Source organism: Artemia franciscana, chromosome 9 (genome assembly GCF_032884065.1).
Source record: "Artemia franciscana chromosome 9, ASM3288406v1, whole genome shotgun sequence".
Taxonomy (NCBI): Eukaryota; Metazoa; Arthropoda; class Branchiopoda; order Anostraca; family Artemiidae; genus Artemia; species Artemia franciscana.
In genome coordinates, this window is record NC_088871.1 from 6,474,482 (window position 1) to 6,691,035 (window position 216,554).

Consider the following 216,554-nt stretch of genomic DNA (forward strand, 5'->3'; position numbering starts at 1 on the left):
GTTCCATAATTGTCTGACTTCTCATAAATAGCTAACGCTTTTTTTCACCATATGAAAATTTTCCAAGCGCTTCCAATGTAATAGAATCTAATAGACTAATGAACTTCATTTCTAGCTCTTCTCCTTCAGTTTACCTTGTAAATTTATGGTCGCTTCTGATACCCGCTTGATTTCAAAGGTCACCCAAATACTGAAGGATCAGTTTACCGTCCCACTTATACCTTACGAGATTTGTCTTTCTTCATCATTACCTTGACTGGTTCCTTTTGTTTTTGAGGGATCTAGCTTGAAAAGGTTTTCTCAAGAGTGTTGCTAATGGCTCATTCACAATGAGATTTTGAGGACATACTTCTTGAAAAGGTTTTCTCAAGAGTGTTGCTAATGGCTCATTCACAATGAGATTTTGGGGACATACTTCTTGAAAAGATTTTCTCAAGAGTGTTGCTAATGGCTCATTCACAATGAGATTTTGAGGACATACTTCTTGAAAAGGTTTTCTCAAGAGTGTTGCTAATGGCTCATTCACAATGAGATTTTGAGGACATACTTCTTGAAAAGGTTTTCTCAAGAGTGTTGCTAATGGCTCATTCACAATGAGATTTTGAGGACATACTTCTTGAAAAGGTTTTCTCAAGAGTGTTGCTAATGGCTCATTCACAATGAGATTTTGAGGACATACTTCTTGAAAAGGTTTTCTCAAGAGTGTTGCGAATGGCTCATTCACAATGAGATTTTGAGGACATACTTCTTGAAAAGGTTTTCTCAAGAGTGTTGCTAATGGCTCATTCACAATGAGATTTTGAGGACATACTTCTTGAAAAGGTTTTCTCAAGAGTGTTGCTAATGGCTCATTCACAATGAGATTTTGAGGACATACTTCTTGAAAAGGTTTTCTCAAGAGTGTTGCTAATGGCTCATTCACAATGAGATTTTGAGGACATACTTCTTGAAAAGGTTTTCTCAAGAGTGTTGCTAATGGCTCATTCACAATGAGATTTTGAGGACATACTTCTTGAAAAGGTTTTCTCAGAGTATTATCTATGGCCCATTCACAATGAGATTTTGCAAGATGCACAAGTAGTGTAAATGGCTTAGTAAATAAGGCACTGGCTACAATGGTTTTTCTTCTCTCCTCTGTAAAGCAGGGTTTTTAGCAACTTGTTCATGGATTCATGTTTTCATGCAATCATAGTTAATCATGGCAGTAGTGGTGGCAACATTGTAAAGAAAAGCCCATAATAGCCGAAATTTTGAAATTCAATTTTTGAAGAAACTGTTTGTTGACAAGACCGTATCAAGGGGGGAGGCATAAGGTGGTTTGAGCCCCCCCCCCTCCCCAATTTTCGTCTGACTCTTAAAAAAATAACAAAAATGCAGACAAGGAAGATTTTTTTTCTTTTTACCCTAGGGGTGACCGTTTGTAATTAGTGGTCGAAGAATATCGGAAGAGAGCTGATTTGAAACGAAATTACTTATTCCAGTTTTTAAGTAAGGAAATAGATCGCGCCACGGAGAAATACCGTTTTTACCATTTTTTGCCGCAAAACTTCAGTTTCAGCAGAAATAGGGCCAAAAATCCAGAATGCAAATTTGGGCGATATTCTAGGAATAACCTAGTATAACCTAGAGATAGCCAATCCATTTGTTGGATCTGGAACTATTGACGGGAAATTTGCAGTTGCCTGTCTTAGAAAGCGAGTAAAATAGCGATTTTAGCATTGGTACCACGGATGCGCTTCAAATGTTAAGGAACACTAGTTATGTAAGTTATCTGACTAAAGAAATTTAATGAAACTTATGCCATCCTTGATAATGAGCACATGACAGTGGCACGAATTTTTGTCGTCGTCAAAAATCCTTGAATCCGTCATCAGTTGTCTACAAGGGGCCCTTCAAGTGTTAAGGGACACCAGTTATGTAAGTTATCTGATTAAAGAAATTTAATGAAACCTATGCCATCCTTGATAATGAGCACATGACAGTGGCACGAATTTTTGTCGTTGTCAAAAATCCTTGAATCCGTCATCAGTTGTCTACAAGGGCCCTTCAAGTGTTAAGGGACACCAGTTATGTAAGTTATCTGATTAAAGAAATTTAATGAAACCTATGCCATCCTTGATAATGAGCACATGACAGTGGCACGAATTTTTGTCGTCGTCGAAAATCCTTGAATCCGTCATCAGTGATCTATAAGGGGTCCTTCAAGTGTTAAGGGACACCAGTTATGTAAGTTATCTGATTAAAGAAATTTAATGAAACTTATGCCATCCTTGATAATGAGCACATGACAGTGGCACGAATTTTTGTCGTCGTCAAAAATCCTTGAATCCGTCATCAGTGATCTACAAGGGGTCCTTCAAGTGTTAAGGGACACTAGTTATGTAAGTTATCTGAATAAAGAAATTTAATGAAACCTATGCCATTTTTGATGATGAGCGCGTCCAAAAGTTTACTTAATTTCAGTGGTTTAGATCTGTTGTGTATTTCTGTAAGCCAATGACGTTATCACTTATTCTGGAGAGACAAATAACCCCGTCTTTAAATTGGTTTCTAAAATGTATGCGAAGTTTCAAGCCAGTAAAAGAGCAAAAAAATTTTTAGTCGTTTCTTTTTAAGTATTACCTCTGTTTCTCTATGCTTTATCTGTGCTGAGTCAACAGAAAAGCCTGGCAATTTTTCCGTTTGGAAAATAAATAAAAATAAAGTCTTTGTAGAAAATAGGAAAACTTCTCAAAATCAGAATTAAAATGAAAGAAATAAAAAAATGATGCTATACTTTGTTTAATTGATATATAGCAATTGAAAGACTGAACAGACATGGGCTTGTGCTCCTAGGTAATTCTGAAGACCACACTTTCTTTCAATAACGACAATAAACACATCGAATTGGTATAAATCCTTTAAACAGACAGTGAAAAAAATATATTGGATATTATGATCACATATACAGTTGTCGTCATCAGCAGAAGTAATATCTGTATATGTGATTGAAATATCCAGTATATATTTTTTTCTCTGTGCTAAAAGGATTTATCCCTATTCGAACTGTTATTCATCGTTTTGTTACTGCGGTTTCAGTAATGTACACGTGCTAAAAATAAGCTTGATGTTCCACAGAAAAGGTATTCTTGGCAAATTACTTCAAGTTGTGCAAAATATGAGTAATCAACGAACGAATTTTCAAGTAGTAAGTTAAGTGAGATTGCATAAGCTCAAATCTTTGTAGTAAGTCAAGTTCAAGTTCGTGTATTAGCAATATGTGTACATCAACAAAAGACACGAAAAAAGACACACACCTCAGTGGGCTCATTAGTTCACTGAAAACAGGGAAAGAGGGAAGAAAAATAAAAATGAATCAAACAATAAGAAAGAAAAAGAAAAACCTGGTACTATTTATCACCATTTGTCAACTCAAATTAGCAAATAGCGAACTCCACAGACCCGGCAATAAAGCCCAAATGAGAGAAAGAAAGGTGACATTACCCTCTCATAACCATTTCAAAAATAGAAATATTATAATACCACGCTTTTATATCTGACTCAAAAATTAAATAGAATTACTTTCAAAAAATTAATCTTCACACACATAAAAAAGAAGAAGAAATATTCATGTTAAATATACAACCAAGCTATGTGAAAGAAAGATACTGATAAGAAATATAACTACCAATCACCATAAACTATATAGATTTAACTTAACCTCTAAAACTTGAACCACTAGGCGTTTGAAGGTGCCAGAAGAATAACAGCCCCGTACCTTAGCTGGAAATGTATCCCATACTCTTCAAGATGCCACCAAAGGGTTAAAATCTGACCGAACTCAAGTCCTGGTAGGGATCTTTAAGCCTCTTTCACATTGATGTGTCGGTGTGTTTGTGCTGAGATCGAGTTGCACTTGTGTTGTGTAGAAGTCTTTCAGATTTGTGCACTGCATATTTTGTACTTACCGTATTTCTTTCGCTGTTTCTTCTCTTATTTTTGTTAAATAGAATATTCTTTCAACAATATGATTTTCATTTAAATTAATTTTAGCTTACAAGGGTAAATTTTCAGTTTAACCAGGAATTCAATAGTTCTGGTAGTCGAACAAACAGATGACCTAATTTTGGCTGATTGGTGAACAAAATGGAAGCACGCATTTGATTTTTCGAGAGATCAGTAAAAAAAATTGAGCGCTCATCAATTAAGCAAAAAACATGCAGCTAAGAAGAAACTGGAAATTAAAGAATTCATTAATTTTGGATTTGATCTTATCAGTCATACTTTTGCCGAATGCCTTAACAATAATATCACACACTAGTTCACGTGCATTATTAGCTTTGCTTTTATTTTGGTAATTAGGGAGTTTTTAAGGTAGAGTCTTGATCACGCTTGCACTAAGTTTGCCAATCTTTCCTACAAACCTCAGCTATCAAACAAACACACTTAGAAACAATAGAAAAATTTTCTCAAGACAGTAGAATTCAATTCAGTGAATATTTCGGCCCTATGTCCAAGGGCCGTCCTCTGCACAACACCAACACAAATATATGTATAAAAAAACTTACATTACATGCGAACTTTAAAACTAAAAATGTTTTAAAAAGATATTCACTGAATTGTATTCCTCTGTCTTGAGAAAATTTTCCCTATTGTTTCTAAGTGTGTGTGTCTGTCATGGAAAGACAGTGCGGTCTTCATCGCTATTAACCTCCTCTATAAGTAATTCAAGTAACATAACTTTGATGTCAACAAGCCAACATAATGCAAAAACAGAGCTTGCCTTGATTCTTGTATAGTGTTATATTTTGCTGCTTAGGTTCTGTGTTGAGCCATCGCAAGGGTGAGCCAGTTGCGTAGTTAGGGCTGCCGCAAAGTCCCTAAAATCGAGTGAAGGTCCCTATTGGTCCCTCAAATTGATAAAGGTCTCTGAAGTCCCTTTCCTTGCTTTGGTTTAAAGCTCCGTATCCTGAAGGCTGACAATGCCCTTGAATATACGGTTTTCAGTACTTTTGTTTCAATTGAGATGTTCTTGGTACATGTTTTTGGTTTTCTAAGAAAGACAGAACTTGTTGTTACATCGGCTACAGCGTTGCTGTCTGAACAGAGCAGCCAGACTTGTAACGAAAATGAGTGACCCCTTTTATGTCTGGAGTCAATAGACTAGGAGGCGGCAGGGTTTGGGTGGCTTTTTTAATTACTTAGAAAACTCTTTTCTGGTTGTCACTTTGTTACGTACAGAGAAAAAAAAATAAGAGAATGGCTACAAATACAAAATACGAAGGAGACGGTGTTAAAAGTAGGTTTTTTTCGATTTTTAGCTTACATACGTTTCTCGAATTATTAGACTACTTCCTAGCATTTTAATTCATTTCTGGTAATAGCCTATATATTTTTTTACTAACTTCTTTTCTTTTTCTAAGGTTTAGGGCTTGAAATTTCAGTTTGAATAAGAATAGGAAAGTGCATATTCAAGGGGACTTGGTTGGAAGAAAAAGATGCGACGGGACACCAAATGAAAGAGTGCGGTAGAGCCGTTCCAGGAGATCTGTTCTCTTTCTACTGTTCTATCTGCAATACATCGCTATTCTGCCATAAGGGCTCCTACGCTTTACTGCAGCACACCAGAACTGCTGAACATAAGAAGAATGTTATCATAAAGCTAAAGCCGAATCAGCTTCGTCTCTTGGCGGCATCTTCCATTGAGAGCGGCGAACCGGCAAAACTGTCCATGCGCCTAGGTGCTTATATAGTGCGGTGTGAAAGACAGTTGCAGAAATTACGTTGGCCCTGAAGATGATTGAGTGGCCATTATGGAAAATCTGCAGACGGAATAACAGATGTATTTGAAAAAAATTCGGAGATACATTGCGAACTAAGTTTGCTTATTTTTTAACCGAAGCTTTTGGACCCCATTTCTGGAAGATGACCCTTGATGAAGTTGCAACAGTTATTATGTTGTCGAGTTTGACGAAACTACAAATTCAGGCAGTAATAAAGATCTTCAAAGTAGGTTTTGATTCTGGTCCAGAAAGATGAAACTAGTGGTAGATACACATCTAAAAACTGTGTTTATTGAACATGCCGCAGCTGTAGACTTCAAGTCAGAAACAGTCAGAAAGATCGATGAGAATGGTTTATCTATCTCTAAACTACTAGCGTTAAGTGGTGACGGTCTGAACGTGAACATAAAACTTTTCCGACAGATTGACAGTGAAAAACGTGAATTGACAGGGAGCCAAAGTTTGCTTAATATTGGTAGCTGGAAGTTCCATTTGGTACAAAATGCTTTTGGAAGGCTTTGCAAGAAATAGGCGACAACTGTTCCGATGTGATCATCAAAGTTTACTACTTTTTTAGTGACTGGCTGGCTAGACAAGAAGACTACAGGAAGATTCAAAAGAAAACTGGCGTTCTTAAGTCTTTCTTTTTGAAACACGTACCCACCAGATGGTAAACAATAGGACCTGCCGCTTCAAGACTAAGGGAACAGATTCCAGCTCTGTTTGAGTACTTCTTTTTCTATATTCCCAAGAAAAACCCGGGTCTTATGAAATCAAGTACTTACAAAGGGATCATCTGGCTGGTCAAACAACCGACTGTGAAAGCCAAGTATCAGCTCGTTGCTGATGGTGTTAACCTCTTCGCACGTTTCACCGAAAACGTTTAAACCTGAAGAGTAGCATGAACTCTATGTGGAGCTGAATCTCTCGGTCTTGAATTGTCTGGACGAGTTTTAAAACTCGAAAAAAACGAAGAACTTAGGGATAAGCTAACTCTTCTGCCCTTCAAAGATGAAAAGAACTTTGTGCCACAGCTGCAGACAATTGTGAATGACGAGATTCTCGACTCTCTCGAGTCAGTTGATGAGCTTCCAAAGCGCTTGTTCATGCAGGGTGTTCAGAAGCATTATTCTGCTGTCGCAAGATATGTCCTTAAGCAAATGCTTGGCGGAGAATTTTCGCAGCTGTTGAAAGAATTAAATTTTCTGAATCACGATGAAGTTTCAAAGCGAGTTTCTGCTGTGTTAAATCATTTAATTCTTTTAAATGGCCACTCTTCCCCAAAATCACTTTTGCTATTTCCCCCGACCAAAAAAAAATTCTGCTTGCGTGCCTGCTTGGAGCTATATTAGGGGATCCCTGTCCCCTTCCCATAGCATGTGCAGAGATAGTTTTTTTTTCTTTATAAATAGCTAAAGAAATAGCTTTTTTTCTGTTTTTTGCAATGGGTTTGGGCGAGAGGGATAGGGAACCCAGAGGCGGTTCAAGCCAACTTTCGTCCCTGATTAGTTTGCAATTTCACTCGTAAGCCATTGGGCAAAAAGGAACCCTATGCATGAAAAATTCCAAACTAATCGAGCATGTGGAAGCCTTGATATAGAGGAGTACAGATGTAGTAAATGGACACCAGATGTAGAACAATGTTGCCAGGTAGTTACCCATCGTGACGCAAAAGGACGTGTTAGTCGACGAGTTTTAGCTAGTCCAGTTATCCGGACTTCCACTGGAGCCAGGAAGGATTGACGACAAGTGGAATAACGTGATCCAAGGAGAATAATATCCAAGCTTTCCTGAAGTCATAAAAAATTCTTAGACCATTTCACATGTGTCTGCTAGCATTGAGCGGGGTGTCTTTCTCTCAGAGTGAATTCTCAGTGAAGAAAGAGCTTCAGTGAATGAGAGAACTTTGAATAGAAAACTGTTTGTGATAGATGGGTTGGATGGATTTGGAGGGTGTGTGCAAAGTGTTCCTAGCACCAGAAACTTGTTAAAACTGACCCAATCTACTAGAAAGAGCTAGGATTTGTACCTACAGCAGGAAAAAGCCTTGAAAGAAGAACCTGAGAGAGAGGCTGGATTTGAGGCAAAAGAACGGCTGAGATAGCAGCAGCTCACTGAAACCTCTTTGAAAAGACAGACAGTGTAGACTCAAAAAATCTCTCAAAGAAAAAAAAGAAGCGTTTGGTTCCAAGGAACAGGCCACAGACGAGCTGCTGAAGGAAGCTTATAACCGTCTAAGAAAAGACATTGAATATGAAGGACATGTTCGAGATACAGCCAGCGCAGGCAATGATAGATGCTCGATGCGTGCTGAACAAAAAAAGGTAGCCATTACTCTTTAAAACCCCGAGTAGCAGTTAGAGTCAAAGAAACAGTTACTGGTCACATCTCTGTTCTAGCGGAAGGCAGTACAAAAAAAAATGGAAACAAATAGGTTTCGTGTTCTAGTTACCATAACCTAAAATTATATTTTTGTATCTGATTTTTGTATTCGAAAGTAAAGCGCTCAGAAAAAAAAAAGAAAAAGAGACTCCTCCGATGACATGATGATTCTCAGGTGGTCTGTTTCTTAATTATTACTTAGCCTCTGATCATGGAGGGTTGTCTGCAATTTATCATTCCAATGTTTTTTTAGTCAAGTGTCATTTGCCGTTGCGTTACTGCTTTTTCTTTCAAACCGTTTCTGAAAACTCGGTTTTGGGGTCCATTTTGCGTCCAGAATGGCCCCTTTTCAACTAAAAAGAGGTCTCTAAGTCCCTATTTCTTCCACTTGTACATGTGGCAGCCCTGCGTACCTGAGTATAGAATTCAACGCGTCAATGTGAAAGGGGACCTATGTTGTCAGAACAACGCAAGTAATACGAAAAGCTTTAAAAACTAGCAGACAGGAAGACAATGGGAAGTTTTTGTGGGGCCGTGCAGGAGTAAAAGAAGTAGCTCCACAAATCTTAAATTTAAAGTATTTCAACTTACTAAGAAAATTGTCTTGAACTTCGTCAGCGTAGAAGGTACGCCTTAAAGGGTTTTAACGCTTGAATAGCAAATTGGAAGCCGAAGAAAAGGTCCTAAGTTCATTCATAAAATTTTATTTGACGTCGAAAAAGACAGACTGCATAATGACTGGTAAATAGAGAGAGCGAAAGAGATTAAAGTACTACTAGAAAATATGCTTTACAACCGATGATTTTGATCATAGATTTCAATTGATGATTCCGAAGTTTTTATGCCCAAAGGACGGTTCTGACAAGAGTCAAATCCGATCGATAGAGAGATGTTTATGTGGTAGTACATTAGACTCTCTTCTGTTTTGGGCACAAGCGTAAAATTGTCAACTTTCCAACACTCAGTCCATATCTCGTAGCGTTACTTGTTCTACCACGTGCACAGTTCCCCCACTCAGCGCCTCTTTGTGTTACACATGGCGAACTTCGCGCCAAGTAGTAGACGCGTCGGGGTGTGCCTGATTTTTTAATATCAGCAGCCCGTCGGAATAGAGTTAAAAACTTCGTTTTTTGGTCAGCAAAAATTTATTTAAAGGTTAAATAATTTAAAGGAATATGATAAGTAATCAGGAGTAGATCAGGAGGCATAGACACCAAATTTTTTCGATCGTTATTTGCCTTGTCGATTGTGACTGATGGAACGCAGAAACCTCAAACGAAGCTCTAAAAAACTCAAATTCCAACTATTTCTTTTGTGATTATGATGCTTCACCGACTCATTGACAGATAATTTTATTATATTTTTGCTGCAACTAAGGGAATGGAAAAGTCTCTTAGTTATTTTTCCAGATGATTGATTGTCCTTCTGACAGCAGCAAAGAATGAAAGAATGGTAAGATCAAGAAGGTAAAATTGTTCTAAATGTACAAGGAAGAAAGTATGCTTTGATCAACTACAGATGATAGACCGTAAAAACGATTTTTTGAATGATGATCATTTGTCTTTTGTAAAAATTGGAAGAAGATGAAATTATGACAGCCTCTATTTGGTTTTGGTTGTGTAAGCTTGCATGAAGTCTCTACAGATACTACCATGTTCGAATGTTTATTTCTATGTTTTTGTCAAGAATCTGGCACTGACTTGTAAAATTGGAAAGGTTGACCACTTTTTTTCCGTTCCCATTTAAAAGATGCTCAAAATAGTTCTTTATGAGACTAGTGTTGAATCTTGAAATCAGAGTATAAATATTATTGGCAGTACTATTGATAGGGGAAGTGGCATTTTGGATAAGTTTATTATTTTGTGCTTATAGTTAATTAAATATTCCCTGTGTGTTTGATATCTTGGATCTACTTCAAATAAGGAATTCAGCCACGATACTGGTTTTGTCAAATTAATAAATCGTGTTGTTGTAACTTCGGTATGATTTAGTGCTTCCACATTTCTGAAAGTTGAAGCTAAGTTCTTGAAGAATTGAGCATCTTTAAAAATAAAGTATTGTAATGAATAAGAAAGGCATCGTAGAAACAATATGCAACGATGGATCAAGAATTGATTTTGAAATTGGTTCAGGAACCACACGGCGCCCCGTGTTTAACGGCGTTTCCTAAATTTAAGCATGACTTGCCCAAGTTAAACTTTTTGATAAGTTTATTGTTCGGGGCAAACTAATTCTTTCTTCCTTTTTTTTTAACTTATTAAGTTTTTTAAAAAATTACAAGTGCAATTTTTTTGTTTTTCCCAGTAATAGTAGTTACTTTTTTAAGGCCCATCTAGGTCTAGGGAAACTTGCACTTTTGTCACTGATATAATAATAAGCGTCAGATATGTTTTTTAAATATGTTTACATGGACATAGTGAGCCACCTGTACAAATGCGAACCTATTAGGGCTATTTGTGAATTAGTTGGAAGGTTTATGAAATAACTTTCTGAAAACCCTACCTGGTCAAATCAACCAGAAAACTTAGTCTTGCAATACAAATTCTTGACCCTCAGTGTCAAAGTCCTGTAATGTATTCTAGCAACTGCGATTTAAGGGTCCCACTTCCAGGGTGACGCAAGTGGCAACATCTGTCGCAAGAGTGTATCCAGGATTTTTGTTCCGGAGGGGTGTTACAACAACTACAAAACTTTGAAAAACGTGCCAAAAATTTGTTATTGGACATTTTGTTATGTTTTTACGAGTCGAACATTTTTTTCTTTTGGGGGGGGGGGGTCCAAACCTGGTAGCTCCCTCCCCCCCCCCCATATATATATATGGCCTTGGTCTATCAGATTGGACTCGAACCCTGCAAGGGCCCAACAAAGGTCATATCTGCCATTTAGTTAAGATATACTAAGTCTATCTTATGGATGTGAAAGATAATTTTAATCTCTAATCCCTCACTGAGGTCCAATTGAGCACGGACAGGTTGTAACCTTTGTGTTGGATCATCTTTATTGAATGAATTCTGCCAGCCTGCCTATAAATAAGCTGATGGAAAAAGACGTTAATATGTCTCTTCTTTTCCACAGACCTGGTTAAGATCATAAATAGGCATTACTGTAAGTTTAGCTCTTACCTCTCATTGTGTTTGCTTGGGATCTAGCGTCCCGTCATATTGATGTATTACGACAAGAATTTAGAACCCCCCACTACCTTTCTTCTTCCTCTCCTACAATAGTAGAACTGATCTTGGACTTTTACTTATGACTAACGTTGATTGTGATCCGATGACCGCTTATTAGAGATATTTTGACCACAAGAAGATACTTACCCTTCTTCCCCCCCCCCGTAGAGGTTGAGTTGGGTTGTGACTTAAAAAAGTAGAAATAAGATAAGATAAGATTTATTCATCACGAAACACACATACAATATTACATTTTACTATTATCTTATCTTATAATAGTAAATAGCACACCAAATGTCCGATCAACCCTTTTGGTTGTTGTTCTGGTCAAATGAATTTAGGAATCCCCTTGTTCCTCTTACGAAGAGTTGGGATGAAACCCCGGTATGAAAAAAAAATTGATTAGGACAATCTGTCTTACTTTCCGTCAACTTTTGTTCAGATCCGACAAATACCGGTAAATGTCGTAATCAGAGGCAACGCTATAGTAAAGAGCCATAAGGCTTCAATTTATTAATATACTACCCCCTCCCCCTCACACTCTTTTTCCCTAAATGCATCCGATCATAATTTTTATGGCACTTGGTAAATACCAAGTGGCATATAACGATCGCAAATTCTGTCGGTCTGTTGGTCCCGGTTTTGCTAGTTTAGGCACTTCCAGATAAGCTAGGGCGATGAAATTTGGCAGGCATGTCAGGGACCAGTCCAGATTAAATAAGAAATGGTCATTTCCCCGATTCTATCATCTGGGGGGAGTGGGGGGACAGTTAATTTGGAAAAATTAGAAACAATGAGGCATTTTTAACTTACGAACGGGTGATCGGATCTTAATGAAATTTGATATTTAGAAGGATATCGTGTCTCAGAGCTCTCGTTTTAAATCCCGACCGGATCCGGTGACATTAGGGGGAGTTGGAGGGGGGAACCTAAAATCTTGGAAAACGCTTAGAGTGGAGGGATCGGGATGAAACTTGGTGGAAAAAATAAGCACAAGTCCTAGATTTGTAATTGACATAACCGGAACGGATTCGCTCTCTTTAGAGGAGTTTGGGGGAGCGTTAATTCTGAACAATTAGAAAAAATTAGGTATTTTAACATACGAAGGAGTGATCAGATCTTAATGAAGTTTCATATTTAGAAGGACCTCGTAACTCAGATCTCTTATTTTAAATCCTGACCGGATCCAGTGTCATTAGGGGGATTTGGGGGGGGAGACTGAAATCTTGGAAAACGCTTAGAGTGGAGAGATCAGGATGAAACTTGGTGGGAAGAATAAGCAGAAGTCCTAGATACGTGATTGACATAACCGGACTGAATCCGCTCTCTTTGGGGGTGTTAATTCGAAAAAACTAGAAAAATTGAGGTATTTTTAACTTGGGAACGGCTGATCGGATCTTAATGAAATTTGAGATTTAGAAGGATATCGTGTCTCAGAGCTCTTATTTTAAATCCTGACCGGATCCGGTGACATTAAGGGGAGTTGGAGGGGGAACCTAAAATCTTGTAAAACGCTCAGAGTGGAGGGATCGGGATTAACCTTGGTGGGAAAAATAGGCACAATTCCTAGATACGCGATTGACATAACTGGAACGGATTCGTTCTCATTGGGGGAGTTGGGGGAGGGTTAATTGTTAAAAATTAGGAAAAATGAGGTAACTGTAACTTACGAAGGAGTGATCAGATATTAATGAAATTTATTGTTTAGAAGGACCTCGTAACTCAGATCTCTCATTTTAAATCCTGACCGGATCTGGTGTCATTGAGGGGAGTGGGGGAACTGGAAATCTTGGAAAACGCATAGAGTGGAGAGATCAGGATGAAACTTGGTGGGAAGAATATGCACAAGTCCTAGATACGTGATTGACATAATCAGACTGAATCCGCTCTCTTTGTGGAGTTGGAGGGGGTTTTAATTCGGAAAAATTAGAAAAAATGAGGTATTGTTAACTTAAGAATGGGTGACCGTTCGTGTGGTATTTTTAAATTTGATATTTAGAAGGAACCCATGTCTCAGAGCTCTCATTTTAAATCCCGACTAGTTCTGGTGACATTGGGGGGAGTTGGAGGGGAAAACCAGAAATCTTGGAAAACGCTTAGAGTGAAGAGATCGGGATGAAACTTGGTGGGTAGAATAAGCAAGTGTCATAGATACGTGTTTGACGTAATTGGACTGTATCCACTCTCTCTGGGGGAGTTAGGGGGGGTCCTGTGCCTTCGCGAGTTCGGTGCTTCAGGACGTGCTTGGACGATGAAAATTGGTTGGCGTTTCAGGACCTTCACAAATTGACTTGATAAAGTCGTTTTCCCTGATTCGAACATCTGGGGGGGCTGAAGGTAGAGGAAAAATTAGAAAAAATCAAGTAATTTTAACTTTCGAGTGGGTGATCGGATCTTTATGAATTTTGATATTTAGAAGGACCTCGTGTCTCAGAGCTCTTATTTTAAATCCCGACCGGCATTAAGGCTCTGATTTTCCTTTTAAATTAACCTATTGATTCTTAGAATTTTGCTAGAGCTCATGCCATATGAGCTCTTGGCTCTTTCGACCTCGTCACGAGTGCCATATGAGTTCTTAGCTCTTGTTAGATAGCTATTTTGGAACTACGCAACGTGGGTTGACAACCTGCCTCCTCCAGCTCCGGGAGGAGGAGCTGTAAGTTATGTTAGTTGTCCATTATTAATATACAAGGTTTTTACGGAAGGGGTTGTATAAACTTTGGAGGGGGCTCATTCAATTTGAAATTGAAAGTTCTAGTGCCATTTTGTAGAGTCAAAAGTTGGACGGTAACAAGCCTATCCCGCTCCCTTCACGCCCTTTTTTTTCCAATTGCATACGATCCAAATTTTAAGAATGCCATATTGTTCAAAATAATTCAAAAGTCAAATAGCTAAAACTCAGGGGTCGGTAAAACCCCCACTGTCCCTGGAATAAGGGTTGTTAGAACAGGAAAGGGGAAATGTTTGATTCTGGGTGTATCCGAAAAGGTTAAGGTTATTAAAGTGAATTTTGTGTGGTATGTTATACGAAATCAAAAGGCACTATATGCATCCAGTTTATCAAAAATGACACTATGCAATATTTTAAGAACAGCTGAGTGTATTCGGTTGAAACTTTTATGACATCTTGGGGGGATGTTTAAAAGTGGTTGGAGGGTAGCCAGCCCCATCTCATGTCCTTTTTAGTGGCTGTTCCTCCAAAACATTCGATCATAACTCGAAAATAGATATCTTGGTCAAAATAGTCTAAAGTTCAAATAACCTTGCCTATGGGGATGACAGTACCCTCCACAGCTTTTAAGTACCCCCGAACACAATAAAAGTAAACATAATACGTGCACGCTTGTTGTCAAAAGGGCGTATCAGCAATATCCAAGGAACGGCTGTGGGTATTAAGTTTAACATTTCAGGGGATGTTAAAGAGCTATCGGAGGGCAACCAGCTCCTCACGCCCTTTTAGATGCCTCCATGCATGCAATACTCCCCACTGCCCCCATGGGACCGATTATGCATTGTGCAGTTTACCCTTTCTTAAGTACAGGATTTTTCAGAGGCAATGCTATGGCGTTGGTATATTAAAGAGCCGTAAGGCTACAATATGTATAATTTTTTTTCACAGCCACTTCATGTGGAAGGGGTGATCGTATAAACTTTGTAGGGTGCTCATTCGATCGCAAATTGAAAGTTCTAGTGCCTTTTTTATAAGAGTCAAAAGTGATCGAAGGGTAACTAATCCCTCTCCCCCCCCCCTTCATGCCCTTTTCCCCAAACAAGTCTGATAAAAAATTTGAGATTGCCATTTTGTTCAAAATAGTCCAAAGTCGAAAAAGCTATGCGTCTGGGGTTGACACACATCCCCCCCCCCAGGGAAAGGGTTGTAAGTTACCCATTTTGTCCATTGTTAAAATATGTGGTTTCTATGGAGAGGATGGTCGTATAAACTTTAGAGAAGGCTCATTCGATTGGAAAATCGAAAGTTTTTTGTTACTTTTTAAGAATCTAAAGCAATGGCGTGGCAACCAGTCCCCCCCCCCCACTCGCTATTTTACACAAAATGCATACGACCAAAATTTCGAGACTGTCGTCAGTTTGTCAAAAATTATAGAAAGGTCAAATAATCATGCCTACGGGCAACATTCTCATTGTCGACATGTAAGGTTTCTATGGAAAAGCGAGGTCGTATAAACTTCGGGAAGGATTCATTCTATTTGAAATCGAAAGTTCCACTGCCCGTCAAAATAGAGAGCATGTTTGATCCTGGATCTTCAAAAAAGCTGAGAGTGTTAAGGTGAAACTTTAAGGAAGTGTTCAGAGGGATGCCAAAAATAATCAAAACACTTTTTTCCTGAAAGGGAATATCAGGAACATCTGATGAAAGACTGATGACATTAGGTTGAAACTTTCTTTGAGGGATTTTGAAGATAGACTGGAAGGTAAACAGCCCCCGCCCTTTTTACCCTTTTTGTGTGTCCCCTCCATTCAACAACGGTCGAATTTTTTTTTTATTTTTGTTTTGTTCAAACGAGTCTAAAGGTCCGATAACTATGCCTCCAGGGATGTCATCCCCCCACAGCCCCAGGGCCTGTAAACTATGCAATTTATCCATTGTTTGTATGTAGGATCTATCCTTAGGAAAAGGGGATAGTTTTGATTCCTGGTCCACCCGAAAAGGCCAAGGGTACTAAGGTGAAACTTTAGAGAATGTTGGGTGGTATCTTAAACTAAATCAAAAGGCACTATTTGCATCCAGCTTATCAAAAAGTTGGATCTGCAGTATCGTAAGAACGAATGAGGGTATTAAGCTGAAGCTTTCAGTACATGTTGAGGGGGACGTTTTAAATTGGCTGCCAGCCCCTTTTTATCTGCCCTCTCCAGACACACTCGATCAAATTTTTTAAAGGGTCATCTTGTTCAAAACAGTCTCAAGGTCAAATAGATATGTCTATGGGGACGACATAACTTTCCCAAGCTTTGGAGAGGAATGTCGAAAACAATCAAAACATATTGTGTCCTTGCTAGTTGTTAAATGGGCATATCAGCAATATCGAAGCGACGGCTGAGGGTACTAAGTTGAAACTTACAGGGTATATTGAAGGGGATGTTGAAATTGCTACTGCTGCAACTGCACATGGATGGGGTTGTGGCTTACTGCAAATAGAAGTTTGACTACTGCCCTTTTACCCCTTCACTAACCGTAAAAATATAAAGATTGTTGCGTCCTCATTACAAGAATTAAGGGACCCAGTCTCCCCTGTACCAAGGCTAGATAGCGCAAAACCACTAAAAGCCCCTGCTAGGACACTTGAGCTTACTTTTGACCAAGTTTTGATGAGATCTGACATCCTTTTGGGTAGACATCTTAATGACCATAATCTATGAACCCCCACTTCCCCCCTCCATCCCCCATAGTAATTGATCAACTTCAGTTCCCTAAAAGACATAACTAAAACATTAGTTCTCACCCCCCCCCCCCTCCTTTTTATATCCCAGAAGCTTTTCGTGTAGATATCCTTATGACAAGAATTGTGGGCAGGAGGCGAGTATGATGTGAATCAATACTGGAATTTTTTCATTTTAATTTCGAACCTGACCTTTATCTGCATACGAAATTTCATCAAAATTGAAAGCACCATGGAAAAAAATTCCAATAGTCAGAATTTTGGGTTCGCGGTTTGATTTTTCTGGATTTATTTCCAGAGATGCGTGTAATTTTAACTCAGGTCTCTGAGTTAGGGAATACCAATTCCGTATCCTACGTGAATCCCATATTATGTCATTCCTTCGAAGTCTGCTTTCAAAGTTTAGACAGTCTCGCTTTGCTTACCATTGGCTCGATTTAGTATACTAGAAAAAAATATAATTTTTCTCTACAATTACCAGAAATTTGTGAACTTCTGTAGAACTTTTCTTCTCCGTTTACCAGGAAAAAAAAGTTTTGAATTTCAATGATTACTGTTACTGATCCGTAAACAGCTGATCACTTTGTATTAAAAAAAAGAATATAGCTCTTCAATATACAAAAAGTCCCCCAAAAAAATACTAGAAGGAAATGTCAAATATCTGCTATTTTGTTTAGGAGTAGACACAACATTTTCTTAGAAATGCTAGTCATAGGCTAAAGGCTATCACAATTAGAAAGAGAAATGCTCAAAGCTTTTAATGGCATAAAAGTTGTTAATGGGAGGAGCGTAATTTGATATGCACCAGACAAGATTAAAAAACTACTCGTCCTTGGTTTCAGTTGTAGACTAATTCCAATGCCGGTCAGGCCTTACTAATGAATAGGGCATCAATAAGCGATGCACAGTATTTTGACGCGTTTTAAAGGAACTAATTTTGGAAGAGCTTATTGTTATTTGCTGTTGATGTTAGCAGTTTGTGCCGGTGCTATGGATTGCTCTGGAAACTGTGCAGGGTGTAAAAAAGATCAATTTCAAACTCTTGATATCGAAGTGTTATCCGAAGTAAGAATTGAGCTGGTCAAGCAACGAATATTGGAGAAATTGCAGCTTCGAGAGAGGCCAATTGTGAAAGAGAAACATTTTATCCCTCATGGATTATTTTTGGATGACAAAATGCACCCTACAGAAATTGACAATGATATTCTGTTAGCACGGACTTCAAAATATGTAGCATTTTCTTCACGAGTCTACAGCTGTGATTTTGGTGTCTGTTTTTCATTTGATATTCCTGTGATATCGGGCCATATTGTTAGTGCTGAAATCAGATTTTTAGCTGTTAACAATGGTATCTATAGTCTTGTTGAAGTTATTGGGAGTAAAAAGCGTTTTTTGGGTGAGGAGGAGTCCCTACCGGATGGTTGGGTTACATTTTATTTAACAGACTCTGCTCGTAAATGGACATCAACAAATTTAAAAACTAGACATTTTTTTATTAAATGCGAAACTTGTGAACAAATTCCTCCTCTCATGCAGCATCCCGTATTAGTTATTAATCAAGATCCCGAATCAGAAAAGCGTCGCGAAAAGCGACGGATTCGCAACAATGATTGCACAGAGACTACAAGCACCTGTTGTCGTGAACAGTTGACAATTTCTATGCGTGACATTGGCTGGGATGACTGGATTATTCATCCTAAAGAAATTAATACGCACTTTTGCAAAGGTCGATGTCAAACTGAACTGGCATATTCTACAACTCGAAGAAATTCAGTATTATCTGTTGCTGTCACAACCAACCCTGAGTTGTTAAGACAGTTTCAGCCTTGTTGTGTACCAACTCGTTTTTCAAATTTGACAATTATTTACCAAGACTCTAAGCAAGTACTAAGAGAAAGTATTTTGCCGGATTTTATTACTGAGTCCTGTGGTTGTGTATGGTAAATCATTATGATCTAGTTACTCAACTATATTTTATGAATTGTTTTTTTTCACTTTTTTAACATAAAACACTTTCAAGTTCATTCCTTGGTTCAGAGTCTAGATTGTTTAGTATTTGTTTTTAATTCGTAGGTACTAGAAAAAAGTCCGGTTTCTAAGAAACAAAAGCCTAAAAAGTCAGTTTGTAAGAAACAAAATCTTTGAACTGTGATGTAGGATCACTGTTCTTGGAGAGACTCAGGGATTCCTCCCCCCCCCCCACCCTCGCAATCTTATTGGAGTTTCCCATTTTTTCGTTTTTTTTTCTTGTTTTTTTTTTCATTACCCGCTACTTTTCTGAAATTTTTTGACAGTAGCTGAAGATTATTATCCCTGGACTCAACTCCAAGTTATATCCCTGCTTTCAAGTTTTACTTTCAATGATAGCAGTCATTAAAAGAAATTAGGTAGAATATTAAGTTTTAATGTAAAAAAAAATTAAGACGAATGATGATAATGTTTTATACAACGAATCTCTCAAGCAAATAAAGTCGATCCCCGAATCTTTCAAAGAGGAAAAAACCTCATTGTATGGCAGGTTTCCCCTGTTCACGAATCTGTTTGAAGATGAAATATGTGCCTCTGAAGTTCACCCATTGAAGGCAATGGGCGTTTGAGGCTTTAGCCTTGATTAAGAACACTTTTGTCAAATCGGTTTTCTAGTATATTATTTAGTTAGAAAAATGCCCACGGGTCTTTGGTTTTATAAAATCCATTAAGTAATGGGGCAGGGGGGCAACTGCTCCTCTCAGACTTCAGTTTGCCACCCAGACCCGAGTTTTCCCCCCAGCTTGAATTTGGTGTCTTCGAAAATCTTGTCAAAATTAAGATAAGCCTGCATAATTCAAACAGCAACAGAAACGGATCAGTTTTCTTTAGTATATATTCACCTTTATAGTACTATAAAGTATCTTTATAGTATTTGTATAGCACTAAATAGTACTTTCATTGTACCAAATGGCTCATTTTTCAGTTTTTACTGTCATTTTCACTTGATTTAGGAAATAGGCTCCAGATTTGCCCCCCCCCCCAGGAGTTTTGATGAAATTACGCCGTTGGCCTTAAACCAACACACGCGCAAATCTTCCTCCATCATTCCTATGCAAACAAACGGTACTATAATAATCAGCTATTGAAATCAACTTCAAATATTTATTAAATAAGTTTTTCAAAGGAAAGAAAAGAGTGACATTAAAGCCTAAAACGATCAGAAACAAACCCAAATAATCATTTAACCTTAAAAGAACAGGAATTATAATAAATGAATATATGAAACCCAAAACTAAATGCAATTAAAATGAATAATGAAGTCAAACTTAAAAGGAGTAGCACGACAAGTAAACGGGGGCTTCTTCCCTCTCAGACAGTCGTTTGCATAGGGTCACTAAACATAAAACGATGGCAAAATTGATAGTTGAAGTACCAAGGACATCAAATAATATTCCCACCCGGTAGCAATATTAGGTCTATTCATACTCAAAAACTACGATTCTTAAGATTTATTTTCCTTTAATTAGTTCAAGATTATGAAGTTTTAAGGGTAGTATCACATTATTATCAGTGTTTCCTCGTTGAATCGTAAAAATAAGTAATCAAAGCTAATTTAATAGATTTGGCAATGCTGTTTGTCCGTCAAAAATTTAACTTTAACGCTCTTGATTCCTAAAGACAATTGTACTTTCAAAATAAGACTACACCTTCACAAGCTATTTTCACGACAAGTAAATAACAAAATTGATAGTTGAAATACCAATGACATCAAATAATATCCCTACCTGGAAGCAATATTAGGTCTATTCATGCTCAAAAATTACGATTCTTAAAATTTTTTTTTCCTTTAGTTAGTTCAAGATTATGAAGTTTTGAGGGTAGTGCTACATTATTGTCAGTGTTTTCTCGTTGAATCGTAAAAATAAGTAATCAAAGCTAATTTAATAGATTTGGCAATGCTGTTTGTCCGTCAAAAATTTAACTTTAACACTCTTGATTCCTAAAGACAATTGTACTTTCAAAATAAGACTACACCTTCACAAGCTATTTTCACGACAAGTAAATAGCAAAATTGATAGTTGAAATACCAAGGACATCAAATAATATCTCTACCTGGAAGCAATATTAGGTTTATTCATACTCAAAAACTACGATTCTTAAGATTTATTTTCCTTTAATTAGTTCAAGATTATGAAGTTTTAAGGGTAGTATCACATTATTATCAGTGTTTCCTCGTTGAATCGTAAAAATAAGTAATCAAAGCTAATTTAATAGATTTGGCAATGCTGTTTGTCCGTCAAAAATTTAACTTTAATACTCTTGATTCTTAAAGACAATTGCACTTTCAAAATAAGACTACACCTTCACAAACTATTTTCACGACAAGTAAAGCGGGGGCTTCTGCCTCTCAGACAATCGTTTGCGTAGGGTCGCCGAATATAAACCAATGGCAAAATTGATAGCTGAAATACCAAGGACATCAAATTATATCCCCACCCGGAAGCAATATTAGGACTATTTATACTCAAAAATTACGATTCTTAAGATATTTTTTTTTCCTTGAGTTAGTTCAAGATTATGAAGTTTTAAGGGTTGTGCTACATTATTGTCAGTGTTTTCTCATTGAATCGTGTAAATAAATAATCAAAGCTAATATACTAGATTTGGCAATGCTTTTTGTCCGTAAAGATTTTAACTTTAATACTGTTTATTTAAAATACACCTAGTTGTGTAAGTTTCGAATTAATCAACTAAAACAATCAGAATACATTTTAATGTATACTTTAACATTGACGCACTAGTTTTGAAGTGTTTATCGTTTCCTTGACGCACTGAATAAAAATAATAAATTAATTTAAAAAAAATTCATTAAGGCGTGGTTTAAGCTACATTCTTCAACTTTGTGTTTAATACAGTAAATAAATGTTTGATGAACACGTTATTCCAGTGAAAGATTTATTCTTTTTTCCTTTTTAAGGAGAGGGGTGTGAGAATGTTCTATTGTGAAGTCACGCAATAGATCTGTTTTTAAGGTTTATAAATCTCTGAAAGATGCGATTTAGCGACAATTCTGCAGCTGTAGCCTGCACCGAAGAGACAGGTTTCTGTTTTCTAATGTCTCACTTATTTTCAAGACAACTCTATAGATGGAACAACTGAATTTTAGGTGTTGACAGCAAAATCGTCGCCTCTCGTTGAAACGTTTAAACCGTAGAACTACAGAAAGTATCATTCCAGAAAGGAAACAAAAGCTTTTACGAAAAGGAACTATTAAAGGTCACAGCATGTATTGCGATGGCCGCCTAGATGCATTGGATGGGACGATTTCCAGGCAGAGGTTCTCCAAATAGTTTCCCTATGCTTGTTGGGATAATGTAGCCCGAAGAAGTTCTTTTTTAAAACTGCGCTTGGAGGATTATATTTAATCAGACTAAAATTGTTTTTTGTTTAAACAGCCGTTTAAAATACTTTTAACCCCTCTAAACTTGAATAATATTTTACCTAGACGTAGTGTATACTTGTTTGGATAACCAGTATTTTCAAACTGGAATAGGTACCCAAGTAGTCTCGCGATGGGCAAAAAGTTTTCAGGAAAGGTGAACCAGTCCAATGCATTATAAGCCCTCTATCCTCTAAATACTATTTAATTAACTCGTGTTTTGAATTTAATCTCATTTATTATCATCGGTCAAAAGTTATGGGTTAATTGATCTCTTTCCTAGAAGTTTGCAAAACATGCGCACTAAGCAGAAATTTTTCAGTCTGTCTCTGTCCAGAGACCGTCTTTGAATCGACTTGTAAGAACCACGCTTGCTGTTGATTATCTGCCAATGTTGTTGCATATGGGGTTCATTATTTCCTGTTGCCAGCTTAAGATTAATTATGACTTTGTTGTATCAATTGTCTGGTCCACACCTTCCTACATCCAGTTTTGGTAGCTCTTGTTGTAGGCGCGGTCTAGTTGTGACGAATTTGGCTTCAAATACCAAAATAAATTCGCTTCAATTAGTTATTTTTACTATGTTCATAAATGATCACGTGGTTCTTTTTTTTTCAACCGCATAACATTATGCATACTATTCGAATTAAGAAGGCACTACCTTTAATCAAATCCTCTGAATAGCTAAATTAGCCCTTGAAGCAAAAAGGAGACGGAAACGAACTCCAAGGCTGCTTTTGAAGAAGAAGAAGAAAATGTGAGAGAAGGTACAAAACGGACGAAATTTTAAAGTTTTAAGGGCTTAGAAGCACATCAAAACCAGTGCTGGGTTATACCAGCAGGATGTTATGCCCCGGGTTCTTTATAATCTACCTATGTAATTTGATCGGTACCTCCCCGCTAAACACTAATATTCAGCTCTGAAACCAATCGTGTGACGTTATGGAACGAGTACCTAGAACTAGTATTTTCCATAATACACCATACAGTCAGAGTCAGTCACAGCTTAGATACCAATACAGTTATGAAAACTCCTATCTTGCCCAAGAGAATCCAAGGTTGTCACTTCCTCAATGCCTCGCTCTTTATGCTAAAGTTTTTTATTGGTTTAAAATGTAGAACTGTGACAAAGAGTTAAACTTTAGCATAAAGAGCGAGGCGTTGAGGAGGGGACAACCCCTTTCATATACGGAATAATTCCTGTTCCTTTTAAGTTTTAATGTCGCTCCTTACTTGCAATTAAAAAAACTTGTTTTTTTATCTAATTTCTGAACGTTTTTACATTAATACATGCTTTGATTTTGACTTACCGCACATGAATAATCAAAACGAAAGTTTTGATTATTCATTGCATTTAATCAAAACTTTCATTTAATTTGCATTTAATTTTTTTTCTTTTTTGGCTAAATGGCTTTCTTGTATTTTTGTTCGGACGATTTTGATATTAAAAAATTCGTTGCCGTTAAAAAAAAACTAGTTTTTTATTTAATGTCTGAACGTTTTAAATTAATGCATGTTTTGATTTTGGCTCACCACACATGAATAATTAAAACGAAATTTCCATTATTTTTTTCGGAGGGGGGGGGCTAAATGGCTTTCTCAAAGTTTTGATCGGAGGATTTTGATAAAAGAAAGGGAGTGGTGGAGAAGGCCTAGTTGCCCTCCAATTTTCGGCTACTTAAAAATGCAACTGGAACTTTTTATTTTTGTACGAACGTTTTTATTAGTAATAAATATACGTAACTTACGAATTAACTTATGTAACGAACTTATATATTTGTATATTTTTTATTACGTATATGAGGAGGTTCGTTCCATCGTCAATACCTCTCTCTTAACACCAAAGCTTGAATTTTGTCCTGATTCTTTGAGAATTATCCCTGAATCGCAAAGGCCGTAGAATAAATAGCTGGAATTATTAAAAATACTTTACCGTAAAGAGCAAGGTATTGTGGAGGAGACGAAATCCCTTATATGCGGAATATTTTGTGTTTGTTTTAAGTTTTAATGTTGCTCCTTACTTTCAGGTGAAAAAAACTTTTTATTTATTATCACATTGTTTTTTTTTATTTAATAATGCTGGAAAATCCTGCGCCCCCTTCATGGAAATTCTCTTCCCTCATGATAAATTAATCCATGGAAAGATCCTCCCACAGAAAAGATGAGCGTGTTAGGGGCATAGTTGGCCTCCAATTTTTCGGTCACTTAAAAAAGGCACTAAAACTTCTAATTTTCGTTGTAGTGACCCCTCTCGCGACGCTTTAGGACCACTGAGTTGATACGATCACCCCTGGAAAAAGAAATAAACACGCATCCATGATCAACACGTACCTGGCAAAAAATACGAAATTCCACAATTTTGTAGATAGGAGTTTGATACCTCTACAGTAGGGTTTTCTGATACGCTGAATCTGATGGTGTGATTCTCATTAAGATTCTATGACAAAGGGATTGTTTCTCCTCTTTTTCAAAAATAAGGCAAACATTCGTAATGTTTGATGGGTAAACTTGATGACAGTTAAAATATTCGAGATCAGCATCAAAAATCGATTCTTTTGATGTATTTATTTGTATCAAAATTCGTTTTTAGAGTTTCGGTTACTATTGAGCAGGGTCGGTCCCTAGTTACAGTCAGTTTACCACGAAACAGTCCGTGGTAACGAACTGTATTAAGGAGCGACCTGGCTAAATAGTAACCGAATATATAAAAAACGAAATTTTGATGCCAACAGTTACATCAAAAGAATTGCATTTTAATGCTGACTTTAAATGTATATGTTTATCAAGTTTAGTCTTATCCGTCAAAAGTTACGAGCCTGAGAAAATTTGCCTTATTTTAGAAAATAGGGGAAAACACCCCCTAAAAGTCATAGAATCTTACAGAAAATCACACCATCAGATTCAGCGTATCAGAGGCAAATCCATGTGAAGTGCATCTGGGAAAAACAATTAAATAAATAATAAAACATTGGAAACATTTGACCTTTACTATAGAAACGCTATAGCGTTACCTCAGATTCTCAAATGTTGTTTTCGTAACCTCAAATTATTATTACGATAAACCTGAATAATAGTTATCATTTTCGAATCAGTGTCAATTGAAACACTTTCAAACAAACCAGTTTTTTTCAAAACATGTTTTTTTTAATTATTCGAGTACGTTCTTTTTTTGACATTAAAGCATACAATTAGTAAGCTAAAGCCCGAGTCACACTTGGCGTTTTTTTTTTGTTTTTTTTTTGTTTTTTGCCGTTGCTACTCATGCACAGTGGGCGGTAAACATTCAATCGTCGCAACATCAGTCGATTATAGCAGATCTTATTTTAGTTTATGTTATAAACTATAATAGCTTACAATAGTTATTGTTTGATAATTGTTTAGGTCTTATAAATTAGAATAACACTCATTTTTTTATATTAATAATGAATAGACTTTGATTTGACTAGTGTCAAAGGCGGGGACCAGTGCTGTCACTTACTTCAAGTACTTTTACTTGAAGTACTACTTAAGTAAAATTTTCCGTTACTTGTACTTAAGTGAGATTACGAAATACTTATTACTTAAGATACTTTTAATGTACTTGTTTTTCAAATACTTTACCTTTGACACGAAAATTTTGTGTGTGTGTGCTTTGGCAATGTACAAGAAAACATCACCCTTTAGATTTAGAGTAAACTCAGATATAGTTCCATGCCCTGTTTTTGGATATGAAATAAGGTGTTTGTTTTTGACGAAAAAAATTATAGTATGATTAACACTTGGTTTAATTTTTGTTTTAAAGTTATATAACAAACAAAATTGAAATAATTTCACAGTTCACTGGTCGATAGTGAGCTAAAATCCCTGGTTTTGTGCTAAATGTTGCATACTGTAGTCTATTTGGGCTTATATTTCTGACATTAGTGTTTAAGGTTTGTCATCTCGTCAACTGAACCAGATTTCTACCATTTCATCATCTTCAGGACCATATTATTGGTAAAACTACTGAAGCTATGAATCTTTGCCCATCTAAATGTTGTCTGCAATAAACTAGTCAAGGAATTCTAGCTGGATCCAATGCAGTGATATTTTGTCAAATTTGTTCCAGCAAATTCAGGTATTCAGACGAATCTGACTTCAGATTTGTCACTCCATTCATAAGTTATAAGCCCTACTAAATTAAAGGAAAACTCAACTTTCTTAAGACTTGAAACCCTCTCCCCCTCGCCCTATTTGAGATAGGGTTTGCGATACCAGAACTTGATATGAGCCCTGATCATAGGCATCTTTGGTCTAGTTTTCATTCGGATCCGTTACTCCATTTGCAAGTTATACTAAATTAAACAGAAAACTTAAATTTTTCAGGAATTAATACCCACTCCCCCTTGTTAATTTTGAGCTAGGATCTTTATCTCAAAACTTGATATGTGTCATGGTCTTAGGCCTCTTTGGTTCAATTTTCATTCAGATCCATCACTCCAGTCGCAAGTTACTCTGAATTAAACGAAAAACTGTTTATAACACCTAAAGCCCTCTCCCCCCTGTTTTATTTGAGCTTGGGTCTTCATCTTTCAACTTGATGTGTCTCATGATCCTTGGCACCAAATCTGGCCATCAAAATTTTCATCCAAATCCAACCAGCGATTCTCCCCTTTTACGTGATTACACAGACGGACGGACTTAGGTAGCCATGTTGGCTCACTGGATCCAAAAAAAGAAAACAATAGCATATCATCATCCAGGCATCATCACCTATTTGGATGGTGGAAAATATCCATCAAGATAGGTTTTTGAGATCTGTCTGTCTGTCTGTCCGTCTGTGCAATCGAGTATAGCGGGAGAACCGCCAATCAGATTTGTATTAAAATTGAACTATTTGGATTAAAATTGAGCTTAATTAGGGCGATGGGGCTTTAGGTGTTAAAAAAAAATTCGAGTTTTTCATTTAATTCACTGTAACTTGCAAATGGAGAGATGAATTTCGATGGAAATTGAATAAGATGCCTAAGAGTATATATGCCTTGAGTTCTGGGATGGAGACCCAAGCTTAATTAGGGCGAGGGGAGGGGGCTTTAAGTGCTAAAAAATTGAGTTTTTTGTTTGACTCAGTTTAACTTGCGAATGAAGTAATGGATCTCAATGAAAGTCAAGCCAAAGATGCCAAAACCATAAGACACATAATGTTTGGAAAGGAAGACCCTAGCTTAATTAGGGGGAGGGGGCTTTAAGTGCTAAAAAAAAGTTGAGTTTTTAATTTAATTCAGTATAACTTGCGAGAGATCGATGGATCTCAGTGAAGATTTAACCAAAGGTGCCTAAGACCGTGGCAGGCATCAAGTTTTGAGATGAAAACCCTAGCTCAAATAGAACGAGGGGGAGTGGGTTTTAAGAGCTGAAAAAGTCAAGCTTTTGGTTTAATTTAGTATAACGTGCGAATGGAGCAACGGATCCAAATGAAAGCTAGACCAAAGATGACTAGAATCAGGGCTCATATCGAGCTCTGATATCACAAGTCCTATATAATTTTTGGCGAGGGGTAGGTGGTTTCAAGTTTTAAGAAAGTCGAGTTTTCCTTCAGTTTAGTAGGGTCTATAACTACTTCCACCCATGGCTTGCCCAAAGCCTAAAAATAACCCTTTTCCAAAATAAGTCATACTGAAGCCAACCTTCAACCAAATATTCCATCCCCAGAGAAAAATTACTTTGTATGGCACACGCGAGTGGGAGGACGGTTAATTTGGAAAAATTAGATCGGGTCTTAATTAAATTTGATGTTTAGAAGGATATCATGTCTCAGAGCTCTTATTTTAAACCCCGACCGGACCAGGTGACATTGGAGGGGGAAACCTAAAACCTTGGAAAATGCTTAGTGTGGAGGGATCGGGATGAAACTTAGTGGGAAAAATAAGCCCAAGTCCTAGATACGTGATTGACATAAACAGAACGAATTCACTCTGTTTTGAGGAGTTGGGGGAAGGGTTAATTCTGAAAAATTAGAAAAAATGAGGTATTTTTAACTGACGAAGGACTAATGGAGGAGTAATGTAAGGGGGAGAGTTGGAGGGGGACACCAGAAATCTTGGAAAACGCTTAGAGTGGAGAGATCGGGATGAAACTTGGTGGGTAGAATAAGCAAATGTCGTAGATACGTGATTGACGAAACCGGACTGAATCTATTATCTTTGGGGTAGTTAGGCGAATCCAGTTCTTTAGCGAGTCCGGTACTTCTGGACGTGCTAGGACAATGGAAATTGATAGGCGTATCAGGGACCTGCACAAATTGACTTGATTAGGTTGATTTCCCCGATTTAACCATCTGGGGGTAAGGGAGAAGGGAGGAGGAAAAATTAGAAAAATGAGGTATTTTTAACTTGCGAGTGGGTGATCGGATCTTAATGAATTTTGATATTTGAAAGGACCCTGTGTCTCAGAGCTCTTATTTTAAATGCTGACCGTCATTAAGCCCCCGATTTTTCTTTTAAATTAATGTATTGATTCTTATAATTTTGCTAGAGCTCATGCCATATGAGCTCTTGGCTCTTCCGACTTCGTCACAAGTGCCATATGAGCTCTTAGCTCTTGTTTTATTCCTTTTTTCTCAGAAGATTTTCGACTTAGTCTCATGGTCTTTGCCACTTCATGGTGTGAAAACTGCTGCTAGAAATGGATAGGTTGCAACTTCTGCCGTATTGTATTCTAGTATATTTAGATGTGTGCTTGCATCGTCCCTGCGTCCCCTTAAAAGTTCTGTTTCTTACGGTAATATTGGTTTGTCTTCTATTGCATATGCAGATGACGTTCTTCTCGTTGCCCGGACTCGCTGTGGATTGCTTTCCAATTTTACTATATTAGCCAATGAACTATCTAAGATTGAACTGTCAGTTAATGCGTCTAAATGCGAGTTTATTTGTTCTAATAGCCCTTATGTGGTCGCTCCATTCGTTGCTGGGACTGCAATTCTGCCATGTTCTTCTTTAGTTAGTTGTCTGTGTTTCGGTCCAACACTTTCTACTACCTTTTCATCCCTAGTGAATCAAGCCGTGAAAAACCTACGCGTCGCTTACGGAAAAATATCCCCAACCAAAAGCCGTTACAACCGCAACGGTTTGTGCATAATTTATAATGCTTATTGCGCCCCTGTGCTTTTGTTTTTATAAGGCATGTCTCGTCTGTTTCGTAAGAAAAATCGCCATACTCTACTTGCGGCTTATTTCAGATATTGCAAGTTCCTCCTCCGGCTTCCTAGATGGTACGAAAACAGAAAAATAATTAATCGATTTTGTATAATAGATATGCCTTCTTGGATTCGGTCTTCCAGTGATGATTTATGTAAAAAGACTATCTACTTTATTCACGTTTACGACCCTCTTGCTGCTCCTTTTTATTGAGCTTTGATTTCTCTTATTAAAAAAGTCTGCAACTGACTCACTTGGCTCCTTACTTTTACATTTGAGTTTTTTTTTGTTGCTAAGGTTTTTACTTATTCAATCAGAGAATTAACTACTTTATTACCTTTTATCTGTTTTAAAGCCAATCCAAAGTTTATTTTTTCCACCATTCCGACATGTTTCAGAATAACCCTGTATTTTTTCAAGCATGCCAGATTTGACTGAACACTAATCGCCAGAAGTTCAACTCTACGTGCACTGTATTAAACCTGTCATATGATCTGTCTGATCCAATCAGAAGTTTTTGACTGCACTTAATTGTTTTGATAGTCTTTTTCTTTCAAGCCAATGTATTGAAAACTGGTTCAGATTATTTTTTGGACTTCGTTGGGTGTCTACCAGCCAAATAAGGGAAAAGAATATTTTTATTATTTTTATTATAATTCCCATATGTTTCAGAATAGCCGTGTATTTTTTCAAACGTGCCAGATTTGACTGAACACTAATCACCAGAAGTTCAACTCTACGTGCACTGTGTCAATCCAGTCATGTGATCTGTCTGATCCAATCAGGAGTTTTTTTACTGCACTTAATTGTTTTAAAAGTCTTTTGCTTTCAAGCCGTTGTGTTGAAAATTGGTTAAGATTATTTTTTGGACTTCGTTGGGTGGGTACCAGCCAAACAAGAGAAACGGTTAAAAACGATAAAACGGAAATTCTGGTTCGTGATTAAGATTTCCAAAAGAAGAATGACAGGGGACATTTTATAGGCAAGGGAAGGGGAGTAAGAAGCCTCCAGAATGGCTTTAAAAAAGATAGCATAGACTTGATATCAGAAATGTATATATATATATATATATATATATATATATATATATATATATATATATATATATATATATATATATATATATAAATAAGTTTTTTGTCTGTTGACTGACGTCATGTTTGTGCGTTGACTGACGTCATGTTTGTAAACTGACGTCATTATAAGGATTGAGCTGTATGTCGCCATGAAGTTGTTTGTCGACCGCCGTCATGTTTGTCGACTGACGAAATTACAGACCGGGACACTCAAAGAGAAATTACAGATTTTTACAAACATATATATATATATATATATATATATATATATATATATATATATATATATATATATATATATATATATATATATATAAATAAGTTGTCTGTGTGTGTGTGGGTCTGTCTGTCGGGTGACGTCATGTTTGTGTGTCGAATGACGTCATGTTTGCAACTGACGAAATTACAGACCGGGACATAGGGACACAAATGACGACCGGGACACCGGCACATAGGGAATATAAATGACGACACTCGAAGAGAAAGCGACCGGGACAAAAGGAATGTTCGATTAGCAATTACCATCAACAAAGCACCGGGACACAAATGACGACCGGGACACAGGGAGTATAAATGACGACCAGTACATAAGTAAAAAAAAAAAATAAAAAAAAAGTAAAAACTACAAAAAAACTAAAAAGAAAAAAAACTAAAAACTAATAAAAAACTAAAAAAGCTAAAAAACTAAAAAAGAAAAAAAAATAAAAAAGGAAAAAAATGAAAAATAAAGGAGAAAAACAAAACTAAAAAAACGAATGTATGTACAGACCGGGACACCGGGATACAAATGACGACCGGGACACAGGGAATATAAATGACGACCGGGACACAGGGAATATAAATGACGACCGGGACACAGGGACACAACTGCAACGGGGACGCCGGGGGGCACAGGGGGATATAAATGACGACCGGGACACAAGGAATATAAATGACGCACGGGACACTCAAAGAGAAATCACAGACTGGGACACCGGGACACAAATGAAGACCGGGACGGCGGTGACACAGGGAATGGTCGATTAGCAATCACCATCAACAAAGCTCAAGGGCAATCATTAGAATCATGAGGTATAGTATATATATATATATATATATATATATATATATATATATATATATATATATATATATATATATATATCTAAATATATATATATATATATATATATATATATATATATATATATATATATATATATATATATTATATATATATATATATATATATGTTTACACAGGTTCACAGGGACACAACTATCAATACTCACAGGTGGGACACAGGGACACAACTACAATGGCGCGTAACTAATATGGCGTGAAAAAAAGCTAAAAAAAGAAAAAAGCTAAAAAGAAAAAAAACTTAAAAAAAGGAAAAAAAGGTAAAAAGGTAAAAAATTAAAAAGAAAAAAACACCGGGACACAAATGACGACCGGGACACAGGGAATATAAATGACGAACGGGACACAGGGACACAACTACAACGGGGCGCCGGGGGACACAGGGGAATATATAAATAACGACGGGGACACAGGGAATGTTCGATTAGCAATCACCATCAACAAAGCTCAAGGGCTATCATTAGAATAATGAGGTATAGATCTGAACATGGATTGTTTTTCCCATGGACAATTATATATTGCATGTTCAAGAGTCAGTAAACCCGACAATCTATTTATATGCACAGACAATGGGACAGCTAAGAATGTTGTATATTCGCAAGTTTTACGTAGTTAAAAACATATATATATATATATCTATCTATATTCACAGGTGGGACACAGGGACACAACTACAATGGCACGTAACTAATATGGCGCGTAACGACTATATACACATAGAATAAATATATACACATAGAATAAATACTTGAAGTAGTACTTGAAGTAATACTTAAGTACAATTTTGGAAAGTACTTGATATTTGATACTTAAGTAAGAATTTGGAAAGTACTTATTACTTGATATTTAAGTAAAAAAACAATGAGTACTTAATACTTGATACTTAAGTAAAACTTTGGAGTACTTGTTGCAGCACTGGCGGGGACTAATTTTGGCCCAACCCCCGACACTTCAGACTTCTTTGAATTTTTGGGCATTTCCTAATCAAATTATCTATGATTTTTCTCTTTTTATAATTACCCTCTCCCACCCCAGGAAAAGAAAATCATTTATGAATTTCTTTTCATTCCGATTTAGTAGTCTTTTTTGTGATATTTCTCTCAGCAGATACATTCTCTCATCAGCAGTCGTCAGCGGTAAAAAAAAAAAAAAAAAAAAAAAAAAACGCCGAGTGTGTACGCTTCCACTTAGTTATAAATGCCGACATCTCGACATAGGCGTTAAAGTAAACAATAGTTTATTTTCCCAGTTCGCTTATTGTAGCGACTTTGGACGACTACATTATTGCCATCGACATTTGTTTCGCCGAGGTTTTTTTTTTCTTCTTTTTTACCGCCCAATTTGTACATCGTAATGCTATCCTATACACCTCTAAGAAACGCTAATAATAAAAAAAAAAAAAAAAAAAAAAAAAAAAAAAAAAAAAAAAAAAAAAACGCCAAATGGGCCTAGGTTCTAAGGGAGATATGGGACAGAGTCTAAGTAATTTCACTCTAAATTACAAGGACAGTGAAAATGAATCTGGGTGCTTTAACTGGTTAAATGGAAACTTACACAACCAAACATATCTTAAAAAATTCGGAAAAATCAGGAATTCTCAACTTTTTACGAAAAGGACCTGCATATGCAATTATGCAGTTTTTGGTAGTAGCGGAAGATAAATTTACAACACAAGAAAAATGCGTGGATTAAAAACCAGCGAAAATACACTAAAAAATGCGGCGCTTAACAGCTTAAGAAGGTGTAACTTTCCTTCGAAGATAGAGCTGGCTTTGGATAGCGACAGATTGTTAATGTTTGAGTTTTTAATCTTGAGTTGGTTTTGAGTTGTTAATGTTTGGGTTTTAAGCATTGTCAAATTTAGTTAATTATTTTTGATTATTTATTCTCACGGTTCAGTATGACAACACTGAAAAAGGTAAAATAAAAAATGTAAAAATAAAAAATGTAAAAAATGTAAAATAAAAAAGGTAAAATAAAAAGGTGAAAAAAAATAAACTTTATAATTTTGAAAATACCAAAGAAAACTCTTAGCTAATTGTGGTTTTCAGGCATGAATCAGATATTTCAGGGTACGGGGAGCAAAATTGTTTTTGTTTTGCTATCTTTGTGACTTGAAGTTTTGATCAGTTTCAGTTTAAATATATGTATTTGAGACTGTTAAAACTGTAGGGAGTATACATTAATTTAAATAATTGAACTGAAGCTGCAAGAAGAGGTGGTTTCTTGTAGAAAATATTTTGCCTTATGGCTAAGTATATATATTAAAAGAAAATCGGATATCTAAGGTCAATGGCTGTTGCTTCATTCTTTTTGAAAAAAAAAACTATTAATGTTGCATATTTTGATTTAAATGCCTCAAGGTCATTTGGTGGAAAAACTCGACTCGAATTTTTACTCGAATTTAGTGATAAAGGTGGTTTAACATCGATTCAGGAAGCTGAATGCAAGTGAGATGAGTCCAAAGTTGTCAAATAATAAAATTATTTAGGTTTTGCTATAAATTGAAACTCTGAGGTGAATGATCTTGAGCGTCTCAGAGAAATCGATTAAAACTCGCATTTTATCTTTCTTGTTTTTTTAAGATTTTAACGTAAAACACTTGATGATACTTCCCTTTATGTAGGATAAACGTATGAATAAAGATTATTATGATTATATGTAAAAAAAAAATTAAATGTGTCCTAAATAATAATAACGATATATTTTTATAAGTCAATTTGACTCAGTTTTGCATTAAAATATATTTACAATTAGGCTATATTAAAACATATACTTTTGATAAATAAATTCGTTATACACGATTGATAAATTAATATCAAAATTAACAGTGTCTTTTCATTTTTTAATTCCCCTCTTGTATGTTTTGAAAACTTCACTGTTTTTTGTTTTTTTTACTAAATTAATCAAATTGAGTGTACCGTCAATGTATGTATAAGAAGATGCGTTGGCATTATTAGCCCATAGGAGCTACGGAGTAATTTATATGTTTTTATAAATTAATTTTAAAAATAACTTTCCAAGAAAGAAGTTTTCCAAAGATAAGTTAAGACCATATTAAACTTAAGATCGTCAGAAATAAATTACTATTAAATAATTAATGAAACCCAAAACGAACGGATTAAATAAACAATCATAGCAAGCAAACATCCAATAGGTACTAATATAAATGAATAAATAAATCTTAAAACCAGTGAAACCTTATTTGAATATGCAAACCAAGCTAAAAACGATCAAAAACACTACAAACAAGAGCTTGACTGTTGCCCCCTTTCTTAGATGTAAAAGTCTAAACCCTAGTGCGTCATTGGTGCTTTAACGTGTGAGGTGTCAACTTGCTCCTAAAATATTCAATCCAATCACTTTCATTTGGAGAGCTTTGATGAGTGTTAGCTTCACACTTTATAAGCTTCCACAGTACATTGGGGTCGCTTTGTAGGGTCTGACTGTTATCATCGATCACTTTTGCCCATTTTGCAAAAAAAAAAAAAAAACTTCGAGAACTGCCTTTGTGTTAAGCGCTGAATACCATTGACGACGGCATGTCTAGCCCAACCACACTTCACCCCTAATCTAAGCTAGAACTAAGACGCTTTACAAGCTTCCAGCTTGGCAGGGTTTTGAGACCAACAGAAAACATAAGGACCATAACGCGCTTTTCGTATCGGCACAGCTACCATTTCAGCACAACGCTGGGCGTTTGTTATCTCCGATGTATAAATGTTAAGCAAAAGTTGTTTTTCATCTTTGGGACACTTTGAACAAGACTGCAAAAGTCGAAATGGTGTTTTGATTTTAGACAGTGTCATCAAACACGGCTTTGTACAGGAATTCGTCAGTCGTATTCCTCTTAGTCTTAGTAATATACTTCTTCAGTTTTACCTGTGCTCTGGGGATAGGTAAATTAAGATCAAAAGAGTAGAGCTAAAGAGAACGAGGGCTACTGTGACAGCGAACAGTTTGAGTCGCCTGCTAGAATGCATAACAATGACGGTGTCTTGATTAGTGACAAGGAAGTAGTACTAAATTACTAAATTTAGTACAGTACTATCTAAATATTGTAGTTTTAATTTAGTACTGTACTTCTAAATAAGAAGTACAGTACTAAATTACTCAGCGAACAGTTCATGTAGCCTGCTAGAATACATCTAAGCTTAGCATTTAAGCAGTGGCCGATAGCTAGCTGGGATGCCACAAGCCTGATTACATTCCTCTTCAGGGCTTTATGTCGAAAGTCAGTGGGTATATACATGGAGAATAAAACAGTTCGCTTAATTTGGCCTGCTGCAAAGTCCTTTTTTACAGAGGGGAAATGGACGGTTACCTACAAACGTTGAATGCCGCCTGATAATCGCCCTCTACCCCATAACTTTGGGTAAAATCCAATTACTGAGTCTTATTAATAATGGCATATCTGTTTGTTTCTATATTTGATGCTTATGAATTTAGGCATCAATTATTATTCTTTGGTAAATATTTCATTAATACTTTAGTAAGTACTTCTAGCAACCACTAAACTATATCTCTCGCAAAAATAAAAGTTGTTGATAGATAAATAATGTTGTTACGAATTATTCAGAAATTCTAATAATGACTATTTTAACTCTCTCTGCATGCAAAATGTAACAAGAGGTGTATGAAAACTGAAAAAGAAAAACTTAAAAAAAAATTCTAATTGGGGACACGCATTATAAAAAAAAAGGGCAAACAATTAAATGAAAAAAAAACGAATGCTACGATTCAGAACATCTCACATAAAAAGACCATTCATTGGAAAATCTACCGAAATGGATTGAACTCTTAAGTCTAGTTACTAAGGTATCCATTTTCTCACAAATGGTATTTTTACACATTTTGGTATGTTAAGAAACTGAGAGGAAGTAGTCTGCCTGGGCTTGTCCTAGTCAAAGGCAATGAGAATGACGGTGTCTTAATTAGTGAAAAGGAAGGGGTTAAAGACAGACGGGCGTGACATTCTGAGAATGTGTTAAACCATGGTGGAATTGTAGGAAATTATATAGAAACAAATGAAAATGTTTGTGGCAATTTGGAAGCAAAGGAAGATTTATTTTGTGCTGAGAATGCTGAAAGGGTAAAAAAAAAAAATAAGGCCTCTTGTGCTGATAGTTTGTTAAATGAGTGTGAAATACGATGACTGTGAAGTTAGAGATGAATTACCGTTGATTATTGCCTTTTTTAAAAAAAAAAGAGGAAAGTACATAGTGATTTTAGGAAAAATTTAACCAAACCCATTTCTAGGCAAGGTAATAAAACTAAGTGTATTAATTATAGAGGCATTAGCCTGATTTCTGTTGGAAGTAAATTACTTTTCACGATGATGCTTATCAGACTAAGAGATGATGTATGTAATTTTTTTTTTAAATATCAGTTTCATTTTCGAAAGAGAAGAAGATGAGTCGACCAAGTTTTCATTCTTGGAATAATAATTGGGTAGTATCTGAATCATCAAACTCCTGTAGTCCTCAGTTTAATAGATATTAAACGGACATTGGTAGAATAGCTTTAATGAAGGTCCTATCCGTGCATGACATACCAGATAAGTACAATAAAGTGATTAGTGATAGATACGAAAACAACTTTGCTGCGGTTAAGGTAGGAAATGAGGTTAATAGATGGTTTGGTGTTAAATCGGGAGTTAAGCAGAGTTGTGTTCTATCCCTGTTCATATGGATGTTTTTTTTAGATTTTTTTTTCTAAGGAGCACAGCAAAGCCTATGGGAGAGCTTAGAATGAAGTTATAAGGGTAATATTTTTATCAGAGATAGTGGGTGGAATAAAGATTAAAAATGGAATAGCCAGGGCCCAGGGAGTTTTTTCACAGGTGAAAAGAAGTTTTGAAGAAATGAAAGATCAAGTCTGAACCCAAGATTAGAACATTGAAAGTAATGGTAATGACAGTGGCCTAGCGTGTCTCTAAAACGTTGCTGCTTCGGAAGGCAGAAGAAGATTTGTTGAAGGTTTTCCAGAGGAATTGTCCATGGTTAGTTCCAGGAACACGTTCGACTGACCGTATGCTAAACAACAAGCTGAATGGAAAATGTGCTTCTATCCCACTATTTAGGCTATAATAAAAGGCAGATTGAAAGTGGTAGAGCATGTTTTATGGACGAAGGATGAAAGATTGCCAAAGATTTTGCTTTTTGGCTATCCACCTGGAGTCAAACAAATAACAGGCCGTTTACGAATGGGGTGGAAAATGAATAATTTATAGGAGATTTGAATTTCGTGGGAAGAGGAAAAGAGTGAAGCTTTGAACAGTTTGGGTAAATAAAGAGCGTGCTCTGCCTTGTTGGCCTACGGTATTATGATGTTGTAGTGAGTTGTTATTAGTAGTTTGTAAGTATTTTGGATCCAAATCGGAAAACAAACATCTATAAAAATCTAGAACAAATTTCTTCCGTTCAAAACGGCTAAGAGGTTAGGAATAGGGACCAGAAAGAAAATATAAAGAGCGTAATAAAGGCGATCAAGCTTTTCTTTATCAAAATAACGTCTTTCTCTGGAGGGAAGTTTCCCTAGCACTTTCCTAAAGCCTCCTTTATTGATTGATCGCAGGTATTAGTGGCGAAAATAACAATCAAGGTCTAAGCAATTGGGATTTTGATTCAGGACAGCATAGAATCTAATGGGGGGATCGACATAATGGTAGATTAGCCCAATTCCAATGCTCTCCGAAACCAATTCGACTGGAAGATAGAAGTTCAAGTGGGACCACAGATGTATATGATCACTAATGTATCATATGCCTTGCATGGGAGACGGATGAGAGGAATAATCACTAGCATGCCATGGGAGACGTCAACGACGATATCCTAAAGCTCAGAAAAATTTGTAAGCAGTAATATGAAGATCACATGTAGAACCTGAATTACGTACATATAAAAGTAACTTGGATTTTGAAAGAACAAATGTCGTTGGGTAGTTAGGACTAAAGAAATTGCTTTAAGAGGGCACCATCATTTTTGAGATATGTCCTAAAGTCATTACTCGCCACTAATGATTTATAGACAATTTAGATTCTCGGAAAGACCTGTAAGCTAATGATTTAGAAATGATAGCTTGAAGCTATTCGATACATTTCCCATTAATGTATTCCTACGTTTTACAATGATGTGTTTTATAATAATTTAATACTATAATTTAATGATGGCAATAATTTAACAGTATAATATTTTAATAATAATAATAAGATAGTAACAATCTAATGATATGTATTTTCTGAGTTAGACATTTTGTTGTTGAAAATTGCTTCCTCTAGTAAGGATAAGTAAAGTCCCTAGCCCTAAGGTGGATCTAAAGGACAACCCGGTAAATAGAAAACTTGTGACCTTTTAGTCCCCTCCCCGTAAAAAAAATATATGCTACTCTCTCTCTTTTCGCACATAGAGCAAGATGTTAAAATATGAAAATATAAATTACTAATTTTGTCTAATATTTACAGGTAGACCTTCTTATGCCGGGTGTTGGTGAAATTGTAGGTGGCTCTATGCGTATTTGGAACTACGACGAGCTTATTGAAGGATACGAGAGAGAGAAAATTGACCCTGCTCCTTATAATTGGTATACAGATCAAAGAAGATTTGGAAGTTGTCCTCATGGAGGCTATGGTCTTGGCTTGGAGAGGTTTCTATGCTGGATGCTGAATAGAAACCACATCCGCGATGTATGTCTATATCCAAGATTCTTAGGAAGATGCAAACCATAAGGTTCTTTTCTTTTTGTTTTTGGACTGCCTTTGTACACCATGGGTACATTTGATTGGCAAAGTTGCTGCTATGAATAAAATTTATCATATTGTATCGAAGCTTTGTAGGTAATACTTGTTAGGGCAAAACTCTCAGTTCTCGGCAGAGCTCAATTTGGTCAAATATTTTTATTAAAAATTATCTTTTCTAAACATTGTCAGCAGGTTTACAATCTGGGATATGATTGTTGTAGACAATTCGGATTGGCCGATAGTCGAGACTAGGCTAGTTGTGTTGCGGAGCAACACTACTGCTTTCGTAGTTTTTTTTTGTTTTTGTTTTGTTTGTTTTTTTCACCGTGATCAGCGACCTGTAGCTCCGAAGTGGTAAGAGTTAAAAATTTGAGATTTTTCAGAGGAAAGGGAAACGTGAAACAGAGTAAAAAAGTTCCAGAGAAGTTCCTAAAATTTCTAACAGTTTTCCATAAAAAAAAATAAAACTGTTTTTTTCTTAGAAACTGTGCGTTGGATGTTTGGCGTCAAGTTAAGACGACCCTAGCTTCGGAAATAAACTTGTTAGAAATACAGTTATGCTGAACTCATGTAGAACTTTCATTTGTCTCTTCGAGAACCGGAGCACAAAATTCCGTAGCTCTTACAGATTTCCCGGAAATAATTCCGGAAAAGTCCGTCTCGTTCCGATTTTTTTTGGAATTTTCTCAAATTTTCGATTTTGGTGTTTCTTATATTTTTATCGAGTAGTGCTATGAAAAGTATGCAAGAAGAAGTGAAGTGTTCTATATACCAAGTTGCTTCGTTCTCTAAGAAATAATTTCCGAAGTTTCGACGTTCTAGAGGTAACTTCTGTTCTGGACCAGCTAGAATTTTTTTTTCCAACGCGGTTCGACAGGTCTCGATCTCCTAACAACTGGAGCTTACAATAGTTTCTCCGAAATAAAATTCCTTCTTTGGGTTTTTCTATTTGGAAGTTTTGTCATGCCCTCGGGGCAATTTAAATTTTTTGGTGAATTTGGTTTGTTTTATATTTTCCTAGTTTAGACCATCAAAAGTTAAGTAGAAAACTATAAGACGTTATTTCCTTATCTCTTCCAGATTTCCCGGAAATAATTCCCGAAATGTGCGTCTCGAAACATAATACTTCGAATTGGCGTCAAGTTAAGACGGCCCTAGTTTCGGAAGTAAACGTTTTAGAGATAAAATAATTATGAACTCATATAGAACTTTTATTGATGTTTTCGAGAACTGAAGCATGAAATTCCGTAGCTCTTACAGATTTCCCGGAAATAATTCCGGAAAAGTCAATCTCGTTCCGATTTTTTGAAATTTTCTTAAATTTTCGATTTTGATGTCTATTTTATTTTTATCGAGTAGTGCTATGAAAGTTATGCAAGAAGAAGTGAAGTGTTCTTTATACCAAATTGCTTCGTTCTCTTAGAAATAATTTCCGAAGTTTCGACGTTCTAGAGGTAACTTCGGTTCTGGGCCAGCTAGAATTTTTTTTTTTTCTCGTTTATTTCTGGACCAGCTAAACATTTTACCAAACTCAGTTTAGTAGGAGCTCGAAATAAAACCATATCAAAGATGCTTCAAGATAACATTCGAAGCCGCATTAGAAAAATGTCCTCTGAAGGACATAATGGAGACTGTTGCTCCGCAACTGTGCCCTAAGGAACAGGTCACAGTTGCTGCAACACTTCCCGTTGGACAGGCAACGGAGGTGTAGTTGCTATTGGCTTCTACAATTTTAGAAAACTTCAAAAGTTACCCTTATAAACCGGAATATTCAAATACAATTTATTATTCTTCACAACACAGGTCTTAAGTTTAATATTGCATGTCCAGGTTTGGGTGATATTTTCTAAGATTATGCTAAATCTAAAAATGTGGATTTACGATTAAGTTTCTCTACTAACTATCAGCACATTTGAAATAGTTAGGAGCGTATAACAACGTTGAACTTCCATTTTGATATCATTCCATAGCCATTTATTTTAGAATAGAAATATATTGAAAACGTGAGAAAATGGGTAAATTTTCCTATTTTTGGGAAGTTTAAATTGTTCTCTAAGAACAAATATAAATGATGTTAGAATTCTGACTTTGATTGGATAGATCTGAAACTGATGAGATTTCTAATAATAGATATAAATAATATTATAATTCTGGCCCAGTGAATGGATAGATCCGAACCTGGATAGATCTCTAATAATAAATATAAGTAATATTATAATTCTGGCTCATTGAATGGATTGATCCGAAACTTCTAAATCTGGTAATATAGGCTCCCAGCCCCTATAATTTGCAGCTTTAGTTTTGTTGCAAAATCGCATGTCCCACCAGGACATAAACCTTACTGGTCAAAAACCCTAGACACGAAGATAAATATAAAATGAACCGTCTAGCATAAAACTATAAATATATAAGACCGTCTAGCATAAAACTTTCACCGATATCGCAAATGAAAGGGAAAATTATTTGCAAATTAACCTCTATTACTTTCCCACTATCAACCTAATAAATTCCCATTTGCAACAATGTCTACATTAGGATTGCGTAGTGTTTCCGTTATTAAAATTTTTATCTTAAATATTATTCATCCAAGGTAATTGAATGTGAGCCGAAGATGAATATGTCTTATTCACACAACCTATCTACGGGCATAAAACGAAAATGTTTTTTTTTCGACGAACATCTAAATTAGCAAAGTGTATTGACCACAGAAAAATAAACTATTCGACATTTTGACACTTGAGGGTGTAAAGATAAGCATCTAGTAGTGTCTAAGGTTAATTTAAAGCTGAAATTTTGGAAGGGTGACTATTTCCCGGAAAGTTATGATGTTGGTAGACTTCAGGATGAAAATTTTAGAGAAACCTTCCAGGAAGAGTTGAATACTAAACTTGAGAGTTTAAAATTGACAATGTGGAAGATGGGTGGAATAATTTTAGAAAAACAACTTGTGAAGTTGCTGATGGTGTCTCAGGGAAGACAGTTAAGACTGCAATTAGGAATATTAGTGAAAAAGCTTTTATGTCTAATAGAGAGTAGAAGGGGTTTGTACAAAAATTATCTGAGTGATAGATAATATAAACACAAAAGGAATGTAAAGAAAGTGGTGAAAGCATTAAAATATGAACTAAGGAGATGTGAAGTGGAGGCCATGCATAAAATTTTTGAGGATGATGATGCTAGACGGCATAATGATAAAATATTATACAGGCATGTCAGTAAAGCGAGAGGGAGTAGTCAATCCGGGCTAGTCCCAGTTAAAGATAGGAATTGTGCTACAATTAGTGATAAGAAAGAGTTAAAGAGAGATGGGTAGAACATTTTTGAGAATGTGCTAAATCGAAACACAGTTGCAGAAAAAGATATAGATGAAAATGAAAAATAATGTAATACCTTGGATGTGAAGGGAGATTTGTTTTATGGGGAAGAATTAGCGACAGTACTAAAAGATTTAAAAAAATAATAAGGCTCCAGGCGCTGATAGTGTGATAAATGAGTCTATTCAATATGGTGGCATGACGTTAGAAATAAGCTACTGAAGACTATGAATATGATTTTTGAAAACGGGGAAGTACCTAATGATTTTAGGAAAACCTAAATTAAACCACTGTATAAGAATGGTGACAAGATTGAGTGTCGTAATTATCGAGGCATTAGTGTGGTCTCTGCAGGTAGCAAATTACTTAGTAACATGATACTTCTTATGCTGAGAGATGCTGGAGACAAAGTTTTAAGAGAAGAACAGTGCGGTTTCAGAAAAGGTAGAGGATGTGTCGACCAAGTTTTCACTCTTACGTTAAAAATTGAGAAGTCTCTTCGTCGTCAAACACCTATGGTCCGCAGTTTTATCGATTATGAGCAAGCGTTCGATTCTGTTGATAGAAGAGCTTTAGCAAAGGTCTTATCCTTATATGGTATACCAGTCAAATACATTACAATGATTTGTGCTATGTACGAGAATAATACTACTGCAGTTGAGGTAGGAAATGAGGTTAACAACTGGTTTTATATTAAATCAGGAGTTAAGCAGGATTGTCTTCTATCCCCCTTTATACGGACCATTTAGATGGACTTCGTCTTAAGGAGCACAGGAAAGGCAATTGGAGACTACGGCCTCAAATGGAGAGGAAAAACTCCTCTGGACTTAGATTATTCTGATGATTTAAGCATATTAGATGAAAGTGTGAGCAAAATGAATGAATTTTTTAGAGGTGTTGCGAGTTCAGGGCACTAGAATTAGTCTGAAAATTAATCTAAAGAAGACTTGGTCACTAAGGCTAGGAATAAGTGAAGATGAAAAGGGCTCGTTGGGTAACGAAAAGATTGATCAGGTGAGCAGCTTCGCTTACCTTGGTAGAATTATTAGTAAAGACGGTGGGAGCAGCGAAGATGTTAACAGTAGAATAGCTAAGGCTCAGGTTGTTTTTTCATTGTAAAAGAAGCTTGGAAGAATAAGAAGATGAGTATGCAAACCAAGATTAGAATATTGGAAGCTACAGTGATGACAGTGGTCAAATATGGCTCTGAAGCTTGGGCGCTCCAAAAAGCGGACAAAAATTTACTAGATGCTTTCCAGAGAAATTGCCTACGGACTGTTCTGGGTACCCGGCTGACTGACCGTATTTCAAACAATAGGCTGTACGAAAAATGTGGCCCAATCCTGCTTTCTAGGGTTGAGATGGCTAGGCCATGTACTGTGGATGAAGGATGACAGATTGCCGAAGATTATCCTTTTTGGCCAACCGTCTGGGGCTACTCGGAAAGCAGGTCGTCCTCGTCTGGGGTGGGAGGATGTCATAAATAAAGATTTAAAGGAAATGGGAAATAAAGGAACTTCCTGGGAGGGTGTAAAGAAGGAGGCCTTGAATAGATTAGGTTGGAGGAGCTGTGTTTTGCGTGCGCAGCTGTGTTTGCCTCAGGCGGCTTGGTGCTGCAGTGAGTTATTAGTAGTAGTAGTAGTTGTAGAGTGTGAAATTAACTTTAAAAGTTAATGCTAATGGAAAGGTGTCGCTTCGATTAGGAAAAATTTGAGGACAAAGTGGTGATGTTGGGGGCCAAAAAGATTTACCAATAGATAGTTTTGCTTAACTAGGTAGCAGTATTAGTAGGTAGGCGGATGCGCCGAAGATTCTTGTTCCTAAGCTAGAAATATTTTTTCAGATTTGAAAGTTTTTTTTTTGCGCCAAAAAAAGTTTCGTCAAATTATTAACAATAACAGAGACGGTGTAAACAGGCCTATACAGACGTGTTTTCTTCCAGAAAAGGCAGCAAATTCTAGGAAGTTTATTTTAAAAATTTCAAAAATTATTTTAAATCTCTTATTTTTTCTATCATTCTAAAAAAGGTACATCAGCGAAGCTGGCTTTTTCATAGAAAAGATAAGAGCATTCTTGGCAAATTATTTTCAGTTTCTCAAACTGAGATACTCAACGAAGGCAATAATTGATACTCAACGAAAGCCAAGCAGTATATTAAGTGAGTTAGCAACTCCACGAATGCTATATCGAAAACGTTCAAACATTTTGCGCCAAAAAAAAGTTTCGCCAAATTATTAACAATAACAGAGACGGTGTAAATAGGCCTATACAGACGTTTTTTCTTCCAGAAAAGGTCGAAAATTCTAGGAAACTTATTTTAAAAATTTCTAAAAGTATTTTAAATCTCTTATTTTTTCTATCATTCTAAAAAGGTACATCGGCGAATGATAAGCTGGCTTTTTGATAGAAAAGATAGAGCATTCTTGACAAATAATTTTTCAAAAATTGATACTCAACGAAGGCAATAATTCATACCCAACGATGGCCAAGCAGTATATTAAGTGAGCTAGTAACTCCACAAATGCTATATCGAAAACGTTCAAACATTTTGAAAAATATCTACAAACATAAATACCAATTTACTGATTAAAGGCATACATTTTATTTTGTAAAACGTTACGTCTTAGAACATACATAGATATTACTTTGAGTAGCTAAATGTCAAACAAAAATCTACAAGAAAACAGAAGAATAAAAGAAAACTTCCAAATTTCTTCGTTCAAGGAATAACTGTAGACAAATTTTGCTTGTTAAATTTTAACACTGTATTTATAAGTCCTTTTCAAAGGTTTTAATGTTAAGAGTAACATAGCCATCAACACAGAAACATCCCCCCCTCACGGCCCATCTTAAGTCTAATCATGCATGAAAACCACGATTTTCTAAGACTTTTCTTTTGGTTGTTTCAAAATCACGAAGTTTTTACGGCAGTACCATGTTTCTGTCAGTGTTGTCACGTTGAACTGCAAAAATAAATAAACAAAACTAGCTAGTTAAATTTGACAACCTTCAAGTCTGTACAATGTCAAACATTAACAACAACAGCAAATCAAATAAACACGGCACGAAGGCACCTGAGGCCAACACAGCTACATACGCTCTTCCTCCATCCCAACCTATTCAAAGCCTCCCTCTTTACACCCTCCCGAGAAGTTCCCATTTCCTTTAAATCTTTCTTTATGACATCTTCCCACCCCAGACGATGACGACCTACTTTCGGTTTAGCACTAGACGGTTGGCAGAAAAGGACAATCATCGGCAATCTTCCCTTCTTCATCCGCAGAACGTGCCCTAACCATCTCAATCTTTCTTTCATTATAGCCCAAGAAAGCGTGATTGAACCACAATTTTCGTACAACCTACTGTTTGAAAATCGATCAGTCAGCCTAGTACCCACAACAATCCGTTGGCAATTTCTCTAGAAAATATCTAGTAAATCTTCATCGCTTTTCGGAGTGCCCATGCTTCACAGCCATATTTGACAACTGTCTTCAAATGAAAGCTATTTGGTACCACGTGGTTTTAGCTGTATTTTTCACCAACGAATTTTAATTTGGCACTTACCACTAGGGACAACAGCATTCCTTCATACGGGCATGTTTTTAATTAAAATTTAATTCCTAATTTTTTAAATATGTATGGTTGTGTGAGTTTCTTCTTGAGTAGTGCAAACAGTTATGTTTGGTATTCACTGTCCTTGGTACTTCAAATTTTTCACTCAATAATATTTTTCCGCGAATGATGTGGAAGAAAGGGTGAGATAATATAGGTGACGTTTTACGCAAGTTTGGTTGCCAAAAATTGTGTCTTCTGGCGAACCAGCTAGAACTGAACGAGTTTAAGGACATCCTCGACAAAAGAAGTAGGAACTTATTGGGACAGACTAAAAAGTAAACGCTCTGAACAGAGGGGAGCGGGATCGTCTTTGTTAGCCTCAAGCGACTTGGTACTGCGTTGAGTTGTTCGTTGTAATAACTGTTTAAATCCATTTCTATTAATTCCACCTATTACAATCATCGGCTTCATATCATTCTAAAGATCGGTGTTTCTTTTCAAAATATATTTTTTGAATATTTTGCTTGACGATCATTTTTGCACTAAAGTAATTTGTATTTTTCTTATAGCGATCTGTTAATTTCAAGTTCACTATTAACGATACCTATTAATTTGAAAAGTTTCCAACTGCAAAATTAAGAAAGATGGCGTTTAGATTAATCATCAAAATGAGTCTGCGTCACTTCGCATCCGCTCCTCCAAGTTGCTCGAGTTTTTAGCAGCAAGGTAGAACTAGAAAAATATACCTGTTTGCAAAACTATAAGCCATCGGAAAATAGAGAAAAATTAATTTACCAAAAATGAATGTCTCAACCAGGAACTTGTTTTAAAGTCAGTAGTTTATGTGCAAAAAAAAAAATCTCAATTTAGCAGGGTATAACCAGAAAAAAACTTCAATCTTTGTTCATGAAATAGCAAAAAAAGATATAATGTAGCTTCAAAATAGACATAATGTAAACGTTTAATATTGTATCATAGAACAATAGTAACCAAACAATAGCACCGGGAAAGAAGAACGAACTTTATTTACAATCGTATCTATATTAAGATTAATAGTTGCTAAATGAAGTCTTAACACTTTAAAAGTCTGTCACTCGGCCTTTTCTCTCCCAATCTCCATACCTAGTTGGCTCTGGACCTTTTGGACCTCCAACCTCACCAGTATTTGGATTTGTGTTGTCTGGCCATGGTTTCAGTGGCTCCTTTTCTTGGAATGGGTGTTGACCTTCTTCAAGTTCATCCAATTTTCCTGAAAGTGTTGGGTTTTAATTATCTTTCAAAATAGGAAGGAGGTAGGAGGTAAAGTGTAAACTCTGTTGGCCTTAAAGACCAAACTAATTCATTGCAGTTTTGGGCCCTTTTGGGTCCCTTGTTTTGGGACTATTTGTGAGCTGAAATAAAACTTAATCTTGTGCATTATTATAGGCGTACTCCATGTCCGTTTTGAAAGTGAAGGGAGTCAAAACACAGGCTAAAATATGTTAAGCCAAACTTTTTTAGTCTTCAGGGGAGAAAATTATTTTGGAAGGATAACATGAAACTGGAGTATTTAAAATTTGACAAAGTACAAGATGGTTGGAATAATTTTGGGAAATTAGTTCGCAAAGTAGCTGAAGACGTAATGGGGAGGAAAGTTAGAAACGGCTTTACGACTATTGGCGAAAATGTTTAAAGCTTGATAGAAAAAGAGGAGGGGCTTGTACAAGATGGTATAAAATTTCCGAATATCTGGAAGCTACAGCTAGAGGGTATAGTAGTAAAAAATTATATTGACTAGCTAAGAAATTGAGAGGAAGTAGTCAGTCAGGATGTGTCCCAATTAAACAAAGAAACGAGGCCTAGATTAATGATAAGGAAAGTGCTAAAGAGAGATGAGGTGAACCATTTGAGAATATCTTAAACCGTAGTAAAACTGACATAAGTGATACAGAACAGAATAAAATTAATTTTTGACAATTTAAAAATGACAATTTAGATTTCTATAATGAAGAATGTCCCTCACTAAAACTCTGCTCCTATCTTGACAGCCTTTTTTCCAAACGGCATTTTACTCGTTTTGTCAATAGAGACCCCTTTGGTATCTAAAAACTTCAATAACTGGTTACTATGGATGTTCAACTTAGAGACGTAATCTAATTAGTTAGAAAAATGGCATTGCAAAAAGACATCAAAAATCAATTTTTATATATGTTGCATAACATATGTCTAGGGAAGTAAACAATAGTGAAGTAAACCTAATGAAGTAAAGGAAGTAAACAATATTCATAAAACATATTTTATTCACGGTTATATAGTAGAGTTGTGGGTTCTTTGGCTGGTAATATGTGAATCCTCTTGATATCTGTTGAAAGACAAGCCTATTCAGAGACCAGCATAGACTGGGCAAAGTGGACAAGAATCCAGGGCATTCTGCATTTCCGGTTGACTATAATTTTATGACAGAAGTCTACTAATATTTCAACGTTGTTTTTTTGGGGATTTTGTACATTACCGAACCTTGATTGACCTTAACAAAAATTTACTTGGACGAAATGGGGCATGTTTCTTGGTATGAATCACCTTCAACAATTACGTTCATCCTTGGTAGAATTTTGTCCACTTTTAAGACCTGTGCGTTTGTACTATTTATCCCTTATTTGGACGATCTGGTGTATGTCTGCTGGTATGAATCACCTTCAACAACGGGGTTCATCCTTGGTAGAATTTTTATCCAGTGTTATCACCTGCAGTGCATTTGTATTATCTTATCCTTTTTCAAAAAATAGTCATTTAACAAAACATCAAAAAGAAACAGTAACTTTATAGTTTTTTCAATTAATAAAATTTCAATTTGAAAAGTAGTGCTTTTTGACATGAAAACCGCTTTGAAAAAGCTTGCTTTTAATTCAATGCAACTTTTCTTTGTTTTAGTCCCTCTATTTATTAAAGATGTCACAGAATTAAAAACTATTTCAGTGAATGCCAGAGACATTGGTAAGTAAAAAACGATTATGCAAAATCGCATCACCTTTAATTTTTAATTTTATTTTAAGGGCTATGTTTAATTTTCAAATTAAATGCGTTACTGGGCCATTAATGGCTCATGTTAATTTTCGCACATACGTTAATTACGACTGGTTGATCGAAAAAAATAAGTGGGTTGAACTCATGTAAATATTTGGAGGAAGGGTGGTCATCAAATATCCACTGCTTTGCAGCAGAAAGTTGAAAAATCTACAACTAAATGCTTTTTTTTGTCCAATGTCACATAGGCCACAATTTAAAATTTCGGGCCATTATCCCAACTCCTCAGCGACTTAAACACCTGTTAAGAAGGCAAACTCTTCAGGGCTTTGATATTGCCAAATTCTGGAAGATACTCTATTATACTTCCCAGTTGTTTGTTTAAGAAAATCAGCAGTACATATACAGACAGCACCTTTAGCAGCACAAAGCATATCAAGAACGGTATTTGATTTTTTGTCAAGTTTTCAGTAAAATGGCTAAATTTGTGTATAAATATGTAATACATTTATGTAATATATAGCATATAATGGTTGAAAAAATCCTTTGCTTCAATCCAGCAATGTCTTGTATCTTATCTTGATACATGACATCTTTTACATAAAACCATAGAAATTCCAAGGAAATGACATCTTGCAAATGCAGTGACCATGGAATTGACTCAAGAATTGGTCTGGAAGCGTTTGAGTAAGGAACTGACAAACATACAGTCCCCAATGTGTTAGAGCACCATCTTATTGAAAAATGATAGTTAGTTGTAGTTCCATCAGCTCTGATGCCACATGTTCAATGTTGTCACTTGGCCAAAGTTCTCATAGAGGACCAAAGCATTGATGTCACTACAAACTTTAATAAAGAAAAATTAATAAAACAAAACAAAATTGGTTAAAACATCTTGCTAACTACCTTTGTAATATTTTTTCAAGTATAAAAAGAATTTACGGACACTGTAATATTGCTCTGATAGTATTTTTGGCAGATAAAGTATTGATTCGCATTAAAATGGAGTGGCAACCCTGGTTCTAATAATTTTTAAATGGCTGGGTCACTTGCTACATTATGTTTGGACAGACTACTGTCCATAAGCATTCAAGTTTTTGTCTTTAGATAGATAAAATATCTTTGGTCAAGCAGAAAAAATTCATAGCAATTCTGTATTTGTAGATGTTACAGACCAAAAAAAAAGAAGATCAAAACCAAACCAATTTCAAATGAATGCAATAAATAACTATCATAGCAACACAAGGTCACTGAGGGGTTAATTGGAATTACTGAACATTTATATAATACTACTATAAAATTTTTAGCTATAAAAGTAGGTGCAAGCTCACAGGGGCATTGATTCATGAAAATAAAGGGGGAAAGGATAGACAATTTTGTTGTTTTCTGAAAATACAAAAAAAATGGTATTTCTCAATGAAAACACAAAAAACAGTTTTTTCGTAGTCTAGCCCTCCACACCCTCCTCATTGATGCCTCTGCAAGTTCATAAAGTCTGTATATTTTCAACATTTCTTCAAAATCCTGGGAGGGGCAAAGTTGGAGCCAATTTTCTCAAATCAGGTAAAAATAAAACTAAAAACTGAAAAATGAGCCATTTGGTACCATGAAAGTACTATATAAGACTACAAAAGTACCATAAGGATAGTTTATAGTACCATAAAGGTAAATATATACTAAAGAAAACTGATCCATTCCTCTTGATGCTTGAATTACGTAGGTTTATCTTAATTTTGACAAGATTTTTGAAGAAACTAAATTTTCGGCTAGGAGGGAGGGAGAAAACTGAGGTCTGGGAGGGGCAGTTGCACTTCCTGCCCCATAGCAAATTACAACCCTTTTTTACAGGCACTGAATATGAGCATACAAGTAACATATTTCATCAATACAGCTAATCAAACAGCTTTAGAATATTTTTCCTTTCAATTTATCATCCTTCCATTCTAATAAGAATGATTAGACCTATAAAGACCTATCAACAGTAGTGTAGAAAAGTGGCATAATTGAATCTTACCTATGGGTGTTTTCTTTCTCTTTGGTGTAACTCCACATCCTTGTTCACTCTTTTCTGTAGTCTCTGCTTCTGTATTGTGCTTCCTTAATGGTACAAGCTGAAGAAGCCTGGCATGACCTATAAGAAGTAGGTGAAATAATTAAGTATGTAAAACAAATGCAAGAAGTGACTCAAACGTCTCTAGTTTTCATTTTTATTATATTCTTTGATTCCGACACCTCTATGTAACGTCTTTTTATCAGCGTCTCTGCATATTTTGATGCACTTCAGGTTGCCTTCAACCAGGCATCTGCACAACCCTTGAGGTTGTCCTTTATCAGCTTTGAAGGGATACTGAGATTCACTCAATGAGGCATTTAAGGTTCTCTACTTAACCATTGAAAGAGCTAGAATTTATTTAAGACCAGATCTAGTTAGTAGGGTTGAGGAACCAAAAGCATCAATACTTTTCTCGTCAATGTAACCACTGACAAGCCTTTTTAATGCTATTTTTCTTGTTTATTTTTCTCTTGGAGTTAATCAGGTTCTTTTAGGAAACACATGCAGATCCAAAAACCACTTATTACATATATACTGTATATACATAAAAAAAGAAGAATAAAGCTAGTGCTGGTAGTTAATACATAAATACATGAAAATTCCTTTCCTTCTCCTAATCTATTGTTAGTTTCATTACAGATACTTTTGTAAATGTTGACTTTACCTTACAATGAACTTGAGTAGCTAAAATAACTAAGTAGTTTGGTTTTGGGGCATATTAAAACAAAATGAATTGGATTTATTGTTGTGCATTATAGGAAAATGGCTTTTACTAAATTTTACTAATCAGAAGGGATTACAAACTATTTGCAATAACAGTATATTACTAATTATTTCCTCAATTTGTTAATACTTTTGCAAGTGAAGTGAACCAGGCAGTACTCTCTTCACTCATGCATAAACACAGGGGAACAATTAAAAGCCAAGCTCGAGTCTGTATTTGTTCATTTCTTTTTCACTTGACAAAGTATTTACTTTGTCAAATGAAAAAGATAAGTGCACTTAATAATTTTTATTTGACCTCTGATTTTAGCAGTGTTTCTGTCACCAAACAAAAACCACTAGCTGAATTATTCTAGAAAACTTCTATAACAAATTAAATTATTCATAAAGTTTTAGTTTCAAATTAAAATATTTTGACAAATAATGATAAAACTTGACAAGTTTTTTTTCCCCATCATAGTAAAAGCTATTCTCTAGCTTTAAAATCAATATTATACTTTTACATAAGTCCAAAATTTTGAAATGTGGTTTATACTTTTTTCCTAGACTTCTGACCAATTAATACATTTGCTAGATAATAATTCAATAGTCTCAAGGTAGCATAGAATCACAAATAGACATTTTACAGGAACCATGCCTGAATGCAGGTTTAAAAAAATAATTTGCCTTGCTTTTGGCTTACTTTGCATGTATGTTTCAAAGTTAAAGGCTTCAAAATAAAGTTGAATCAAAGACTTACCTTGGCTGGTTTTGCAAGCATATTTCTAGTACATTTCAAAATTATAGGCTTAAACAAGCTCTGATGAAAGGTTTGTCTTACTACTGGCTTGTTCTCCAAACTTATTTCAAGTATAACTTCAATCTTGCATGCTTGAAACAAGGATTTGTCATGTTATTGAATCACCTTGCAAGCCTGTCTCACAAGTTTATTTCAAAGTTATAGGCTTGAAACAAGAATTCATCATAGATTTTCCTGTTTTGTAAACTTTTTTCATGTATATCTTCAATCTTAAAAGTTTGAAACAAAGATTTGACTTACTGTTTGCTTGTTTGGAAAGCCTGTTTAAACTTGTAAGCTTGAAACAAGCTTCAGTCTGACGTATTTCTAGGTTTCTTTAGTCTTTGTTATTAGCTTGTTTTGCAGGTCTGTTTCAGGTAATTGAAAACTGCAGCTTACTTGAGCCTCAAATTGAGCTTGCAATAAGGGAAATCAGACAACAAGCAGGCTTGAAGCAAGCTTGATCTGATCAGTAGCTTAATCTGAGTTTACTTTTACAAGCTTATTTGCCTTTCACAGCTCAATTCATGCTAGATGCAATCAAAGATCCTAGTTGGGTCAGTATCCATACTATTTTTTTGCTCTTCTTGCTCTTTTTTTTTATCTTAGATCTATTGGCTATTTTTATGGTGCTTATTTTACTGCTTTCCTAGTTGGTTCCTAGTAGTTAGTTTGCTAGTTCCTAGCAAAGTCCCTAGTTGGGTCAGTATCCATACTTTTTTCCCCTCTTCTCTTCCTGCTCCTTTTTATCTTAGATCTATTGGCTATTTTTATGGTGCTTATTTCACAGCCTTCCTAGTTGGTTCAGTATCCATACTATTTTTTCCCTCTTCTTGCTCTTTTTTTTATCTTAGATCTATTGGCTATTTTTATGGTGCTTATTTTACTGATTTCCTAGTTAGTTCTTAGTTTGCTAGGTCCTAGTTGGGTCAGTATCCATGCTATTTTTTCCCTCTTCTTGGTCATTTATATCTTACATCTTATGGCTATTTTTATGCTGCTTATTTGACTACTTTCCTAGTTTGTTCCTAGTTGTTAGTTTGCTAGTTCCTAGCAAAGTTCCTAGTTGGGTCAGTATCCATACTATTTTTCCCCTGGGAAGGTATTTTGAAGCAACTACTTCTACTCCTTCTCCCTCTAGAGGGCCCTGACTTTTGATGACCTTTAAAAATATGGTGTTATAAAATTGAAACCTTACAAAATAGATTGTCTGCTTAATTGGAGCATAACAAAATTGTTCTCAGGTTCATAACTTTGCTCAATTCTATTTTATATGGTTTTAAAAATATACAAATACATTTCCTATAGGCCTATTTTGAAAAAAAAAACACTGATATGGCTCAAATTCTACTCAAATAACAGTAATTGCATTGTCAGAACTAAAGGTAGAGAAAAAGCAACTAGTAACTGAAAATTAAGGTAAAATGTTGTTTTGTCAAGATTTCCATAGGTAATAGACATGTCATTTAGGCAAATTTCAGGGCCTTTAGAGAGAGAAGGAGTGGAGGTGAGTACTTTAAAATACCTTCCCAGGGCATATTTTAGACTGTAGACCCATCCCTGAAAGTTTCATTTTCCTAACCTAAACCCTTTCTGAGATAGCAAGAAGTTAATTAATTAGAATTTTACTATTCCAAGATAGCAAGAAGTTAATTAATTAGAATTTTACCATTAATGCAATTAACAAAAATTTTCAACAATAATCCCTGAAATTTTCATTTTCCTAACCTAAGCCCTTTCCAAGATAGCAAGAAGTCAATTAACTAGAATTTTACTGAAAGAAACTCCTGGTATTGGAGACTATGCAGTGTAGCTTTATTTTATCTTAACTTTTACTTGTCTCAGCTTGATTCCTAATAGACAAGACATTTTTACTTTGAGTCTTGGTGCAGATATTCCTCCTTATTTTGACATTAGGCTGCAAGACTGCATTGGCCTACCTAGGCTACACAGGATGGCTTTATCTGATTACTGGAGCTACTGAATGCACTCACATTTCTGAGCAGCTTAATCCTAGAAGAATTTGAGTCTTGTTGCAGAGATCCTCCTTATTTCGACATTAGGCTGCAATGGCCTACCTAGGCTACTTGGGATGGCTTTATCTGATTACTGGAGCTATTGAATGCGCTCACACTTCAGAGCAGCTTAATCCTAGAAGAACCAAAGAAATAAAAATGAGTCAATTTACCAGCATAATTTCGGATTATAGAAGTGAATTTCAAACAGACTAACATCATTAGATAATGTCTTTGAAAAATGTCCTTGTATTTCAAATCCTGCGCGGTAATTATGAGTGCGAAATAAGACCGAAACACAACAATTAGAATTTGCGAAGAATAGGCCAAATTGCTGCCGTCCGACCACATTTACTTAGAATTTAAAAGAAACAACATGTTGTTTCGTTTCACGCTCTGTTAGATAGGGAAACTTCAATAGGAGGATATAAAACTACTCATTCTAAGAACAAAAGGATAATTCGTCGAATAGCGATGAGCAATGAGGCAGCCAGTGTAAAAAGTACGAATATGTTGGCAAAATACCTTTGCGTTGCCACCCTTAGTGCAGACAAGAAGTATAAAACAGAAAAGCCTGGTTCAACGTAGAATGAAAGCTTTAAATAAAAGACAAAATTATAGAAAAAGCCAACAAAGGTTCAAATTGTGTGACTAATTTAATACAATACAAGCTATTATCAAATATATGTACTGTGGGAAAAATTCTTTTCAAACAAATTTCCAATGGCCAAGAACCATCTCCCGGATTTTAGATTGTGCTATGAAGCTCTAACTTTATACTTTCCCTATTAGTATTACCTACATTTTTTTCGAGGGAAAAAAGTCTAGCTACGACCGTTCTTGTTTGAAAACAAATTTATGATTAGCTGGATAAAATAAAAAAAAACTATTAAAGATGATATAAGCAACATATTACGCAAACATGTGGCTTTCACTTTTCAAGATAAGCCATTGAATGACCTTTTCAACCTTTAAGCTAACAAGCTATTTTAGAGTTCTAGCACGGCATCCCTACTACAGGCTATTTGAAAAGAAGTAATATTGATTGGTCGGTCAGACACCTTTATTTGTATCAGTTTCTCAAGTATGACGTTCTTAGCTATTGAGAATTGTTTGTAGGAAGTGGCATCAAAAGGTTGCTTTAAATTGTTTTAATATTATTCAGTACATGTATATCATGGTTACTTTATTAGGGACGATCTAGTAAAGAACGATCCAGGGCTCCTAATAAAGAAAACTTTAAAAAGGGCGAAAAAATTTCTGCTGAGAAAATATTGCCATTAGCAGATAATTCAGGAACGGTAATTATTGTTTTGATTATTCTTTTTTCGTTTATTTGGGTTTTTTTAAATTTACTTTCATTTGAAGAATGTTAGTGCACAAAACGGAACAATAAAATCATTCAAGTAATATTATAAATTTATCATAAAGCTATTGCATACAGAATATTCAAGGTATTACAAAAATCTACTTCAAACCACAAATTTTCTTTGTTTCAAAAATGAACTCGAAAAAATAATATCCCAAACATGTTTACCAAATATACCAAAATTGTTAAATACTTCTTGACATAGTATAATCCCGAATCACAAGCCCTTATGCTCTTATGTAAGACTACAACATTAGGAACCTCTCAAAGAGCATCTTTAAGTCGTGATGCAAGGACAAATACAACACTCCAGTTTAGATACATGATAGATACAATCAATATTATACGTTATCTCCTGTTCAAAACTATGTATTCTGCTATAATCCTTTAAAAAAGAAAGAAATTGGGCAGTGAGACCGCTTTTCTTAGTGCTCTGGACATGCAATATGCAAATGTGTACATCCAATAAAAGAAGAGCCAGTGGTTTATCTGGACCTTTAAAGCCTTAAAAAATTCGAAGCGGGTGTATTTATAACTTTTTGCCATCTTTGAATACTTTCCGCTGATTATAACTGCTTGTTTACTGTCTGGATGAGCATTAGTATATCGTAGGCAGCACAATAGCACAAAGAGCGATGTGGGCACAATGAATCGTTTATTAGTTTATTTTTCGACTAGAGCACTTCAAATAGAAGGAGTTGTCGTAGAAACTTCGAAAAGGTCTCATTTGATTGGAAACTGAAAGTTTCAGTGCTCTTTTTAAAAATCAAAGGTGATTGGAGGGCAATAGGAACCCCTTCCCACGCCCATCATTTTTCCCAATCACATCCAATCAAAACTTTTGACATAGCCATTTTATTCAGCATAGTTTACGAATCCATTATTCATGTTTTTGGTATAACAACCCGATCATAGCCCACAGGGTAAGGGTCACAAGTTACTCTAGTTACATACTATTAAAACATAGTTGCCCATTATTAACATACAAGGTTTTTATGGAGAGAATGGTCTTATAAATTTCTGAGTGGGCTCATTCAACTGGAAATCACAAGTTTTAGTGCCCCCTTTAAGAGTCAAAAGGGATCAAAGTGTAACTAGCCCCCTTCCTCCACTTCCTCTTTTCCCTAAGTGCATTCGATACAAATTTTGAGATAGTCATTTTGTTCAAAATGGTCGAAAGATCATATAACAAGCCTTCGGGGCTGAAACAACCCCCCAAAGCCAAGAGGTAATGGTTTAGGTTATGCCACGGAGGCATATAAAGTTTTTTGGAAGGGGTAGTTGTATACACTTTTGAGAAGGGCTCATTCAATTTGAAATTGAAAGCTTTAGTTCCCTTTTAAGAGTCTTGGTGATGGAGAGCAAATACCCCCCTCCCAAACGCCCTCTTTCCCCAAACGAATGTAATCGACATTGTGAAACAGTCATTTTGTTCAAAATAGTCCAAAGGACACAGAACAATGCCTCCAGGGTTGACATATCCTCCGAGAGCCCAAGGGCAAGCGCCTTAAGTTACATCCCGTGAGCTTATGCGGCTCTTACAGAATAAGCGGTTGTATAAACTTCGGATGGAGCTAATTTGGTTGGAAATTGGAAGTTCAAGTGCTCTTTTTAAGAGTCAAGACTGATTGAAGGGCAACCAGACCTCCAATCTTTCATTTCCCAAAACACGTCTAATCCAAATTTTGAGAAAGCTATATTGTTCAGCATTATTGAAAAATCATGTATTTATGCCTTTGGGGATGTCAACCCTCCCACAGCCCTCAGGGCAAGGGCTGTAAGTTAGACAATTTCTTCATTGCTTACACATAGTATATGTCATTGAGAAAGTTAGCTTTGTGTGAACTTTACTTTCCAAAAAGACGGAGGCCTTCAGATAAGCTTTTCAGAGACTGTTCAGTAGAGTGTGAATCTACACAAAAACATTTTATATTTTCATCTGGGCTGTTAAAAGGGTATAGCTCAAGAATGATCGAGTATAATAATTTAGAACTTTCAGCAAATTACAAGGGAGATGGTAAATTGACGAAAAAGGCAATATTTCCACTCTACTACTACTACTACAACTACCTTACTACTACCACTATTACTACTACTACTACCACTACTACCACTGCTGCTACGACTACCTTGTTACTACTGCTAACAATACTACCCCTAAAACTGCTTCTTCCATAGCGAGTACTACGAATATTAAGGATATTGAAAGGAATATCTGAGTAAACGTTGAGATAAAAGTTGATATAGATGAAAACATATCATGCGCATTCAGATTGCAAAGGCAGGCGTATATGCAATATTTTGGAACGGCTTACCGTATCAAGATGAAACTTCTGGTACGTCTTGAATGGGTTGTTCAAACGACCAAATGGCAACATGCACATGCTACTACTTCTGTTAAGAATGCCCTTACTACTGTTTTTGTTAATACTAATACAACACTATTGCTGCTATTACTGCTTCTTTTAGCTACCAAACAAATACCACTGGATTAACGATTTAGTTTTCAAAATGGCAAACCCGAATGTAGGTATACCTACGAATGCTGCTTATTACGAAAAACTTGTTAGATTACTGATGAATATTAATATCATTCTCTTTAAATTTCTGCCAAATAACCTCTCCCCGGACTATTATCTCATAAGCTTCTTCTATTTTTACTATGTTTATCGATAACTCCTTCACGGTGTTAAATTGGAATTGAATATGAATTTTGCAAATGTGTGGATTTGCAAAAGAATGTCAATCTGAGAAATTTTAGATTTACAAACGAACGTAAGTTTAGATTTGTTTAGATTTGACTATCAGAGAAGAGGCTGAACATTATTGTCTGGTCAAATTTTGTTGTAGTAGTAATTGAAGCCAACAGCTCACACTCTTTGTATAACTGGTTAAGAAATTCATCCATCTACAGAGGCATTGCACATGGTATGGCTGATATTCAGATGAAATTTCCCACACCGGCGGGGTCTATTGCCCCCATTTTTTCCCAAACACCCATTAACTTGGACTCTCCCCACAATAAATAATTATTTCTCAAAGTGGACAAAAGAAGTTACCCCGATCCAATTTATCCCACAAAAATTTGCTGAACTTAATCAAAATACATGTAAACACTATTTTACATTTTTTAAAATTATTTAATAACAATTATTAACAAAAAAGTTAACATAAGCAAATTCTCTCCAAACAGCTCAGCATGATATGGAGGAGGTATAACCAAGCAAATAAAAAAACAACTTATAATAAACCTCAAAAGGGGTGTAAAAACAAAACATAACTACAACATCATATACCCTGCTACCCAATGCATCCTTCTTTGACTTGGGCTATGTTTGATTTTCGAATTAAATGCGTTACTGGGCCTTTAATGGCTCATGTTACTTTTCGCACATACGTTAATTACGACTGGTTGATCGAAAAAAATAAGTGGGTTGAACTCATGTAAATATTTGGAGGAAGGGTGGTCATCAAATATCCACTGCTTTGCGGCAGAAAGTTGTAAAAATCTACAGCTAAATGCTTTTTTTGTCCAATGTCACATAGGCCACAATTTAAAACTTTGGGCCACTATCGCAACTCCTCAGCGATTTAAACACCTGTTAAGAAGGCAAACTCTTCAGGGTTTTGATATTGTCAAATTCTGGAAGATGCTCTATTATACTTCCCAGTTGTTTGTTTAAGAAAATCAGCAGTACATATAGAGACAGCAAAAAAAGGATTACCCCTGGTTCCCACTGCAGCGATTTCGCGCAAAATCCTGCGACATGTGACAAATGACGCAAATCGTGTGACAAACGACCCAAAACCATCCATTTTGCTGCAATGTGGGATACGTTGAATAATTTCAACTCATACGACAAATCGCATTCGTTGTGCACAGATAAAGTGCAATAGTCTTTTTCTGAATTTGGCTGAACACTCTCATTGCTTCTGTGAACCAGTGGGGTCAACAAGTTTTTCTGGATCACCACTTATTTGATAGGTGATAATTCCAGGGATTAATGGCCCATCCTTCTGCTAACACTCTTATTTGGCTTAACACTCTTATTCCTTCAGTTTGAGAACCTGATTTAAATTCTTCTAGAGTTTGTTACAGCCTGTGTTTCTTTGCGAACCTCCATCCGATTCTGTCGTACGTCTGTTCTGCCAAAAAATAAATCGTGTCGGGATTGAAGCAGCAGTGGGAACCAGGGGTTAGAGAGCCAAACTTGTAAAATATTTGTTTTTTCATCCAGATGACTACTACAGCTGTCTTCAAAACAACTTTTTTATTTGATAGTAATGAAGAGTGCCGATAAAGTCTTTGATGATTGACACAGTTTATTGCACAGAGATTTACTTAAATATTTTAACGCCATTTATTCTATTGATATTTATAAAATTTACTTATAACTACACTTAATAGACTTCATCAAAGTTTTTAGACCTTGCTGAGCAGAATTGCAATCTAAAATTTTGATCAGACGATATTTTTTGGGGAGAGGAGTGTCTGAGGGGTACTAGCTGCCCTCCAATCTTTCTAGTCGCTTAAAAAGAGTACTAGAACTTTTAATTTCCTTTCAAATGAGTCCTCTCCGAATGTTATAGGACCATTGGTTCGATATGATCCCCCCTGAAAAAGAAAATAAATAAACACACATCCATGGCAAAAATTACTTAATTTCACATTTTTGTGGATAGGAGCTTAAAACCTCTTCAATAAGGTTCTCTGATACGCTGAATCTCATGTTATGATTTTCATTAAGGTTCTTGTACTTTTAGGGGGTATCTTTACCATTTTTGAAAATCAGGTAAATTTCCGAAGCTCGTAACCTTTGATGGGTAACACTAGGCTCTATGAATCTTATACTTTTCGAATCAGCATATTAATCCAATTCTTTATATATATATATATATATATATATATATATATATATATATATATATATATATATATATATATATATATTTATATATATATATACATATATATATATATATATATATATATATATATATATATATATATATATATATATATATATATATATTACATAGCTACACTTCGTCACCTATAGCCCTATAGTTCGTTACCACGAAATGTTTCAAAAGAAGCCAAAATAATGTTGCGTGATAAGTCAAACTTAAACGAACCCAAATTAAAAAGAATATTCACTTCAAACATGAATGAAATAGAAAGCGAAACGACCAGACGTTAAATTAATAATCGAGTGAAACAACAAAGACACTAAATAAGAGTCAGGCTACTGCCGGTTGAAATCCTTTAAGGCCAGAACTTTATTAAAAAATTAAATAAAAAAACAAGTTTTTCAGCTAAAAGTAAGGAGCGACACTAAAACTTAAAACGAACAGAAATTACTTCGTATATGAAAGGGGCTGCTTCCTCATCAACGCCCTGCTCTTTACAGTAAAGTTTGACTGTTTCTCTCAACTCTACTTTTTAAAACAGTAAAAAACTTTAGCGTAAAGAGCGGGCATTGATGAGGAAGCAGCCCCTTTCATTTACGAAATAATTTCTGATCGTTTTAAGTTTTAATGTCGCTCCTTACTTTCAGCTAAAAAGAACTTGTTTTTTTATTTAATTTCTGAACGTTTTTGAATCAATGCATGTTTTAATTTTTGCTCTTCGTAGAGGAATAATTAACACGAAATTTGCAAGTTTATTTTTTCTTTTTTTTTGGCTAAATGGCTTTCTCATGGTTTTGATCGAATGATTTTGAGAAAAAAGGGAACGGTGGAGGAAGCTTAGTTGCCCTGCGATTTTTTGGTTACTTAAAAAGGCAACTAGAACTTTTAATTTTTTACGAATCTTTTTGTTAGTAAAAGATAAAGGTAGCATATAAATTACCACGTAACGAACTTTTGTGATCTCATGCTTTTATTACATATATGAGGGGTTCACCCCCTCGTCACTATCTCGCTCTTTACACTAAAGATTAAATTTTGTCCCAATTCATTAAGAATGACCTCTGAATCACAAAAGCCGTAGAATAAATAGTTGAAATCACTAAAAATGCTTTAGCGTAAAGAGTGAAGTATTAGGAGGAGGAGAGCCCCTCATAACCGTAATAATTTCTGTTCGTTTTGAATTTTAATGCTGCTCCTTATTTCTAGTTTCGAAAACTTTTCATATTTATTTTTTTCATTGTTTTTTTTTAATACTGCTAGAAAATCCTGCGCTCCCTTCATAGAAATTTTCTTCCCCCATAAAAAACTCCTCGATGGAAAGTTCCCCCAGCATATCCCCTTTTTTCAACCCCTCCCCCAAGCATTGGTCAAAATTTGTAGCTTGTGGACCCTCCCATGGGGACTGTGGGGGAGTAAGTCGTCCCCAAAGACATAGTTATAAGGTTTTTCAACTACCCTGAATAAAATGGCTATCTCAGAATTGTGATCCGCTGACTTTAGGAAAATAATTAGCGTGGGAGGGGGCCTAGGTGCCCTCCAATTTTTTTTGGTTACTTAAGAAGGGCACTATAACTTTTCATTTCCGTTAGAATGAGCCCTCTTGCAAGATTCTAGGACCACTGGGTCGATACTATCACCCCTGGGGTAAAAACAACAACAACAAAAGCAAAAAAAAACAAAAAAACAAAACAAAACAAAAACAACAAAAATGAACACGCATCCGTGATCTACCTTCTGGCAAAAATAAAAAATTCCATATTTTCGTAGATAGGAGCTTGAAACTTCTACAATAGGATTCTCTCATACGTTGAATCTGATGGTGTGATTTTCGTTAAGATTCTATGATTTTTAGGGGGTGTTTCCCCCTATTTTCTAAAATAAGGCAAATTTTCTCAGGCTCGTAACTTTTGATGGGTAAGGCTAAACTTGATAAACTTATATATTTAAAATCAGCATTAAAATGCCATTTTTTTGATGTAGCTATTGGTATCAAAACTACATCTTTTAGAGTTTTGGGTGCTATTGAGCGGCTCGCTCCTTACTACAGTTCTTTACCATGAACTGTTTGAAAAATTTTACTTCCTATTTAATCGCTATACCACTGAATGATTGAAAACTTCAGAGAGTTCCACGAACTATGTTTTAAACAATCAATTAACCAATTGAATCATCGATCGATCAAACAATCAAAAATCAAAGCAAAATGAAAGGTCATTCCTATCCATACTTTCTTTCTTTATATGCATTCCTATCAAGTGGATTGAAAGTCGACTGGTTTGATTATCTATCGATTTATATATTCAAGATATTGCTTCAGCCAACTAAATAAATTACTTTAAAAATTATTAACACCTGTCATAAAATTTTTGAATTAGGTATTAATTTTCAATATGTTGGAATTGAATAGAATCAAAACAAAATAAATATTTTCCTCTTTCCTGAAAACTTGATTAGTATCGTGATTTTTTTTCGTTTCTTGCTTGTGTTTAGACAAATAAAAATTGCAAGTGTTTGAAATACATATTGGTTTCAGTGCAAGGCTAATGATATTCCGGCCTACTACCGACTGAAGGAGGAAAGTGGAAACCCGCACATATTAGTGGTAGCTCTTATTCGGTAACCTGAATTAGTATTGTGGTTTTATTTTGTTGGTTGATGTTGATTTATTACAATATTAATATTCCATTGTATATCTGTCTACGCCGTAAGAATTATTGCAGAGCATCGATCGATCATTTATATAAATATATAACAATAAACAACAAAGAGAGATAAAACTCTACAAAAAGAAAACATCAAACGAGACGACGGCCAGTAGAGAGGAAAGACTAATACAACGCGGATATTTCGCCTGTATCCAAACAAGGCGTCCTCAGCACAAGATAAAAAATTAAAAGAAAACTAAACTAAAAACAAATAAAACCCACCACCAATAATAATAAATACAATTGTTGCTACTTATCCACGTAGGGAATACGAATAGCTTCTTTTCCCTACGTGGATAAGTAGCGACAATTGTATTTATTATTATTGGTGGTGGTTTTTATTTGTTTTTAGTTTAGTTTTATTTTTATTTTTTATCTGGCCGTCGTCTCATTTGATGTTTTCTTTGTGTAGAGTTTTATCTCTCTTTGTTGTTTATTGTCATGTCTGGCCAGTTTGGCTTAAGAACTTTCATAAATATACAAATTTATAATATATATTTAAATGCAACGATCAACTATCGATCGGACGACCATCGATACGTCCAACGTAGACAAAGTGTTATTTTGACAAAGTGTCATCTTAGCGTTAGTTGGCACAGAAATCGAATGATCAAATTAGTTTTTTTTTTTTATGGCTTAATTAAAGAACTGGAATGCGCCCAACAAAAGATTTACTGCAATACTTTTAAGAAAACAAGTATTTTGATCAAAAGGAGTGTATCAAAGGATATTCAAGCAAGATTGGCAAAATTGAAATTAGCAAGAAGTTGGCCAATAAATTAAGGACGTCCGTTAAAGTGAGAGGAAGATGAGTACTGTATTGCACGAAGCCAATTATTCAGGCCAAGAGAGTAGTTGATGACCTCCACATAATCCCTATTACTTCTAATATAAGAAGCTGAATTTTAGTTTTGATCAGAGTCTCAGTTTTCTTGTGATTTAAGAAACAAATAAGCAACGAAGGAAAGATGAAATCAGTAAGTGGACCGTTACTAAATTTAAAAATAGTTAACAAAGAGCAATAAACAGCACATTACAGGCTGCCTTATCAAACAGCTTGTTGTAACAAACTGTTTGATGGAGTGACTCGGCTCAATAGTAACCGAAACTTTAAAAACTAGAATTTTGATATATAAGATATATTTGATATATTATTTGATATATTTAATATATTTGTTATTTGAAATATATTTGATATAGTTTTAATATATTTATTATTTGAAATTTATTTGATATATCTTTAATATATAAATTCCATCAAGTTTAGTTTTACCGGTCAAAAGTTACCAGCCTGAGAAAATGTGTCTTATTTTAGAAAATAGGGGGAAATATCCCTAAAAGTCATTTTTTTTATTGTTTTAAAAAGTTAGTTGTGACAAAGAGTCAAACTTTAGCGTAAAGAGCGGGGCGTTGAGGAGGGGACAAAGCCTCTCATATACGGAATAATTTTTGTTCGTTTTAAGTTTCAATGTCGCTCCTTACTTGCAGTTAAAAAAAAACTTGTTCTTTCTATTATTTAATCAGCTAAAGAACGTTGGAATCTGGTCAGCATGATTAGTAATCCTACCCGTAGGGCTTGAGTTGAGTAATTGTTGGAAATATAACCTAATCTGGGCCAGATACGGCCCAGCTAATTTTAAGGGTACTATCCCTTACCATATTTTAAAGATAGCCCTTAAGGTATGTTGTAAGGATTAACAACACTTATAATAATAGAATATCATAAGCTAATCGATGACATATAAAATACGTTTCTCTAAGTACAACCAAACAACAGGGGTCTCAAGCCAATCTTCTTGTGCTGAAAAGTTATCTTATAATTTTCATCCATAAACCTGAACCTGACGTAAGAGGCTAAAAATCTTGACAGAAGCATGCGTGTTATTAGCTCTCTAGCTTAAAACCACAAGGATATATATATATATATATATATATATATATATATATATATATAATATTTTTATGGAAAGTACAAGCCTACCGCTCACTTTTTCTCTTACTTACCGATTTTCTTTTTTATTATTGATACTATTATATTTTTTTTGGTCATAAGAATATCTGAGAATGAACATTTTTTGTTTATAAATGTTTCATCAACCGTTTATATGATTATCTACCTGTGTCATTTTCCCAACTGGCAAATATTAGGCTTTTTTCAGTTTTATCAGTTTAGGCATTATCAGTTTTTCTTGTTAATATTAAAAAACTGACGTGAACAGATAAATTTCCAATGCAAAAAAAGTCATGGATTATTTTTTACATGAAAATAGATTTGAAACTACACAATAGATTCTTCCATTGTCAGTAAAGAATCTATTCGAGCCTAGATCTGTGTAGGCTTCATGATTACATCAGTATCAAACCTAGAATAAACTGCTTCTTAGATTTTATGTGTTGATTATTAAAACTGATGTTGAATCATCTATAAACGCATTTGATAAATAGATATTTACACAGAAATACCACAGATACAGAGAAATTCGAAAAACTGAGATTCTTTAGTTGCATAGACCAACAGAGACACCGATTGGGGTGGTTAATTCTTGGGACACCCTTCCCTTATTGTCTTGTTCCTCTAAATGTTCTAGTTCCGTTAAAAAATGAAAAACAACTTTGCACCTCTACTTGATCAAAACAAATCAAAAACAATTTTGCACCTCTACTTGATAAGCAGCTCCTATTCTTTTTCTTTCTTTTTATTGTTTTTAATTACATTTTCTTATTATTGGTGCCATCTTTTGTATTTTCTTTTTTTATCAGTAAAATTGTCACCAAATGATCTTGTTTTTTATGGTCAGGACTATAATGTGGAATATTTTCTATATAAGTTAGGTTTATCTTGTTTACTGCAAATGTAAAAAAAACACGGGGTATTAGGACAAGTTAGAACTTATTTGACTTTTTATCCTCGACAATACAGATCCCATCTGAGCGAAAATTTTGCAGTAACCTTCTCGTTTGTGTCACTATATATATATATATATATATATATATATATATATATATATATATATATATATATATATATATATATATATATATATATATATAAAACAGAAAAAGACCATTCGCCTTAGGTCTGAGTTAAGATTAAAAAACAAAAACAAAAGAAAAACAAGTTTTTCAACTGAAAGTAGGGAGCAGCATAAAAACTTAAAACTAACAGAAATTATTCTGTAGATAACGGGTTACCCCAATCCTCAATAAATTGCTCTTTGAGCTAAAGTTTAAATAAACAGTCCTTACATTTCAGGAGTCAGTCTTAAACAATTAGGACAAAGAATTAAACTTTGGCGTAAAGATCAAGGTATTGAGGAGAAGGCAACCTCTTCATATGCGAAATTATTTCTTTTCGTTTTGATTTTTAATGTAGCTCCTTCCTTTCACTTGAAAAAACATCTTTTGTTTTTTTTTTTAATTTCTGATCGTTTTTCAAATAATGCCAGTAAATCTGGCTTACCTTAGGCCTATATTTCAAACTCCCTCTCCTCATAGAAAAATTTTTAGTGGAAAATTCCTCCCACGACGAAACACAACTCCCCTCAAGATCCCCTCCGGATGACTCCATTCTAGCTGAAAATTCCCCTTCCTCTGTAAAATGTCTTGCAAGCGATTCAGCCTCAAAAATTATTCTTAAAAGTTCTTCCATTTGAAAACGCTGAAAACTCTAGCAAAATGCTAGCAAAGAGGTATCAAAGAGGAAGTAAGACAAATAAAAAAATCGTATAGAAAAAGAAGAGAACTAAGAAGAAAAGAAGAATACTCAAATAGGAAACTAAAACTTTTAATTTCCGGGGGAAGGGGTCAAATAGAGACAAAAGGTTATTTTTTTCAGTTCTGTTAGTCTATAAAATTTAGGGTATGTGCCGTGGCACTTTTTAAATTTTCGGCGAAAAATAATTGTAAAAAAAATACCTCAACAGAGTTCCACTAAAAAAATTAAGTAATAGTTCAACTTGTTTTTATTAAATTTGCATGGAGTGAATTTCATTTTTGGAACCGAGAAACTTCAACTCAGCTGCTTAGTTTACTTTATCACCCTGGACTCTTCAATCCGAAAGGGACAGTGCTTTTAAATTAGTAATAGCAACCCTTTTTGCATATTCGCAAAACTATTGTTTTTCCAGGCACTAATCTTGTGTCTCTGCGTGCTTGCTGCCAACGCTGATAAACTCCCTGGCGGTAAGGACGATGATGTATCAATCGTCAGTTACGTCAACGAAGTTAACGGTGATGGCACCTACGATATTGGCTATGAGCTCAGCAATGGTGTTAAAGCTTCTGAGACTGGAAGACAGATTAGCCTCCCTGACGATGAGCCTGGCACTGCCGTATCTGGATCATATAGTTTTGTTGGTGATGATGGTAAAACTTACACAGTGAGCTATGTAGCAGACGAAAACGGATTTCAACCAAAGGCAGATCACCTACCAGTTGCCCCAGAACCCCCAGCATATGTTGCTCAGCTCCTCGCTAAATTGAGTCAGAAATCAAGATAAATTCATTCATTTTTTACCTTCTCTTTTGTATATTGTTTCTTTGTATAGATCGAGACTTGTTTTTATTACATCTCTGAAGTTTTATTTTTTATACCACAGCCTAGGTTCTTCTTTTGATAGGGAGTGGGTCAAATAGAACAAATTAGGAAATCACCATGGGTAAACAACAATAAAAAAAAAAAATACAAAACTGGTTCGTTCAGAGGTTGCATTAGCTAAGCTTATTAGAAATAAAAGAAACTCAAAAATGTTGAATGCTGGTTTTTTATTTTAATACACCAAAAGTGTAGCGGATATATTTATCCGGAGTTAATTGGTGTTTTTTTTGTGTACTTGAAGATGTAGATTTTTGAGATGATTTTAGACTGGCTTTTGTGAAATTGTCTTGTTCATGACAACGAACAGTAAGTTCCTTACTAAGACTAGTACTACGGCTACTGCTACTACTAATACTACTGCCAGTACCACTTCTGTTACTACTACTAATTGTTTATAACTAATCAAAACAGTTTAAGTGAATCCAGGTTGTCAAAGAAAATTAAATGTACTAAATGTGAGCTTTTCTAAAAAAAAAAGTACAGCCCAAAAGTTAAACATGGATTAAAAGAGTCGGGCTGGAGTGCAGGGTAGTATTCATCATATTTAGGGAAGCCCCGGGTAAGTTAGTAAAAACAAAAACATTATGAAATAAAAAACAGTATTTTCAAATCATAGTCCGGCATAAAAATGTAAAAGAAACTTTAGTTATTCCGCACATGAATGGAGCCAGTTTTTGCACAAATTGTTTTACGTAAAATTTCCAGTTTTTAACGCAAAATTTGACTTCGGTCTCAATTGTTTAAAAGTATTTTTTTCAGAAGTAAAAGTCGTAAATTAGAATAAGAAATATTTTTGAAGCAATGTTAAACTATAGCGTAAAGAATAAGATAATTTTGCCCATGCACTTCTCATGGAGGAATAATAATAGAAACTTGGAAGGGGGATCAGTTACATTAGATAACTTGCTCCAAATAGCTAAAGGAGGGATAATATAAACCCCACAGCCTCTGGGCCAAGGGTTACAATTTATGCAAATTTTTCAATGCTTGTAGATATATTAGAAAAGATGGTTTGCTTCAAATTGGCTGTGTGTTGTTTGATTATTAAGTTGTGAATTGGCTGTGTTTTTGGGAATCGTTCTCGTCGTAAAAATCTCCCTAAGTTTTTTTTCAGAGCAGGTAGGAACCTTGAAAAGTATCGAAAAACTTCCCCCCTCCCTCATCAGTATAAAACTGACAGCCGTAAGCCTATTGACCAAGAGAAATTTAACGCAAAGTAAATATTCGATCGCAACTTTGCCTGTAATGCTGCCAAAAAAAAGGGTATAAAAGGTTATTTTTTCGATTAGTATTAAACTTTTTTAAGGTTTTGGGCTAAGGGGAACCCAATGTACTAAAACAAATAAAAAATATTATCTCCCAAAAACAGGCACCAAAAAGGGGCAGAAAAGAGCCAAAACATTTACTTATTACTTTGTTTCAAAGGGACTTTCCCAAAAAACATTATTTCCTTTAAGACATCCCATTTTAGTTGTATTGTAGTTCTAGTGCTTTTTTAAAGGCCTGGATGACACTTGAGGACAGCCAGTCCCCCTTGGCTGACTTATTGAGCCAATTTTTGGCTCAATAAGAATAAGTTCACTTATTCAATTGAATAAGTTCACTTATCCTCTCCAACAGCCTCACTGATTTTGGTTTAAATATTCAGTAATTTTTTTCAAAACATTAGAAATTCTAAAAAAAAGTACTTCTTGGGTTGAGATGACCCCAACACCCACAGAGATATGGCCGCATATAAGAAAAATACCCATTGCTCACAGGCAGGCTGTAATGGAAACGGTCGCCATGTTTGGTCTTAGTTTTTGCAGTAAAATAGGAGCATTTTCGGGTTGTTGGCTAGCCCAAGATCTCCGAAGTTTGCCATATCTAGAAACAATAAGTCATGTGACTAAATGCAAAGATACTATGTGTATCACATATTTCAAGTTGAAGCTATCAAGGAGTCTTGGGATGCTAAGTCGACTTCTTTCACCACGAGAAGATAAAGACCGACATTTTTCTATATTTTACCAAGTTATCAAATTGACGTCTAGGCGTACGAAGTTGACGCCTTATCTATGACGTCTAAGCGTATGAAGTTGAAATTTTTAGGGAGTGGATGAAGGAAGGTGGCAAATAGAAGTTGAACTATGATTTAGGAGGAGATCTACATCCAGTTTATCAAAATACCGTAATTTTAATATGTTGGGGAGAGATGGAGGTTTGGAGTTAAAAATTTGGAGTCACATAGAAGAAGAGATAGGGCGTGTGGTTGGGCAAGGGGGGGGGGATTACAATATTGTGTGGGGTAGTGTGGCTAAAGACGTAGTGTATCTGATCAGCCGAAACATTTTACACTTTAGGCCCTAATGAGAATTAGAATTTACTCACGTCTTAGGTGAAGCGAAACAAGAACTTAAGCAAAAAACTTTACAAATATTTTCAATATTAACCAACAGTAAAACCATGTAAATTAAAGACGAAAAAACTAATTTAAACAAACTTTTTCGAAACATTAAGTTTTTAAAGAAAAACAAAGAGCCATATTAAAAGAGAAACTAATATCAATGATTAAATAAAATCCAAACGAACTTATATTAAAGTATGTAATCACATTATGCAGTTTGCTAACAAATATTGTTATAGATGAATAGATTACGAACAAAAAACAAACAGAAAAAAAAAACACAAGCAGAAGTAGGGCTGCGACTTCCTTAACCTTCATAAGGCAATAGCGTCATTTGCACTTTAATAAAAGCATAATATAATTTAAAGACTTGCTGTTTCATAATTCTGCCATATTATAACTTGTTTTGCAATTACAACGTTATTACTAAATCAAAATTGCTGAGATTCCCAGGGATCAATATAATTGTACATTAGACAACAAGTATTTTTTAGCAATTCTTCACCCCCCCCCCTCTTGCCTATCATGGTGATTTGATTTGATTTTTTTTACAACATTTTGATGAATAGCCACCATATTGCTCATAACACCTCACATCACGTTTCCGGAAAGACACAAGTGACACTCGCATCATTTATAGGATTTTGCAGAAAGCACCGCCACCCGTTTAATGGTAATGCCTTAAGTAGCCTTGTGATATTACATTTTTTAAGTGTTTAGATGACAGAATAAAAAAAAAAAACTATTAAAAACACAAATCGTTATCATTAAAGTGAAGCCTTATAAATAAAAACAAGTAAGTACTTGTTGTATGGCAGATTTCAGAATTTCTAGTAACCTAATTAGGGTTACTAATTAGTTTTCTAATTAGTTTTCTAATTAGGAACAGTGGGTCACTTTAAGGGTGCCTTTAAGGTGTAGAAATAAAGTTCACAACCAGTTGTATGTTCAATTCTTCCCGGGTTAGTAACGAAAAAGAATCAAAATATACCATAATTTCTGTTCATTTAAGCTTGAATTATTCAAAAAATTTCTTTCTGATCATCCCAGGTTTTAACTGGAAGAGACTCTTTACTTAAATGTGAAAATTTCTTTAATTAATTTTTGGTGCATTAAAAGTGGCTAATTAGCATATTAACCTTATTGTTCTTCTTTGGGTTTTAAGTTTAACTGTGGTTTCCGTTTCTGTTGAGCAATAATGCCGTTCTTTACTTTATCTAAAATAAGCCTTTGAATTTTTGTGAAAATATCGACGAGCAAACTTTGTTCATTACAGTTCAATTCCCACTTGGGTTTCGCAACAAAACTGAGGTGAACTAAATTCTGAAATATGCTTGAATGAAAAATTTCTTTTTGTCTGTACAATTTTCTGGTCCAGTTTTACTCGAATTTCTGTGAAGGAAACATCCGATCAGGTAAATTTTAGTCCTTTGCTTATTTTATTTCTGCTACTCTTATATAAACATAATCTTTCTTCTGACTATGAATTTTTTTATAAGCTAGATTTAGTCATAGTTATGACAAAAATAATAAATTCAAACGAACCATTTTTGATAGCTACTTTTCTCTATAATGTATAAATAATCCGTGGCTCTGGCCTCTCTCACACCCGGGCCCTATAGCCTCTCCCTCCCCCATCCCCTGTCTCTCAAAAATATACAGCCCATTCATTAATAAAATTAATTAAATTCGATCTAATTACTTTTATTTTCAAGGAATGATAATGAACATATGAGAAAAATGAAAATTTTGGATTCAATTTGCCCAAACTTGGTAACTGTTCTAGCATACTGGCAACTGTGGCTGGGCCAAGATAATGGTCTAGCCATATGGAGGGATGGGTATAGACCTTTTAGTGGCTTTGGCAAGAATGACAATTGGTTCCCCCTGGTGAACAAACCCATTTATATCAGATTGTGGTTATTTTAGCTTTATGAACATAATATTTATTTAATTGTTTGCTATCATTAACACACTTTCTTATGTAATTTCTAATACGTAAAATAAAGTTAAGGAAAACTTGAGATTCCAGGTAGCATTTTACTCATGACACAATACATATAAAATTTAGATTATACAAGATCAGTCTTATCCTATAGATTATGTGATTTTCTCAAAGCAAATCTCTTTGCAATGTCTTCATATGAAAGCTATGAAGCCGCATCGTGTTTTATGCAGATTATAGTAAAGTTTGTTAACTGTTGCTTGGACGTCCTGTTTCTAAGATAGTTTTTAATTAATAATAATAAATTAACATCGATAATAGCTTCAGCTTCTCTCAATAGAAGAAAGTGGCATAGTTAAATACATCTCCAAGACAAACATTGACACGTTCCAAAACTAAAAAATTAGGATTTAATTTGGATTTAATGATTAACTATTTAATTTAATTATTTATTTAAAAACTGGGATTTAATAAAAACTGAAAAATCAGGACTTAAATTTTACTTAATCAGATCAAAAAGTTACTTATGAGTCGGTGTCCCTTATAAGCCAGTGGCTGAGGTAGGTTGCCTCCTCCCCCCCCTTCGATCCATCCCTGGCCATGCAAAGTTCGCTTGGTGCCAGTATTCTTAATTTTCGCGATAGTTTCCTAAGGTTATAGAATATTTGGCATGGCCTCTTTTGCTCTTTTGGAGGACTCTCGTTCAAGCATGGATTGAGAGGGTTGCTTTAAAACCTTACGTTAAAATTTATCCTTTTTTTGTATCTTAGCGGCGCCTTTTAGTTGTGCTAACTGTTAGTGCTTTTTTTTTGTCTAGTAACCTGTGGTAAAGAAGCTAAGATTAACACTAATGGAAACTTAATTAAAACAAAACAAACAGAGTCGATCCTGAATAGATGTTAATCGCTCCTATCTAAATCCCTGCTCTTAATGCTAAACTGTGACTAGAGATTTTCTAAAAGCAGTTAAGAGTGTAACGCATATAGCCAGTTGATAATTGTAATTCTTTATTTACTAATTGCTTCAAAAAATTAAACTGCAAATGTTATTGATCAAGTCACTAAAAAAAACTGAGCTTCTTCATCACAAAACTAAACTACACTAAAAACGCCATGATTTCTTAATATAAAGGGATAAAGCACTGAGATGACGACTATATTGACTGAAATTAACGGAAATAGGAGACAGAATACACGCTTTGCGGATTTTTTGCTTGTTAGTGTGTTTCTCATCTTTTGTCTAACTATGGAATTCACTAGGAATAGGGGGCAATATGCAAGAAAGTATTAGGAACTAACAGCCAGTAACAAAAGAGGAAAAACGCTAATGATTAGGTGGACGTCTTGACTCAGCCTTCAGTCTAGTCGAGGAGGAGGATTTAATCTAAAAAACATTTTCCCTAAAAAAAAGTTTTTTTTAAAAAAAAAATGAAGAGCTATATTTAACCAAAATGAGCAGAAATTCATTCAAATTGGTGTTCAACCGTAAAATAACCATAGATCGCTATCAGTAAATAACGGAAACCCAACTCGAAATGAAATTTTAATATATAACCGAATCGGAGTAGGGCTGACGCCCGTCGCGCCTTGTAAGAACAATTTGCAGTTTATGGAAAACAAAATACATTTGAAGTACTCTTTCAAAATTGAGTTCAAAATTAATTAGGGAATATACTGCTCACCTCCTTTTACCCCTGATCACTCCTGTAGAAATAAAAAAGATGAAAACAGATTTTTCTTAAATATGATTAAAAAGTATTTATTTTTACACACATTTTTTTTAAACTTGACATATAGTGCTTATTGAATTTGTCCCCGTAATGCCTCTTAAACACAAATAAATATCAATGCCAATGTTTAGCACAAATAAATGCCAAGTCTTCAAATGTCGTGAAATCACAGGCTCAAAGTCTGTCCATTTTTATCCCATAAGCATGTAGATACGCTTTTTTTCGTTTTTTTTTTTTTTTTTTTTAAAGAAACCAGCTATTCTAGGACCTATTTTTTCTGCTTATATGGTAATAAAATAAAAGTATAATTAGTGAGAAAGAGACGATAAATGCCAATATTGAGAATGTGGCACCAAATCAACTTCCTATTTTAGTTCTATCGAATTATAGCTTCTGTGAGAGCCTAGCCAACTTATCGACCCGTTGATAAAAATGATGGACAATTTTGTGCATGTAAATTGATTATTAAGATTTTTAGGGTGTAATGGCTAGTGGTAGTACAAAGAGAAGCTAGTAAAGAGAGAAGAAAAGAAGAAGAGTATATTCCTATCCTTATCCTTTACGCCTGTACGCTTATCCTATACGCATATAGTCCGTCCATCTTAAACGCATATAGATTCAGATCCAACCGATAAGTTCATCCAAGAATATTTTGTTTTCAGAAGAAAGATGTGTGTTTTTGTTATAGCATTTGATATCTACCAAGTGACATATAGTGATTGCAAATTCTGTCAGTCTGTCGGACTGTCTGTCGGTCTGTCTGTCTTTCCCGGTTTTGCTAATTTCGGCACTTCCAGGTAAGCTAAGACGATGAAATTCGGCAAGCGTATCAGGAACTAGAACAGATTAGATTAAAATTGTCGTTTTCCCAATTCGACTATCTGGAGGAGGGGGGACGGTTAAATCGAAAAAATTAGCAAAAAGAAAAAATCGGAGTATTTTTAACTTCCGAACGGATGATTGGATCTTAATGAAATTTGATGTTTGAATTATATCGTGTCTCAGAGCTCTTATTTAAATCCCGACCGGATCATGTGACATTGCAGGGAGATGGGGGGGGGGGACTAAAATCTTGGAAAACGCTTGGAGTGAAGGGATCGGGATCAAACTTGGCGAGAAACATAAGCACAAGTCCTAGGTACGTGATTGACATAACCGGAATGGATCCGCTCTCTTTGGGGGACTTTGGAGGGGAAGGGTTATTTCTGAAAAATTTGAAAAAATGAGGTATTTTTAACTTACGAAGGAGTTATTAGATCTTAATGAAATTTGATGTTTGGAAGCATATCGCGTCTCAGAGCTCTTATTTTAAATCTCGACCGGATCGGGTGACATTGGGGGGAGCTGGGGGGACCTAAAATTTTGGTAAACGCTTCGAGTGGAGGGTTCGGGATGAAACTTGGTGTGGAAAAAAAGGACAAGTCCTAGATACGTGATTGACATAACCAGAACGGATCCGCTCACTTTGAGGGAGTTGGGGGGAAGGATTAATTCTAAAAAAAAACAGAAAAAATGAGATATTTTTAACTTAAGAAGGAGTGATCGGATCTTAAAGAAATTCCATACTTAGAAGGACCTCGTAACTCAAATGTCTTATTTTAAATCCCGACTGGATCCAGCATCGTAGGGGGGGGACCGGAAATCTTGGAAAAAGCTTAAAACGGAGAGATCAGGATGAAACTTGGTGGGAAGAATAAGCACAAGTCCAAGATAAGTGACGGAAATAACCGGACTGGATCCACTCTCTTTGGTGGAGTTGGGCGGAGGGAGTAATTTGGAAAAATTAGAAAAAGGGAGGCATTTGTAATTTACGAATGGTTGATCAGGTCTTAATGAAATTTGGTCTTTGGAAGGATCTTGTGCTTTAGAACACTCATTTTAAATCCCGACCAGATTGGGTGACATTGGGGGGAGCTGGAGTGGGAAACCAAAAATCTTGGAAACTGGAAATCTTGGAAAACGCTTAGAGTGGAGAGATCAGGATGAAACTTGATGGGAAGAATAAGCACAAGTTATACATACGTGATTGACATAATTGGAACGGATCCCTTCTCTTTTTATTAACAACGCCCAGCTCCAGGGCAGCTGGGCGTTGTTAATTTGAAAAAATTAGAAAAATTGAGGTATTTTAACTTAAGAACAGGTGACTGGATCTTAATGAAATTTGATATTTAGAAGGAACTCATGCCTCGGAGCTCTTATTTTAAAATACCAACCGGATCTGTTGACACTGGAGGGAGCTAGAGGGGGAAACCAGAAATCTTGGAAACGCTTATAAATGTCGTAGATGCGTGATTGACGTAATCGGACTGGATCTGCTCTCTTTAGGGTAGTTAGGGGGCGGGGTTCAGTGCTTTGGCGAGTTTGGTGCTTCTGGACGTACTAGGACGATGGAAATTGATAGGCGTGTCAGGGAGCTGCACAAATTGACTTGATAAAGTCGCTTTCCCCGATTGGATCATCTGGGGGCTGAAGGGAGAGGAAAAATTGAGAAATTTTTAACTTACGAGAGGGTAATCGGATCATAATGAATTTTCTTTAAAAAAAATATTAATTAAAAAATATTAATTTTTTAATCAATAAAAAATTATGAAAAAATTATATAAGAAATTATACAAAGTTACAATTCCGTATTTTGTGATAAGATTATTTATGCTTGCGTCAAATGGAACAAAATAGAAGGATGTTTGAGCAACGGAGAGTGGTTAATTAGATGATTTTTTTACCATTAGATCTAAACTAAGAAAGATCTGTTCAAAAAACGAGCTGAGTAGAAATTACTTACTTGTCATTTCAAATGATAGTCCTTATCTAAAATAAAAGAAGAGAGAACAGGGATGCTCATAAAAAAAAGACTAAGAATCCTATTTCTTTTCCAGAGCAGTCAACCTGTCTTCCTCCGCTTCATTGCATCGTAAACAGCGAGAATTTATTCCAGACGCGAAAAAGGACATAAACTACTGGGATCGTCGCCGTCACAATAACGAGGCTGCAAAACGTTCACGAGAGAAAAGGCGAATCAACGACATTATTGTTTTGAACAGGTTTGTTGTTATTATTGGGACATATGAACTCTGAACGTCGATTTCATTTCTACAATGCATTTTGTAATTTTGCATTTTATTAAACAAAACTAAGCCTTTCCAAAAAATACAATTACCTGGTTTGAAGGGGTAGAATCCTTACTCGTCCATGGATCTTGCAACTTCAGCTGTTTTGAGGGGCGTTTGCTGGATAACCTGCAATTATTTAACTTTTGTCTTTCTTTACCTCCACTTTTCGTTGGCTTCTTTCTACAGAGAGAGTAAATCCATGTCTCACTTATCTCACCTAAAACATTTACAGATATTAGCCATTTGAGCCCTATTTGAAACTCTGAACAGCTGTGTATCATAATTCCTTGGTACCAAACTTTAAGTAAGGAACGACCCGGGTTAATAGTAACCGAAACGGTAAAAATCAGAATTTTGATAACAACAGATATATCGAAAGAATTGGCTTATTACGCTGATATTAAATATATACCTTTCATTAAGTTTAGTGTCACCCATCAAATGTTATCAACCCGAGAAAATTTACCTGAATTTTGAAAGAAAAAAGAGGAAACACCCCGTAAAAGTCATAGAATCTAATTTAAAATTACACCATCAGGCTCAGCGTATCTGAAAGCCCTGCTGTAGAGCTCCAATTTTCAAAAATGTGGAATTTTACATTTTTTTTGCCAGAAGAGAGGTCACGGATGTGTGTTTATTTATTTATTTATTCCCTGGGTGATGCTGTGGATCCTGTGGTCCAAGAATATCAGGAGAGGGTTTATTCTAACAGAAATGAAAAATCCTAGTAACCTTTCTGAGTGACCAAAAAGATTGGAAGGCAACTAGGCTCCCTCTCACGCCCTGTATACTCAAAATCGTGGTATCCGAAATTTTGAGATAGCTATTTTGTTCACCATAGTTGAAAGGCCAAACAATTATGCAGATTTCTGCATAGAGACTTCCGCAATAACTATGGTATCCTCATGCAGACACTGGGAGTGTGTTGTAGATCCTTTTGCAAGCTGTCAAAAGGTTGAAGACAGACCTCACTAATGGAGAATGAAGAATCTGTAAACTGTTGACAGTGTGGAGATGATAAGTCAATTGAACAAAAATAAAAGATATGTTATTACATAGGGCAGCAGGCAGATGGCCGTGCAACTATAAAAAAAATGAAAGAAGGACAAACAGGAAAACAGAGATATTTCAAATCAAGCAATGGTTTAAGTGAAGATCAGCTTGTTTCCTGAATAAGTGTCCTTGCCTTATAATAGAGTTTTGAAAGTGGCTTTAGAGACGAGGAAAAAGTTGGCATCCGTATCACAGAACAATATGAATCATAAGACTGAACTAGGCTGCAGACTAAGTTTCTAAGAATAGACCCTGGAAATATGTGTTTAAGCTTTCTTGAGATTCCGAGACTCTAGGAGATTTTCATTTTAATCAGGTCAATATGATGGATGAAGGGAAAATTTTCGTCAAGCAAGATGCCTAGGAATCGAATGTAATGATCTTTAGTTCTACTTAGAGTACTTCTTGATACATACATTTCATTTAAGTCAGGGTATCAATTAATAAGAATGTTTAAGTGGATGTTAAACTGACTCAAAACTAAGGATGAACGTGTAGATTGTAAAAAAGGTGACAAAGCAACATCTCAAGAACAGCCGACGTTATTAATTTACACCTTAAACTTTCAGGGTAACTTTTTGTGGTTTTTAACTTTATGGGTTTTTAATCGTTACCTCCTGAAAGTACCAAAATAAACAAATAAACACGCATCCGTGATTTTTCTTCTGGCAAAAAAAAAGGCAAAATTTCAGGTTTTTTTAATATTGGAGCTTAAAAACTCTACATTTGGGTTCTCTGATGTGCTGAATATGATGATACAGTTTTAGTATTGTTTCTCGACACTTGAGGGATATTTTCCCCCTTTTTTCAAAAATCAGGCAAATTTTCTCAGGCTCGTAACTTTTGATGGGTAGCATTAAACCTAACAAATTTTAAATATTTGGATTCTGCATAAAAAAGCTAATTATTTAATTTGTCTACTGCTATCTACAATTCTGTTTTTCATGTTTAAGTGACAATTGGACCAAGTCACTCCTTACTTACAGTACGTCACCCCGAACTATTTAAATAGATTCCCAAGATTGATTTTCATTCTTTGAAATCCACGCTCAAAGTTCATCAACAATTTTGTGCAACAACCTCTTGAATCCTTCAAGAATTTCACTAAAAAAAATTTCTGTTGGAAGCAGCCACAAAACGTTACAGCATTAACTAATCTGCCATGTCTTGTTGTCTGCTAATATTTCTTGCAAATAAAGAAGCTCAATTCATTTGGTAGCATCAGATAATGGCAATTTAAACCCACAAGAACACTTCGACTAAAGTTATTTAACACTTTATAAAATTATGAAATTTTATAAAATGAATCTCCTAGTTGTAGCAGAAAATAATACTTTATTAAGTTTTTCTATGACAACATAGGGATGTTTTTTCCTGTCAAGCAATAAGAACGGGATTTCTAGGAAATACTTTGGCAAAAACCTTAAGTACAAACCAATCGTGAATTCCATAATCTGTAGGAAGTTCGTACCATTATTTTTTTTAGTAGCGGATGTTTAACCTGCTTCCTTTTGTGAAGTTTCAAGAATTTTTATATAGGCTTATATTTAGATTGAAATAGCTATCTATAGAATAAAATCACCTTTAATTTCTATAAGCTGTTTCAGTGGTGGGTTGTAGTATTTGGCATTTTTCATAATATGTCTTCCTTATTTTGCTTCTTCGTCACTTTAATGAGTATACAATCATGGCTAAGAATAGTAAAATCGATAAAAAAACGGAAGTTCTGTTAAAAAAGATTTAGGATACGATTTCATGTAGAGTTAAGACTTGAGGATCCCTGAATCTCCTTTGTATCCCTAGCCATGGAGCCTTTCGAGGGAGAATAAGAGTATTGTATTTCCATTCTGTATTTATTAGTGAATAAAACTCTGAACTGAGGAAATAAGGAGCAAAATGTTCGTCTTTCTTTTATAACAAACCTTAGTTTGGAATGAAAGAAGACGGCGACTCTGAAATGGTTCCTTGAGCATGCGTAATAACACACTTATCACTGCAGTAGATGAAGCTGGATTGGGCCAAATTCTTGCACGATTTTATTACACACTTGATACTCTAAGAAATTGTAAGCTAGTTCGAACTATTCAATGAGAGTTCATACAATAATAAAAATCAAATTCAAAACTACCTTCCTATGTTAACTCACTCTCAATTTCTACTTTTATAACTAATTTCTGTAAACAGTTTCTATGATCATTGATACGTCTTGATATGATCATTGATTTCTATGATCATTGATACGTCTTGATATGATCATTGATTGTATGTCTCTAGAAATTCCTTTCACCAAGGTCATTAATTTTTTTTAATATAAAAGCAAACTTATAGAGATTTGAGGTAACTATTTTGTTCAAAATAGTTGAAAAGTCCAATAACTATACCTATGGGGATAACTTACCCTCCCCCCCGCAGTTCCTGCGAAAAGAGGTTTAAGTTGTAAAATTTGCCCATATTGTTCGCATATAGTATTTGTTAAGGCGATCTATAACCCACAGTACAGTGGTAGAGTCCTCGCCTGCAGACCAAGAGGTTACGGATGCATAACTGGTGGTCCCCTAAATTGTTTTGGTAAAAAACAGAAGTTTTGATATTAAGGAGAGAATGCAGTCAATAACAACTGAAGTCGGAAAACAGAATTTTGATAAAAACATATTCGTCAAAATAATAGGCTTTATAAACTCACTGTAAGGATATTTACATTTTATCCTGAAAATAGGTGGCAAAAACCTCAAAACGTCAAGCAATGTTAATGGGTTTTCGCTGTTAATACAGTTTACAATCTTTAGGTTATTACTATTTTTTTAAACTTAAACTTTTAAACTTTTTTTTCTTATGATTTTTCACTCGCTTTCCCTTTTCCTAATATGTTTCCTTTCAAAAATCCTTTTTTTTTCTGAGTAAGCTATTGGAAAATCTGAAAAAAAACTTAAGCCCCCCCCCCCCATACCTCTTAGAAGATACATTTTACCCCCTCCCTAATATTTGATGAATTTACGCCATTAAAGAAGCAATAGGCTTACCCACGTCTTGTGCAGGGGAAAAAATTATTATTGCTTCTGCAGCAGTTCTTGGTAGCAGTATTAGGAAGTATTTGGTCATTTCCCCTTTATGTTAGTTTCCCTGGACATCCACTGGGTTTCACTCCACATACTTCATCTACCCAATTGGGTTTAAAAGACATATCTTGTATTTTGGCATCTACATCTAGAAGTGCTAAAAAAAATTAATAAATTTAAAAAATAAAGAAATCTCGTATAGTATGTAATTGCTTAGGTTTTTTATTTTTCTTATTTATTATTTTTTATTTTTATGGAAATTTGCCTGAATTCCTATACGAAATTTTTCTGATGTCTTGCTTTCTCTTTAGTGACTCAATTTTACGCGTGAAGATGTTAAGGGTAATCGATTGAATTGTCTAAAGGATATATCCGTGGGGATGAGGGTTTCCCTGTGGAGGTGGAGCCACATTTCTAGGAATTGTTTAAAAACAATCAAAAATAAAATTAAAAAACAAGCTCTTTGAACTGAAAGTAAGGAGCAACACTAAAACTTAAAACAAGTATAAATTATTACATATATGAGTAGGGTTTCCCTCTCCTCAACACATCGATCTTAATGCTAACGTTTAGATTTCGTGCCAATTCTGTAAGGACGAATCATGAAATACAAGGTTCGTTTAATTAGAACAATACGAAGCCTTTTGAAAGTACAAAAAAAACTAGACAGTGTCGTGCAATAGTATTTAATGGCCAAAAACGGATACAAGGAGGGGGTGATCTCCCCCTCCCAACGATTTTCTTAAGAATCTTTCCATTTATACTATTGATAACTATATACGAGAAATAAGAAATATTAGAAATAAGGAAATTCGATCTTCTCAGATATTAAACAAAAAAAAAAACAAGTTTTTTTTAAGTGAAAGTAAGGAGCGACATAAAAACTTAAAACGAACAGAAATTACTTAGTATATGAAACGGGCTACTTCCTAATCAACGCCCCGCTCTATACGCTAAAGTTTGACTCTTTCTCTCAACTCTTCTTTTTTAAACAGTAAAAAACTTTAGTGTAAAGACCGAGGCGCTGATGAGGAAGTAGCCCTTTAATATACGGAGCAATTTCTGTTCATTTTTAGTTTTAATGTCGCTCCTTACTTTCAGTAAAAAAACTTGTTTTTTTTATTTAAATTTTGAACGTTTTTTGAATCAATGAATGTCTTGATTTTGGCTCTCCGCAGAGGAATAATTAAAACGAAATTTGCATATTATTTTTTTTTGCCTAAATGGCTTTCTCATAGTTTTGATCGAATGATTTTCAGAAAAAAGGAGCGGGGGAGGAGCCTAATTGCCCTCCGATATTTTGGTTACTTAAAAAGACAATAAGAACTTTTAATTTTTTACGAATGTTTTTATTAGTAAAAGATATACATAACTTGTAAATTAGCTTACGTAACGAACTTTTGTATTTTTATGTTTTTATTACAGAAATGAGGGAGCTCACCCCGTCGTAAGTACCACGCTCTTTACACTAAAGCTTAAATTTTGTCCCAATTCATTAAGAATGACCCCTGAATCACAAAAGCCATAGAATAAATAGTTGAAATTACTAAAAATACTTTAGCGTAAAGAGCAAGGTATTAGAAGCAGGTGAGCCCCTCATATGCATAATAATTTCTGTTCGTTTTAAGTTTTAATGCTGCTCCTTACTTCCAGTTGAAAAAACTTTTCATATTTATTTCTTCATTGTTTTTTTTAAATAATACTAGAAAATCCTGAGCTCCCTTCATGGAAATTTTCTTCACCCATGACATATTCCTCGATGGAAAATTCCCCCAACATATCCCCCTGTTCTCAACCCCTCCCCCAACCAAGAATCCCCATAAAAATGTCTGTACACTTCCCAGTAACCATTAATATACGTAAGCACTGGTCAAAGTTTGTAACTTGTAGCCCCTCCCACGAGGACCTTGGGTCGGGGGGGGGTCAGTCGTCCCCAAAGACATAGTTACAAGGTTTTTCAACTTCGCTGAATAAAATGGCTATCTTAGAATGTTGATCCGTTGACTTTGGGAAAATAATTAGCGTGGGAGGGGGCTTAGGTGCCCTCCAATTTTTTGGTCACTTAAAAAGGGCACTAGAACTTTTCATTAGAATGAGCATTAACATTCCGTTAGAATGAGCCCTTTTGCAACATTCTAGGACTACTTGGTCAATACGATCACCCCTGGGGGAAAATAAACAAAAAAACAAACAAACAAATAAACACGCATCCGTGATCTGCCTTCTGGTAAAAAATACAAAATTCCACATTTTCGTAGAAATGTCGCAACATTAAAGCTTAAACCGAACAGAAATCATTACGTATATGAGGGGGTTCGCCCCCTCCTCAATACCTCGCTCTTTACGCTTAAGTTTGACTCTTTCTCACAATCCTACTGTTTTAAACAATAAACACTTTAGCGCAAAGAGCGGGGCGTTCAGGAAGGGACAGCACCTTTCATATACGGAATAATTTCTGTTCCTTATTAGTTTTAATGTCGCTCCTTACTTCCAATTAAGGATTCCAATTTCTTTTTTAATTTAACTATAACTTTCGATATAACATGAGCCCCCTTACAGCCCTAGGGGAAAAGTCTTCAAGTTATACAAATTGCCCATTGTTTACGCCTACTATTTGTTATTGGGAAGCATTCATACATTTTTGAGTGGGAAGAAGAATTTTCTGCTGTTTTTTTTTTCAAGACGGAGCTTTCCATGGGTAGGGAAGTTTCCAGGGGGTGAACGTGTCAGAAAAAATTATACATTGGGGAATTTGCCGTAATTCCTATTAAATTTGTTTTTATATTTCTTGCTCTCTCTTTTCCGTCTCAATTTTACGCGTGGAGTTGTCAAGGGCAATTGTCCTGGGAAATTTTTTACTGAGATTGAATTGTCAAGAGGATATATCCGTGGGGAAGGTATTTCTCTGTGGATATGGGGCCAGATTTCCTTTGATTATTTAAAAACGATCAGAAATTAAATAAAAAAGTTTTTTCAACTGAAAGTAAGAAGCAACTTTAAAGATTAAAACGAACAGAAATTACTCAGGATATAGTGGAGGTAGCCTCCTCCTCAACACCTTGCTCTTTACGCTAAAGTTTGAATTTTGTCCCAATTCTTTCAGAACGACTCCTGAAACACAAGGATCGTTTAATTGGAATAATAAGAAGCTCTTTTCAAAAGTACTAGAAAATTTTCTATACAAATACCATACGTAAACATTAAGCAAATTTTGTAACTTAAAGACTTTTTCCCCAGGGGCTTTGTAGGTCATGATATCTGCAAAGGAACAGTTATTCGGCCTTTCAACTATTCTGAACAAAATAGCTTGAACATTGAAGAACTATATTGGCAATATTGAAACAGCAATATTGCCATCCAATCTTTTCGTCACTTAGAAAGGGTACTAGGATTTTTCATTTATGTTAGAATAAGGCCCCTTCTGATATTCTAGGACAACAGCGTCCATACCATCACCCATGAAAAAAAAAATAAACACACATCCATAACCTTTCTTCGGGCAAAAATAAAAATTCCACATTTTTGAGAATTGGATCTACAAAGCTCTACTCGAAATTCAAGCAAATTTTTCGGGCTGATAATCTCTGATCAGTAACACTAAACTTAATGAAACTTATATATTTAAAATCCGCGTAGTAAGCCCCATCTTTTGATATTTCTATTGCTATCAAAATTCTATTTTTTACAGTTCTGGCAACTATTAACCCGAGACGTTCCTTACTTACAGTTTGTTACCAAGTACTGCTTGGTATCATATACGATAGTCTAATACATGCTAAAATGGTGTTCAATGATTGACCAACCCTTTATCTTTCCATTCCAAAACTTTAGACCGCTTCCTAAAACAGTTTTAAATAGGGCTCAAATTGTTAATATATGTAGATGTTTTAGGTGAAATCAGTGAGACGTGGATTTGCCCCATTTGCAGAGAAAAGCACGAGAATAATAGAAGAAAACAAAATAACTGCAGGCAATCCAGTAAGTGCCCCAAAAAACAGAAGTTGTCCATGGAGGAGTAAAGATTCTACCCTTTCAAACCAGGTAATTGCATAAATTATATTGGTATAATAATGGTATTATAATTATTGTTATAATTATAAAGGTAGAAATTATTTTATATATGAATTGGGTTGTCCCCTCCTCAACGCCATGCTCTTTACGTTAAAGTTTTTTATTGTTTTAAAAACCAGAATCAATACAAAAACGCAAACTTTAGCGTAAAGAGCAGGGCGTGGAGGAGGGGACAGCTCCTTTCATATACGGAATAACTTCTGTTCGTTTTAAGTTTTAATATAGCTCTTTGCTTTCAATTAAAAAAACTTGTTTTTTGTTTAAAAATAAAAAAAAAACTAATTTTTTTTAGCTGAAAGTAAGGAGTGACATTAAAACTTAAAACGAACAGACATTACTCCGTATATGAAATGGGTTGTCCCCTCCGCAATCCCTCGCTCTTTGCGCTAAAGTTTTTAATTGTTTTAAAAAGTAGAATTGTGGCAAAGAGTCAAACTTTAGCGTAAAGAGCGAGGGATTGCGGAGGGGAAAACCCATTTCATATACGGAGTAATTTCTATTCGTTTTAAGTTTTAATGTCGCTCCTTACTTTCAGCTAAAAAAATTAGTTCTTTTTATTTAATTTCTGAACGTTTTTGAATTACTGCATGTTTGGTTTTGGCTCTCCGCACATAAATTATTAAAATAAAATTTGTATATTAATTCTTTTTTTGGCTAAATGGCTTTCTCTTAGTTTTGATCAGACGATTTTGAGAAATAAGGGGTGGAGAAGGAGGTCTAGTCACCCTCCAATTTTTCGGTTACTTAAAAAGGCAACTAGAACTTTTAATTTTTAACGAACGTTTTTATTAGTAAAAAATATGCGTAACTTAAGAATTAATTTACGTAACAAACTTTCATAATCTTATATTTTTATTATGTATACGAGGGGGTTCGTACCCTTGTTAATACCTCGGTCTTTACACTAAATCGTAAGTTTTTTCCCAATTCTTTAAGAATGACCCCTGAATCAGAAAGGCCGTAGAATAAATAGTTGAAATTACTAAAAATACTTTAGCATAAAGAGCGAGGTATTTATCTCCTCCTAAATACCTCGCTCTTTATGCTAAAGTATTTTTAGAACCCCTCATATGCGTAATAATCTCTGTTCGTTTTAAGTTTCAATGCTACTCCTTCCTTTCATTTGAAAAAACGTTTTCATGTTTATTTTTCATTGTTTTCTTATAGTAATACTTATAAAGGAAGTGTTGTCATAGAAACTTCACAAAGCGCACATTTTATTAGGAATTGAGAGTGCTAGTGCCCTTATTATTTGTTGAAGCCGAACCATTTCTGGCACCGAGGAAAATTTTGGGAATTAATATTCCAAATATAGGAAACAAATAAAAACGATGAGGAGGTGTTTTAGACAGCCTAATTATGCCTTACAAAACTTTTGTAAAAAAGATTATTTTGCAAAATATTTATATTGGTTTCTGGTAGGTTTTACCGTAGTATATGATTTACATCTCGGATTTGCCTTTTTTCCAAAAAAGCAGGTCGAAATGAAGATTCCTGGAATAGAGCTATTATATTCAGTGGCTTGAAGGTTTGTATATTCATAGTCCATTGTAAAGTTTGAAGTGCTGCTTTTTTTCATAATGTTTCAGGATTTTTCCCTCCGTATAATAAGACTTAAGGATAGTAAGATTGAGACAATGACCGAAGTGAATGATTGAGTGAATGAATGAGTGAAGTGAGTGAAGATGTTAGCTGAATAAACGCTTCTATTGTAGATTTGCAACTATTAGCGACCTCATTGACTATTGGCTTGTTCTTGTGTTTTTAATCAAGAACAAGCCAATGGTCAATGAGGTCGTTAATGACAAGGCTATGTTGAAGAGATACGAAAAGAAGATCAAAGACCTTCAGCTTCAACTGGTAAGCCGTTTCAAAGAATTAAATCTATTGTATTCCATTTCTAGTTTCTATTTCTGTTTTCTCCATTATTCTATTCTACTTATCCACTTATTCCATTTGTTCTCTTTCTTGTGCTTTTTCATTTCCTCAATCCCTATCGTGCATTCATTTTGTCCCTATTGCATTCCTTAAAAATTCCTTAGGAAGGAGTAAAGAGGGAAGCCTTGAAGAGATTGGGGTGAAGGGGAAGCTAACATAGGTAGCTCTATTGGTTTCTGGGGACTTGGTGCTGCAATGGCAGGGTGGTTTTAGGAAGATGATAGAGGGGGTACTGCCCTGGGTCCACAAACCTTTGGGGTGCTAGATTTCAGATAAAAGATTTAACGGTTATAACCTTTTTGTAATTTTTCAAATTTTATTAAAATAGAGGGCGCAGTTGGCAGTAAAGATAAGCAAATTCAATCCAAAATTCTCATTTTTTTTCAATATCTTCATCACCATTCCTAACGAGATAATTAGTAATTTTGAAGAGACTATAGTAAGGAAAGTCAGATTTGAATATATGTATATATATATATATATATATATATATATATATATATATATATATATATATATATATATATATATATATATATATATATATATTTATATATATATATATATATATATACTGTTTTTTTTTTTTCATAGGCATGTATTTTGGGGGTGATACCTGACGCGGGGATGCCATGGATATTCTGTGGTAGCCACAACACTGTGCTGGGTAGAGAATTTAGAGTGGCGAAACCCTATATAGGCCAGTGTATTCTCCTGATGAGCCCTTATGTTGGGTGTTGCCTCTGAATTATTTGTCTATATTATTTTTTCAATTGTTTGGTAAATGACGACTTATACTTATTGACGACATGACTGCCTGTCCATGGATTATTCTTTATGGTTGATTGTGTGTGGCTATGCTGTTTGACCTATGTGATTGTATGGATGAGTAGGGTTAAGGCCTCATTCAAGTGCTGGTCTATATTAATCACTAATTTAGGGAAACAGTCTTCCTTTTCTCCTTCTGTCTCCTTTTTTTTTTTTTTTTTTTTTTTTTTTTTTTTTTTTTTTTTTTTTTTTTTTTTTTTTTTTTTTTTTGTGCTGTAGCATTGGTGATTGGGACATTATATCATACTCGAGCAGTTTTATTAGAATTTTTAGGTGCAAAGCTTCGCAAGGGATTCGGCCTTGTATGCTTGTTCCTTGCAAAGCACGCTATAAAAGAAAAGCACTTTCTAAAATTTATAATGTGTTTTCTGTGCCCCATTTGTTAGCTTTATCACCTTTTTGGATTTTTTTTAGGACGTCGGATAAAGGAGCTTGTCGGTCAAATTATTTTCGTTGCGCTAAGTTCTTAGTGTGTGTACTTCTGTGGGCTTCTGTGCGGGTGGTTTTGGTATATGGAGTTGTCAATCCGTTTGCTGTTGTCGCGGAGCATAGGTTATGCTTTTAGCAGAATTTGGATGCTTTACATAGTTTATTTTGTGCCTTTTTGTAAAAAGTTTTTCCAATTGAAGTTGATTTTTGTTTCCTTCTTTTTTCCCCTTGTATGCTCTATTTTGATACCATTGTGTGTTTATTGGGTTAATAAAGTTTCATTCATCCATTCATACATAACAAGGCTTTTTGAGTTAATAAAACCACTTGAGTTTAGAGGCAAGTTTTGTAAGTTATGCCACAGGGCATTTAAGGCGTCAAAAGTGATGGAGGGCATTTGGCTTCCCCTCTCCCTGACAACCAATCTTTTCACCAAACGGATCTGATTGAAATTATGTCATAGCGATTATGTTAAAAATAGTTCAAAGAATTTATAATGATGTCTCTAGGGGTGAAGCAGCCCCCTCCCCAGTGCCCTGTGGATAGTGTTGTAAGTTATGCCATATACGCATAAGAAGTTTTTGCGGAATGGGTGGCCACATAAACTTCAGATGGAGCTTATTTGATTTTGAATTGGAAGTTATAATGCCCTTTTTGAGAGTCAAAGTGATTTGAGAGCAATTAGTTTATCTCTTATTTTAATAGTTTTTCTCAACACTTCCAATGAAAATTTGGATAGAACAATTTTGCTCATCGTAGTTAAAGGTTTCAGAAATTATGTCTTTTAGGGAGAAACCCCGCCTCCCCCCTACTATCTCAGGGAATGGGTTTTAAGCTATGTCCTGGGGACATATAAGGTTTTTATAGAAAGTGTGGACGTAAATACTTTGGATAGGCCTCTTTGGATTGGTAAACAGAAGTTCTAGTACCCTTTTTAAGAGACAAATTGATCAGAGCGTGGCTATTCTTTCCCACATACACACAAACACGTCCTTTGTATTCAAGATATATTTTAAGACAGTCGTTTTATTCAAAATAGTCCAAATATCATACAACAAGGCTTTTGTGGTTGATACAAACTACCAGAGCCTGAGGGTGAGTGTTGTAGGTTATGCACCTGGGGTATTTAAGGTTCTTATCGAAGGGATTGCTGCATAAATTTTAGAGGTGGCTTAATTTGTTGAAATTGGAAGTTCTACTTGTCATATAAGGTAATGGAGCAATAGAGGTCAAGTAGCCCCCCCCCCTCCCACCCAACTACACCTATTTTTGCCAAGTGTGTCTGATTGAAATTTCACAATGGTGGTTTTGTTTAAAATAGTCAAAAGAATATATAACAATGCCTTCAGGGCTGGTGCAACCCCCCAGAGCCCTAAGGCAAAGGCATGAAGTTATGCCCTGGGGACATATAGGGTTTTTATGGAATGGGTGGTCTCATTTGACTTTAAATTTGAAGTTATAGTGCCTTTTTAAGAGTCAAAACAATTTAAGAGACTCCTCCTCGCCCATCATTTCCCACAACAAACAATTTCAACGCTCCCTCAAAATTTAGGTTTTATAATATATTACCAATCATCCCATCTTTCAACTGTATCGAAACCTATCACCAAATACAGCTTTTATAGTATCTGGTGCTTTATTTATCTGACTATAATTTTTATGTTTTATATATTTCTTTTTATTTTAAAGATACTGTGAAGGTAGAGTCAAGTGTTTTATCGAGTTGTGCTGTCGCTGCCGATTGCAGTGACCTATCCTTACCTGGTCCCAGTGCTCTGCCTGCTCACAATTCGGCCGAACAAGCTGGATCTCCACACAAGAAAAAAAGTAAGTTTGAAAATTAATAAGGGCTTCCATGGTTCGCATCCCCCCATCCAGAGCCTTGGGTCAAGGGTTTTAATTTTTGTCCTGGGGGCAAATATGGTTTTTATGGAATGGGCGGTCGTATTAAATTCAAATAGGTCTCAATTAATCAAATATTGGACATAATAGTGCCTTTTTTAAGATTCAAAGTGATTTGAGGGATTTCCTCATGCCTATCATTTCCCATAATAAAGATGATTTGAGACATCAATTTTTGTCATCATTGTTGAAAGATTCAGTAATTATGCTTAGTGATAATTGTAGTAGCAGTAGTAACTGTATGCAAATAGCACCTTTTTATCAACATCACCTACAATCCACGAAGAGATTTTCAACTTGATACCATCAACCAGTCCTAAAGTGCTACTGATACGGCCTCTTAACAAACCCAATGGGTATAGCGTGTATTGATTTATTTCAATACACTTACATTATTGCCCAAAATTTTGCCTTAATACCCTTAAGTCTATTAGTAGTAGCCCTAACATCAGTAGTTACAGAAGTAACATTAGGAGTACAGTTATTAGTAGTAGTCTTAGCTTTAGTAGCAATAGTAGTAGTAGCAGTAATATTTATAGTAGCAGTAGTAGCTGCAGGAGTAGAGGCATTAGTATTATAATGCAAATATTGTCTTTTGGTTAGTCCAATATCCCCACAAAAAGCGTAGTAAATTTAATTTCTCACACGAAACTGTTCCTAAGATATAGCATCCATATATCCATACAACAGAAATATTCTCTGAAAATTTCACCTTCATATCTTCATAGGTTGTGGAGTTTAACTACCCAGAAGACACTGTGTATACATTTAATGCTGCTTCTACGGTCGCTTTAATTGACGCAACGAATCGCATTAAGTCGAAACTTTTAGAGAACGTTTAGGGTGAGTTTCTATTAAACGAAAAAGGTACATGCATTAAGGTATTAAAAGGGCATATAAGCAATATAGGGCATATAAGGACAAAGGTAACGATGCTCTATCATAGCTAGTAATATCATTCGTATTTTAAAGGAGTTAATTTGATATAAAGTTAAAAGTTCTAGTGCTCTTTTACCAGTCAAAAATGATTAGAGTGCAATCAGCCCTTTTCTTTAGCTCATAATTTTTCAGACACTTCCAATCAAAATTTTAAAACAGCCATTTTGTTGCATAGCTGAGCAGGCTATCAACTATGTATCTGGGGCTATTGGGTAGGTCAACCCCCCACAATAATGTAATTTGCTCATTATGCTTAAAAACTAAATGCGTAAACCAAAACTTACTGTTTGTAGGTTGGATGTCAAAAGACATCTCAGCAATATACCAAGAACGACTAAGAGTATTAAGCTTAAACTTTGGGGGCCATTTCTATTACTAATTCAGCTCTTAATATTCTAATAAACAAAAAGAGTGTAAGCGTATCCAGGCAGTGAAAGAGCATAGACATAATTTTGTAAGGATTATTATTAAGTTTTATTTATCAGGTCAACTAGAGGATGCATATGACTAAATTAAACACTACTATCTGTGTCATGATCTTCAGAACGGTTTATATTGTTAATTAAATAAAACAAAACTAATTTTTTTAGCTGAAAGTAAGGAGCGACATTAAAACTTAAAACGAACAGAAATTACTCCGTACATGAAATGGGTTGTCCCCTCCACCATCCCTCGCTCTTTACGCTAAAGCTTTTAATTGTTTTAAAAAGTAGAATTGTGGCAAAGAGTCAAACTTTAGCGTAAAGAGCGAGAGATTGCGGAGGGGACAACCCATTTCATATACTGAGTAATTTCTGTTCGTTTTAAGTTTTAATGTCGCTCCTTACTTTCAGCTAAAAAAATTAGTTTTTTTTATTTAATTTCTGAACGTTTTTGAATTAATGCAAGTTTGGTTTTGGCTCTCCGCACATAAATTATTAAAATGAAACTTGTATATTAATTCTTTTTTTGGATAAATGGCTTTCTCTTAGTTTTGATCAGACGATTTTGAGAAATAAGGGGTGGAGAAGGAGGCCTAGTTGCCTTCCAATTTTTCGGTTACTTAAAAAGGCAACTAGAACTTTTAATTTTTAACGAACGTTTTTATTAGTAATAAATAAAAAAAAAACTATTTTTTTTTAGCTGAAAGTAAAGAGCGACATTAAAACTTAAAACGAACAGAAATTACTCCGTATATGAAATGGGTTGTCCCCTCCGCAATCCCTCGCTCTTTACGCTAAAGCTTTTAATTGTTTTAAAAAATTGAATTGTGGCAAAGAGTCAAACTTTAGCGTAAAGAGCGAGGGATTGCGGAGGGGACAACCCATTTCATATACGGAGTAATTTCTGTTCGTTTTAAGTTTTAATGTCGCTCCTTACTTTCAGCTAAAAAAATTAGTTTTTTTTTTTTTTTAATTTCTGAACGTTTTTGAATTAATGCATGTTTGGTTTTAGCTCTCCTCACATAAATTATTAAAATGAAATTTGTATATTAATTTTTTTTTTTGGCTAAATGGCTTTCACTTAGTTTCAATCAGACGATTTTGAGAAATAAAGGGTGGAGAAGGAGGTCTAGTTGCCCTCCAATTTTTAGGTTACTTAAGAATGCAACTAGAACTTTTAATTTTTAACGAATGTTTTTATTAGTAAAAAATATACGTAACTTAAGAATTAACTTACGTAACAAACTTTCATAATCTTATATTTTTATTATGTATACGAGGGGGTTTGTACCCTCGTTAATACCTCGCTCTTTACACTAAATCGTAAGTTTTGTTCCAATTCTTTAAGAATGACCCTTGAATCAGAAAGGCCGTAGAATAAATAGTTTAAATTACTAAAAATACTTTAGCATAAAGAGTGAGGTATTTATCTCCTCCTAAATACCTCGCTCTTTATAGTAAAGTATTTTTAGAACCCCTCATTTGCGTAATAATCTCTGTTCGTTTTAAGTTTCAATGCTACCCCTTCCTTTCATTTGAAAAAACGTTTTCATATTTATTTTTCATTGTTTTCTTATAGTAATGCTAGAAAATCCTGCGCCCTTTTCATTGAATTTTTCTTCCCCCATGACAGATTCCTCCAAGCAAAGATCCTCCAACATAGCCCCCTCCCCTCGGCCCCATCCCCAAACAAAATAAATTCCCCCTGAAAACGTCTGTACACTTCCCAATAACCATTACTATATGTAAACACTGGTCAAAGTTTGTAACTTGCATCCCCCCCAGGGATTGTGGGGGAGTAAGTCATCTCCAAAGACATAGTTATTATGATTTTCGACTATGCTGAACAAAATGGCTATATCAAAATTTTGATTCGTTGACTTTGGGAAAAAATGAGCGTGGGAGGGGGCCTAGATGCCCTCCAATTTTTTTGGTCACTTAAAAAGGGCACTAGAACTTTTCATTTCCGTTAGAATGAGCCCTCTTGCGACATTCTAGGACCACTTAGTCGATACAATGACCCCTGGGAAAAAGAAAAAAACAAAACAAAAACAAACAAATAAACACGCACCCGTGATTTGTCTTCTGGCAAAAAATACGAAATTCCACATTTTTGTAGATAGGAGCTTGAAACTTCTACAGCAGGGTTCTCTGATACGCTGAATCTGATGGTTTCATTTTCGTTAATATTCTACGACTTTTAAGGGGTGTTTCCCCATATTTTCTTAAATAAGGCAAATTTTCTCAGGCTCGTAACTTTTAATGGGTATGACTAAACTTGATTAAACTTATATATTTAAAATCAGCATTAAAATGCAATTCTTTTGATGTAGCTATTGATATCAAAATTCAATTTTTTAGAGTTTTTGTTACTATTGAGCCGGGTCGCTCCTTACTACAGTTCGTTACCACGAACTGTTTGATGCTAGAGAATCCTGCGCCCTTTTCATTGAATTTTTCTTCTCCATGACAGATTCCTCCAAGGAAAGATCCTCCAACATAGTCCCCTCCCCTCAGCCCTACCCCCAAACAAAATAAAATCCCCCTGTAAACGTCTGTACACTTCCCAATAACCATTACTATATGTAAACACTGGTCAAAGTTTGTAACTTGCAGCCCCTCCCCCAGGGATTGTGGGGGAGTAAGTCATCCCCAAAGACATAGTTATTATGGTTTTCGACTATGCTAACAAAATGGCTATCTCAAAATTTTGATCCGTTGACTTTAGGAAAAAAATGAGCGTGGGAGGGGGTCTACATGCCCTTCAATTTTTTTTGGTCACTTAAAAAGGTCACTGGAACTTTTCATTTCCCTTAGAATGAGCCCTCTTGCGATATTCTAGGACCACTTGGTTGATACGATGACCCCTGTGAAAAAACAAACAAAAAAAAACAAACAAATAAATAAACACGCACCCGTGATTTGTCTTCTGGCAAAAAATACAGAATTCCACATTTTTGTAGATAGAAGCCTGAAACTTCTACAGTAGGGTTCTCTGATACGCTGAATCTGATGGTGTCATTTTCGTTAAGATTTTACGACTTTTAGGGGGTGTTTCCCCTATTTTCTTAAATAATGCAAATTTTCTCAGGCTCGTAACTTCTGATGGGTAAGTCTAAATTTGATGAAACTTATATATTTAAAATCAGGATTAAAATGCAATTTTTCTGATGTAGCTATTGATATCAAAATTCAATTTTTTAGAGTTTTTGTTACTATTGAGCCGGGTCGCTCCTTACTACAGTTCGTTACCACGAACTGTTTGATTTCTGAACGTTTTTGAATTAAAACTGGTTTTGATTTTAGTTCATCGTACATGAATAATTAAAACGAAATTTGCTTGGTAATTTTTGCTTTTTTTGGCTAAATGGCTCTCTCAAAGTTTTGATTGGAAGATTTTAAGAAAGAAAGGGGGTGGGGGAGGCGGTCTAGTTGCCCCAAATTTATTTGGTTACTTATAAAGGCCAATAGAGCTTTTAATTATATTTGCGAACGTTTTTATTGGTAATAAATACACGTAACTTACAAATTAACTTATATAACGAACTTCTATACTCATATGTTTTTATTACGTGTATAAGGGGGTTATCCCCCTTGTCAATACCTCGCTCTTTACGCTAAAGTTCACATTTTATTCAAATTCTTTAAGAATGACCCTTGAATCACAAAGGCCTTTTAATTAGAATAAATAGCTCTTCTGAAATTACTAAAATACTTTAGTGTAAAGACTGAGGTATTGAGGAGGGGACGACCCCCTTCATACACCTAATAATCACTGTGTGTTTTGGCTTTTAATGTTGTTCCTTACTTTCAGTTGAAAAAACTTGTTTTTTTAATATAATTTCTCATCGTTTTTTTAAATAACGCTCTAAAATCCAGCACCCCCTTCATGGGAATTCTCTTCACCTAAGATAAATTCCTCCATTGAATGATCCTCTTACGTAACCCCTGAACCCCCTACCACTTAAAAAATCCCCCCTGAAAACGTCACTATGCTTCCCAATTAAGAATACTATATGTAAAAATTAATAAAGTTCATAACTTGCATCCGTTTCCCCGGGGACTGTGATTAAGTTGTCCTCAAAGACATAGTTATTAGATTTTTCGACTATGCTAAACAAAATGGCTATCTCAAAACTTTCGTCCGGTGACTGCGAAAAAATAAGCGTTGGAGGGCGCTTAGCTGCCCTCCATTTTTTGGTCAATTTAAAAGGGTACTACAACTTATACTTCCCGTTAAAATGAACCCTCTTGTGGCATTCTAGGACCACTGGGTTGATAAGATCACCCCTGGAAAAAAAAATACGCATCTGTGATCTTTCTTCTGGCAAAAATAAAAAAAAATCCGCATTTTTGCAGATAGGAACTTGAAACCTCTTCAGTAGAGTTCTCTGATACGTTGAATGTGATGGTGTGATTTTTATTAAGATTCTATAGCTTTTATTGGGAGGGGCTGTTTTTCCCTTTTTCAAAAAAAGGCAAATTTTCTCAGGCACGTAACTTCTGTTGAGAAAAACTAAACTTGATGAAACTCATATATTTAAAATCAGCATAAAAATCTGATTCTTTTGATGTTTATGTTGATATCAAAATTTCGTTCTTTAGAGTTTTTGTTACTATTGAGCCGGGTTGCTACTCACTAGTTCGTTACCACGAACTGTTTGAAAAGGGTTGAAAAAGGAAAAAGAATGCATTAACTTCATAACCCCCAACAGATAGTATCCCTTTGGTGGGTGAAAATGTTTACTGTTCTACGCTGTGTTCCTAAATTGAGTGAGAGACTAGGAAGATTTTTAAAAAAACATAGCCTTAACGTCACTTTAAAAAAATCAAATAAAATACAGAGAGCTTTTTCAACTGTGGAAAGGATAAAACCGGCCCCACTCTGGGTAGTGGCGTTTCTTGTGTCTATCCCTGTTCTTGTGCCAATTTATATATTGGGAGGATCCACCAACCATTAGGGAAGAGTTCATGAGAGCACAGGTTCTCAATCGATTAAGCCATGGGCCTACGTCAAAGGCCTGAGACTTTTGATTCTGCCCTTGCTTAACACGTCTGTGAAAACCTACACCCTTTCATTTCGTTTCATAACATCTACTTTATTGCCCGCATTAAAGGTCTTATTTAAGGTTTCAGGAAGGCAGTTGAAACCAAAAAGCGTATCCACCGAAAATTTACCCATCTAAGCCCCGTTTACAATCAACCTATTAATTCTGATGGTTTTCATATCTGTCCATCTAATCATATTTCGCAACCTATCTCTGTTAATACCATACCTGGGAAGCGATTAACCTTTGAAAAATCTTAATATAAATGAAAGTTCGAAGTGCCATTCACTTATATAGTTTTTATTTAGTTACACTTTCACCATGACACTGAAAGGGTCTTTTTTTTTAGTTTTAGTGTTTGTTTAAGGTTTGGTTTTTATATTGTCCTGTGGAGTTCTGATCGTAATTTTTATTTGGAACTGAAGACGGTTAAGCGGAGGTCTTGAGCTTCGCTTGACCATCTATTTTAATTTTTATATATTTGTACTTATTATATTTTATTTATTTCTATTTTTATCTATTTATATTTATTTATTCCGTTGTTCCCTAGCTATTTTATCCTAACTTTCTCTTCTGTACAGATTTTTTTTCGTTTTTGATTCTTGAGTCAAAACTGAAGCAAACATAAATTACAACGAACAGGAGTTGGCTACTCCTTCTCCGTAACTATATAACTTACTACATATTATTTGTGGCATACTGAAAAAAAATGTAATACGATATAGATTTTATAATTACAAACTTGGAAAAAAATACGGTTAGCATAAAGTTTGAATTGCTGATAATTTCAGGAATTAATACCATTATAAATGAAACAATTAGATCATTTTCATTAAATCTGTCCAGTCATCTTGATTATTATAGTGGGTTTATTTTTTGTCGATACTTAGAAAAAATTAAAACACAATTTAAAAGATATATATAGTTTTCAATATAACGCATAGGACACAATGGATTTCATAAGGTTTTCGGTTAGAGAGGGGGGCAGCAGTCAGCATACTGTTTGCAGTAATTTCTATTCAATTTAGTTTGACTTGCGCATTCATTTTAACTTTTACTCGTTTTAGAATTTAATTGTTCACGAATGTCGGATTGACTTTTTGACACAGTCCTTTGTAAACGAACCTTCAATTACAAGGTTGTTTAATTGGAATAAGGAGCTTTTTCAAAGCACTGAAAAACATTAGCGTAACGAGCTAAGGAAGACGACAGCTTTCCATATGCGCAGAATAATTGCTTGTTGTTTTAAGTTTTAATGCTGTTCCTTACTTACTTGAAAAAACTTGTTTGTTTTTCTGGTTCAATTTTTAACCAGGTTTCATCTAAGACCAAGCCAAAGCTTCTTCACTGTGTGTGATACACACAGTATAATTACTTATAATTACTTATTACTTACTATTACTCATTATTATTAATTACTTAATTACTTTAATTACTTAATTACTTATTAATTACTTAATTATTAATTACTTATTATTAATTACTTATAATTACTCATAATTAGTATAATTACTTACACAGAATAATTAGACAGGGTTGCCATATTGGTCAAATAGAATCTATTGAAGTAAGAAAAAGATTAATTTTATTTAAAATGCTATTAAACTTAACCACAAAGAGCAAGGGCCATTTACAACTTTCTTTTTTTAAAATTTAATTCAATCACTGTATACATCTCTTCTTATGTAGTACAATTGATGTTTGTTTTGTTCTAATTTAAATTCAAAATTAAAATATTTTCTGTAAAAAAAAATATTGCAAGAAAAACGATATTGCCCCCTCTCCTTAGTTTAGTCTCTAGGCCCCCGACTTTAAAATTGTAGACAAAATACAATGAAAAGCGAAATGAAAAAAACAAATAGGTCTACGTAAATCAATTCACAGAATTTATACTCAAACTTCCTTTTTTTAATTTGTTTCTTTTTTTTGCAGAAACCCGAAAGGAACAATTGAAAAATCGAAAGATGCGAAGAAAAAGCTGAGAATAATTTATTTTATTTTGTCAATACTTGCCTTGTCTGGGGTTATGTCCTGTAATTTGGGTTATAGATTAGTAGTTAAACACAATTACCAGGCATAATCTAAAGGCTTCTTATTCTAAGTTTACTTCAACCGTAATCTATTTTTCGAAACGTAGGGAGGGGAGCTATTTGTTGTTTTTTTTTATTTTTTTCAATGATAATCCTAAAATTCATTATTCCTCTAGTTTCTTTTTCTTAAATGAGTGTCCAAAACAATCACAAGAGCTCATAAAGTTAGTTGTGAATGTACACTCCGAGATACGTAATTAGTTTGAAATATTTATCCTTTTCTTTTATTTGTGTCTTTCGTTGTTCAATTAAATGTCAAGAGGTGCACCAAACTAAGACCCCTCAAACCTTATGCAGAGATCATGTTTCTTTCACAGAAAGGAGAGTTAACTCAACCCAATTTTTGCTTTTTGTTATAAATACAAATATTTTGTAAAATTCTTTTTCGATTCAGTAATATTGTTCAATAAATCAAAATTCTTGCTTCAGAAATAAAACGATTATATTCCTGTAAATTGTTTTGACATACTTTTTATATTTAAGAAACAGATTTGTAAGTCTGATGGAGATTGAATAGCCAAAGACGATATACCTCTCAGGAATTTCCAGTGAAAATTCGTTGAACTATGGGTACATGTTTCCTCTAATCTAGTAGGTCTAAGGAATTTAAAACATTGTCATAGACTGGACGTTTCTTTTCAGCGTTAAAAAACGACTAATTGAAAAAGCTGAAGTTGTTTACATTTGTATATTGGAGTGATGGGTCTAGGTGTCCCCCCAGAAAACTCCACTCGGAAAATTCCTCGTGGTAGCCCCCCTCATATATGGAATAATTTCTGTTTGTTTTAAGCTTAAATTTTACCCTTACTTTCAGTTGATTTTTTAAAATTTCTGATTGTTTTTCAAATCATGCCCCGGCTTGACCAAGATATGATGTGGGCTACTAGCCGATAAACACAAAATTTATTGTTGTTGAAGTATTTGTACCAACGAAACAGCTTTCTCACAATTTCACTCGGATGTCTTTGAGGAAAACTAGGCATGGGAAAGGGGCTAGTAGCCCTCTATGCTGTTTGGTCCCTTAAAAGATAATTTAACTCTTGATGTTTGTTTCTCCCGATCTTCCGATGATCTACCGATCTTCTAGGTCCCTTGGTTTGAGAAGACCATCCATGAAAAAAAAAAAACAAAAAAAAAAAAACAAAGAAACAACACACGTCCATCATTTTTAATTAACGACGAAGACCACACTGCCTTTCCATAATAAAAATTACTGTTTTAGTGTTTCAATTTTAAAGATCCCATTTTATTGTTTAATTTACATTAAACTGTATAGTTTGAGTAGTTTTAACAACATAAATAAAAAGTTTTAATTAATTTATTTGCGTAGTTTGCTATGGACGGCTCTGGAATGTACACCCAAAATATTTTTCGGAACAAATTTCACAGTCCGAGTAACTCCCTGTTGTTTTAGTTGTTGTCGTTTTTATCTATGGTTATTCTTTAGGGGGGGAAATGGTCAGTTTCAATCATTTGCAGATGAGAGCTTTAAAACTCTACAGTAGGGTTCTCTGATAGTTTTGAAATTAGGAAGGAGGGCAGATGCCTCAAAGATGAATTTTAATGCCGAAACATCCTAATTCTCATTGAGCCTCCAGGTATATACAAAATTAGTTTTAAAGAAGAGGCGAAGGGGCGGGGTAGAAATTGAAATTTAATCCATCTTGATTTCTGGGAATATTTTTGGTCTACGTTGTTATTATGATAGTAAAGAGCAACCTTAAACCCTGAATTGAGCATGATTTATTCCGTATGGGAAGGGGCTGTCCCTTCCTCATCTTCACCTCCGTCTCATGGTCATAGAAGCTTCGTAAGATGCTCATTCAATACAAAATTGAGAGTTCTAGTCCTTTGTTTGTGAGTAAAAAATGACTGGAGACCAGCCAGCCACACATGAAATTAGGTTATGTAGAATTTGTTTCCTCAGGCAGAAAGGATGGGGTGCAAATGGGTTGGAGATAGGGTGAAGAATGGAAGAGAATAGGGTTCATGATGAAAATTGAAGCTGCCAAGTCTTGTTTAGGTTGGGTAGGTACTAATAATAGAATGGTAGTTGCTCATTTATGACTAAAATGTGCAGAGTATCGGCATACACCCCAGTAGAACCAATTGAGAGAGATGACTCAAATCAAGTTTACTTACTGAAACAAAGGCAAATAGACAGGATCCCAGGCAGACATATGTTATTTTTACTGGGGTATTTTAATGTCCATTTTGATTTAATTAGGTATAGATGGTATCCTAGCCCTGGTAAATTTGGTTTAAACAAATCAAAGGCAACGCTGTAGCGTTACCTCATTAAAGAGCCATAAGGAATCAAACTTGTATTATTTATTTCTATTTTTTTCACATAGGTACTTCATATGGAAGAGGTGATAATATAAAATTTAGAGGGGGCTCATTCGATTGGATATCAGAAGTTCTAGTGCCCTTTTTATCTTCTAATCAGGCAACTAACCTCCCTCCCTCCCCATCGCTTTCTTTTCCCCAAACGTATCCGATCAAATTTTTGAGTTAGCCACTTTATTCTAAATAGTTCAAAGGTTAAATAACTGTGCTTTTGGGGTTGACAAAACCCCCAAAGCCCGGGTGCAAATTCGTAAGTTAAGCAAGTTGCCGACTGTTAATATATAAGGTTTTCATGAAAGGTGTGGTCGTAAGCACTTTGGAAGAGGCTCATTCAATTGAAAATCAAAAGTTCTTGTTCCCTTTTTAAGAGCCAAAAAGGATCGGAGGGCAACCAGTCCCCACCCCACCCCCTCACCCTCACGCACAATGTTTTCCCTAAATGTGTCCGATCAAAATTTTCACATAACCCTTGCCCTAGGGGCAAGGAGTGTAAATTATTGCAAGCTAACCATTGTTTGCATATAAGGTATTTTTATCAAGAAAAGAGGGCATGTTTGATCCCAGATCTCCAAAATTGAAAAACGGAAGTTCTAGTGCCCTTTTTAAGAGTAAAAAGTGATCAGAGGGCAACTACTTCCCTCTCCCTATGCCTCTTTTCCCCAAATGTATCCGATGAAAATTTTGAAATAGCCATTTTTTTCAAATTAGTTAAAAGGTCAAATACGTATGTCTTTGGAATGACGAGGCCAACCTCCCATCCCAATGGCCAGGGTGCTTTCTGGCTGTGAAAAGGTAATATTAGCAATATCCAAGGAATGGATGACGGTAATAGGTTGAAACTACGAAGTATGTTAAGGGGATGTTGAAAGATTAGAATTTGACTAGCCCCCCTCCATACTCTTTTATGTGCCCCCTCTACTCAACAACGGTCGTAATTTTATAATTGTCATTTTGTTCAAACTAGTAATAAGATATAATAGCCATACCCACACGGGTGCCATGCCCCCACAGTCCCGGGGCAAGGATTGTAAATTATTCATGTTATCCATTGCTTACATGCAGGATTTATCATTAGGAAAAGAGGAGATTTTATACTCTGGCCGTATCCGAAAATGTCAGCAGTGTTGAGGTAAAACTTTGTAGAATGTTGACAGGTATCGTAAACAAAACCAAAAGACGTTACGTCCATCCAGTTTATCAAAATGGCTGATCTGCAATATCTAAAGATCAGCCTAAATCTAGATCAAGCCTAAATCTGCAATATCTAAAGATCAGCCTAAAGATCAGCCAGTTTATCTAAATGGCTGATCTGCAATATATGGCTGATCTGCAAATATCTAAATATCTATAATCTGGCCGTATCCGAAAATGTCAGCAGTGTTGAGGTAAAACTTTGTAGAATGTTGACAGGTATCGTAAACAAAACCAAAAGACGTTACGTCCATCCAGTTTATCAAAATGGCTGATCTGCAATATCTAAAGAACTGCTGAGGTTAACTTGAAACTGTTAGGACATGTTGATAGGGATGTTAAAGGTAGTTGGGGGGATGGGGGCTGCCAGCTCCCCTCTCATGCCCATTGCTAGCTGTCTCTTTCCAAATATATTCGATCAAAATTACGAAAATGCCATCTTGCTCAAAATAGTATAAAGGTTAAATAACTCAGCCTATTGGAATGACAAAACCCTCCTCAGCTCTGGAGAGGAATGTCAAACATAATGAAAACATGCTATGTGCATGCTAATTGACAAAAGGGCACATCATCACTGTCAAATAAACGGCTCAGGGTATTAAGTCTAAGCTTAGAGGGTGCGTTGAGGTGGATTTTGAAAAGTGATTGGAGGACTGATCCCTCCTCCTTGCCCTTTCTAGAACCCCTTCAACGATTTGTTTAAAATAGGCCAAAGGCCTAGAAACTATGCCATCTGATATGCAATGCCCCCCAAAGCAAGGACTGTAAATTATACAACTTACCCTTTTTTCATTACAGGATTTATTGTTAGGAAAAGTGGGAATGTTAGATTCTGAATGTGTTCGAAAAGGTTTTGTATATTAAGAAGAAATCCTGGGGAATGCCGAGGGGCATATTTATGTAAATCAAAAGACACTGTGTACATCCAATTTTTCAAAAAGGCCAATATCTTCAGAACAGCTGAAGATATAAAGTATTAAACTTTCATGGTATGTTAAGAGGGGTGTTGAAAAATAGTGGAGGGCAATCAGTCTCCTTCCCAAGCCCTTTTTAGCTGCAGTCTTTCAAAGGACATCTGATAAAATTTTTGGTAATTATAGGCATCTTCTTTAAGATAGCCTAAAAGAAAAGTAGCTATGCTTCCAGGGATGACGAAAAAAAAACATAGCCCTTGGCGCAACTGCATTAGGTTATAAAAGTTGACCATTGCTTATATATAGGGTTGGTCTTGGGGAAAAAAGGGAATATTTGATCCAAAGTCTCCAAAAAGACTAAGGGTATTAAGGTAAAACCTTAAGAAAACGTTGAGGGGAATGTCAAACAAAATTGGAACACGCTGCATTCAGGGGGGTTGTCAAAAAGGTACAATAGGAATATCTAAAGAACGGCTAATGGTATTAATATGGAACTTTGAAACCATATTGAGAGGGAAGTTGAAATAAAAACAATGGGCAATCAGTCCCCCTCCTCATAACCTTTTAGACACTCCCCTTTACACTGCTAGAAATCCGAAGAAGTCATTTTATTCAAAAGTCATAATGTCTAACATCTATGCCTACGGGGATGCCCTGCCCCCGCAACCCCCTGGGCAAGGATTGTACATCTTCAATTCGTTCATTTTATCACTGGGAAAATTGGAAATGTCAGGTCATATTGTATAGTGCTTGAACCTTAACGAAAAAATAAAAAAAAAACAAATTTTTTAACTAAAAGTAAAGAGCGACATTAAAACTTAAAACGTACAGAAATTACTTCGTACATGAAAGGGGATGCTTCCTCCTCAACGCCCCGCTCTTTACACTAAAGTTTTACTCTTTCTCTCAACTCTACTTTTTAAATCAGTAAAAAACTCAAGCGTAAAGAGCGGGGCGTTGAGAAGGGAGCAGCCCCTTTCATGTACGAAGTAATTTCTGTTCGTTTTAAGTTTTAATGTCGTTCCTTACTTTCCGTTAGAAAAAACTTTTTTTTATTTAATTTCTGAACATTTTTGAATTAATGCATGTCTTGATTTTGGCTATCCGCAGATGAATAATTAAAACAAAATTTCCATATTTATTTTTTTGGCTAAACGGCTTTCTCATAGTTTTGATCGAATGATTTTGAGAAAAAAGGAGCAGGGGAGGAGGCCTAGTTGCCCTCCAATGTTTTGGTTTCTTAAAATGGCAACTAAAACTTTTAATTTTCAACGAACGTTTTTATTAGTAAAAGATTTACACCTTACGAGTTAGCTTGCGTAACGAACTTTTGTATTCGTATGTTTTTATTACGTATGTGAGGGGGTTCAACCCCTCGTCAATACCTCGCTCTTTACATTAAAGCTTAAATTTTGTCCCAATTCCTTATGAATGACCCCTGAATCACAAAGCCCGTGGAATAAACAGTTGAAATTACTAAAATTACTTTAGCGTAAAGAGCGAGGTATTAGGAGGAGGTGAACCCCTCATATGCGTAATAATTGCTGCTCGTTTTAAGTTTTAATGCTGCTCCTCACTTTCAGTTGAAAAAACTTGTTCATATTTATTTTTTCATTTTTTTTAAATAATGCTAGAAAATCCTCCGCTCCGTACATGGAAATTTTCTCCCCCCATGACAAATTCCTCCAAGGAAAGTTCCCCCAACATATCCCCCTCTTCTCAACCAAAAATTCCCTTAAATCGTCTGTACACTTCCCAATGACTATTACTATATGTAAGCACTGGTCAAAGTTTGTAACTTGTAGCCCCTCCCACGGGGACTATGGGGGAGTAAGTCGTCCCCAAAGACATAGTTAAAAGGTTTTTTGACTATGCTGAATAAAATGGCTATCTCAGAATTTTGACCCGGAGACTTTGGGAAAATAATTAGAGTGGGAGGGGGCCTAGGTGCCCTCCATTTTTTTCCAGGCACTTAAAAAGGGCACAAGAACTTTTCATTTCCGTTAGAATGAGCTCTCTCGGAACATTCTAGGACCAATGGTTCGATACAATCACCCCTGGGGAAAAAAAAAATTAAAAAAAAAATAAACAAGCATCCGTGATCTGCCTTCTGGCAAAAAATACAAAATTCCACATTTTTGTAGATAGGAGCTTGAAACTTGTACAGTAGGGTTTTCTGATACGCTGAATCTGATGGTGTGATTTTCGTTAAGATTCTATGACTTTAAGAGGGTATTTTTCCCTAATTTTTAAAATAAGGCAAATTTTCTCAGGCTCGTAACTTTTAATGGATAAGACTAAACTTGATGAAATTTAAATACTTAAAATCAGCATTAAAATTCGATTCTTTTGATGGAGCTATTGGTATCAAATTTCCGTTTTTTTAGTTTTGGTTACTATTGAGCCGGGTCACTCCTTACTACAGTTCGTTACCACGAACTGTTTGATGCTGAGGGAGATGTTAAACAAAATCAAAAGACACTATGTTCATCCAGATTATCAAAAGAGTATATCTGCAATATCTTAAAAACGGCAAAGAGTCAGAATATTCAATTCAAAGAGACTATGTGCATTTTGGTTGTAAGAAGGGCGTATCTGAAATTTCCATGGAACAGCTAATGGCATTTAGGTGAAACTTTCAGGGAATGTTGTGGAAGGTGTGGAAATAAACCAAAAGTTACTAATTAGAACTATGAAATTAGAGTCAAATATTTTATTTCTTTTACCAGAGATGAAAATCTGGAGGAATATTCATTATATTAACCAAAAATAAAATTTTGGCAATAAAAACTAACAGAAATGAACTAAAAGACTCCAAAAAATAAGTTTGTCAGAGAAAAAATAAAGAGCCACATTAAACTTAAGACCAGGAAAAATAAATTCCTCAAACTCAAAGCGATACTGGATTAATATTAAAGGATAAGTGAAACCCAAAACGAACAGAAATTAAAGTAAACGACCATAAAAAGTGTTAAGTTGAAACTCTTTAAGGGCTACTACTACTACTACATTTACTATTACTACTACTGCTGCTGCTTCTTCTACTACTACAACAACTGCTACTGAACTAAATCAAAAGATTTTAAGCGAGTTCAGGTTGTCAAACTAGCATAGATGCAATTTATTAAAAACAGAATAGTGGGCTAAGTTGAAACTTTCAGGGATAGTTGAGGGAGATTTAGACCTAAATAATATCTTAGACCAGATTACTTTTCCATTTACGAAAAATTAAGGAAGAAAAACTGGTTTTAATTTCAACAAAGCAATGAACAAAAATAAAAACAAAACTAAAATTTAATTTTAAAAAATATATTCCGAATATTCTGGCCCCACGTCCGGGAGCCTTTCTCAACAGAAACAAAAGAAAAAGCACGACCAAACGAATTTTTTTTTAAAACGTAACCCACACACACACAAAAAAAAACAATACAACTTAAACACACGAGGAAGAAGAAAAAAAATAAACAATCTATATATATATAAAAATAAGTTGTCTGTCTGTCTGTGGGTCTGTGGATCTGTGGATCAGGTGACGTCATGTTTCGGCTGACGTCATGAAATTAGTTGCCGTCATTTTTGTTATGACGATGCTTAGTATATTGTAAAACACATTAATTTGGTTAATAATATACCATTTAAAACACCAAAATGAACATGCTGGAGTAGTCACTCGGTGAGAGAGGGTGTCAGAACGGAGAATGAAGGTCCCAGGTTCAAATCCTGGTTAGGCTAAAAAAGGTAAAAAACTAAAAACTAAAAAAAAAACTGAAAAAACTAAAAAAAGGCAAAAACTACAAAAAAAACTAAAAACTAATAAAAAATAAAAAAGCCAAAAAACTAAAAAAACTAAAGAAACTAAAAAAAGGAAAAAACTTAAAAAACTAAAAACTAAAAAAAACTAAAAAAAAGGAAAAATGAAAAATAGAAGAGAAAAAGAATACTAATAAAATTAAAAATAAAAATAAAAAAAAATAAAAAAGATAAAAAGCTAAAAAAAGGTAAAAACCAATAAAAAACTAAAAAGAAAAAAAGGTAAAAAACTAAAAAAAAAATTCATCTAAAAAACTAAAAAAAAACTAAAAAACGTAAAAACTAAAAGAACTAAAAAAGTAAAAAAAAAAACTAAAAAAAGGAAAAAACTGAAAAATAAGCGGGATATAAAACAGGGGGATATAAATGACGACCGGGACACCGGGACATAAGGAATATAAATGAATCAGAAAATACAACTCATGTTTCCAAATGACGTCGTTTGGAGCCCAAATTGAAAATCCAGATCAATTTATGTCTACTTTCAAAGTAAAAGGGCAAATTTATCATAGAGCAGGGTCTCTTCTACCATTCTCAGGCGAGAATCATAAATTTTTACAATTGTACTTCATCAGTGATAGAAATTCTGAATTGAATGCACGTTGCGAAATTTCTCCCAACATTGAAAGGACAATCGTTTCCCAATTACAACATCTTTTCCACGAAAATAATAATTTAGTGCGTCTGTTCAAAACAGCCATCGATTTAATGCCTACTTATACGCATAAAATTGTTATTTCCGCTGACAAAACGCCTCCTGGCCAACATGTGCGTAGATACAATGCTCCAACTATCGATGAAGTGGCCATCGTTATGGTCGGTGATCAGTTTTTACCTCGAGATATTATTCTCAGGGTTTCCACCACACGTGCTACAACTAAAAATAGGCCTACCAATAATACTTTTAAGAAATGGAAAACCTAATAGAGGCCACAATCTTGACAGGGCCTTTTGAGGGTGAGGCCGTTCTTATTCCTCGCATTCCCAAGATTCCAACGGATCTGCCTTTTCAATTTAAAAGATTGCAATTCCCAATTCGATTAGCATTTGCAATCACCATTAACAAAGCTCAAGGTCAATCATTAGAAAAATGTGGTATAGATCTTAATACTGATTGTTTTTCCCATTGACAATTGTACGTTGCATGTTCGAGGGTCGGTAAACCTGACAATCTATTTATATGCAGCGACAATTGGACAGCGAAGAATGTTGTATATTCGCAAGTTTTACGCAGTTAATTTGTATTTTATCTATCTATCTATCTATCTATCTATATAAAAACGAGTTGTATGTATGCATGTTTGTTTGTTTGTAAAAAGAGCGTTTGCATATGATGTCATTATTAGTCCATACGGCTTTGTATATGCAGAGACAATGGGAAAGTCAAGAATGTTGTATATTCGCAATTTTTACGTAGTTTAACTCCTGCAGACGAAATGAATGCTTGCCTAAAAAATTCTAATTTATAGGCACACGTAAAAATATTAAAATTAACTACAAATATGCGTGTCCGATTGCAAAACGATGACTCTGGTCAAACAGTAGACTCAATTTCAGGACGTATACAACTACCTGCTGATTTCTGTAATTTAGTGACGTCCAAAAATGAATTGATTGAAAAAGTATTTCCGAATATTCTAAAAAATTATAAAAATAATAAATGGCTAAGTGAAAGAGCGATTCTCGCACCCAAAAATATAGACGTCCACGAAATCAACAATATTGTTTTGAACAAGATTCGAGACCAGGCAGTCCTTTACAAGTCAGTCGACACAGTTTTGGAACCAAATGAAGCGGTTAATTATCCATCTGAATTTTTAAATTCCATAGATCCTTCAGGGTTTCCACCACACGTGCTACAACTAAAAATAGGCGTACCAATAATACTTTTAAGAAATATCAACCCACCAAAGCTTTGCAATGGCACGCGACTTGCCGTAAAAAAAAACAATGGAAAACCTAATAGAGGCCACAATCTTGACAGGGCCTTATGAGGGTGAGGCTGTTCTTATTCCTCGCATTCCCATGATTCCAACGGATCTGCTTTTTCAATTTAAAAGATTGCAATTCCCAATTCGATTAGTATTTGCAATCACCATTAACAAAGCTCAAGGTCAATCATTAGAAAAATGTGGTATAGATCTTAATCCTGATTGTTTTTCCCATGGACAATTGTACGTTGCATGTTCGAGGGTCGGTAAACCTGACAATGTATTTATATGCAGCGACAATTGGACAGCGAAGAATGTTGTTTATTCGCAAGTTTTACGCAGTTAATTTGTATTGTATCTATCTATATAAAAACGAGTTATGTGGATGCATGTTTGTTTGTTTGTAAAAAGAGCGTTTGTATATGACGTCATTATTAGTACATACGGCTTTGCATATGCACAGACAATGGGAAAGCCAAGAATGTTGTTTATTCGCAATTTTTGCGTAGTTTGAAACACATATATAAATCTATCTATATTCACAGGTGGGACACAGGGACACAACTACAATGGCGCATAACTAATATGGCGCGTAACAACTTACGCGCGCGGGGGGGCTTGGGGGGGCGCGAAGCGCCCCACCAACTAGGTGTTGGGGTGGCGCGAAGCGCCACCCCAACAGCTAGTAAATAAATAAGAAACTCACATTATAAACAAACTTCCAGCACTGATGTTACAAAACTTAAAAAATAACAAAGTGAATGTCTACAGTGAAACCATGGGTCACTTATCTCTGAACAATTTATACACTCATTGTTCAGAGGAGAGAGACCCAAGGTTTCACTATACACATTCGTTTTGGTATTTTCTTAAGTTTTGTAAAATCAGTGCTGGAAGTTTGTTTATAACGTGAGTTTCTTACTTACTTATTGTTATTATTTTTTTCTTCTTCTTTGTGCGTTTAGTTGTAGTGTTTATTTTTGTGCGTGTGTTATATTTTAAACAATATATTTTTTTTCTTTTTTGTCGTACTTTTTCTTCTTTTTTTTTTTTTTGTTGAGAAAGGCTCCCGGACGTGGGGCTGAAATATTCGAAAAATATATTTTTTTAATTAAATGGCAGTTCTATCTTTATTTTTGTTCATTGCTTTGTAGAAATTAAAACCCATTTTTCTTCCTTAATTACTCGTAGATTTAGACCTAAATCGAAAGGCATTATGTCTATCCAGATTGTCAAAAGGGTGTCTGTGTTATATCCCATGAACAGCAACAAAAATTCAGGAATTTTCGAACAACGTTGAAACTTTCAGGGCATGTTGTTGCCGACGTTGAACTAATTCAGTAGACACTGTGTGTATCCAAGGTCGTCAGCAGGGCATATCTGCGATATATCACAAACAGTAAAGGGTATTAAGTTGAAAATGTCAGGGGATGTTGAACTAAATCAAAAGAAACTATGTGAATCCAGGTTTTCAAAAGGGCGGATCTACAATACTTCTGGAATAGCTAAGGATATCGAGGTAAAACTTTCGGTAATGCTTCGGGAAGGCTGAGGGGGATCTTGAAAATATCATAACCCTCTGTGTCAATACCCTGTGTATGTTAAACCTGTGTTAAGGGCGTCCTAGCAATCTCAGGAACGGCTGACGGTATAAAATTGAAATTTACAGAACCATTACTACTATTACTACTATAAAGCTATATCATCAGAATTTAAGGGCATCCAGAATGTCAAAATGGCATATATACAATATATCAGAAATGGAAAAGGACATTATGTTGAAACTATCAGGAAAAGCTTGTAAGGATATAAAACTAGATCAAAAGCCACTATACGCATGTAAGTTGTCAAAAAGGCGTACCCTCAATATCTCAGAAATGGCTGAAAATATTAAGTTAATGCTGTAAGGGCTACGGATAATACTACTACTACTATTACTAGCACTTCTTCTGCTATTACATAGTACTGAAAAAAGAGTTTAAGCGCAACCAGGTTGTCAAAATGGCATAGATGCATTGTCTCAGAAACAGAATAGGGGGTTAAGACGGAACTTGCAGGGATAGTTGAGGGGAATGTAGAACTAGATCGAGCAGCATGACGAGTTTCCAGATTGTCAAAAGACTGCCGGTGTATTACCCCAGGAACAGCTAAAATTAAGTCGGAACTTTCTGGACATGTTGTTGCTAATGTTAAACTAGTCCAGAACACACTGTGTGCATCCAAGGTCGTTAACAGGCGTATTTGCGACACCTGACGAACATTAAAGGATATTAAGTTGAAAATGTCAGGGGATGTTGAACTGACTCAAAAGAAACTATGTAAATCCAGGTTGTCAAAGAGCGCCTGTAATACCTCTGGAACCACTAAGGATATTGAAGCGAAACTTTCGAGGAATACTGAAGGTAATGTTGAACTATATCAAAGCGCACCATGCACATGTAGGCTATCAAAAGGGCGAATAAGCATTAACTCAGGAACAGCTGCCAGTAATAAGTTGAAATTTCAGGGCTACTACTATCGCTACTACAACTAAAATCACTCCCTCTTCTATTAACATGCTACTACTGCTTCTACTACTACGGGAGTTATTACTACCACTACTATTACTCTGACTACTTGCGACGTCGTTTACGTGTGACTGTGGCCACTCGTGCCTGCAAACAATTATGACTACGGATACTTACGACTCTTATTGCGACTAGTTGTGACTTCTACTACTTGAGCCTACAACTACTTGCGACTGCGACTACCTCCCGCAACCACCTGCGACTACTTACTACTACTAAGACCGTGATTGATACTACTATTATTGGACTAGATTCAGAGAGTTCAAGTACATCCCAGTGAAACTTTCTGAGCATGTTGAGGGGGATTTTTAGCTATATCAAAACATACCATGTGCATGAAGGATGTCAAAAGGGCGTATAATCAATATCTCAGGAACGGCTGACGGCATCAAGTTGAAATTTTCAGGGCTACTACTACTGCTAATACTGTCGCGACTACCTCTTCTACTAATGCTACTATAACTACTCCTACTGTTGCTCCTGCTATCATGGAGCTATTACTACCAAAACTGCTACTACTACTGCGACCACTTACGACTGCGGCTGCGACCACTTGCGATTGCAACTAATTACGACTCCGTATATTTGCAACTCTTACTACGACTAAGATTACATCTAATTGCGACTGCAACTACTTGCGACTGTGACTACTACCAAGTGAGACTTTTTGTAACAGCCACTATTAGTGATTTTTGTAACTTCCACTAAGACTGTTATTGAGACTTTTTGTAACTGCCACTAAGACAGAGATTAAGACTATAACTACTGCTACTACTACTATTGAACTAAATTCAAAAGAGTACGAGTGCATCCCAGTTGTCAAAATGGCACATACATAATGTATCAGGAACTGAATGGGTATTAAGTTATTCTATCAGTCTCATTACTTGAATTACACACCTTGTATTATACAGTCTTTGAGGGGTAAAACAAAGGATAAAGTAGATTGAAATGTCCCGACCAAGAAGTTGGTCCAGACTATAAATACTGGAACTGACAAAACAATTGAAATATTAAGAAACTCCTTTACAGCATACCACTCAATGATACCAAATGTTAGAAAGGTGTGCAAGCAGAACAAGGAATGGGTTTCTGAAGTCTGACTAATTTGGCTGAATTACTGCTGCTTTCATATTGTCACGGTTCAACTACCACTGGGTGTCTTTGCAAATTAGATCCTTCTTGGGAAGTGAGATACACTACCCTCCGTTGTCTCTGCCGTCTTTATAAATAATTATAATTACAACAATGATAAAAATGTATCCCCGGGGAAACTTCCCTCGTGTACTTGATTTTTTTTTTTTTTTTTTTTTTTTTTTTACTTACGGACTTTGTTCTTACCGAAATTAATTACGGACTTTCGTTTGTTCTTTGAATTCCTTATACTATAATAAGATAAAATAATATAGACTAGACGAAGAGGGTAGTCCAAGGCCAAATCCAGGATTTTTGGTCAGGGGGTCGGGGCGAAAGATAACTTTAAAAAACGCATCCGAAATTTGTTTATATACGTTTTGTTACGTTTTTACGAGTCGGACAAAAATCTCGTATCGTATGCCATAATATTGTATTAATGAATGCAATTGATAACATGAGTAAATACAGTTAAAATTACAGACAAAAAATGAAAAAACATGAGAACAAAAAGAGTTTAGACGAGAAATATTTTCGTCCAATGAAATAGAACAAAGAAGAAACAACAGATATTACAGCAAGGTTTCCAATCAAATAGTCTTCAGTACTAACAATAGAAGTCACCAAATAATAAAACATAATTTTGAAAATGTAGAAAAAACGATACATTGTGTCAATTGAGAGCAAAAAGAGGACTGAAGAAAAAAAAAATCTATAAAAATAGTCACTTAAAAATTTAATCATACACAGACTCTTTTCTTTATTTTGATTTATTTTAACCTAGATGCTATGTGTTAGGAATCTAATAAATTATCATATAGATAAAGCCATTGTGCTCTTAGAACATCGTACAATTTTAGTACTGCTAAAAATCTGCCAAAGCAATACATCCTCTCACCTAATTATGTCTCCAAGGCTACTACTAGGCTTAAAACAGAATATTTGTGTTCTAATTTATTTCATTACTAAAGATATGCATAAATTTATTTTAAAACGGAATTTTTTCGTCATAGAAGATACCAAAAGATAATTAAAACGAAAAAAGCTTAGAGTAAAATGTTGCATATTCATCATCGTCCATATCCACCTCCAGATCTAATATTAGTCTTGATTGTAGCACCAGGTGCTTTTCCAGGTCCCATAGAACCTAAAACATAGAGTAACAAAATTTAACGACTTATTTGCTAAATTGAGTCAGTCCTAAAAATAAAACAAGAAAAGAAGAGAATCTGAAAGGAAGGTGTGTTGCAAGTTTTTATTTTAATATTCATATGTAGTGGTCTGCCATTTCATCTGACGAGGCAAAATTTAATGTATGTATTCTTCAGCTATTTTTCCACTGTGATTTATATATTTTATAACTATCTTTTGGATTTTGATACACACCCTACCTCGTGCATTGCAACATACAAATCAAAGTACCCTTGAACTTATATTTAGATCTGGGTTTTACTTTCGTTTTTATTTTGTTTTTGCATTGCGTCTGTGTTTGTTTATGTTTTTCTTACCTTTTTCTTATTATTTTTTCGTTTATAAAGGCTTCCAAATACGAAGCTAAAATATTTTATAACAGGAAAAAAGGATTTTTTTTTTCACTATCTTATTAAAAAACCCTAGCCCATTTTTTATATTTTGATATTGTTGTAACTCTAAAAAAACATAGGGTAGCATATGTTGAGTTTATTTCAAAGGAACATATTGGTCGAGTCTGCAGCGTATCAGTTTCGGCTTCGAATGAATGAATGATTTACTTCTATGATAAAACGACTAATCACAAGCTCAAATGGCCAAAGTCGCATTTTCGTTAAATAAGTATTAAATTAAAAATAACATGGTCAATAGCTACATCAAATACTGTCATACTGTCCCTTGTCTGTCTAACATTCAGGCAAAATACAAAGGTAAGGTTTAACTACAAAGGTAAGGTTTACTGCCTACAACACTAATAGAAATTGAGAAAACTAACAGATGCAACATATTATTACCCACAATCGCTTGTATTGCACCATTAAACAAACAACGGTAAAAAATATTTCCTGTAGCTGTCAAGAATACATCAGAGCAAAGAATAGGACTTAATTCTTTGTTATTCTTTATTATTCATATTATTATTGAAAATTATCATATTTATTTATCATTTCATATCATATATATATCATATCATTTATCATAGCATATCATTATTTACTATTCATACTATCATACTATTATTATTCATATTCTTTATTATTCATGCATTACGGCAATCTCGGGGGCGGGTGAGAATGTGAGACAGAAAAAAAAAGTCCCTTCATCGGTTGAATTCGTTAATTAAGAATGTTAACGCTCAACAATCCCACGATACTACCAATTCGAGGTTTCAAAGTATTGAAATTATGGTTGTAAGACAAGGAAATATAAAGCTGGTAGTATTTTTTATTTTTATGGTTTTATTACTCCGAATTACGAATTTGGTCCTTTGGGGGTTGTGATAGCCATTTTGGAAATTAAACATCTTATCTTAACTTTCAAATTTATAACTTTCACACCTCCGAACCAAGTATTTGCTAATGTTTGTAGGTGGATTACCTGCTTTATGTAATTAGAAAGCTATTGAGTATACTTTATCGGTATTTTTTTGTATAAGCTTCAGACAGATATGAAAAAAAAACAGATGGATTTGTTTTACGTTTTTGGTGTATTGGCTCAACTATTCATTCCCCCGATAAAAGAGGGGGTGTTGATTTCCATGTACCTGCAGAAATTTCCTTAGGTTCATGTTTTTCTGTTTTGTATACAGCATAGCCAATAAATGGAAACAGTCATCATGGAAACGTGGAAACAATAAATGGAAACAGTCATGTTACGACTATTAATGATCCTGATTTATTCAGAAAAACTATTGAAGTACTGACAGAATATGAATCTTATAAATATAGATGTTTTTATGGGAAATTGCGATCCTATATAGTTCCCAGAGGTAAAGAATGATGTTTGTTTTATGTATTCATTTTTATTGTGATGGTATTTGTCGTATCGGAAAGTTTTTTTTGTTCTTTTTCTTCTCTCGATGATTTGTCCCCCCCCCCACCTCCACGGACATTACTTTTTAGAGGAGGTAATAAAATATTCTTTTTATGCTATTGATGTGTTCTATCTATAAGTCTTTTTCCCATATTTTATTCTTAAATGCACACATATACTTTGCCGCATTAATGATTTATGTATTTGTGATCCCGGATGCATAAAAGTAATCTTACTCGAGTGAAATTTAAGTAACCTGCATTCCTTTTGAAAAATCACTATCTGTTGTTCATAGAAAAACAATTTACAAAAATGGATGTGTTCCATTGCTATTGTATTCCATAAGAAAGAACTTATGGGTTCAAATGAGGACTAAACAAGAACAAGGTTTCTTCTGCAATAATTACCATTTTATTTTGGTTACTTCTTGCTTGATCAGATGTAAAAGCCTAATACATTTAGGCTACAAATGTTAGAAAAGTAAAACAGAGACTCCCAAGTTGATCAAAATTCCAAATGGGCTGGATATACATCATTGGTTTAAGAGGTATTTTTAGCATTATTATTTTATTCATAATTCAATAATAACAAAAATATAAATAGCGGAGTAAAACATATAAAGATGAAGAAAAACAAAACTACTAACTATATCCTATATACTTTCAGGACATTGAAACGGAAAAATCATATTTCTTTTTTAAAATACCCGAAAGCTTACTACTTACTAGTAAAGCACGGAAGCTTTACTACAAGCAACAACCATCCCGAATTTTGACAGTATATTCCCGATACGGTACCCTAGAGGGAAAAAAGATGAAATTTACAATACTGGAAATACTGAATACGCTAAGAGGAAATATCACTCTTGCTTAACAGATGATAAAACACGAGAAGATATAGAACCAAGTGATGACAAAACGCAGAAAATAATTTGCATGAAGTCTTATGATTATATTTACCTCTGTTTGCAACAATTCTCGAATAATCAACCGGAACTCTCATCTTTGAATTTGATACCAGTGGAGAACGAAAAGACCATAAGAAAAGACCACGAGAACGACATGTTATCCTTGCAAATGAATACTCTCTTTATTTTGGTTTTAGAGGTGAACTTCACAAACAGGTGTTTGGTTTGGCTATGGGGGCATCTTTCTCCCCTTTGTTGGCAAATCTCTTCATGGAATCTATTGAAACCTCCGCTATACACAGTTTTAGGCTCTCCCCTTGTTTCTGGGGCAGATTCATCGATGATGTGGTTTGTATTTGGAAACACGGTTTAGAGTCCTTAGACCTTTTCCATAAACATTTAAATAGTTTTGACAAAAATGTAAAACTTACAGTGGAGTTTAAAGAAAATGACGAGCTACTTTTTCTTGATATCCTATTGATTAAAAGTTATTTCCATTTACTGTTTTCAGTATATAGAAAGCCTACACACAGGGATAGGTATTTGAACCTTCACTCGTGACACCCTATTTCAGTGAAACGAGGGGTTGTGATTGCACTGGTGGATAAAGCTTTCAGAATTTGATCCCAGAAGTTTTCAGATTCTGAATTGTTGCATTTGAGGGATATTTTATTTTGTAAAAGTTACCTGATTAAATTCATTGATAAAATAACAAAAAACAGACGCATTAAACACAACATAGGGTTATTGGGGTTTCACAGTGTACAGAATTAAACATACCGAAAAGGTTTATTTCTTTGCCTTATGTACCTACTTTGGGGGAGAACCTTAAACGAATTTTAGGTAAAAATAACATTGATACTTGTTTCCAATCAGTGAGACCATTAGGTAGTTTTCTTAATTCTGGGAAGGATTTACCCTGGGGAGATTTAGTTAGTGGGGTGTATAAAATTCCTTGTTCTTGTGGAAAGCTTTATATTGGTAGAACTGACCAACAATTTGCTGAAATATTTATTGAGCATCGTAACTCAATAGAAAAAAAAAACTACTATTAAGAAAGCCTCCTAAAAGTTTTGTTTCGGCTCTAGCTGAACATGCACTCTTTCATCCCGAATATTTTATATAATTCGATGAGGCTACATTTATTTCTAATGATAGAGGTTTTTCTCAGTGGGCGAGGGAGGCTATAGAAATTAAAAAACATATATTTGCTAATCTTTCAATAAATAGAGACACAGGAAATTTAAATATTGACCCAATTTATGATTGTCTTTTGAAAAATGAACCAATAATCAATAAGGGAATTAAAATTTTACACAATCACCAGGGGACAAGATTACCTACTAGACCAAAAAGAGTTGGTTTAATATTAGCTTATAAGAGGATCATTTCGCAACAGAATAGTTAACTAAGTTTCAATTTTCATAATTTTTCTTCAGTTGCTTTGATGTTCTCATTGAAGTAACTCTAATAGCTTCTTTTTCTTACGTGGATAAGTAGCGACAATTGTATTTATTATTATTGGTGGTGGTTTTATTTGTTTTAGTTTAGTGATTTTTCCTTTTAATCTTGTGCTGGGGACGCCTAGTTTGGATACAGGCGAAATAACCGCGTTGTTTTAGTCTTTCCTCTCTACTGGCCGTAGTCTGGTTTGAGGTTGTTTTTTTTTGTGGAGTTGTATCTCTCTTTGTTGTTTATTGTTTTCTTTTTTAATTATTTGATGTCTATGGTGGACCACGCTGGACGACCTAGACCAGATGTTGATACACAACCACCTTAAAGACTTCACAAAAAATGATTTGCATGTCAAGGGGGTTATAAGTGAAGGAGACGTAGATTCGAAAAACATAAAATATATCGTAATTATTTTATTAATTACTTGAGAAATGCTGATTTTGAATAAACTAGGTGACAAAACACTACCTTATCTGGCACCTTTTCGAAGTGGTACTCTTTTTTCAAAAAATCGAACCATTAACTTTAAGAAAAGAAGAAGAATACCAATACTTATCGAAAATAAGATAGATTAATTCCTTTCGTAAACAGTGAGTGAAAAAGATGAATATGGTTAATAGAATCAAAAGCTTTAGAAATGTTAAGTGCAAAAAGGTGAATCATTTGGTTATTTTGAGAAGCAAAAAAAAAGGGACGAAAGAATCGCGTGAGCATGAATACATCAAACCCGAGGCCGAAAGCCAAGCTGGTTCTCTCCAGAATTAATACCAGAATTAAAATACGGAAGAAAAATATATTCAAAAATTTCATTTATATTGCATGATTCAATAAAATGTAAGGATCCTGAGTTCTTTTTATTCTAAGGCCTATATATGAAGTATATTCTAAATATAAGAGACACAGGATGCCCAATTAAAATAGTTTCTTTGGATCTTCATAGTATTCTAATGTCTTAGATAATCAGCCCTGAAATACTATCCTAAACAAGTTGATATTGATTCCACAATTTAGGGCCCACCACGCCGGAATTATTTCTACAATGCCTCTATAAGGAAGCTAGGCTGACCGTGATGAATTTTTCGCCTGTTGCTGTAGACGCTTTTTAACACCCTATTTTAACCTGGAAACTCTACCTGAAGGAGTTTGCTGTGATGGAGGTCCACCTGCTCTTGCACCTGGTGGTGGAGGCTGCCCAGGTTTGATACCCACTCCATAGTATACAGCTTTCAAAAGTGAATGAAAATCGGCGGTAGAATGGGTTATTGGGGCATTTGTTCTTGACGAAGTTTCACTGTCCCACTCATTTTTGGATGATTCCACAGTTTCAACGATATTGTTAACAATCTTATTCAATGTGTTAATTTGTTTCTGAAAAATAAACAAAATAATCAAATATGAAAGATTATAGGCGTTGTAACAGGACTTCTGTGTTGCTACATAAATAGCGACGAAGACCACAATGCCTTTCAATCACAAACATTGAAAACAAGAAGAACAATAAGGAATGCTTTTCGTAAGACAATAGACATCCAATTAGAATGAATAGTTCGGCCCTATAACCAAGTGCCGTCTTCAAAAAAACATAAATATATAAGAAGAAAAACTTACAACAAGATACAACCAATAAAACTGAAACGAAATTATTTCATTTAAAGCTATTTTTTTTAAGCTGCATCCTGGTTGAACTTCACTGAAGCATTGTTCTTCTTGTATATATATATATATATATATATATATATATATATATATATATATATATATATATATATATATATATATATATATATATATATATATATATATATATATATGTATACATTTATATACTGTACAACTGCATCAGCAAAGAGTACCAATGGTAATATCCCTATAATGAAAAAAACAACATCAAAATTTTCAATAGAATTACTAGTAATTCTTTTTAATATATGGTCCGCTAATATGTTAAAAAAAAGTTCTACCTACAAACAGATCGTGAATTCCCCCAAGACTCAACCACATAACTACGTCTTGTTAATCACAATTTATCAGTTGAAAAACTAGTCGCTGAATTTAACATTAATTCTTCCCTTGCGAAATATAATGCTTCTATTAAATGGATCACAAGTAGTTACATATCTGAATCATTATTCCAATCCTCTTCCTGTCAACAATGGAGTAGCCCAAGGTACTCACCTATACCCCCTCCTTTTCTTAGTCATGTCAACAGCCTGGCTAAGGAATTTCTTGACATTTAGGAATTTGTTGATGACAGTTGTTGAAACTTGCTATATAAATTGAGTGAGTGACCCTTTGAGCAATGAGCATCCTCATTGAAAATAGAGTAAACCTTCCGAATCCATGATATTACCAATTTGTTTCCTAGAATCCCCACCAAAATTATTAATCCTAACCCTCCTGAAATTTCCGTTTTCATCCTCGAATTTACTTTACGTCACAATTTCTTCTAATTATCCATGCTTAAAATTCCCTCCATATGGCAAATGTATCTATCTTCCTCCTTAAGCTTCTAAATAAATTTTCCATCCCCTCTTCTATTTCTTCAAGACTTTACACTTCATTGTCCACCGTCATTTCAAATATGCTTGTCCACTTTCGTACCTTGACATTTCCAGGAAGATAAAATTAAATCCATTTAAAAAGAACCCTGCAAGTAACTTTCGATTAAGGTATTTACATACTCTCTTCTTCCAAAAAAAGCCACTTTAAAAACACTTGAGTAAGACCGTCTCTCAGCCTGTCCATACTTCGTCTCCTGTTCGTTGCTGTTCCTACAGATATAAAAAAAAAACTTTGTCCCCAATATTACGACAAAATAATCAAAGCATTCAGGTAGTTTACCTTTTTTTTATTATCAAACAGTTTGTGGTAACAACCTGTAGTAAGGAGCGAACCGGCTCAATAGTAACCGAAACTCTAAAAAATGGAACTTTGATACCAATATTTACATCAAAAGAATCACATTTTGATGCTGATTTTAAATATAGAAATTTCATCAAAATCAGTTATGCCCCATCAAAAGTTACAAGCCTTAGAAAATTTGCCTCTTTTTAGAAAATAGGGGAAAACACCCCCTAAAAGTCATACAATCTTAACGAAAATCACACCGTCAGATTCAGCGTATCAGAGAATTTCCTTGTAGAAGTTTCAAGCGCCTATCTACAAAAATGTGGAATTTCGCTTTTTTTTTGCCAGAAGACAGATCACGGATGCGTGTTTATTTGTTTTTTCGTTTTTTTCCAAGGGCTGATCGTATCGACTGAGTGGTCCTAGAATGTCGCAAGAGGGCTCACACTAACGGAAATTAAAAGTTCTAGTGCCCTTTTTAAGTGACCAAAACATTGGAGGGCACCTAGGCCCCCTCCCACGCTCATTTTTCCCAAAAGTCACCGGATCAAATTTCTGAGATAGCCATTTTATTCACCATTGTCGAACAACCTAGTGTAGAAGTGTAGAAGCGTTTTCAGGGGGATTTTTTTTTGTTTAGGGGGAAGTTGAGGGGTGGGGTTACATGGGAGTATATTTCCATGGAGGAGCTTCTCATGGGGGAAGAGAATTTCAATAAAGGGGGCGTAGGATTTTCTAGCATTATTTGAAAAAACAATGAAAATATAAATATGAAAAGTTTTTATACTGAAAGTAACAAGCAGTATTAAAACTTAATGCGAACAAAAATTATTACGCGTATGGGGGGTTTACCTCCTCGTAATACCTCATTCTTTACGCTAAAGTATTTTTAGTAATTTCAACTATTTATTCTACGGCCTTTGCGATTCAGAGGTCATTCTTAAGAAATTGGGACATTTAAGCTTTAGTGTAAAGAGCAAGGTGTTGACGAGGGTTGAACCCCCTCATATACGCAATAAAAACATACGAATATAGAATTTCGTTACGTAAGTTAATTCGTAAGTTACGTATAATTTTTACCAATGAAAACGTTTGTAAAAAATTAAAAGTTCTAGTTGCCTTTTTAAGTAATAAAAAATTGGAATGGAACTAGGCCTCTTCTCTCACTCCTTTTTTGTCAAAATCTTCCGATTAATCGCAATTAATTAATATGCAATTTTGTTTTAATTACTTATGTGCGGAGAACCAAGATCAAAACATGCATTAATTCAAAAACGTCCAGAAATTAAATAAAAAAAACAAGTTTTTTTAAATGAAAGTAAGGAGCAACATTAAAACTTAAAACGAACAGAAATTACTCCGCATATGAAAGGCGCTTTTCGTCCTCAAAGCCCCACTCTTTACGCTAAAGTTTCTTACTGTTTTAAAAAGTAGTAAGTAGAAAAGAGAAAGAGTCAAACTTTAGCTTAAAGAGCGGGGCGTTGAGGAGAAAAAGCCCCTTTCATATGCAGAGTAATTTCTGTTCGTTTTAATGTTGCTCCTTACTTTCATTTAAAAACAAATTCATTTAATTTGGTACAGGCGCCACCCATTTTCGTATTTGTTCGCTTGTTTTTTTTCTTCATTTTTCATGTCCTTGTAAAAAGAATATATTTATATATATATTTTTTTTTCTATAAAACCTTATCTGTTTTTATCTTTTTAACATGTTATGACCAACCTCAGTTTAAACAATGACATAATTTTATCAATTAAATTATTGTAAATTATAATGATTACAAGTTATATGAAACTTTTATAAGATAAAAATTATTGATAATTTTAATTTTGGCATTCTTTGGCCCGTCTTTTCTTCTTATGTTTTTGTTTGTATTGTTTCATGTATTGACCCCGAAATTCAAATTCGGCGCTTTTGGGCTTCTGGTGGTAATTTTTTGAAATATATATCTTGTCTATCTTACTTGTGTGCATCGATGACGCCTTCACTATTAAATACAGAAAATATACCGTAATCTATTTCCAACAAAGAAGAAGGCTTTTTATAACATGAGGAATGGTTAACCGTATCCACAAGGATTGATTTTGAATCATTATGAAATACTAGAAACTAATTTGTCACATGAAAGTAAACTACTACTACTACTAGAGACTCACTACAGCACCAAGCCCCCTGAGGCCAATAAAGCTATGCAGGTTTCTCCTTCGTTCTAATCTATTCAAAGCCTTTCTCTTTACACCCTCCCAAGAAGTTCCCCTTTTCTCCTTTAAATCTTTAGAAGTTCTCCTTTAAATCCTTCCTAATGAAATCCTCTCACCTCAAACGGGGACGACCTGCTTTTCCTTTGGCCCTAGACGGTTGGGCAAAAAGGTTAATCTTTGACAATCTGTCATCCTTCATCCGCAGAACATGCCCTAGCCCCCTCAACTTTTCTCTCATTATAGCCATAGAAAGCAGTATTGAGCCACACTTTTCGTACAGCTTTCTCTTTGAGATATGGTCAGTCAGTTGGTTTAAGGGAGCTACCGTTTCCTTAGACCATCTAATGGCTAGAAAGCCTATCAAGCTTTACCGAGCCACAGATAAAAGTTTGTCTTTTTATCATTATAGTATTGAGCGAAAAAAATTCGAATTCCAGAAATCTTTTCCTCATACATAATTATATCTTATAGTCTCTCTAGTTTCATTAGTCCGATATACAGTGAATTTTCTTTAATACTTCGTTCCCTGTAACTACAATATTCTAAGAAGATAGAGTCTAAAAACAGTTTTAATCCACATTTCAGACAGAAAGTTCAAGAGATCTTGTCACTCTTGCCAACAGTTGCATTAAATTCAAGATACTTTAGGTTTACTACAAAAAAAATTATGATAAATCCAAGCACAGTATTCAAAACTGCTATTAAAACAGGGAGTGGCTGATACCCACTTAGTAAGAAAGGTTAATACCTGAGCAGTGTCATGAGGTATGCTAGCAGCTCTGGTTTCTAACTGATTTTGCTTTTGCTCCACATCTAAATCTGGCTTAGTTCGCAGCAAGTCTGGTACAAGGTCATGAGAAAAGGTCTTTACTCTTCCTTCCGTAGTCATCATAAGACTCTCGTCTGGTTCTTGGCTTAATTTCAAGGGAAGAGTTACATAGTTCCTTAAGAGAGGGGTCTTTTCATTTTTCAGAACTTTGAGTAGCTGATTTAACTAGAAAAAGAACCAACATTGAGTTAGACGTAAAATAGCTACACTTTTACGACAGTGAGCAACAATATGGCTACTTCACAATATTTGGTGGAAACTGCTTCAGCTGCACAGAACCTCAAAGAACAGAACAAAATTTTGTAAGGATGTTAATAGCAACACTTTTACTACTATGAGCAATGATATAGCTACTGTAAAACATTTGGAAGAAACTGCTCCAGCTTCACAAAACCACGAAGGACAAAATAAGATATTGCAAGAATATTGTCTTTACAAAGGTTTCCGACTTTATTTTTTATTTTTGTCATTTTTTATTCTGTTAATCTTTCATCAGAATTTAATTTTGTTTTCAAGGATTCGAGATTTCTCTTATAGTTTAGGGATGTCAAATGAGACATTAGAAAAATGTTATTCTTCCTAAAAAAAAAAATACTCTCACTCTTCAGTATTTCTACTGTTTATTTTCAAGAGTAAAAGTAAAAATTAACAAGGATAGTAAAATTGCCACACAAGACACAGAATCACTAAAACCATTAGAAATAAAATTTTTATAACTCAAACTGCAACTTTCAGTTACATACTTTAGTGGAATAAAACGAGAAGAGGTATCCAGGTGCACACAATGTTTTGTGTATCTGGACTTTATTCAGACATTGCTGACTACCTCAGTCATGGGCAGTGATGAAACTACCAACATCTTCTATGTAGTTTCAAACTGGAAATTAAAGTTTTGCCTTGATTGTGGCCAGCGGTGCCACTAACAAAATGCATGTGTAAGGAGGGGGGGGATCGATGCTTCAGAATTTATGATGTTTAGAATATATCATAAACGTGTGCAATGTACATTTATATTTATGACTGCTTATAATAACAGGGGAGAAAACAACATGAAAAAAAAAATCCCCAGTTACTGCATATAAGATATACTACTTTTTTAACTTTTAATTCGAACGATATGATTAAACTGTAAGTAAAAGACCAGCATTTCAAACAATTTGACTCTTGAAAAAAAGACTGAACACGCCAAATCTCAAGGACATGATCATTTTAAGGCCAGTAATGGTTGGGCCAAGAATTTTAAAAAGAGGCAAACTATTGCGTTTAAAAAAATTAGGAAACTACTAATATGTCTAACCATCACATATTAATTGAATACCAAAGTTACAGAACAGAAAGAAAATAAATAATAGAATTCTTAAACAATATAAAAAAAATACTCAGTGCAACTGTGTTACAAGGAGACAAGGAAGATGACAAGCTGACAGTCAAGGCAGTCAAGCTCAAGACACAATTTTGAAGAAGATTGGAAGAGCAACAGCAGTATAAGTAAATCAACCCAAAGAAAGACGTCCTAAGGTCATCAGACAAGAAAGTACGGTTAATCAATCATCATCATCATCATTGTATCTGTGGACAGTAATGTTTGTGATGAGTGGAAGGGCTGGTTAAACAATATTTTGAAAGACTATTACCCAAAAAATTTTTTACACTGTTGAAAAATGTCACGGTGGCAAAGCAGAAAATAAAGAGTTACAATTCTACTAACAACTGATATGGCTAAGTCTTTCGTCAATGGTAAAGCAAAAAATCTCAGATTCTTTAAAGAAGTGAATTCTCTGCCTTTCAAACAGTTCGTAGTAACGAACTGTAGTAAGGAGCGACCCGGCTCAATAGTAACCGAAACTCTAAAAAACGGAATTTGATAGCAATAGTTACATCAAAAGAATCGCATTTTAATGCTGATTTTAAATACATAAGTTTCGTCAAGTTTAGACTTACTCATCAAAAGTTACGATTAAACTAAAAGTAAAAGACCTGTATTTTAAACACAGGATTCATATTTGATAATCTTGCTTAAAACGAATTTGTTGGTAGAAAATAAATAGACAACATTAATTCAAACCACAAGAATAGTTCAAAACCAAAAGAAAGGTAAAGCTTTGACTATTTGCCAGAAGTTAACCCCCAAGTTTGAAAAAAAAAATTCACTGTTCTAGAAGATCTTGACTTGACTTGGTTCATTTTATTCACTACTACAGTATTCACTTGGTTTACTTTATTACAAAATAAACTATCAGAGATAACACTCTAGCGTTGCCTGTAAGTAAAGAGCCATAGAAGTTCAATGCATTATTTATGTTTTTCCCCAAAGCCACTTCGTATGGAAGGGGCATGGCCATAGAAACTTCGGAGGGGCCCATTCGTTTACTTCCCTCAAATATCTCAATAAGTCGATTAATGCGAACATGGAAAGTCTTAATAATGGTGTACGGGAAATCTGGAATGATTTGGTTGCAGTATCTAGTCGAGTTGTGGTGCTTGAAAACAAAAGTAGTGCAACAGACAGCGAGCTTGAAAATGTGACAACAGAACTTCTAGGACTAAAAAATGTTGTTCAAGCTCAGGCACAGGCGATTAGTACATGCAAAGAGGACATGAATGCGGTTATGAACCAGTCGCTTGTCGATGAGAATCAGGACAAAATGTGTAACCTGTTCTTTTTGGGTTTAAATAATGTTCCCTCCACGGAGGCTGCATCCCAGGTTTCAGATATACTTGTTGGCGGTTTGTCACTCAGTGCTGACGATTTGCCTCCTTTCACAATGATTCAGTATTCAAAAAAAAATTGTCAAAATTAAGGTGGACACAAGAAAGTTTATTTCTTGAAATTAATTAACGCAAAAAAATAAAAGGAAAACAGTTTGGTGATCACAAGTCCATATTTATCAGTGACGATGTGACGCCCCGTGTCCGTGCTTTGCGCAGGGAACTACTCGCCATACGAAAACGTTTGGTTGAGGACGGTGTGGAATGCTGGCTACCTCCTAGTTTACCACCCAGCCTATCTGTGAATAAAAGATAATCGTGTAACCAAAGTGCCTTGCTATTATGCTAAGAGTTTATTAGAATAATTCATTTTGTCATTTTTTTATGTCTTGTCATTGGAAAAAAACGTGTCACATTATGGTTATTTTTTTATTGTGAGATTGTGGTGAAGTGTTTGTTTTGTTATTCAAGTGTGGATATTAGTAGCCATTGTAATTTGAGAATTCGTACATGGGATCATTACAGATAAAATTTGTTTGTTTTTTCGCGTGTTTTTTTTCTTATATCAAAAATATCCTTGTTTTTTTATTTGTTCTATTATGTTTTCTTCTTTTTCCATATTTTTTTTTTCGTTTTTTCTTTTTTTTTTGTGGAGACGAGGCCATACGCATAGTGACCGCGTTACCCCAGGCAATAGCCATCTTAAAAATCTGGAAGCGTCTAATGTGGATTCTGCTAGTATGTTTACAGAGCAGCTCTATCGGAATTATGATACTGGGATTGCTGGTCAATATGTTCCTTGTAATTCGAAGTACCTATCACAAGTATAGTTGTGGTGATTCTGAAGACCTCAAAGTTTACCACCTTAATCCTCAGGGGTTGAATTCATCTTTCAATTTTATTAGCGCGATATGTGAACTTTTTTCAGGTTATTGGTCTCTCAGAAACATGACTTAATGAGCAGAACTCGGCTCTCTTACAGGTTCCAAGGTATACTCTATAATAAGAATCGTCAGATTAGACAGCATGGAGGAATTGGAGCCTATAGACGGAGCGATGTTGAGGTTTTGGTAAGTGGTCTAATGTTATATCAAGAGATGTTATTTGAGCCACTTATTCTTCAGCTTAGGCTTAAGCCAAAAGATGTTTATGTTGTAGTACTTTATAGACTACCATCTGGATCCTTTCCTGCTTTTATGGATCTTTGGAAAAACCACTGGAGAAATTACCTACTGGTTCACACCCTTTTTTCATACTCAGGGACTTCAACATTGACCTGTATGATATAAATTTGAATACTCCTATGGATTTTCTACAGCTATGCATGTCATACGGTTTGTTCCCTACTATTAATATTTTGTATGCACGTCAAAACTTCTTGATAAATATTTTTTTCTAATTTAAATTTTTCAGATCCAGGAGCTATTGTATTATCTTCAAAAGTTTAAACAAGAGGTTTCAGATATTGATTGGAACAATTTTGTTGAAAATACAGACGATATAAACATAAGCTTTCAAAGATTTTTTGATACACTGATTTAGTTTTGATTAAAGCTTGTATTAAGGATTGGACATCGAGAAAAAAAGTACCCAAAAAGCCATGGTTGTCAACTAGTTTGCTCTGGTGTATCAATATACGAAAGATAAGTTACATAAGAATTCAGCAAGGAATGAAAATGATCCTGTTTGCACACGAATTTATAAAAATTACAGAAATGCTCTTAACAAACTTCTGAGATATGCTAAGAAAAAATATGTTGAAAGTAAGTTTGAAGAAGCTTGTGGTAACCCAGCTAAAACATGAAAACTTATTAAAAATGTTATATTTTCAAAAGATTCTGTTTTGCCCGATGAGGTTATTACTCGCGATGGGCCAGCTTCGAGTGAGCCAGAAGATGTCTATAATGCCATGTTGGAGCACTTTGCAACTGTTGGGGCTCGACTTTCTCGCACCACAGCAGCTTCTGATGTTCCCCTTGAGACTTTTATGGGGACTCCTGTTGATGTATACAATGTATCTAAGAGGTGTTACACGGGATGAAATTCGTAAGATAATCTTCGAGAGGAAAAGTACTTCGGATGGGAGTGATTACATTAATCTTCTTGTTTTAAAAACAGCGTTTCCAATAATTTCAAAATATTAACCTCCTTTGTTAATGCTTGCCTGAAACAGGGCAAATTTCCTAATTGTCTTAGAATTGCAAGAATAACCCTTGTTTTTAAAGGTGGTAATTAGAATGATCTGGGGAATTATCAACCAATTTCGTTATTACCTGTTATTTCCTGTGTTCTAAAAAGAATGCCTTAATTATAGAAAATATAAGCATCTGGAACGACATAAACTTTTATATCCAAATCAATTCGGTTTCAGGAAAGGTAGAACAACAGAAATGGCGATTTCGTTTATTACTTCGGTACATTAATGAAGTGCTTGATAAGAAACTTAGGGTAGCTGGTGTGTTCTTGGATTTGGTTAAGGTGTTTGACAAAGTTGACCATCGTATATTATTAAGAAAATGTGAATTTTACAGACTAAGGGGTGCAATGTTAAGTTTGCTTCGTAATTATCTTCAGAATAGACAGAAGTATGTTCATTTACATGGAATTTCGTCTTACAAAAATTTTGTTAATTCCCCAAGGTTCCGTATTGGGCCCTATTCTATTTTTAATTTTTATTAATTATCTGCCTGATTTTGTTAATGCCCTACCCAAAATTACCGATTTTATTGATAATGGTCCAAGTAAAACACAGGTCACTGCGTCCTTATTTGCGGATGACGCAACGCCTATGTATATTGCCTCTATGGAACAACTGCTTATGTCAACATTAAATGCAGCAATGACTAAGATATGCATATGGCTAAAAATCAATTACCTTGACCTGAATATAGGTAAGTCAAATTTTTTTTATTTTTTTCTAGATCTTCAAATTTTTATCCTTGGATCACTGAATTGAAATCAGAGTGGGAAATTTTCAAATGTAGAAGATTCACCAAGTGCCTCGGAATTAACATGGATGAAACCTATCATTTAAGGACCATGTGAAGTCGATTTCTAAGATACTGTCGCGTAACCTAGGTCTTCCCAGTTTGTCACTCAGTTTAGTGACATAGAATAGAACAGTGAAAATTTTATTATCAGCCATCAAAGGGATGCTATCTGTTAGGGGTTGCGGAATTGATGCACCTTTTTATTCGCCCTTTTTAAGCTTTTGCTATAATGGATTCAAGTAAGCTTATGGGATGACCATTACAAAATAAGATCTCCTTAAGATAGTTCATTTCAAGGACATTGTGAGCTTCTCAGCATATTCATAACACCCAATCAAGCAAAGATATAACTACTCCTCTTCTAATACAACAATTGTTTTAACACTTCAAACAAAGGGAATACATTTATTGTTCTTGATAAAAATTACATGTAATAAAACAGTTACAGATATTTTATCCAACACTCACACTTGTTATAAAACGTCTTATCCCAAAGATTACTCAGCTCTCAAATTTTATGGTCAACCAAAACCCATAAAGATGGAGCTCCTTTGCACCCTATTTTTGCTTCTTATAGCTCTCCAGCTGCCAGATTGGAAGAATAGATGCCCAGAATTTTTTGTCTCCTTATGTCTTCACAAACTTTATGCATTAAAAATTTAGTTTACCTTGTGGAAAAATTAAAAGACCTTGATATAAAAAGGATGCAATTTGGATCAGTTTTGATACTCTTTCTATATATCAAACAGTTCATGGCAACAAACTACGGAGCAGCTCAGCTGGATAGTAATTGAAAGTCTCGAAAATGAAATTTTGATAACAACAGATACCACACCTCAAAAGCACTGACTTTTTATTCTGATTCCAAATATATAAAATTCACTAAATTTAGTGTTACTAGTCAAAAGCTACAAGTCCAAGAAAATTTGCCTGATTTTTTTAAAAAAAAGGGGGGACACCCCCTAGAAGTCAAGCAATCCTAATGGAAAATCACACCATACCATTAGATTCAGCATATCAATGAATTGTGCTGTTGAAGTTTCAAGCTTCAAATTAAATTTTTTGGCAAAACAAAGATCACAGACATGTGATTTTTTTTTCTGGAGCGCTCATACTGAACCAATGATCCTGAAAAATTAGAAGATAGCTCATTTGAACAAAAATCAAAAGTTCTACCCCCTCCCACACTTAAAGTTTCTCCCAACACGTCTGATCAAAATTTTAAGGTAGCTTTTTAATTCAACATAGTTGAAAGGTCCAATAATTATGCTTTTGGTGACAAAATGACCTTCCAGAGTCCGTGGGAAAATGGCTGTAAGTTACACAATTTGCCCGTTTTGTTCACAATTATGCTTTTGGTGATGACATGACCTTCCGGAGTCCCTCAGAAAAGGGCTATAGGCAACATAATTTGCTATTTTTGTTCATATATATTATTTGTTATTGGGAAATATGCAGAAAATTTTGGGGGAATATTCTACAGGTAGGGAGAATTTTCCACAGGAAGAATTTTCTGTTGGGAAGGAAGGGAAGGAGATTTCCAAGCATGATTTAAAAAACGGTCAAAATCAAATAAAAAAGCAAAGTTTTTTTTTAAATGAAGCTAAGAAGCAACATTAAAACTTAAAACGAAGAGAAATTATTCTGTACATGATAGGGGTTGCTGCTTCCTGAGTTTTTGTCCTGATTCTTTAGGAAAGACTATTCAAACACAAGGGCTTTTGATTTTGAATAAGAAGTATTTTTGAAGCAGGTTAAGAATGTTACAACTTTGGCTTAAATAGCAGTGGTTGAGAAAAAGGCAGTCCTCCTCATAAACAGAAAAATTTCTGTTCATTTTAATTTTTTATGTTGCTCCTTACTTTCAGTTAAAAAAAACTTTTTTACTATTTAATACCTCTTGTGATATTAAAAAATGTGAACTTGCTCTTCCAAGGAAACTAGAAGATTATATAGAACAAATGAACTACAAAACATCAGATACAGCAACCAATTTTTCACCAAAATTATGCATCTACCAATGGGAGCTAGATTTTCACCTTCTTTGGGCACTTTTACATGTTTATTAAGACCTCTGCCTTGAAAACTTTTCCTCTGAGACACTGTTTCTGGGGTCAGTTTGTGGATGACATTATTTCTGTGTAGGATCACAAAGAGAAGTTACTTAATTCCTTGTTGACCCATGTTAACACTTTTTATTCCAATCTTCAGTTCAGTATCAGACAAGAAGATAATTATAAATTGCATTTTTTCCACATTTTAATTTTCAATATGTCTCTCAGCCTTATGTTTTTAATTTAGAGAAAGCCTACATATAATAAAAGGTATTTGTATTTTTTTTTCCAACCACCTTCATTGCATTGAAAGAGATGTAGTTCTATCTTTGGTTGGTCGTGTGCTACAAATATGCTCAGAAGCTCACATAGTCCCAGGACTGAACTATCTTACCAATAAGTTATTTTATGTTGGGCATCCCATAAACCTACTTGAATTCTGATACCTTTGATTCCCCATTGGCTAAAGACATCTATGCCAACCAAAGCCATTTCATTTTGTCTCATGAAAACCCTCAAACCAGTTTTCAGGTAGGCAGTTGAAACAAAAAAGCATTTCTAACTTCGCCCTTAATAGATATTAATTTGAAAAAACCTTTTGCACAAAAAAAGTTTTTCAAAGAAAAGTAAAGAGCACTACTGAGACAAAAACGACCAGAAACAAAGTCAAATAACCTTCCAAGCATCAAACTAACACAAATCACTATCAATAAATAAATGTAACACAAAATGGACAAAATTTACAATAAAGAACCAAGTTAAACTCAAAATAAGCAAAATTAACAAAATTAGAACTGGCAACCCCCATGCCTTCCCGGAACCAGAGCAATATTTGCACTTTACAAAAGAAAAACAAATGATCATGGATTGTCAGTTTAATATAAATATTCTGATGTTTATTCCTGAAAGTTTTTTTTTGTCAAAGTGAAAAAAGTAAAAAGATTTTGAATGTGATTTGTTTTCAGTGAAGAGCAAATTATGTTGTGGTTTTGAAAAGACAGGGTGTGTGTTATGATTATGCTAAAATGCTCATATTGTATGAATGTAATGAATGTACAGAACTGAACTGTCATAAGGACTATTTATTTTGCATTAGATATCCAGTTAACTTACTTGAATCCATTGAAACATTTATAAACATTTCACCATTCCACCCAATATTCCTAAATTGAGTAACAAACTGGGAGGAATACAAAAAAAAACATAACATTAATGTTATGTTTAACATTGAAACAAAATACAGAGCTTGTTCAACTGTGGTAAGGGTAAAATCAACCCAATTGTGGGTAGTGGTGTTTACAGAATCCCTTGTCTTGTGGTTGTTTCTACATTGGAAGGACCCAACAAAAAATAGAAGAGAGGTTTTCAGAACACAAATCATTAGTTGACAAAGTCATGAAGCTACACCAAAGGCCTGAAACCTTTGATTTCACATTGGCTCCAAACATTTATGATAACCCAGACCATTCTATTTTGTTTAATAACATCTCCATTATTGCCCATTAAAGGTCTCATGCAAATATTTAGGGAGGCAGTTGATAAAAAAAAACAAGCATGTCCACCAGAAGGTTGCCTTTAATAGAGATACTGGAGACTTATCTAAGCCCCATTTCTAATGAACTTTTCAATTCCAATCATTTTTATATCTATCCAAAATATCACATTTAATAACATACTAGGATCTCTGATAATACCATCCATAGTAGGCAATTAGCCTTTAAGCAACCTTTACATAAAATGAAAGTTTAAATTACCATTCACAATCAGATTTTTATTCTTTTACCCCTTCACTATTACTTAGAAAGGGTCTTCTTTTAATTTTAGCATTTAATTTGAGGTTTGTATTTTTATTTTGATATGTGGCCTGGACTCCTATCTTATATTTTTTTTATTTTATCCTGTACTGAAGATGGCCAAGCAGAGGTCTCAATTGCAATATTTACATAGTTTTTTTTCTATTTTTCACTGACTGTTATTATCCTCTTTTTCTCTTTGTGATTTTTCTTGTTTTGTCATGGTTAGCCAGTGTAGATTATGGTTAGCCATTAACACATTAATTGACCACATTAATAGACCACATTAACTGTGGTCTCAGAACAACAAGCTTTTGTTGGTAAACAGCCATTGTTTACCAAAGCTTGTAATATAACAAGCTTTTGTTTTCAGGAAGGAAGATACTTGGCATTATCTCTGGCAGTATGTCTGCCTTCAGTTTTCAACGTAGTTTGGTAAATATCTTGATTAATGAAGTAAAGGGATAACTAAGAAACAGTAATTCTAAAATCAGAATTTCATTTTTGGAATCAAACATGACATTCATTAACATCATAAACTAAGTTTCAACCTATCCTTCCCAAATTTTCACAAATATACAGTCTAAATTATATATTCCCTGTACATTCATTGATTCTCAATTCTGTCATTGCTGGTTCAACTTACAGAAAAACTGGTTTTAACAAGATTTATACAAGCACAGGTATATAAGCAGTATCTAAAATAAGAAGGAAAGATATGATCTTTGAGTATCTGTAAAGGCCTTAAAATTGAATTTACAACAGAAACAAATACCATATTTGGATTCAGGATGAAATACTGACTCTAGAGGTAAGTTTGCTTCTTATCTATCCAAATACTCTTTTAATGAAGATATTTACCCATAATTTAGCTAGAATGAAAGTAAATACTTCACTTGATGCCTTTTCTTATTCTTTTTCATAGGTCAATTGTTGTTTCTGGGGGAAATTTCATGTGTAGCCCTTCATAGTTGCCAAACATTTCAAAACATGCTGTTTCTTTTAAACTAGCCAGTGAAAAAAAAAATCGCATTTGCAGCTGATTTAGGAATTATAATTACTATTAGGGTACTAAACAAGTAAGCCAACCATTGGAACTAAGTTCTGTTCATTCATTAACACAAAAACCACCAAACAACTGAACCAGGCATGATTTACACATCACCTGAAAGATCCATCACTGCTCATTTACATATGCTTTAAAATGTATGCTAAAAACAGCATTGCTAATATATGAAATTACTTCTCCAGCCCTCACAACAATGAGCATGCACATGACATGCCAAAATAGTTTTCCAACAGATGCTTTTATTCACATACTTCAAAAGGTCAACCAGAAAACACACATGGGAAACAACAGGTTTTTTTGAGGGACCAGTCCAGCTTCTTTACATTTAATCCTTTAAACACATGCATTGAAAAAAAATAAGATTATTACATCAACAAGTAAAAAAGAAACAGTACTGACAATAAAACAGAATTTCTATTTTTCTAAACATATCTGGCTGTGAAACTTTGCTCTTTTCAACTTCAAGTCCCCTCTCCTCTATTAGAAAGTTGCTCCTGCAGAAAATTCCCTCTGAAAAATTTATCTCAAGGCAAGTTCCCCCATAGAATACTTGAGGAGAGCCTAACCACAATGTAAAGCTTTTTAAAATAATGAATAAACTTTAACACGAAGAGTAAAGTGTTGAAGAGGGGGCAACTCCCTTCATATACATAATAATTTCTGTTTGTTTTAAGTTTAAATGTTGCTCCTTACTTTCAGTTGAAAAAACTTATTATTTTATTTAATCTCCATTTGATTTTTGAATAGTGCAAGGAATTCTGGCTCTACCTCCATGGAAAAGTCCCCCATCCCCATAGAAATATCATCTAGACAATTCAATCCCAGTGAAACAATACCCTGGACACTTACTCTTAACATCTCCAAGCACGAAATTGAGTTGTAAAGTTTCTCCTGAAAAATTTTACCTCCAGAAATTTCCCAACAACAAATTCTCTCCAAGGAAAAACCCCCCAGTAGGAAATTCAACCCCCTTCCCTTCTGTAAAATGCATGCTGTAATTTGTAAATACTGTGTGTAAAAAATGGGCAAATTTTATGACTTAAAAACCTTTTCTCTTGGGCTGCAGGGGGGGGGGGAGGTCAGGTTACCTGTAAAGGCACAGTTATTGCACCTTTCCACTATGCTGTACAAAATTCTGATCTCACAATTTAAGAAAAAGAGACATAGGAGGGGTCTAATTGCCCTTGAATCATGTTAGTCCTTAAAAGGTACACTAGAATGTTTAATTTATGTTTGTTTGAGCCCTCTCTCAATGTTCTTTGACCACTGGTCAATAAAATTAACCCTTGGGGAAAAATATGCTATAATGTCCATGATCTTTCTTCTGGCAAAACTCCTCATTCTAGCAGATAGGTGCTTGAAATATCTGCGATAGGGCTTTTTGCTATGCTTACTTTGATAGTGTGATTTTCATTAAGATTCTTTGACTTTTAGGGGGTGTTTTTCTCCTTTTTTTGGAATTTGGACTTTTCCTGAAAGATGGCAAAGGGTAAAAATTTTACTTAGAAAACTGGCAAAACAAACTTTGCAAGTATGAAAAAAGGTTTTTTTAATGTGAAAGATTACTGGGGCTTGAAAAAAAAAATGGTTGAAAAGGGGAAAATGATAAAATCTGAGGTGGGGCCTTAGCATTATCAATAACCTGAGCCAAACTAAATAAAATAGTATTTAATTTTATTTGTTTTACAAAGTCTAGACTATGGCCACAATTCAAGAGAAAAGGCTCTAAACCAATTTACAATGTGGTTGTTTATCCAGTTTCCAACCAGTTTGAAGTTTAGGGTAAAACAATAATCATCTCAGGAGATAGGTTTGCTGGGACCAGAAGAGCAACACTAAACCCTGTCAAAATATTGCAAGGATTGCCCTTTTATTCTAAGAAAAAAAAACAGTTAAAGACTATACTAACCCTCAAGTTATTAGTAATAATTAGATGCCTTTCAAAAAAAATTAAAATCCTTTCAAAATTCCTAGATTAGCAAAGTTAACCTATGCTTTGTGTCAATGGCTGCAACAAACTGATCTAGAAATACTGCCATATGTTAAGCATAGTGAAGAAAGGGATGAAAAACTGTCATTCTAAAGGAAGATCAATGAGGTAGAAGTTATTTTCTTATTTATCCTTTTTGGGAGGGGATGCTTTATTGAGTGGGTGTTTGTAACTGTTTAGTACTTCATCATTAGTCTCAATTATAAAATGTTTTTTAAAAACATATTTTCAACTTAAAAAAAAACTCAAAAACCCTCAAATATGACAACACATTAAAACTGACATCATTCTGAAGGCATCTCAAGCTCTTTAAAAGCTTCTACAATTTGTTTTCAAGATAAAATTTACTATTAAAACTAAAGAAAACAATAATTGACATTCTTAAATCAGCTACAAATAGGCAGGGGCAAACCCAGCAATAAATTTTGAAGGAGGATAGATATTTTGGCTGAGGGATAGTAGTACTGGTTAAAAAGTAAAAACAAAATTTTTAGAATATAAGGTACATTCTTTATTAAGACACTATGTAAGCTGATCCTGACCTGAGGCACTCCAATTTAACTCTTCAGTCATTGGCGTGACTCTGTAAGCTTAGCCAGAGTCAACCCAGCTCTAAATGGGTACCTGGAGAAATCTGGGGAAGGTAAACAGGAAGGGTGTGTGAAAGCACAGGATGGTTGGCTCCCAACCCCCCATTGCACTTCCTGGCTGAAGGGCCAAGAAACAGAGATCAGCACCACCAGTAGGGACTGTAAAGTCCAATGCCATATCCTTTACCTTTTAATAAAAGAATACTTGCACAGAGCCATAGTGATGGGAGCTGTTACACCAATCTTCAAAATTGATGTAGAGTGGAAAATCATCATAAACTTTTAATTACACTATGAAACATTTTGGTGCCAAGTTCCCCAATTGTAACCACAATCTCCTCCACAGAGCTAACTCAACTTAGCTTCCCCTTTAGCTGCCTCCATCAAGATATTGAAAAATAAGTCAAGAGTATCTGATGAATTCTTTGTTGAGGGAAATACAGTGCTGAGGCAATAAGTATTGCAGTGATTCCAGCAACTTTCTGTGACTAAGGAATCACTGATGTAGCTGCTGCAGAAAGTAGTCCATGAATAGGATAAACACAGAAAGTCAATAATATGTTTCAGGACCATCTGACATTGTTGTATATTTATTTCTATACATTTGTTTTGGAGCTCAGAATGGGCACCCTATTGCTGATCTTACAATATTGATATAGTTCAATCCCTTCAGTAAAAAGTGGATGAAAAATAGATTCACTTCTCTCTTGCATGTCTATAACTTTGCTCCTAAGATTTTCAGAATGTTTAAGAAAATATACAAGATCCATAGTTTCTGATTGCAAAGATGTCAACAAATTGTGTGACTGACTAAAAACTTTACTGACAGTAACCATAGCTGTACCAAAACTGTATCTCTCATTAGTAGATAGCAAAGAATAAGCTATGCTTGAAGACTCACAATCTGAATCAGGATGCTCTTGAATTTTCTTCATAGCCTTGCCAATAACAATATGCATTTCTTTAAACAAAATAATTGATTGATTTTAAGTGATCTACCTATCTATTCTCAAAAATTTGTTTAATTTTATTCATTTTCTTCCTGTGATAAGACTACTTGCTTGAACAATTTGTTTGAAAAACACAGAGACTTTAAGTGAAATTATAAAGAAATTAATTACATCTTTCAAAGTTCCTAGATAATTTCAAGTATTTTATATATATGATTTCAAGCCCCCTTAAGTATTTTATTCCTTTCCATTCCAACTAAGGTTTGTATCAACCAAGGTCTGCTGTCAGCCAACTTTTCCTTTTTGAAAGAGTCTATAATATTTTATTTCTGTTTTCAAACAATGGACCACAAATTAATAACAGGGGCAGAGACTTAAATATAAACACTGGAAAAGCACAGGCATGATTTAAATTAAATTTGACAATCTTAGGAGCCCAAGGTTATAAACATATGTGGCTTACTTGACAGCAGCCTGGCATTGTTCTCTACTGTATTTTCACAAAACAAAATTTATTGTGTGGAAATTGTTACACACTACCTACCTGTTGTGTATACATTACTCTGCATCAATGGGAATAAAACCCAAAATGAATTTGATTTGCTTTAAAAACAGTTATGTTTTAAATATTATCTTTTTAAATGAATAAATCATTCAGTTTTTTTCCTCATCATAATAAAATTATAGTATACATTATCCTTTTGATCCATAAGATTACTCAAGATCTATAAGCATGTCAACCTTACTAGACAAATTTTGGGGGGGCATGTCCTCTTTATTTCCCCCTCCCCCTGGGTTTGCCTCTGCATATAGGGACAATTTTTCTCACAAGCTAGTTTCATTTAGGAATATATTTTTAAAATTTTGATTATGTTAGGGCTGTTTTAAGCCCTTTAAGGGCTCAAAATATAATTTTCCTATAAGTAAATACTGAATTATGAAAGAGCATAAAAGAAGCATCAAGTGATAAATATTTGCTTTCATCCTCACTAAAGTATGTTGTAAACTACAAATTTAAATTTAAGCCTATTTGAGAATCTAGTTGTATATTTATTTTCTTGGTAAAATTCTAGTTAATTGACTTCTTGCTATCTCAGAAAGGGCTTAGGTTAGGAAAATGAAACTTTCAGGGATGTATCTGGGCTACAGGCTAAAGTAGCCTATGTCCTGGGAAGGTATTTTAAAGTACCCACCTCCACTCCTTCTCCCTCTAGAGGGCCCTGAAATTTGCCTACATGACAGGTCTATTACCTATTGAAATTTTGACAAAATAACATTTTACCTTAATTTTCAGTTACTATTTGCTTTTTCTTTGCCTTTAGTTCTGAAAATGCAATTCCTGTTATTTGAGTAGAATTCTGAGCCATATCAATGTTTTTTTTTCAAAATTGAGGAAATGTATTTGCATATCTTTGAGACCCTATAGGCTAGAACTGAATTGAGCAAGGTTATGAAGCTGAAAACAATTTAGTTGTACTTTGATTAAGCAGGAGATCTATTTCGCAAGGTCTCACTTTTATAACACACATATTTTTAATGGCCATCAAAGGTCAGGGCCCTCTGGAGGGAGAAGGAGTGGACGTAGTTGCTTCAAAATACCTTCCCAGGACATAGGCTACTTTAGCCTGTAGACACATCCCCAAAAGTTTCATTTTTGTAACCTAAACCCTTTCTGAGATAGTAAGAAGTCAATTAACTAGAATTTCAGCATTTTCTTTGTTTGACTTCTGCATTAGTCTATCTATATAGCAGTCTTAGTCAAATTTTACCCCTAGCCTACCTGTCCTGACAACAATGCATAACTATCTAGAACTGATGGCCACTGGATTTCTGGGTCTAAATCCATCTTCCTCAGTAGATTCTGCATTGACATTTTTATTTCACTGATCCTTTGAAGAAGTGTATCCACACAAGCTTCAAGGTTTTTCTCTTCTCTTTGCATTGTTTTTATGACTTTATCTCGTTTCGTCTTCTAAAAGTGATGAACAGCCGACCACGGCTGCAATAGAAAACAAATCGTTAGTATTTCGCCCAAAAATCCCAAGGTCAATCAGTTGTACACAAGCAATCGGGTCATAGGCTGTACACTAGGTAAGACACTTTGGGCACCTTGAGGTAAGAGATTGTGTTTTATAAAGGCTGTCATTTTTTCAAGAAGAAAAAGAATCTATATTGCTAAGAAAGCTTTCCTTTTGTCTCAATTTTTTTCTTAATTGAATCTTCTAATAAGAAGGCTAAAAGTTCAAGATGCTACAACTTAGACATGATGTATGATTTATTAGAATTTGTTGTATTTTAACTTTTATAAAATTTAATGTAAATATATATAAGCAAATTGTTGGAATTCCAATGGGGGTTAATGCTTGTCCTCTTATAGCGGGCTTGTTTTTTTCAAACTAGAATAGGAATATATGATTAATAAAAAGAACCCAAGTAATGTTAAGTATTCTCTTTCAAATAAAAAAAGATATTTAGATGATCTTCTGGTGGTAAATTGTGCAGAGTTTATGGAGATTTCGAAAAATATTTACCCACGAGAGTTAATTCTAGAGACGAGCTATGGGAAAGGTAATTATGGCCGCTTTTTAGATTTAGACATTAATGTTTCGCATAAAATTTAATTAGTTTTCGAAATTTAAAATAAAACGGACCATTTAATTTTGAATTATTTATATTCCCATTCTTTAAAGGCGATATACATTAAAATATTACATATTCACCTTTTTATTCTCAACTATTTAGATATGCGAGACTTTGCAGTAACTACATCGATTTTGAAAATAAAAGTCAAATACTTAGCCATAAATTAATCATAAGAGGTTTTTCTGACAATAAACTTACTTGGTGTTATATGCTTATCACTTGTTTTTCTTAATACCTTTTGTGTTTACCTTGCACGGCCTGTAATGCTTTGGTTGCTGTTTATGTGTGTCATGTTTTACTGCAGGTCGGTTGCCTTCTAAATAAACTGAATTAATCAAATCTCATTGAATACAACATGGTGTTAGAAGAAGAATAATCAAGATGGACAACTCAACGCCTTCACCTCGTTTTGACTGGGAAGCGGCCAGTCATGAGTCATGGAAGAAATTTGAACAGCATGTACAGCTAATGTTCACATGCCCCTTAAGTGGAAAAAATGAAAGGTAACAGTGCACATATCTACTTCTGTTGCTTGTTGAAAAAGGACGAGATATGTATTTGGACATTGCAGGCAGAAGAGAGCGATAAAATTGCTTGCTACCTAGAAAAGTTCAAGGAACATATTTCACCATCGGTAATACTAGTTTTTGCCCACTACAAGTTCCACAAGCGAGACCAAAGTGTGCATGAATCTGTGGAACGATATATAACAGCAATTCGTGTGTTGGTTAAAGACTGTGACTATCCAAAAGCAACTGGTGATGACATGGTGAGAGACCAAATTGTTTGTGGAATCTTAGACGTACAAATCATTTTACTCCAGTTTTTCGAAGTAAACCAGTGCATGCCATTGAAATTGGAAATGCACTTCAGACCGAACAAGTGTTTATTTATACACTCTTCGTGGGATCCGTTGGAAACATTAAAGGAAGCCAACCGACTGATGAAGTCATTGTAAATAAACAGGAATGGATGATCAAGTTCAAAATCGACACTGGGGTGGAGGCCAATGTCATTCCAGTAGATTTGTTTTAGAAAACTGTCCCCACACCTGAGTGGAAAGAAACCAAGCTAATTCTGGTTGCATATGGAAATACGAGAATCCCATTAGTTATGACGTGCATGCCGTCATGTGCATACAGCAAGGCTACCTCAGGAAAATAATTTTTTGTTGTAAAAACCAAAGCCATCTCAATACTAAGGTATGAAAAATGCGTTGACATGGGTCTCGTGAAACTGGCAGGAAATTTTGAACAAAATCATGAAACGCCTTTCATTCAAAAGATAAAAAAAAGATTTAGCCGACATCTTCACCGGCATAGGCGAGCTACAAGGTGAATGCACCATACATCTGAAGCCAGGCGCTGTGCAAACTGTACAGCCAGTGAGACGCATAACATCTGCCCTTCATAACAAGCTGGAAAATGAATTAAAACAGCTGAAAGAACAGGGTATCATACACAAGGTCACAAATCCAAAGGAGTGGGTAAACTCGATTGTCACTGTTGAAAAATAAGACGGTTCTCTGCGTTTGTGTTTAGACCCAAGGGATCTAAATGCCACTATACAACGACCCTATTACCCCATGCCAACTTTTGAAGACGTAGCTGCATGGCTCTATGGCCACAAAAGATTCACCAAACTTGTTGCAAAGTTTGGATATTGGATGCCTAAACTATCAGAGCAATCATCAATAATGACAACTTTCAATACACCGTTCAGAAGGTATCGACACATAAGGATGCCGTTTGGCAATGTCTGTGCTCAAGACATCTTCCAACAGAAAATGAAAGAAACATTCAGCAATCTAGAGGGAGTTAAAGTTATTGCGGATGACATAATAGTATCTGGTAAGGATGACGAGCATGATAGAAAACTTGTATGCATGCTGGAGAGGACCAGAAAGGAAGAAGTGAAATTCAACCCTTAGATATATATTTTCGGTGCTCCCAGTATCCCTTATTTTGGTCACATGATCACAGCTGAAGGTATGAAACCTGATCCAAGGAAAGTTCAAGCTAAACCACTCATTAAGATAATTAGAAAAGCAGGCTACATTTCAGTGGACAGATGTTCAAAAATCAGAGATGGAAAAGATGAAGGTTTCTATTTGTCAGAAACTAGCCGCATTTGATGCTCAAAGCAAAGAAGTGGAATTGAAAACAGATGCATCGAAGTATGGCCTTGGGGCAGAACTCCCAACTCATGAAAAGATAGTAGCATTCGCCTCAAAAGCATTGAATGAGACAGAACAGTGCTACTCACAGGTCGAGAAAGAGCTGTATGCAATTATGTCTGGCTGTCAGAAATTTCATCAATACGTTTATGGCCGAAAAATCAAACTGTACACTGATCACAAGCCTTTGGAAACTATTCTGTCGAAACCCTTGTCTCAGGCACCACCAAGAATGCAAAGGATTATGCTTCAGATACAGCCCTATAATTTAGAGGCTCACTGTATTAGAGACAAAGACATCCCGGCAGCTGATGCCCTGTCAAGAATGCATCCGTCAGAAAATGACGAATTTCAAAATGAGATTGAATTTCATCTGGAAAAATGGGACTTGAGTTTGGTGATGATTTCCGGTGAAGTTGTGATACTTATTTATTTTGAAATAGCATAATAAGCCATTTGTTATTGATATATCTATCGGTATCTAAATTCCGTTTTTTAGAGTTTCAGTTATTAATGAGCCGGGTCGCTCCTAGCGTTTTTAACTAAAGTGAGGAGCAAGTTCAAAACCTAAAATAAATATACATTACTCTTGTTGAAAGGGGGGACTTCTCCCTTCTCAACACCTTGCTCATTAAACAGAACTTTTTTAGTGACTTGCAATTTTTTGCAATTGCAAATATTCTTAAAAGCCCCCTTCATATACATAATAATCCGTTCAAATAGGTTTTAAAGCTGTTCCTTGCTTTTAGTCGAAAAGTTGTTTTTTATTTAATTTCTGATTGTTTTCCAAATCATACCCAGGCCTAACCAAGATATAATTTGAGGTACCAGTCCCTTAAATCCCTGGTTAATTGCTTTTGAAATGTGTAAATCAATAAATTTACGTTGAATAGTACCGTACTACGTTTAAATTTACAATTTTAATTTTAGATAAATTTAAATATAAAAAATTAAAAAGTGCGCGATGAATAGTAATTTTTGTAAAAAGTTCTTGTTAATATTACTACTAACAAATTTCGGTTTGATGAAGAGGAGTACTATTGTTTGTATGGAAAGGAATTCTGTGAGACTTTTGATCTTCTACGCAACTAAATCCAAAAAAACCTCTACAATAGGATTTTCTTGTCGATAAATCGATTACATACATTTGTTTAGACACATTGAAGTACTTCACATAAATAGAAATAAAAAAAATATTTACCCTTTAAGGTCGTTAAAAAAAAGCTCCTAGCAGTATTTGCCACCCCAAAGAAATTTTTTGGTAGGCCTGATGATGACTTGCCTTGCCTTTTCCACCTCTATGCTGGTAAATATGGGAACATAACATTTTAGATGTATCGAGAAACATTTTAATCAATTCGTACTCTTCTATTTATCTGAAGCCTCGTGAAGATTAAGCAGTTAAGTCCATTAAAATATACTTTTTAAGAATCGACCCTACCCCCACCTAAACAATGACTCACTCCCCCCTCCCTCATTATAGCTGATATGCAATTGCAGATCACCAAGTGTAGCCAAATTTCATTACAAAGAAAGTGAATCAACTTAATTGAATCCAGTTTTGCAACCGTGTGTCATTAGTTCTTTTGCAATTGGGAAGCCTCAAATATAATTATTGATACCTTTAAATCAATTAGCTTCTTAGAATTTCAAATTGAATCCATATTTGCCCTCTACAGGGTAAAGTCGTAGTTTTGTGTCCTAAAATGGCAGAAAATAAGACTTTCTCCTGCCCAATCTGCAAAAAGGCTTTTAAATTTATGTTTTAATGAACTCCCTCCCAGTTATCTTGAACCTTCGGTTTGATACAATCAGCCCTGGAAAAAAAACAGAACAAATAAACATTCAGCGACGATGATTGACTCTTGACTGCAATGGCACAATTCTTAAAGATTCGAAAACTAATAATCAGGAAGTACCACTGTATTTTAAAGCTGATAAACCATTTCGTTTATTGATTCGTTTTTCAAGCTTACTGGGGAAATTCAGAAAAAAAGCTCCATGAAAAAAAGTACTACGTTTTCTGTTACAGGATTCTTCGAATGACTCCATAGTCTTTTGGCTGCCATCGGATAAAACTACAATGGTGGGATTTCCAAGGACGTAAGCAATTTTATGTTGCATTTATTTGCGCTCCAGCGAAAGTTTTCTGAACTTATTAACATCAAAACTAAGGTTTTAAATTGACTTTCAACTTAAGCTGCATTCGATATTATGTACGCTAGGCAGTGTGTCCGGAAGGAGAATAATGGCAACATGGTGGGTGTATTTTTAATATTACGTTGTCATTGAATATAAATTTGAATTTCAAAAAAGGGAATAGTAGTGGGAAAAGTCAAAGTCATGGCCAATTGTAGAAAAAAGCCAAGACAGATTGTCGAATTAAGTGGGCAGCCCAGTCAAGGTTAATTTTACCTCTTTGATTGCCATTGTTACTGTCTCCCATTTATCCTACACCTCTCCGTGAATGCGTATCCCTTCACAATGCCGAATTAGAGTCGTACCTGTTGGAGGCTCTCGCTGGGAAACACATGCAGGTTGACTTACTTGAAAATTTTCCTCTCATGCATGTCACTCCACAATGCTGAACTAGAGTCAACCCTCTCATGCTAATTCACGGTGGGTTCAACCTGTTGGAGGTTCTACCTTGCCATTGAATGTGATCTCGTCAAAAAAATCAATGAACAGGCTTGCACGTTTGTGCAACAAAAGCCTGGATTGTCGCACTATTTAGGTAGGAAAAGCACTTTTCGGCTTTATCTTTTGCACTTTAAGTGATATTTGACTCTGCACAAAAGGCAAGCGATTTAAAAAATTAAAGCAGTGCATGATGAGTTTATCTCAGGAAACTTTTGATGCAGTTGTCAGGGAAAATATTGAATTATTTGATTTAAAATATGATGCAGCAGTACAGGATGCTATCAAACAGTTTTCTTTACAGGTACTGGCTCTGAATTTGTTTAGACTAATGTGATTTTACTGGGCAGTAAGAAATGTTTAACAAAATTTCTGATTACTGCTTTTTAGAAAATTGTAAATCTCGTTTGTGAAAGTTTGTTGCTTTACCTCCCCTGTGATAGATAACTATACAGCCCACTATAAAAAGGTACAAGGTAAGACCCTCAGTATTGCTCCTTTTCTTGAGCAGGTATGCCTATCTTGATCAGTTGTTTTAGTGAGACACTACTTTCAAATGAATATACCAATTGACCACTATGACACAATCCTTATAGATTTGAGAACTAGAGATCAGGAAGTAGGCTACTACTGTCTAGAAAAGCATTTACACCATTTTGTTTATTGATGTGTTTTCTAAATTTACAGGGAAACTCCAAAAAAGAAAGCTCCTTGTAAAAAAAGTCATTACTTTCTCTGATAGAGGATTCTTCAAAAGACTCTGCAGTCTTTTGGTTGCCTTTAGATAAAACTACAATGGGAAGATTTCCAAGGACATAGGTGATTTTATGTTGCATTTATGTGTGCTGCTAGAATCAAGTGCAAGTGTAGAGTAGAAATTTATTGAATTTAATAATCCCAAAACTGAGATTTGAAATCAGTGTTTGACTTCAACTGTATCTGATATTATATAGACCTAGGCTATGCTATACAGTATGTCTGGAAGGAGATAGATGGAAATAGGGAGGGTGTATTTTTAATATTGCATTGTCATTATCAAAAGTGACAGGAAATCAAACAGTTTGTGATAACAAACTATAGTAAGGAGAGACAGGGCTCAATAGTAACTAAAACTCTAAAAAATGGAATTTTGATATCAATAGTTACATCAAAAGAATTGCATTTTTATGCTGATTCTTAATATATAAGTTTCATCAAGTTTAGTTTTACCCATCAAAAGTTATGTGCCTTAGAAAATTTGCCTGATTTAGGAAAATAAGAGGAAACACCTCCTAAAAGTCATGGAATTTTAACAAAAATCACACCATATCAGAGAACCCTACTGTAGAAGTTTCAAACTCCTATCTACAAATGTAGAATTTTGTATTTTTTTTCCCTGAAGACTGATCATGGATGCATGTTTATTTGTTTGTTTGTTTGCTTTTTTACCAGGGGTGATTGTATCAACCCATTAGTCCTTGAATGTTGCAAGAGGATTCCTTCTAACAGAAATTGAAATTTCTAGTGCCCTTTTTAAGTGACCCAAAAAATTGGAGGGCACCTAAGCCCCCTCCTATGCTTATTTTTTCCCAGAGTCACCAGATAAACATTTTGAAATAGCCATTTTATTCAGCATGGTCAAAAAACCTAATAATTTTGTCTTTTGGGATGACTTACTCCCCCACAGTCCCCAGGGGAGGGGCTGCAAGTTACAAACTTTGACCATTGTTTACATATAGCAATGGTTATTGGGATATGTACAAACATTTTCAGGGGGATTTTTTTTGGTTGGAGAAGGAGGGGATTATGTTGGGGGACCTTTCCATGGGGGAAGAGAATTTCCATGAAAAGGGTGCTAAAGTGTTCCATGAAATCATTATTTTAAAAAACAGTTAAAAAATAAATATGAAAAAAGTTTTTTCAACTGAAAGTAAATAGTAGCATTAAAACTTAAAACAAACAGAAATTATTACACATATAGGGTTCACCTTCTCCTAATACATTGCTCTTTATGCTAAAGTATTTTTGGTAATTTCAACTATTTATGCTACAGCCTTTGCAGTCCAGGGGTTGTTCTTAAGGAATTGGGACAACATTCAAGCTTTAGTGCAAAGAGTAAGGTGTTGACAAGGGGGAGAAATATATGTAATAAAAATATATGAATATAGAAATGTGTTATGTAAGTTAATTTGTATGTTGTATATATTTTTTACTAATAAAAACATTCACAAGAATTAAAAGTTCTAGTTGCCTTTTTAAGTAACAATAAATCAGAGGGCAACTATGCCTCCTCCTGCACTCCTTTTTTCTCAAAATTGTCCAACCAAAACTATGAAAAAGCAATTTTGCCCCCAAAAAATTTATATGCAAATTTGGTTTCAATTATTTGTGTGCAGAGAGCCTAAATCAAAACATGGATTAATTTAAAAACATTCAGAAATTAAATAAAAAAACAAGTTTATTTTACTGAAAGTAAAACAAGTAAGGAAAGTTAAAACTTAAAACAAGTAAAAATAACTCCATATATGTAAAGGGCTGTTCCCTACTGAATGCCCCACTCTTTACGCTAAAGTTTTTTTTACTGTTTAAAAACTAGAGTTGAGAGAAAGAGTCAAACTTTAGCATAAAGAGTGTTGAGGAGGGAACAGACCCTTTAATATATGAAGTAATTTCTGTTTGTTTTAAGTTTTAATGTTGCTCCTTACTTTCAGTTAAAATTTTTTTTTTTTTTATTAAATTTCCAAAAAAGGTGACTGTTGTAATATTGCAGAAGAAGAGATTATATTTTTGAGTTGCCAAGGTCAGTTTTTACAGAGAATTATTTTATAAGCAAGTTCAAAGTTGGAAAAATCATGAATTAAATGTTTTCATAAAACTAGATTTAGCTGAGTCAAGCCCCAGCTCTTGGCCACATCTATGCTAAATGTTGAATTACCATCCATTGAATTTAGCCATTTTTTTATCTGTCTTTACAGTATGAACAAATTATATGAAGTGTTTTTGAATACATTTGCAAAAGCAAGAACAGTATTTCTCCTAGTTCAAACTAAATACTAAGAATCTTAAGATTGCAAATAGTTTAAGAGCAAGAAATTGTTTGAAATTGAGACCTTGTCTGCTATATCCCCTTCAGGAAATGCTAAGAAACTACATGAGAGTTTGCTTTGTGCTTTATTCACTAAACTCTTATTTCTTTAAATAAAAAAAGAAGCTTTTTTTGCAGCCTGGAATAGAAAATCCAGAATAGAAAAATTCCCGTTGTAGTTGTGTCCCAGTTGTCATTTATATTCCCTGTGTCCTGGTCATCATTTGTGTCCTGGTGTCCCAGTCTCTAATTTCTCTTTGAGTGTCCCTGTCATCATTTATAGTCCCGGTGTCCAGGTCTGTAATTTTGTCAGTCAACAAACATGACATGAGTTGACAAACAACTTCATGACAGCATAATGCTCAATCCTTATATAGATGCTTAATATATAATGAACATATTTTAATTGCTGCATTCCAAAACATCAGGTTACAGAAATCAATGAACAGGCTTGCACATGTGCAACAAAAGCCTGGATTGTTGCACTATTTAGGTAGGAAAAGCACTTTTTGGCCTTGTCTTCTGCAGGCTGAGAAACTTGTTCTTGGTAATGCTGAATAAAAGACAGCCCATTTTAAAAAATTAAAGCATTGCTTGATGAGTTTATCACAGGAAACTTCTGACACAGTTGTCATGGAAAGCATTGAAGGATTTGATCTAGTATATGATGAAGCAGTACAGGGTGCTATCAAACAGTTTTCTTCACAGGTACTGGGTCTGCATTTGTTCAGCCTAATGTGATTTCACTGGGCAGTAAGAAATGTTTAACAAAATTTCTGATTACTGCTTTTTAGAAAATTGTAAATCTCATTTGTGAAAGTTTGTTGCTTTACCTCCCCTGTGATAGATAATTATACAGCCCTCTGTAAACAGGTACAGGTTAAGACCCTCAGTATTTGGATAGCTCCTTATCTTGAACAGGTAGACCTGTCTTGATTAATATTTTATCTTACTTTTAGCATGGAGAATAGGCTCCAGTATCATCATACTCTTAAAACTGTTGAGAAGGAAACATTATTAAGTTCTGAAAACCACTTTCAACAATTCTAAAATAATTACTTAACCTATACCATTCCTAGCAGCATTAGACTCAGGCTCTAAAAATATTTCCAAGATTAGGCTCCATTATTTGCTGTCAATATAGGCTGTACAGGATATTCACCATCTTTTATGGCTAAAAATTCAATCTAATTTCAGCCTTATGAAGAAAATCTCTACTAATTTCATATAGATCTGCAGAACAATGTTTTCCTGTAATTAAAACAAAAAAATATGAAACAATTTTGAAACATTTATCTCTACAAAGGCCCATGGCTTGTAAAGGAGTTTACCCTGTATTATTTCAAAATAACATAGAACATACCTAGTAAGGTTTAAGGTTGCAAGGAACAAAGTTTAAGCCTTTTCTAGGAAAGTGAAAGAGAGAAATGAGTAAGCTATTGCAGTAAATTCAAAAACAAGCCCAAAGAAGTTCTGAAAATATGCTTCAGCATGTGAATATAGTAGACCCATGGTTACAGATCTGGTTTGTATAGGATTCTGGTCAATTCAAAAAATAGTAGACCCATGGTTACAGATCTAGTTTGTATGGAATTCTGGTCAATTCCCCCCCCCCCTAAAAATGAGCACGTTTTGAACCTCCTATTTACCCCAGTATCCACACCTCTTGACAATGCCCCCTCCCAAATCAAAAAACAAGCCCAAAGAAGTTCTGAAAATATGCTTCAGCATGTGAATATAGTAGACCCATGGTTGCAGATCTGGTTTGTATAGGATTCTGGTCAATTCACCAATAGTAGACCCACGGTTACAGATCTGGTTTGTATGGAATTCTGGTCAATTAATCCCCCCATCCAAAAAAATGAGCATGTTTTGAACCTCCTATTTACCCCAGTATCCAGACCTCTTGACAATGCCCCCTCCCAAATCCGTCACTTTACGAAATTAACTTTTATTTCATTTAACACCACAATCATACAAATAGACTGGAAAGTAGTCCATATCACTTCAATACATAAAGGAAGAGACAAGAGTGAAGCTTATAGTTATTGGTCAAGCAGTATCAACTCTCGTCTTGGAAAAATCTCAGATATCCTCCTATCAAATACCAAATTGGATTTGTTGAAACAAATCCAATTAACTTTCCAATTACTTAACCTGGCTCCTTGACCAAGGCCTCTCTTTGGGTATGATCCTGCCAGACCTTGTTAAAACAACTGATAATTTTGCCTTCAAATAGGAGTTGAAGACGGTATTGTGAACTGTATGATGTTGTTCTTAAAAAGAAGAAATTATCAGGAGAAGAGGTCTTAAATAGGGTGCCTCAAGGTTCTCTTCTGGGACCTACATTTTAGTATAAATTAACAATGCTCCTAGAAACATTATCAACAAACTTAATGTGTACACTGACAACTCAAAATTTGTTAGTCATGTTGACACCAGTGCTGCAACAAGTACTCCAAATTTTTACTCTAAGTATCAAGTATTAAGTACTCATTGTTTTTTTTTACTTAAATATCAAGTAATAAGTACTTTCCAAATTCTTACTTAAGTATCAAATATCAAGTACTTGCCAAAATTGTACTTAAGTATTACTTCAAGTACTACTTCAAGTATTTATTATATATATATATATATATATATATATATATATATATATATATCTGATATCAAGTCTATGGTATCTTTTTTTAAAGCCATTCTGAAGGCTTCTTAGCCTCTTCCCTTGCCTATAAAATGTCCCCTGTCATTCCTCTCTTGGAAATCTTAATCAAGAAGCAGAATTTCCGTTTTATTGTTTTTAACCGTTTCCCTTGTTTGGCTGTTACACACCCAATGAAGTCCAAGAAAATAATTTTAACCAATTTTCAACAAAACGGATTGAAAGGAAAAGACTATCAAACCAATTAAGTGCAGTCAAAAAAATCTTGATTGGATCAGGCATATCACATGATAGGATTAATGCAGTGCATGTAGAGTTGAACTTCTGGCGATTAGTGTTCAATCAAATCTGGCATGTTTGAAAAAATACAGGGTTATTCTGAAACATGTGAGAATGATGGAAAAAATATTGAAAGTATTGTTTTCCATTGTTTGTCTGGTACACACCCAATGAAGTCCAAAAAATAAAGTGAACCAATTTTCAACACAACAGCTTGAAAGTAAAAGACTTCAAAACAATTAAGTTCAGTCAAAAAACTTCTGATTGGATCAGACAGATCACATGACAGGATTAATACAGTGCACATAGAGTTGAACTTCTGGCGATTAGTGTTCAATCAAATCTGGCACGTTTGAAAAAATACAGGGTTATTCTGAAACATGTGGGAATGATGGAAAAAATATTGAAAGTATTGTTTTCCATTGTTTGGCTGGTGCACACCCAATGAAGTCCAAAAAATAATCTGAACCAATTTTCAACACAGCGGCTTGAAAGCAAAAGACTTTCAAACAATTAAGTGCAGTCAAAAAACTTCTGATTGGAACAGACAGATCACATGACAGGATTAATACAGTGCACATAGAGTTGAACTTCTGGCAATTAGTGTTCAGTCAAATCTGGCACGTCTGAAAAAATACAGGGCTATTCTGAAACATGTCGGAATGGTGGGAAAATATTGAGAATAGAAAAATAAACTTTGTATTGGCTTTAAAACAGATAAAAGGTAATAAAGTAGTTCATTCTCTGATTCAATAAGTAAAAACATTAGCAACAAAGAAAAAATCAAATTTAAAAGTAAGGAGCCAAGTGAGTCAGTTGCAGACTTTTTTAATAAGAGAAATTAAAGCTCAATAATCAAAAGTCAAAAATCAATTGATGGCATGTCTCGCCCTCGGCACCTTTACAAGGAAACTGCCTCCAGTTTTCAAGTTAAATTTCAGACACGCTATGAAAATGTATGGCATCTATATCCTTTGGCTGGTTTTCACTCAAGCAAGCTGCATGGTGTGTAGTCAATTCAGATGGTTGGTAAAACTCCCTACTAACATATATTATAAAATCACAAGCCTGCAGCAAGTCCGCTGATCCAGACGCATTCCATACGGCTGGTCAAACTGCAGAATGAATGAATGAATCAATGAATGAACTTTATTATCCGTAAAAGTATAAAAAAAACACAAAGTACAGAGTATTATAAATAAACAAAAACAAAAACAAAAACGATAAACAGCAAGAAAAAAATTCAAACGAACAAAAGTCAACATGGACTAATTAACCAGTATCAACATGGAAAAAAGGCTGCAGAGGGTCGTAAACGTGAATAAAGTAGATAGTCCTTTTACATATATCATCACTGGAAGACCGAATCCAAGAAGGCATATCTATTAAACCAAATCGAGCCATTATTTTTCTGTTTTGGTGCCATCTAGGAAGCCGGAGGAGGATTTTGCAGTATCTGAAATAAGCCACACGTAGAGTATGGGGATTTTTATTACGAAACAGATGAGCCATGCCTGATCAAAACAAAAGCAAAGGGGTGCAATAAGCGTTGTAAATCATGCACAAACCGTTGCGGTTGTAACGGCTTTTGTTTGGGGATATTTGTCCGTAAGCGACGCATCGGTTTTTCACGGCTTGATTCACTAGGGATGAAAAGGTAGTGGAAAGTGTTAGACCGTAACGCAGACCAAGCCAACTAACTAAATAAGAACATGGCAGAATTGCAGTCCCAGCAACGAATGGAGCGACCGCATAAGTGCTATTAAAACAAATAAACTCGCATTTAGACGCATTAACTGACAGTCCAACCTTAGATAGTTCATTGGTTAATATGGTAAAATTGAAAAGCAATCCACGGCGAGTCCGGGCAACAAGAAAAACGTCGTCTGCACATGCAACAGAAGACAAACCAATATTAAAGTAAGAAACATAACTTTTAAGGGGACGCGGGCACGATGCAAGCACACATTTAAATATACTAGAAGACAATACGGCAGAAATTACGACCTATCTATTTCTAGCAGCAGTTTTCACACCATGAAGTGGCAAAAACCATGAGACTAAGTCGAAAATCTTCTGAGAAAAAAGGAATAAAACAAGAGCTAAGAGTTCATATGGCGCTTGTAACAAGGTCGTAAGAGCCAAGAGCTCATATGGCATGAGCTCTAGCAAACTTACAAGAATCAATAGATTAATTTAAAAGAAAAATCAGAGGCTTAATGTTTGTCGGCATTTAAAATAAGAGCTATGAGACACAAAGTCTTTTAAATATCAAAATTCATTAAGATCCGATCACCCACTCACAAGTTAAAAATACCTCATTTTTCTAAATTTTTCTCTCCCTTCACCTCCCCCCCCCCCCAGATGGTTGAACCGGGGAAATCAACTTTATCAAGTCAATTTTGCAGGTCCCTGTCACGCCTACCAATTTTCATTGTCCTGGCACGTCCAGAAGTACCGAACTCCCCAAATCACTGGAACCCTTAACTACCCCAAAGAGAGTGGATCCAGTCCGGTTCCGTCAATCACGTATCTACGACATTGGCTTATTCTACCCACCAAGTTTCATCCCGATCTCTCCACTCTAAGTGTTTTCCAAGATTTCTGGTTTCCCCCTCCAACTCTCCCCCAATGTCACCAGAACTGGTTGGGTTTTAAAATAAGAGATCTGAGACATGAGTTCCTTCTTAATATCAAATTCAAGAATACCTCACGAACGGTCACCCGCTCCTAAATTAAAAATACCCCAATTTTTTTAATTTTTCCGAATTAATACCCCCTACAATCCCTCAAAGAGAGCGAATACATTTCAGTTATGTCAATCACGTATCTAGGACTTATGCTTATTCTTCCCGCCAAGTTTCATCCTGATCACTTTAAGCATTTTTAAGATTTCCGGTCCCCCCCCCCCCCAAATCCCCCCAATGACACTGGATCCGGTCGGGATTTAAAACATGAGATCTGAGTTACGAGGTCCTTCTAAATATAAAATTTCATCCTATGAAATTCAAGAAGATCTGATCACTCCTCCGTAAGTTAAAAATACCTCATTTTTTTCTAATTTTTCAGAATTAACCCTCCCCCCAACTCCCCAAAAGAAAGTGAATTCGTTCTACTTGTGTCATTCATGTATCTAGGACTTGTGCTTATTTAACCCACTAAGTTTCACCCCAATCCCTCCTCTCTAAGCATTTTCCAAGATTTTAGGTTTCCCCCTCCAGGTCTCCTTGATCTGGTCAGGATTTGAAATAAGAGCTCTGAGACATGAATTCCTTCTAAATACCAAATCTAATTAAGATCCGGTCTAATTTTTGTCCTCCCCCCCCCAGATGGTCGAATTGGGGAAACAAGTATTTCAAATTTAATCTGGTCTGTTCCCTGATACGCCTGCCAAATTTCATCGTCCTAGCTTATCTGGAAGTGCCTAAATTAGCAAGACCGGGACTGACAGACCGACAGAATTTGCGATAACTGTATGTCACTTGGTAAATACCAAGTGCCATACAAAGTAATTTTTCTCTGGGGATGGAATATTTAGTTGAAGGTTGGCTTCAATTTGACTTATTTTGGAAAAGGGCTATTCCAGGCTCTGGGCAAGCCATGGCCGGAAGTAGTTGTAGGCCATACTAAACTGAAGGAAAACTCGACTTTCTTAAAATTTTAAACCCCCTCCCCTCGCCCTATTTTAGACAGGGCTTGTGATATCAGAGCTCGATATGAGCCCTGATCCTAGTCATCCTTGGTCTAGCTTTCATTTGGATCTGTTGCTCCATTTGCTAGTTATACTAAATTAAACCAAAAGCTTTCAGCACTTAAAACCCACTCCCCCTCGTTCTACTTGAGCTAGCGTTTTCATCTCAAAACGTGATGCCTGTCACGGTCTTAGGTACCTTTGGTTCACTCTTCACTGAGATCCATCGATCTCTCGCAAGTTAGACTGAATTATGAAAAACTCAACTTTTTTTAGTACTTATAGCCCCCTCCCCCTAATTAAGCTAGGGTCTTCATCTCCAAACATTATGTGTCTTATGGTTTTGGCATGTTTGGTTTGACTTTGACATCTATTACTTCATTCGCAAGTTGAAATGAGTCAAACAAAAAACTCAACTTTTTTAGCACTTAAAGCCCCCTCCCCCTCGCCCTAATTAAGCTTGGGTCTGCATCCCAGAACTCAATGCATATCATACTCTTAGACATCTTTATTCAATTTTCATCGAAATTCACCTCTCCATTTGCAAGTTCCAGTGAATTAAATGGAAAACTCGAATTTTTTTAACACTTAAAGCCCCATTGCCCTAATTAAGCTCAATTTTAATATAAATCTGACTGGCAGTTCTCCTGCTATACTCCATTGCAAAGACGGGCGGATAGACCGACAGATCTCAAAAACCTATCTTGATGGATATTTTCCGCTATCCAAATAGGTGATGATGCCTGGATGATGATATGCTATTGTTTTCCTTTTTCTTTGATCCAATGAGCCAACATGGCTACCTAAGACGTTGCAAAATCCGTTCGTCCGTCTGTCTGTCTTTCCATCCGTCTGTGTAATCACGTATAGGGGGAGAACCACTGATTGGATTTGGATGAAAATGTTGATGGCCAAATTTGGTGCCAAGGATCATGAGACACATCAAGTTGAAAGATGAAGAACCTAGCATAAATAAAACAGGGGGGAAAGAGCTTTACCTGCTAATAACAGTTTTTCGTTTAATTCGGAGTAACTTGCGACTAAAGTGATGGATCTGTATGAAAGTTGAACCAAAGAGGCCTAAGACCATGACACATTTCAAGTTTTGAGATAAAGACCCTAGCTCAAATTTAACAAAGGGGGGTTGGTTTTAATTCCTGAAAAATTTAAGTTTTCTGTTTAATTTAGTATAACTGGAAAATGGAGTAACGGATCCGAATGAAAACTAGACCAAAGATGCCTAAGATCTGGTTCAAGTTCTGGTATCACAACCCTATATCAAATAGGGCGAGGGGAGAGGGTTTCAAGTTTTAAGAGATTTGAGTTTTCGTTTAATGTAGTAGGGCCTATAACTTATGAATGGAGTGACAAATCTGAAGTCAGATTCGTCTGAATACCTGAATTTGCTGGAACGAATTTGACAAAATACCACTGCATTGGATCCAGATAGAATTCCCTAGACTTGTTTATTGCAGACAACATTTGGATGGGCAAAGATTCATAGCTTCAGTAGTTTTGCCAATAATGGTCCTGAAGATGATGAAATGGTAGAAATCTGGTTCAGTTGACGAGATGACAAAACTTAAACACTAATGTCAGAAATATAAGCCCAAATGGACTACAGTATGCAACATTTAGTACAAAACAAGGGATTTTAGCTCACTGTCGACCAGTGAACTGTGAAATAATTTCAATTTTCTTTGTTATATAACTTTTAAACAAAAATTGTACCAAGTGGTAATCATATTATAATTTTTTTCGTCAAAAACAAATACCTTATTTCATATCCAAAAATAGAGCATGGAGCTATATCTGAGTTTACTCTAAATCTAAAGGGTGATGTTTTCATGTACATTGCCAAAGCACATACACACAAAAGCTATATCTGAGTTTGCTCTAAATATAAAGGTGATGTTTTCTTGTACATTGCTAAAGCACACACACATAAAATTTTCGTGTCAAAGGTAAAGTATTTGAAAAACAAGTACATTAAAAGTATCTTAAGTAATAAGTATTTCGTAATCTTACTTAAGTATCAAGTAATAAGTACACCCTAGAGTTTTTACTTAAGTACAAGTACAAGTAATGAAAAATTTTACTTAAGTAGTACTTCAAGTAAAAGTACTTCAAGTAAGTGACAGGTTAGGTAAACTCGCACTGGTTGACACACAGCAAGGTATGGCCTCAACACATTCAGATCTTAATAGCTTTGGCAAATGGGAAAAGACAAGGAGGCTTGAGTTTAATTTTGAAAATTGTAAGGTCCTCCATTTTACAAGAAATAACCCAAAATGGCAACATTAATGTCAATAATGTTCGTATAAAACACCCTATTTCTGTGTATCCCTTGAAGAGATATGTTGGAGTTTTTATTAGATCAGGACATTAAATCAACTACCACACACAAGCTGCTGTAGTGAGGACAAACCATAAGTGCTTGGTTTTACCCAAAAGCACAATCACAAGCAGATCCCCTTTCATAATAAGCCAACTCTACAAAACCTCGAGTGACCAAGATTAGCATTTGAAATATAGATTGCTATACTGATTAATAAAATAGACCAGATTGCCCTCAAATTTATCCAAAGATTGTTGATGAAATACATGGGCTAGCATACAAAGAGTATGCATGTTAGCTGCAGAGTCTCAAGCAGCCAATTCTGACATATCATTGAAAAGGAGGTGACCTGATAATGACCAACAAGCTGCTTGATTCTGATGACAAAGAGTTCCTCGAGCTCGCCCATTTATCAAAACCAGAGATCATTCTGTTTAGTTGTTTGACAATCATTCAAACAGAAGGAAAGAACCATTTCTTTGCCAACTGCATCATATGCCTCTGGGATTGTCTAAGCAAGACAACCATAAGTTCATCAATCATTGACAGCTTCAAAGACAATCTTGACTAGGAGTGGGTGACTAAAGTATTGGCTCATGCAATGGGATTCAACAGATGTCCTGCATCATTAGCATAACTGACTGTTGTACACTGGGTGTGTCCATATTGCTAGCAACTATGATTTAAGGTAATATCCGGGATCATCAGGGAGGGGGTGCTGAAGAACATAGTCTAAAATAAGGAATGTAGTGGTACTACTTTTATTTTGTTAGTATGCTTCCTTTAGATATGGCCAACATTGAAATATATGCCAATAAAAAAGAAGAAAAGAGATGTGCAGATTATAAAAATATAATCTGAATAGACTGTACAAAGTGGGCTATATATTTTTCTGTATGGTTGAGGAGAGGATAAAGTTAAGCAATAAACTTTGAGGAATTGGTACTATTTATGCTTTCTTTTCGGTGTAGTTTTCATAATTTCTGGCAACCATGGTCTATCAAGGAACAAGGTGTCACTTGGGTCCTTTTAGAGGCTTAACATAGAATTTTAAACTCAGTAAGTGTATAAACACATGCATCAAAGGATGTGTTTATCTTCTATCATGCTAAGCAATAGAAAAAACAATTGGTTTTTGTCATTACTTTGTTTTATTGAAGGTGAACACACTGCTCAAGCAGGGGTATAAAAATATGGTGTGTTGTGGTTCAATATACCATGGTTTACTTCATCTAAAGGAAAATGGTAATAAATAAAAGTATTGTCATTAGACCCCTTGTTTAATGATTTACACAATTACCATGGTCCTTTTTCTAAAAAAGCATGCCTTTCCCCTCCCTGCTGATGGTATCAGATATAGTTCTGATACTAAAAGTAAAATGTATAAAGGAAACCTTAAAACAGGGAAATTCTTACTTTGTAACTACTGTATTTTTCTGTTAATTAGATTATCATGTTTTCTTCCATTTTTATCCATACTCAAAATCATTTCAAGTAATATTGTATTGAAGCCTTGGAAAATCTGAATTTGTTTTTAAAACACAGTTTCACCTGAAAACAGGTAGAAAAGTCGGTCAATAAAAAATATATAACATATCACAAGATTTAAAACATCGGAGAACTGTATTATTTAGGGTATATATAAAAACGTTTGAGAGAGGCATACATTGTCAGAAGAAAAGAAAATAATTATGAAGTTTTAGAAGAGCATAAAATAAGGAATTTATTGGACCATTTTTCCTTTATACCTTACGTTGCACTTTGGAGCAAATTAAGATCCATCTTGATCTATTAATTCCTCTATACTTGATGACTTGAATGATTAAAAATCAAATACATCCTATTGGTACTTCCAGGAAACACCATTCCATTCAACATCCAATGACTTCTTGAACACTCACCATTGGGTGCTGAGACTGTTTTATTTGAGAGACTATTCCAGTGGTTTACTACACAGCATGACAAAAACTGTTGATGGTGCTGAGTTTTGACAGATGGCTTGAACAGCTTCTTTGAATGTCTCTTCCTGTAATTCCAATATTTTGAGAAATTGGAAAATGAAGTAGGGGGGGGGGTTCTTGTAAAGTAAGCTTATATGTCATATGCTCTTTGTCATCGTTAAATTAGTGTTGGTAATATAAGCTCCTTTAAACATTCGTCATAGGGCTTGTCTCTCATCCTAGATACTGCCTTTACGGCTCTCCTTTGCACTACTTCCAAAAGCTGTACATCATCCCTGTATCCTGGTGATGCTATGCACATTCCAAAATCAAGCACTGGCATGACAAGGGCCTTGTAAAACCTCACAAAAACATAGGGAGATCTACTGGATACAGTTTTCTTTAAGAGTGCTTGGACAAAGTTTGCATGAGACACAGACTTTATGCAGTTTGAATGGAATTTACAATGGTCATCAACAATGATTCCAAGATACCTTTCTTCACCCACACTTCGCAGCTCTTGAATGCTATTTACAGCTGGATTGATCATAGCATACTTGGAATCTGGGATGGACCTGCTAAAATGAATAACCCTATATTTGTCAAAATATGTACACCACATTTTGAATATGGTCAAATTCTGCTTGTGGGGACTCATGGTTGACTCCAACAAACAATTATGATGGCAAAAATAGCAAAATGTCACGTTTTTGTAGATAAAGGATCTCTAATATGTTGAATCTGATGGTTTGATTTTCATTAAGAATCATTTAATTATAGGGGGTGTTCCCCCTATTTCAAAAATCAGGCCAAATTTTAACTTTTGATGGGTAACACTAAACTTGATGAATCTTATATATTTGGAATCAGCATAATAAACTGATTCTTTTGTTGCATCTATTGATATTAAAATACCATTTTTTAGAGTTTTGGTTGCTATTCAGCTGAGTCGCTCCTTACTTGCAGTTTGTTACCACAAACTGTTTGATTGTCTGTGTATTTTATAATTTTTCTTCTTTCAAATCATTTTTTCCCTTAAAAAAAGTAGTCAAAAAATTCTATTTGATTTGTCTTTCTATTGCTCTTCAGTTGTAAAATCTTTAATTTTTGAAGGTCAATGAAATTATTTATTTTGTGAGCTTGAGACTTTAAGTGACTTTCGAATTGAGACTCTTTCAAGTGACTTTCAAAGTGAGACTCTTTCAAGTGACTTTCAAAGTGAGACTCTTTCAAGTGACTTTCAAAGTGAAATTTTCAAGTGATTTTCGGGCTTGAGTTTTATACTTTAGAAGTTTTTTTTTACAGTTTTCTTTGATGAGGCGCCTCAGATACAAGGTCTTAAAACGTTGGATAGTTGGACTGTGGTAAAAGCTTCCAATTTATTCCCTATCCTTGGCTTTAGACCTCTCTGTGGAATTTTATTGTTTTAACACTGGTATAACAAAATATTTGTCTGGTTGTGGTAAAGGTTAGGGAGTATTTCTCAATTGCCAGATCGATTTGTGGGACTTAATGGTTTTGGGTATGTATGTTTGAGCTTAATTGGACGTTGTAAGATTTCCCTAATGAAGAATTGGTTAAAATACAAGTAGGCTTTTTGGCCCACATTTTCGAAATCGTCATTGGGGAATATTCTTTCAGATATGTCCTTCAGACATGTCTTGAGTCTCCCCCATCTTGTGTATAAGTATGCCAAAATGATATGAGTTTCAGCATATGTACACACAGGTCTCATCCAGCAGTCAGGAGAGGAGGTATTTTATGTGTTTATGTGTATTGATAACTACAATGTCTTATTCTTCCAGGGTTTATCTCTGTCCCTCATAATTACTGATAAAAGAGAAGATGGGTCCCACCCTCTTTTAGACAAGATAGAGAAGTTGGTTGCTGAAAGAGCCAATAGTGGAAAGCCTGAAAACGCCCAACAGCTATTAGGCATTCTCAAGGATCTGGAAAATGAAATATCCAAAGGAGCAAACTATCAATTATTTGCAGCTAAAGCTGGATTGTATGATCTTCTTATATCTGTTATGACGAGTCAAGTTGATAATATTGTTATGATCCAGTGTATAAAGACTTTATCAGCATTGTGTAAGGGCTACCCTGATTTGCTCACAGGGCCATCTGCAAAGTCCCTTCATGGTGTTGTAAGTAATACCCTTGAGTGCCAAGACATGGCTCATAACTTTTTAATATTGTTCAAGCATTTATGCAAAATGCATGAAGGAAATAGGAAAATGCTGATGGTTGATATTCAAATTGCTGATTTAATCGTGGAGATGATAACAAGGCATTCCTCAAAATTAGAAGTATGTATGATTTCTTTTGGTTTGAAATGTAAGTGTTGGGTGCAAGGATGTTCACCCAGAGTAGCTGAAGAGTTGTGAAAGCATTTCTTATTGCATGATAAAAAGGATTGAACCCCCTCTCCATCCCCGAAATTTTTGTCTGACTAAAAAAATCGTAACAAAATGTATATAAACACATTTTTGATACTTTTTGAAAGTTTTTATAAACCTATTTTATATCAGTGTCAAACCAAGCCTACATGAAATAATTACTCCTACCTTTTCTCTGTACTTCCTTTTGTAGGGGACCAGTCTATGATTTTTTCACCATCTCCACGTTTTAAAATTATTTTCTCTAACATTCATCTTACCCTGCTATTGTAACCCAACTCAAAAAAAAAAAAAAAAAAAAAAAAAAAAAAAAAAAAAAAAAAAAAAAAAAAAAAAAAAAAAAAAAAAAAAAAAAAAAAAAAATAAAAAAAAAATCCATTGTGTTCTTTATTCTTTGTATTTATCCTACCATCCCTTGGCTGCTCAATTTCAAATGTGGGAGAATTTTCTGGGAATGGCAGTTATCCGGACAATGACGGATTCTATGTCACCTCTTCCCTGTATCACTCTAAAGCTGCTATCACAAGGGCTACTCAAATCGGAATTGATGGTCATTGAATATTGGAAAAGTTCTCCGTTGAGCACAAATAGCAATTTCTAGGACCTATTTATGAATTGGGAGTAACAGGGCCCTTACTTGGCTTTTGGTCCATGGTGCTATTGGGGTAAGACGTGAAAGGGGATAAAGCTCAATATACTCATTCCAATGAGAAAGAATAAATATTTGTGAATTAGAATTCTGGAATATCATAAACTCTAAAAGCAGGCAGAAAACAAATAGGAAAAAGGGACTTTATTTTAAAACAATAAAGCTAAAAAAATATATTATTCTTTATGTAAAGGGGCTGTTGTACCCCCAAATCCCCGTCTTTACGCTAAAGTTGGATACTTATATGTTTTAAATAGTAGTTTTTTTTGTTTTATTTCAAGTGCATTGAAACACAATCGACAAACAAATACTTGGGATTACCAACTGGCTATGGTTTTAGACTATAGAGTATATTCAATTAAATTCTACTTAATCTTTATAATAAAGTGTGGGGCTTAAATAGGGGTGATAGTAATAGCGGTTTTAGACCTTATAATCTGGAGAGGGGGCGAGGTATACCATATAAAATAAAAGGAATTTAATGTCAGATGTCGGAAATACTGGGTAGGGCGGGTACCTGCCCAGGCCGTAATCGCCACCGGGTGACAGCCTCCCTCCCATGCATAACTGTCTCTGTTTATTTTGAGTTGTAACATTATTATTTACCTTTTTTATCCTTTTTTTAAATTTAATTGGATGTAGTAATGGGTCATATAGTTAATTTTCCGTTTTTCAGGTTGTTATAGAATCTTGTGAATTGATAAGGAACATTCTATCGGATGATGACATACGTGAAGAGTTTAATCAAGTTCAATTATATGCAAAACTTCTGGTGGAGGAGCATAAAATCATCAGTGTAGCCACATCATTGCTAAAAGGTGTTTTTTTTTACTCTGTTCTTTTATTTAATTTTTATTGTTCAAATTTTATTTTTTTTTTTATTTAATATTCATTTTTTAATTTAATTATTTGTTTTATAGAACCTAATTTATATTTTTTTAAATTCAGTTTTATTGGAAAATTTTTATTGCTCTTTTTATCGAAGTACAGTTGACTCTCGACACCTCGATAATTCAAACTCCTTAATATCTCGAATCATTCTTAGTCCCCTTCGAAAAACCTGTCTAAGTCGAAGCAAAAAACGTGCGTGATTCGAAATAATTTTGTGGTTACATTTTACCTCTATTAGTCAAAGTGACCCAAAAATTACTGCTATAACTTGAATTTCAGTAAATAAGCGGTCATTTAATTTTCATTTTACCTCCACAAGTCAAAGTATACATCTGTATCTCGAAGCTTTTTCAACGAACCTCTGTTAGCCGAAACCCTGGTATGCAGGATGCAACGCGTAAACGTGTAAAATATGTAATAATTTTGTGTACATATTTTTGCATTAGATTCTTTTAATGTTCTGATATCTATTTCCTAAAAAACTAGCAAACAGTCTAGTTTATAATACACTAATAAAGTTATTCGTAACTTTGTAGTGGCTGTAGGGAGTAAGTTTAGTGATTTTGTACCTCTGTAACTCGAATTTTCATTTAGCTTACCTCTATAACTCGTTACCTTTATAAGTCAATTTTTTTGTGGAATGACCTCTATAGCTTGAACTATGAGTCGAACTTACCGTAACTAGGGGAAAATTGGGGTCCCATGAATATTGTGTTACCGACAGTCGACTGAATATTTGTACCAGTATTAAGTAGTAGATTTTCGACATTTCACATTTTAGGAATTGTCCTGGTTTGTAACGAAAGTGAAGATAATTTTTTCATTGATTAAAAAAAAAAAGTTAAACAAACATGTCAAAAAATAGAAACATTTCTAAAATTAGGGATAAATTGTAACTAAGGGAACTTACTAGAGAAATGGCTAGTTTTCAAAATTACTAAATTCAACATGCCAGGATACTTCTACGCAGTTACAACCTATTGGCCTATTGGTTTCTTGAAGAAGAGACATAAAAATCAAAAAAGAGTAATTAATGCTTGCGACTGAGGACATATAGCCTAGACATAAATAAAAAGGCATTTGCCCCTTATGATCAATCCAAGAGACTTTTTATGAAATGTGCTGAATTTTGGCATGTAGATTTTTGACATTTCACATTTGAAGGATTGTCTTGGTTTGTAACGAAAATAACGAGAATTTTTTCATTTATTAAGAAAATAAACAAACATTTCAGAAAGTAGAAACATCTCTAAAATTAGGGATGATTTGTAACCAAGGGAGCTTACTAGAGAAATGGCTAATTTCCAAAATTACTAAATGCAACATGCCAGGATACTTCTACGCAGTTACACCTGCGGTTGAAAATTTAATTTGACCAGAGTCAGATTTCTAGGAATATGTTTTCTAAACTACGTAAAAATCCTAACTAGCAGCATACACTATTTTGCATGATAGTTTTAGCAGCACTTTTTAAAGTGCTGCTGCATTGTATGGACAGTATTTGTCATATTTTTCTAAGATAATACGTAAATATTCGAATCGGAATTTTCTTTTTCCTTCGTCCAAGAAGATGTGGCCTGTTGGTTTTTTAAAGAAGAGATATGAAAAACAAAACAGAGTAATTAATGATTGTGACTGAGGACATTTAGCCCAGTCATAAATAAAAATCACTTTTTCCCCTTATCCTCAATCCAAGAGACTTTTTATGAAATATGCTGAATTTTGACACAAGAACATCTGATCCTCTCCAAGCCTGCATAAATTGGCTTCTTACCTTTTCGTTCCTTGAAAATGTTTTGGTATTTAATGAGACAATTAATCGGCATTACAATAGAAGTTGATGTCCTAAGAATTCACAAGTACCGAATTTTTATATACTTTTGTTTCATTTACTTTTATTTCCTTTTTATTTCCTCATTTACTTTTGTTTACTTTTATTTAAAGTTTTGTGTTTGAACAGTAGACCCATCTTCGATATTGTCACTCACCAAAGTAGAAAACCATCAAAGACAGGAAAATATGACCTGACTGCATTAGTACTGGCCTACCCTTTAAGAAAACAATTATCAGTGTTTTTGGCTGAGTACTTTCTCAGTTGATAGAAACACAAGCAAACACAGTTTATAGAAAACAACCTATAAAATAGGCTAATCTGAAAATATCATTCATTTTGAAATTCAAAATTTTAGAAACGGGGCATTGAGGTTTTCCAGGAAGGAAGGTTCTTACTAATGTTTAAAAGCGTGTCTTCGAGAATGATTGTCCTGTAATTATCTAAGGCTTGGGAGGAGATTCTTTGTATTGGTCTTAGGCGACGACTTTTTCCTGATATTTCTTCAAATATGCTTAATTCGCTTTTTCTGAGTTTATTTTGTAAAAGAGAAATTTATGCGGAGTTTAATTTCGTTAATTTCTTCTTGCAGCAATCTTAGCTCTTTCTCTTAGTCTCTTGTCCTTAGATTGTACCATTTTCCTTTGCCTGATTTCACCAACTATCTCTTCATTAAAAGCTAGACTCTAGTCAAATGCCTGGAGAAAAAATATATCACGGTACAATATGAAATTGAATGGTGTCTTTAATTTAGAAGTGATTTTTAGCTTCAAAAAATGAAGAAAAAAATACTTTGCTGATCATCACAAAACAAATTCGTGGAGAATTTGTAAAATCTGTACCCCCCCTTCTTATACCCCAAAATCTACTATTTTCTTGAATAATAATTATTTTAATTTTTTATTATCCCTCCCTGCAAAAAATTCTTGCGGATGTGTCTGTGTTGCATGCACAAGTTTTAGAGGATAATGGAAAAAATAAGATGTATTTTGGGATGTATTTTGTCCAATTTGTTTCCCAAAATTGGGATATATTTTGAGTCTGTTGACTGTTATGAAGATGCAGTTGCTTTTTCGAAGTAGAATTCTTTAAATATGCAAGATACAAAAAAAGCTATTTGTTATCAACATTCAAAATCTCTAAAAACATATTGTTAAACGAGCAACAATTGTATATGAATAATTTACCATTTTGTTTCCTTTCGAAGTTTCCCCCCACTGAAATATTCAAGTCTGGACTATTTTAAGTGTTTTAGTATACATATTTTGCCTTGAAAACGGCACTATAATGTTTTCTGGAAATTGGCTAACGACCATTTATAGTGTAAACAAATAATCTAGATAGGTCGCAATTTTTGGTAAAAGTTTGTTTCCCCCTCCCAGTCCCCTTAAGGTTTTTCATAAATCGTCTGCTGCTTGAAATTAGACTCCTGAACACAAAATACTTGAAATTAATGGCATTGAGATGATATTTAGATGCTCTAAATTACTTTGTGAATTCTTGCTGTGCTGATAAGTAACTAAATGAATCAAATTTGTATGCAACAATTGCTTAATTAATTAGCCGTCTTGCTATCAGTTTGCCGCCTTGGTTGATACTGTTCAACAGAACAGGTCAGTTGAACTTTTAACGATAATAGCGAGAAAGTGATAGTGTCTAACTCAAAACATTGGTATTTTGACAGGATTTTCGGTAGATAACTTTGAAGACCACACTGCCTTTCCATGACGAAAGTAAAACAGTTCAAAATAGGGATGAAACCTTTTAATTGACAGTAAATAGATATAAAATTATTTAACTGGATATTTCGAACACATGTACAGTATTCATCATCAGCAGTAAAATTTATTTTTAAGCAGTTTTTTTTTTATTTTTTAGCAGTTATTTTAAGCAGTAAAAGTTTTACTGCTGATGATGAACACTGTATATGTGTTTGAAATATCCAGTTAAATAATTTTATATCTATTCACTGTCAATTAAAAGGTTTCATCCCTATTTTGAACTGTTTTACTTCCGGATTTTTGGTAAAGTGACTTTGTTTTTTATGATTAAGGGGCAATAATCTACGAAAACATGGGGGATATTAATGTAAGGGAACAGGGACAGATACCCCTTCCCCTATTGCCGTTCCAGGCTTATTTAAGCTACATCACGTACGCAAAATTTTATCCTGGAGGTAGCATGCATTTAGGAGTTAGACACAACTTCATGAAATATGAGTTATCTCTAAAATAGTAGATTATGGAGGGAAGATTTCTTGGCCTAAGTTCGTTGAGCACGAAATTAAATTATAGTTGTTTTGCGAAGAGGATGAAAATGCAAATGTATGTTGTTTCTCCGAGTGAACCTGGGCCCCCTGCTACTATTTCTATAAGCGAGATAACAGAACAGAAGTTTTATAACGAGAAAACCAATCAAGTGGATAGCTTTAAATAACTGGTAGTATTATTAGTATAGAAGGTATATGCAGTGAACATGTAAAGCCGAGACGCAGGGCGTTTTCTTGCATTAAAAAAAAAAAAAAATGAAACCACTGGAAGATGAGTGTGCGGAGTAAGGTCATAATATTGGAAGCCACAGTCATAATATTAGTCGAATGGCTCTGAAGTGTGGATCCTTCGAAAGGCTGGGGAAGATTTTCAAATGTATTCGGCAGGCTTCTAAGGATAGTTTTAAATAGTTGATAAACTGAGAGTATGTCAAATAGTAAGTTCTACAAAAAATGTGGTTATCCAACTTCCTGCAGCTGTGACAAAAGACAGGCTGGGCCATTTTTTTTTTTTTTTTTTTTTTTTTTTTTTTTTTTTTTTTTTTTTTTTTTTTTTTTTTTTTTTTTTTTTTATACAAATGAAGGATGACTGATTACCAGAGATTTTGCCTTTTGACCGTCCATCTGTGGTGAAATGGAAAGGAGTTTGGCTTCGAATGAAGTTTGAACAGGTTTTAAGAAAGGGCTTAAAGTAAATTGACACTACATGGCAGGGTGAAACGTGAAATTTTGAATAGATGACTGTGGGGGAGGGGTGTGTTCAGCATTGCTGGCCTCTGTCGAGTTTGTGCTGCACTGAGTTGCTAATTTTAGCAACTGTTTCATCATCCCATTTACTAATATGACTTGTTCTAAGCTATCAAGATGTACAACTTTTGTCTGTGTGTTGGGGGGGGGGCTGAACATTATTCATGTTGTAAATTCGATTTTTTTTTCTGTTTGATTTATCTTTATTATTTATGTATTGTTTATTTAGAACATTCGTCATCAGCAGAAACAGCTGCTTCATTGCTATCTACCCTTTCAAATTTGGCCATCCGAAATGAATTCTGTCAAGAGATTGCTGATCATGGAGGTCTGTCCTTAGTCTTTGAAACACTTGCTGTGCATGCAACTGATCGATCGTGTGCAAAATGGGGTCTGGCCCTCATCAAGGCCTTGGCTGGAAACGACGACATAAAACATCTAATTGGAAAAATGGATGGAATACCTCCAGTTGTTTTGGCAATCATGCATCATTTGGTAAGATATTTCATTTGTCTTTTAATTTTTATTCTACAAAATAGCAGGTTTAGGACATCAGAACTTTTCTCATTTTAAGATTTTTACACATTTCCTCAAAAATTTTCCGCATAGGAATAATGATTATGAACTAAAATAACCAACAGCCGATTATTTTTTAAATAAAATATTTGTTTCATCTTAATTTTTTTACATATTCCTTTTGTCCAGTCAACATGGTCTCATCTGTTTCTTTGTATATTTACTGATATATGCTTGTTTGTATTGACATATACATATAAGTAATATATTCTTTCTTTTATTAGTGTAAGCATTGACACAGTGAAGATGCCCTAGAAACTCCAGGAAATCTAAATATTTTTTCTATAATTCTGAATACATGCGTGATAATAGTATTATCTTTTTTAAGAATATTTTTTGCCAAATATAAGGCAAATATAAATATAAAATATAAATATAAATATAAATGAATACAACCGATACAGTACAACCGATTCAGTGTTTTAAAAACTCATTAAACGGGTGCATTGGACTTTCCGAGCAATCGAGATACTGTACGAGCAGGCGCCATAAGTTTAGAGTCCTTCTTTTGCAAGCCGTTGACAAACAGCAGCACGCTAATCTCATTAAGTCAATTTCAAACATACCAACTTCTATACTTATATTCATCCTTCTAACTATATTCATCCTTGCCACTAGTAAAAAGCTTCTCTTAAACTTTGCTTAAATATATGCCGAAAAAATATATGAATCCCACTTTCTGTCTCAACCATTTTGTGATTTCTGCATTTTAGAAAGCACTCAGTATATTTTATGATTAATATAAATTAATTCGCTTTGGTTTTATTTGTATGTTGTAACATCAGTGCTGGAAGTTTGTTTATAACGTGAGTTGTTCTTTTTTTTTTAATTTCGTGTGTTTAGTTGTCCTTTTTTGTGTTATATTTATTTTAAACAACTTTTTTTGTTTTGCTTTCTTTTCGTTGTTTTTAATATAAATAAATATAAATGAATATAAATATAAATATAAATGAATATAAATAAAAAAATATAAATAAAAAATGTAAATAAATAAAAAAATATCAATAAATATAAATACAAATATAAAAGGCAAATTTGGCAAATGTAAATGCCAAAAATAAGCCCCAAAAAATAAGGAATATTTTTTGCAGACACAAGGTTTATAGTTTCTAAATTGGTGTCAGCTGGGATAAGAATAGGGAAATGTAAATTCAATTAGGCATGGTTAGAACAATGCGACGCGACACCAAATGAAAGAGCAGCGTAAAGCTGTTTCTGCCAACCTATCTGGTTTCTGTTGCATTAGTTGCAACTCATCCCTTGTCTGCGGTGCTAGTGTCTCTTTTTAGGATTAGGTTAGGGTCCCTCGGACCCCCAAGGTAGGATCTCGTGCTTTGCTGTAGCACGTTAGAGCTTCTGATAATATTTAGAATGTTGAAACTAAAGCCAATGCAGTTTTGTCCATGTACAATGTCTTCCAAGGAGAGTAGCCAACCGGCTAAAGTATCTAAGCACCTGGGTGCTTATTCTGGGTGAAATTCTGGGGTGAAACAATTCTGGGTGAAACAACACCCAGGGTGATTCAGATTTATTCTGGGGTGCAACAACAGTAGCAGAAATCCTCTGGGCAATGTAAATGGCTTGATCCTACTGTTCTGAAACTCCACAGATGGAATACCAGACGTCCAAAGAAAGATGTTAAAAGACACAGTGGTCAGAAACTTCTCTTTTTATTTTAAAGTTTCTTCTCTTCTTCTTTTTATTCTTGTTTGTTCTTTTTGTATTTTTGTTTTCTTCTTTTTATTTTTTCTTCTTTTTTCTTTTTATATTTTTTCTTTTTTTATATTTTGTTTTCTTTTTTTATTCTTCTCTTTTTATTTTTAATCTAAAGTTTCTTCTCTTCTTCTTTTTATTTTCATTCTTCTTTTTTCTTTTTATATTTTATTTTCTTCTTTTTTATTTTAAAGTTTGCTTATTTGTTAAGGGGAGCTCTTAGACGCCACTTTTGGACAAACTCTTGACAAAATCGGCAATAGCTACTATGTAAATGAGTTTGAAGAACTACAGGTGCAGAAATTAGGAAAGAGTTTCCCTGGGTTCCCCCTGATGCGATTTCACGGCCCATTTGGTGTTATCCGTCAAATTTCCTCCGTTTTTTTTGCTGCAAGTTTCTGCGTCATAACGGTTCAACGGCTGAGTTAAAATATTTCTATTGAGCCGTTGAAAATCGCATCCGTTATTTTAAACTGAAAACATTGTAGAACCATAAATTGCAAGTAACTGAGAAACTAAACATGTTTATTAAAAGTTTTCCGTGAATATTTGACAAACAACATGAGGATTTTATCCTTTCAATACAAAATTTTAATAGGCGTGTCTTGGGGGAATTTTTACAAGGAAATGAGCCAAGGAGATAAAACTTATTTTTTTCATTATTCATATTTAGTGTAGGCTATTACAGGTTAGCCCTTGGAATATTTTCTTGGCTTTTAGAATTTGATTTAGCTTGTTCCTATGCGTATGCTTTTTAAATATATCATTAATTTAAGTGTAAATATACTTATTTAAATATTTCTTATCATTTAAATTTATTATTTTAAATACTTATTTTATTTAAACTATACTAATATTTAACTATATTTAACTATATATTATTTTAAAATATATATTTTAAATGTATTATTTAAATATAAATATAGTTTTTAAGTATATTTGCGCTTCAAGTGCTGTAGTGAACATTTATGTGTGAATATTTTTGCGATTTTCCCACATCCGCTATCCGTGAGCCGTTTTGTGTTAAAAAAAAATCGCACCAGTGAGAACCGAAGGTTACAGGTAAGAATCATATTTTGGCCGGAAAAAAAGAAACTTATTATAGTAAGACATCTGGAGAGGGTCGCGCTACAGTAGAAGACTTTGGAAGAGTCGATGAGAGTGATGTGTCAATTTCTAAACTATTAGCGCCAAGTTGTGATGACCCTACTATTAATTAAAAACTTTTTCGGCTGATCGATAGGGAAAGATGTAACTTGACAGATGACGTTCGCTTGACAGGTTCGCTTGATATTGCTGGAAAATGACAGGCAATGACAACTTGACGTTCACAATGTGACATTGACGTCCACACTTGACTTGACAACAATGACGTTCGCTTGATATTGGTACCGCAATGCTATTTGGAAATTTTTGCTGGAAAATGGTCGGAATTAGGCCGATATGGTTATTAAAGTGGACTATTTTTTAGGGGCTGGTAAGATAGACTAGAAGACCATGGGAAGATTCAGAATGAGCCATGAACAAGCTATGCAAGCCATGTAGGGCTTGCATGAGTGAAATGTTCTGTCTTAAGAATATGATGTACTGGTTATCTGCTAGTCATCATCTCCTGGCTCACTTTCCTTGCTGTTTTCACGACGATTCTTGTAAAATTTACCATGGCCTTGGCCGATGCTTAGCTGTAATCTTTTGCTGACCACCAGTTTCTCGCGGTCAGCAACTGAGCCGGTTTCTTCGAACTGTTTGATTGAACAACCAACGGTTGTGTGTCATATATTTTTCTCGCTCTTGGTGCTTGCAGTTGAATTTCTGAGCCACGGAGCGGTTAGTCGCTCTATCGTTTTATCATTCCCCAATTTAAATGGTATTGAATTCTTTTAGTTTTCCACAAGTTATCGATAAATCATCAAGAAAGCTATCAATATAGTTATAATAATAATGAGTACTTTTACTGCCATAATAGCTCACAAGCCCCACAGCGCCCTTATTGAGGTTTAAGCCTCGTCTTGACTGACATCAATCATTTTGTCAGGAGTATTTTCCGTAGTTTGATCATTTTGGGACTGCCGGCTATGATTGGACAGTCTTTCAAATTCGATGGCTATGATTGGCTATTCAGTCAAAGTCGGCCCTGGTGCTGGCAGGGTGAATGGTGTCAATCAAGACGAGCCTTTAGTCCAAATGAAGTTAAATTAAAGACTAATTTCTGCTCTTTCTAACTCTTTTTTACTGTCTGTTTTTCAATCCGGATCAATCCTTTAAAGTATTGTGTTTCTTTTTTTTCAAGTTTTTTTTTCATTGAACAGGAAAATGTTTGTGCATGAGTATGTATCTGTCTTTCTTTTTGTTTCTCGCTCCCTTTCTCTTGCTCATTCCCTTTTTATCCCTCCCCCCTCTCTGATTTTCTCATCCCCTCTCCTTTTTTCTGTGCAGTATATCACCATCGAAAAAGTTGAACAAAAAACTGCTCGTTATCACTGTAATGATTATAGGAACTTGCACTAGGCTATAATTTACATCCAATTTTAAGTACTAAAGATTTCAAAACACCAAATAGGCCTTTCTAAGCTCTTCAAAAAGTAACACACATAGTTAATGCAAGTTTTGGAATGGACTTTGCGTTTCAATTATAATCTGGTAAGGTCTTTTGGAGAATCCATCTTCGCCCCTTCCTCGTCCATGATAAAATGGCCTTTGATAAAGTTGGAAAGTTTATGTGTTGTGAAAGTGAAACTTTTGCTTATGAATTTATAAATCATAAATCTACAACACAAATCAGTCCCAAGGAAACCATTTTATGTTGGTTTTTCCCAAAATCCTGATTAATGGTATATTGTTGGATCTATAGAATTTGTTTTAAATTTGAGAATAAGGCTTAAAATCCAATTAATATCATTGGAATTTCACTTTCAAAACTTACCAAAAATAAGTAGACTTGAACTAAAATAAGGGCGGTTTTTTTTTTTTTTTTTTTTTGCCAAAGATAAGACAAGTAAGCCTTTTGCATATAGATAAATAGTTTCTTAGACCATTCTGCTTTTACATTTGGAAAAATTGAGAAAAAAAGGGTTTAATTTACAAAAAGCAGGGGAACAAAAGAAAAGATAAAAAAAAGAACAACAACAAAACTTTTAATAACAAGAATAAATCCGAATATTTCGACTCCACGTCCAGGAGCCTTTTTTTAACGGAACAAAAAATAATTGAAGTAAAAGAAACATTTTTAAAAATTAACTCATCTGTAGAACAACGACAAAAAAATACAACTCACATTTTAAACACCTCCAGGACTGTAAAACTGTAATTGTCTGACTACTAACCGGCAAACATATGTCATTAGTACAACATAAATTTCTCCCCTTTAAAGTCAGATTGGCAAATGAGACCTATTAAGAATGAAAACTATATTTATTTGAAAGAAATTCCATTAAACCCCAGGTCATAAATGCTCTTTTCTAACCCATGGTTAAATGTAAAGTATTTTTAGAGCATTCCTGCAGTTTGCGAAACCGGCTGTCTGGCTCTAGCGGCTTTGGCATTGCGTCATCCTCAAAATGCACAACGTATATGCGATGCATCAGGTCACACTATTCTTGTTGATGCCTTAAAAATACACGAAACGAAGCCTAGAGTTATAGTAAGTACAATTTCTTTTTTGTTTAAAAAATGAATTCTAAAAAACTTATGCGACTATTTCATTTTAAGAACCATTTTGAGCTACATCTTTTAGCCACGTGTCTATGTAATGTTAATATTTCGTCACCCCTTTCTAGTACAACCGTCACATAGAAGATTCGGGTTATCCATCATGGTTAAAACGTTAAAACATAAAATAGCGAAGAAAGGGAGAAAACGAGGACAATGAACAGCCAGTGAAAAAGTCGAAATATTATGCAAATATTTCGGTCAAGTCCTCAGTGCAGAATAAAACTGACAAAAATCCAAACCTTGAAACAAAACACAAAAATAAAAGTTTTATCGCGATTTCATGTTTTATCATGATTCCTGTGTGGTCTCAGAAGTTATTTACCATCATGGTTATATCAGTTGCTGCAACTTAGTAAGGAGATAACCCCAGAACATAGTAGCAATTCCGTGTCTAGGGGGGGGGGGGGTTACTGGGTTTGAAGCCTCCTCCAACCCCGTGATGTTTTTGTTTACCTCGTAAAATACTAACATAAATACATATAAAACATTTTAAATGTGTTTTAAAATTTTTTTTTAATCTCCTTCGAAATAATACCTCCCTCCCCAAAAAAATTTTTGGATACGCCCTTGCATGGTAATCAAACTTAAAAAGCGCGGTTAGAAGAAAATCGTCAGGTGAAAAATGAGTTCAACAGTCCTGATGAACTAGGACTTTTTTGGAAAATGATCATCTGATTAAGCTAAACAGTAATTTATATTTGCGGGAAGAAATTATGATAATTTTTATAAGAGCCTAAAACTCCTGAAAAATGACATTAAAGCGGAGTAAAATCAGCGTTATGAATCAGCCTGAAAATCAGCCCCTGAAACCCCTGAAATCAGCTTTATTCAAAACCCTAGCCTGGAGATTCATCACCGCCGATGAATCTTCGCTTCATCTGCGAAGATTCCGCGGTGATCCAGACTCAAATCACCGCTGATGTGTCTCTGATTTTTCTATCTTTTCCCTCGGCACTGAACGTACAGCACAGAAGCATTGGCTGTAGAATACCAGGAGATTGTTCTTTTGAACGGAAATTAGAATTTCGACTTCCTTATTTAGATAATGGAAGAGATCGAATCATAACGAAGTGCCGTTTTCTGCCGCAAAACTTCGATGTTCGACCAAATAAGGCGAATATACCAAAAAATACAAAATCTTAGATAACCATTCAGTTTCTCACTCATTTTCGTTTGTACTATGGCAATATAAAGAGCACTTTACTGTCACTAGGAATTTAATTTTGCTGATCTGATATAGCCTATTTTATTACCTTTTTCCTATTCTTTTTATTTTTTTAGTGTTGTTCTGTTTTGTTTGGTGATAGACAATTGAGTTCTGAAACACATCTCACTTGATTGATCTTTTTTTTACCTATAATCACATCCACCCCTTAATTTATTCCTAGTCTAAGCGATCTAATCTTCGAAATATTAATTATTTTTTCCATTCTTTCATCCTGAAGCCTTAAACCATCCAAAAATTTGTTCTTTTTGCTAACATTTTTATTTGGGAAACTCAGATCATACTGTAAAATTTAAATCTAGAATAGTTTTACCTTCCCTTTTCATTCCATGCTTTCCCACAATTTCTGTACATATCACTAACCACTTTAGTGTATTTATCTAATGTACCTTACGAAGATACGACTTTAAATAGAGCTTTTGTGTCAGATCAATCAAACGCCTGTTCATAGCCTATAAAACTGATGACTAAGGGATCTGATGATTCAGACACTTCTCAGTTATTAGTCTGAGTTTAAATTGGATCAGCCTATCTTCTCCCCTTCCTAAAATCATACTGTTCTTCCCTCAAAGCTTGATCTACAGCATTTCTAGTCTAAAAACTATCATAAGGGTAAGCAATTTGCTTTTTATAGAACTCTAACTAATCCCTCTATAATTGCCAAACTCACTCTTATTATCTTCCTTCTAAATTGGTTTAATTAATGTTTTCCTAAAATTGCTAGGTACTACCCCTTTTTCAAAAACCAATTTCATAATCTTTAGTAGTTAATCTCTTATCTCGTTACTACCATATTTCTAAAAATCATCTACCACATTATCAGCACCTGAAAGCCAGGGGTGTGATGTGAGGGGGGGGTTGTCTCTCCCCCAAATGTTTTCAGTCAGTTGGCTATTTTACTCGCTTATGTTCTTTTCATTATTATTATTAGGTAAGTGAGCTGATGGGAATAAACGATGTAAAATCATAGAAAGAAGATCAGTCTCAAACGGTTAAAAAGTGATTTTAATAGCAATGTCATCCAAACTATCTCCACTTAAAATTTGGCTTGAACACATGATTCTGCAATTTCGAAAATCTGTCCCAGTCAACACGAGCCACCGATCACTATTACCCGAGCAAGCCCCTCCCAATAGTTGAACTCGGCTACAAAATAAACTTCAACTAATCGTTACGCCAACTCATTTGTGCCTTTCTTCACATCGATTTTCAATACTGAGCCTTAGTGTGTGATTTCTGTTTAAATTTAAGAATTTGTAAATGAAACTGAATTTAGCTATGCTACGATAGTTCTTTAAATATACTGTTCTGTTTATCTCTCTCCCTCTCTAATTACCATACTTTCCTCTTATTCTCATATGACTCAACAGTCAAATATTTCTTGTACCTCTTTTTTACCAAGCTTAAAGCGTTTGCTAATATTCCTAACTGTGTTTGTAACATTTCTCCCAAAGACACTGTCTCCTACTTCGCCATCCGTTTTCCTCTTCTATTCCACCAATCTTCTACATTGTCAAATCCGGTTTCATATCCAACTTTTTGTTGTATATTTCCAAACAGGAAAACTCCTCCCAAATTCTTATCCCGGCTTTTACCAACGTCATAACTTCCTGGAAAAACCCTTCCTAGATTTAAACTTTAGGTTACCTCTAAGATACTATTAGATGGTGATCTTTACTTTTAACATCAATAACAGAATTCCTATTTAGTCTAGTATCTATTATCCATCCTGCCAGTCTTTGATTTGAAATAACATAATCAACTAGGTTGGCCGTCTTAAATTACCAAGGTTTTGCGATTTTGTAAGGGCAAAAGAATTTGGTTGTGTTCCAAAACCGAAATATTATTATTTTTCCAAGACAAATGGTATCACAAATCTATAAGCAACTTCTTATACTATAAATGGGGAACAGGCTATAATGTCGGTTCCTCTTATCTATTATAAACATATTAAGGGTATACATTTGTTGTCGTCTCCCATTTTATACTAAAGTTTGTAACAAACGGGGATAATTGAGTTCTCGAACCCATCTCTTATCCCTTATTCGCAAAAAATCGCTTCTTATCTAATTATGACCTTTCAGAAAGCTGCAGCAAAAGCAATCAGAGACGTCGTTTCACGAGACAGATCTCTGGCGCATCATTTCCTGGACCTCTCAGTTGAAGAACTGTTAAACGCAGCATTGAAAAAGTACCCCAAACAGTGTGAATCTGAAGTAAAAGCAGCACTTCGAGACTTGGGTTGTGATATACATCTGAAAGAATACTGGCATGGAGGAATAAACCCAGTAAAACTTGATTGAAATTTTGCTTCAATCCGGGGATAACGCGAACGATCCACCGCCTCTTCAATTTAATTATTAAGCTTTTATTCCTCTAATAAATCTTACACTCGTCATTCTTCAAATTACCCTAAATTACTTAATGGCAACACTAAGTTCCAGCTTCTTGATCGTCTAAAGTTCTCAAAGAACCAAGTAGCGTTTCTCATATTCGACTACGAAACGCCACGCGAAAAGACAACTATATTCATTTCCTGCGTTTTTCATAAGCTCAAATCGATTTTTTAAACACCCTGAAGCTATTTTTTCTTTCTTTTTTTATTGTGACTTTTGCCTCCATCAGAGTAAAATTTGAACTTTCAATAAAGTTCTTTATACGATGTTTCAATTTTCCTCTAGAAATGGTTTACCAGTGAAAGCAGGAGACAGGGGATTGAAATGTACAGCTTCAAGACAGAGCCGTTCCTAGGGTTGGTGGTGTATGGAGAAAAATTAATTACAGTGAAAAATTGGAAAGCTTGTGTAAAGTTGAAAAAATTTATCAAAGTGGGCAATTCCCCAATCACAGTGTCCCCCCTAGCTGCGGCACCCGGGGCAGATAACCTAGTTACCCCTCCCCCCTAGGAACGGTTCTGCTTTCAAAAGTGACTAGTGCTGCTAAATTTAGGAAATGCAGCTTGCTTCATTATTGTCAAAATAAATTCTAGTTTGGGGGTCTAATCAGGATTTGAATCAAATATTTGTACTTCTGCTTAAGAAATGTCTCTACAGCACCACATTAAAGATCCTAAATAACTGTGGTTAAATGAACATAATAGCGAAGCCATTTTTTTTTTTTTTTTTTTTTTTTTTTTTTTTTTTTTTTTTTTTTTTAATGGACGCAAAAGTGAAGCCCTTTTTATAGTTTTTATGGACCATTTGCTTTTTTATATGTTTTGCACTTGAAATATACTTAAAGCTTCTTCTCGACTCTCTTTTAGATTTTTCCAAATTGTGTAGAAAAAATCGATCAGAGATTCGGCAAAACAATTTGCAATTAAATATTTAATTTGGGTGGGGCTTTAAACGAAGTAAATTCAAAGAGAATTTGTCGTGGTGCTCAGTATTAGTACTCCATAAACTTGAAAAGAAAGACTCGACCAGGAATATAGTTTGAGATTAAGCCCGGGCATTGATGCCAGATTGGGTTAATTTCTGCCAAAAAGGATGATGAACACTATTCCTGGTAATTTCCACAAAAATTTATTTTAGCCCATGTTTTCAAAAAAGCAGTAACACAAGGACCAAAATTAAATAGTTTATTGAAGTTATGAGAAATTAGGTGGATTTTTGATGGTTAATAAATTACTAATACATAAATTGTATAATACATATGTAATTGACAATGTCTATAAACTCTAGCTGTGTCTGAATGTGAATCAGGATCGTCTACCGCAAGACGCAGGGTACCTGAAGCTATCCTGCCAAGCGAGTATTTGTGTGTCTTATTAAACATTTAGTTACATTGAAATTGTGGCGAATTGTTGGGAATATCAAATATTTATTAGTATTTATCATATAAGTAATTAAGCTATGTTCGTTTTCATGACTTTAATACAATTCCAAAACATGTCCGATATGGCAAATGTTTTACAATTAAATGTGAATTCTGGTGGGGGTGGAAGGGGGTGAGTGTAAGGAAATTTGTCATAATGCTCATTAGGAGTAATCAAGGAAGTGGGATAGACAAACTTCTCCAGGAATGGCATTTGATATTAAGCCAGTGCATTGATGCCAGATTGGGCTACTTTCAGTCAAATTTTCCAGTGGAAGTCAAGCGAAACTAAACTGCTGTTTTCAATTACTTTCAGCAAAATTTTGAATTAAATATATAATATAATTGCCTATGTCTTCGAATTCCAGCTGTGTGACGGCAGAACTTTGGTACTTGATGCCATCCTCCCCAGAAGTCTCGGATTGTCCTATTTTATAGTAGGTTCCATTCAATTTGTGACGAGTTTTAGGAGTATCGGATATTTACTCGTAGTAACAACAATAGTAATCTAAGAGTTTTAATAGTTGGGGAGACATAGGTCAACAGCCAAGCAAAGGTTAGTAACTCCTTGGAGTTGAAATAAAGCCACAAACAACAAGGATAAAAGAAGAAGAAACTGTTGAAAAAAAATGACAAGCATCCGAGGGTTAGAGGCCCCAGCGAGTAGAGGGAAGGAAAAAAAAGCCGACGAAGCAGGCTTTTTGGCTATATTTGGATATGAACATTCCAGAACATTCAGTAAAGTTTTGTAAAACAGTTAAAATCATTTTAATGATTTCATGATTTTTTAGGTCACTTAATTTTTTTTTTTTTATTGACATGATTTTTGCCAAAAAATCTACCCGACCAAAAAAAGAAGATTATTATATACCATGGTAGTCATATTCGTAAGAGCCGAATTGTAGGGTCAATACTCATTAATTGATGTCATTGTTCTGGCTCATTTTGGCTACGCTAAAAGAAACTCGAGCGCCTAGTAGATTAAAGTCAGCACGAGAGCCACATAACATAATCGGACATTAACTGCATTTAGAAAAAAATTACGAACTAAATTTTCATCTCGGGCAATAATCAGACGGCATTGCAATAAGAGAAATAGAATTCTAATTTTTCAACTGTTCTGGAATTTGTCGCTATTGATAACTCTTCTATATACGTCAGTATGCCCCAAAACGTAAAATGCCAACGCACGAAGTTTTTTTCATTTAGGCAACTCTGCTAAGCATTGAAGAATCTACGACACTTCTCGCCCTGACATTAGATTTTAGTTTATTTCAGGTGTTATATTATCTACAATAATAATCCTTAAGTTCCTTCTTTAGTACTGCTATCCTTTGACACACTTATACACAGGGTTATAGCCCCTCCTCCTTATGATTATTCAAAGCCCAGGAAAGGGTAGCAAAATAGTGTAAGAATGCACCCCCATGGACCAGACTGATATTAAAGGCAAAATCCTTCAACAGCCAAGCTAGAATTTTATGATGCCTAGTTGACAGAAACTAAGTTCCAGATAGCCAAGTGGTCCCATGGCCGTCGCCTAGTTTTAAAGAATGGCGAAAACCTCTTTAAAAGGGTTTGTTTTAACGATATTGTTACAAAAATGCGACAGAGTATCCTTGCTACCTCCCCAAGACTTTAACGAAGTTGTATCTCATTATTCACAAGTATGGCAATTTGGGGGAAGGTGAGAAAAATTTTTGCAGGACGTGTGCCAAAATACTTCAAAAAGTGCCTTTTCTACCTCATGTTTTCCTGGAAGAAAAGATCTTGGAGGAATTTCAAACTTCCCTACCTCAAAGTTAAGGCATGACTATGGCTGTGTACTATTTTTGTTACGACCTCAGCTTTTTGCTTTTTTTTTTCTCTCTCTCTCTTACAAAATGACTAAGCATTAACAAATAAATTTATTTTCAAGCATAGAAAGCCTCATTATTCAGAATCATACAGCAATTTAAAAAAATATACAACCTGAAATCAAATTTTGAGAGTAATAAGAAAGCAGAAAACAATAAACTGCAGTAATTTTTTGGAACTGAGCTTTAAACCCTGTCTGCATAACTGGACGAATTATTTCAAGTCCCTTAATTAGTTTCTAGTTTGGCTATTAAAATACTTAAGAGTATAACAATTTTCCAAAATGGGTCGTGCAAACATGTCTCATCTGCAAAGATGCCTGGAACAGACAAGTTTTTCAAGCTGTTTTTGTGCGTTTAGATGACCTGAAAGATCATTTTGTTGTTTTTTTACTCAGACAACATAAACAAAGCAAAACCCACTTTTACTTACTCTGTGTTGAATCCTGGCATTACTTCAGACCCTCTACCCTCCGCCAGTTGAAAAGGCCTTCAGTTAGTCTCTGCCAACATTACACTAAACCAGCATAAACATAGAGGAGAAAATAAATACATTGGTCAACTTAAATACGGGGATTAAGTCAAAGAATCTGCAAGTCATGTTTTTCTTGTTCCAACGTCCTACTAAAAATTGTTTTGGCGCCTCTTGATTTCAATCAGTTGAATACTGGAAAGCAAGGGTATTGAGAACCCCTGCAACATCACAACTGTATTCGTGTCCTTTCTACTTATTCACTTATTCTACTTTGTGTCCTTATTCACTTATTCTACTTTGTGTCCTTCCTTTTATTCATCTTCAAAAAAATTATTAATCAGATTACGCTTCTATGGTTTATTTTATTTCCTGCTGCTCAAATTACTTTTTTTAGATCATTGTATTCAACTTAGAACCTCCTGTACCGCGAACCCCAATTGCCTAAAATAACCAAGCAATAAAAATAAGTTAGAATTTTATTTATCACGAAATCAAATGTATAAGCAATGCTGGAAAGCAAGGGGAATGAGAAACCTGGTTATATATATAAAAAAAAGATGTCATCAAGCCCTACCTATGGGCTTATAATTATCTCACAGAAAAAAAAAAATCGGATCTCTAAAAAAAATCTTCACTTTAATTAGCTTGCATGGTTTCTTTATATATATCTCTCATTAACTAATTCCCCATGGCATGAAGTCGCGTCCATTCCCGTGCAATTCGGATTGCTTCCGCTTCATTACACTTCCATAATTCTGCTACATCATTGGCTAGCGGATCGTCTGGATTCGGCGCACTAAGTAAAGCTTGAATTGATAGAAGAACTGTACGAATCTGTAACGCAGGGCTCCATTTATCTGTGAATTATTATAAAAAAAAATTAGTTTCAGCTTAAATATGGTAGGCAAGTGTATGGTACTGTGTTAAGACACATATTATTGTCGGCCGAAGAATTAGAACGGAAGGAAGGGTGGGGTATTTCCAATCATAACAAGAGGTAGGTGGAGGCGCAATTTAAAGCCGAGTGTCGAAATACCAATTTTAAAATATTTCCAGGTGACATTGAAAAACTCATTCTCTTATTCCTTAATATTATTAGTGTACCAATCAACAGCTTTTTTTTATATTGATTTCTTTTTCTTTAGAGGTCTTATGCACTAGTAAACAGTAAAGGATCACTCGCTAATGGACTTCAGTAAGGAATATGATCATAAATTAAATTAGACGAGAATCGCACTTTTTTTTCATTTCCTTATAACGTGCTAATCTTTCTTTTTGAAGAACTTGAAGAGTATTTCAATTAATGTTTAGAAACAGAGTGGGGAGGGGTGTTATGGTGGATGTTAATACCAATTTTAAAATTTTCCTTGGAAACTTGACAATTTATACTCTTGTACCTTAATACAGTATTACAAATGCTTCAATCATCTTCTGAAACATTTTTTACAGTTATTACGAGTACAAAGGTAAGGAATTATTCACTTATGCGGTTGAGTAAGCAATATGATTGTAAAAGTGGTTGCTAAAACAAGCAAAAAATTGTTGGATACACGATGTTGTCATTTGGCCATCTATTCCTTATTTATAAGAAAATATCTTTCAGATTATACCAAGTTACAACTCAATCGTGCTCTGACATTACAACCTTACAAGATACGAAAAAGTGGATTTGGTCAGATTGGCTTGTGAATGGCATACATACAGTGTTAGTACACTCGTGCTTCAGCACAAGCTGAATTGATACAGATTTGGCCACGGGCAAGGACCTCCCCTCTCTGTTCCTCTGTTCAATATTATTGAACTGTATATTCCACTAATTAATCCTTGAATTGGACTGTGAGGATGTACAGATCAAATAAACATCATATTTGCTAGCCAATTTGGCGACACCAAATTTGCCTAGAATATTATAACCTCGCTCCAGCAGGATAGAAAGACCGTTCACAGGGACTTTATAAACACGCTAAATGGGCATATTCTCAGTCTTGAGCTTGTTAAAGAATCTTTTTTAGGTAAAACAATTAAGATAATCATTCTCTGTTCAATCTCCCCACTGTTCAATATTATGAGTCTCGATTTTTCCATTCTGCTACAAAGATATATTCCTGAGGCGTTACAGTCACCAATTCTTTTCAAAACATTCTACTTCCATAGTTAAGTTCATCAAGGACAAATGAGGTCACATTGTTTTCCTGCGTATAGGCGTAAATTGGGAAAGCGTGAGCTTGATATACGGGTGATATACCTGTGCACACATTATTATAAACTAAATATATATTTTTTGTCCCCCCACCGCCCCACCCGGAATCCCAGTTTGCTTCCAGTTTGCATCCCAGTTTCCTATCTATCTTAAAATTTGTTTGTTTTTGACATAAGGAGCAAATTCGGATCTACCAATTCTTTTCAAAACATTCTACTTCCATAGTTAAGTTCATCAAGGACAAATGAGGTCACATTGTTTTCCTGCGTACAGGCGTAAATTGGGAAGGTGCGAGCTTGATATACAACCAACACATTGCCTGTGCACACGGGTGACAGTGCTATAATGCTAAGGCACTAAATATATCTTTTTTGTCCCCCACCGCCCCACCCGGAATCCCAGTTTGCTTCCATCAGAAGTGAGTTGGAGGAGCCTCTACCTAAGCTCTATCTCAAGCTTAACATTAGTTTAAGCTTTAGTAGTTTGGCAACCAGGGAGCAGACTAATATTTTTATATAATGCTGTTTATGTTTATAAATTTAAAATTTGTTTGTTTTTGACATAAGGAGCAAATTCGGGTCCCTCGGAGCTTTTGATACCCCTTTAAAAAATGAAATAATATTTCAGCTTAAGTTAGCTTCTGATAGGAGTCAAATTTCTTTTGATAGTCAAACGTTATGTCGCATCTTTGATTTAACTCTGTTTGTGATCAAAGTTCAAGATTTCGTTTATCAGCTGAAGAAGTCGTGTTCAAAATAAACAATAGATTCTGTTACGCAATCGTCAAAATGTATTATTAATATTCCTTTTTATATTTAAGTTCAAAGGGGTCTTTTTCTAGGAAAACCAAACTTTGCTTTTTCCATGACGAAATTCACCGTTTTTGTCAGATTTTTTTCTTTGATCTTCGTTATTGTCAGAACTTTTGACAGCTTAGAACTACTAAACTGCTAAAAAAAATTTAAAAGATAAAACACAGTTGGGCACAATATTGGGGCAAAGATATTAGGAGACAGGTATTGCCCTCTCAAGGAAAAAAAGTTGGTAAACCAATGTTGGAACAACACACTCCAGTACCAAGCTGCCTGAGGCCAATCACGCTTCTTCTCCATCCCAATATATTCAAATCCTCCCTCTTGACACCCTCCCAGGAAGTTCCAATTTCCCTCAAATATTTCCTTGCGACCTCCTCCCACCCCGTTCGGGGACGATGAACTGCTTTTCGTTTGGCTCTAGATTGTTCACCTAAAAGGACAATCTTTGGCAATCTGTCATCATTCATCCACGAAGCGTGTTCCAGCCATCACAACTTATAGCCCTCTCATTACACCTAGAAAGCGGAATAGGTCTACATTTTCGTTAGCTTATTTTCTTTTAGTAATACATTTTCTTTTAATAATACGGTCACTTAGACGGGTACCTGAAACAGTCAGTAGTCAATTTTATCTGAAAAAAATATAACAAATTCTCCTCCGTCTTTTGAAGCGCTTACGCTTCAAAAGACACTTACGCTTCTTCAAAGACGCTTACGCTTCTTCAAAGACGCTTACGCTTCGACCAACGCAGTGATTTTCCAAAATTGACTCAAATTCTTTTCGTCATTATATTTTATAGTTTCACTTCACCAAATTAGTGTCAGATGACCTTAACTTTCGAAAATTTGTCTCAGAACGTTTTTTTATATTCTCGGTTACTGTAGACAAAATCCAGATTTTCACAAGAGGTTCAATATTTGATGCATTTGTCGTTTTATTTAGATTTAAATGGGATTGGGATAAGCAAGTACAACAGGCAGGTAAGTTCTTAGTCATTATAAACTTCATAAAATAGACTAAACTTTTCATGAATGTCGCCGTTGTTTGGTGAGCACCACTTAGCGTTTTGGAAAACGCTAAGTGGTAGACCCACTTCCTTGATTACTCCTAATGAGCATTATGACAAATTTCCTTACACTCACCCCCTTCCACCCCCACCAGAATTCACATTTAATTGTAAAACATTTGCCATATCGGGCATGTTTTGGAATTGTATTAAAGTCATGAAAACGAACATAGCTTAATTACTTATATGATAAATACTAATAAATATTTGATATTCCAAACAATTCGCCACAATTTCAATGTAACTAAATGTTTAATAGGACACACAAATACTCGCTTGGCAGGATAGCTTCAGGTACCCTGCGTCTTGCGGTAGACGATCCTGATTCACATTCAGACACAGCTAGAGTTTACAGACATTGCCACTTAGCGTTTTGGAAAACTCTTGTTAATATTACAAGCCACCACCGATCATAGTGAGAGGTACTGACGCTAATCAGCGAGTTTCAGAAAACTACTAAATATGCAGTCCTGTATTGCTATTACTAAATTTGCCACGCACATGTAATACTACGTAGTCTATTGAACCAGACTGAATGTTATGAATGTTACGAATGTTACATAAAAGAATCCTCTTGATTTGCATGTGACGCTAAAATGGTTGTAGGACTCTAAGTAATAAAACCTGTTTTGGCTCCGCATTTTGATTAAGCTCTTTACTGCTTCTGTAGCAACGACGATTCATTAAATTATACCCTAATTTGTATTCCATTAAAAAAATAATTGTAATCATCCAGAAAAGGATAGCATACCTTTTAAAATATCTAGACATATCCTTCCAAGTTTGTCTATATTTGGATGATATATTTTTGTCATAAACCTTACTTTAGGCGCTGACATAGGGTACTCTTCAGGCAGGAAAAGCTCTAACTTGAATACACCTCCTTCAAAAGGTGACCCTTCTGGTCCTAGAAAAAATATTGTATTTATTTTAGACAAAACGAAATTAGCAATGGGCTTGTCTTGTTACAAACCTAACTGAAAGAAACAGACAATAATACCATAGATTTTACAGTTACATAGTCCTGTGACATTACAAAATAACAAAAAATAGAGAGAACACTTCTAATAATAATATAAGAATACTTCACAACAAACAAGGAAGACAATAAACATAACAAACAAAAATTGGTTATCTGGGTATTAATTGGTACCATAAATGTCATCCTTCATAGCTTATCATATTACGTAAACAAAACAAATACTTCACAATGAACAAGGGAACAATATACAATGCTAAGACCATAAATGTTATGATTCCATACACTGTATTTTGCAAAAAAAATTCCCAATCAAATCTATTTCAAAATCAGCTACAGAATCTGGTGAAACCACATGATAGGTCAATATGTTCCATTGTTTAACAGAACAATTTACAAAAGAACCGTGGCTAACTTTTCCCTCATAGAACCAGGGAAGAACCCTGGTACAATTTTAGTGGTTTTTGCCATGTGGAAGAATAATGGCTGAATTGACAGAAATTATCACAAAATAAATTAACAATACCTTTAACACATTGGTAAGTGTTCACAAAATCTAAAATATTCCTCCTAAATTGTAGAAATGGTAGGCATAGGCCACCTATACTTCACTTATAAGGTACATGTTTGAAATAGAGGACAAATTTTGATGCTCATGTTTGCACTTTTTCAGTGCTGTGACTCGGATTTTCTTGTTTGATACCAGATAGCTGAGCAATTTTCAACAGTAAAATGTGTAATTGCCTTATACTGTGAAGTAAAGCTTTCAGTGGCGTCATTTCACGAAAATATTGAAGGAGGGGGAAATTATTTTTTTAAATCTAGTTTAGGAGGCAAATTTCTGGCTTTATTCAATTTATTTTTCGAAAAAAATCTTCCAAACTTTTTTTAACTGTGAAAAAAACCATGAGCCTTGGCTATTCTACTTTTAAAATCTTCACTGCTCACATTGTCTTTACTAATAATAATACCAAGGTATGTGAATCTACCCACCTGATCAATCTTTTTGTTACCCAACGTCACTTTTTCATCTTCACTTAGTCCTAGCCTTAGTGAATTAGTCTTCAAACCTTGGATTACAAAAGGATTACGAGCCTCAATGGAAAAAGGCAAGTGATATATAAAAGGTGTACAACTCAAGGTTCAGCATCTGATAAAAAACGTTGTAAGTAATAGAAAGTTAAAAAGTCTTTGAATACATTTGTTAACAATTGCCTAGATTCAGCTTTAAAGGTGGCTTAAATTTTTCTAGATATTATGAAGGCTTTTGACGGTGTTGATCATGGGATTTTATCGACCATGCTTAAAAATGCTGGAATTCGTTTTAAAAGTCTCAAATTGATAACTTCATTTCTTGAAGGTAGAACGTAAAGAGTACGGCTGGGCACAGTCCTGTCAGAAGAGATGGTAGTAAAGTGCAGTGTACCACAAGGATCTGTGTTGGTCCCCTATTATTTCTTGTATACATTAATGACCTAAATGGATGATTCAAACAGCTTTTAACCCCCAGAAACAATGATGGCCCAGTCCAAGCAATACTTCTAAGTTTTGCTGATGATACTCAGTTTACAATCGCTGTGAAAACAGAAGTAGATTTGCAAAATGGCATGAAGCAAGGAATGGTGATAACCGAGAGGTGGATGCGAGTGAAAAAACTGCTTGTTAAGCAGAAGAAAACAATGGTCATGTTATATGGCAGAAGTGCAGATTACTAGCCATGGATGGAAGAAATATAGTTAGAAAATGGATTATTATAAAATTATAAAACATATTATATAAAATTATTATTAATATATAAAATTATAAAACAGAGAATGTGATTATTATTATTATATTATTATATAATTATATAATATTATTATATTATATTATATATTATTATTATTATATTATATATTATACATATATATACATATATATATATATATATATATATATATATATATATATATATATATATATATATATATATATATATATATATATATATATATATATATATATATATATATATTATATTATATATATTATATTATATTATATAATGTTATATAATATTATATCATATTATTATATAAAATTATAAAACAGACAAGTATTGTAAAGTATCTTGGTGTCATGGTAGATGAATGCCTAAGTTTTAAAGATCATATAAGCACTAAATTAGCCAATAATGTTGGAACTCTGTGGAACCTTAAATTCCCCCCCCCCAAAAAAAGGTAATTCGAATGTTATATTTTTCTCTTATTCATCCATATTTGTTGCACCGTGTTACAGTTTGGTCATTGACATTCACTTGCCATTTATATTTGCTCTGTGCGTTACAAAATAAGCTGCAAGAGTTTTGAGTAATGATTTGTCTCAGAGTTTGGTAAGATCAAATTATCACCAATTAAAATTTTTACCATTTTTTGGTTTCGTTAAATTTTACGTAAATTTGTTTATGTATACATATTTTTCTAATTTGTTACCTGCACGGTTTTCTGAATTTTAAAAAGAAAGGGAGCATAGTTATGAAACTGGAAATGTTGAATTAGTTAGAACACTGGTTCCAATTACTTCCAGATCTAAATTTTCTATTACGTATATTGGTCCTGAAGTCTGGAACATGCTTCTGATGGAAGTAAAAGGTAAGAAGGCCCTTGAGGAATTCCGTGCTTCTTTGCGAAGTATTTGCTTTAACCAGTATTGTAGACATGGATTGAGTGATTGATTTGGGAGTTAATATACGCTTGTGAGTGTCAAAAGAGAAATTGATTCAATGTGTCGATTGAGGTGAGTGTTGGTATGTGAAAGGAAGCATGATGAATCCTTTTGTATGATTAAATAAAAAAAAACGAGTTTTTTTTAACTGAAAGTAAGGAGCGACATTAAAACTTAAAACGCACAGAAATTACTTCGTATATGAAAGAGGCTGCTTCCTCATCAACGCCCCGCTCTTTACGCTAAGGTTTGACTCTTTCTCTCAATTCTTCTTTTTAAAACAGTAAAAAACTTTAGCGTAAAGAGCGGGGCGTTGATGAGGAAGCAGCCTCTTTCATATACGAAGTAATTTCTGTGCGTTTTAAGTTTTAATGTCGCTCCTTACTTTCAGTTAAATTTTATTTAATTTCTGAACGTTTTTGAATCAATGCATGTTTTGATTTTGGCTCTCCGCAGAGGAATAATCAAAACGAAATTTGCATATTTTTTTTTTTTGGGGGGGGGGGGGGGCTAAATGGCTTTCTCATAATTTTGATCGAATGATTTTGAGAAAAAAAGAGCGGGGGCGAAGCCTAGTTGCCCTCCGATTTTTTGGTTAATTAAAAAGGCAACTAGAACTTTTAATTTTTTACGAATCTTTTTATTGGTAAAAGATTTACGTAACTTATAAATTAGCTTATGTAAAGAACTTTTGTATTCTCATGTTTTTATTACATATATGAGGGGATTCACCCCATCGTCAGTACCTCGCTCTTTACACTAAAGCTTAAATTTTATCCCCAATTCATTAAGAATGACCCCTGAATCACAAAAGCCGCAGAATAAATAGTTGAAATTACTAAAAATACTTTAGCGTAAAGAGCTAGGTATCATAAGGAGGTAAGCCCCTTATATGGGTAATAATTTCTGTTTGTTTTAAGTTTTATTGCTGTTCCTTACTTCCAGCTGAAAAAGCTTTTTCACATTTATTTTTTAATTTTTTTTTAAATAATGCTAGTAAATCCTGATCTCCCTTCATGGAAGTTTTCTTCTCCCATGACAAATTCTCGATGGAAACTTCCCCCAGCATATCCCCCTCTCCTCAACCCCTCCCCCCAACCAAAAAAATCCTCCTGAAAACGCCTGTATACTTCCCAATAACCATTACTATATGTAAGCACAGGTCAAAGTTTGTAACTTGTTGCCCCTCCCACGGGGACTGTGGGGGAGTAAGTCGTCCCCAAAGACATACTTATAAGGTTTTTCGACTACGCTGAATAAAATGGCTATCTCAGAATTTTGATCCGTTGACTTTGGGAAAATAATTAGCGTGGGAGGGGGCCTAGGTGCCCTCCAATTTTTTTGGTCACTTAAAAAGGGCACTAGAACTTTTCATTTCCGTTAGAATGAGCCCTCTTGCAACATTCTAGGACAACTGGGTCGATACGATCACCCCTGGGAAAAAAAAAAAAAAAAAAGAAAAAAAAAAAACAAATAAACACGCATCCGTGATCTGCCTTCTGGCAAAAAATGCAAAATTCCACATTTTTGTAGATAGGAGCTCGAAACTTCTACAATAGGGTTCTCTGATACGCTGAATCTGATGGTGTGATTTTCGTTAAGATTCTATGACTTTTAGGGGGTGTTTCCCCCTATTTTCTAAAATAACGCAAATTTTCTCAGGCTCGTAACTTTTGATGGGTAAGACTAAACTTGATGAAACTTATATATTTAAAACCAGCATTAAAATGCGATTCTTTTGATATAGCTATTGGTATCAAAATTCCATTTTTTAGAGTTTTGGTTACTATTGAGCCGGGTCGCTCCTTACTACAGTTCGTTACCACGAACTGTTTGATGTGGGATTCCTTCAAGTTCACAGAAAAAAAATATTGGAATGTTGATCAATTGTCAGCTGGGGTGGGGAAGGGTAGGAGGAGTCAAAGTTTTTTTTTTTCCGAGGAACTGTATTAGGATTTGAAATGTCCCTTTTTTGGATTGTCCCTAACATGCATTGGAATCTATTTTGATATTGTTATTGTTGTATGCAGGTTTGTTAGTATTATATGGGGAATTCTATGTTGCGTTTTTGTGGCCTATTTGTTAATAAAAAAACAACAACAAAAAAACAGAAAAATAAAAAAAACAGAAGATTTTCTTTAGTGTAGAACTCAGAGCATCAGAATTTGTTCTAGAAAAGGAGCCCCTAGATTCAAAAAATTTAAAAAAATGAGTTTTAACATCACAGTTTTTCACCTGCGAGTCCATTTGAACTAGTCTAGCAGGGAATGGGATACTATTATGATGGAGCTTTCAGTGCATTTTCACTTTTATGGTGGTGCAAATTTAGACCAGACATATGGTAACACTATAGTGTACTACGAAGAGAAGTATCTCAATTTAAACAGAGAAAATGGGAACTGTAGTTAAAGAGCAGAGCTTTCAGTTGTTTATAAAAAAATATATATATCTTTTGCACATTTTTTAACAGCCCCCTTAGTGAGTAGACTACGTACTTCTTTCAAATACGCGCTGTTCATTCCTAACAGACAAGTGATAATAATCAAAATTGTGATCACAACATAATTACATTCTAACCAACTTACTGGCTACAATTTCTGGAAAATACCTAGCATTTGATTCATCTGAGACTGCACTAAATGCAAAAATGTCCAAGTTAATAATTGGCTAGAGGAATACTGTGAGAAGCATCTCAGTTTGAACAGAGACAATGTGGAACAGCTTTCAGGTGTTTACAACAAAAAACATATCATTTGCTCATTTTTTTAACAGCCCTCCTAGTGATTAGACTATGTACTTTTTCCAAATATGCTCTTACTGTTTATTGCCAAGAGATAAGTGGTAATAATCAGTATTGTGATCATAACACAATAAATGCATTCTAAACAACTTACCAGCTACAATTACATGAAAATACCTAGCATTTGATTCATCTGGAACTGCACTGATACCTGGAACAGGCTCTGCCATCAGTCTCTGAGTTTCCTAAAACAAGAAAATAAATTCAAATTTGACAAATGCAGTTAAATTCATTAATCAGTATTTTTAGCTAAGCAGTTTATCATGGATTAAACTTCCTCAAGCTGAGGAGTTTTCTTTTGTACCTAATTCAATTGAAATCTTGATTTTCTTATTTCAATGCAAATACATCATCAGGTTTTTCTTGTGCATCTCATTTTTTGGCTATTTACTCTAGTGTAAATAGTCAATTACTCAAGTATTAATACTTTTGGGGACTCTTTAAACAAAATAAAACTTATAGTCCTACTGCTTCATTTATTTGAATCTGTCAACTGGACCAAAACAAAAAGCTTCTAATGAGAAAGTCACAAAACCACTTGCAATTTTCATTTTTAAACTATTGTTGGTCATTTTTGTATGGATCATTGGTGAATGATGGTTTGAATTCCTCAATGAACTGGAAGAAGAGACACTAGTGCACCAACTTAATTTTGTCAATGGAGGCAGTCATCAGTCCAAAAACATAGGAACTCAAAATTTGAAGAATCAGCCCAACAATTCAACCTTGTTTACTTCAGTCTAGAGCAAGATCAATACATGTCAACCTAGATCCTGAATAATATAAAGTAAGCACTTTATAGTTTTAGTGTTCTCTTTCAGTTTTTATATATTCCTAGGGCTAAATTTGACACAGTCATGGGGATGAGGTTACACTGTCAGAAAAGCAACTATGATATTTGGAGTGTAGAAAAGGAATCTAATGGTACAATTGCATTTTAATAGCACGTTTCCTTATGGATAGCAGAATCACTAAACTTATACCAAAATATTTAGTAATATTTATCAGTTTCACTCTCCATAAGGAAGACTTAGAAAATGTTGGAAAGTACTAGAAAAGATTCTAAACTACTTAATTAGGTTATATCATTCATAAATATGTTTGCTTCACTTTAGCCCCTATCCCTTTGCCCCTAATGGATAAATATGTAGCCCAGATTATACATTACTCATTGTATTTTCAATAGTACAACTCTTTCCTTTCCAAGGGTGTCAGTGGGGGGACAGTTGCCCCCCCCCCAATCAGCATTAAATTTTATCAGCATTAATGCTGATAAAAATTATAATATATCCCTTGACTATTTGGATATGGACCAATCTTGCCACACTAATAAAAATGCTAGAGATTTGCCCCTGTTTCTTCCTGCTGCTTATTTAATGGTTACTGTTAAATTAATAAGAAGAAAATAGTTGCAATAGCTAAAATATAATGAATGTACGATTTGGCTTACATATTTTTACATTGGGAGAAAGGGTAAAACAAAGTTATTTAGGAATGATATAAAAAACCATTTTAGAATTTTTAAAAGCAGTTTTCAATTTTTTTTTTTTGTGTTTTATAGAGCCTGGAACTACTACAAGATCTACCACTAGATATTAGAGTCTAATTTTGGTTGCCACACATTTGTTAAGTATAAACCTAATTTGAAAACGTTGATCAATCTAGGACACAGGAGCTTATTGTTTTGAACAACATATCCTAATTGGAGAATCAGTCAATCTCTAATAAATTTAATCAGGGACATTTTTAGGGCCCAAAAAAAGAGCATAAAAGAGGAAAAATTCAAGGAAATATTTTTCCTTAAAAAAAAAAAATGATACTCCATGGCATAATATTCAATTGAATTGAATTTATTTATAACCTGTTATAATACATATGAAAAGCAGGGTATAATGTGACTAAAAGAAAATAAAAAAGTTACTATATAAACATTACTATCTAAAACAACAGACTATTGTGAAACCTAAAAGACAATCTGTGCTAAAACTATTAGGTGGCACCTTTGGGGTCAGAAAGTAAGTAAGTAATCAGATTAAAAACATTTCTTGACTACTAAGGTCCCTGTTTCAGCCCTGCAGCGAGTTGCAACAGTAGGGTCTGATCTTTGAGTCCTGTATTACTAAGCTAAGGCCAAATCCACAGCACCACTACAGGACACCCCTTTAGGGTAAAACCTTTTGTGGCAAATTTCAAATAGTCCCACCACTTTGTGGATTCCTCTCCCAATATTTATAAAATTCTGGCTATTTCCATATTGCAGTGTTGATTAGTATTGTGAAACAGAACAATTGTGTTTAAATAAGTTAGGCTGTAGGGGTAACTTCTCCCTAAATTGAAATGTTGAAAGACCAGAAGTTTTCCAAGATTGCCAAACCAAATCAAAATTAACCAAACTAGCCTAGAATAATATTAACTAGGCTATCAGCCAGTCCTATTAGTATATCTAAACCTATATAAATAATATCCAAGATTAGAGGTCAGCTGTCTATGTATAGAAAAGATACTTTTTAATCATGATATCTGTCCAAGATTAGGCATTGGCCAAGTACTATGGGTCTTACCCTAGTGTCATATAGAGGGGGGTGAATTGCCAATAATGCCAACAAGACCATAAGAAAGAGAATAAAACCAGCAATCTAAAAATTTCTTTTTTTTCTGGTATTTCTCTTCCTGGAGAGCTGTTATTCTTAACCTTTACCATGGTAGCCTGGCCTACAAGGTTAATTTTATTACTTCCTTCATAATTTTATTACTTCATACAGTCATAGCTACTTCCTTCAGCTATGACTAAGCACTATATATGGTAAAATTCTAGTTTAGCCACTTTTTACTATCTTGGAAAGGCATTGGGTTAGGAAAAATGAAACTTTCAGAGATGGGTCTATAAATTAAAGTACATCCCAGGAGGGTATATTGCGGAACCTACCTCTACTCCTCTCTCCAGAGGGCAGTGACATTTATGACCTTTAAAAAATTTTGTGTTATGACAGTAACACCTGGCAAAACAGATCTTCTGCTTAAATGAAGTACAAGAAAACTGATTTTAGCTTTACAACTTTGCTCAGTCCTAATTTATGAGGTTTCAAGGATCTGCAAATACATTTCCTAAATTTAGAAGAAAAAAAACATTGATATGGCTTAAAATTCTACTCAAATAAGAGGAATTGCATTTTTAGAAGTAAAACCAGAGAAGAAGGAACTTGTAACTGAAAATTATGGTAAAATATAGTTTTGCCAAAATTTCAATAGGTATAATAGACTTGTCAAGAAAGCATATTTCTACAACTCACAAATCAGATGAGGGTTAACATGGAAGCTTGGCAATACCTTCCCCGAGTAGCCTATGTTTTTAGCCCTTGATTCATTACTGAAAGTTTCATTTTCCTAACCTAACCCCTTTCCAAGATAGCAAAAAGTAGCAAAACTAGAATTTTACTGTACATATTTACTGTAACCTTGAAAAAATGAAGCTTTGGATAGCAGTTACCCCACCCCCCCTTCTCAAAAATTTTCTGGCAGCATGATACTCACTTTGGCCTAGCCCAATAGACATTGAAAAGGTTTTTAACCTTTTGATGACAACAGTACCTGTCCAACTGATCCCAATCTAAGGTAGTAATGAGATGCCAACAGGATCAAGGTAAATAAGTCAAAAGACATACATAAAATAGTAAACATTGAGCAGTTCATATTATTGACCAATAAACAAAGTGAACATACCACTAGATGTCATTTGAGAGAACCTTTATCTTCACTTCTTTCCTTGTTTTTCCAGTTTTTCAAAGAAATCCACAAATTTCTTAGAATCTATACATCAACATAGTATATACCCCCCCTCCAAAAAAATGTACACATATATACCAAGAATTGCATTCTAGATTTAAAAACAAGGAAAGAGTGAAGATAAAGGTTCTATTGCTGCAAAAAAATATTAACAATGACTATTGTGCATGTTATGAAGCAAGAATTGTTTTCTTAACACGTCTGCTTATGTGGTGTACTGCCCATGCCTCTATATTGAATGTACATCATACAAGTAGGCTACTACCCATTTTTATATCCAACAAGAATAAGAAATCATATGGCACTTGTGATGAGGTCAGAAGAGCCAAGAGCTCATATGGTATGAGCTCTAGCAAAATTCTAGGAATCAATGGATTGATTTAAAAGGAAAATCAGAAGCTTAATGCTGGCCGGGATTTAAAATAGGAGCTCTGAGACACAAGGTCCTTCTAAATATCAAAATTTATTAAGATCCAATCACCCACTTGTAAGTTAAAAATACCTCATTTTTCCTCTCCCTTCAGCTCCCAAGATGGTCGAATCAGGGAAAACAACTTTATCAAGTCAATTTGTGCAGGTCCCTGACATGCCTACCAATTTTAATTCTCCTAGCATGTCCAGAAGCACCAAACTTGCCAAAGCACTGGACTACCCCCCTAACTCCCCCAAAGAGAGTGGATCCAGTCCAGTCACATCAATCACGTATCTATGGCATTTGTTTGTTCTACCCACCAAGTTTCATCCCAATCTCTCCACTCTAAACATTTTCCAAGATTTCTGGTTTCCCCTCCAACTCCCCCCAATGTCACCAGATCTGATCGGGATTTAAAATAAGAGCTCTCAGCCATGGTTTCCTTCTAAATATCAAATTTCATTAAGATCTGGTCACCAATTCTTAAGTTAAAAATAACTTAATTTTTCTAATTTTTCCAAATTAACACCACCACCCCCACAACTCCCCCAAAGAGAGCAGATTCAGTCCAATTATTTCAATTGTGTATCTATGACTTGTGCTTATTCTTCCCACCAAGTTTCATCCCAATCTCTCCACTCTAAGCATTTTCTAAGATTTCCTGTTTCCCCCTCCAACTCCCCCAATATCATCAGATATGGTTGGGATTCAAAATAAGAGCTCTGAGACATGAGGTCATCCTAAATATCAAATTTCATTAAGATCTGATCACCCATTAGTAGGTTAAAAATACCTCTATTTTTTTCAATTTTTCCTCACCCTCCAACCCCCCAGATGATCAAATCAGCAAAACAACTGTTATCAAGTCAATTTGTGCAGGTCCCTGACATGCCTACCAATTTCATCATCCTAGCATGTGCAGAAGCATCAAACTCGCCAAAGCACTGGAAATCCCCCCCAAAGAGAGCAGATCTGTTCCAATTATGTCAATCATGTATCTAGAACTTGTGCTTGTTTTTCCCGTCAAGTTTCATCCCAATCTCTCCACTCTAAGCATTTTCCTATAGTATTTTTAAGATTTCTGTTTCCCCCTCCAACCCCCTATGTCCCCGTATCTGATTCAAATTGAAAATGGAGCATCTGAGATGTAAGATCCTTCTATATATCAAGTTTCATTAAGACCCAATCAACCATTTGTAAGATAAAGATACCTCAATTTTCACATTTTCAAAGAATTCTGGCTTCCCCCTCCAACTCCCCCAATGTCACCAGATCTGGTCAGGATCTAAAATGAGAGCTTTAAAGCACAAGATCTTTCTAAATATCAAATTTTCGTTAAGATCTGATCACCTATTCATAAGTTACAAATACCTCATTTTTTCTAATTTTTCTGAATTACTCCCCCCCCCCAAACTCCACCAAAGAAAGTAGATCCAGTCTGGTTATATCAATCACATATCTTGGACTTGTGCCTATTCTTCCCACCAAGTTTCATCCTGATCTCTTCACTTTAAGCATTTTCTAAAAATTCTACCCCCCCCCCCCCCAATGACACTGGATCCAGTTGGGATTTAAAATAAGAGACCTGAGTTACAAGGTCCTTTTCAATATAAAATTTCATTAAGATCCAATCACTCCTTCATAAGTTAAAAATACCTCATTTTTTCTAATTTGTCAGAACTAACCCTCCCCCCAACTCCCCCAAAGAGAGCGGATCCATTCTGGTTATGTCAATCACATATCTAGGACTTGTGCTTATTTTTCACACCAAGTTTCATCCCAATCCCTCCACTATAAGCATTTTCCTAGATTTTAGGTCCCCCCCCCATTCTCCCAATGTTACTGGATCCGGATTTAAAATACGAGCTCTGAGACGTGATATCCTTCTAAATATCAAATTTCATAAGATCCAATCACCTGTTTGTAAGTTAAAAATACTTTATTTTTTCTAATTTCCCAAATTAACTGTCCCCCCACTCCACCCCCCCCCCAGATGGTTGAATCAGAGAAATGACTATTTCTAATCTGGTCTGCTTCCTGATATGCCTGCCAAATTTCATCATCCTAGCTTAAATGGAAGTGCCTAAGCTAGCAAAACCAGGACAGACAGACCAACAAAATTTGCAATTGCTATATGTCACTTGGTAAATACCAAGTGCCATAAAAAATATAGAATGAAATTAACTATTTTCAAGTGTCCTAAAAGTGTTTGAATTCAATTTGTGAGAAAAGCCATTATTATAATCAGAAAGAGGATATGTTCACTTCATTCATAGGTCAGTAATGTAAACTGCTCAATATTTGCTAATAAAATTAGCTTAAATAGCATAGTCTATCAGTGAAAAAAAGTCAATGATCAGATTCTAGCTTATGATACCTCTTCACTGCTTAATTATGTTGAGCAGTCACAAACCTTAATTATTCTATTTGGGAGTCCAGCCATTATGGTTATATGGTAGATTGTATTAGTAACTTAATAAAGCTCTCCAGGCTGATTGTTTTCTTAGCATGTCTCCTTATATGGTGGTCTGCCTATACAACTATACTGGGCATATATTATATAAGTACCACTCATTTTTATATCCAAAAAAATACATAATGAAATTGGTGTACTATTTTCAAGGGTCCTAAAAAGGCATAAATTGAATTTGTGGGATAAGTGATTATTATATTTGGGAAGAGCACAAAAAATGGTATCTAGTGGTATGTTCACTTTATTTGCAAGTCAATAATGCAAACTGCTACCCATAAAATAAGCCTAAATAGTGTAGACTATCAGTGAAAAAAAAAATGGACAGGTATTCTTTTCAGAAGAGGTGGAAGTATTAAGTAGAGTGCCCCAGGGAACCATCTTGGGACCAACTTTATTCAACATTTATATTAATAATGCACCAACCACAGTGAAAAATAGAATAAGTATTTATGCTGATGACTCCAAATTAATTGGACCTGTCAATACACCCAATAAGAGAGCCTCTATGCAGAATGACCTGTGGATACTTTCCCATTGGGCAACTTTGTGGAGGCTTGAATTCAATGTAAATAAATGTCAAACAATCCACTTTGGAAAGAAAAATGAGAAATGCCCTTATCATATATCATATGATAATATATGTATATGATATATCATATGATATGATAATAAGATATTATCATATATCATATGATAATAAGATATAATATATCTTATCGTATATTATATCATATGTTTCTTTCTCTTTGAGTTGTAAAACACTTCCATATCCATTCTTCGATTGCTGGTGCTTCTTAACAGTAAACACCTTTTGTTTTCACAATGTTAGAAACTAAGGGCTTTTATTTCACAAATTACTCTTTGAGGGACAATACCAAAAATTTCCCTGATTCTAATAGCACTTCCGATTACATCTTATAGTCATCATACTGATTCAATTACTGGTTCTGATTGATTGTGAGGTATTCTCATATATTTTATCTACACTTAGTCTGAGTTGTAGGGATTTGACGGCACCCTCTTTGTGTTTAATTTACTTTAAAATATCATTTGCTACTTTTTTCTAAATCCATGTTTTCTGTTAATTTGTATTTAACGTCTAATTTTTGGATCTAGAGATAAACTGATTCTTTTATTAGAAAAAATTATGTGCCCAAACTTTGGCTTTTCTTTTCACATTAAATCACACTTTTTTATCCGTTTTAATGTGTGTATGCTTATAAGCATTTAGAAACAGTATCAATCTTGCTTCGAAGCGATTAGAAGAAGAAATACATAAACCATCCATCCTATCAGATTAGAAATATTGAAGTGAAGGAAAAAATAGGCGACGGGGAGAGTAGTTTCTAAGAAATAAAGAAAAAGAGGTAAGAGTCTGAGATTGTGTTGCAGACTGGGCTGTGGAGTCGGACTATGAGTTTTAGCAAACTTTTGCTGAGCGGAGTCAGAGTTGGAGTCTGAATATTGAAAATGGTTGGAGTTGGGGTTGGAGTCGATTATAACTAGTAAAATCTAGTTAAATAAAGCTTTAAAACAGGGCTCTGGACTGGCCAGGATCTATTAATAGGCCCAATAGACCCGGGCCTAGGGGTGCACAATGCTAGGCAGCGCAATAAATTATTACTGAATGATTTTGTCCTAAAAAAACTGGACTGATATCTGCAACTTAGTCCTGTAAAATGACAATTTTAGCCTGATTGGAGCCAAACTACTACCAAAGAAAAATAATAAGATGATCACCCCTCTTAGAACTATATAAAACTTATTTATGTAGTGTCTCCAGGCCCAGATTTACCAATAGGCCCGGGCCTACGGGCAAACAATGCCAGGGGACGTGCTAAATTATCACTGAGTGATTTTTTTTCTTAATATAAACTGGACTGACATGATTTATCGTTAAAGTGGCAGATGTGCTCCGCTGCCGTGCTGGCTATTCACGGAAAAGCGATTTTAAAGCAATAGAGAAATTCCATGGCCGCTTATAGACTTTCAGATGTCTCCCAAGAATGGCAGCTGAGAGATCGATTCACCTCTCTCTCTTTCATTACTTTTGCCTCATCATTTGCGTTTTTTTCGGTGCTTCCACTATTCCCGAATTTTCGGGATTTTCCCCAAAAATCTCGCCAAAACAGAGCAGCAAAAACGCTTGGGCCTAGAAGTTTTAAAGCTCGACCCTAGCTGTAGCGTCGGAGTTTTAGTAAATTTTTGGCTGAATGGAGCCGGAGTCGGTATATTGAAAATGTTGGAGTCGGTTATGACTTATAACTAACTCCACAACTCTGATTGCAGGGAATATTGAGAAACAGGCAGAGATGAAAACTAGCTCAGTGCCAGCAACCCAATTGCAATACGATAAAATAGTGACTAGAACAAATTATCAGAAGAATAATTTAGATTAGCATCGGCTAGAATGGAATTTTAAAATGACAAAGAATGCACGTGGATCAATTTAATGCCACTAAAAATCGACCTTGGAATGACTAGAGATAGCAATACAAGTGGGAAAATTTTAAAATAACTGACAATTAATGGGATTGGAAACCTTAGGAATAAATAAAATTAGTCATTATGCATATTTTTCAATCGGTAATTCCCAGTAATGACAACACAATAAAACAAGTATTAAAATTTCTCTAAAAATGTCTTTGGAAATTTTTGTCTTTAACTTACAAGCCATATTTTAAACTTTAAACCTTTATATTCCCACTTATAGTCTTGGCTTGACCTTCGGCCGAAAGCTGTTATTATTATATAACGCTTCAATATAACGCTTCAAACTGTTATTATTATATCCGCGTCAATAGGAAATAGTGACATCTCTAGAATATAATTACTGGACTCAATCGAATCTAAATGTCGAAATAATTATATTGAGAAATTGGAAATGATCTGTATTTCTCGTGGGTAAAATTTATAGGGATCGTTTTTTTTATTGACGGAATGTAAGATCTCTATTAGAAGGCCAAAAGAAAAAAAAAAAAAAAAAAACTTTAAAAAGAGTGGAATGTCTCAGAGGTGTTCACAATTAGAGCATCACCCCATGAATATTCGTTAATATATGGTATGAAGATCAGAAGAAAATATGCGAAGAGATTGCTTAAAATAGCATTACTTTGTGTCTGTACCAGTGGGGCTGACAATATTTTGGTGGGCCATGGGCAGCTTGTGAGATGTTTCAAACAGGCTAAATTGGCTACTTAGGTCTACTTTTGCAGTATTAGCAGAGTTTTTTAACTAGTTTTCTTATTCATTTAAATTGTCAAAGGTGTTTTCTATAGGGTGTTGGCTTGTGAGATGTTTCAAACAGGCTAAATTGGCTACTTAGGTCTACTTTTGCAGTATCAGCAGAATTTCTAATAAGTTTTCTTATTCATTTAAATTATCAAAGGTGTTTTTTATAAGGTGTTGGCTTGTGAGATGTTTCAGACAGGCTAAATTGGCTACTTAGGTCTACTTTTGTAGTACCAGCAGAATTTCTAATTCTGCACATTCACTTCAAGCAAGAAAAATACTTATCTCTATAGTCAGAATTGCATCCTGAATCCAAAGTTATTGTGCATTTGCATCAGAAAGGAAATTAATATTCACCATATATAGACCTAGCCTATACCAATTCAGGGTATATATTTGCACGTTAGTGAGTATATGTGTATGTATGTGTATATGTGTGTATGTGTATATGTATGTGTGTATGTGTATATGTATGTGTGTATGTATATGTATGTATATGTATGTGTATATATATATATATATATATATATATATATATATATATATATATATATGTATATATGTAAGCCCTATAGATAGGTAGAGTAGCTCCATAGGAGGCTTAGGCCAAGTAGGACCTTGTCCCAGTGGGGCCCATAATAGAAACTGGGAAACCCTCCCCTGGGGGTCATAATTTCAGGTGGAGGAGGAAGAAGGCCCCTTAAATGTACACTCAGCAGGGCCAACTGCCATGTTCACGCGTCAGATGAGTTACAAACCTTCTCCCAGTAATGGGTTAAATTGCATGGTGAAGCAGAACACCATCGTGGGAGGATCCTCTATAGGAGGACAACTGCGGCAGGGCGTAAGATCCAGAAATATGGACAACGGCCTCTGTAAAGGGCTGCCTCGACCCTTTCGGGGTACCTGCAAGACTGGGAAACTTGCAGTCAATTTTTCCCACTTGAGGAGTGGCGCCCCTCGAGGAAATTATAGCCTAGTAAACAACACAGCACTCGTACGGGATTCTGATTATTGGATAATTTTCTGGGCTTGGTTTGTTTTGATGGGCGTTTTCGGGCTGAAAAACCTCTTCCTAGCTAATTTATCTACTATGGGCTGCCTCCCCGTAGTAGCATAATATTTGTAGGCATGAATATATAATGAGTCGGAGGTAATAGGCTTGGGACTGTCTGTGCAGGATTTCGACTCTTGTTGATAGAAGAGCATCGCCAAGTGCTGAAAACCATGTTGTGACCAAGATGGGCCCAGGATTGCACAAAGCCTCCAACTTACTGGAGGTCCCAGGGACTTCTTGCTGTCCGGTTCTAAGCCGGCTTAAGCGCTTCGGTGTAGACTTGAGAAGATATGTTGGTCCCCATCCTGCACTGGTATCCGGGATCACTGCTTTTCTTGAGGCCAAAATAATTTCAAAGATTTAAAGAACATGAAAATTGGAACTTGGAATGTTACGACGTTAAAAAATGACTATCGCATCGACATTTTGACTGACGAATTCAGACGGTTTGAACTGGATTTATTAGGAGTTTCAGAAACTCATATCCCAGGGGTAGGAAGCATGAAATTAGGTGACATAGAATTTGTTTACTCAGGAAGGAAGGATGGGGTACATAGACAGGGAGTAGGGCTCATGATGAATAAGGAAGCTGCTAAGTCTTGTTTAGGCTGGGAAGGTATTAATAATAGAATACTAATTGCTCATTTTATGACTAAAAAGTTTAGGGTATCAGTTATAGTAGTATATGCCCCCATTGAACCAACTGATGGAGATACTAGTGACTCGAATGAATTTTACTTACAGTTACAGGAGCAAATAGACAGGGTACCAGGTAGAAATATGGTGTTTTTGCTAGGAGATTTTAATGCCCAGGTTGGTAGAAATAGGGATAGATGGTATCCTAGCCTAGGTAATTTTGGTGTAGGAAAAGAAAACAGTAATGGCTATAGGCTTTTGCAATTTTGTAGGTATAACAACCTAGTTATAACCAATACGGTGTTTGGTCACAAAATGGCCCATAAGTTGACATGGTATTCACGTGATGGTAAGACAGCAAACCTTATTGATTATGTTATTGTAAACAGAAGACTAGCAGGATCAATACAAGATACTAGGGTGTATAGGAGTGCTGTTATTGATGTTAAAAGTAAGGATCACCATCTAGTAGTGTCTAAGGTTAATTTAAAGCTGAAATTTCGGAAGAGTAACTCCCTCCCGGGAAGTTATGATGTTGGTAGACTTCAGGATGAAAATTTGAGAAAAAAATTCCAGGAACAGTTGAGTACTAAACTTGAGGGTTTAAAATTTGATAATGTGGAAGATGGATGGAATAATTTCAGAAAAACAATTTGTGAAGTTGCTGATGGTGTCCTAGGGAAGAGTACTAAGACAGCAACTAGGAATATTAGTGAAAAAGCTTTAGGTTTAATAGAGAGTAGAAGGGGTTTGTATAAGAATTATCTGAGCGATAGGTCGTATGAAAACAAAAGGAATGTAAAGAAAGTGGAGAAAGCATTAAAATATGAACTAAGGACTCGAGGGTTTAAAATATGAACTTGAGGGTTTAAAATTTGATAATGTGGAAGATGGATGGAATAATTTCAGAAAAACAATTTGTGAAGTTGCTGATGGTGTCCTAGGGAAGAGTGCTAAGACAGCAACTAGGAATATTAGTGAAAAAGCTTTAGGTTTAATAGAGAGTAGAAGGGGTTTGTATAAGAATTATCTGAGCGATAGGTCGTATGAAAACAAAAGGAATGTAAAGAAAGTGGAGAAAGCATTAAAATATGAACTAAGGAGATGTGAAATGGAGGCGATGGATAAAATTGCTGAGGATCTGGAAGATGCGGCTAGACGGCATAATAGTAAAATATTATACTGGCATGTTAATAAATTGAAAGGGAGTAGCCGATCCAGACTAGTCCCAGTTAAAGATAGAAATGGGGTCACAATTAGTGATAAGGAAAAAGTTAAAGAAAGATGGGTGGAACATTTTGAGAATGTGCTAAACCGAGATACAGTTGCAGGAAAAGATATAGATGAAAATGAAAAAGTTTGTGATACCTTGGATGTGAAGGAAGATTTGTTTAGTGAGGAAGAATTAGCAACAGTACTAGAAGGATTAAAAAAATAATAAGGCCCCAGGTGCTGATAGTATGATTAATGAGTTCCTTAAATATGGTGGCTCTGAGGTTAGGAATAAGCTACTGAAGATTATGAACATGATTTTTGAAAAAGGGGAAGTACCCAATGATTTTAGGAAAACCTTAATTAAACCACTGTATAAGAAAGGTGACAAGAGTGAATGTCGGAATTATCGAGGCATTAGTCTGGTCTCTGTAGGTAGCAAATTACTGAGTAATATGATACTTATTGGACTGAGAGATGCTGTAGACAAAGTTTTAAGGGAAGAACAATGCGGTTTTAGAAAAGGTAGAGGATGTGTTGACCATGTTTTCACTCTTAGGTTAATAATTGAGAAGTCCCTTCGTTGTCAAACACCTTTGGTCCTTAGTTTTATTGATTATGAGCAAGCTTTCGATTCTGTTGATAGAACAGCGTTAACAAAGGTCTTATCATTATATGGTATACCAGAAAAATACATTAAAGTGATTTGCGCTATGTACGAGAATAATACTGCTGCGGTTAAGGTAGGAAATGAGGTTAGCAACTGGTTTTGTATTAAATCAGGAGTTAAGCAGGGTTGTGTTCTATCCCCCTTTATATGGATCATTTTGATGGACTTTGTCTTAAGGAGCACAGGAAAGGCAATTGGAGACCATGGAATCAAATGGGGAGGAAGAACGCTCCTGGACTTAGATTATGCTGATGATTTAAGCATATTAGATGAAAGTGTGAGCAAAATGAATGAATTTTTAGAGGTTTTACGAGTTCAGGGTGCTAGAATAGGCTTGAAAATTAATGTTAAGAAGACTAAGTCACTACGGTTAGGAATAAGTGAAGATGAACAGGTGACCTTAGGTAACGAAAAGATTGATCAGGTAGGGAGCTTCAGTTACCTTGGTAGTATTATTAGTAAAGATGGTGGGAGCAGTGAAGATGTTAAAAGTAGAATAGCTAAAGCTCAGGGTGTTTTTTCACAGTTAAAAAAAGTTTGGAAGAATAGAAAGATAAGCCTACAAACCAAGATTAGAATATTGGAAGCTACAGTGATGACAGTGGTCAAATATGGCTCTGAAGCATGGACACTCCGAAAAGCAGATGAAAATTTACTAGATGTTTTCCAGAGAAATTGCCTATGGATTGTTCTGGGTACCCGGCTGTCTGACCATATTTCAAACAGTAGGTTGTACGAAAAGTGTGGTTCAATCCTGCTTTCTGGGGCTATAATGAAAGAAAGGTTGAGATGGCTAGGCCACGTTCTACGGATGAAGGATGACAGATTACCGAAGATTGTCCTTTTTGGCCAACTGTCTGGGGCTACACGGAAAGCAGGTCGTCCTTGTCTGGGTTGGGAGGATGTCATAAATAAGGATTTAAAGGAAATGGGAACTTCTTGGGAGGGTGTAAAGAGGGAGGCTTTAAATAGATTAGGTTGGAGGAGGAGCGTGCGTAGCTGTGTTGGCCTCAGGCGGCTTGGTGCTGCAGAGAGTTATTAGTAGTAGTAGTAGTAGTAGTATATGTTAGGGATGGATGGATCAAGACAGACTATTATCTTGTCTGAAGCAGAGTGAGACTTGGGGGTCATAGTCAATAAAGAATTAAAATTCACTATACACACACAGACAGCTGTAGCCAAAGCACTCCAAACCCTTGACATTATAAAAAGAAAAATCAATAGTCAACCCAGCTCTAAATGGGTACCTGGAGAAATCTGGGGAAGGTAAACAGGAAAGGTGTGCGAAAGCACAGGATGGCTGGCCCCTAACCCCCCATTGCACTTCCTGGCTGAAGGGCCAAGAAACGGAGATCAGCACTGCCAGTACAGACTGTAAAGTCTTATGCCGTATCCTTTACCTTTTTTACCTTTATTAGTAGGTCACCTATGGTGATGACTAAATTATATGAGGCATTGGTCACGCCTAATTTGGAGTTTGGCATGTGTGTTGCTAGCACCAAAGGTGACCAGCAGAAGTTAGAAACTGTTCAGAGACAGGCTACAAAGGCAATTGAGGGATGCAAATACTTAAACTACTCATCCTGTCTGAAGAGGCTGAAACTCCCCACTCTTGTCTACAGACATAAAAGGGGTGATATTATTATGACACATAAGCTCCTGAATTATGACTCTCCATTAAATAAGCTATTTCAACTTGACCAGTCTGCCAGAACTAGGGGGCAAAGTCAGAAACTACATCAGAAGAGAGCTACTACTGGACTACACAATAACTTTTTCACTTACAGAATAGTGAGTTTGTAGAACTCTCTCACCAAGGAAGCAGTCACTACCCCCAATACTGCTGCCTTTAAAAGAGCCATTGATGGAGAATGGTTATCAAAGCCATGGCAATCTGAGTGGGATGCCATTGAGACATCCAACCATCATCATCATTACCAGCAATTCTACAGGATTTAATCCTTATTTTGATGGACAATGTGATTTAAGGTATTTTAAGGTAAAAAAGTCAATGATCAGGGTCCTAGCAATTGATACTCATTCACTGCTAAAATAATGCTGATCAATCATAAACTTTAATTATTCCCTTTGGAAGTCCAGCCATTATGGTTGTATTTGCAACCTAATAAATCTCTCTAGGCTAACAGTTTTCTTAACATGTCTCCTTATGTGATGGACTGCTCATATTTAACTCCTTTCAATGGAATACTAGGTATGCCTAATTCATTTAAACAGGATCAATAAAATATGGAAAAAGGCCTGCCAGGCATACATCATACAAGTGCCACCAATTTTTATTAAAAAAAAAATAGAATGACATTACTATTTTCATGGTTCCTGTAAGGGCTTAAATTGAATTTGTGACAAAAGTGACTATTATTTTTTGAAAGAGCAAAAGAATTCCATCTAGTGGTATTTTAGTTACATTTGTAGGACAATAATGTAAACTACTCAATAGCCTATTTATCCATAAAATTAGCCTAAATAGCAAATGCTAGCGGTGAATAAAGTAAATTATCAGAATCCTAAAATATGATACTCAGTCACTGCTAAAACTATGTTGAGTAATCACAAACCTTAATTATTCTCTTTGGAAGTCCAGCCATTATGGTTATATGGCGGATTATATTTGTAACCTAACAAATCTCTCTCCACTGCAGTTTTGTTTCATAACAAAATAGTAAGAGGTAAAAACAAAATATTTACAAAATATAATGCGTTAATTGTTTAAAAAGAAATTTTCTTCTGATGTTTGATATTTTATAATATTAAATCACATTTAATTGAATATATTGTCAATAAATACGTATTTTTTCTTGCTGATAAATGCATACTTGCCGAAGACGGTGAAATTGAAAACATGCAAACCGATAACGTAAAACCATAAACAAATGACTAGACACTGCTAAACACGGAGGCTGGGAAAGATTTACTTGAAGAAATCTTTTTCATACTTGGTATATCAAAGGAAAAATAGGTGGCAATAATTTTTTTTCTCTTATCAGAAAATTGTTTCACTGTCCAGCATGTCTTATTATGTTAGCGGTGATTACTTAGCTACAAAAAAAAAGAGAGAGAGAAAGAAGAAAAGAAAAGAACTGTCTTCCTAATCCAGCAATCAAGATAAATGAGCATGTGAATGATGTCTTAACCTTACTCATCTATCCGATTACCCAGCACAAAACAGCATAACCAAACCATCAACCAAATCGAAATAGTCAACCAAACTGTCAGTCGCTAAGTGTGGAGGCCATTTCTCTTAAGTGCCTGTGCTAGACAGCTAATACACCAAATACCTAGACTGCAATCCTGAATTCTAACCTGCCTTGGCACATTGATAGAAAGATATTTAAGGCATCTATTGATATCTTAAAAAGAGACAAATTAACTAGTGATCACTAAAACACCATGACAATAGACCAAGACAATTGAAAAGGGGTTGATTCATCAAATGATTTGGAATGTGCAGAAGAGAGTGGGAGTGAGTTGGAAGAACATTATTGGTACCGGCCGGTCGATAGGCCTTAAAGTGCTGGGTATAGGCAGGTTAAGTACCCCGCACTTCCCACAGCCCATCAATAGAATTAAGGATTGGGATAACTGGCTATTAAGTTACAGAAAGACTTCTTCATTTCCACAGACCTACTTACAGACGAAGATGAAGGATTATCTGAAGATACTTTCTGGGGAGTCAAAGGGGTGAAAGGACTAACTGGTAGTTCATATATCCTGTATACAAACTTCGGGGCTGGACCCGGAAATCACGACATTGCCAGGAGGCTACACCATGTAAGGAACTAAAAACAATTAACAAGACAATTAAAATGAAAAAAAAATATAAAACTATTATTACTAGCAACTCACTGCAGACTAATCCACACCAGGCCTAACAAGCTGTGCACGCTTCTCATCTATCCTAATCTATTCAGAGTTCTCCTTTTTACATTCTCCTAGGAAGTTCAACTTCTCGTAAATCCTTCCTTACTATCTCTTCCCACCTAAATACAATTTTCAGAATTCTTTTTCCTTTTGCATTAAGGAAAACACACAGTGGTAATACTAGACTTGAATGCTAAAGATAAGATACGAAACTAGTTATACATAATATGTAAATCATTTCTATTGAACATCTGAAATAGCTGCGTTTTTGACCACCGTTCAGTGAAGCAGTTGAACTGACAACGTTGGACGTTTAAGTGCTTAATTTTTGTTTTTTAGTGCACGATGGACCTTGAGGCATACCATAAAAAGGTATTGTTCATAAGAAAATGTCCCCCTGAAGGTTTTTGTCTCGAAAACAAAAGAAAGAAGAACTATTGGTGATCTACAAAAACTTGAAATCCACATTAGCTTGTACCGATTGGAACTAGGATTATGAAGAAACCGACTCAGACGCAATGGCTGATATTTTGTTCAAGAAAGCTAGGAAGGCATATTACCATAAACAGTTTTCAGAAGCAGAAGGATCACCAAAGAAGGCAAGAACCCTAATAAATGGATACCTGAATAAAAAAAATTTGAACACGTTCTATGAGACCAGGATGAAGCCAGCTGAAACTCTTTCAGTACTGTAACAACACGCTCAACGATTTTTCGGCATGTATTGGAGAGGCAACTGTAGAGGAAGCTTACTACCAGTCGACTATTATTACAGAAGATTACAAAAAATATATTACATTCGCTATCTATCTCCTCCTATATTTCTATCACCAGTCACTGAAGACGAACTCCTGAAGGTTATGCATGCCAAGTAAACAGTCAATCCGAAGGTTCAGATGAGTCTTCAAGCTACCTCATTGAAATCTGTCTTAATATTTTATTCTGTAATGGGTTGATGGGAGCCGAACCAACAAGTGAAAAAAAACTTAGCCATTAGATATTAAAGACATCATTAGACAACCCCAACAGGCAATTATGGACTATGAAAGATCTAAGCCGAACTGGCCAGCCGTGACAAAAACAAAGAGAGAGAAAAATCTCAAGATGAAGAAAATAAACGGGACTATGGCCAGTAGAAGGAAAGGACAAACTAAAACGACGCGAATATTCCGCTTGGATAAAACAAAGCGTCTTCAAAGCTAAAAAACAAAGATAAAATCTAACATAACCTAAGAATAAAGAAAATATAAAAAAACAATAACTATATATAAAATTGTTGCTACTGTAATTGAGCACCATGGAAGCAACTGGATAAAATAAAATTATTTTATTGCAAAATAATCATCTTGCTTTCTTCCACTGCTGTAATTCTCCAAGGTCTTGAATTAATCTAGTCCCCTTAAATTCTCATGTTCTGAAGAACAGAAAAACAAACAATAAAACATGTGAAACGAAATATGGATAAGTGAGCTAAGCTTGTCAATATAAAAATACTATGTAAAAGAGGACAAAAAATTAAGATAATGTACGAAAATAGTCTAAAATGCTTCAAGACCAATAACATCATTTTATTCAATCAACGCAACATTTGAACTATTTACTAATTCGAACAGCACTGGACAAACAAATAAGTATTATACAATTATACAAATTTCTAAGCGACTAGAGCATGAAGAACTTCATGGCAATTTGAATTAGTGGAATTCCAATTCGACTATAGTGCCAGCATGGTTAGTAGTTTTTATACTGTGTGAATTTTCAAAATTTATACTGTGTGAATTTTCAAAATAAATCTCGTAATTCAACTATTTTACATTAAAACGAATTTAATATGCAGCCCTCTATTTTTGCTATTTGGATTGGACGGTTATTTTTAAAATCAAACAAGTCCAAAAGTTATCTAACGAAATTTGGATCTAAACGGTAAAATGAGCGTAGTGAAACCAGGCTCGGTTAGTGCGGACTGCACCTGATTTTAACTCTTTTCAATATTTCCCAAAGTTGTAACGCTACTTCAAACAAACCATATGCTTTTTTTATAATTAAACTAAACAATAATTGTATGCTCGTATATGTTTATTTATCAGCATTTTTTCTCGAAACTGAATTATAGAAAATGGTCAAACTATCATTTTGCGAAGTGAGGAAACGATCTAGATAGGTCACGACTTTTGAGGAAATTGATTCAGGGCCTTAATTTTGAAAAAAAAAGATTTTTTATATGAATGACGTCATAAATATTTTATATTTGTGTGCTGTTATCTACATCACGAATATTTTAAATATGTATACTTGCAAAGTATTTTAAGAAACACACAACAATTTGATTTTTTTTTAAAGTATTGAATAATTCGTCGGTATGAATATACAAAAAGGTTTGTTGAATTAAGTAAATGAGAATTGTCGTGCAAAAGAAATATAGGTCAATAGAAATAGAAATATATAGAAATAGAATATATATAGATATATATCAATAGAAATATATAGTCAATGTGCAATAGGTCACGACTTTTGAGGAAATTGGTTTAGAGCCGTAATTTTGAAAAAAAAAAGATTTTTTATATGAATGACGTCATAAATATTTTATATTTGTGTACTATTATCTACATCACATACTATATCACAAATATTTTAAATATGTATGCTTGCAAAGTATTTTAAGAAACACACAACAATCCTGATCATATCATTAGCAAACTTGAAGATGTCCTGCTTTGTTTAACCCCATCTAGGTTGCCAAAACGGACAAATTTTCGACAACCTATCATCCTTCAAAGTGATACGTAGCCTACCCATCTTAACCTTTCCCAAGCAAGAGTCTTAGGGATCAAACCACATTTTTCGCCGAGCTTGTGGTTTGATATTCACAAACTCAAACGAGTACCTTAAACAATCCTTAGACCCCAACTTACTACCCCTAAAAAAAGTACAAGAATTTCTCATTCACTGAGACAGCAATCAAATTGGAATATCACTAATTGTGCAAGATCATACGATGGTGAGTTCTTGCTAGAAAGCACAAGTTAAACAGAAACTGAGGTCAGGAAAGTAAGCCACACATTTAATGGAATTTTAAAAAAGGAAAAAAAAAACCAGCAATAGGAATTTTTTGACAATATGTTACAAAATCCTTTTTTCTGTTGTAAATGAGACAAATTGCAAATTCTTAAGATTGCTGTTTCTGTTCTTAGAAGGAGCACGCCTTAACTTAGCCACAGAAAATCTCCTTTCAATACACAGCCAATCAAATGTAGACAATCGAGGCATGTGTCGTGAATTTCAGATTATTTACCCCTCTTCTTTCTGGGTTGAGTTGACAATGTCCCCATCTTTAGTTCGTTCTTCCTTTGTCACAATCAATTTTTAAGCTTCTTCTTTGGACAATGCTACTGTGGCTAATGATTAAAAACTGAAACAGATGTTGCCGTACTAAATAGTTGCTGTTGTGTCAGAGAGTTTACATAAAATACAAAAACTTAAATTCGGCATTTTTCTTCTTCTTCTTTTAAAACTGGACATTCATATTAAAAAAAATTTGAAATTTGGCTCAATTTTTTACATATTAATTCGAAGTTTTATATTAATGAAGTCAGATAATAGTTAACTTGAAGTTCCCCCTTTCGAGAGTGACTCCATTCAAAATTTTCTAAGAATGAGACAGAAAAAAGCCTATTGACAATATTCTTATGAGTAGACCCAGGTATGTGCGCGACACTTTTTTTTTGGGTATGGTGGTTATTAGACCAATTGTGAACAAGTAATTTGTTGATAACTTGAATAAGAAATGCGGAATAATTAAAAAAAAACTAAAATTTTCGGGGGAGTGGGTTCAAGCCCCCCTCTTATATACGTCCCTCTATAGATACTTGCATTTAAATTAATGTTTTAAAATTACAATTGTTCAATCATTATTAATAAATCGAGACTTAATTTTCTTTTTCATAGATACTTAAAAAAAATTTGAGCTTTGTTCCAAGAGCTTTGTAGCGACAAGCAACTTGCTTTAGGCTGTATGTACAAATAAGCATCACATATATCTAAAACTATCAATTGCAAATAAATCAGTCTTCAAATCTCAGCTAAAGGAAGGCAAAACTTCCCACAAATATGTAAATTTAAATACTTTCATTAATAACGAAGTTTTGATAATCTGGAATTAAAAAAAACAAAAAAAAAAAACAAATCTCATAAAATTCAAAATACGGCACCGAAAAATAGCCAAAATACAATACAATTTACAGCTGAATCTTTATACAAACAGTTATTTGCGCCATGAAAAAGAGAAATAAAAAGAAAAAAAACATAACTGTAAAATATAGTTATATTTTTTTTTACAGACAAAAAATCGGCAACATTTGAATGACGCCTTTACCAAAAAGTAATTGAAACTCAGCTTAAGCTCAGTAGCCGAATTTAGGCTTAGTAATTAACAATATCAATGAAATAGTCAATCAAATGCTATTACAAACAAACATCATCAATAATAAACATCATTTTGAGCATCCTCGGAAACTACAAAAAGAAAAGCTGATCAACAGCACATAAAAACCCGAAAGTCCGAGGCCATTTGTATAACATAATATTCGACAGGATCTATAAATATAACTAGCTATCGTTGCACATTGACTTAATTTAGACACTTATGCAAAACTGTTAAAGAGTCTCAAACTAGTTTATATTATAGAAGAAGCCACTTTGGAAACAGTGTTTCGCGATACTCGATAAAAAAGATGTCATCAAGTGGACGAATATTCGGTTTACTTCTGTTTCAGATCAGCGATAAAAGATATTTTTGGCTAGATTTCATATAAAGTAAACAGTCTTTATTTTGATAAGTTTTCTATGGAGATTATAGAGAATTTCACTTGCAATCCTACTTTCAAAGACTATGATGAGGTTGAGATGGCTAGGGCACGTTCTCCGGATGAAGGATAACAGATTGCCAAAGACTGTCCTTTTCGGCTAACCGTCTACGGCTAAACGGAAATCAGGTCATCCGCAGTTGGGGTGGGAGGATGTCGTAAAGAAAGATCTAAGGGAAATAGAAACTTCCTGGGAGGGTGTAAAAAGGGAGGCTTTGGATGGATTAAGATGGACGAAGAGTGTGCGTAGCTGTTTCGACCTCAGGCGGCTTGGAGCTGCGGTGAGTTGTTAGTAGTAGTAGCAGTAATCAGGTTTATCAGATGGAATTTAAAGTTAAGTGGTTCAGTGCTTTAATTGGCCAAAAATAGCCATAATTCGGTCGTAGGTTAGACTATTCTTAATATTGTATTACTGTCAGGAAACGAAAGAAATTACTGATAAGTTAAAACACACTGGCCAAAAATAGCCATAATTCGGTCGTATGTTAGACTATTCTTAATACTATTCTTTAACTGGCCAAAAATAGCCATAATTCGGTCGTATGTTAGACTATTCTTAATATTGCACTACTGTCAGGAAACGAAAGAAATTACTGATAAGTTAAAACACACTGATAAATCGCTGTTTCAGTACGTAAAATAGGTCTTGAAAAAACTGGCCGCAGAAAATCAAAAGACTTGATTTTAATAGACTGTTGCTAACAGCTGTAAAGTAGCCCGACTTTGGCAAAGAATGTATCCAGGATTTTTTGGGGGGAGGGGGAGTCTTCAAATATTTTTTTACATTCATTTTGCTGCGTTTCTACGGATCGGGCAAACATTTCGAGGGGGTCGAGGTTGAAAATCGCTTGGGGCAGAAAAATGAAGACTGAGAAATGAGTTTTATTAACAATTATTAGGGGCTCAATGAAGGCATTTTTGATATCTATATCTTGTTTTCACTATACCTACACCCCCAACACCCCCTTAAAAACTTAGTTGAGTTCTTTTAAGTCTCCAAAAACTAATGCTAACGTAAAAATTACCGATGCGGATTTTGCGCTAAAGGTCATGTATTTATGGGCGTTAATTTCCGGGGAAATTTCGACAGACGTCTTTAACCTTTTTAGGGAGGTAATAAAATGTTTTATATATTATTTATGGATTTTATTAATAAATCCTTACTTCCTTAAAACCAATTTTCCAACTTGTAAACGAAAAACTATACAAAACACACAAAAATTTGTCTACATGTATTTTTGCTTCTTTTGTACGAGTTAGACACAAAATTCAAAAGAGGGAGGAGGAGGTTCAAACCAGGTACCCCTGGATACGGTCCTGGGCATTGGTAATTCTCCTTTTCAAATCTGGCACCAGTTTACCCTTTTTTAAGTTTCTCATACTTTATGTCCACACTAAAGTGATGAAATATTCGAAACCAGACCGTCGAGGCAATACAATGCAACGATAAATATAGAAGAGAAGTTAGAAACTAGACTTCTTTCCTATTAGAAAGAAACGATAAAGAGTAATATCTTTCCAGTCTATGTGACCATTTTCACAGGCAGGGAGTAATTACTTTTCATAGTATAGAATAGTAAAGATAGTATAGATATTATAGAATAAACATAGAAGAGCAGTTAGAAAATAGACTTCTTTCCTATTAGAAAAAAAGAAAATAGTAATATCTTTCCAGTCTATGCGACCATTTTCACAATCAGGGAGTAATTATTTTTGATAGTA

General features: G+C 34.9%; 7 protein-coding genes and 1 long non-coding RNA gene across 9 annotated transcripts in view; 5 read left to right on the forward strand and 3 right to left on the reverse strand.

Moving 5' to 3' along the window:
- Positions 1-39,295, forward strand: part of LOC136030937 (asparagine--tRNA ligase, cytoplasmic-like) — a 124,618-nt gene extending 85,323 nt beyond the window's left edge. For both annotated transcript variants that reach the window (XM_065710046.1, XM_065710047.1), the window contains one exon: positions 38,938-39,295. In XM_065710046.1, the coding sequence (XP_065566118.1) occupies positions 38,938-39,201 (264 nt within the window). In that variant the 3' untranslated portion in view covers positions 39,202-39,295. The remainder of the gene's footprint in view (positions 1-38,937) is intronic.
- A 3,606-nt stretch (positions 39,296-42,901) lies between these two features.
- Positions 42,902-43,276, forward strand: LOC136031558 (uncharacterized). The gene has a single exon (XM_065711226.1). It carries the CDS (start codon positions 42,902-42,904, stop codon positions 43,274-43,276), a length of 375 nt encoding a protein of 124 aa, XP_065567298.1.
- Positions 43,277-47,088: 3,812 nt separating this feature from the next.
- Positions 47,089-54,944, reverse strand: LOC136030938 (succinate dehydrogenase assembly factor 4, mitochondrial-like). The gene is made up of 3 exons (XM_065710048.1): positions 54,828-54,944; positions 51,100-51,216; positions 47,089-47,331 (listed from the first exon to the last, which is right to left on the reverse strand). Exons 1-3 carry the CDS (start codon positions 54,874-54,876, stop codon positions 47,162-47,164), a joined length of 336 nt encoding a protein of 111 aa, XP_065566120.1. The 5' UTR covers positions 54,877-54,944; the 3' UTR covers positions 47,089-47,161.
- A 9,481-nt stretch (positions 54,945-64,425) lies between these two features.
- On the forward strand, positions 64,426-68,206 carry LOC136030939 (cuticle protein CP14.6-like). Its single transcript, XM_065710049.1, has 2 exons — positions 64,426-64,616; positions 67,767-68,206. The coding sequence occupies exons 1-2, from the start codon at positions 64,608-64,610 to the stop codon at positions 68,136-68,138; spliced, it is 381 nt and encodes a 126-aa protein (XP_065566121.1). The 5' UTR covers positions 64,426-64,607; the 3' UTR covers positions 68,139-68,206.
- A 3,675-nt stretch (positions 68,207-71,881) lies between these two features.
- Positions 71,882-99,640, forward strand: LOC136030940 (uncharacterized). The gene is made up of 5 exons (XR_010618398.1): positions 71,882-72,037; positions 77,176-77,340; positions 85,410-85,559; positions 90,474-90,611; positions 99,028-99,640. It is a non-coding gene; the product is annotated as an uncharacterized LOC136030940 (long non-coding RNA).
- A 14,382-nt stretch (positions 99,641-114,022) lies between these two features.
- LOC136030941 (mediator of RNA polymerase II transcription subunit 8-like) lies at positions 114,023-140,451 on the reverse strand. Its single transcript, XM_065710051.1, has 4 exons — positions 140,247-140,451; positions 124,241-124,486; positions 119,580-119,814; positions 114,023-114,228 (listed from the first exon to the last, which is right to left on the reverse strand). The coding sequence occupies exons 1-4, from the start codon at positions 140,406-140,408 to the stop codon at positions 114,152-114,154; spliced, it is 720 nt and encodes a 239-aa protein (XP_065566123.1). The 5' UTR covers positions 140,409-140,451; the 3' UTR covers positions 114,023-114,151.
- Positions 140,452-146,083: 5,632 nt separating this feature from the next.
- LOC136030942 (armadillo repeat-containing protein 6-like) lies at positions 146,084-178,569 on the forward strand. The gene is made up of 6 exons (XM_065710052.1): positions 146,084-146,226; positions 161,702-162,205; positions 163,621-163,762; positions 168,912-169,177; positions 174,462-174,611; positions 177,992-178,569. Exons 1-6 carry the CDS (start codon positions 146,113-146,115, stop codon positions 178,208-178,210), a joined length of 1,395 nt encoding a protein of 464 aa, XP_065566124.1. The 5' UTR covers positions 146,084-146,112; the 3' UTR covers positions 178,211-178,569.
- A 3,943-nt stretch (positions 178,570-182,512) lies between these two features.
- On the reverse strand, positions 182,513-208,865 carry LOC136030943 (ubiquitin-conjugating enzyme E2 N). The gene is made up of 4 exons (XM_065710053.1): positions 208,668-208,865; positions 192,712-192,802; positions 186,887-187,042; positions 182,513-182,911 (listed from the first exon to the last, which is right to left on the reverse strand). The coding sequence occupies exons 1-4, from the start codon at positions 208,695-208,697 to the stop codon at positions 182,733-182,735; spliced, it is 456 nt and encodes a 151-aa protein (XP_065566125.1). The 5' UTR covers positions 208,698-208,865; the 3' UTR covers positions 182,513-182,732.
- Positions 208,866-216,554: the final 7,689 nt, after the last annotated feature.

Coding starts and splice junctions, on each gene's coding strand:
- LOC136030941 (XM_065710051.1), bottom strand. CDS start 140,408: ATGCAAAGAGAAGAGAAAAACCTTGAAGCTTGTGTGGATACACTTCTT. Junction 124,487..140,246: donor ATGCATTGTTGTCAGGACAG/GTAGGCTAGGGG, acceptor TTCTTTTTCTAG/TTAAATCAGCTACTCAAAGT. Junction 114,229..119,579: donor ATCACAGCAAACTCCTTCAG/GTAGAGTTTCCA, acceptor TCTATGTTTTAG/GTTCTATGGGACCTGGAAAA.
- LOC136030942 (XM_065710052.1), top strand. CDS start 146,113: ATGATGAGTTTATCTCAGGAAACTTTTGATGCAGTTGTCAGGGAAAAT. Junction 146,227..161,701: donor TCAAACAGTTTTCTTTACAG/GTACTGGCTCTG, acceptor TTATTCTTCCAG/GGTTTATCTCTGTCCCTCAT. Junction 174,612..177,991: donor AAACGAAGCCTAGAGTTATA/GTAAGTACAATT, acceptor ATGACCTTTCAG/AAAGCTGCAGCAAAAGCAAT.
- LOC136030938 (XM_065710048.1), bottom strand. CDS start 54,876: ATGATGTTAGTCTGTTTGAAATTCACTTCTATAATCCGAAATTATGCT. Junction 51,217..54,827: donor TATAATCCGAAATTATGCTG/GTAAATTGACTC, acceptor TACTTCTTATAG/GTCATGCCAGGCTTCTTCAG. Junction 47,332..51,099: donor GAGAAAGAAAACACCCATAG/GTAAGATTCAAT, acceptor CAACACTTTCAG/GAAAATTGGATGAACTTGAA.
- LOC136030943 (XM_065710053.1), bottom strand. CDS start 208,697: ATGGCTGGACTTCCAAAGAGAATAATTAAG. Junction 187,043..192,711: donor TTTTCATGTAATTGTAGCTG/GTAAGTTGTTTA, acceptor TATTTTTTCTAG/GACCAGAAGGGTCACCTTTT. Junction 182,912..186,886: donor ATGTCTAGATATTTTAAAAG/GTATGCTATCCT, acceptor AATAATTCACAG/ATAAATGGAGCCCTGCGTTA.
- LOC136031558 (XM_065711226.1), top strand. CDS start 42,902: ATGATACTTCTTATGCTGAGAGATGCTGGAGACAAAGTTTTAAGAGAA.